This window comes from Amphiprion ocellaris, chromosome 6 (genome assembly GCF_022539595.1).
Source record: "Amphiprion ocellaris isolate individual 3 ecotype Okinawa chromosome 6, ASM2253959v1, whole genome shotgun sequence".
In the NCBI taxonomy this organism is placed as follows: domain Eukaryota; kingdom Metazoa; phylum Chordata; class Actinopteri; family Pomacentridae; genus Amphiprion; species Amphiprion ocellaris.
Window position 1 is genome coordinate 16,875,423 of NC_072771.1, and position 288,358 is coordinate 17,163,780.

Consider the following 288,358-nt stretch of genomic DNA (forward strand, 5'->3'; position numbering starts at 1 on the left):
TGGGATGTTCTAGACAACATGCCAGCATTCTCACCAGCATTATATTTGAAATGCATGCATCTCATTCAAATTTAAGTCTTCACTCTTGGTAGTTTCAAGTCATTTTAGTTTGACAACAAAACAGATTTTGGATGAGGACGAACCAGTGTGCTTCACCAACATAACACCAACTTTGATAAGTTTGGCTGGAATTGCAGGAATGCAAATCGAACAACAAAAGCACTCAGGCAGTGCAGTACTCTGCCAAGGCTGTTCAGTCATTGTATGATTTCTGACAGATAAGTCCCGATAAGTACGCAGCGGTGATTATGTAGTAGGATCACAATCATGTGATCGTCAGCAGGAAGTTGACATAGTGTTCACTTGTTGTCATAGTTACAGTGACGTTGTGCCGCTATCTTGCAATGATACAGAAATCTTTAACAAATCCATGGATCCAGATTAAAAGCCTCATCACTGCCAAAATTTAATCAGGCGGTCCTTGTGTCATTTCTGACCTTCCCTGAAAATTTCATCCAAATCTGTTAGTCCGTTTTTGAGTAATGTTGCGCGCAGACGGACAGACAGACAGATGGACAAACGTACGCTGATCATCATATAACTCCGTCGCGTTCCTTGGCAGAGAAATAAACAACAGGACAGATTTTAGACTAAACTCAAGTACCCAAATTTAAATGTAAATGTAAATGTAAATGATGGTCTTATTTTAAGTAAAATAGACCATAAAGCAGAGTATGCTTAAAGGCTGGGCTACCTTGTGATTGACAGGTTGCCATAGTATTGCCATATCTAGCCCTCAATTTTCCAGTCAGACCCACCCCTTGTTGGTTTTGTTTGCCAACAGAAGACCAGGAAGGCAAATTCCAAACTTGAGGCTTCAGCACTGTAATCTCAGTGGCTACGTCTGTCTTTTATCTTTTTTATCCAGTCTGTGGTTGAAGTGAAGGCCGAGCAGTGCCCAAGTGATTAGTTTAAAGAAATGCAAACAAGCCAGAATATTTTCCTGCTTTTACAGCAGAAAGATAATGAGGTGCAGTCAGACCATTCTCCAGCGCTGACACCAGTCTGGCTATGTGAGACTAGTTTCCCATACAGAATCAGGGCTGTGTACAAATATGGGATGCTTTTTCAGCGTGCACACAGAACAGAGGGCTAGTGGACCATCAGGAGACATTTGATAAAAAGATATTCAGTTATAACTGCTTTCTCCAGGTTCATTTTAATGCCATGTGCAACACATGTAAATGTGTCGCTTCTAAAATGACTATGTGTGTGTAACAGGTACAAAAAGGCAGTAGGAGAATACCAGGTACAAGGGAATGTGTTTAGAGCCATCAACATCTTCAGAGAGCACAGAATGAGTCCCTACAAGGCATCTATTGAGGTTTGTCTACGTGTCAAACTGAATGTTCTTTTTCTGCAGCGGCTGTGATATTACTGGTGATGAGGAGGAGGAGGAGGGCAGCAGGATGAAGTGCCTGGAGACATCAAACTAGTAGGGAGTTGCCAGACTGCAAAAAATATTCATCTTAACAAGTCAATCAGTTAGTTTTTTTTAAATTCACTGTTATTCCAATAATATCCAACACAATTTCTCTAATTCCTGTTTGTTCCCTGGTGCAATATCAACCAGTAAATTCCTCCCACTCTCATGCAATAATCCCCATAAATATCCATCACATGCAATACTGAGAGCAGAATACAGATAACATCTCAATAACATTTAGTCTAGAGGGCAACAACTACCCCTATGCTGGAAAACCTGGCCCCCTGCTGTACTCTGTGTAGGTCAGTTTGTGACCGCCTCCGTGTTTTTGTTTTTTATTTTTTTGGGGGGGGAATATCCACCACTAAATACAGGATCTGTATGATTAGATACAGTAAAAGTTGACTACTCTCTCTTTGTCTTTTCCCTTCTTTCTTTCTTCGTTTTCCTTCTTGACACTGAACCCCTCCAACATTTAAGGCAAGAGGAGAGACCCCTGGCCCAGATACTGGACCCCATCTCCTCATGACATAGCAGTACTTGAGCACGTATGTGTGTCTGTGTGTGTGTGTGTGTGTGTGTGTGTGTGTGTGTGTGTGTGTGTGTGTGTGTGTGTGTGTGTGTGTGTGTGTGTGTGTGTGATTTATGTGTCTTGTCCAGACTCAGTGGGAGCTGGGAGTACAACACCCCCATCCTCCCCCACTTGCCCAACAAAGCTCTCTAAAAATGTGTGTCAGAGGTTTGGGGGAGGTTCCCTTGAGAGACAAATAGAATTAAGGAGCCAACTCGAAACTATGCTATAGCTCCTCAGTTGACAGCAGGAGCACACACCCGAACTGGTGTGTGCTCCTGCTCCCTGTTTTTCTTTCTCATACCTGCACATTTTTACAGAACAGAGCTGTATAAACACAGAGGAATCAATTTGGCTCATCATTTTGACCACCATTCTAGACTAAACACCATATGAATGTATCATTCGCAATAAGATACACTTGCTAAATATTATGCCGCTAAATTCACATGCTGACACAAGAAAAGTATAAGGCAAACACACACATACACATGTGCACAGTAACGCCACTAGTACTTCCTCTGGCATTAATCTCACACATTTATTCTGGTCAGTCTACTTGCAGGCAGGAATTCACCAGGACATCTCATGTTGCATATCAACACTTCCATTTGTGTGGCGAGAGGCTTAAGTAGGTTAGAGGCAGGCATGCACACTCCACTTTCGTCTCCAAGCCCTCCGGGCAGTAAATGATTCTGTCAGAGAGGCTGCTGCTCGTTATCGACGTGCTCGCAGGCTGGAAGTTGTGGGCACAGCAGCAGCTACTGCACATAACAATGCAGCCTCAGCCACACAACAGACATGGGAGATCGAGTCCAGTATAGATCCGCTATAATACCCTGCACCATAAAACAGTCAGATCTAAAAAAAGGGCCTCTTCAGTGAGCTGATGTGTATTGATTCAAATATGCCAAACAGGAGTTCAGCCTATGAGCATGAGACGTAGAAATGAGGATATAATGGCCGTAATTGCTTTTAATGAATGCTTAATGCAGCATGCAGTGATTAAACAAGCTATGCTAGCTGCTAGCCTGGCAGGCCTGTGAGGCTGAGATTAGTCACAGCATTGCATCTTTAAGCTAACATGTTAATGTTTAGTGGGTATCATGCTGACCAAGTTTAGCATCCAACTGAAGCATGGTAACGTTTAATAATCAGCACTCCCCTTACAAAAGCAAAATGTTTGCAAAAGATTTGTGAGTGATTTTCAGCAAAAAGTTTGCCAATAATAAGAGATTTGTCAGTACTGGCAAACATGGTGAGCAGTGAATAACTTATTATATCTTCTGGTGAAAACGCTGCCATTAGCAACAAGTTTGTATTGTGGCAAAAGGGAATTTCTTTCAGTTAGTTGTAGTTAACCTTTGGCAGTATAAGTGCAAATTTGTTGCCTCAGACTTGCATCATATTTTCATATGCAAAATAGACTTGTGGCAAACTTACAGTGGCCTTCAAATTGTGAGAAATGTATATTTTATGTAGTTTTTTATAATCATAAGATTGATTTTCTTGGTACTTTCACGGTTGTTTGTGAGTCTGAACCTGAAGGTTAGCCGTTTCCTCATCTGCGTTTCTCCAACAGTCCAGAGACGTACATGGAAGGGCAAAGGGTGATTGTAGGTTTCAGAATCTTTCCAAAGGTGTGAATGTCAGCATGAATAATTCCTGCGATGGACTGGCTACCTGTCCAGGGTTTAGTGGTGTCAGCTCTGATAGATTCCTGCTAACTGCAACCTGCCAAAATGACAAAGTGGGAATAATGGATGAAGTTTTCCACAAAATTTGCCAGACGTCCACCACAAATTTGCTACAAATCTAATTTGCATTTCAAAATATGATCTTGCTGCAAATGTGCTGTGACATTACAAAAAGGTTACCACAATTGTTTGACAGAAACCTTAAACATTTATAAGGATCAACAGAGAGTACAACTGAGGCTTTTTGGAATGTTGTTAGTTTAGATATTTGACCAATTAGCAAGACAGATGAAAAGGTAAGTGATCCAGAAATGTGTTATAAATCATCATGAGGGATGTAGGTATTTATAAAATTGATATAGTTGTGATGACATTTTCAAAAAAAACCCCACTTTTTTTCAAAATCTTGGATCACTGAAATCACCTCGATACATCCTGTGGGAACCATGAATGTGTATCAATCCACATGTAGATTTCGAGGTATTTCACTAAATAAGTGAAAACTTGGAGATGCTGATGGAAAAAGTCAAGCGATTCAGCGTCTGTGGAATGAAAATTTTTTGTAACAAAATCTGGAACAGTCCATCCATGAATTGCTCAGATATCTCAGGGTGGACTAATTAGATTAGAGTCTCTGCATCAGAGTGGGCAAAACAAAGACAGCCGCTGGTTGTTAATCTGCTGCAGCTAGAGCCATACCCCACCTAGCCTGAAGCATTTTGACTGCATGTGCGTGCCTTTCAGCTATTTTCAAACAGGGACGTTATTAGATAGTTTGTCTGCTGTCTGAATCCTCAGGCTGGTAGCTGTCCAGGAGGGTGAAGTGGGATTTGTGGATGCGGTTAGACCAGAATAACAATGCTTAGATTAATGACCCCTGTTCCTCTGCATTGCTCAAACTACATTTCACGAGTATTTGTGGCTGGAATGTGTGTGTTTGGATCATGTGTCTGCTGTATGTTGAGGTGGGTGCATTGTGTAAGCCAGGCCCCTCACAGACTGTATGACATTTACACAGAGGAGCGAATGCTGTGAAGGGGATTTGGCTTGTTTATGAAGCAAAGGGAGCCGACTTGTAAGATCAGTGCGTTGTACCTGTGATGTCTGACTGTAGCCCTCTACCACCCCCACCCCACCAGGCGTATATGTGACAGTGAATTCCATTATCTCCCAGCAACCGACCTTCTCATCTAACACACATGTTTCCTATCATGGTCGGGACATTCCAGGCGTTCCACAAGAAAGATCTATCATGAACCGAGCAAGTCCAGATTGAACAAAGACAAACCCTGCGGACGGAACCAAATGGGAATTGTATGTTTGTGTGCAGGATATAGTGTCATAAAGGTCATGGCAACAAGTGCACTTGTTAGCAAATGTGTGCTGAACACATAATTCCTATGGAAACTGATTTAGACCTTGTGCACACACTCTGCGACATTTACACAGTGGAGTGAACACTATGAAGGAGGCTTGGGTTTGGTTCTGGTCTTTGGTGGTGATCCAGCCGTGTTTCACTATTTCCTAACAAAATGCATGTAATAAACATATTGAGACTTTGTTGATAAATTAGAATTTCTGTTACTCATCTCAGCTCATATATATAATAGAACATATAGAAACTAGTAGAGGCTGTGAAGATGATTCTTCTCTGTAGGCAAACCCCAACTAAGGCCAATGTTTTACTTTTTATGGTTCGAGTGACATAAATTTTGTCATTGGCCCACGCAGATTCCTCTGTGGACGTCACATGTGCAGACCATAATTTGACAGTCAGTGAAGCAACTCCACTACAATTGTGATCGCGAGCATGTTAGTGTACATGTGTGGAAATTTACCACTTTACTGTCCAGTTCGTGTTGTATCTACTCTCAGATGTACGTCACTTTGGATAAAAGCGTCTGCTAAATGAAATTGTAAACTGCGTTTAAGGAATGCATCCTCCAAGTGGAGTAAAAGTAGTAGCAGTATGAAGCCTTTATTATACTCTCTTGTGAACACATAGAAGGACAACTGTGGACACTACAGATGTGTAGTTGTTGTTATTATACCACTTTCTAGGTCACTTACAGGACTCCGTTCCATACATTCACAGTAGATCTGCATCTACGTATTCTGCCCAGTCCTCATCATCTAACCAAATCCACAATAGTCAGAGCAAACCCCTCTAAAGGCATCGACATGCAGCCTGAAATTTGTCTCCATGTGGTGACTACATTATAAGGACAGTAGTGTACATGTATGGAATACATAGATGCCAATCTACTGTGCATCTGTCAAGCAGGCTTCAAGAGACCTAGAAAGTAGCATCTGACTAGACTCCGTTATGGACATGGACAGCTGTGGATAGCACAGGTGTGTAGTTGTTGCGTACCACTTCCTGGTCTGCTTGGAGTTCACTGCGAGGACTCCATTCCACACATGTACGGCAGGTTGTCTCTACATATTACAGGCATGCACACTGCTGCCTTTGTAGCATAAACTTTGGGCTCCATGCAGATGTTTACAGAGGGATTATTGGGGAGTCAAGAGATTTTGAAAGTCATCTGGTGTAACACTGGCTTAATGGCAACAACTATGTGCATGTTGTGTCCATGTGCACATGGGAGTATAGTCAAGGCTTAAGTTTGACCATGACTGAGAATGTCGTTGTTGCATAGCGTTGTTGTAGTAAAGGTTCTTCTGGTTGGTCGGTTGGTTCACTATGTTGATCCAGACTGAAATATTGCAGAAACTTCAGTAACCTACATTTGTCCCCAGAGGATAAATCCTACCGACTTCAGTGTTTCTCTTACTATACATTGAGCACCAGCAGCAGCTAAGCAGGTCTTTTCCTATCCATTAAAATATGTCAACATTACAGGTTATGAACTGACACAAGATTGACACAAAATTCATGATATCCAGTGAGCCTGGTGATCCTCTGACTTTTCGTTTCGTGCAAGTTAAGAAATTCAAAAGGAAAGGATTTCGCTCTAAGCACCTACATAGCCACACGATGAACACCCATGAGAAGCAAACAAATTGCGTGGCATCGACTCCACCACATTGCTGTTGCTGTGGGAGTGCCAACAGCGTGGGAACATGTCTGTGTAGGAGAAGATTACTTTTGTAGCTTCTGGGATCCCTCTTTTGTGTGTCCACTGGCTCCAAGATTAGAGACACAAACAAAAGCAAAAGTAGGGTTTGGCACAAAGTCACGTCCAAGAAGTTGTTGGGGATTTGCTGCTAAAAGTTGGAATGTCAGACTCAGTACTTGTGACTTGTGATGCTTAATGCTTTATTTGTTCACTTTTAGTTGTGCACGACAGTTGAAACATTATATAAGCACCTTCGGGGCCATTTTATAGCTTTATTAGAGATTTAACAGTCAAGATGATAAGATAGGAAGTCAGAAGGAGAGACATTTATGACATCAGTGTCCCTTTAGGATTGGAACCAGCGACAACATCTTGATCTCACGCTTATTTTACTCTAATCAATCTGTTGATTATTTTCTCAGTTAATTGATTAGTTCTTTGGCCTATAAAATGTCAGAAAATGGTCTAAAATGTTATTCAGTGTTGCCTGAAGCCCAATGTGACCTCCTCAAATGTCTTGTTTTGTCCACAAACCAAAGATATTCAGTTTATTGTCACACAGAAGGAGATGAACCAGAGAATATTCACATTTAAGAAGCTGGAATCAGACTTTTTTTTTTTTTTGATTGACCATTGCAACTCTACCTTAAACCCACCAGGGCACCACATACACTGCCAGTCAAAATTTTGGACGCACCTTCTCATTGAACGGTTTTATTTAATTATTTTCTACATTGTAGATTAATACTGAATAAGTCAATACTATAAAGGAATACATATGGAATTATATTGTAAACAAAAAAGTATTAATCCTCAGTATTAATCTACAATGTAGACAATAATACAAATTAATAAAAAGCATTGAATGAGAAGGTGTGTCCAAACTTTTGACTGGTAGTGTATTTCTAGTTATTTGTCAAAATGTTGGATCCCACCAATCAGACCTTTAAAAAGCCTGTGAACAAGTCAACAACAGCATGCAATAAGAAGCTCTTGAAACTTCTATGTTCACAACTACACTTTTATTCTAGCCTCTGACCAAATGGAGGTGATCTCATTACAAAGCGAGAGGTCAGGCATACTATGTAGACAGTGAATCACTTTTTAAACGCCTAAACGTATACAGTGCATCGGCTGTTGTCGGTTGGGTTTAAAATGATGTGAAAGCACTTTCTCCAATCCCTCTGGACATCCAGTCAGGAGCAGAAGGCTTTTTACACAGAGTACTTCATGAGAGGAGGAGGAGGAAGAGGAAGAGGAGGAAAGTCTGCAGAGCCATCCGTGGAGGCGGATCAGGACAAGATCAATGGGAGTGACAGGGAGTGCAGGAGGCAGCAGGAGATTCAAAGTAGGCCAATAAATAACATCCTTGTGAGACAGCGACTGCCTCCCCCTCAGCCGCCACCACCCCGTTCCACCCCTAACCCCATTGGCCCCGTCCACTGGGCCCCTTTGATTACTGGCCTCTGAGCTGGGAGGGGGATGGAGGCCCCCGGCTGCACAATACACCTCTCATACGGGGCCCTCACTCACCTCTTGCCTCCATTTGTTGGACATTCATCTTTCAGCATGTGTGTGAGTTTGTTTAGGGGGTGGGGGCTGAGCGGATGAGGGACTGGTGGGGACAGGGATGGAGCGATGGAAGGGTGTGGGGGGTATATGTCCGTCTGTATGTGTGTGTGTGTGTGTGTGTGTGTGTGTGTGTGTGTGTGTGTTGAGTGGGGGTCTTCTATGTTTTTTACATCTTCCAACACACACCCATCCCCCTAAACACCATCCTATATTCTATGTAGCTCCCCATCTCGGACCACCAGGCTCTGCCCTGTGGTGTCACTCAGTGAGCTGGCTGGTTTAAACATTAGCCACTCCAGGTTTTGCTCCACAGAAGTCAGGAGGAAGAGAAAATAGAGCTTGACTTCTTTCCTCAGTCTGGCTGCCACACAGCAGCAACAGTTTGGACTGACACCTTGAAGCCAGTTTTACTTCTGGCATTACAGGAGTTTGGATTTCACTCAAATGTGAACCAAGCTAATATTTTTACCATTAATTTAAAGGGACGTCCACCAGATTAACGCATTAAGCTTAATACTAAACAGCTTGTACAAATAGCTGCCTATAGATATATGTTTATCGCATTCTGGTGAGTGAGTAGACGTGAAGATCAATACTGCTCTTATCTCAGTTACATGTGGAACTATACTGTGTCAGACTGAGAACAGGGGAACAGGTAGCCAGGCTCTGTCCAAAGGGAACACAATCCACCTCCCAGCACCTCTAAAGCTGTGTTCGGACTAAAAGTAGACATTTTTTTTAATGCCTTGTGTATTTATTCACCCCAAAATGCTCTGCCCCACCAGTTTTAAGTTCACTGTGACTGCGTCTGTGGGAGTATGCCTGAGTTTTTTAGTGCGGCTCAGCCTCTGTTTGAACCCAGAACTCACCGCAAACTCCAGCTCTTTCTGATGTTTGCCTCCAGTCTCTCTCCTTTTCCCTCTAATCTCTGTATGCTTACGAAGCAGATTCATTAAGTCCCAGGATACACATGGATTTTTTTGCTCCAGAAGAACCATTTTCACGCTGTGTGGATGCCTTTGCCATCACTAAAATTCACTTTGCATTCTGTATGAGCACGGTAAGCTGACTTTAAGCCACCTATAACATGTATAGCTGAGACCCCAGGCAGCTGCTGGCATGTATCTCTAAAATGGTAGGCTGATATTTTTCCGCTTTGGTTTATGTCTGAATTAAACTAATGAAATATTCCATTGTTGCAGTGAGCTTTTGATGTGCTCATATTCTGATTTTGTGCCTTTGATCAGGGTAGCTGTTTCCCACTGTGTATGGATACACATTAATCAGAAGATGTTTGAAATAATCTCCATGACAGTGACCCAAAATGCTGCATCAATGAGAGGCCCAAACATAGAGGAAAATGTTGCAGAATATCCTCACTAGAGATATGCAAGAGATAGTTTCATGCTGAGTGAACAGATATATAAAAGTGTCAGTCTTCTACTTCTATCTCTATTTCCCAAAATGTAAAACTGCTCATTTAATATCTCAGAAAACACTCCAAACAATGTCTGAAAGAAACTCAGCATCTTTCAAAGATGAGTGCTTCAAACAGACTGGGAGCAACTAATAAAAGTGTTTTTGAAGCTCGACTCATACGAGGAATAAAATCCTGCACATCTCTGCCTCTGCTGCTTTTTTCTGCTTTTGATCGTTCTTATTTCATCTGTCTCTTGCAATTCCTTTTCTTTAAAAATAAGTGCACATGTAAGTGGCTGGGATATCCCTTCCAGATACATGTTGTGTTACAAAAACAGAGGAGTATTAGTGGATTTTGACAACATTCAGCTCATTGCTCATAAAAGTCTAAAATACTCATTTGCAAACAAGTTCTTTTCAGCGATCTGAATTGCTAGAGTCGGTTTATCAAAAGATTTGTTCATGGAAGTCACTTTGCTGAACATCAGAGATGACTGCTGGTTTTTAAAGACAGTTTGGCATTACTATCCAACACGCTGAACCTGATTCTGACAGACTGAGCTGCAGACACTCAGGGTTCATGATCATTGTATAGTATTTACAGTGAACACATCACTGAACCTGCACTGTTGCCTCACAGTGAATGGATCTGAGACCATCTTCAGTTGCCCGTTTGTTCACATTGCAAGATGCGCCGCAAACTAATCACGTTTCCTCGCAGGAATCTGTGTGAATGAACGCATGACCTAAATCGTTCATTCAGTAAATGAGCATTTTTCCTCGCAACTGACCAAGATCTCAACCAAACTAAGAAATGAACGGATCCTTTCAGGAGGAGTTTAGTTTGTTCACCCAAATGATTTGTTGTTTTATGTTCTTGCGCCATTAGAGACATAGCACAGCTCTACAAGCAGCGAATGTATCCACGACAGTTTTCGAACGGAAGGAGGAAGAGGAGATGCATCGTTCATCTTTATATACTGGAATGAACCTGGTCAAAGGTGTCGACTGGCTGAAAAGGAGCTCTGTGGACCTACACACAGTTGCCCGTCCTCAATGGCCGGGATGTGTGTAAACTGAAATTAAATAAACTAAATCTGAATTGCAAGAACCACATTTGAATTACAAAAACTGAATCTGAATCACGAGAACTGAATTTAAATTACAGGAAGTGAATCTGAATCACAAAAACTGAATTACAAGAGGTGAATATGAATTTAGAAATGTGAATATTGAAGTATAAAGTGAGCTAAATTTCCAGTGAGGATCAAATATAATTTCAGAGCAGCTGAATTCGGTTTCAGTCAGTAAATTCCATATCTAATTATGTGATTCAAATGCAGTTTTTGTATTACAATCATTCAGGTTCAGCTGTTCAAATTCAAATACCCATAATCCAGATTCTAGGGGCACATATTTCGGTCCATATAAAGCTACATCACTATCAAGAATTCTGATTTTTGCTCCACTCTCTGACAGTGACTGGGTTTAACATGCACCTGTGAAGGAGAGACTACATCTGAGGAGAGCAGTTCAGGTTGGGAGACTTTCTCCCCTGGTGTCATTAAAGTGCATCGCCTGTAAATATTTCACAAAGCACATAAAGCACATGAGCAGATGACAGGCAGGGTGGCAGGTTGAGGACAGAGAGAGGAAGGGAGGATGGGGGGTCGTGTCCTGAGGCCAGAGCTGGCAGGGAGAGCAGGGCCACACCTCAGCCAAGGTTATCGCCGAGACTCAGAGAGAAGACAGAGATCCCCTTTGTGGTTCACAGCCACTCGCTTACATGACTGTCATACCACAAGACATTTGTGTGGAAGATGAGAGCAGTGGAGTGTAGTGAGCTGACAGGAGCAGGCAGAGAGGAAGAAGCAAAGGCAAGCAAGGGAAGAAAGAGAAGCCGAGGGAGACCGAGAAGAAAGAGAGAGAGATTCAGAGGAAACGAGTGGGAGGTGGGAGCACAGAGTGGCAGACTTATACTGGAGATCTCCGTGGTATCTTTTCAAAGTGCCGAATGACACTTCCTGTCACTATGTCGAGGGAAGTGGAGCGTGTCAGCTCCGGTGCTCTCTCACCCCATCTTACATGCAGAGCAATTACCACTGGCACAAAGCCCCCCACCACCATCATCCCCCTGCAATTCAGTGGAATCATCCAGCAGACCTGTGACTCATCATTCAGAGTAATAGGCCTGTCCTGCATTGGCCTCAGGAGTTTCACGGCTTGTAGGAGGCTTAAGGAGCACAGGGAGATGACTAAACACAGCAAAGTTGTCTCATTACAGATATCATCTCACCTTTCATCCTTAACAGATCAGAAAGGAAGCCGTTTAATGCTATTTACAAGCTGTCATAAGGCCTGGAAGTTGCCGGTGTACCTTGCTGAAGGGCACACAGGCAGCCTTTGGACAGCATAGCATGAAATCTGCTTTTTGTTCCTGATGTGATTCATCTATTTAAAGAGAAACCACAGAGAGGCATGTCAGAAAAATGTGAAAAGCTGTATTGCCAGTGAGTGCTACATAAACCATTGTTCCACCAGCCCTGTGATTTGCACTAAAGGGGTCGCAGTTGGTTGCCATGGCAACCTTTCAGTATGGATGGCCCGTTTCTTTTCCAGTAGCGGTGATCATCAGCATCATTGGAGGAGCATCATTAGCAGGGAGCCCCCAGGGCTGTGTGATCAGTGCCTGGCCGGGACATTAGACGGTGAGAACAGAATGATAGACGGAGGATTTGGTCGTTATCATCTGCGAGCTGCAGCAGGGCGCAGCTCCAACAGCCCCCTCGTACCTGGATGATTTTTTTTCCTCCCCTGAGCTTCCCTCAGCATGCGTTGCCTTCAGCTCTGCTCATCTCTTTGGTAACAACAAAGCTGATCTCCTCATTGTTGTTGTGTCAACACACGTAATGATTGTATCATCCCTGCTTCCAGAGGCTGTCATTCAAATGGCTGCTCTGCTCTCTGACATGCTTAGGGGCTCGTGTTCACGACTCTGTGCAAATTCAGACAAACACACAAGAGTGAAACACATTTGACGCCGTTCAGAGGCTTTAAAGACCCTGCTGAGGTAAACGTTCACACGGTGGGAGGCTTGTGTCTGAGCAGGAAGATAAAACAGCCTCAGCAGCCCTGACGACACACTGCTTATCCTGCACCCCTCCTTATGCACGACTTTGTCATTGGAAATAAACATATCAAAATGTAAGCCCGCACTCCAAAGTGCTGCTTTGGGGGATCTGTGCACACAAAACTCGCAGCTGTAAATGTGTCACTCTCAGTTCCTGGATCATAGAGCTTGTGTTGTTCCTCTGGTTTCAAATCAAAGCAGAAACACTGTGTTTGTATGTTTACACTGCTGTGTGAAAGGTGCAGTTACCCCACCCCTACCTGCTGTAGGCTGGCGTCTGAATTAAAGGTGGAGAACAGAGAGCAGGTTCCTCTACAGCTCTTTCCATCAAAAGCACACTTTCACAGAGGAGGCGTGAAACTAGTGATGAAAAGTATGAATCGAAGAGGTGTGATTCACATGGACTCGTGAGCCGCGGCATGACAGCTCCGGTGCTTTCAGGTCTGACAGCTGTACCTTCTACCAGAACATAGTAGCGCTTCATTTTTCTGACTTTCTTGTCATTCTCTCAGGAAATCCACCAACCTTGACTGCAGTTTAAAAAGGACAGTTTTCCTGAGAATAAATAAAAGAGGTTGAGCTCAGGGATAGAGTGACGTCTTGGCCAAAGGAACCAGCTTTGCCCATCTGTTCATCTCTGAGCCCTCTCTTCCACCTCACCTCCCTTGTCTCACTCACTTAGCAGTGAATGTGGACCGGCCACCGAGTGCCAGTGGAGAGAGGAGACGCAGGGCGTTCACTGAGGAGCAGATGGGAAATTTCAATGAGCTGGAAAATCCAGAGTAGTAGCGGCCTCCTTCACGAAGCAGGAAAGGTCATACTGATGCAACAGTGACCCCCTGTGGACAAACACAACACTGTGAGCATGTTTTTTAAAAAAAGATTGCGCACATTAGTAGAGATGTGTTAATTTTCTTGATCTAGAAAGTGAATTTACAAAGGCAACGATCGAAAGATTAAATGTTCATAACGTGCTTGGTGCTGACAGATCTGCCAGAAGCAGCCAGCCAGGCCTAGCACAAAATGCTGATCGGGGTTTTCTGGTCTCCACTTCTATCCTCGAGCACAAGATGCTTAAAATTCCACACCCACTGCATACCAAACAGAAACGTTTACTGAAGATCTACAGCAGCCTTTGACAACAGTTTTTGTTTTGTCAGCTGAAACCTCCTAGCGCACATCTTGCCTGCCTCCACAAAGAAAAAGAATAGTTCTTGATACAGCACGGTTTATTCAAAGAAAGTCTGCAACCTCCAGATATTTTTCGAGCATCCCACAAAGTCCCAACTCCCTGTAAAGACTACAAATACTAAGTTGTAAAACAGGAGTGCGTGTGCTGTAACAAATCCAGGAAATGTATTAAGAATTCACAGGATTTCAAAGTACTTACAACGATTTAATGAGAGGAAAAGATGAATTTGTGTATAAAAACAAAACACTTTATTACAATTAGGCTGAAAAATTCAATGAAAACACAACTACTTTACAAGTACAAATGTTTTTTGTTGATATTTACAGGTTTTTTTTCTTTTGACATCAATAAAAAAGACAATTTATGAGAAAACACAAAATACTAAAGTACATGTTTACAGTGTATTTGCTGAAATAAAAAACATGACTAAAGGAACGTGCATTACTCTCCATTCAGTATCTATAGACGAGAGAATCAGACATAAAAGGGACTATTTTATGAATACACTTAGTCTAATGGAGAGCTCATTCCCCAATGCAGAATTACCCATAATCCTCAGCCTCAGACATCTGTTGAGTGATAGAAAGCATGACTGTTTGTCATATGATGAATTGGGCGGTCACTGTGGGGATAAATTTGAAGTATTGTCAAGAAACACTCCACATCTATTGAAACAAATGAATAGATGATGTTAATTCATCATGACTGATTTGCCAAAACACAGCTGAAACTGAAAAATGTTGGGTAAAGTAAGGGTTCGATGCATTCAGAATGCAGCAGGATGTCAGTTTGCACAACCTCATCACTGTACATGTGTACTGCAGGAAAACACTTGGTAAATGCAGCTTCATGGTTGTGCATCTCCTAGCTGCTCCCCCCACTGGGCTTGGCAGGGGTTTTGGCCCTGATGCCTCCCTGTCTTGCCTGACCCTTGGTGGTCTGCTGCGGCTGAGCGGTCTGCTGCACCGGGGACTCGGCAGCAGTGGGGGCAGCAGGCTGCTGGGCGGGGCTGTGTGGAGGAGGCGTCTGGATCTGCGGTGAGGCGGCAGCAGTCACCACCTGCTGCTGGATGATCTTCTGCTGGACCACCTGGGCTGTGGCGGTCCCGGTGGGAATCATCTGCACCTGAGCAGGAGCCGAGGTGGCTGTCTGGGTCAGAGTGACAGTCTGAGGCTGGGCCTGGATCTGAGAAACAACACAGACAAGATTTCTATCCTGTTCGAGAGGCCAGATGTGATCCATTCCACTGCATTTCATAGCTTCATGGTAGTTGTTAAAAACGAACAAAGGGTGTCAAAGTCTTGAAAAGTAAAATATCAGGAATCTGTCAGAATTTTTACTTTGATGAAGATATTACATTAAATCAAACTATAGAAAGATAAAAGCATTAGGCTTGGTGCTTCCTGCTCTTGTTCACTTTTATTACTCCACCAAGGAACATGGTGGAGTTACGTGACGATCAGCGTACGTTTGTCTGTGAATCTGTCTGTTAGCAACATTACTCAAAAACAGGATAACAGACATGGATGAAATTTTCAGGGAAGGTCAGAAATGACACAAGGGCCACCTCATTAGATTTAGGCAGTGATGTAGCTTATGGTCTGGATCTGTGGATTTGTTAAAGATTTCTGCATCATTGTGAGATAGCGGCACAGCGTCACTGTAACTATGACAACAAGTGAACACTACGTCAGCTGCCTGCATCAATTCATGCTGCCTGCTACATATTTCAGTCACGCAATTTGGTATCTGTACATAACGCACGCATGCATAACACACGCCTGTGCTCAGTGCAGGGTAATTCTGTATTTATTTTAGTTTGTGGGTAGATGCATATTAAATGGCCAGATTCTATGTTGCCGTGATTTCTGAATACACAAATTGATCCTTGGCAGAGTACTGTGCTCTCTGAGTGCTTTTCTTGTTCTTTCTTATTTATTGTGAGTTAATTTTTCACTGTAATTGTCCGATAAAAAGTCCTGAACCCTTCAGCTCAAAAATGTCTTTTGTACAGTATGACAGCTATAATACCATAAACTACAAAAATCAAAGTAAACAGTCAAACAACCCCAAAAAAAATCAATATTGTCTGTTTTAAGAGGTCTTGGCTGTGCTAAATTTTGGAACTTTGGTAATTTTTACAAGACAAAATGTCTTTTCAAACCTCCTGGTGGCTTTCAGCGTTCAGAAGGTAAACATCTGATAAATGCTCTGCAGTGACGTTTGTTGTTATGTCACTGTAAGTCTCTGCATGAGGATTTAACACTTCATTGGGCGAGTGATCATATTTGGTAACTTTACCATATTGACACATTAAATATGGCGTTGCTCCTGCCTTTCAGTGAGGTCAAGAAGCATGTGGTTTTCACCCAGCCAATCAGCGAAGATCATGTTACAGCACACTACATCGTGGCATTTGACCAATCAGCAGAGACCCGGAACGTATCAAACTTCCTCTTTTCTCTGAAGTTGGAAAAAGATGGACTTGCAGCTCAGTCCTCTTCCACATTTGCGGTCGAAACGTCAAACCATGGTTAGTTGACGAAACTCACACATTTTATGGCTGAGTAGTTGTGCTAAGTGATGATATACACATTTCTTGGAATGCTTTTTTATACCACCAACAGGCAAGGAACCATATATGGTAACTTCACTGACCTTGAACTTTAACACAAAAATTAAAAATTTTGAAAAATATCACAAAAGTTAAACAAAAGCCTTGTTATGTCCAATACACCCTGGGGTTGAAATTTTGGATTTCAATGTATTTCAATGAGGGCCCTTTAAAGAGTTAAAGCTTATAAGGAGTCACTAACACAGTTCAGTGACAGTTAACCAGTTATCTGAAGGTCCCATACGAACAAGACACAGCCTGAAACACTTACCTGCTGAGGAGAAGATACAATCTGTTGAATATTGGCCACGGCTGGTTGCTGCTGCACAATTTGTGGGAGCTTAGCCACCTGATAGGAGAAGTAAACAAGAAATTCTCATATCTTTAAACAAAACCATTGCTTATCTGAAAAAATGCATTTTACAATAGTGGCAGCCGCTGATGCTGTACCTGGATTTGTTGGGTTCCAGCGGCTTTTTGGGTCTGGGCGATGGATGTAGTGAAGAACTGGGTCTTGATTCCCGGTTGCAGTTGGGTGGTCGTAGCATAGGTCACTTTCTGCTGGGCTGGCTGGGCGGCCTGCACTGTCACCTGCTGAGTGCCGATCTAAGGGAAATAACACAAACACTAAATTCATCAGAGCATAAAGTACGCCACAGTGTTGGGACAGCTGACTAATCAATACTGAATGTTCATGTATAAGAAGACATGCAGTATGTTTTTATTCTCTACAGACTGATAACAGACCTTTAACAAACAGTTGTCAACAAGTGAAAGTCCAGTCACTACTGTATGGTGTGTTTACCTTCTGCTGTACTGTGGCTTGTCCCTGCTGAGGCTGTCCTGCTTTCTGCTGGGCTGCGGCCTGAACCGCTGCCGCCTGCTGCTGCTGCTGTTTCTTCATCTGAATGAGCTGCTGGACCTGCATCTGGGGGAAGGGCGGCGTCAACACAGGGCCACCTGACAGAGAGGATGAAGAATAAGATGCTAGAACTTCAGGGCATAGCAGAAGTTTGTAATCATGATAACAACGACACATCGTGTTACAGTAAAAGAGTGGTGGATCATTGAAACTTAAATACATAGTCACTGATCCATAACATACTTCACTTTGAAAAAATCTTCACTGTCAAAGAAATCCAAGACTTTCAACAAACCTGTTTTCTGGGCCTGACCAATCGCTACACTAATGCCTGCTACAGTGACTGGCAGTGTAGTGACACCAGCTGATGAGACCACAGCTGGCACAGAAACCACAGGAGGCTTGGTGAGGGTGACCTGAGCTGTCTGTCCTGCCTGGGCCTGAATCTGGCCCTGAGTGGGAACTCGAGTCTGTGAAAGGAAATAGAATTAGTTAAAAGTTGGCAGATTGCTCAGTAACCCCCACAACTTCTTTGAAGTTTTCCACATTCTGTATTTACATGTAATCAAATAATTTTGTTCATGATCTTACCAGTCTGGCCACCTGCAGGTTGGCTACAGTGGTACCGGTCAGCACTGCTCCAGGTCTGGGTGCTGCCACAGCTGCTAGTTGGGGATTAGCTTGGGCAGCCTGTGCAGGCTGCACCTGGGTGGCCTGCTGGGCCCCTGCAGCCTGCTGGCCCTGAGCTGCTGCCACAGCTGCAGCTACCTGCTGCTGCTGCTGCTGCTGCTGTTGTTGCTGTAGCTGCAACTTATGTTTGTGCATCTTTAACAACTCCTGTATCACACAAAATACCAGATCAAGATAAGTTAACTTTATAAACCCATTTAGTTTTTTTCATAACCATTATCTTGCATTCTTTACAGGTAAAAACTGAAATGTTGCCATCACTGCAAACATTGCAGCACTTCAATAACAGCTGCAAATTGAAATCATCTAACAAAGACAAACTGTAATTTGTCTACTTGACCCACACAGTTGTATTTTTGGTAGCTATAGTGTAAATATGTTGGAGGTGTACCTGGGGTTTTCCTACAGCTTTGATCTGAGGGGAAGTAGCCTGTTGCTGTTGTTGCTGCTGCTGTTGGTGCTGCTGCAGTTGCTGCTGTCGGAGCATCTGCAGGTGGGCTGGGGTGAGAGGCTTTCCTTGTGGCAGCTGCATTCCTGTGGCTGGAAGGAGGAGAGCAGACAAGTTAGATCTGTACAGAACAGTAACAGGTACATGAGAAACCTTAAAGAAAAGTTAATGTGTACTTCAGTACCTGGTGGGACCTGAGTAACCAGCGGGCGGGTTTGTGACTGCACTGGGCTCAGTGTGGTAGAAACTACTGCAGATGCTGTCACTGGGGTAACGGCTCTAACACCCTGACCTGTAGCTATGGCAACCACTTCAGCAGGGGCAGCAGTAGCAGTTACTGACCTCTGTTGTGCATGGACCACTTGGGCTCCAGCTGTACCTGCAGGCTGGACCAACAAAAACAAATGCAACACAATGAGCAAAGGTTGTCATGCTTACAATGATCGGAGTTTGGTGCCTACTGCCAATCCATAGGCTATGTGCATCATTATTAACAAATTCCTGTTAGTCAGTAGGTGGTAGAGTGATGAGTGAACATGACTCACAGACAGGGTGCCTGGTATGACTGGAGATGCCAGGCGTTTGTTGGCCTGGAAAGGACTTGGCGGGACTCCAGCTACTGTGTTCACAATCACATTCCCCCCTACAGTCGCTGGAAGAAACAAAGAGAAATGAATTAACTACTGAAACACAAACTGTTTTGTAATATGAACCATATGTAAGTCAGCATACCAGCCTGAATGGTTGTGCCCACAGTGGCATTCTTTATGGCTCCAGCCTGTAAAATATGAAACATGTGTGTTTAAACCTTTCATTCGGTAAATGGGTTTATTTTGGACCTCACTATATGTAAAATCATACTGACGGAGGATGTTTGGGTTCTCACCAGTACAGCTGCATTAGGCACAGCAGCAGCTCCGGCTACAGCGGCAGCCTGAGGGACCTGAGCCTGGCCAGCAGCAGGAGCCTGGGCCTGGCCAGGTGCAGCCTGGGCCTGGGGGGCTCCAGCCTGCTGCTGGGCCAACTGCTGAGCCTTCTGCTGTTCTGCAAGAGCCTGCAAACACAAACATGTCAGTAACAATGATAAATGCAGACCAGGACCAAGGCAAGAATGGAGCTGATTAGTGTTGGTCTAGATTGAATTCTTTTAGTCGTTCATACTTTGAAAAGCAATGTGCCTTGAATTTCTGAAGAGATCCGACCCTTTTATTTTGAATAGCACACACAATGGGATTTACCAGCAGAACTGTACTTTAATGAAACAGCTGCAGTGTGAAAGAAACTATTTCTACCTCTGCTTAACACAAGTATGAAGGTTATCTTTTCAAGTGAAAAACTAAAACAACAGATTTATCTGATTGGCTATGAAAACAGTCATACCAAATGCTCTCTTCATTTGTTGAAATAAGATTTGCATTCTGCTAGTATGGCATAGCGCCTGGATAAATACACACACTTGAAGCAGCAGAACATTGCTGACAATCACCTTTTTCTCTTTGGCAATCCTTTCAGCACGTTGAGAAGCCACCTGAATAGGAGGTAGGGGCTTGTCGTAGCTGATCCCACTGTGAAAAACATGTTAAGTTATATTTCTATATTTAAGGTTTGCATATCAATAGTACAAATAAATCATATAACAACATAAAACACACCTTTCTGCCAAGACTGAGGCATGTTTGGGATTCTTCTGGAATGGATTCATGCCAAGCCTGTAGATAGTATAAATGAATAGTTAGATGGATATATACTATTGTACCTTAATTTTTTCATTTTCTTTATAACTTGTGGTCTTTTGGTTTCCACTGCAATAGACACTTGCAATAAAACAACAATTATTCAGATACATTTTCAAGATCAAACAAAGATTGCATCATATTCAGGAACTTTCAGCAAGTTTTTTACACACTGGTCATTACATGCAGATAAAAGTGATTTAAATATTTTTAATACATTTTGTTAATTTCCTGCTTTGGTACTAGCTTCTTGACAAGACTTATGCAGACATAGGTCGGTACTCACAGTGGCTTGATTGGTGGGCTTCTCTTGCTGGCAATTATCTTCATGAGTTCGAACCGGCTGTTGTAGAGCTGAATGTGAGTGGCATTGTCATCCTGTGTGTAGATCTGACAGGTCCTTAGAGGACGGCTGTTCTTAGACTGAACACACACAATACACAAAGAAGCACACGGAACAGAAATGAGGCCAGTAATTTAGGAGCAAAGAAACATTTATCAAATGTAATGACCAGGCAAGACAGGGCACCTTGTATATGCTCTTGGTTTTCTTCTTGGGGTTTGCCTCATAAACCAACTGAAAAAACAGAGACACGGTTTTCACAAGTACAAGATGAGGAAGCTAGTTCTGTAGCAAAGTAGGGTCACTGTATTCATTACCTTGCCCTCTTCACGGGGAATGATGACATTCTCGTAGCGGTTGCGACACTGTTTGGGTGAGCGGTAAATGCGGCTGCAAGAATTCACCACATCGCTCACTAGATCCCAGTTAGGTGTGTGGGCAGGTGACACAATTGTCAGGTTCAGAGGCAACTCCAGCAGCTGCTTTACAGCCTAACAGACACACAGCAACTTAGTGACATGCAATTCAGCATTTATTAAACCTCATCAACGCTGCTCAGAAAGAACGATCATAAAGGAAGCAGTGAGACCGGTACCTGAAGCAGAGCCCAGTCCTCACTGATAAGCCACTCTGGGTTGTCCTGGCCGGCCTCCATGGCAGGTTTAACCAGCGATGGTAGGGGCTTGGCAAAGGGAGCCTGCTGCTTGAGGGAGAAGTTCTTTTTCTGGTCCTTGCCCTCTCTGCGAACTTTGAGCATGCTGGCCTTTTCGAAAAGGGAGCGTGGAGGAATTACCGTCTCCCCATGTCCCTTTTTCTTCTTTCTGGCTGCTGCTGGACAAACACACTCAAGTGAGGACAGGAAAAACAAACTTCTAATAGCACTTTAGCATGCATCTATCTTTCCTACATACACTACCAGTCAAAAGTTTGGACCCACCTTGTCATTCAATGGTTTTTATTTAATCATTCTGTACATCGTAGATTAATACTGAAGACATTAAAACTATAAAATAATACATGTGGAATTATGTTGTAAACAAAAAAGTGTTAATCTTCAGTATTAATCTACAATGTAGAAAATAATACAAATAAATAAGAAGCACTGAATGAGACAGTGTGTCCAAACTTTTGACTGGTAGTGTATAAACATTGACTCCAGGATTTATAGTTCCTTGTCTGAGAGTGCAAAAAAAGACAAATACAATGCAGATGGAGTGGAATTGAAATATTGTTGTAAAAATAGCTGACGCCTTAATGACAAATGTCTGACCTGAGGGGTCCATCTTGAGTCTCTTTTGCTCCTTGCGGATGTAAATAGGAGGCAGCTTGGACTCTGGCATGGGTGTGGTGTCATACATCAGCATCATCACAGAGTCAATGTAAATATCATTGTCATCTTGTGGTGGTGTGGGTGGAGTCCAGAGCTGTATTAGAAAATCATAAGTCATAGCAAAGTCAGAAGACACAATCGGACTACATGTTGTGCTTTCATACAAATAAATGCAATTAAGAGAATATGAGAGAGAATACAAAGATATGACTGAACATTTACAGACAAGGTCAAAATCCATAGTTACTATTGAAAATTGTATTTCTTTCTCTATTTTTCATCCCAGTTATAACCCTTTTGGAGTCTTACCGGCATTATTTCTGTATGGCCATCCTCTGCATCAAACACATACTCCTGTTGAAGAGCAGAACAGGCTGATGTCAACAACAGCACAACACAAACCACACACTACTTCTTGTTTGACTAGCAGAGATCAAAATGGACACCCACCATGTTGTAGGCATCCTCTCTGGTGTAGGTGAAGAGATCTTCATCTCCTTCCATCATCTGCTGCTCCTCCTCTTCCTCCTTAAGCTTCTGCAGCTGCTGCAGCTCCCAGCCTCTCTTAGAGCACTCCAACTGCTCCTGTGGAAGATAAACACAAAACATCTATCAGTCAGTCAAACTTATCAAAGGACAATTAGTGCAGTGAAATGCCATGTGATGGACTGATTTCCACATCTGTACTAGAGAAAATCTGTAAATATATACATCAAGTCTCTAAAATCAAAGTTAAGTCTTGCCTACATCATAATTTAAGTTACCTTGAGAGCCGTTTCATCGTCACTGATGTAGAGGTACTCCAGATAATGCAGGGCATATCTTTCAATAGGTGTTAGCTGTTTGTGGGACAAGTATAAGATCAGCAGGGGAAAAAGCAGCATTTTATTTTATTCTGATTTATTGCTTCTAATTTTCATTTTTAGCTTACATCAGTTTCCAAACAATACATAAAAAAGTAAAGCTACCTGTTCCATGACTGCATTCAGCTCTTCTATCTGAGCAGGCTCTTCTTTAGAATGACTCTCTGACTCCTTTTCACCCTCCATCAACTCCTTGGCTGCTAACTCCTCCTGCTGCTGCTCTTTGTCCTCTGGCAGAGCATCCAGGTTTATGCTGTGAAGAGCCTGGATGTAAGGTCTTGCTACTCTGGGAGAGATGGCTTCAGAGGCCGATGGCTCCTGGTGAAGAACCACGAACTCCTCCACCTTCTCCCCTGAGCCCGCTTCCACTTCAAATAGGTCCTGGATCGTCCGCTGTAAATACGCAATAACATGTCTGTTAGCTTACATATAAAACTAAAGTAATAGGTCTTATTTTCAAATAAAAATTTAAATGGTTCCTACACAAAATGCTTTCATAGTTTGAATAACTGCAGCTTTAAGCAACAATAAAGAAACCAGGTGTGTAGAGGAACAAAACCACACTGGGGCCATCTTACTTGTGTGAGGAAAGCCAAGGAGTAGTCAGTCCCCTGGGCAGCAACCTCTCTTATCAAGTCCTTCGTGCCATTCTTCAGCAGTTTCTCTTCAATGGAATTCCCGCTCTCCAACCTGAGCGATACGCAAAAAATAACCAAAAGTAGCACCAAAGTCCTTCAAAATTACTGTTTGGGAGATAAAGGTTGAATCTAGTGTTTTACTTTAAATGGATTAAGGAATACAAAAATAAATGACATCAGCAGACTTCCCTGTACTAATATAATCACCTGTATATGTGGATATCCTTGGAACGGCCTATTTTGTCACACCACTCCTGGGTGCGAGTGTCCATGCTGGGATTGAGGTCTGTGTCGTAGAAGATGATGGTGTCTGCGTCAAACACTGTCCCAACTGCAGAGCAGCAGCGGTTGGTCAGGATGCTGCAGAACACCTGCCTGTTCCTGTTAAACTTTTTCATATTCTCCTAAAGATCCACAACACCAAGCACATGAACAGAGTGGGACAAAGGTCAAGACAGAAGTTAACAACACAGTTTATGCTTAAAAATTACACATATTTTATGTAATTACCGTGCTTATCTCAGTGGCTTGTAACCAATTCTTTCCTGCACATTAGCAGTATATTGCCCTTATTAATATGCAACAGAGATTTATTGTATATTAAATTTTTATGTGACTGCAGTGACCATTTATCTGTCTGTATCGTTATGTTCTTGTATCAACAACAGGCCTAAGCAACCAACTCAAAATCAAGAGGGATTACATGACAGTAAATGGATTAGACAGTTTAAGGAGAGAAGAAACATTTAACCCCTCAGAATAGCATGCAGCAACAAGTAGAAAAGACTTGATCTGAACTAATGTCTGCATCTCTTAGGGCCCCAGAAGGAACAGAATCCAGCGGGGAGGGAAGAGAGCAACATAGTTTGTCCCCTTTTGAGCCAGAACTCTGCACTGACACTGGGAGGTCCCAGTGTTAGACAGGGAGACACACAAATATTTAGATGTCTATGAAAAGCATCAATATGTTGCATTTGTCTTTACAATTGTTATACGTGGGTGCATCACTGTCTTTCACGGTAGTTACGAATATAATTATATGCATAATTTCCAGGGTCACAACCATATATTTTTCAAAAAGGTAAAGCTGAATTAATCTCAGCAACAAAGCCTGTTTTAATTTAATTGCACTTTGGTCACCTTTGAGTGTTGTGAAGTGCTCTATAAATAAATCTTGATTGACTGATTGTATGAATTACGCCGTGTCAGAATCAATTTAAATGGTGATGTGACTTTACCTGTCTTTCATCAAAAGTGAAACTTTCATCAATGCGCACATAAGTGAGCTGCCTGTAATCTAGGAAGGCCTCCAGGATGTCCAGCATCTTCACCATCTGAGTAAAGATGAGGACACGGCGACTCTCTGACCTAAGCTTCTGCAGCAGAATGGCAAGAGCTTCCAGTTTACCTGAGGAAACGAAAAATATCAAGAGTTATTGTTCAAGGCATTGTCATATGTCAAGTTGACTTAAACTGCAGAGGTTTATTTTAGTGGCAACAGGAAGTATGTTTCCCAGACAGAAGATTGTGAATACATTCTCTAATGACTGGACAGATAGATTAGAGTGCTGTTTCTTTTGCATTATCTATATATTATACTGTGTACACATCACTGCATTTACAGTGTCCAAAAGATGGCTGTGTATGGAGAGCCAGCTCTTCTGTCTGAGGAAAGATTTACTAAGTAAAACATGAGATTATTCATCCACCCTGGAGTTATCAGTACATATTTATTTGTTTTACAGTTCCTGCTGGCTATTGCTTGCTTGCAAAAAACAAATAAAGAAAAAAACAGACATACCTGAGTCCATCTGCATTAGTTGCAAGTCTGGATAATAGAAAAGATGCGTGGATGCTAACTGATGGATGTCTGCACTGTGGGGTGCAGAGGCCTCCAGAAGCCGGCGGTGAAGGGACTTCTGCTCCAGGCTGTAGGGAACTGGGGGATTGGCTGCATACAGATGAGGCCGTGGAGCTACAGCTGGAGGCACCACACATGCCAGTCTAAAAGAAAACAACAACAGTAAACACTGACTGGTAATAGATGTGCACCAGTCATTATTTGGAATAAGAAATAAAACATGAAACTGCACATATAAGAGTTATAAACTTGTTTTAAAGTTACTTTAAAAAATACATAGGAAGTGTTTGCTTTTCTACCCTTCACTTGTTTTTTTAGCAATGTGGTTACCCAGCCACATTTAATGGACAGTATAGATGTGTAGAGTATAAACAGTATAGAATAAAGGAAGTTCTCAGCTCCAGTACCTATTGATAAGGCTGTTGGCAGCCTCCAGGTGGTTGTTCACAGAGAGCAGAGAGGATTGCAGGGCAGAGGTGGTGGCCACGCACGTTCTTTGGGCCCTGAGGCAGCTTTCTCTGCCCACCCACCTCCAGCCTCCAGCAGTCAGGGCAGTGTGACCACGCTCTGAACTCAAAGTGCATGCCTGCAGCAGGTCTGACCCATACAACACTCTACGGCTACAGCGCTGCTCATTCGCCTCAAACAGGCGGCCCAAACGCTCCTTCTGCTGTTGAGTCTTTTCTTCTGAAGACTCCTAAAGATTACAGCAAGAGAATGCAGACATAATCACAATTTCTATTAAATATATGGACTAAAATGTAGTTAATGCATGAAACCATACATTATAAGAAGTGAGTATACTAGAGAGTAATGTACTGACCTGAGAACCACCATGAGCTACAGTAGTAAGCTTGGAGGGGGCTGATGTGGCGTTTGTAGTCACACCCAATGCTTTAAATGAAAAATACAGAGTAAATAGAAGAATAAGTGTTACGAATGCACAAATGTTACAACAGCAGCACTACTACAAATTTCAATTTTAAACTCATTGCACACTAAGGGAGGTGTAATTGTGTGCACAAAGAAGCATTTTATGTCACACAAGAACGTATTACCTTTCAGCATGACAAACAGACATGATGAGTGTTGGATATATGCCTAAAAGACAATAATGCAATCTCTTTACTGTGAATGACTCACCTTGCTGAGCTGCTGACAGGGCAGGATGAGGTGTACCAGGTGTAGCTGAAGCATTGGAGGCAGGAACAGCTTGAGGCATGGTTTGCATTACCATGGATCCCTGGGGCCTAATGATCGGCTGGCCTGGAGCTGACACAATCTGCAGGATGTTGCCTATATTCATGACATATATTAAACAACCAATTATGAGGTGCCTTCACAGAAACTAACACAGGCTAAAATGTGAATATTTAAGTGTGGAAAAAAACCTGCATCAGAACCAATGAATGATCAGACAGAAACAACAGCAGAAGGAAATTAAAAACAACAAAAAAAGGCTGACAAACTATCTTTCAAAGACAATTTTAATTTACAAAATTTAAATTAACATCTTATTGTACTCAGCCTAAATCATTAGGAATTTTTTTTGCACTCTTAGCTTTTATTGAAACCTTATAGAGCGGAAATACGGGGGAAAGAAGGAAGTAAGATCAGACTGAGGATGTTATAATACTATGGTATTTGACAAGCAGAATAAATAACCAGAATTTTACATTATGATCTAAAAATGGATCACAACTGTCCTATTTTTTTTTTGTAAAAAGCAGGCCAACTACATTGACATGGCAATGGGTCACAAAGGATGGAATGAAGAAAATTATGCGGTGTGAAAGTATGACAATGGGATGTACATTACCGAGTGTACCTTGGAGCTGCAAGGGCTGCCCAGTGGTGAGCTGGCGGAGCTGACTGGGAGACAAAGTGAATTTGTTGCCCTGAAACTGCAGAGTGACAGGAGTCTCTGGCTGGGAGATACGATTCTGACTGCCTGCTATGTTGGCCAGTTGAGCGATCTTCACCACATCTCCACCTTCAGTGGAAAGACAGAACACATTTCATCAAGGACAGAATGAAAAAGTGTGGTTACATTTGTACAGATATAAAACATTACTCTTCGTTAGTTAAAGGGTGAAAAAGAGACAAGACATGCAGAACCAGGGTGGATTAATCAGCGGAACGAGCACAGCTCCTGTCCACAACAGAATAATAGCAGCCCCTACTTAAACAAACCCTGGAGTGGGAAGAAAATGGCTACAAGGGCAGTCCTCAGGTGACACAGAGAGCCTGAAACATACACAACATTAAGCACAGTACCTAACTGCTTTTTCAAAGTAACACACTGGTCACTAAGAAGTTCAGCTAGGGACTGGTGTCAAAAATGGTAGTCTTAGAACACCTATTTGTATTTTTCTCATGACAAATGAAAATGGATCACTGATTTAACCTTTTTAGCCATTTCTGATGAGGCAATGCACTCATTCTTAAATTGGAAAATATACATTGAAAAAAAAAGTATAAATGAAAAAACGTAAATTTATAAACACTGTCATTGCATTTTTTGAAATGACAAAGTAATTATTGGATTTTAAATTGATGTTTTATGTTTTTCACACTGAGCAAATCTTAGACCGAAATCCCAGAGAATTCATAGCAAAAATGTAAAATCACACAAACCAGACTTTAAGACAAATACACATACATCAGTTATCCACTATGTGGGGTCTTCAAAAAACCTTACAGGCAGTGGACTTTTTTTGAGAAACATTCATTTTTTATGGAATCAAAAAGTAGTACATTTAATAAGAGTCTTCACTGATACTATAAACTGTGGTATCATCAGTCCAGCAACAATCAAGAGAAAAATATTTAAAAATTTGTGGCAACATTTTGTGCTCTTTAAATGCAGTGACAGTACACATAATAAAAGTTTTCATAATCTAAATGGATCTACATATATTAGCTTGTAGCTTAGATGTACTTTGTAGATTTTAATCTCATAAATTTACAAACACAATACAGTTCTGTTCATTTGTTCAAATACCCTGGCAGAACTTTTAAGATGTGTAGGCGGCCATTCTTTAAACACGACTGATCAGACATAACACATATATATATATTTTTTTACTGGGATTTAAATCTAACTATAAGGCACACAATAGAACAATTATTAAACAAAACACAGGAATAAAGAAATTACTGAGAATACTGAAAATACTGTTGCTCGCTTGGTTCCTAATATTCTCTGTTGCATCAGTAACGATCACTAACATTCATTCATTCATTTTAAACAATCCATCCCTTGCAATAAACCACTGTTGAAACAGCCACCAATTAAAGAGACTGCCTCTTTCTCATCCCAGTCAATATGTGTTGCATACTGACAAAGACAAAAATGAATGGAACTGTCTAGGTTTTAGCAAATAGTAAACAAGAATAATGGGATGAGGATGCATTAGTCTGTCTTCAACTTGCCAGTATTGATATTATTTGTTTATGGTACTTTACAAATCCTCAAGACAGCATGTGGCAGTGTGTAGAGCATTTGGCCAACATGCAGAAGTCTAAAACATGAGGAAAAAACTGACTTGATTTTTACAATTTAAAAATAAGTCTTTAATGACCTTTAATTTTTTAAATTTAACTCAAGGCCTGTTAAAACTTTTAACCTACAACACATTCAAGCCTGCAAACTGCCTAGTACACCCACAGTCTAACCTGCAGGCCACTGAGCAGCTCCAAATAAGCCGTTGGGAATGAGGGCGATGAGGGTGCAAACTGGTGACCGTCTGCTAACAAACTTGTGTTTATAAAGGCACAAATTGCCAGTCAGTGGGAACAAGATGTGTACGAATCATTAAGTCGAGGTGAAGTACCAGTAATACACCAGTATGTGCATAAATCATCAGAACTTTTACTTTAATCTGCTGGGCCAAAATGATGTTGAAAAAGATATTTACATGACAATAATCACATTCAAAGGGTTTCAGCAATCAGAAAACTAACACGGACATTAAGATAATTATCAAGAAATCTGTTTTCATTTTACATATTCAAATATTGTGTGTTATCACTGAAAAGGTTTCTCTGTTCACTTTTGAGGCTGAAAGGGTTTTACAATCTGTGCGACAATTTCCACATGCTTTGCAGTGATGCCCAAGATCAGACTAACAAAATAATAATAGTAAAGAAAAAACAAAACAACCAAAGCTTTGGGATCTCTTCCTGCAGCTGGGCTGATGCAAGAGACAAAAGAATATTAGTAAATTGGGAGAAAAAAAATTATTTAAAAAGAAAGGGTAGGACATAATTAAGTTAAATACTGTTGTGATGTGAGGTGTAACATAAGCGGGTCATTCATAGTGTACATGCAGGCTTCAAGAAAGAAACTGGGGACTACTGAGGTGTTGGAGATGCTGCTGATATGGCTACAGATCTAATTTTAAGGGACTTTTTTCCCCTCCATGAGTTGTATAACTGTTGATACAAGATATTTAACCAGAATTGCTGCTCCACTGCTGCCATTGCTTGTACAAAGCAATTTCTCTGGAGGAGTGAAGACTGAACACATATCAGCAGTGCCTCAAGTAAAGGCCTCAGTGTAGAGCAGCCTGTACTGCTGTGCCAGAGTGAAGGGGAAATGCTGAGACGGAGGGGACGGCAGGCCACTTACTAGGCAACCGTGCCTGGGCCTGGGATGTAAGAACCAGCCTCTGGGACAGTAAGCTGGGCTGGATGGCATGGCTGGGGGCTAGAGCTGGCCTGGGGACCTGTGTTAATCCAGGCTGGCTGATGGGAGCCACAGATCTCACAACTGTGCCAGCTAAGGTCTGGCCCAAAGCCACAGGGGCAGCCCCCAACACATGCTGCCCAATGCCACTGTTCCCAGAGGAGGCTACAGAGGAGGCTGCAGTGTTGTTGCTGTTGTTGACAGGAGGGGTAGCCTGGGCTCTCTGAGTAGCTGTTCCAACTGCTGTGAAGCACAAGGCAATGGGGCATGGGATTCCATGTTATGGGTAACCCAGTATTTAGTCAAATCAGTATGATCAAACAGTTTTCTCCATAAATTCACTCAGCAGTGGTGGGCCAACACAGCAGGGATTATTAGAGATGTCATTGATGCCACTAATCACAGTTCACATTCGACTGGTGCAAATAATGGTATGTTTATTTGCCCCAAGCTGTTCCAACACATGAGTTTGAATAGATAGGAGACTTGAGTTTGGTACAGCCTGTGATCCAAAAAACTGTCTGTGTCCTAAATGGAAATACTGGAGCACAAGCTCCACTCTGAACATTTTTGGCAGTGCACCAGTTCCTATATATCAGCTATAATATGCTAGCAGGGTTAGCCTTGAAAGCTGGGCGAACACAGTGATTTTAATCACCTTTATCTTGTACAACGTATAAACTCACACCACGCATTAAATCAACCTTCATGGACAGCCAGAACCTGCAGCTTCTTTGCTTATACTATACAGATGAACTGACTGGCCACCGTGTGGAGTCTCTGCTCGCTTTTGCCGAGTTACAATTCCAGGTTTTCCATGTTTCAGATAGGAATGCTGTACCCTCCGTGCTGACAAACAAAAAGGCAGCAAATGCTTATTTAAAGCCACTACTGGCTTTAATGATGGATTTAATTATGAATGTAAAATATGAATTTTATATTTTTTTAATAATATATTTTACATTTGACTTTATAAGTCAAGTATAATTGAACAAGTCCTTTCTTCTTTGACACAGTGTATTAAGTAGCAGCCTAACTTTACTCAAATAGCAGCAGGAACATTTTGCCTCCAGCTCTTCATCTGACAAATTTATTATAGTTTTTCTTGTCTTTATCACTACTTGCATAATTTTTTCCATAATTTTTAAAAATCTGCAACAGCTGCTAAACAACATAGCAGTCAATAAAGGCTGTGACTCAGGGCATGGGATGCTGTAGCAGCTTTGCTATGAAAGTGCTGCATTTAGCCTTACCCTAATGGCTGTACTTAGTGTAGGAGGAAACAATATAGCCAACCCACCACTGCTGCATGGAAAGTATTCACTTAAACACATGAAACCTCTACGATCAGTGACATTTGCCAGTGAGATTATACTTTGCATCAAGTTTTAAGAGTAACCTGACTTTTAAAAATTGCAGTATTGTGCATAAATATGTACACACAGCACATATTTTGTTGATGTTATGATCACAAGATATGACTGTATAGGCACATTGATAATATTATTAAGCATTACATAAACCTGGTTCATTTCATTCCAAAAGAGAAAGTCAATCATGCAGCATAACACTATGAAGGACTCCTTTAGCCACTGTGAAAGCCAAATGTCCTGTACTTAAGAGACTACTGCCCCTGAAATGGTCTTACCGTGAGAAGTGGGAGTAGTCGTTGCTGTAGTGACGGGGGATTTGCCCCTGGTCTGTGCTGACTGGGTGGTTGTGGAAGGAGAGGTGCTAGTAGCTGGACCGCCAGTTGGAGGGCGCTGACCGACTGCATTTGTGATGGTGGCAAGGCGACCCTCTGGCTTTGTGCCATACTGCACTGGCTGGAATAATCTAATCAAAAACAGGGGCATATTGTGTCAGCACCAGAATATGAAAATTACAACCATGTTAAGTTATAGGGGTACTTGGAGATTTTATTGCTGACCTCATGGGTTTTATAGGACATGGTTTCGGTCTAGGTGGTGGATCTGGACCGGTGTAGATCTCCTCTATGAGCTGCTGAGTGACCTTTAGTTTGGGCACTGCCTCTTCAGTCTGATAGCGAGTCATTCTGTTCTCATTATTTATCAGATCAAATATGGACAGGTTTGCAATCTAGGAGGATAAAAACAGTGCAAGTGAATAAATGCAGACTGATCTTGATTATATTTTTGTCCCTTAAAGACGCATTACAACTAAAGAAAAAAATAACATGAACAAGGTTTAATATCAACAAAGAGGAATTATATAATCGAAAACAAAACACAACAAGACTATAACAAATAAAAGACCAAAAAACACTGAAAGGGACAACAGTGTATTCAGCTAGCTATAAACTATCATTATTTTTAGTATCGATCAATCCCCATGCCAATCATAAGCTGCTAGCGCTCATAGTCATTTTTTTTTATCTATCCAATATCAATAACCCAAGGTATCTATTTTGTAATATTATGAACACAAGAAAGAAAAGAAAATCTTAGCAACACCCAAATACTTCATATTTGTACTTTGACAATCTCAAATTACTCATTCATCAAAAATATTTATGGAATAACTTTCACTTAATCAACTAACTGATTAATACTATTTGCATTTACATTCAGGGCATTTGCTGAGGCAACCAAAACACAAATATATACCTTGCTTGAGTCACTCTTAAGAGCTCCCAGCACCAGGGATGGAACATTGTATTGCAGAGAAGAACAGAAATAAGAGCTGCTGGTCTCTCTGGGTGCGACCAGCTCAGGATGATTACACACTCGCTGTAACTGCATCAAGACCTGAAGCACGCTGACAAAATGACCAGTCTTCAGCGCCTCCTGAGCACTAAGGGAACATAAGCAAAAAACAAAGACATGAATAGTGCAAACAATGCATACCTTGACACATTATAGAGTATCTTTTCACAGAACAACATAGAACACAAATACCTTTCCAATAAAACAAGTGCATGTGAGGAACAATGATAATTATAGAAAAGATGTTGATACATTTGGTAAAAATAAAATGGCCCTAAAACACACAGTAATTAGATTTAAAGCACTGACAACTGATTCAATAAATTCTCAGATTTACAGTTTATCGTGTAAATTCTATTTTTGGCAGGTCTTCAAATTGCTGCACATGTGTAACATTGGATTCATTAAGATTACTCTTAGTGTCGATTATCCTTGTGAGGAAATCATCTCACCTCGGTTGAGTGAGGATATCCTCATAAAGGCTCTTCTGCCTGCTGGACAGACGGCATTTTAGAATGTGCTCGTACTTCTTGGGCAGCTGTTTCTCCACATCTCTTTTGGAGCGCCTCAAGATAAAAGGTTGGATCATCTGCAGTTAAGAGAAGAAGGGACTTTCATATGTGATGTACACTTAAGAATTACAAGCGAGGCAAATCAATCAGGTGGCACAGATGAAGAACAAAGGAATCTGCAGAATCTACACCCACCCTGTGCAGGCGGATGACCAGTTTGTGGCAGTAATCTTGGTTCTGGTCTGTGCCTGCCTTCACAGGAAAGTCAGAGTAGGGCCTGGTGATCCCGGGCAAAAGGAAGTGGATCATGGTCCACAGCTCCTTGAGAGTATTCTGTAGAGGAGTGTTGATGAGGAGAACTCGCTGCTCACTGGAAAATACACAAAAATATCTTTGTTACACAGTGAGGGGACCCTTGATACAAGCCTCCAGCAGAACATTAAGTGATTTCATATAAACAGACAAAATCCCTCGCATGGAAATGATCTCATCACTGAAATCACTTTGCCCAAAGCTACTTGCACATATCCACATGCTTTGTGCATAAAAAGTCACTCTATTAAGACATTTTATGTCAGTGAACACAAAAAATCCTATTAACTATGATCCACATTACAAACTAGAAACTAATGAACCAACTTAAAAAGGACAATCAACGTATTCAATTGTTATAACACATATTGAAAATCATCACCCAACTCACCTTTTCAGAGCAAAGATTGTTTCCCAGTGCTTCTCTGTCATGTTTTTGATGAGCTGCACCTCGTCCAGGACAAGATGTCTCCACTTTCTCTTCAGAAAATGGCTCTGGTCTTTCATCAACAACTTGTAGGATGTCACACATACATGGAAGCTATTGGCTTCTCCCCACCACTGTAGATCAATGATCAGATATGTTATTACATTCACAGTCACTGACAGAAAAAAAAAATGTATATTGAGTAATGTCAAAAAGTATGCATTTAAATACAAGTACCATTCTCTTAGATCTCCGCTCCCTTCTGTTACCAAGATACAGGAGGATCTTCAGGCCAGGACACCAACGCTTGAACTCCACCTCCCAACTTAGCAACTTGCACGTCCTTACTACAATAAGATGGGGTCCCCAGACGCCTGTGGACAAAAAAAGGGACCATATTTCAATGACATTCAACTTCTGAAAATGAGACAAAAGCTTATTATCAAAAAAATCCTGTATATCTGTGAACTCAAGCATACCTTCCTGGCCAGCTAAGTGGGCCATGTAAGCCACAGTCTGTACAGTCTTCCCAAGGCCTGTCTCGTCGGCTAATATGCCATTGAGGTGTTTCTTGTAAAGGTTCACCAGCCAGTCAACACCAATTTGCTGATATTCTCGCAGCGACCCATGTAACAGAAACGGAGCTGGGCTGCGAGTCTAGTAAAATAAAAAATTTGTCAAAAACATGATGAAAATGCCTGTTTTTTTCTTTATGTGTGTGAGTTTTTCATGTTTCTTACTGATGAAGTGGTTCTGAAGCTGCCCTTGGGCAAGATGAGCTCTGTGGCAGCAGCTACTTCAGCTATGTCTCTGCCAGGCTTCCCGTCAGAGTCTGAGGAAGTGGCTTTGTCAGCACCTCGATACTGGTCCACACTAAGCAGGGAGTCAATCAGCACTGCCTCAGGCGGACTGCCTGAAGGACATTCCATTCCTGAAAACAAAGAAGGTGAACTATTTTAGAGTCACATCATTAAGAAAAATACGTATGAATATGACAGTTTCATTTTTCCATTACAAAGGCACCTTCAGTCTCTTCCATTTCATCGTCATCACTACGAGGACTAGGCTGAGGCCACTCAAAGCTGTCAGCATAGGCACCAGCATACTGTTTCATCAGAGCATCCAGAGGCATCTCAGCTAGAAATCAAACACAAAAGCATTTAACAAAGCAATACAGAAACAAATTCAAAAGTATTTTTAAATCCCGTATGGCATTATTATCAAAGCAGTTAAAAATGCAACATGGTACAATAATTTGCTTTTGGAAATTGTTATAAGTATACACTTATATTTTGCAAATGAATATTACAGTAGAGAGGACCAGAGGGCCACACAGAGACTCTTGTTTTGTCTGTTTTCAGAAAGCATTATGCTGAATAAAAGCCCATGTTTCTCAGTTCATGCGGTCATCAGGGTCAAGCAGGAACAACATATTGCAAATCCTTTTATAAGTATTTTCAAATTATGTTAACTGTGTCTTCTCCACACACTGTAGCACCATCATGTGGTCAAACCAACATAAATCAACTCAGCCAAAAGAACAAACAAAAAATCTATTTCCAGCTGAATTTTCAACAAACTGCATCAAGGCTAAGTAAAAAGAGTTAAACTTAACTAATGATACACAAATTGAGCTTTTGACTCAGTTCCTGTGGAAATAGTATGCTAGCCTTATGCATAAAAATGACTCTTCAAAATCAAAGAGATCTAGATTGTGACCTGACATATTACAATTTACTTCCTCAATGCTAAGAAAGCAAAGACTGGGAAATATGTGGCAATGTTTTAGAAAATGTTTTGTTGCATTTTGTTGTCTGCTAGTGGCTGAAATACAAATGTTCAATGGCCACTTTGTCTTTGTGACAGATAACAAGTTGCACAGCACCACTGGTGGAAAAACTAACATCAAACTGAGGCTACAAGGCTTCAGAAATCTTCAAAGTACTGAGCTGCTGTAACTACACAATAAACTCTCCTCTATCTTTTCTCTGACACTGCAGTGATGAAGGCGTGAGATTAAATGTTGGGTTTTAATTCAACGTTAATGCTGTCTGAATGAAAAACAGCTCATGTCTACAGTCTACATCCAGTTTTCCTCCTTCATGCAAATTAGTTTCTACCCCACCATTTCCCTCCTAAAATGCCAATTTACCTGAATACACTACATGATATGCTCAAATAATCATACATATCTATTTCTCCTCCAGGGTCATGCCTCTGTACATAGGCTTAGAAACAGAGATTAAAACAAGTACCGTCTTTGGCAAGGTCAACCAACTCTGCTTTGTGGTCTGTTTCTCCTTCCATGCCCTCCTGCTCCTCTATGGTGCTCTCTTCATCTGTGACTTAAAGGAAAGACAGCCTTTAAGCATCCATGTTCATATTTATTTGCCATATTAATCTCAATTGTTTGACACATACCATCTTCATCAACCAAGGATGAACTTGCTTTTCTTTTTTTAGCTGAAGTGGCCCCCTCCTAAAAAATGAAAAAAAAATATATGTAGAGATATAGCTACGGTGCAATATGTGCTTTTTCATTGCCATTTGTTAGTGTCAGTGTAGCACCTACCTCTTTAACAGCTTTGTCTCCTGCTGATGAACCGGATGCTAAAATGTAAATAAGGTAAGTTTAAACCAAAAAAGTCTGTTAATAAAAAATATAGTGCGCTAACTCGGCAGAGTTCACCTCTGAATCAGAACCAATAGAAACAAAACTCAAAACTTATGATTTATGATGTTTTTGTACTTATTTGGACGTACCTTTGGCTGAGGCTTTTTGTAAGCCAAGTGCTTTGAGCCTCTTCTCGTAAATTTCGAACTGGAGTTTAATTTCAACAACCTGACAGAAAAATATCTCATTTAGATAGGTAAAAACACATCTATGAATCATGACATTTTAGTGTAGTAAGATAATAGACATAATTGACTGATAAACAAACAAGCATTCATAGAATTAATAAAAATACAAATGTAGCTTGTAATTTTTTGCTTTTATTCATCCTTTTTTTTTTCAATATAGGGGAATAATTGTGTCTACAGTCGAAGTCCGTAACAAATGTGTCAACTATTTTTGCATTTCAAAAGATACAGTCCACTCTTCCTGAAGGGCTTAGTGAAGATGACAGACATTTTGAGGGACATGTTGTCAGATGCATCCATCCATTGCTGTCTGAAACAATTTCTTAAACGTCACATGGTAGAACTGTGGACATGCAAGTTCTTGGCTATGGCTCTAACAGACATGCAGCGTCCAGTATAACAAGAGCGCATTCTCGTCTTTCTCGTGTCATCTGCGGCATCATGTCATTTGAATAAAACTGCAATTTTAAGGTGGCCTTTTATAGTCACTGGTCACAGACGTGCCTGGGTACTTCTCATGCTGTCTGATCATTGTCATATAAAGCCCCACCTGACAAGGGTGTAAATTAGCTAGTGGTCAAGAATATGTCACCAGCTAAATTGAACTTTTTAATAAGCATTACAACAGAAATACTTTTCTACCCTTTTTCTGAGCCAGAGAGAAAGAACATTAGCATGCTGAGTTTATACTTTTGCTGAGAGAACATACATACCTGCTCAATGTTTGACCAGAAGAATTCAACCTCTCGGGCAATTGTGCTTGCAATGTGACGAAGATGAACTTCCCTTTCTTTCTTTGATCTCTCTTCACTTTTCTTCTGCTCTTGATGATAACGGGCACATGTGCGAACAAGCTGTAGCATAGGCAAAAGAGATAATGTAGCTTTTAACAAAACATCAGTTTCTGGAGTATCTTCTCTTTTTGTTGTGCCAGTCTGAGATTCAATAGTTTTCTCTGTCAAATATTATGTCTGGCACACCTTCTTAGCCGCAGCCTCCTTCCATCTTCTCTCTTGGGCAAAGTCAGCTGCCATCCACTGCATCTCCTCCAGGAGGTAGTCCCAGTGGGACTTTGGACGTGAAGCTTCCACAAGCTTGGGGAGTCTACTGGCTGACCACTGACCCTCCTTCCTTAACTCAGAGATGCGTTGGTGTACTTGACTCTCCTGGGAAATAGAAAGAATAGCAATCCTATTTCATTTGGTCCAAATAGGGATTTAATAATAATAGGGATTGTTTAACCACAAAATTAAAACCTCACTAAATTCACAAAAACAGGACAATGCACAAAAGCAGAATATAAGAATAAAAGCAACAGAACATTGGGAATAATCGATCTGTTATTGTATACCAAAAGTCATACATATAGCTGTGAGGAAGATATGAGGAAACATCTTTGCTTTGATAAAGAAAAAGGGAAAAAAATGCAGCCAGTACAAAAGATTTACACACAACAAATAGATGTAATTATGACACCTAAGTCACTGAATATCTTCCAGGGTAGACCATTAATCATTTGCAGACATCTGTACAGAACAGTGTGCTTAAGGAACTCACCAATTTGGCCTGCTCAACTTGCTTATCTTGAGAACCCTCCTGTGAGGACTGCATGGCTGTACTTTGACAGAAGCCACCTAATTTGACTGCAGATATTCCATTGGTTCCAGTCAGTTTGGACTGGGTGCTGGGGTTGAGGTTAGAACCAAGTGGACGGAGAGGGCTTGCAGCATGGGGGGTTGGAATAGAGTTGGGAGCAGAGAGGGGAGCAGGAGACAAGGATGTAATTGATATTGAGTTGGTCACAACCCTCTGAACTGGCTGGTTTGGCTCTGTACCAGGGCGAGCAAGTGCCACAGTCTATGGAGAAGTGAGAAAAAGATACTCTTAATACAAGATTTAGGGAATAATCATTTTGTTAGTAACATACGTAAAAACTGTATTTATAAGGCTTCACATAGACTGACCGCTTGTCCTGACTGTAGAATGGTCTGTGATTGTTGCTGCTGCGGCTGCAACTGGAGATGAAGACCTGGCTGCATCTGCTGCTGCAGTTGGGCCTGGAGCTGTGTGTGGGGATTAACTGTAGCCAGGACTGCCCCACTTGCCTGCACTTTCACCTGTGCCTGGAGCTGACCAGCAGGCTGAGCTGTATTCTCCACCAACTGAGGCTGCTGTGAGAGTGTAATGGGCAGACCTGCCATAGGGAGGGCACCTTGAGGCAACCTGCCAGGCAGCTGGGGAGGAGGAGTGTGCAGGCTGGCTGCATTCTGCACTGGAGGTCCTTTGGATGGGTCATACTGTTGCTGGTTCTGCTTCTGTCCTGCAATCTGGACTGCTTGAGGAGTAGGCGGCATCCCGCCTGTATACATTGTAACCAAAGTATGGGACAAAGAGGTGGTATAGAAAGGAATACTGTGAAAAAGCAAGTCATTACTCTTGTCATTTAAAGTTTTTTAGAAATGTCTTTTGTTCTCTTTCTGGACTAAAAAGGTTTTCAATTTCTATTAAGTGTTTAGTAGTGTTCCCTTTATATTCATTTGAGAGACCCCTTTACAGAAGGAACATATTTTTAATCTAGTGAGTAGCTAATACAATTGTACTTTCAATTCTTAAATGATTGTTTGAGCTTCAGCTATGACAGCTCCTCAGAACCTTCCTCAATGAACTAGAAGTACTGTGTTCATCAACAGTAGTATACTACTTCCTGATGATCAGAGCGAAAACTAATGAAACTCATACAGCAAAATGATTACAGAAGAAATGAAATCAATATGAGAATCTACATGTCTCTCAAATAAAATACTACTTCGATTAATGCAAAACCAAAACATTGCATTTTAAATGTTGAGAGAATGTGGTTAAAAACATCAAAAATTCTACATGCAATAAGAGAGGTTTTAGAGAGAAAATAGAAATGTTACAAAGGAAAATGAAAATAGAACTTCAGAAAATCAAGAGACAGGGAGAGGAAAGGGGAAATAAAACAACAAAGCGGACACTCACAAAAACACCATATGTTTGGCATGCATGAAGCGATGTCATTGTAGCGGTAACCAAGGCATCTGGATGCCTCACATTGCGACAAAGCACAGAGGTGAGCAAAAGGACACACATGGGGTCTTGCAGACAGCAGGCTTGAGCAGAGCTGTGCACACTAAAGCAGCACCTGCCTTACCTCCCTGCACGTCACACCACCTTGCCTAGACGCCATCAACACCTGGCCCTGACACACCCACATCACCACAAACGCAAAAACCTGTGCCGTGAACACAACTCCTCCAAATGATTACCATCCTACTTAGACTGAGGGAAAGAAGCCAAGTCAGAACAAAATGTCATGAAATAACATGGAACAAAATCAACTAAACGTGAACATGAGTTAAATAAAGACGCTCTTGAAGATTGATGAAGATGACTTTGCATCCCTGTTGATGGTGCAAGGACGAACAATCGAAGAGGGAAACACTTGTGAAGGAATGACAATGGAAAACCAAAAAGAAGCATGACATGTGGATTCACAAAATAGGGAAAAAAGCAAAACCCACTGGAAAGTGAATTCATTCCCACAGGGTTCCGACTTTCTTCGATCCACCTCCAAATTAGCTGAAAATCCATCAGCACAAGAAAGTCTGTCCAAAAAAAGACGACTTACAGGAACAAACTTCAGAAAAGAAGAGATGGATAACAACGGGTGACGAATAGTTAAAACAAAAAATGAAAATCATAAGACATGGCATCTTCCCATTGAGTGGCTACTCTTCTTCAGACTTGGATTGTCTTCTTCCCCATTTATCCTGACAAAGAGAGCTGGAGCTGGTACAGCTAAGCCTGAACTTCCTGTGGACTGCTGAGAAATCCAGCAGATGGATGAAGATCTGTTTGTTGATGCTGCTTGGAGTTTGTTTGTAGAAGATGAATGTTGTGATTCAGTTTTTAAAATCTCCTTTGTCTGAGGATGGGCATAGGTCCAGCAGCATCGAACAGAACACAGAACGGCCTGGTAGTAGCACTCCTACCTTGCGCAGTTGGCATAAGCTGCTGGAGTGGCACGCCAGGTGATCCTAAAGGAGCTACACCAGGATGCTGGAAAATCAGCCCATGGCGACCAACGTCAATCCGGGGCCTCTTAGCCTGATCTGGGATTTAAAACACACAATACCCTCATAACGCAAAAAAAAGCACTCGGCACAGAGCAATGACCTTCTGAAGACCTTACAGGTCACCTCTCCTTCCTCGGTTTAAGACTTCAACACAGAGCGCTAGTAGAGGATGCCAAATATCTAAAAGCAGAAGCAATTAGAAGGAGAAAAGAAAACAAACAGAAAACAAAGCAAACGGGGAGGAAACAAAGCAACGTAAGAGAGACAGGAGTCTACGATCCTTGCCCTACCTGCTTGCACCATAGCTTGTTGCCTCTTAAAGGCATCCATGTCTCCAGGGTTTGTAATGGTGCCAGAGGCAGCCCCTTGGTGTCCCTGCAGAAACAACATCTAAAGAAATTAGTGAGATATTTCCTGATTCTCGGTTGAATTTAAATATGAAATTACAGTTAATTTCATTGTAACAAGTGCTTAAAACAAGTGAAGGCTCTATCACCTGAAACTGCTGCTGGGCAGAGAAAGCTGCAGAAACGTTGGGAGGAAGCTGTGTTGCTATGGCAACTGGCGTTACTGCTTGGCCATCCTTTCCTGTAACAACCTTTACCTGAAAAAGTCAATTTGAAAAAGGCACAATATTCACTTGATGAAATAAACATACAGTCCCCTAATGTATCATCACTACTTGGTCTTGCACAAAGAGCCAAACAATGTAATACCTCATCATTAATGACCTCAGACTGTTCTTCCTCTTCCTCTTCATCTTCAAGGTCCAAGTCATTCTGTCTCAAGTAAGTATACAAGGGAACACAAGGCTTCTTCTTAAAAGCTAAGTAGTCCATCATGTTCCCTTGGAGGTGCTGCAGAAAGAATAGTTCAATCAGATATTCTTTGAACACTTCTTTCAGGCTCTCCATCTTCTTGGTGTGGTGCTCCAAGCACTGTTTTCTCAGCTGGGCAATCTCTGGTGTAGAGGGAGCAATTTCCTCTAACTTCTTGGTGACCTGCTTCTTCATAGTGCCCACAGTCATGCTGGTGGGAGCAAGGGGATTGTTGGAGATCCCTTGGGGGGGACTGGTGAGGGAGGGGCTAGAGGGTGGAATGGAGGAGGGAATACTAAATGAGGCTGTGGCTGTGGTTCCTACTCCAGCAACCACACCTTGTGACGTCTTCTCAAATATCATAGGACGCGCCAGCTGTCCTTGAATGATACTGCTGATTTGTGGAGGTAGATTGGAAGTGGTGATGTGGCCGGGGCTGCCTAGAGTTGGAAGAGTAGTACCGGTGGCCACGGGACTTTGAGGTCCGAGATGGTGAATGGTGCCTCCAGTCTGTGAATGAGGCTGAGAGAGACGACGTTCTCTTACAGAACCTGGTGTTCCTGGAGAGGCCAGCTGCACCTGGCCAGATGAGGCTGGGGCAATCTGGGCCAGTCCTGTCCCCTCCTGGTAAACAAAGTGGCCACTACCCGATGGACTGCCTAAACTGATTTGCCGCACTAACATACCAGCTTCAACAAATCGTGTTGGACTCTGTCCACATACACCCAATGCTGCTGCCGGAGCTCCTGGTCTTGTTACACCTTGCAGAGGGACTGGGCTATGCTGGGTGGGACTTTGAGGTTGGATGGGCTGGGGCACTGGAGATGTGACCTGGATGTAGGAGGATGGAGCATGCTCAAACCTCCACTGAGGTGTAGTATGCTGGAAGCCAGGGGATGCTGGGTTTTGGATGGGAAGTGGGGTCAGGGTTATCTGCTGATTTGCAGTCACCATCTGGCCCACATTTTGTAAAGTGATGTTCATGTTCGGTCCAGTGACTGGGCTACGACTCATGATTATTTGATAATTGGGTGACTGGGGGGCTGAAGGGCTGGCAGCAGAGGAAAAAGTGGTCACAGGAGACTGAGGGTGGTTGACTGTGGCTTGCTGCTGTGTAGCTGCCATGGTCGGCTGCTGCTGCTGCTCATCTGCTTCTGACCCACTGACAGACTTGGATCTCTGGAGCTGTCGTTGCATATTCTGTGATCCACTTCCATGGTGCATTGCGTGACACTGTAGCTATGTCTAAACACAATAAACTGTGGAAAGGGCACAATAAAGACCAAAAATAAGTGATTTTAACAACTTAATGTGACACAAAAATCATGGAGTACCTCCGAAATCTAGGAATGTTTCTCGACCAGACGCTGTCACTCCTGTTTCTTCCATCTGCGTAATATAGCTAAATTAAAATCATTAGTATCCAAGGTGGAATTTGAGATGATTTTACACACTTTTATTTTGTCTTGTTTAGATAACTGTGATGTCCTTTTAACAAGTTTAAATCAGTCTTCTCTCAACTGCCTTTAAACAGTCAACGCATGCATGCAACTGCTCTAAACGGATATCCCACATCAACCCAGTCCTATCCTTTCTTCACTGGCTTACGACCAATTCTTGTGTGTGTGTGTGTGTGTGTGTGTGTGTGTGTGTGTGTGTGTGTGTGTGTGTGTGTGTATATATGTATAATTTTATTACTAGTAAAATTATCTTTGTTTTATTTTTATTTTATTATTATTGTAAAGTACTTTGTGATTTTGCATCTGTGAAATGTGCTATATAACTAAATGTCACTTTAACTGGTTAGTTAGTAAAGTATTGCATTCTCTGGCTTATTAAATATCTGTCTGCAGGGATGCAACTTCAAGAGCTGCTTTATGCACAGTGTTTTTGACAATACAGAATTTTCAGTAAATACTGTGATTATGTTAAAAATGTTGTGCTGTTCTCTGAATTGACAGGTACATTATTTACTGGATTAACAGTCATGTTACTTTATCTACAATCTAAGTCTATTCCATTGTGTCATCAGGAAAATAGAACAATAATATTATGTGAAATTATATGAAATGTGACAGAGAATTTCTCCATATCATCCACTTCTTGAATGACATTGTTACAAGTAACCAATTGTATTATACACACACAAATAGTTCAACCTCATATTTACACCACGATATTTGTAAATATGAAGGTACGCTGCTAAGCAGGACACTTCATTATTGGTAACCTGCACATTATGCATATTAAAATACATACTACTGACAGCGAAGACGTTTCAACGGAAATCACATCTGTAACTATAATGTAATAACCTTACAGTTATTTAGTAAGCGGTTTTAACGGTACCTTTAAAAAAAATACATATTACGGTTGTAACTCACTTTAACATCTGTTTGCACTTATAAGCAGCTGCTAAAATATCTATAACCAGTGACAGATACACATGAAAATGATAATGCCGATCTGGTTTCCCACATAATCAGCCAAAGTCAGCATGCATTTCAAACAAAGGTGATGTACGTTAGCAACTGATGCTGGTGATGTTGAATTGCATTGGTACTGTTTGTCTACTACAGTAGATTCTCATCGTCGAAAAATTCAGCCAGACACTAGTCGTTTTTACACCCTCATAACGACATCATATTTACGAACAGCATTTACAATCGACATAACTATGACAGTAAATTCTGTGTATTGGCTTAAATTCCCATCGTTTGTTACGACGTTAACGTCTACTTCCAGTTTCGCTCCGGGGCGTAACGTTGGCTAACGTTAGCTAGTAGCATTACAGTTAAACATAACACGTGGAAATGTCAGTAAAAAATGCATATAGGTAAATAATTTGGTCAAACATAAACGGATATGCTAAGATAGAATATAATTATGTAACTGTAACATTTGTAATAACAGTGCCTGTGTCTTATCAGCAATTACAATGACCCTTGATACGGGACGCGTGCTAGCCAATGCTAGTGATTAGCTTGTTATTGCTAGCAGGCCAGCTGCCAATAAATAAATACATTTATCACTTTAACGGTGTTACTTACAGGGAATAGGGCTTCTGTAGTTGTTTCACAAATCCTAAGTCATATTTATGGTAGGTTACATGCCGTAACAAGTGATATTCTGTGAAAAATAAAATATCGATATTGCTAGCTACTATTCAATGTTTTGGAGCTAGGTTAATTTCATTCAGCAACATGGCGACCGCGGCAACCTTCTGTCTGATCCGGATGTAGTTCTGACTCCAGGAAGCAGTATGAAAAGATGACGTCAGCTTTATTCACGTAGCCATGGACTATTTGCTCAACTTTAATATGAAGGTAAATGTAGAAAAACGATATCATTTTCAGCCAAAGGACTATTACTTATGTATTTAGTTCTTAGAAACCTCTTAATGCTCCAGTTAGGTCCAGAAGCCTATTTGGAATTTGGAATTCAGGAAAAGATTTTACTGTTATTGAAAAGATCAAACTTGTGACTTCAATTAGACAACTTAAATTGATTTAGCATGCAAAATAAGACAAACTTGAAGAAAGTGTAATAATAAATATAATTTATTTTGATCACACACCATGTAACAACTCATTCTGGCAAATAAAACTGGCAGTATTGAAACAGCATACAAAAGGCAATTGGTAAAATTCAGACTAATATTTTCACAAAATATTGTATATGTGATTGTAATAACTCCATGTCACAGGAGACAAAAAATGTGTAAAAATTCATTCACAGGTTGCCAACTACATCCATCTAAATGTAAAACTCTACAACCAAAATTAGCAAAGCTGAAACATTAAAAAAAAAACAGAAAAACAAACAAGCACAAAAATAGCAAATAAAAATAAACAATGTGGCATGCAGTAAATGTTACTTTAAGTACCTCATGATTGAATACATCACCACCTGAAGGAGGGTGTTATTGAATCAGCTGCTGTGAAACAAAAATCTCATTCAAATGTCAAAATTTACTATACTTATTGCACTCCTTGGGGAAGTCGGTATGACTGTAAGACTGGCAGTCATAGAGTAATTATTCTGTATGACAACAAAGCATACTTTCAATATCTTTACATCCACTATTCTGCAATCATGGAAAATGTACAAAAATAGGCACAGTTTTACTCGTATTGCTACACATTGGCAATATTTGGTCATCTCATTTGAAATATCCAGAGTCCGGTTGGCCGGTGAACATTTGCTATACACATAACACAAAGGTTTCAAACACAAAAAACAACTAAACACTCTTTGTTTCAAGTATAACACATAAATGTGCTATTAAATCATTTGATTATTCAATGTGCAAAACAAGGAAACACACCAAAACATACAGCCTGTAACAAAACAAGAAAAATCCTAAGAACAGTTCACCTGATCAAAATATTCAAGCAATCATAACAATCTTTCTGTCCAATCTTTCTTTTTTTTTCTGTGCACTTATTAAGAGAGTTCAGACAGGGTAATACGAGCAGATGCTCCAGTGGTCATTTCCCTTAGAAGAGATCAAAGTGCTTATGTGTTGACAATCTACAAGAATTCATCTACGCTGAGGCAAGGCAGGTGAGGCAAGACGATGCAAGTGGTGCAGCTGATGGCTACTTTAAGTCTGCAGAGCTGAGAGGCGTCGCTCAATGCACTGCTTACCTGAAAAGATTGAAATTTTCAGTGATCACATGGGAAATCCATTCATATGTTGTCTGAATATTGCACATTAGGCTACTGTTTTGTGCTTTGTGTGTCATAGTGCTTCCACATACATTTATCAATGCTGTCGATGTCCTTTTGCTCTGTGAGGTTCCGGGACAGACCCTCCATCAGCAGGAGGGCTTTATGGTAGCGTTGGACTGATGCTGTGCCGTATTGGAACATCTCATCTAAAGCGGCAGACTGGACCTGCATGCAGTCAGAACATACACATTTAAAGGGGAAAGATAATGATCTATGCTCGCTAAATACAGGATAGAATCTGAATTGGAGTGAATATCAATGCCCCCCGCTGTAGAATGTGCTCACCATGTGCACAGTGTGGTTGTAGATGAGCTTCTCTGCTGTGAGTCCATTAAAATGGTCCATGAGCTTCTGTTTGTCAAGCAAGAAGGTCTGCAGTCGATTGTTGAGGGAGCGACAGTATGTTACACAGTTCTTGTACAATTCATTCAGCTTCCGGATCACTGCAAAAAAATGCATACAATATGCAAAAATGTTTTATTAATATTCAATATATATAAATATAGACTCACATTCAATACATCGTTTCTCTGCAAGCTGAAGTCTGGTAAGCAGTGTTTAGTAAATAGTTTGTACTGCCTCCCATACTGACTTATAATTACCAAGTACTGTCTCAAGTCAGTTTTATTTTCTGCAGCATCCTCTTTGCTCCTGCTGTCTGTTGGGTGTGTGTGTGTGTGTGTGTGTGTGTGTGTGTGTGTGTGTGTGTGTGTGTGTGTGTGTATATGAGGGGATGTGAGAGAGAGGCAAGGATCTTTACTCAGAATCAGGTTTTAAGTGGGAGACAACAATATATTGTGCATCCTTAGTAACCATTCTGAGGTTGTGCACAACCAGTGAAGCATTTTTAGTTATGCAACAAATAATCAGTCTGGAGGCTTGCAGCCAAATTTGAAAAAAAAAAATGTGCAAAGAAAAGCAAAACATCTTTGCCTTACAAGTCCTAAAAGGATTCAGATAATGGGAAGCTCAGGGCTATGGGTCATTAAGTTCCTGCAGCAGCTTTTGTTACGCGACCACACCAGAAATACCTGAATGAGCCAAACTGCTCTATGCAGTTTTATTGATTTCAATTTTTCAACAACACCAAAAAGCTATAGGATAACATCATTTTTTATACCGACAAATCATAGTAAAGATGGTTTTTACCTTAGCTGACATGTTTCAACTGCAACTGCAGTCTTCTTCAGAGCGTCATCTGACGTGTCCTTTTTTTTATCATGTGACCAGTCTGACAGATCTGTCAGAATCTGTCAGATAGGCCACGCCCCCCGCCGTCCGGTGGTCTCCCTAGGATGGAGTCCCAGGTATTAGAGGGTGTAGCCCCTTGTCCCGGTTCATGGAGCAGCTGGTCCGCTTCCTGATCTCGATGGCCTCCTTGATCCATCGTTTATGCTTGTTGGTCTCCGATGTTACAATCCTCCCCTTGTCCCAGTCCATGATGTGATTATTTCTTTTGCAGTGATCCGTCATGGCTGATTTTTTGTTTTCTTGTTCGGCTTTTTCTTTTTGTGTTCTTGTGAGTCGTCCAGTTGTTTCCTTTTTGAATTCTGTCTGGTGTTCTTTTCATCTTGTGCTGAATGATCTGCCTGTTTCTCCAATGTATGTTTTCTCGCAAGATTTGCACGGAATCTCGTATATGATGTTGCATTTATTGTCTGGTTCTGTTTTGTCTTTGGGAGGGACTAATAGCTGCCGGAGTTTTGTATGTGGTTTTACTGCTCTATTGATGTTGTGTTTTTTCATTATGCGCTGTACGGGGGTGTGGCCGGTCTGACAGATTCTGACAGATCTGTCAGACCGGTTACACGATAAAAAAAAGGACACGTCAGCACACGGCAGATGACGCTCTGAAGAAGACTGCAGTTACACTCAAAACATGTCAGCTAAGGTAAAAACCATCTTTACTTTGATTTGTTGGTATAAAAAATAACGTTATCCTATGATAATTAATGACAAAATGAACATCATCCAAATACACCAAAAAGCTCTTCTTCTTTTTGAAGGATTTCAAAGTGCAAACATGTATCAGATACCTTTCAAATTTACCAAGGGTGAATGCTTGAAATTCAGAACCAGAGGTCCCTTTCCTTACCTTGTTTGACCGTAGCAGAAGTGACGAGGTGGCCTTGCTTAATATTTTCTTTAGCAGTGTGCAGTGCTGACGACAGAAACTCTTCAGCCTTCATGTACAACACTAACTGCTCTGCATAGCTGGAACATCACATAAGAAACAGAAGTCATTTCCCAGAAGTTTTCTAAACAAAATGAGCTACTGTACAGGTTGAGAAAATGTGAAAACTTTCATGCTTCTCACCTCCATTCTCTACTCAGAAGGCTGATCTGATCAGCCACAAAGCTCTGCTCTAGAAAAGAAATATCAGGGCTGCTGATTGTTTCCAGCCCTGGGTCCTTAGAAGAGGCCAGTTCCATGACACAGTGGACAAAAGCCAAGGTGAAGCGCAAGTTACTCAGAGCATCAGTGTGAGACTGCTGTAAAATGAACACATAAAATACTGTTGATATTGACACCATTCATGTGGAATCTAAATCTCTCTAATTTAAGTGTTTCTTTAAATGCACATTATTCTTGTAGCTTTAAAACAATCTGGAGGATTCATCCCTCAGCACCATGAGTGTGTGACTGTACCTCCATTAGTGTATCTTCAGGGAGCTCTGGAGGGTGAAAAATCAGACTACTGTGTGGAATCATGTCCATAGCTTCAGTTTCACTGTTTCTACGGCTATTTCTACGCTGCAGAGTGTTAAGTAGCCAGGCTGAATTCATGTAGTTGGGGGAGCCTGCATTTAAGAGAAAAAGGCAAATTTAGTGTTACCCTGAACAGCAGGTAAAGTATGTGTAATGAAGACGCATGAGAGTAACTGATAACATGTTATCAATTCACACTAAGCATTAAAAAAAACATAAACCTTTAACAAGTGCAACCATGTGATGGGCTGATCTCATGGGAACTAAAACATTAATGTGAGAAAATTTGTTGCTACCTACCATGGTTTAAATGGTTTACCTTAAAAACTCAATACGTGTTGTGCTCTTGACTTATCAATTAGAGTTAAACCTTACAGTACATTCTAGAAATCCACTCTCACTGGATTACTCCTAAATATACTTTAATAAGGGATTTTTCACAAACATCCAGTAACATAATCTAAAATAATGGTTAAAAATGTATACCCTATTTACTAAGTCAATATTCACGGTAGTTAGAACACTACCTGAGATTGTCTTTGATAGCATGGTGTCAGGAGGAGTGTTTTCACGGGACGGAGAACCCATAGTGAAGATTGTAGGAGGTGGACTGTCTGAGCAGTGAAAAACTTTATGACAACCAGTAGGTGGGGCTGTAGGAACAAAAAAGATTAAAGTCAGAGGGTTGCTATATCCTAAATGCCATGGTCAGTCATTTAAGTAAATAGATTAAAATTGGCACTTTTGTACTCTGTCACAATATCAGTTACATAAATGCAAGCGAACAATGATAAACGGTGTCAGTAAAGAACATCTGAGTGGTGGTACATATAATACTTGGCACTAGTACCTGTGATATCCATACTTTTCTCATAGTCACTTCCATCTTCAAAAAGGTAAGTTCCAAAGGCCGCCTTCAGTAGCATGTCAGACAGCTTGCCTGTGCTGAGTGACCTGAACATTCAATACAGACACAGACACTAGTGTGAGCGTTTAATAATTTATCAGAAGTCATCCGAGTTACTTAGACATCGAGTGACAGTCACAATTAGATGTAGAATATTAGCATTAGCACATATAAAGTCACATTTCATTTTACTGCCTTATCATTTTGAAAAAGGTTAGTATTTTATTGCATAGCAGCAATTGCTCTATTCATAATATATTTGTGTTTTTATTCTTCTGACCTTTTAAAAGGGCCCTTTTTAGTGGCTAGTGTCCTGTTGATGTTGGTCTGAGAAGCAGGGAATATGTCAAGAGATTGCAGGTTTGGGACAGTCCTGGTTCGATTGGGCATTCTTGGTTGAACCTGCTGCTGAAAAGGAAATGATAATTCAGAAACCTCTTCTACTGTGTTAGAAGTGTGTAAATATTCAGTTAGAATTTCTTGCCCTGAGGTGAAACAAAGTTGCACCACTTAAATTACTGTGCTTTTTGTGAAACAATGTAAAATGTCACCAATAGACTGGCACAGCAGAGTATACATACCAAAATCTTCGTTTCTGGACTTGTTTTTTATGTAATATATATGTATAGAAGCTGACCTTAGGGCTGATAGTCTGCACATTAGGAGCGCTGGTGCGTCGTCTGGTTCTTGTGCTGAATGGAAGAGTTTGCTCCGAAGTCTTTGGGATCATTCCCACTAACAGAAAATTACAAAGGCTGTTACAACCATTGTCAAGCACAGTACATAATGTTTTAAAGGCTTTTTTTGTTGTTCTCATAACTACAGTTCTAAGACTGAATGAGACTAGCTCTGGCATGTGCTCTAGGTGTAGTCAAAAGTAAAAGTAGATGAGTCAGAGGGACAATGGGTACAGAGAAAAACAAATAAGAATGCATCATCTCAAAACAACTCATAGAATCCACTTAAGATGACATATTTGTGCTGTACATCTGAGTCAGATAGTGAAATCTTTGTTAACACCCAGTGTGTGTGTGTGTGTGTGTGCGTGCGTGTGTGCGTGTGTGTGTGTGTTTAGCAACAGGACTATGACAAAGACAGATTCTACAAAACAGCTCAGCTGAACAAAAACCCTTTTAATCTGATTGTAACTTAATATGTTAGTCTCTTTTAACCCTTTTTCAATGATAATCATCTGACCAACTGTCTATTCATGCATTTCCAATGTTGATTCATGACAGTTGTGTACACGAAAATTAGTGTGCAAGCACCATGTGAGCAAATAGGAGTTAAAAGAGAATCTCATCCTGTCAATAAGAAAGCCAATTTCACTATCAAATAATGAAACATAACATAGAATAAGTCTCTCTTCTTTCTGCTCTTGCATGCCAGATGCAAAATAAGCCATGTATGTCTGGATGACACAAAACTTTCATTCTAGCAGCTTGACAAAATCAGCAATGTGAAAAGGGCTAAACACTCCCAAGATAAGGGATACAAATGCCAAATGAGATGGCTACCTCGTGGCGATGACGGTTGCGGTTGGCCTCCTGCCATTGCCAGCTTTGTGGAGTTAAAGGCAAATCCTGGACCAGGAGCTCTACACCCTCCGCAATGTGGGGAACTCTCCCTGCTGCTGCCAGCACAACATAATGTGACCCTGGATGACATGAGACAAAGTAAGAAAAAGTAACGGGAGAATGGATAATAGCAGGCTATTGAGGGTGCCTGGGCACAGAGGCAACAAGGCTGTACATGCCTGGTAGAGCCATTCAACCCGACGGACTGCAGGTTCTGCTCCATACGCTGGTAGTTTTGGACTTGAGTTGGAACGGGAATGGGCACTGAGGGGCTGCAGTTCCGGCCAACTATTTCAGCAGGCTTGCTGCACGGTTAAAAGAGGAAGTCAAGTAATTAGGCACAGAGGAATGGGCAGTTAGGACAGATTTTGTTGATTTTAGAAATCGCTTAAAAATAGACCTGTCTGGCGTTCTCTTACCTAACAGGCTTGGAGGGAGAGTGTAGCAGGCCAGGGGGTGGTGATGGCCTTCCTGGACCTCTCTCAGCTGCTAAAGGGCTCCTAAAAAACACAACCGTTAGCTCTTTCTGCACAAATTATTAATGTTTTCTTACACTGATATTAACTAAGTTTTGAACAAACCATTCCTGTGGTAAATTAGTGTCATATATCAGGCACAATTTGAAATCATCCCATACTCTGAAATCATATTCTTAAAAACTGAGGAATTGATAGGATATTGTGCACCTTAAGGAGCGACTACTCACCCGCTGTATATCATGCAGCTTTCAATGGGTGACCCAGCTTCCAGCTCACAAGTGTAGTCACCTACAAAGCAGCAAAAATGAAACAGACTTCTTTTGCTGATGTGAAGACGAATCTACACAATTAAAAAGAAAAATCCACATATCTATAGAGTGAGGCTCAACGTTCTTACTGGGGAACTGGGCAGGCACCATGACATAATCTTCTGTGTAAGATGGGGTGTTTCTACTGTCCTGATTGGCTGCCTCTTTTAGCAGGAAGCCAGGGGTGTCCTGTACAGGGGATGACTGCACCTTGGGCTGAAGTCGGTGCATCTCTCCATCGGAATGCTAAGAGAATGTAAGAAAAATGGGAGTGATCAATTTGAACTATGCATACTGAGTGTTTCTTTTACATTTCACAGCTGATTTCTGTTCTGATCCAGTGAGAACATTGTACGTACTTGAGGTGAGGCCAGCTGGGATGTGGAGGAGCTGCTAGAGGAGCTACCTGAGCCAGAACTGGGGTAGGACAGCATGGGAGCTGGTGAACCTGTCAAAGAAACACATACATACATACTTGTGTTACCATCTCAGTTACCTTTATTGATATACGGTTACATTGACTCATACAAGAAACTGAACTTACATTTCTTTGTGGATGAGCTTGTCTCCAAAAAAGGATGGTGGAAGAACTCATCTGCAATTGCAATGAATAAAATGTAAGAAAAATGTTTTGAAATTAAGTCATGAAAATTTTTTCTGAATGCTAAAAGGCAGAGGCTTACCAAAGCTAATCCGTTCTTTGTGGTTTCTGTGCAGCAGGCCCAGCAGTAGGTGTCTTAGGTTACTAGAGGTCTCCTTTGGGATGCTGGGAAAACACAAATGCTTCCAATTTAGAATACCGTTGATTAGCTATAATGCTGCTAAATATATAAATCACATCATCAAGTTAGATTACTGGTTCATGCCAATAATTTTAGATACACAATACAATCCAGGAGGAGAAGAAAAGCACTGATGGGATTATCTCTGCAGCTTTATACAGTGTGGTGCACGTGTGGCCTACATGTTGATAGAGCACACTAATATTTTGAACTGGCTGCTTCAGTGTGTTCACTGTGTTTGCATTTTCCTGCCAGTCTAAGTGGTGTTAAAATACCGAGGTCACTTACATTTCATAAACATACAATGAGCTGTAAAATATGTGAATTTTTAATTTATTTTATGGCTGCAGTACAAAAACCTCCAAGGATAATGACACTCAGAGTCAGTCAGACTATGTGTGTGTGTGTGTTTACGTCTGTGTTAAGCTATGTGGGTCATGTGGAAAATGATAGCCGTACAGGCCACTAGCTGGCACCTCAGAGCAGGTTATATATAGAATAAGAAGAAAACAACAAACTATGCTTCTCCACACACAAGCAGAGTCTATCTTATCATACTGCTTTATCACTCTAGATAAGCATGGCTCTGAGCCATACACAGGCTGGCAAAGTGCACCATGAAAACTGTGGGAAAACAATCCATGAATCCCTTTGAACACTTTCCAAGTCCAACTTCTAAGTATTCAGCGTGGCATAGCCAAGAGAACTGCTTATTAAAGCCTCTGTGGTTAATGATAACAAGACAAAACATTTTATAGAAAATTACACCACTGACAGGATGATAGATGAAGCATTATATGTTTGTCATTTTCAATTATCAATTGTGTGAAAGTGGCTGATGGAGAATGTCCTGGATGATTGGTCCCGTCAGGTGTCTGTATCAGTTTCTTCCACATTAAAACTATTTTTAGTGGTGGTATGGGACTTATGTACTGAGTGCTAATTATACGTGTGCATGCATGTGTCTGTGTTTGTTCGCTTGTGTGTGTTTTGTAAAGCATCCCGGTGCACATCAAACATGACTCGCATACAAACAAAATTATGTGCAAACACACAGCAGATTGATGTGCATCAGCAAACTGAGAGCAGAGACGACAGATTTCCCAGTAATGCCTGTTTACACTCCCCTCCTGTAATCTTCCTCTGTGGATTGTGTGTGTACAGTATATATGTGTGTTGGGGAGGTCATCCGGAGGTGCACTAACCTGGGTAACAGGGTCCGGTTGCTTTCATAGAAGAGACGAAGCTCCTGTGGTGTGCTGGCCTGAACACACACACATAAAAGCGTAAGTTACACTTCAAAATGAATATTCATGCACACAGTCACACAAACATATGCAAATAAATGCACTTGGTCCATTTAAACAAGCATCAAAATAAATATTTTTTTGCCTATATCATTACACATGTAAAAGCATAACTGTGCGAAAGTCCATATAATCCAAATCTAAACAATATGTGGGTGTTTGATGATCCCACCAAGGGCAAAGAGGAATCCTTGCCAGCTAAGCCAGCTAAATAAACAACATCATCATCAACATCATCTGACTTCATACTAACCCTTGTACTTATCTAAGCTCAATGACTTGCCGGGGAGAAATACAGGACAATCTCTATCTGATTCTCAAGAAAATGAATTCAAGGACCTATTACATAAATAACCTCAACAGATGCAAGAGGTCAAACAACAGTCTTTTTGTTGTCTGCAAATCCAGGGCAATAAAAAGGGGAAATTATAATTCAAGAAGAGACTAAAGGTGAGGAAAACACTGGCATATCTCTGCACGTAAGAGTTCAACAGTTTCATCTGAGCAGCCACGTCAACAGTGGAAAGAAATAGCTATGATTGTGAAACAGTATTTACTCTGGGTTCAGAGAAATGGCTCTCAGTCATTTCCGCATGCTCCCCCATCAGTAAACAAGGCTCATACTAATAAGCAGTCAAGCTGTTCCAGTATTTTCCGACCAGCAACACTGGAGATCAGGAAGAGTGTCACCCTGCAGGCAGGAGGGTTTTAATGGTGATGTTATGATTCATTTTCTTCCTCTATGTTATGAAGGGGATGAATCATGTTTACGTTCAGCAGTAATTAGTTTGCCCTTTCTAGGAACTAAAGCAAAACAATTTAATGACCATTTGCGATTATGTAAGGGACATTAGCAAGCGTTTGTGAGCAAACTGCTTAATCTCTTTCGCTAAACACCTAAAAAGAGCAGCGTCAGGGTTTCTGTAGGCGTTTGTTGATGTGCTTTCTGAAGTGTCACTCACATGAAATGGTGCTTTTCCAGTCAGACATTGGTACACGATTGTGCCGATGCTCCACAGATCAGCTTTGGCATCGTAGTTCTGGGACATTATGACCTCAGGAGCCTGTGCCAAGATAAACACAGATTACAGCTTAGAGACACTGTGACATTACACCTTGCTGGCACAGAGAAACACAGCGAGAGACCTTAATACTTACCATGTACATGGGAGAGCCGCACAGTGTGGCTGCCATTGTGTTGGTCTGGAGATGACGTGCAAAACCAAAGTCGGCTAGAGGGTGAGAAGAATAAGGTGAGGGGACATACAGAGACCTACACTTCCCATCCAAATAATGCAGCATCAACAAAACAACGAGAAATAAGCCCATTCAGCATATTCTGTGCATTCAAATCTTTTAACACTCTGCTGGTTTAATTCATTACCTATCTTAATGCTGGTATTGGTGGAACTGGACCTTCGCCCCTCTGTGTGGCAGAGTAAAATGTTCTGGGGTTTGAGGTCTCTGTGGAGAATCCCTTTGCTCTGCAGAACCTTCATGGCCTGAGCAATCTGCTGCAGGAATACACGGATGGTGTCCTCACTGAGCGTTCCTTTAGCTGTCGGTCAGAGTGATGAAATGCAAAGGTTGATACAGGAGGAAGTTGGCATGATAGTACAGAGAGTATTTATCATATTGCATCTTGTGTAGCTACATGAGGAGCCTAAAAAAAGTGCCAAGTGAGAAATTAACAAATACAGGAAGCACTACCACGGACAGAAATGCTGCAGCGTTTACAATAAATATCTAAAAAAAAAAAAAAAAATGTATGAAACTGACATAGTTATTACAATACATGGTTGTTCTAAGAAAAAAACTAACTGTCTTCCGAAATACTTCTTTAAAAAATGACATTTGCTTTGTTTGTTCTCTAATTCTCACCAAACCTTGACATTATGCAAGACGAAGAAGCGAAAACCCTAATCACTGTGTCACTGCTGTCACACTTTGCAGAGAATTTTGTTTATGACTCTTCATTTGAAAATTAAAGTGAAGGCCGTGTCACATGCTAGCCCCCTTACCCCACCCGTCACAGTGCATCCAGTATTTCTAGCTGCAGTGTTTTTCCACCGGAGGACAGGGGATAAGGGAGTGACAGATGGGTGAGGTCATGTGGGTGCTCTGTGAACCCTGCCAAATGTGACCGAGTGTTGTGCTGCAAATAGCTGGATGTGTCTCCTTGGCAGGGAGACAGTTAACCAGAATCAGAAGCTCTACAATATAAAAAGTGCAGGCATCGTGGCATAATTGGATTCATATCAGGTCTTAAATATACATATTGACACAATGAGGTGAATCTAGCCTGAGGAAAATGAACTCGATGCTCTCAGTAATGTCATCATACTTTAAAAAAAACATTTTGAAACTTGAGGCATGGGATTCATTTAGTGATAAACTTTTTTTTTCCAGTTCTCAGAATATGAACGTGGTGACATTTCAACAAGATGCAACACAACCGGCATCATTAAATATAAAAGCTGGGATTTATTTTTGGCCTTTTCGGCCCATTTTACGCTAGTTTCCTCATAAATTACAGGAAAAATATTGGAAAAAATCTTGATCACAAGTCGAAGTGAGAGGTTTAATTGCATCTGGGTTAAGTACCACAGTATTAATGATCATTTACCCAATGGCCTGGTAGAACTTTACACCTGGCTTCTCTGGTTGCACTGCCCTGCAAAAATCCTATTATTTCTTCTTTAAAACACTCCAAAAGCTGAGCAAAGCCTCTTAAAGCCATGCTGACCCACCACTACCACTGTAAGCTGCTCCAAACATGTTAACTAGTAACAAACTGTGACCCTGGTCCTCTGTCGCTGCACTGAACATGACATGGTGTAAATGTTGACTTTTTGCAACAAAGTGAAACAGAAAACTTGTGTGAGTGAGATGTGAGCTTTAAGCCCTGCACTGTGTAGCAAACTTACAGTGAAGGTACTCTGCCAGGTCACCTCCATTGCAGTACTAAAAGACAAGAAAAACAAGTCTTAACAGAGGCTTTGACAAAGCCGTCTTATTGGTGGATGTGATTTGCATTTTCACACAAAAACAGAGCAGTCATTAGCATTTCTAACACAACTCACCTCCATGACGAGATACACACACCCTCCCATCTCCTGTTGATGAAACCACATGAAATGCACATGATCAACAAGATAGCTTCTAAATTATCACAGTGCCAAGAATAAACACTTGAGAAATGATTTGATGGGTTACTACATAAATGCATTTGTTTTAAATACCTAAAATCCATCAGCAGCAGGTTACATACAAGTGACATCAGCTAATTTCTTAGACTGAGTTGACTCTTTTTGGCCTGTCACCAGTGGCCTCTAGAGATTCCACATATCCTGACAACAGCAAACTCAGAAGCCTGAAACTTTATCCATTCAAAGCCCATGTCTAGCTCTGCCCCCCCTCCGGATCACCCAGGACTGTTTCCTAATGCAGCACCCAGCTTTATTTCCTTTGAAAACGTCACAGAGCAGTGAAGTGATATGAAGTGTGGTAACAGGGTGAGACGTTTAAGGTGTCAGTCCCACCTGACTTGAACGGAAAGGAACGAATGTGGACACAAGCTGCCTCCTGCAGTGTTAAAACCGGTAGGTTCTGTGTGTTCGAGTGAAACTTAAAACATGTTTACTACTTGTGCTACCACAGAAAAACACTTTATGGCTATTATGGTGTCATAAATACAGACCAACAGATAACAGTAGCTGTAGGTTGTCTGAATGCCAGATAAATTAAGGCAGTGATGTCCACAACAGTCTGACCTGGAATCTCAGAGTACATGGAAGCCAAACTCACTGGCCTTACACTGACTGTATTAATCCCCAGAGGGAAATTCAGTTGTTACAGCAGCATAGATATTCAACAAATGGGTAAACAATAAGACAACACAGAATATTAGGATAGGGTTGCATGCTGGTGTGTATCTACAACGAGACGACACTCTGTGCTGTACAGACCATTGTTTAACTGGCAGCACCTTGCCATCTGTCAGAAAGAGTGAGAGATCAGCTCACCAATGTCTGGCTGTCTGGCAGGTGTCAGTAAGGTGAGAACACAGAAGCAAACACAAACTCAAGTGAACTCAACCAAATACTTAATGTTGTGTGTGACCTGTTGAGTTGAAAGACACTGAAGTTTTGGCTGTAATTCACCCCCAGAAATTAAAAAAAAAATATTATTACATCAGATGCTAAAGATCAGTCATGTATCAACTTTTCACTCTTTTTTGATGATGTATTCATGATAAATGCTTTCTAAAAGCGTCCTTGTCGGTGTATTGAGGCCTGCCAGCCATGTGAAAGACTACAACATCCGTCAGCCATATCTGTGCCGCATGAGCAACCGACGTTCAGTGTTTCAGCAACATGTCAACACTTGCATCATGTGGCAGCATAGTCTGTAATGATGCACGCGTGTTTAGTTAACTGAGAACTGATGCAAGGTGAAGGGCAAGACAAAACCATACTCACCTGATAGTCAAGAAGTCTAACAATATTCTCATGTTTGAGCTCCTAGAGGGGGTTTGAAGAATATTTTAGTTAAAGGTACACTGAGGGAAATTGACAGAATATACGGAAACGTTAAAAAATTCAATTACCTTTAATATTTTGATTTCTTTCCCAAGCAAAGACTGTGATTTGGCAAAGTTTTTCTTGTTAATACACTTGATAGCAACTTCCCAGTCACGTTTCTTGTGGAAGAGGGGGGGGGAAAGCAGTCTATAAATAAACCAGCCTCACACACGTCAATAATGAGTAGACAAATTCAAGCTTGTCTCAGATATAAAACCTACCTCTTTATGTCTGCCTTTAAACACAACTGCAAAGGCGCCATGACCAATCAGGTCTTTCCTGTTGAACTCAAACTTCCCAACAGACTCCATGGGTTTTAACAATAAACTCGGTAACAGTCAAGCCCCTGCAGGTTCAAGAGGTTGATTTTCCAACTGCAACACAGTCCCTGAGCACGTTCCTGCTGCCGGTAAATCCCATTTCATTTATGAAAAACACTTTGTTCACGAGTGACAAACTCTATACTGGTGGAAAATATCGATGACAGTATTGCGAAGTTTCCGTCAACAGAAAAAAAAAAAGTTACAACAACGTGCGCAGTCATAAAGAGCAGTATGTAAACAAAGAAAGCTAGCGGTCCAATGTGGTTGTTTAACGACTCAAAATTAGTCCATGTCGCTCTTTTAGAGCCGGTACATGTTAAAAAGTAGCCCTGGTGCTGTTAAACTCAGTTTGTGTAGAGACACTGAGCTCAGATATTATTGTATTCCTCACCTTTCTACCATCCGCAGGACTTATTCATGTCTCCCTGCGAGCATGCGCAGAAGCACCGGCAGATGTTTGGCGGTGACGCCTTCAGGGACAGCTCGTAAACTCGTTAATCAGTGTCTTCATTTGGCAGTGGATTATATTTAAATGCTATATAAAGAAGCGCCCACTTTCCAAAAGAAGAGTTACGCTGGGTGGTCATCTTATTTTAATATAACATTTATAGTATTGCCAAAAACAACAACAACACACATCTACCTCCAGTCAGAGAGGAAAGTTCCATATCCCCCCACCACATTAACATATGCATCCTCAGCATTACAGGCCCCATAGATGCTTGGCTCAGACCCCTGCTGTGGCCTTAAAAAAAGAGTTATCAGTGGGGGGTAATTGGCTCAGCGGGTGGTTCACAGGAAGAGTTTGTCCTCTAAAGCCCTTTGCAGATATGGGATACATTACATTGCCGGCTTCAGCAGCCTATTTAAATGACAGTGTTCTGCCCTTCAGTCATCCAGAGAGAAGGTAGAGTCATGATAATGTTGGGGAAATGTGTTGGTGCAAAATGCAGTTTAGTCATATTTACTTAATTGCTTTAAAAACTAAATTGTGACATGGCTTAGTTACATCAAAATCTACTGTAGAGCACCTCAAACTGCAAATTCATGGGATAGTGCTTCGGAAATAGGCAAGGATGGTTTAGAAATTAAGTTTATACTTTACCTTCTTGGTCAATGTTAAGAAGACACAGTTTGAATCTGTAAAAACAAAAGTCTAAAAAGGGATAATATTCTGACATCAAAAATACTGTAATGTAACACTAAACTGCGATCTCAAAACCCCCAGCAATTGTTCATAAATAACATATTTTGTATAGATCATTTAAGCTTAATGCTCTGTACTGAGACAATGTATTTTTCAGATTTATGGCATTTCATCTGCTGATCAATCAGTCAGACTTTATTTGTATAGCAGCTTTTATACAAATGGTATGTAATACAAAGTGCTTTACAGAACAAAAGGAAAAAAAAACAATAACAATGCTCCACCTCACAGAAATACTATATTTTATATTATTTTTGATATTCCAAGTGAAGACCACATAAACATGTACTGAGGAACTACAACTGTGGTATTGTAGACAACGTGCTGCTTTTGTTGTGTTTTTAAAGAAGAGATTAATCATTTTTCTGGCTTAAAACAGCAGATCAAGTGTTTTGTTAAATACATTTTGCTGACTGTAATCATCAGTCCTTCGTATTCCGACCTTGTCATAATGTGCTTTCAGTGTAAGTAAAATGAACTGTTACGTGTTAAAAATTCAAAAGTTTATCGTAAGTTCAGATGAGAATTCAGCAGGTGGTTTAGCTTCAAAAATATGTTTGTCTTTCTCCACACAGTGTGCTGTTGTTGCATTTTAGCAGAGGGACAAAAACACAAAGTGAGATTTTAGTTACAAAAGACACCAACTGCCATAGCAGACCATAGTATATGATTCACATAATTTTCATACTTATCAACCCATTCAGTGACCTCCTGTGCAATATGAAATGGGAGCACTGCCATGCTGGAAGAGACCACCCCCATCAGGATACAGGATAAAGGTGATCACTCAGACTAGCTCTGTATTGCCCATATCTTTTATTACATTTATTAATTTGATTGAAGGCCAAATATTTTTGCTTCTAGAAACTTATAGATATTCTTAATCTTCAAAACTGCCCTAGGCAAAAGTGGATTCATAGTAATGTAAGTCACAGGTGACAACACAAGTATCCACCAGTTGGGCTACCATTAGACATGGTGGTCTACAACCCACTCAGATGTGAATATGATGGTGAATATCATGTAATAAAGACGCTGATTTCTTGTTATAAACAGTTTTTAATAAAGATAACTGGAAGAACAAACCATAGTACCGTAAGACAACAATCACTAAAGGCCATATAAAAGCTTAGGAATACTGAAATAATTAAATCAGACATGAAAAGTGAGTGCAGAGTGACTTACAGTAAATCCTGTTCTAGGAAACTTAATGTTGGTACAGTGTAAGATCAATGATGTTTTAAACAATGTCATCTCCCTCCATTCTCACAGTATGTTAAGAAAAAAAGCAACAACCTTACCAAGTCCCTCTGTTGTAGGACACATTTCATTTCATATTTTATTGTACAAAATGTTTGGAAATTTATAAGAAATTAGCAACAAAAATAGCTAAAGACAACATAAAAGTTCACAGAATTGTGTTCAATACACAACCAATATTCACTATTCCTCGAAGAGCATAACATATGGCAGCTTACTAACATATGAGGTACTGCAACTATGCCAGTCAGTTCATTTCAGAGAGAGAAACCACAAATAAACACAGAATTTAACATGAGAACATACTGATTGTTGAGCTGTGACACTTAGCAGAAGACACGATGAAGAACTCAGAATCACAAAATAAATAAATACATTATATCAGAGTCTTATTCACTGGTACATCATCCATGATTATTATGCAGTTAATGTGTTGTGATGTTCCTAAAAATGTGAGAACGTGTGGATCAGGCGAATATTGAAGAAATTCATACAGATTAAATTTGCAATTTGTCTTTTGTAATGATAAATACTGTTAAGGTGTAGGGACATTTAACAGTATATTTATATTTGCTCTTTTTCTAATGAAGGTTATGAATTTGTGCCCAACAATACTCCCAAATTACGTAAATTTTAAAATTTAATGAAGAGAATCACACAACTGTAAAATGTGAGACAGAGTAATTAATTAACTACGATTTAAAGATGTCGTTTGATATTTTAGAAGCTAATTTGTCTTCTGGCCAAGAGTTAGATGAAAAAAATCACTGTAACTTTCATGTCTGCATGCTAAATATGACACTAGCTAGTAGCATTAGCTTAGCTTAACACTAATTCTGCCAAAAGCGGAAACAACTCGATTGGCTAGCTACTCTGTAGTCTTCATTTTGTGTACATATTAGATAAATGAGATATAAAGTGTTGATTAATTAGAATTAGAAGTGTTGGCAGGTGAATTCTGTCATTTTGGTCGGAGGCAGGCCAGCTATTTCCCCTTGTTTCCAGTCTTTGTGCTAAGCTATGCTAACCATCTCATGGTAACTGTTGATATATTTGGACAAGCAAACATTTGATTCTCTTTATACACTGACTATATATGAGGGTGATATACTTGCATACCCTCTCAAGGAAGATATGCTTTTCAAATCTTTTTTTCAACAAAAATATCAGTGGTTCTAATACTCTTCTGTAGAATAAGTAAGTACATCAGAAGTTAGTTGCTGCACCACTCTCTCTGACAATGATTTTGGAAGGTTTTCTGGTTTGTAGCTTACTGCCCAATTATTTACTTTTTAATTTGAGTGTAAACACTTGGCAGACATGAAAGTTGCATCAATCTTTTCATCTAACTCTCTGCAAGAAGGCAAAAAGCCTGTATACTTTTTAGACCATGCCAGACAAATCAAGATCCCCTGCTACACAGAGCATTATTGCCTGAGCCTGAACTGCACTGTCCTCTGTCACTTCACTAAATTCTCCTCTGAAATTCCCGCTTTTCTACTTGGAAATTATGTTTCTGCGTGAGACTAGTAAGGCACAGTCCTAAGAGTCTGTTTGTCTTTAAAGGTGAAGCTATTGTTCAGCTACAAAACGCCTCCTTTGGTATTGCTTTCACTTGAGTGGTTGAGTGTCCAATTCATTACATAACGGGAGAATGCGGCTGGCCAGTGTTTGCCATTCCACTCGAGTGAGCTACAGATTGCTCTTTGGCCACAAACACAAACGGTGATCTGGCCCGCTACACGGCAGAGAGGTCGATACGGTTGGCTGAGTTGGTGCTTTTGTCCCATGTGTTCAATTTGGTCGGTGTCACACCCTCCTTGTTTCCATTCATCTATATAAAAGGATGGGAAGAATTAGGAACAGCAGAGGTAGTTAGAGTCAGACAGTTAAGAGCTGCACAGTTCATTTTTGTTTACATTTTTTTTAAACACTCACAATGTCTGAGTTAAAGGGCTTCACATTGATGTTGCGGATGGAGCTGCTGGTAAGAGACCACACCTTGGTTTTGTGTTTGAAAGCAGCTCTGACCTAGAGAGAAGTGGAGCCACATTAAGTCAGACAAAACACACATTCATCACACTTAGTAGAAATTGTTGCAACAGAAAATGGTTCTTTCAACATGTTTTAAAAGGACTGCAATGGAAAATGAGCCAGCTGGCTAATAGAATATTCACAGAAATGTTGATTCATGTGAGTTGTCCTTAAAAGAGCACCGTTCCTTCTGTGCAAATTAGAATAAACGTCCTTAATAAGTACAACTCTGAAATTCAAGTTGTTTTGTGTATGGACAATTTTCCCACCAGACCTGACAAGTCAATAAAATATCTGATTTAGCACCGTACCTCAGAGTTGAGAAGGCAGTGAAACAAGAAGACAAAGAACCCCTGAAGAAAAGTAACAAATACACATTTTTAGTATAGATTTCACAAAAGTCTGCAAACATTTTGGAAAGGAAAAGATTCTGTATTGAAGAACTTACTTGTAATGAGTTGAATACAGCAAAAATATAAAGGAATGGCAGAGAGTGTGTGTTGATGGCGAGAACACCAAAGATCCATGAAATGCCCAGTATAGGCAGGAGCACAGCCACAGCCTTCGCAGTCAGCCTTGAAACAAATCAAAAGACAAGCATGTTATTAGCTTTTAGTAAATATCTATATTTAATCATTAAAAGAGCATTAGGCTGATTATTAAAACAAAGACACACTTGACTGCGTTGGCATCTCCATGAACCTTGTAATTCTCTCCGCTGATTCGAGATATGATCCTGGTCACAGATATCAGAATGCCAATGTTCACCTGGAGACCAGAAAGACGGGTAAATACATTTAACACGGAGTCACAGGAGATGTGATTTTTATCTCTTTCCTACTTGCATAGAATACAAGCACACAAAGGATACAGATTATGTTGTAAATTAGCAAACAAATGGGGAATGAACAGTGACAAATGCAAATGTTTTCTCACCACAATGACAAAAAGAGCTGGTGCCACAAAGGCCCAAATGGCTCCGTTCTTCAGTGACAGCCAGCAGCTGAAATAACAAGGACATTTGTAAGAGAAAGGACATAGAAAGTTACATTGTGTTCCTTCACAAGCGAAAAGGTTGGCTCTAATGTTGTATTGCAAACGTGAAACTGTTAACCTAAAAGCTTTTGCATCACTTTAAACACGGTTGTTTCCAATTTCTTCCACAGGTGACGTCATTCTCATGCCACAGCAGAGCGTTCTAATGGAATAAAGTGAATTCGGTACAGCTTCGTATAGATGTATAAAATGTAACGTGCATGTCAAACTTACTTGTCAGTTTCACCGTAACTGTCGAGAGCTGATGTCATGGACACCACACAGATGACCAATGGCGAACCTGATTAAAAGAAAAAACAAAACAAAAAAAACCCACATTTACTGATGGAATAGCAGTCATGAATGGAATTACCTGATTAGAGACCCTGGTGTAACAGGCCAGATTAACCCCTCTGCCAAAGTATACCTCGGGGTATACTCTGGCCTAGACCAGCTTATACCTGTTGACACATAAAGATTAAGCAAGTTAAACTCTTAATTGTTAAGTTGTTAAGAGGTCTGCTCAGCAAGCAAATCATTATGAAAGAACATAACTAGAATAGCCTTAAGCTAATTGAAATTAAAAAAGGTTCAAATCAAAGGAAAAACTGAATTGAAAACAAAGAAAAATTTGTGCTGTAAGCAACCCTTCCATGCCAAAATACATCCCATGTAATATGACATTACATCAATCAAATGAATATTATCTGAAGTTAATCACAAATAAATGAAATTACATCAAACATTTTAGGCAAAAAAATCCCCATGAGATATTATGCTGATGTAAATTTACCCGCTGCCGGATCAATAAAGGTTTAATCTATCTATCTATCTATCTATCTATCTATCTATCTATCTATCTATCTATCTATCTATCTATCTATCTATCTATCTATCTATCTATCTATCTATCTATCTATCTATCTATCTATCTATCTATCTATCTATCTATCTATCTATCTATCTATCACAAATCAAGCCAATCTTAATTTATGCACAATACAACGGTACTATAAACAGATATTGTACTGAAATCAGTTATACAGTAACAATTGAAATGAACAACAGCCGATGTTGATCTTCTTTGACAATGATTTGCTTCCAGCATAATTTTTTATCTTAGTATGCAACTCAGTTTTTCCTTTGATTTGAACTTTTTTCAATTTCAATTAGCTTAAGATCATTCTAGTTATGTTCTTTCATAATGATTTGCTTGCTGAGAATACCTCTTTGTAGGAAAAAAAAACCTAAATAATTTAACAATTAAGAGTTTAACATGCTTAATCTTTATGGGTCAACAGGTATAAACTGGCCTAGGCCGGAGTATACCCCAGGGTATACTGTGGCTGAGGGGTTAATCTGGCTTGTCACATCAGGGTGAAACACATGACGTAGAGTCGAGTAGCCATTTATTTCTAAACTCTCTTTGCATTCGCTGTCTGTTTACACTGTTGTGTTAAATTACCAATCAGGCAGTGCTCCAATACACATCATATGTCATGGCATTTTACTTAGATGTGTTGTGCTTTATTGTAATAACAGCATATAAAACACAAATCTCTTTATGAATATCAATTTGTTCTACTGGACTTTGGTTGCAGTCAATCTGCATCTTATGTAATAATAATAATGAAGCTTGTTTCTATAGTTACAATGTGCTTTCAAATCAGTAGCATAAAAGCATTAGAAAACAAAAATAAAACAGTCAAAGAGGGAAAAAAATGTTTGTAAAGACAGCGCAACCTTTAAAAGAACAGCAACATACTGTATATTGTATATCTACTGTACAACTTTTAAATGAACAAGCCAGAAAAATACCTACAAAGTATTTAAAGTCTGCAAACTTAAATCCAAGGTTGCTTGTTAGCAGATATTTTCTTTTTTGTAGTTTCTTTCCCTTGCCTTGTGGTCAAAACTCCACAGGACACCTTAAAGCGAAGTGCAGCACTCAAAATCTGTGAGCCCAAGGCAAACTATTACCGCCACCCAGTCATGGTTTTATTTATCCCTCTATGCTGCTAATTGTGCATTTCCATGAAAATAGCCCTTTCCATTCCCCTGCTTTGATCTTCTGGCTTTCCAAGCCCAAAGGTTTCTGGCACGCTGCGTTAGGAGGAAACTTTTACTTTGAGGGAGGAAATGAAAGATAAAGTAGTCAGCAGCCTTTATCACAGCTAATAACAGCAGCAATTAATTATTAAAGGAGTATTTATATACTTTTTATGCACATGCAGCTATACTTCTCGCCGTCAGACAAGTCTCCTGCACGTAATTTGCAGCTGGCCACACAAAATGAAAAATTACTCTGGCCAGAAGAGAGGAAGTCATAAAAAAGGGATCGTTTTCCCACTAATGGGTTCAACATGTAAAAGAGAGACTATGCATCCCCCAGCAGCTAAAGACAGTATATGTATGTCCCAGATTTGTTTTATCTGTCCATCAAAGTGCACTTCACTGAGATCAAGAGAGACAAACGTTATACTGGAATGTGCCGTAACTCAAAGCACATTTATTTGATATTGTCCTAGACATTTACTTTTAAAGGTGAACTTAAAAAAAAATATACTGAAATCATTTTTACAGTAATGTTCTGGCATGACATAGAGGGAAGACACTGGATCAGTTAGGGATAATAAAATAAGATGACAATAGAAGCAAAATCAAGAAAACATGACAGAAGGAAGACATGTTTTTTTGTTATGTGGGATTTTCATCTGCAAATAAAAACTGTTGAGCACATGTACCCCAACCGATGCCATAGTAGTAGAAGTGTTTGCTGCCCTCAGAGCCGAACACCTTGACCACCATACTGTAGAGGTGGAGACCCTCCACCAGCATCCAGGCAAAGGCACTCAGAAAGAAGAAGTGAAGCAGGACAGCCATGATCTTACAAGGCAGCTGGGGCACAGGACAAAAACAGGTTTTTATTATCAAAACAGTCTCCTTTAACATCGGTTTTATCTCACATTTGTCAGGCATCATCATTCAAAAGTCCGCTTTTTTTTCGTCTGACACCTGGCAACATCTTGTAATTTTAAACTGTACATCACTTAATTTTGTTGTATAAATTTGCTGTAATTCCCTTTTATCTATACTAATAATCTTGCTGGGGTACTATTAAGTCCTCATCACTGATGATTAATCATATATATTGTCAGCATCACTAACTTGTTCACTTCATAATTGGAAAACCACTACAACCACCATCACTCCTGATGTTATTATGCTGCTATAATCATCACCACCATCATCATCATGTGCACCTACCGTTCCCGGGTCAAAGCGCGCGCTGATGAGCAATAAAATCTCAGCCACCAGGATGGCAAAGGACAGATTGGCGTGAATGTGGTAGCGTTGGTTACGGATGGTGCTTACTGACCTGCAGAGCAGCAAAATGATAACATCACATTGTCTTTGTCAGTACTTCAAACACACACATGTAGATGCACAGTAAATGTATAGGTAGATTCATAAAATAAAAATGCAGCATTTAATAAACTGGGCACATAGAAATTACAATGGAAAGTTACATGACAGTAACTGACAATACTCACGACAGAACTGCAAAGGTGACCAGAGTGATGGCAAGACAGAAGATGGAAATGGAGCAGCCAACATAACCAATGGTTGATAGTGCCACCCTGTGGCCAGTCGTGAGCTGTGTACAGAGACATCGTCACCATCAACAAAAGACAACTCAGCAAGTTAAAGTATTTTGGCCTACATGTGCCAAAATGCACTGACACATCCAAAACTAGCGTAGCCTGTTTCCTGCAGCCTGTTTCATCAGCTTGAAAGTTCAAGATGATGAACACAAGACAAACTCTCTCAGCATTTCTCCACCAGGCTCCTCTCCAAAACTGGTCACACTGTCATAAACTGAGCAAAACTGTTTATACCACTCTGTGTAAATGATAAAACACAGATGTACGGTATTCATATTTATTTCCATTCATAATATTTTTTGTTTGTTTACATTGTTTAATCAATTTTGATGTAAAGTATTTTTTTTCCTCTTACTTGAGCAATCTAAAAGTACAGTCAAGTGCTTATTTTTATGGTGTTTGCAAAAGCAAAATGCATATTGTTCAAGACAGTAAAGAATAACAGTGATAATTGTGTTTTCCATATGTGCACATCTGTGGCGTACGGCCCAGTGCACTGATGTTGTTTTGGAGTTCAAGCTATTTTGAGGGTTTGGGTTTGATTCTCCATTAACTGTCTACACATGTGCCTTGTCATTACGAGGGCAGAGGAGTCTCAGCCTTCCAGAAAAGGGATATGTGGGATGTTCCCTCGCAGCTGAGGGATGAGGCAGCCCACTAATTAGAGGCTTGGTAGGAGAAAGTATAGCATCAAATAGACTTCTGAGCCTTAAATACAGCACTAGCCCACTTAGCTGCAATAAGAAGTCCGCTTTTCTATTTAAAGAGGCTATTGTGGATGCTAACCATTCTCCCATGGCACATATTCTTGGATAACAAAGACTGTGGTGAGATTGTACACAGGTTTGGCATCTTAATTTGTTCTACATGCTTGACATGATGTAAATGTAAAACATTATGCAGGACAGTGTTCACAGAATACAGAAGAACGGATGTTTTCGCAGATGTTTTATATGGAGGTCGGTTTAAGGGGACAGTTTCTGGTGCCTTGAAAGACTGTAACTTGAGGAATGGACCACTGACCTGTGCAGTGACCCAGAAAAACCACACTTAATCATGGTTGTACCAAGTGCTGCTGTACAAAACCACGAGTAAAACTAAAGATTTGTGATTATGAAGGTCTGCTTACAACTGACCCACAGGGAGGGACAGTAAACTGTCCACATGTTGCACTTAGGGCCTCTGGTTGGTGGGTTGCCGTGTGGTGAACCGCTGCCTTCTGTCCATTTCTGTCCCTACTGATCTACTTAGTTTGTCGAGAAGATACAAGGATGGATACATTGAATACAGCAATAACCAAGTCAAATGCGTGCATTTCAACCTCTTTGAGTGACCACCTGACTCAACCAGTGGAAAAAAAAATCTTAAAATCCATAGAAAAGCTTTAAAGAGCAATCAGAACATCATACCTTCAAAGGAACAACTTGCATTAGGATGGCAAAGTTGGTCAGGTGGTTGCACAAACACACAGAATACGTCATGTTCCCTTCTGAGCGAACACAGCCTTCATTGGACCACAGTCCCTCTTTAGAACTGAAAGGAATGACAATTATGTATTATTCATAAAGGAAAGTGTATTCAATTTAAACATCAAAACATAAAAAAGAAAAACAGACATGGCTTTAGTCGTTGCTGACTATACCAGGGCAATCTGACAGGGCAACCTAATAATTCACATTTTTCTTAAGCTTCAGAGTAAAGGGGAGTAAAGAAGAGGAAGCCTTTGAATCCAACTAAAACACGCTCCCTTTTAAAATGATTTATGCTTTCTAAATATCGTCTTGGCTCCATTTTTCAGATCATATTTTTTTTCTTACAGTGGGCTGTTGCTCAACACACAACAAACCGAAGCAGCAACACATGTGGATGTTTTCCAGTTGAATGAGTAAAAGGAAATACACAGTTTCCAAATCACTGCTCGTTTCTTATGATTGAAAGTATTGAGCAAAGAATATGCAAAGAATCAACAATCAAGATAAAAATCTGTTTGGCTCGACATCTGAATGAGACCTTCTGGATGTAAATCAGAAACATGGACCCACCTGTAGTCCAAGAAGGCACAGTAGAGGAAGACTTTATTACTCTGGTTTAGTACTTGATCCTGCTGTTCTCTGGTCTGAAAGAGAAAAGAAAAAAATTCAGATCTTGAACTGTGAGAGAAGTGTTACGCAGACTAATATTTTGTTTATGGATTGTAAGGGTGCATTAAATAATAAATAGCAACCTGTTTAAAAATGCTGTTGGATCCATATTTTTGATAGAAATTAGCAAGTTACTTTTTATCCGTAAGCATTTAAGAGAATAGATTAAAATTGAAAAACCTACTATACAGCTAATTTCTCAACTTAAAGGAGTGGTAACGGCTTCTTTATTTTTACTTGTAATACAAAATAATAATAATAATTAAATAAAATGCTTCTTTGTTGCCTAAACGACAGTAAAAGAAGACTAACTACACAAGATCTGAGCTCATACTCAAGGAAAGACAAGGGCAGCCTAATAGTTCACATTTTTCAGATTTGCACTCTTATTTGATTATAATTCACTTTTTCCATGTCATTCCTTAATATGAGATTTGGCGTCTCCAGAGACAGTGAGCTAATGGCTACAGTGCAAAAATGCAGTAATTGGGGCTTGGCCCCTGTTTCAGGTCAAACCACTACCCTCCTCAATCTGTCATCTGAAGAAAACAACACTTCCATTGGCCGGTTGGGTGTACACTGAGAGACTGCACACCTCTTCTCATTCCCCGAGCCTCGACTCTCAGACCGAATGAGTATATGATTAGATGGACCGTGTCTGCACTATTTCCTTCTGGAAAAAGTGAGAGTGAGAGTGAAACTGACAGTCAGGCTGTCTGTTTCCTGGCCACAGGCTCAGTGATTCATATTACAAAGCATAGCACGATACCTTGACTTCATTGTGTAATCAAATCGCTGCTCTCATTCTGTCTGTTTCGCACATGCAGCTCTTTAGTCATCATGTATTATGACCCTCGAGATGAATGCAACAGATAGATATTCATGTGGCCCATTAGAGCGTTCAGGACGAAGGGTCCAAGAGGCATGAGATCGCCTTAAATGCACCCCGTCATCATCAACCCAGGGCCAGCTTTGGGCAACCGCATGCAACCCTGTGGGTGAATTTACTGGTCTCGAGTGGGCTTTAATAACTCACATTTCTTGTTGGGTGTAAATGAAAGCAGATGGAAGAGAGACGAACTGCAACCGGCATACTGTACGCCTTGCATTACAGTGTCAGCCTTTAATGTTCCTGTGCAATGAAGGAAGACTAATTATCCATATTAAGCACAAAATGTAAACACTGCCTCATGGGAAACAATCCACCATCACCAAACCCTGATACGTACCAGACACAAGCTGAACTATATACATTGACTAACAGACCATCACATATATAAGGGCCGCTGCTTGGCCACGCTTCCTGTCTAGCAACTGTCTGTTTGTGGTATGTCAAGCTGGAGTTTTCCAGTTGATATTTAGGGAGAGTTGCAGGAACCTGAAAGTCACCAGTGAGTGTTTAAATGCACTTCTGGCTGAGCTTTGTGTGCATGCTGTTGTTCCCCCAGTGCCCCCGAGGCCTCAGCATCTACCAGCCAAGACTGCAGCTGGCGCTCCAGCTCTTTATTAACAACAGAAGGCCAGAAAACGCCGCCCTGGAAATCGCTTTGAGCTCGTATGGAAAGCAGAACAGAGAAGAAGAGAGGAGAGCGAAAGCCAGTGACAGGAGAGTGCTGCAGAGTGACAGGCTGATAATAAAGGAGAAGCGTCTGAGGAAGAGACAGACTGATAAATCTTAGATAGTCAAGGTGTTCCTGCTGCTTCTGTGTTACATTGTCCTACTTTGTCCTGCTATCAAGCAAAGCTTCATCTGGACAGCGATTACTGTAACTGTGACTCACTGGCCGCTGGATTTCAAAGCACGAGAGTTCAATAATGGCAAAAGTCTAATATTCAAATTCAGCAATAACTATCAGTGGTGGGGAAAAGATATAGATCCTTTACATGAGCTAAAATAACAGTACAAAACATTTAAAATATTTAATTACAAGGAAATGTCATTCTGGAGTAAAGAAAATCATATTTGTTCATGCAACAATTTTAGGTCACCAAAGGGTCACTATATAAATCTGTAGTTTTGGTAGATAGTTAAGAAAAACACATTTCTGGATTCATAATATTGTGTACTTTTCTGTAATGTTTTTTTTTCTGCAAAATCTAGGAAAAAAATAAAATTTTTGTGCCTAAAATAGTGTATAGACCCTCCCTGTTCATTAATTGAACCCTCAAAACACACGTGTTTATTTAGATGTTTTTTTCATGACAATTATCTCTTCTTGCTTTTAATTGTTTAAATGCAGCTCTAAACTGTTGTTTACTCAGCAGCCCCTTTTTATCTTAACATAAATTATCAATTTAGTGAATTGAGTAAAAAATAAATTAAATTTAAAATATAGTGAAGTAGAAGTCAGCCTTAAAATGCGAAACCCCTGGCAGCTAACACATAGAATGAGTCTGAGACAAAGAGTGTACAAGAAGAATTTCCATTCAAACAGCTGCCAGGGGATAAAAATACCGTAAATCTTGATTCAACTCTTTTGGAGTCATCATCATAACATGCCTGTAACAGTTGTGGCTGCTATTTTTTCCACTGGGTGAGGCTACAGGCACTGAATGCTTCATGGTAAACACACTGTTGTCATTCTTAGTCCACTTGCTTTGACTGCAATGATAGAAGACTGTTGCATTTACTGAACAAGTGAATCAGAAAAGAAAACAGTCTAACAGCTGAGCTCGGCTCTTTACTTTGTGTATTTTCTCGTCAAGTGAAGGGATCCTTTAGAAAAAAACAGACTTGGGGAATTTTTTTATTTTTTAAAATTTAAACATTTAAACTCAACGTATATAAATGCACATTCTTTCCTGTCTTCAAGAAAGCATAATACAATTTGTCTTGACTTGGTTGTCATATTCTGCTTTTCTGTTTAAGAATTATACAACTGAAAATGGCAAAGTGTGGTAATGGATAAGTATGCCCTGGGGCTGCTGTATCATGACTGGATGTAAACAGGAAGGAGATGTTCTACCACATACCACACAACCCCAACGCCCACAATTTAATCCCAGCTGATGTCTTGTGTTACATGCCATTCTCCTCTCTTCCCTTGTTTCCTGTCTACCTCCATGCTGTTCAAACTAACAAAGGCAAAAATTAGGTCAAAAGTCCAAACTGCAACAAACTGTCACTCTGTTCTTGGTAATAAATCTAATTTAAAAAAAAAAAATTGGCCTTAATGAGTGAACTCGAGATGCTAAATATCTCTCTTACAGGAAACTCTTAAGGCCCCTTTCATACATGCCGTCCATTCCATTAATCTGATGGTGTCTGAATGTAAACAGATTCATGTCTGACTGAACACTCTGCTCACTTTTATGCCAAATTCCTATCAAATAGGTCCGACCTAGTATTGTTTATGTATCACATTCATGCATTTGCACTAAAGATAAGTACGCATAAGATTACATAATACTAACTGTCCAGTTTTCCAGTCTTGTGCATGAGTCTCTTTTTAGCATATGGTATTTTTTTCTTTTTTGGATTGGTCACAACTTGTGCCACCATCACAATCACAAATGAGACCAAATGCTACTTTTTACACTTAAAAACTTATTTTTAAATAAACAAAACAAGAAAAGCACTGAGAGAGTGCAGTACTCCACCAAGGCTGCTCAGTCGTTGTATCATTTCTGACGGCTGAAATGTTGAAAAAAGTCATGACAGAAATCACAGCAACATAGAATGTGGCCATTTTAAATAGATGTACACACAAATAAAATGACCTTGTGCTGAGCACAGGCGTGTGTTATGCATGTGTATATTATGTATGGATACTGAATCGTGTGAGATAAATATGTAGCGGGTGGCGGAAATTGATGGGACTCCCCCACAATTTAATCAATTGTTTCTTGTATGATTTCTGATGGATAAGTCCTGATAAGTCCACAGCGGTCGATTTTAGTAGGATCGCAATCATGTGATCATCAGCAGGCAGCTGACGTAGTGTTCACTTGTCATAGTTACAGTGACGCCATGCCGCTATCTCATAATGATACAGAAATCTTTAACAAATTCATGGATCCAGACTACAATCCGCATCACTGCCAAAATCTAATCAGTTGGTCCTTGTGTCATTTTTGATCTTCACTGAAAATTTTATCCAAATCCGTTGGTCCGTTTTTGAGTAATGTTGCAAACAGACAGACAGACAAACCAACAACAAACAACTTCTAGTAAACTCAGTAACTGTGTTATCATCCAATCTGATTATTGATAAACAGAAAGTAACACTGATAATGTAGTAAAACCCTTACAATCATGTAAATAACTGCATGTAAAATCTCTCGTGAAGTTGTCATCCTGGATGCGGAGCTTTGTAACGTGATAAACTATGATCCTTCTTGAAACCTAACCAAGTAGTTTTGGTTCCTAAACGTAACCAATCACAGACTAAAACACTCAAGTAAGCATGGAGTAAAAAATAGAAAAAGAAAGCGAAATTCAAAAGGAGATTTACGTGAAAAATAATTATAGTTCAAGACCATAAATGAGGTGATAACAGAGCTCCATTAAATGGGGCAATAACAGTCTGCTGAGCCAACTGGAAGGTGGAGGAGGTGTCTACTGGCCTACATGTATGGGAATGATCTGGGATGGTAACGACCAGCTGGGACAGCTCTGATCAAGTCCTATTTATTTCAAAATGCAAATGTATATTGGAGGAGAAAATAGATATTGTTGCAATGTAGTTCCATCATTGCATGGTCTGCATAAAGACTTCTACCAGGCATTCACTCCACCTTCCACATCAACAAGAGAACCTCCAGCTGCTATCACTTGCATATATCCCCCTAACTCAAAGCAGACCTTGTCCTTTCGCTTTTTACTGACTCCGTTGAGCCTTCTGGGTCAAAATGATGAGGGCTGAAAATAAACACTCTCATGCATCACAAAAGCATATAAGTCTTAGATGACACACTCAGTCCAGCAATTTGTATAAAAGCAAGCCTCTCTGTCCTCTGTGGTGTCTGTCAGACATTCCATAAGTAGCAGAGCTGGAAGAGGAAGCCTCGCTGTGGTCGAACTAGCTTCAGCAAACTTTGACAGCGTATGCCGCTGGAAATCCCAGGATGTTGGACAACTCCAGGCCAATTTAAATCTTAGCTTTTGACAGCTGGTTCTCAAGCGAGGAGCACATAAAGAAAGGACAGAGAAAGCGACACTCCACCCATCATCCTGGTTTCAACAGCCAATTCAAAACAGACACGCTCAGACAAACACACACTGAAATAAAGCATTGTTTATTGAGGTAAAACTTTCAAACTAATTAACTTTGCTTTGCTTTATATGAACCAACCACTGTAACAATGCTGAAACAAATTCAGACTGTTAAGATTTGAAAAATCTGTCCCTGAAGTTATGCAAATCTGAGCTCTAACTGAAAGAATATGACATATTGCATGTGTAACTTCATCCCAGGCCCTTTTCGAAAAACAAAAGACAATCTAGTGAATGTGTGGCCTATATTCTCTTTTAGAGTTACTACTTGAGATTTTTCTTCAGAATTTTATACTAGTCCTGCACACAACCACTTGTTGCATCCAGCACTGGTACAACAACATCCACCCACACGAGCAGTCAGGCATATTTCAGCAGTAAAGGAGTCTAAAAAAGGCTTTGGTTGTCCTAAATTTAAAAAGCAGTGAAAAATTACACAACAGTGTGAGTGGACAAAAGAAAAGAAGCAATCTTCTCCTTTTCCCTCAAATGTTCCAAATATTTCAGAGCACACAGCGCCAAGCTGTAATTTGGACTGCGCTTTCTGCATTTGGTATAGATATCAGTTTCACAGCTGCCAGCAGACTCCATAAAAACACTGAGACTCGTCAATCACACTTTATACAACTACAAGACCTTACTGAAAGCTACTATCACCTTCTGGTTTCATGGAAGGGTACAGTAGGTGAAAATAATCATTCAAATGTGAGTCAAGAGAAATGCAGGCTAAGATGTCACCAAGGTTTGACAATGGCTAAACTGTTCTGCATATCAACAGACAGGCTGTGTGTGCATAAGCTGCAAAAGCTACACTCCCGTTTGTTAAATTTAGTAAGGGAAGGAAACACTTTATTGCAGTATGTCTGGGAAAGGCCCACAGAGGTATAGAGTAACACTCAGTCCAGCACTCTAAAATATATATAAAAAAAGAAAGAAATAAGCCTCCAAACTAACCACAGTTCGAAACTTGGCCTGGAGTTTGAGAAAAGAAATCTCCCATTGAACCGCTTTAAGGTCAACAGAAACATCACACAACCTGTGACTGTGATGAAACACAGATCTTATCGTTGTTGTAAAGGGGCTTTTAATCAGAGGCCCGACTGGCGTTGATCCTCTCAGCATGCAGAGTAACAGTCTGAATCCATGCAGCAAAACACAACTGGCCTTGAGTGAGATCATGCTGTCAGGGGAAATGTAAAAAGACATGCAGCTGTGGCCTCAGCTCAGTCTCCGAGGCAGACACCGAAAACAACGAGACGTGTTGATATTCGTGAATGGTGTGAGGAAAACTGGGGACAATTACATGACCCCAGAAGTTGCGAGTTGTTTCTGATAAGTTGAAGGGTGGACATTTAGAGAAATACTGTGCTGAGGACTTTTTTTTTCCTTTTAGAACTAAACTCGTGAGACAAAGGGAGACGTACTCCATGATTGAATTCATGTGTTAAATTCTCATGAGATGATGTCGTATATGGCTACAGTGTAATATTCCTCTGATTTCTGGTTTGTTGCTGAGAAATAACATGTTTGTATTTGTACGCAGCGGAAAGCACTTAGAGCAACTGCAGTTGGGCTTAAAGGTGGGAAATACATGGGGTGAAATGAGGGTAAATAATATGTATCACTGAAGATGTTTGTTGCTAAAACCTTTTCTTGTGTATTTTTGTACTACCCTTGATGAGGTTATACAAAGAAAAACAGTTTTTTTGAACATCTGATAAAAATAAACACAGATTTTGTATTAAATTCAGTAAATTCAGAGATTTAAAATGCAATTTAATATCTGTTTCACAATGATTCTGATCAAAGTATGAAAGTATGTTATGGATAATTTCTAATTAATATTAAGGCTGTAAAGTTAATTTTCGTTTTTAGTTAGTCTACTGATTAATTTTGCTATTAAATGATGAAATGTTTATTCATAAATAGTAAAGAATAACCATTTTTTCTCAATCACTGTTTTATAAAGCCTGGCGAGATGTCTTCAAATCATTAATTTTGTTCACCAACAGGTCAAACTCTGAATATTTTAAATTGACCAGTTTATATTTTCTATTTATCTTATTTGACAATCAACCACATACGATGTGGGTTAATTTCTGTGGATAAATTTGCTTAGTTTATGAACAGAAAACTGTACAGTGTATTTGTTACACCCATAGAAATTATATCACATTTTTTAGCATTTAAAACAATTAATGAAATTATATTCTATTATATAAATAATTAAATCAATGTGGTCTGGATAAGCAGCAGAAAAAAACTGACCTAACCATGTGAAAATATTTCATTTCAATCTTATTTGACTGGTGATTCTATATACGCTGTTTTATGTCCGTGTGTCTGTGGGGAACTGCAAGGACACGTGAATTGTAAATTTCATCATCCAGTGAAATCTACACATTTCCCTCTGTGGCCATCTATGCAGTCGATACTTCATGACCACGTTGACTATTCACACTGCAAGCACCTCTAATCGCACATGCTCAAGGAAAACAAATGATTCCCAACACAAATCCTTTTTTATGGGAGAGAATGTACAAGGAGATTCTCTGTCATCTACAACTTAATACTATTATTAATAATAAATTACTGCCCCACTTTGAAAGTGTTTTGATCCAACATACTTTCCATTAAAAGTGCCCAGACACAGTGAAACGTTCTAAATTCTCCAGAAGTCCTGTGCTATTTCTGTGCTCGGCATAGCTCAGGAATATTCACTGACATGGCACTTCAGCCAAATCTGTAAGCAGCTGCTATATCCTGTAAAAATTAATTGCCCTTTGTGTTTTCTGTGTTTGATATCAGGGACAACGCTACTGTCTGCATAGACAGGCATAGATATGGCAGCATTTTTAAGATTTCTGAGGCCTTTTTTGTGATAAATTAAATCCGACCTAGACTTTTCAAACCTTGAAGATACTCTTTATCTTACAAAACTCCATCACACATTCACAAACTTGCTTTTCTTCATGCAGGATTGTGTCACAGGTGTACAAAGGCCGGTAAATTCTTGAAGAACATTTTTTCACAGGTGTTAAATCTTTTTTTTTTTTACTCTCACAGAAACCTCTGTCGTTTTTCTGTGGGCGCAGATGGGACTTTCTCTGCTTTGTTCATCATGTAGTGAGAGGCTGTGGTCGCGAGATTGGAGTGTTGATAGGAAAGAGGGCGCTAAATGGGAGGAGCTGTAAAAAGAGTCTTTTGGCAAGTGAGGCATAGCAATAGCCAGACCTCCATCTGTGATTGATCAGTGTGTTGGCTCACACAGCTTGTGTTTGTATGTGTGTGTGTTGGCGTATGGATGGGTGTAGGTGGCTGGGAGAGAGAGAGAGAGAGAGAAGAGAGTCTTTACCCACAGGGTTTAAGCTGGGCGTGTGCTGGGAGTTATAAAAAGACTGGCAATAAAGCACGGATACTATTGTGTCAGAAAGGACTGATACCAGCGTCGGCTTACATGATTAAATGATTGAGAGTGTGGGTATCAGAATGTGTTAAATAACCTTTGTGTGTTTACTTTTTAGAGTCGCCGAACAATCAGTCCATTATTCTCCACACGTATAGGAAGCTCCAACAAGTCTAGACGTCTTCGTAAAAACACGCCGTGCATTTTCCTTGTCTGCTGCTGACCTCTTTAGTCACTTCCTACCAAACTCTGTCATGATCTTTACTATGGGAGAAAACCGACGTATCAAACTATAGGGAAAACTTAGTCACTAACAACTTTTTTTACAGTCACTTGATGAATATTTGAACTAACTAAAAGTGATGGTGAAGTCACCTGAGTGGAATAAATATTGTATTGAATGAATTTTTAAAGTTTGGAGCACAAAATGTCATGCTTAAAGCCTTAAGACCACAGCTAGAAATCAATTGCAGTGTCAGAAAAAAACAACAACACTTATTTACAGTATAGTACTGACAGCAGAGTTGCCAGGCAGTTACTGTACTTTTTACAGTGTTTTTACTGTATTTAAATTAAAGTTATCTACTGTGATTTCAGAGCCCACATACAAGAAAATTTTGTATTTCTTTTAAAAATAATACGGTAATTTTTCAGCACATTTGTCAGCAAAATGTTGTAATTTCTAGAGCAAATTACCTGATTGTGTGAATTTTCCTTACTTGGTGACAATACATAAAATACTGTATATACAGTATTTTTGTATATACAGTATACAAAACCGTACAGTATATATACTGTATATACAGTAGAAAAACTGTGTATACAGTATGTTGTTAGTGACAGAATTTTAAATAGATTGCAGATAAAATAACTTGTTCATAATTTAATTTAACTATTTTTCAATAAAACATATATTAAAAATCATAGCAATATCTTGAAGAAATGTTAAAATTGCGCTTAAAAGGTAGCTTTCACATAATGGAAACTATGTGTAGCTCAAATGTCTGGCACATTACGCCTACACAAGCTGTGAATAAGTAGATTAATATGTGACCTTTAAAGGCGCTAGTGGCTGGATTTTCTTTTGTTGTGCTTTGGACCGAGCCAGGCTAGCTGTTTCCCTCTGTTTCTAGTCTGTAAGCTAAGCTAAGCTAACCAACTGCTGGCTGTAGTCTAATATTTAACATACAGACGTGAGACAGTGGTGCTGATCTCTGCCAGAACTCAAATAACAAAATGTTAAAGTATTTATTTAAAGTGAATAATTGCCTGTTCTACATTACACCCCAAATGAGATGAAATAAGAGTGAACTGAGAGACAGACAGAGACCACCAGCACAGTCCTGCCACCCTGTTCCAGCTGTCACCTTGGACCTTCTTTATGATGCCGCCAAACTAACATGCTGCTTTATAAGCCTGTAAAGTCCAGCACCCCTGTCAAAGTCTGTTTTTTAAATCCTCCCAGTTTTGACCGTGTAAATCGACTGTGCTCATGAAATCAATCTTTCCATTCATTCACTTCATACCATCGGTGTGATGCTTTGATGGAAGAAGAGGACGAGGAGGAGGTGTTGACCTTTTTATGCATGTATTAATGTTTAACTACAGACCCCCATGCCTCCTGGCCTCCTTTTTCTTCTCTTCAGCCCTCTCAAACTGAACCAGAGTCAGACAGCAGTGATAAATCACGGATGGAGCCAGAGCCCAATCAACACCACAGTCGAATGGCGTGAGAAAGCATGTGGGCCTCCAGCGGCCTTGATAACGCCTTGTCAGGGTAACAAACCTGCTCCATGCCACATAAAGTGTGATGGCAGCACCTCGGCTCTGACTGAGTCAGCTGGGAATGGTATGACCTCACCGGGCTGCTTCACTGACCTCAGAGGGCATCAATCAGCGGCTGTGACCTCGGCTTGAGCGAGTGGTACCTGCCATGACTCAAGGCTTTCTACAGCTCGATAGCGGCTTCAATCCATGGTAGGGAATGTTTTTATCAGGACAGGTGTTGGATAGAGAGAATGGATGAGATTTAGATCTGAGCTGATAGTAGTTGACTGTTTGTCCAGTACTAGAGATGGAACACATGACTTGTAGCCATGACAGCATGAGAAGACAGATGAGGGAGCTGACACTTCTCTGCTTCAGACACATTCAGCTCCCCCGCTAGGTTTTAATGAAGTCACCGGGCGCTTGTCTACTCTAAACAGAGAGGTCAGCTGCAAATCACTCACATTGGCCCCATGAACTTGTGCCATGAGAGGACATCCAAGGTTTAGCTAACTTGCGCAGACAGTAAAGACCAACGTAAACAACGATGGGTAATGTCTGCCACATACTGTGTGAAACTGGCCTCCCTGCCTCCAAGCCAGGGAGGTGATAAGAATCCACCGCCTGCCAAAGACATTAAAAATCCAAAAATAGTCACTTTTTGACTAAATCCACCTACAGGTCTGTGCAACAAACCAGCAAAACAACCCATTTCTGGACGCGATCGCAGCCAGAAAGTGCTGTGTGCCAAATTACGATGCAGCTCCTCGATATAAATCATCGTCTGAGCTATGTTAAGCTGAAATGTGCTGGCATGGTGCGTTCCAATCAGCGTGCGTTAGTAATAAGTATAGCAGCTTATTTGTAATGGAATAGAAAGGAAGGAATGTAAGAAACCTGATTTATCCTTACATCAGAGGTAAAAGCAGTCCAACCTAAATAGAAACACCTTGACTCAACAGACAGCAGAACTGGTGAGCATCTCCAGCACTCCCATAACAAAGGAGATTATAAAGCCCTCTCCCATGGTGTCTGCTAAAACAAACAGAGTAATCACTGTCACAGGAACCAGGCCAGATAATTACAGCATAAACATTTATTTCACCAGGGAAATGAAGGCAAACAAAGCAATATTACCATGGTTTCATAAAGCTGCAGGAGTTTATTTTTGTGCTTTTATGAGTGAGGAATGAAAAGATGTAATGTTAATTCACTTCAATAGAGAATGAATAGTTCTTGCAGGACTTGTAAATTGACCAGAACTACATTGTGGAGGGTTTGGTCAAATAATGGTCAAATAATGGGCTATTAACACAATTCATTTAGATGAAAAGAATGTCTTCAAATCAATGTGAAAAACATTAAAAAAATAGACATGGTTGTTAAGTTCACTGCTGCATTTTTGACTTTACAGGACATTGCAAGCTAATGTAATACACATTTTAAAGTTAATTTTCATGATGAGTTTCAATGGCTTTTCCCATGGAAAACTGGCAGGGTCCCTGTCATAAAGCAGCAAAGGAAAAATATGTTGTTCATAAAAGAAAGTTATTGTTCCTTTCAAAATGCCCAAAGCTCGCAGTTCAAATGTCCATAATCAGCTTGCTTTCTGGAAGCCACATGCTCCACGAGGGAAAACCTTCGCAGGCTAATGAAAACCAAAATAGGCTTTGCTCTTGGTTCTGCTGAATACTCAGCTGCACAAGCCTCAGTCAGTGACAGACACTCATCTTCTTACACAAGAGAACACCAAAAATAGAGCTGATAGATTTCATATGGGGGGGATTTGGCTACTGTAGCCGCAGGCAGACCGTAACCCTCTTTCCACTGATAAGGTGGGTGTCCCACACCCAGCAAACAGGGAATGCACTCCACTTTCCAAGCATTACTGAGTCACACAGAAAGAAAATGACTGATAAACAGTGTACTGGTGGATTCTTACCAAGACATGGGTGAGGACGATCTTGATGAGCGGAGCACCGGAAAGATTCACCGACAAGGCCGGCAGAGGCTCCACTTTTAGAGAGATTAGACAGCTCGCTACCTGGATCTTGTGGTCCCTGAAATCAGCTGCTTCATTAATCCTAAGAGACAAAAAAATGGAGAAAACAGATGGTAAAATAGGCAGTAGGAAATAAAAGCAGAGCTACACATGCAGAAGAAAGGGACAGTAAAACTAGGTCAAGATAGATAGTCAGATAAACCAGAAAAAATGCTCCAGAGCCTCAGTTAATAGCCTGTTAAACTATCATATAATAGCACCAATTATCGCTGTTATCTGGCACTCACACCAACACATAAGTGTTACACACAGGACCAGAGCAGTAGCATTTAGATGGGACTTTGGCCATCTGTCTATATAATGAATCACACTGACAACCAGCAGTATTGCATCAGTAGTTCTTCAGGATCATCACATATGTGACATTGGGATCACACTGGCATCATCGCTCCATCATGATACAAAGGGACCTTCTCACCCTGGCAGTCAGTGACAAACATCTCCAAATGTAGTCTCACATATTTTACATTTGGCACTTTCATTTCTGTGAAGCGTAAAAGTGAGGGGAAAAAACCAGGTTGTTTAATCGCCGTTATGTCACATTTGGTAAACGTAAATACTGCAACTGGAACAAGCTGTGTTGGAGTTGTTTCAGTGATGAGACAATAACTGAGGGGAGGGGGGCTGGATGGATGTGTGGAGCTAATAGCAGGGTGTATCAGTCAGTGGAGTTTGAGTGGTGAGATGAGAGATAGGTGGTAAATGACAGATAAGGCTTTGGCCCCAGGCTTCAGCTGTTCTGGGCATCAGGAAGCAGGGGCGCCTCAGTGCCAGTAGATCTGACTCCACAGAAAGTACAAAGAGGGAGGCTGCATTTTTCTTTACTTTTAAATAGCCACAACTGAAAACAAACAAAAAAAAGGAGTAATAAAGGAACTTTGTACATTGGGGGCTACGTTGTCTTCGTACCTGGTCTTGACAGGGCTGATCTCTTTGTAGTAGTTGTGCATGTTGTGGTAGAAAAGGCCAACGATGGTGGTTTGAGCTGAGGAAACGAAGACAACACAGAGAGTGACCGTGTAAGGACTATACAGAGGACAGGGAATGTAAAGCAGCGCTGCTAAAATGCTCACAAAGAAGGGAAGTTAATTAACGCCACCTTGCCACCGCACGCTGGCACCGGCGGCCTAATAGGACAGCCGTACACTCGCACAAGGGTGAAAGGGAGAGTGCTGCGAACCACGTGGATGCTGGGAAAGCTTATGAAACGTCTACATGACTTCACCGGGGGAGAGCAGGAGGTCTGGTCCCCCTCCCCTGGTCTGACCTATCACTCAGCTAGGTCCCACCTCAACACTGCAAGATAAACAATGAAATTGGAGGAAATCCTTAATGGTCCTATTCCTCCTTTCAAAGGCCTTCCACCCGGGACCTGCTGACTAGAACAACAAAAGCTCGCAGATGTCAAACAAATGTGCGGCGTATATGCTGCAAGAGGGTTTTTTCGACCTTCCAAAAGAATATTTCAACAGAATTCCCCCTAGCAGGTCTCATGGGAGATTATGAGGCGGTCAGTGAGGAAAAGAGAGAATAAGAAAAAGTGTCCTAACACGCCAATGTGTAGCATTCTCTGTACTTAATTATGATATAAAACCTGTTCTTGTAGAGTTTCATAGAGCCAGAGCTACAAGTTAATGTGGTCCTGGCTCTAATGGGTCAAGCAATGACATATATTCCATTTCTGATAATAGCCCTTTAATGAATTATTAAAACGGTCAATTATGGTGTTTGTATGGCAACATGGTGCACGCAGCAGCCAGGTGGAGCCGAGGGAATCTGACCTCAACACAAAGTCAAACAAACACAGTTTTAATGCCCGCTGTAATTACTGCTCTCCCTCACTCCACTATGTGGGTCCATTCGTTTTAATGACGGAGGAAAGTGGAGAAAAATCGCTCTCTCTCATTCTTTCTGTTTCAAATAAAAGGGTAACTGCCAACATTAAAGTCATAGCTGGATTTCTACGGTGCACCGTAAAGCCACACAAAAGCTCTCATGGCACTCCTGTCCTACACTGTATGCTATGTTAGTAGTTCTAAATCTTAGCATAATAAATTACCCTGCTAATAACAAGAGTCTCCCAGCTGGACAATTTACTCTTGGCAGAATCAGTGCACGACTAAGCAGCATTCACACTCAACCTGGCTGCTATTTTCTATACACAGAACCTGTAATATAGGAATGTTCCACTTTCAACATGTCACTGAACACATGTAGGTTGTAATATTTGCACTTACACTGCATGGTGAACGCCTCTCCAGGCACAGAGATGTAGTTCTTGCCCTCTGTTGGGAAGCGGTAATGGGGCAGGTTGAAGTTCTCTGGGAATTTCATCAGAGAGTAATCTGTGGGGGTCAGAGGTTAGAAAAAGTGGGAACTGTTCAGGAACAACTAACTGAGAAGTGAGCAATAAGCTTTGTCAGGGGTGGATCAAACATATCAAGTGACTCTGGGGAGAAAAGACACAAACAAGCTCAGAGGCAAACAAAACATTATGCAATAAAAGACCTACACCAGGCAGAGGAAAGGTGGAGAGGTTGACCCCTGCTTATCTGACCCACACTTGTCCTCTGAATTAGAAAACATATGCTGTTAGCTGGAGGCTCCGTGTCCACAGGAACGACAAGCAGTGAGTTACATTATGGAGGGCTGACACCACACTGACCTGCAACAAAAGATGTTCCACCCAGAGAGATGAGGGAGTTGGGGCTGGGCTCCAGGTTAGTCACCATATGTTCCATCACTCTGTCCACTGTCTCGATCAGACCGCTGACCACAGGGGTGGACTGCTGCTCGGTGAGCCAACAGGAAAATGTTCACAACAAGATCACACATGATGTTTTTCAGGAACGAGCACTGATTCATGTTGACCACTTCATTGTGTCATCTTTAGGACATTTTCTTCACTGGTTCTCAGATGTGTGTAGCAAATATGGAACAGTTTAAGTTAAAGGGTCACGAAGATCTTTTGTACATGTAAAAAAGGGTGATCTTGACTTAAGTTTTAAGACTAAAAACACATTAAGCTTGAGTCACAAACGACTCGATGTGAGTTACACAGGAGCGAGCTTAAACAGTTTACTGCATGCAAGGTCCACTATCTGTCCAACACCTTCTCACAGTCTGGGAACAAACGCTTTGGGCCAAGTTCACTGCTGATCTCAGCACAGGAGAATTATAGAAACTCTGGATGAACCAAAACTAATAACTCCTGTTTTTATTCATAATAGGCTGGGAATCAGAAATTACAGTGCTGTAGCAACAATTCACTTAAATTAATAAACTATGCATAACAAAAGTACACAACAAGCTGGGAGCATATGCACGACATTAATATACTAAGCTGTGTGCTCTGTCAACAGTGTCAGTGCTACATTTCCAGTTCAGTTTGTTGTTTCACTGAAGAGTTTCATCTGATCTGAGTTGTCCAGCCATCATTTTACAATATTTTACCATTTACACTCACAATCATTTATGCAACTCAAAAGCAAAACACATTTGTCTGACAAATGATCATTTAAAGCTTGTCTATGTAACTTTTGCTGCACAGTGGCCGCTGTGGGAAATGACATTTATGTAATAATGGTTGATACTAACTACTTTTTTAGAATTGCCACTGCTCACGCTATTGTTTCATATAAATATTATTTAATATATTATACACTAGAATGTTTTAACATCATGTACAAACTCAGATAAACATGTGTTGTAAAGATGGCTGATAATTTAAAGTCAAAATCCAAATCTGTGTGGAAACTGAAATTGATGATACAAACTTTGAAAGTGAGGTGATTCTGTGCAGAATCTAAGGAACATGTAAACTTGTTACAGCAAAATCACTGGATCTATCGAACTGCACAATTTCACATTTTGTTTCATTAATAACAGGGGTGACGCCCTGGTAGGGAAATTAATCATCATATTTTAAGAATGATTTTATGTTAATAATGCAGACATGATAACACTGTAAATAATTAAATGAATGTAATTATCTAGTTGATACTCCAACATAGCAACAACATAGAGCACAGAGATGGTTAAAGACTCTCTCTCTGCCTCCGTACACTCATATTTTTGGTGCAACAAAACTGACAAAACACACAATAAAGTACATTAAAGATGAATCTGACTTACAATTTGACTTTAGTGTCAAATTTTCTGTTGATGGTTGTGATATTGTTGTAGTGAAATCTTTTGATCATGTAGTAAAAATCTAATTCTAATTAAATTTTTCATTTGTAAGAACAATCTTCCAAAAATTAAAGAGTTTTGCTTTACCATTAGCTACAATTATGTAAAATGTGAGGATCAATGCTGCAATATGCTGGTAATAATAAACACAATTTCAGAAATGTAATTGAAATAAATGAGATTAAATACAAAAAGCCAAAAGCAATATAGTAATTGGCCGTGTAGTGTTTGATTATCAACCTAAGAAACACTGGATTTCTCGATTGGTTTTAACACTGAGTCTACTGTCCAAGTGTGATGTGAACATCTGTTTCAGTTTGCTCCTACAAAAACAAGCATGCTTGTTCTGAGCAGCCAATGTGCTGAAACCACACACTGGTGTTTGTATATGAGAGCGCAGAGATTTGGCCAGGAGGAGAGTACAGTGCAGCAAACAGGCACTGTGTTGTGGAGCACTTTATAATGATAATAATCATTTTATAGTCAGCAGTACTGTCACATACAATTTGCAACGTTATATTCGACTGTAATCCTGTGCAGGTACGCTGCCAGTTGCTGTTACTGCTGCTGGCACCACTTGGGACAATAATATACAGTGTTAAAATCTCAAACTCATGGATCGCTTAAGTGTCTCGGATTAAAGTAATCACCAAATTGCATATGTTGTATTATGTCATGTTTGGACGTTGCACAACAACAGTGTGAACTCATTTACCTCTGGCAATCCTGGAGAGGACAGCACTTCTTCCACACTTTTGAGAAAAGCCTGCGTGGAAGAAAACGAACATCAAGGAACTGTTGCATCATCATGTACACGGCTGAGCTTTTGTGTCTGTGTGTGACGTGTGTGTTTGACTGAGACCTGTGTGAGGTTGTTGGCAGTGTTGTGAGGAATGGTCCTATTGGGCAGCGCCTTCAGGAAGCCAATGACTGGCATGGACTCCGGGCCCTGCGAGCTTTGGACCTCCTCTCCGTGGCTGCTGAAGACAGAAGGACTCACTTCGGTGGCTCTCTGGGGAGAAAGAACATCAGGCAGCAAATGAAGTTCACTATCAGGAGGAAGTTTCCGAAGGAGCACCGAGTTCCAACATACACAGGATGTTTAGTAACTGATAGCCTGAATTGAGGGAATGCTCTTTGGACAAGTGATTCAATGTTGCTCATTTTAAGCCTGGTGCCCTACAGGGAGCCATTTTGTGTCGTAGTGAACAGCTGTCTCCATTGAATTTTATGTCTTTATTAGTTTTCTACCTCCAAAGCCCTTTAATAAACAGCCTATCCACATGTGTTCTCAATATTCCCGTTTTCCATCTATTGTCAAAAGGAAATAATGCCTCAGTAAGAAATGAACTGTTAGTGTTGATTCAAGCAAAAGGCCTTCATCTCACTTCTGTGATGATGCTTTTTTTTGGCACAGAACATCTGCGGCAACTTCTCAAACCATCTCTGTGTGGATGCTATATTTGTGAAGACAGCCTGGATAGTTCACAGATGTGGTTTACAGTTCTATTTAGTTGTCAGATTTGCTCTTGGTGACCCTACAAAGATAGAAGTGACACACTTACGACTGTCGGTGCAGTTGAAGTGGCCTGTCTGGAGATTCTGGGAGTTGTGGCAGCAAGAATGGCCTGACCTAGAAAAGACAATACAAAGGGCTCCATTAAAATAGGATAAGAACAACACTGTTGACCTATGTGCTTGTATTTCACTCCTCATCCTTGGCCAAATTGTTCAGTTTAGATAGCCTTTCACTTTGTTATTTCGTTATTAGGCCCTTTGTTGAACCTGACCAGAAAAGGCTGCTGCACTGTAGCTGGGTTTTATCACCATAAAACGTGCAGTTTGACTGTAACGCCTGGACATGAAAGGAGATGGATTACAACCTCCACAAAACTGGGATGATCAACCACAAAATACTCTGCCACAAGCTTCTGTACGTGGCTCAGACACATTTTATGTCTTTGCTGTCATTTAATAAAAACAGCACCAACTAGCTAAGAGAAAATGGCCATTTATGGACATACATTAGAGGTATGTATCTGAACCATTCCTGCTCTTCTTTGGTTCAATGTAACATTTTATATGTGTGGCGTAGAGAAGTAAAAATATTTTTCTGTAACCATAACAGTCAGGGTCATCATGTCTGGTAATGGTCTGTGGAATATATTGCTTTTGGTAATAACTTTGTAGAAGAAATAAAGGCTGCAAGCACTCTGTGCTTCAAATATTGTGACCGGCTGAAGCTCCATCAGGACACAGTACCAGTTTTCACTACTATTATCATGAACACAAGGACCAAGGCAGCGTGTACCCTCACTCATCGGGGTGATTTATACACAACAAAAAGTGATTTAACCCGTTACTTTTCATGATACTGTGAATATTTGTCAGACGACCATTAAACGTGTTAATATGTATTATCACACAAAGGAATGTTAGTACTCGAAGTTCTCATAAATGTCGACGTTTTGTCCATTTATGGCACGCTACTGACCAAAGGAGGTAAACAGAACAAAAACAGACAAGAGTCTGGGGGTTGTGTCCTGGCCTGTTTTAACCTGTCACATTAAATCAAAATGATCTGCCCCCTGCAACTAAACAAGCCTCTGCACTCTTATAAATACTTATAAGGCAGAACTATGTGGTCCATGGCACTTATATGGTGGAAAGTCAAGAAAATGTTTTGTGCAAGAAGAGCCATTTGACAGGGAGGTGGGCTACATTTGTATAGTTTAATATCTTCGTATGCATGAACGCTGTGCATGGAATGTAACTAGGATAAGGACGGAAATTGCTTTTTAACCCCTGTTTCCTCAGAGCAGACTCAAAAGGAAGAAAGCTTTTCAATAGATACACCATGTCCTAGAATGACAGGAAATACTTTCCAATAGAGTGCGACGTCCTACCTACGGCTGCACTGTAGTAGTACGAGATCTGTGTAGGTGAAAGGGCTTTTTCCCAGATGACAAATTCATCGAAGGCCCCTGTTACGTAGTGACCATATGCCCGGTTGTTGCCAGTGCCAATGACAAGGTCAGGGTAGGGATCTCCATAGTTGTCAGAGACCCTGCCAGCTGTGTCACCAGCTGTGAAGGTCCCATTGATGTAGACCTTCAGACCATCCTTCTTAGTCCATGTGAAGAGAACATGTGTCCAGTAAGGCCCTGGTAGAGGAAACACAGAATGAAAACATCAGTTAGTAATGTTTATGACTTTCTTTTTAGAATCGTATGCGACATGTACATTATATTAGGTACACCGGAAATCTAACACTGTACAACAGTCCCGTCATAAACTTTTAGAAAGCTCCTTCATTTTCAATTTGTGTTCACATTGTCATAGTGGTAATAGCCCTGCTAATATCTTTCACTTGTCATATATGTTGATGGGATGGACAAAACAATATAATAATTATTATCATATTACATCTTGAGCAAATAAGGAGTCAAAGCCACGGCTGAGTATTTACGTCTTGAAGCTGAAGTGTCCTGATGACAGTCTCTCAGAAATCCGGATTCAGACTTCAATTGTTTAAAGTGTAACAGAAATATGTAATATGTAAATGGAAGGAAACAACCCCGTCAACTCCCAGGATGAGATTTTCTGTACCATCATTCATCTTCAGAAGTGGTTAAAAGACGTAGAGCTGAACTACTCCAATATTACAACTTGTCATAGTGTAGCGTAGAGCAGCTTTACAGTGTTTGAGCAGAGTCACAGGTGAGCTGAGCAACAACGTGGAGTTATTAAGCCAGTTTCAGACATGAACAGATTATGTTCATGGAAAAACTTGTAAATATTCAATTCAATTGTATTTACATAACGCAGATTCACAACATATGTCATCTCACAGCGCTTAGCATAGTAAGGTACAGACCTTACGAAATATAAACAGAAAACAGAAAACTCAACAATCCAAAGTTGCCTTTCAATTCCCTATGAGCGATGGTAGGAAGGAATGAAAAAGAACCCTGGAGCAGGGAAGGAGGAAAAAAAAACTCTGACAGAATCAGGCTCAGGGAAGGCAGTGATCTGCTTCAACCGGTTGGGTGATTTAGTTGGAGATGAGGGGGGTGGGGATAGCAGGAGGTGTTGGGGTGGGCATCCCTACAGCAAATTTTTTTTTTTATCATAATTTCAAAAAAACTAGTTTTTCTTGGTTTGATTAATGAACAGAGAGGGACATATTGACATAGTGAGCCACAATTAGCTACATGTATTTGTTGTTAGTCTGCAACTATGAATCCGCACGAAGCACAAAGTACACAAGAGGCTGATAGGAATGTCTTTCTTTTACAAGTATTTGGTTCTAAACCAAAGTACTGGGCAATATTACAGCAGATTATTGCTCTGGCTGAGATAAAAAGCTAAGGAATCCCCCAAATTTTTTAAATTAAACTGAACTGATGTTCAACTCAGTTCACTACATGTTTTTTGTTGGGATAAACATTAGCATTAATTTAAGTTTTATTTGACATTTTTATTTAATGATGTACACATATCTGTGTGCCCACAAAAAACTGCAGGCCTTTATCCTTCCAGTCTATTGTATAACACAAAGAGCAAAGAAACAAATGAACAATAAGGAAATCCCAAAAGACAATACATTCACTGTATGAAAACACATCTGCTAAAAGAGCATAACAACCAAAACTCATTTCAGTTGTGGCTACAATATAAACCATATGTGTAAAAGACTGCCCACTTTTCAAGTCTCAACTTCACTTCTTTATGCAGAGAGATTTCTCTATGTACAGTGCAACATTCTTAGCCTGCTCTTACAATTACATTATTGGTCACAGGGCACCTCAAGGTCTATCACAGTCTAAACTTTTCCTCACACCTGTGAGATGGGAGAGAGAGAACTGACAGGTTTTTGACATTGTGTCCTAAAGGTTCGACATGTGACACTGTATGAGAACCAGATGACGTTTGATCCTCCAGAACCAAACGCTTAAATCAAAATTGAGTTATGACGCTGGTGAACACAATCTTAAGCAACTGCAGAAAAACAAAGATGACAGAAGTCATATGAGAACTAAGAACTGACTGGTAAAAGCTTCACGTAATGTTGAATCGCTCATGGTTTATTCCATTTTGTCAAAACAGTTTACCAAACCATTTCATCTCATTGAAAAGAAAATCTTATTTTCAGAAATGCTTTTAAAACATTGGTTACACTTTGACCTTTATTGCATTTCATATTTCATCTAAACTGACCTTTACCAACCCCACAACATTATTTTACTTAAGACAGGAGATGACAGCATCTTATAAAGTGTGTGTTTTGTGCTGTGCGAATAATTTATGCAATTTATTCCTGAACTGCCAAATCAACTGTCTGTGGCTACATCTGGTTTAAGTTAACCAAACCATGAATGCAATTACATAACTAACAATTTATGGAACTATGAAGACCAAAATACATTCCTCTTTGGTGCCTGTGGGAAATGTAACCAAAACAACCTTGTTTAATACAAAGAAAAAATTCATTCACTGTACCTGGAACTCTGATGTCTGCCTTCCATCTGTGGTTGTTGCCTCGAGTGTAAAACTCCACATATCCTCCGTGGGGGTTAGTGTAGACTGAGAAGCCGTTGGAGATAACTTTTCCTCCAGAGGCTACAGCAAAACGGGACTCGGCCTCATGGTTTTTCCAAAAAAAGGAAAAGGTAATGCCTGGAGAAGGATGATAAATCTCTTGTAGCCATCTGTCCATAATAAAATCAGTACAAATGATGGTGTGCACAATGTACAGTACACTGACCCTCAGGACCACACAAAGTAGGGTCGCTGATACAAGAGTTCTGGTAGCTTCCAAAGTGAAGAAAGGTGCCGCCATTATCTCCATTCAGAAAGATGCCCTTGTTGACCATTCCTTCAACAATGTCTGTGCAAAGCACAAATCATAGACATAATTTTTGTTTAAAAGGCCGATTTAACCCCTTCAGTCAACTAATTGGAAATATTTTGGCAATTGAAGAACATACACTACCATTGAGAAGTTTTGGGTCACTTAGAAATGTCCTTATTTTGGAAGAAAAGCATTTATTTCAATGAAGATAACATTAAATTAATCAGAAATCCACTCTAGACATTGCTAATGTGATAAATGACTATTTTAGCTGGAAACGGCTGATTTTTAATGGAATATCTCCATAGAGGTACAGAGGAACATTTCCAGCAACCATCACTCCTGTGTTCTAATGCTACATTGTGTTAGCTAATGGTGTTGAAAGGCTAATTGATGATTAGAAAACCCTTGTACAATTATGTTAGCACATGAATAAAAGTGTGAGTTTTCATGGAAAACATGAAATTGCCTGGTTGACCCCAAACTTTTGAATGGTAGTGTAAGTGTCTCTTTGTATCTCAGAACGCAATAAACTGTAAATAAATAAAGTGTCTTGGTACACTTTTTGTCTGACCAAAGCTAAAATACAATATTATATAATTAAAAGCGCACAAATTCCTTATCTTGTGATGCAGGGATAAAGGACTGAACGTGGAGAGGAGTGTGAAACGCTCAGCTCGACCATGTGGAGGTACAGAGATGACAACAGAGAGCAGTGGGTGATGCACAAGTGAATCTCAGTGAGAAGAAAGTGATGGATCCTCACCTACTGTTGCAGAAATGTTAGTGTAGGCAGAGTCATTGGTATACACATAGGAAGAGTTATGGGAAGAGGGGAGCACAGTGTGGTTGTGGATTCTGAGAGCTGGACGGAGACAACAGAGAAAACACAGTGATTCACACCGATACAGGCACATAACAGGAGACACAGGAGAACGGTGGAAAGCAAGGCAATGGGAGGGACGTGATGCACAGGTATGAGACAGAGTGATGCTGAGCTGCATGCCCAAAGGCAGCACTCAAAGAGAACTCAGGGTGACTCCACACATCATGCTCAAGTCTATACCCGATCCCTCGACAACTTTATCTCATCTTTAACTACAAGACAACATTGTTACAAAGTGCAAAGAATAATAATCATTTCTTTACATTTTTACTACAAGATACTGCATGTAAAATATTCGAACATTCTAAATAATAAATTACCTTAAATATCAGACAATTTGTTCTCAAATTTCAGTCAAAAAAAAATGACACAAACAATCAAAGTCTGAACACAGCAGCACATTTAAAAAACACGATGACTATGCCTGGAAGGTGGTTTGATGAAAAACAGCCTAAGACCAGAAAAAACAACAACATTTAGGTGGCACATTCCAGTGAGTACATGCAGCCACTTTATGTATGCACATACTTATGTTAGTCCCGTTAACATAACCTGGTCTGTTTCCAATCTGGTCCCACAGTTCATGGATTCCGTCCACGGCATCGAGAGGCCAATAGTGTGAGGCAGTGGCCAACACCTGGAGGCCTGGATGGAGAGTTGACGGGTAAACAAGCGTACAAGAAAAGCTACCCCCCCCCCCAATCAAGCTCAGTCTCATCAATCAACATGTATTTTTCTGGCACTCCACTTTGGATTTTGGGTGGATTAAAACACTGATACTAACCAAGCAAACAGCTGTAAAAGCTGTTTATGCGGCTGACTACTTTGATTAATGAGAAAAGCAGTAAATAAACCATAAAACATCCTCTTGGACTGCCTGTTAGCAGGTGGTAAAACATGTTGTCACTATTTATTGTCTATTTCCGATCCATTACATAGCTATATGTTGTCTAATCAGGCAGCTTAAAACAGCACAGAAAAAAACAAAACTGTTACATAACCTATCCCAAAACTCCTTAGTACCTGGATGCTTCACAGGTTGCACCACTTGAGCATAAACCTGTAAAGAAATCAAATATATTTATAAAGGCTGCCATTAAACAGAAGATCAGACTATAACTGTCAAGAAGTGTTTTTTTTATGAGCTTACCTTAATGCAGGAGACAAAAGCTGTAAAAATGTGAATTCGCAAACAAAATTCCATCGCTTCTTGGAAATAAACCACATGCAGTATCTAGCAAAATGACTTAATTCCCCACATGAAGAAGAATCCAGAAAGAGGCACACATTGTTCCAAGATGAAACTTCTGATCAGTCCATGTGCCCAAATTAAAAAAGATAAATAAATAATGATGATAAAAGTACTCAAAAATAATAAATGATTCAATTTAGAGTTCTGGCATGAGGCAGAAAAACTTCAGAAATTGTCCTGTCATGGTAAAAATCTGAAGTCCAACTTCCACGCAGGAAATTATAATCCGTGATCTTTATTCCAACATTGAACTAGAAGTTGCTCCTTTGAGTTTCTGCGCCTGCATCTGGAAATTGCAAGTAGAAGAGAAGCTCCGTGGAGGCGAACTGAGTTGTTGGACTGAACGTGGGAATTGCAAAACGTGATGTCATTTTTGGATCCTCTGAGGAGGGGCGGTAAAGTTGTGCGTAAATGGCATTATTTGTGCGTAATTGGAGATTGCGCGGGGAATGAATGAGATCAGGATTTGCACCGTGCGACCCGAACTCACACATGTTAGTAGGTGTCCAGAAGATGCGTAGTAACATGTTGTCTCATGATTAAATCGGATATTGAGTTAAATCACGGGACAAAACCCTGGACTCCCGGGTGAAGCGCGGGGATGGTGCTGGAGATGGCTGGTTCGTGTGCTCTGAAGTCACGGGAGTAGCACAGAAAGGCCTGGAACACTGGTTGCAACTTTTCACTCGTGACATTTAAATCACACACAGAAAGAGGAAAGATTCGTCAAATAAAATAAAGAATAAATGAGAACTTACTTCACACTGTGAGCCCGAATGCAAAACTTAAAAAGCAGTTGTGGCGTTTCAAATGAGATGCAAGTCACAGCTTGACTTTTAAAAAGTAATTCTTTATTTCATTTAACTTTGTGTGATGCTACTCAGATAGTTTTATAGTATCCACAGGTGGGAGAGTCATCAGAGGCGCCCACAGTCCCGTTACCAGGTCTCATAAAGTCAACTTGCACCCATATTAAGGTAAACAGCGCCCCCGTGTGGCCAGGTGAGCACAGTGTCCACCCAGCCGTGCACAGGCCCATTTATTATTCATTAAACCTTCTCATGTAACTCTCGAGTGGTGTGTTTGCTGTCCAACGAAAAAATTCCACCATCTGATTAAAAAAAAAAAAAAAAAAAAAAAAGTCACATAGAGCCACAAAAAAGAGTTAATTTAATTTTGCGTGTTTGTCATTTCATGGTGTCGTCAAATTTAATTGAGGGTGGACTGGCTGTTGTCGCCTGAGACTGAGAGAGAAAGTGTGTGTGTTTGTGTGTGTGAGAGGAGAGGTAGGAGAAGAGGCGTATCCCAGGGAATGATGTGGATCTGTTGCGGAACCTGCGCGCTGGAGCAGTGAGAAATATCGGCACACCGTTGACCAAAAGCAGCAATTTTATTTATTTTTTTGTTGTTACTTTTTTAAAGTATTGGTTTGGACAGAATTAAACTTTATACCTGTTGACGCGCTCTCTTCCCGCTTCTGTCGTCTCGTAACCGTGTTAATGTGGGCCTGGATATCAAGGATCAACTGATCTTTCAAGCATTTTTTTAAACCAGCCATCTGGACCTCAGTCCGCGGCTCAATGTTCCTCTACACATGGAGACTTCCAGGATGATGTTTTACTAGAGTTACCTGACCGGGAGACGAGCTGATCGGTGGGATGAAGGATCGCCTGGCTGAACTGACTGCTGTAAGTGTGTTTTCTGTCTTTTCTTGACATGTAAAACATCTCAGCTGCACAAAAAAGTCACCAGTCTTCATCCTCACAGAGCAACACACAAGCAGAGGAGGATGGTGCAGTCTCAGTGGACAGAGATGGCTTCATGGAGAGCTTTTTCAAAAGGGTGAGTACTACAGGATGTGCTCTGCTGCGGGGCCAGTTGAAGATACTGATGAGTTATTTCTTGGTTGATCAGGTGGAAGAAGTTCGAGGGCACATTGATAAGATCTCCTACCAAGTGGAAGAGGTGAGGAAGATTCACAGCATGATCCTGTCTGCACCCAACCCAGATGACAGTAAGTCTGTGTCTTCATGAAACTGTAATGTAGGATGGAGTCAGAGCATGACTCGTTTGAATTTCAGTGTACTTCTGCATCGCTTTACGAACTGTTTGGATAGTGTGTGAGTCTTTGGGCACAGACTGAACACACGACAGATGTCTCTCTTCCTTTGTTGCTCCTGGTTGTAAATGAATGACTGTCTGGCCGGAAACCTGTGAAGGAAACAGAACACTGTTTTGGCCTTAAACCTCCCAAACAATTGTGATTTGAACTCTCAGGAAAAGGGATGTTTTCAGATGTACATGGACATTAGTGAGTAATGTAAACTCTAGCTGATTCCAATTATTTGGAAGAATATAATGGGAAAGTTGATCAGTAAGACAGATGTGTGCCTTCAGTGTCAGACCTGCAGGACAAAGACTTCTGTGTTTACAGTGCCATGGCATCATAAGTGATTGTGTTTAATGTGACACATTACAGTGTTTTAAGATCCATGATGTGTAAATGGTCACCAGGGAAAGAAACAAAAGGCCCTCTGATCTCTGCAATATTGCCTCAGTGCTGTTGCCAAGTGACAAGATGAAATCAGAGTAAATCCAATATTGACAGGCAGCAGACACACAGCGGCTAACTAGATGACATTTTATTTCCTCATAAACAAACCCAATGTGACGTCTTTCCTATTTGTGTGCGAAGGAACAAAGGACCAACTGGGTGCACTGACCAACGACATCAAAGGGAACGCCAATGTGGTGCGAACTAAACTAAAATGTGAGTTGAACCGTGACGCGATTGTCACACTGTGATATTAACCGACGACGCCTTGCAGAAATCGATATTGTCTGAAGTTGTGTAATGTTGTCATTGTAACTCTCTGTCCCTGTGAAGCCATGGAGCAGAGCATGCCCAAAGATGATGTAGCTAACAGATCCTCTGTTGACTTCAGGATCCAGAAGACTCAGGTCAGGAACAAACTGATAACTGACGATAAAACATCCTGTCCATACCAGGCCATAAACACCCATCTGTCAGCTGCATGCAAACCTCACCACAGAAATAATGATCATGTTTTTGTACAGAATAATCCATGTTATAGGCTAAAATTATTATTATTTTACTATCTAATTCCCAAGATGTGTTTTCAGACTGGCATTCCATTTCTTTTGTTTTTATATTTTTAATACAAACATCTGAACTTATTTGTGTAAAACCGAGTCATGTAGATTTCAATCTGAGTTGCCTACAGCGTATTCTCAACCCTGTCCTTGTGTTCTCACTTGTCCTCAGCACACTGTGCTGTCCAGGAAGTTTGTGGAGGTCATGACCCAGTACAACGAGACTCAAGTGTCCTTTCGGGAGAGAAGCAAAGGAAGGATCCAGAGACAACTAGAGATAAGTAAGTGACGAATAGTGGACCCCCTGGACCTCCGCGAGGACAGGAATTCTGGGTAGCACTTATCAAGTTTTTGAAGCTTTTAAATTAAACAAACAGGAAATTTTCCTTCTCTGACACACATCAATGGCTTGGATTTGATTGCACATTTAAGGTTTGTGAGAACAAGACTTGTAAATCTGAAGATAAATGGGTGGTAAATAAAAGCCCAAAGCTGTGTTAGGACAGAATCCAGGAAACAGACCACACCAGCTTCCTCTCTGCTGCTCTGGACACCAGCCTAACCGTTGATTAACACAAACCAGCAGCAGGATGGGATTTTTTCAGGTTTCTTCAAGATGTCACAACTAAACACATCCAAACACTAGATTCTTAGTGTTTTGCAAGTTTTGAATTGAACCTTATAATACAGGTTCAATAAGTGGTTGCCAATTTATAAAATGATCCTCATCACTTTTAAGTATTTAAGTCAAAATGATCTGATTCCAGTTTCTTAAATTTGAATGCTTTATGGTTTCTTGACTCCTTTATGACATTTAACAATGTCATCTTGTGTTTTGGGAAACTGATCAACATTTTTCAGTATTTTCTAACATTTTAAAGACCAAACAATTAATTAGTTAATCCAAAAAAAATCCTACAGATTAATCAATCAAAAATAATTGTCGGTTGTAGCCCTTAAGCTAAATGAGTGGAGTTTGTAGAGTAAAACAGATAGAAAATAGCGCACCATCTGGTTACATAAAGAGACATAACTGGCAGGATTTATGTGCTAATAAACCAGCAGGGATAAAAAATGTGCTAAAAACAGATCTGGCATTAACAGACGGAAAAATAGCAGCATTAGTGTAACATATGGAATCTACTTTTTAAATATGTGACATTTAGCATTACATGTAAAATATAAATTAGTATATAGATATTATACCACCCGCGACCCTAATGAGGATTAAGCGGTATATAGATAATGGATGGCTGGATGGATGTTATACCATTCATATTAATTTATTAGTTGTAACTTATGTTAAATATGTTGTTTTTTTGTGACCAGTCAGCTTCAGTCTTCTCTGTTTGTCAATTACAGTGACAAGCAATCAGAGGCAGTGCATTGTGAACATATGAGTAACAGGAGACAATAGTGAAAAGCAAAAAATAGGACTGTTTCCCACAGTCCCTGCGGCCGGCATTAATGAGAGGCTTCAGTTCTCCAGAAGACAGAAGAGGCTGATACTGGAGACGCTTTGCTGTGTTTGTGTTGCCGGGGAAACGGGCAGAGGGCTCAGCGGCCTGTGTAACAGTAGTTCACCTGTCTTTGACACAACTGCACCAACCTGGATCTGTGCTGTAGCAGCTTCACACAGGTATTTTACACTAACTAGCAGGGCTGCGGTTGATGCTCGGTGTCTATTGATGCGCTGAGCTCGTGGCGTGTTTTGCTCAGTGTTTGTCTCTCTGAGGGACAGGCGTTGCAAAAGGTGTGTGACACACAGTGAGCACCTGCACAGAGAGGCGTCTCTCCAGGGACAGTGTTGTACAACAGGAGGTATGGCTTCAGGAAGAGAAAGCTTCAGTTTATAGAGTTTCAGCAGCTGTTTCACTGCAAGGCGCCGACTTCCTTTGTCCCTCAGACACTTGTTATCTCAGTCACAAGTAAAATCCTCATGCATGAATGCACTGACAACCACAGCAGGAAGTGGCTATAATTAAACACTGAACTATCTGAAGTAACAGTGCTCTGATTAATGTGTTTTTAACAACTGTTGCACTAAGATTTAGAGTATTTAGCCAGATGTCGGCTACTTTAAAAACCCAGATCTGGGGATTGGTTCTTAAAAACGTGTTAATTAATAGCCCTCAGTGTGCTTTGTTTTAACACTGTCAAGCACATTATCAGCCTTTAGATTTGGAATTAAGTCTTAATTTGCCGTTTCATTAAATAATACAATACATTTCTCACTACTTGGGGCCTTGTGTTTGTAACTGTGTCCTCTGGGTGAACAACAGAGACGTTATTTTTCTGACAGCTCAGTCAATACAGCTACAAAGAGGCTTCTTTCTGTTAAAGAGTGGGCTTTATACATAGTAGCTTCACTACCAGGCTACTGCGCTGGGATTAAGCCCATTACACTGAACAGTATCTATTGTACAGGGCCAAGCTCAGACATTTGTTATTCACATTGGGGGTTTTACATGTTAAATGCCAGTTATGTTTTTATTGTTGCAAAAATGACAACAATAAAAACACATTATTGCAAGAACACAAGTTCCAAACAGACACAGTGCATCATAAAATAAATCCTTCAGCTAAAGGCCGCTGTTTAAGCAGCTCACTTAATAGGCCACTAATATAACCGAGCCACTGTAATATTCTTGCACTTTCGTACTATGACTATTAGTCTTCTATCCACAATGCTTGCAAATTTAAAACATAGCTTATGTTTTGTTGTATATTTCCCTCAGTATTCACCACTAACATCAAATTTTATATAGCTACTTAAACACATATTGTCTAAAAATAGTCACTGTAGTTGGCCTTTTAAATAATGCATTGTTTCTTTGTATGATTTGTTAGTGTGTTTATTGTTCATCATGACTGTATTCACTGCTGTGCAAAAAATATGCCTCTCAAGCATTATAAAATTTGCTTTGACTTAAACATGATGAATTGAATGACTAGATAGTCATTGTTTCATTCTTTTAGCTGGAAGAGTGACCACCAACGAAGAACTAGAGGACATGTTAGAAAGTGGAAATCCTTCAATCTTCACATCTGATGTAAGTTTCCTCTTGCATTGCTGTTGCTGGGGTAAAGGGCATTGCTGTCATCTAGTGGTGGAGGAGGAAACCTTTTGGGGTGGGGTTATGTGCTGGGTCGTTCCATCTCAAACCATCCGGGGTCTTCTGATTGATCATCTCTGATTTCCTTGAAACTTTTATTGGAAATTATTGACATATAAAATGGAATCTGTGATTTTTTTTTTATTTTTTATAAACTTTCTATATTTACTTTCAGCGTGTTTTCTCGGACATTAAAAATTGAAGCTGTGTTTGAATGACAATATCTCAGGAACTATTAAAGACTGAAGAAACATGATAATCCTGCATTCAAAAATGATTTTTCTTAATTATATTATGAGAACCACTTTGAAATTCGAGAACTTTTGTTTATGTGGTACAGTTTGTCTTACCTACTCAATCAGATATAAAAGTTTAATTACAATAACTAACATAACATTTTTGTCATCAAGTATGTCATATAAAAAAAGTTTTGTATGTGATGTTTTGTATTATTGTGTTACACATGATTCAGAGCATATCACTGTTAACAGTTTTTTTTTGTTAATGTGTGCTTAAACATGAGACTTTCCATGACTTTTTCAACTCACCCACATTCAAAGATAATTTACTGTCTACTTGTCCAATATTGTAGATGCTATATCAATGGTGTGATAAGAAAAACTGAGAAAACTTCATGCTTTTATGTTTAAATGTTCCTGAGATATTGTTGTTCAAACATAGCCCTAACTTTTAATATGAGGAAAACCGTGCTGTAGGTGTGGCGGCAGCCATTTTTGAAAAATCAAGTATGATGTATGTCAGTCTAAAATTTCAGATGCAGTTTTAGACATCCATAGCTTAGGATAAAAACAAATCACAGGGGATTGAACAGAAATTGTTCTTAAATTGTGCTGATTTTAGATGAACCATGTAACCTGCTGCTACTTTTTTACACAAAATGGAGAAAAAAAATTGCTATTTTGTGATTTTACATCATCTATTTCTCTCCCTCAGATAATTTCTGATTCCCAGATCACACGTCAGGCCTTAAATGAGATAGAGTCCCGACACCAGGACATCATGCGTTTGGAGACGAGCATCAGAGAGCTGCATGCCATGTTCATGGACATGGCGATGCTGGTGGAAACTCAGGTAAAAGCCTCGTCTAAGTGGTATCAAATGCAAACCTCTCATCTCAAGTGTATCAGTATGAAGCCAATAAGACAAAACTCATTAGTAGATAAATAAAAGTGTTTGGATTGAATCATTCACAGGGCGATATGGTCAACAACATTGAGAAGAACGTCTCCAATGCAGCCGAATACATTTGCAGTGCAAAAGAAGAGACCAAAAAAGCAGTGAGATACCAGAAGAAATCCCGGAGGGTATGTGTTCCTTCTTAATACAAACATTTCAACATGTAAATTCCTGAAAATATTAGGGTTTGCCGTTAGTAATGTGTGATCACATTAAACTCCCATGTGAATGTGTTTATAGCCTTTTTAATGGTGTCTGATGTTTAGTTGAAGTTCAAATAACAACTTGTTCTTCACTCGGCAGAAATACATGATCCTTGCCTTTGCTCTGTTGATCCTGCTTGCTGTCATTGCACTAATTGTTGGCCTGTCTGTTGGACTAACCAAACCCCCTGTATGAGCCCCACTGTGGTAACTGCATGAGGTAACAACACATCCACACCCACAGCATCCATTTCTGGAAGCACACATTCATTCATCCATTCATTTATTATTAATCCATTCATTTGTTTATCTGTGAAACATGTTTAAGGATTTACAAACAGCTCTTTCCTCGATACAGCCACTAACCTTCACTCCTGGTTTGTCCTGTGTTTGACAGAAACTTCTCTTCCTCGCCATGTGTGGAGGTTTCCTGCTTTTACTCATCATATTAGTTGGAGTCTTTGAGTAATGGATTTCATGGTTCACAACCTCACAGCAACCTGCTGCTCCTGTAGTGATGAAGACTGTCATTCACTATCCAACAGCATTACAGAGACCATCTCTAGAGAATAATCAAGTAAGCACTGTAAAATGTGTGCAATGAGCTTTGCAACAGAAACTTCACACCTCTCGGTACACAGTTCTGTACAGCTAGAATATAAAAACCTGACTGACAGTGCATCAGATTTCTACTGTGGTGGATGTTCTTTGCCATATTTTCATGTTGAATATCACTTACTTGTGCTAACAGCCTTAAAGGAATAGCTGGACCTTTTGTGAATTTATTTGTCCTTCTATTGAGAGTTAGATCAAAAGACACCAGTCTCATGTCGTGCAGTAGCTAAACTAATCTTATCTGCTGCTTTCTGCAGCTTCATACACTGCCCTCCAAAAAAAAGTCACACTATTTTGTTGTACCGCCTTTTTCTTTGTGTATGGCACACTTTCGCTGTGGCATTCTTTCGATAAGCCTTTGCAATGTCACAGCATTTATTTCTGTCCAAAGATGCATTATTTTTCACCAAGATCTTATATTGATTATGGGAGAGTCAGACCACTGCGCAAAGTCTTCTCCAGAACATCCCAAAGATTTTCAGTGGGGCTGAGGTCTGGACTCTGTGGAAGACAATCCATGTGTGGAAATGATGTCTCATGCTCCCTGATCCACTAATTCACAATGTGAGCCTCATGAATCCTAGCATCGTCATCTTGGAACATGTCCATGTCATCAGGGAAGAAAAACTCTGTTGATGGAAAGACCTGGTCATTCAGTATATTCAGGTAATCAGCTGACCTCATTCTTTGGAAACATAATGTTGCTGAACCTGACCAACCCCAGATCATAACCCTAAACCCCCACAGGCTGGTAGGAACTAGCCATGATGAGTGAAACCCTTCATCTGCCTCTCTTCTTACCCTGATGCCCCCATCACTTTGGAACAGGGTAAATCTGGACTCATCAGACCACATGACCTTCTTCCATTGCTCCAGAGTGCAATCTTTATGCTCCGTAGCAAACTGAAGTCTTTTTTTTTCCAACAGCTACACAGCTGTTTAGTTCCAATCTTTTGAGTTCCCTTTGCATTGCGCATGTGGAAATGCTCTTACTTTCACTATTAAACATCGCTGTGAGTTCTACTATTGATTTCTTATGATATAATTTCACCAAACGATTAAGTGATCTCCGATCACGATCATCAAGAGGTGGTTCTGACCACATTTGTTCCTTGAAGATGATGGTTCACCACTATCCTTCAGGTTTTAATGTGCTGGACGATTCTTAACCTGATTTTAGTAGTTTCAGAAATCTTTTTAGTTGTTTTCGTTACTTGATGCAGGCCAATAATTTGACCCTTCTGACACAGATTAACATCCTTTCCATGACCACAGGATATGTCTTCTGACATGGTTGTTTAAGAAATGAGAAGCTCCTCACTGCATCAGCTAGGGTTAAATAAGTTGTTGCTGCTGAAACGTATTCATCGCTGCAGTAATTATCCAATGGGAAGCTCTTACCTATTTGCTTAGTTAAATCCAAGTGGCGCCTTTTTTTTGGACAGAAAGTGTATTTACCACACAGACATATCAGTTTTCCAATAAAATGCAACAAGAAAAATAACAAGCATTTTACCCATATTGTCAAACTATTGGTTTGACAGTTCAGGGATGTGACAGTTGTTACTCTCTGTATACATCGATTGTATAATTTGTGTTTACATGTTCAAGTGAATCGTCACCTTTTGTATATTTACTGTAATTCATGTGAACTGAATGTAAAACTGCTACACCTCAGGAGCCCTATAGAAGTAGACAAATGTAAAATATATAGATATTTGCTCTAATTTTCTAGTTAGCTGTGTCTCAGTCAGACAAAAATATTTTCAGCTCAGTGAAACGGAATTCATTATTTCATTTAATGACTCTAAATGACAAGTTTTTTAAAAAGTGCCTTCTTCTTGACTTTTTAGTAGGAAACTTTAACTTATTTATCACAATCAGTGTGTGTGATGACTGAAATGTTAGGTGTGAAAAAAGTCATGCAGTAATGTAGGACTCTTGGATGATTATTTCAAGAGCACACATTTTCCTTTTGTTACTATTATTCTCTTCTGTATTTTATATCACAGAATAATTAAGTTACGTAATTAAAGAATAAAGAGTAAAAAAAAAAGTCTGTGCTGAATACTTGATTGTTTTTCTTTTCTATTGTGTTTTGAAGGTGATGAAGTTGAACTTATTGATTAAAAATATATAATCACTGCAGATATTTTAACTTACAAACCTCAAATTTGTCAGACAGCATGAAAGGGTTTTCTCTCTCTCTTCTTGTAACACTACAAATCTTTGGAGTGTCAGTTTGTTTAGAGGAAAACAGAAACAGTAGGTGCTGTTTACTTCAGACCTAATGAGCACTTTGCACAAAGCGCTTGACTTCCGTGTAATCAACCAAACAAGATTAGTGAAGAAAGTGGAAGTGTGTCCCCAGAGGGCAACTTCTTTCCTCCCTTTGAATTAGATCAAAGGAAACTTCAGAGGTGCACTTAGAGTGAAATGCCAGTGAATGTCCTTAAAATCTGAACATGGGGGTGTTTTCATGCCACTAAGCAAGACATCCTAGATGTCAAACCAGGGGATATAATGAACTATGATTAAACTTGGACACTGCACTCTGTTTGGATGACTAATTTCTGTGCTGTTCAAAGGACCGTGAACCTTGGTGGATGTGAACACGTGTAGAAGGAATTTTGTGACATACTACTGGTTGTTTATTCTAATCTGTGCACTTTTATTTTGAATAATGCTGCTACAATATTGATCATTAGTATTACCCAAATAAACATCTGCTTATTTTGATATATGATATAGTACCTACCCGTACACAGACACAGATTTTTACTCCTTTCCATTCTTTAATTACTGCCTTTTATTGTGGGCCTCTACCATAAATGCTCAAATAACTGATTTTATTGTAGGTATCAGATGTTTTTACTGTGCTTAAAAAATCTGGAGTAACCTGCAGAACAATCTGATGCTGGACTCATTTTTATCCTTAGGCAATTCACGATTCTAGTTTTATCTCACCTTACTTCCACCTGCTTTTGTTTTTAGCTAATTCATTTCTCTTTAAATGCTCTAACAGATGTTATTAATTTATTAGCTTAGCCTTTGGTGTCCAAGTTACTTACTTGTATGCCTACATAGCTTGTTTTCTTACAGGGCTACATTGTAAATCAAGCTTCTACACCTCAATTTATTTACAGTTTAAATAAGATTTGAATGAATAAATGTGAATGAATTTTTTGGGCTTTTTTAAATTGCTTTTTAGATAAAAGTGAAATGACCATTCTATAGACTGCTTAAGTATATGCTGCCAGTAGTGCTGGTTGGTCTTACAGTATGTTCAAAGGTAGCACACATTTGTAAGCAGAGTACAGTACATCACATTTGGCCCAGGTATTATAGCTATTAACTAAAAACACGGTGAAGTTTCTCTCAGGTCAATGATTAAACTCCAAACCCATAACATATGTGTGGCTCAAAGTTACAGATTTAGGACTATTTTTTCCCATGAAAATAATCCAGCCATCATCTATACACCGCTTAATCCTCATTAGGATCATGGGGCGCTGGAGTCTATCCCAGCTGACTGAGGGTGAAGGCAGGGGACACCCTGGACAGATCACCCGTCTATCACGGCTACACTCAAGCCGCGATTCCACAAGCATCTACTCGGCGCAGTACGTCTCGCCACTATCGTACTTGACTCGGCTCGTCTCGGTTTAGTTGTTTTTCCATATAGCCTCATCGTGGGTGGAGTCGTCATAGCACGGCGAGCCGAAAGTCCCCTACCGTCATTTGTGTGCGACACAAACGCAACATAACGGAGGCGATGGTACACCTGCTGCTCGGTCTGTGGCTTTCTGTCAGATTCAAATTAATAGAAGAGTCGGAGAAAGCTGAGAGCGGCGAGTCGAAACACTGAGGAGACACTCAGGAGAGTTTGGGAGGCGATGCAGCAACATCAAGCTGAAGACAAGAGGATATGAACTAGATGACATATGAGGGTAAGCTAATGCTCGTTCGCTAGCTATCATGTATCAGTCCTGTGAACGACCCTGTAATAGGGCTGCAACAAACGACGAGTCGACGAATCGCCTGAGCACGATACGTCATCAAAAGCGGAAGTGAGCGCACAATGCAACAGAAATCACCGTCCGAGCAGAGCGCAACACGCATGGACATCCGCGCTGTATCATGCATATATAGTATATGCATGATACGGCGCGGATGTCCGCGCTGTATCGTAAACGCGGATGTCCACGCTGTATTGTGCATATATAATATATGCATATACTATATATGCACGATACAGCGCAGATGTCCATGCGTGTTCCGCGCTCCACTCCGACGGTGATTTCTGTTGCATTGCGCGCTCACGTCCGCTTTTGATGACGTATCGTGCTCAGGCGATTCGTCGTTTGTGGCAGCCCTACCCTGTAATGGCTGCAGTTTATCACTATTAGGTATTAAAATATGTATGCTGTGTATGTGTTTCAGATGGCTCTCTTATGAGACTTCATGGGATTTACCTGAAGCAGCAGCAGATGAGCCCACAGTGGCACAAGGAGTAGAGGAGGAGGGCAGAGATGTACAGGATGCACTGATGCACTACGTGTCATGCAAAAGTTAAAAGTTATTCTTCTTGTTATATTTCTGTTTTTCGGTCCCCGGAACACTATTGTTTTCTTTAATGCAATTCTGACAATAAACTTTTGTACCTTTTGCAGATGTGTTTATGCTATTTTTTTATTTGTGAAGGTTAGCAAGATTTCATGACAAATTAAACACCAAAACATTAAAACAGCTGTTTAAAGAATATTCTAGTTTGATAAATCAGTATTGCTTTGGTGTAATTCAGTCAACAGAATTATGAACCATAAAGTAGTTTGTGTTAAAACATGTTAAATCCCATTACACATAAATGCATTGTTAGGGAATACAGAATTGTTTGGTTCAGACTGTTGAGTCTTTTCCTACCAGTGTCTTAACAGACAAAATGAAAAGTTATGATGCAATCACATAAGTCACAAAATAGTTTATTAGTCAGCAGCAAAATCAAAACTATTTACAATGTGACTGATGTATTAGCTTCTGAGAGCTAAATGTTAGAAACAGCAGCACGAAATACAAGCGGAGCACGGAGTTAGCGCTGATGGCTAACTGGCTAGCGCTGATGGCTAACTAGCTAGCTTATTGTCTGCTACAGGAGACAACAAAGTTACTTTCTAAATATACTTGTTTGCTTAAAGGGAGCTTGCCACCAATGGGATAAATGATGTAAAAAATTCTTGAAGTCACAAAACACTCACCATTCTCCAACGTCTCCAGCAATGCAGCGGCTGAGTCTCCCTCCTGTTGCTGGCGGTGCGGTGCCAGTAAATAGCTTTCATTAAACCTCTTCCAACACCTCCTGGTTGACCCACGCTGGCCGTTGTGGTCCTGGGTGGACCGATAGTCACTTTTGAGCTTTTTCAGCTTCTCCCTACACTGCTTCATTGTCCTCTTTATATACAGTCTACTGTATGTGTGAGCGGCCATCCGCTCTGAGACCTCCTGATAAACTTTCTCCGTCCAGCTCCCTCTGTATTCTTTGGTCCACCACCAAAGACAGAAAAGTCTCGACCTCTTCATTCACCCACGGTACAGGTCTGGCTGTCATATTAAAATTATGAAGAACAGAGAGTTTCGTGAAGAGCAATGCACACTGTCGCTGTTTAGTTTTTTTTAAATGCCGGTTTTGTTTTTGTGCTGGAGTCGCTCTCGTGTGTCGTCACTCCCTGTCCAATCAGTGGCCTGCACTCCTGTCCAATCAGTGACCTGCACTATGTAGACGTCACATCTCGGCTCACTTCATCTTGCTTGGAACCTCAGCCGAGGAGTACGGAAAATCTTGCCTGACACCATGCACAAATCCATATGGAAACGCTCGCAAACAAAGACGAAACGAGCCGAGCCGCACCGCGCCGACTAGGTGCTTGTGGAATCGCGGCTGAGAGACCATCAATCACACTCACATTCACACCTACGGACAATTTAGAATCATCAGTTAACCTCAGCATGTTTTTGGACTGGAGGAAGCCGCAGTAGTCGGAGAAAACCCACGTATGCACAGGGAGAACATGCAAACTCCATGTAGAAAGTTCTTGTAGCTGCAAGGTGAAAGTGCTAACCACGAAGCCACTGTGAAATAAGACCCCATGAAAATAATGACTTCTTGAATTATAGCGGTTTAGATTATTCACTGTTCCTTTAGCTTCCTTTAGACTGGTCAATATATAATTGAGGGACCTTTGAAGTCCATGGGATATATCTTGCATACATTTTTATTAAAAGTAAAAAACACACATTTTTTATGTTCTTTATGCTCACGTCTTTACAAATTCCATATTTATTTATTATGGAAACAATCGCTTAATAAAAAAATGACTGGATATCACTAAAATGTCAAATAAATAACCGTCCAAATTTAATTACAGCCACCTTCTAATTAACTACACAAGAATAAAATGGCTTTATTCAAAAATTGTTTTGATTGTGTTCTTTTTATTGAGATGATCATGACAGACATTTCTTTTTTGGCAATATATTCAATTTTATATAGAAAATATCAAATTGTATCTGTGTCTGAGAAATCACTTTCAGCTAAGTTACCCATTACAAAAACACCTCTCAAGGAAGTGTGTTAATTCCAGATCACATGATCTGCTCCACATGATGTCATTTCCTCCTGAAGAAAAGCCTGGCAAGATTCCAAGTTATTTAATACAGAGTACTGTGTGAGTCAAGTGTAGATTTATCACGTCAACAGGTCTACGACAATATCTTCATAAATAACTTTCAATTTCAATTTTACTCAATTGTATATATAATATTTTAAAAGAATCTTTCTCTGAAAATGCCATGTAGTGTTTGGTTATAGGCAGACATGTTGATTTTAGGCCTGAAAACAGAAAAAAAAATCAACTATGATACCTGGCAACTATGTTACAAAAAGTCCGGCAATTATATATTGCCCCTGCAGATGTAGAAAGTACTCTCCTCTCTCAACCAACCTCCCTAGGTGCAGCTCCAGCACACCAGCTCACCTGCCACTCAGCTCAAACATTGTGAAACTGCATGACGCTACACAGCAGCAAGTTGCAATACCAGAGTAATCCAGCCATACCTTAGAAATGGAAGCTGATTTTGAAGGACAACGATGATGCAGAGCGCCTCATCCTGCAAGCTGACAGGATTGGTTCTTCAGGTTTGTTGTCCTTGGAACCCTGGAAGTGAATCCGTGCTTTTGAGTCATCAATACACCGCAATTTTAAGGTGGAAATAGTAGTTATTTCTCTCATTATGTGTCTAATAGCATCTAAAAAAAAATCACTATTTTGGTAAGAGTTGGAGGTTAGTTGTAGTTATTTAATCCGTGACGTTTAACTAAGTAACTTTTTGAGTAAATTTGCACTTACCTAACCATAACCCTAACATTTTATACCAGACAACAAGCAAAGAATGTCATTTTTAAAAGGGGTTTACTTAAAGGTGATTTCATGTGCTGCATATTTCCTCTTGAAGGTAACATTTCATCACAAATACCAAATTCACCATAAATACAGGTGCATGTTTACATGTGATTGATACAATGTCAGTTATTTCCCATATTACGTAAATTAAGTGGATAAAAGACGTTAGTTTTCCAATATTTTTATTCATTTATTCCTAGCTTTTGAGTTACTTGCTACTAAAGTCTTTTTATCAGTTGATCAAAACGACAAAAGTCAGACAAAAAAACAAACAAAATAAAAAAAATAAATAGCAAAAAACGAGAAAAATGACAAGAAACAAAAGAAATAAACACAAAAAATTAGACAAAAAGTTATAAAGCGACATAAAAATGAGACAAATGTCACAAGCGAGAAAAAACAAAACGACAAAAACGATATGCAAAACGAAAAAGGAAAACACGAAATGACAAAAATAAGACAAAAAAACAACAAAAACGAGACAAAATATTACAAAAATGAGACACAAAATGACAAAGGTGAGAAACAAAATGACAAAACATGAGACAAATGACAAAAGTCAGACGAAATAGGACAAAAAACAACAAAAACAAGACAACATATGACAAAAATGAAACACAAAATGACAATCTAGTATTTTATTTTATGATCAAAACATCTTGTCATGGTCCAGAAATTATTTTAAATGTATAGTTTTACAAATTTAGAATTTGCAGTTAATGTCTTCTCTGTAATTTTTGCACTTTACAAAGTCGTTCCGTGGGCCGCGTATTTGACACCCCTGACATAAGATATCCCTCTGATCTTAAAAGGACAGGACTGAATTACATGGTATAGTAGAGTGTTTGGTCTAACTGGAATTGGGGCTGACAGGGGAGGAAAATTCAACAGCTAGTAGTTTATATTCTTCAGCGGGTTGGAACACGCTGACCTGGATGATGCAGTAGAAACTGTTTTCTAAGTGATGATTGAACTACTGGATTCTGTAGGGGGTTCCCAGCCTGTAGTCACATTATAGCTAACAGCTATTGTAAATCACACTTATGGGATCAATAATAGCTTTAATTTTGGGCTGTAGTTCATTTAAGGGCAGTCTTTCCTGCCAATAGCATGTTTTTATCTAGTCTCTGGTGCATATTTGTAGATTTTACAAAAAGTAAAACAAATGATTTCCACATTTACACTAAGAGGTGTTACATATACATACACTACCATTCAAAGGTTTGGGATCAGAAATGTTAGAAATGTCCTTATTTTTGAAGGAAAAGCTGTTTTTTTCAATGACGATAACATTAAATTAGTCACAAATGCAGTCTAGACATTGTTAATGTGGTAAATGACTATTCTAGCTGGAAACGGCTGGTTTTTAATGGAATATCTCCATAGGGGTACAGAGGAACATTTCCAGTAACCATCACTCCTGTGTTCTAATGCTACATTGTGTTAGCTAATGGTGTTGAAAGGCTAATTGATGATTAGAAAACCCTTGAGCAATTATGTTAGAACATCAATAAAAGTGTGAGTTCTAATGGAAAACATGAAATTGTCTCGGTGACCCCAAACTTTTGAACGGTCGTGTATATATATATATATATATATATATATATATATATATATATATATATATATATATATATATATATATATATATATATATATATATATATATATATATATATATATATATATATATATATATATATATATAGTAGTACAAATTTGTGTTCGTAGTATTTATTTATTTTTTTTTAATGTTTATTTGTACAGGTAGTCTCATTGAGACACAGGGTCTCATTCTCAAGAGAGACCTGCCCTTAAATAACATAACAAAACAACATTGAGTCACTGACAAACAACACTAAGGGACCTGTACTAGACAATAACACTCTGAGTTACAGACAGACAGGTTCATGTCAAAACACAACATAGACATCGAAATGGATGTGCAAAAGCGCCAAGCAATAAAGTTAAAATGTAAAAACACTAACAACAAGAACAAGTCCTAAAAAATGATATTTCCATACTATTTAAGAGATGTTTGAAGCCCACCAAGGGAATCAAGTTGGACACCTTCAGAATCTGCTGTAGTGAGTTCAAGGTTGAGGGAGCAGAGTAAGAAAAAGCTGTTTTAGTATTCCTGCACTCTTCTGCTTTTCTTATTTATATTGTATATATAGTGTGTATACCTCACCTCTTTATTTTGTAGTTGTGTTTTCTTGCTTATATATGCATGCGATATAATGACCTTCATAACAAAATCGAATGCTTCCAGAGGAAATAAATGTAACAGTAAATTTCTTCCATGCAGCTCTTGCCTGTTTTTTAATTACTAAAATGTAGTTTTCTGAATTTCCTGTGGCAGCTGTGCTGTCCTTTCTGTCTGTGTGTACTGACAATAATCCAACATCCATTATTATGTAACTCTGCTGAATACAGATATTTATAATCTCACCATGCTGGAGTTATGACATCATCCAGCGCTGCTGACCATGACAGGCATTTGGGGAAACATGCAAACTCTTCTGTCATGGTAGGTTATTGCTTGTAACAAACAGCAAATGGATCATTCAGATGTAATGCAGCTGATGTGCGGCTTAACTTGATGTGTGTTTTTTGTGTGCCAGGGGACAATGGGCTGTCAGAAGACTTGCAAGGTGGAGAAGCTCCTGAGACAGTCTCAGAGGGAAGTAGTGTGGAGCCAGAGACAAAGGTTAGCCACCGCAAAGAAGAGCAGCCGGATGAGAAGCACAGATAAGGTGAGTGTGGTGTGCTGTTTGCCTTTGTGTTGTTTGCTGAGCTTTCGATGAATAACTGCGTCTGGACACTGGTAGGATCAGCACTTGTTGATGCCTGCGGCCATAATCTGACCTCAGTCTGCACTCCTCCGCCAAGGCTCTGTACTGTCACCAAGGCTCATCATTAACAAATTCAACCATATGTGGCACTGGGAGATTGTATTTTCATCTCTTACGCAGATGATTTAGCTACTAAACAAGCAAGATACTGTAACGCTGTATTTATTTTAAGTGGCATTTGCTTGTTTACAGAGATTACCCAACATGCCATTATGTAATATGCATTTTAGAAAATAAAGCATAAAATACACAATCTCCTCAGATTAATTGCTTTCGGGCAGGTTTGCTACATGCGCCGCAGTAGCGTGTAATTGTAGATTTCCACGCCGAAACATGCATTTTAATATTTGTGGAAAGCCTGCCTACTTATTTAATAATTTTGTCAGGTTTTACTTTCTAAGCACAGTACTTGGAGCAGAATGAAAGAATATTCATGTCAGGGATTTAGTGCACCACAAGGGTTATTTTTCGGATGTGCAAAATATAGCTGTGTTGGTAAATAACCTGAGCAGCTCTTGACTGTGTCCATGAACACGTTAACAGTCTTTACTGGGAGGTGTGTGTTTTTGTATTGTGAGTGGAGGACCTTGGGGATGTGGAAATGGGTGAAACTGCTGCGGGGGTGACTGTTGACACGTTAACATTTCACAGCTGGACTGAATATATACTGAGGACATCTCTACATATGTTCTTCCAAGTCAGAGTGAATGTTTCAGAAATCCACAGTGACATTCTTAAAGGACAAATGATGCCACTTTTAGCATTCTTTCTCATCACAGATATCTACATTTACTGGAGAATCTGACTAGTCATTTTTTTTCAACATATCTTTCATTGCTCTCAGTTAAAGTCCTTTTTAGATATCTAAAATTGAGCTCAAGCTTGTCAGAATGATGTACTTTTTAAAAAAAAACTGGAAACATGACTAGTCATATTGATGCAGACATCTCAAACTGGAATTCTGCCTATTCAAAATGTAATTACAGACGTGTTGAATTCAGGTTTTGACAAGGCAAAATGACATTGTAGTTGTCTGAAGTTACGTCAGAAGCTACAGCAACTGGGAGGCAGAGGCGGAGGTGGCTTGCTTGTCAAACATATTATGTAATCTAACTGGGCTGAAACCCTACAATTTCAGCTACCATTATTCACGAATAGGAGATCAGTGCTTGGTTTTGATTCCCTGTAAATTTTGACCACAACTCTTATTACTGTGCTGAAAACATCTTCATATTTCATGGAATTTTCTAACAATCTTGTCCACACGCACAGCAGTCGCCATTGCTTCTCCCAACAGTCTTCAAATGCTTTGCTTGACCAGTATCTAGTGGGAAGCCTCATGTGAGCAACGTCATGCACAACAATTTGTACTTATCATCATGATGTTTGAGATATCTGCAACGATCACTTTGACCATTTATAGTGAATTACACATACCTTTAATTGTCATTTTCGCTGGTCACAGTGTCGTCAGTAAGGATATCTGTAATGTTAATTCTAGATAGTCAAACTCAGCTAATAAATGTTAAAATGGTTTGCCATAGTGGTTTCTGTGTTTTCTGCACCTTTTTCAGAGTAGATATTTGATGGAAACTAACTGACTGTTATCATAACTCGAGGATGCAAGTGGAATTCTACAATCTGACTATAATTATGTTATGCCACACACACTGTTGGCACATCTGCACAGTGGGTTATGTTACGATTGTTCTGAAAATTGAACTGCCAGCTTGATTAAATGATCACTGCAGGTGCAGTCATTTGCTTATAGGGATAATAAGAGAGGGGGATGAGGAGCTCTATCAGATACTTGCATAGAAACTAGCAAGAATGTGGCCTCACATACAGCCTGTGCTCTGAGAAATGCATCATTTTTATCAGAGTTGCCTTGTATGTGGATGGTTGTTTTGAAAGTCTTCAGATAGCGCTTTGATACAGTGGAGGGTGTTACAGACGACCTCAGAGTGGTTCACTCTGCAAGCAAACAGCAGGAGGCAGGGCAGGACCCGATGTTGAAGAAACAATGTGAATCAATGTGAAGTCAGTGTCACAGTTGAGGCCCCTTTGAAATAATCTGACTTCTACCCTCATCAAATAAACGTTTATTTTTTCTCATGTAAATATTGTCTGACGTCTGAAACATTTGCTACTTCTATAGGCTTAGCTCTTAGTGTTGTTGCACCACACACAGTTTTTTATTAATATGCAGAACCCTTCACAAAAGGGAATGTCAAAACAGTTGTTCACACCTCCAAACGTGTCTCCGTCAGCTCGGTAAAGGCAGGCCCGGAGCTGCTGCTCTGCATTCTGACATCCTTTGACAGCTGTCTGCACAGGTTTGGTTCCCTTTAACATTCTAAGGTTGGCAAGCGTCCACTGAATCATTATTCGTAGAATAAAATAAACTAACACAGGACCAGCAGCTTGATGCACCCCGCACTGGTCTGTCCCAGTGTAGAGAAAATGCCCTGATCAAAGCTCAGACTTCATTTGCAGCTAGTCATTAACGTTTCATGATTTTATTAAAGTGCTTTGTCACTTTTGTATTCCACACTTGAATCTGAAAGTACAGTATTCCACTTGGGTGGCTTTGATGTGATGGGAGAAAAAGTATAACAGGGCTAGAAATAAAGGACTGCATTATCCTTTTTCATGGAGACACTTCAAATCTGACATTTGAAAGGCATTTATTAGACTTACAGTGATGAATAGCAGAATAAAATCACCTTCATAAACACAATTTCTTTGTCAAAAAGACTGGAGAAGTGGAATGCTCGCAGGCATACTTTTAACGCTATGATTTTAGTTCTTTTACAAATTGCCCTGGAGGAGATTTACAGTGAAGTTGCCCATAGCAATCGATGTGACAGTGAAAACATCAGGTGTGCTTCCTGCTCATTGTCTGAGCTCAGCACCTCCCCATTTAGTGTTTACACAGCAGGTAGAGGACATGGGCGGGAACAGTTGACATCAATTGTGTGTGATGCCGAGGTGCCTTGAGTCTTTAACAGCTGCTGTGCAATATAAGATCTCAGTTGGCATTGCAGAGAGTGTCCCGCTGGAGGAGGGGGAGGGACGGCTCTAAACAGAGGTAAGGAGATGCTGTGGTTGCTAGGCATCCACGCTGAGGAGAGCATATCTGTTTTGGGCCCTCTCTCTCCTCTTTCCCACAACAGGGTGCAGAACCACCGTCAGCCACAGGGGGCAGCCACACCGCACACTGCTGCTGTGCTGCTCTCCTTCATATCTCCTTATAGTAAAAAAACCCAGGATGGCCCAAATAATCCCCTTTAATACCCTTCTGCACTTGATTTCCTGATCCGTGATTGGACAGTAATGGTGTTGCTGCTGTTTGTGATAGCTGATTTGTCTGGCCCACAGTTCAGTGAGTGAGGGTTTGTCAAGCTGAGCCTCTGGTGGAGGCTGTGTGGCATAATGACCCATGACGAGGCAAGGCAGAGTCCCTGTGTCAGCTTGCAAAAAAGAAACAAAAAACTGCTGAGAGTTACTGCAACAAAACTGGGAGCATGGACCAAGGCGGACCGGCGGAGAACCTCACATGACCTTGCCAGCTTCAATCATGGTCGCTCATCAGTGGTGGTTAGGTGAGCAGGCAGTGCGATGGAGCACGGTGCTGCTGGAAGCGTTTATTGACAGGATCGTCTGTGACTGCTGAGAATAAGACAGAGAATGACCAATTCTGATTAAAGAGGACGAAAGACATCCTGGAGAGGGAGTGCTGCTCGGTGCTGCTGCGCACTACACTGCCTCTGCACCCCTGCGTGCTCGCGTCTGTGTGACTAAGCGAGAGTGTGTGTGTGTGTGTGTGTGTGTGTGTGTGTGTGTGTGTGTGTGTGTGTGTGTGTGTGTGTGTGTGTGTGTGTGTGTGAGAGAGAGAAAGTGAGAGAGAGCGAGAGAGAGAGGAAGGGGGCGTGTTGATGTGTGTGCTCTGCTGCACAGCCATGGTAGTGTGAGCTGAATGATGCTCGCTGGCCGCCTCTCTCTCTCTCTCTCTCTCTCTCTCTCTCTCTCTCTCTCTCTCTCTCTCTCTCTCTCTCTCTCTCTCTCTCTGTCTCTCTCTCTCTCTCTCTCTCTCTCTCTCTCTCCTTGCGCTGCCTGGCTGTGCCTCTTTCTGCCGAGCATTGATGAACCATTTTATGCTACACAGCTGCCATAGCCATCGTCCTGCTCCTGCTGCTGCTGCTGGCTGCTTTCCTATCCTTCCAATACAGTAGGAAACACCTGCTATTTCATCGGTCCTTCCTGCTAAGGTAGTGTACCATGTACTGTCTGCTGTCAAGCCGTGTATGTTTTTCTGAGCCGAGGATTGTTGTACTGACTCTGCTGCAGGTTGCCTGTGCTGCTGATGCTGCTGCTGCTGCTGCTGATGCTGGTGGACGGATAAGGATGATCAAACATGTCTCAGTGTCTTTGACTCTTAGTGGCAAAGATAATTGAAATGCTGCCCGTTACCCTTGTATGCATTTCTTAAGAGATGGATCCGGCTGTTTTGAGCTGCTCTGCACAGGAGTGCAGGTTTGACAGCACAGAGAGGAGCCAGAGGACATTAGACATCATTTGCATGCAGTCAGGATCTATTGTCATGTTTTTATGTTGTTTCATTCTCTTGACCTGATGGAAAACAGGCTGCAATGAAGAATATTCCAGTTCTAATAGCGGACAATGTGTGTTTTCTCTGCGTGTGATATAAGATGATTTTTGGGATGGATGTTGGTTCTGGTAATTGCTGCCATGCCTCTCAGAAGATGCTTTCTGTAAAATCTACATGCAGAGGAGATTCCTTAGCTGAGACGGTTACTACGGTTACTAAAGTTGTGTCAATTATCTGGAGACGTGAATGCTATTTGGAAAAGATGAATGAATTTTATGACACATCTGTGCAGATTATCCATCGGTGTGATATACCAGTCGACTATTACCAATACCAGGCTGTCAGGAAAACAGCTGGTTTATTTATACCAACTGAAAGGGAGCCTTGTGTGTTTATGTTTGTGTGCGTTACGATTTGACACTGAGTGTTGTTTGGGGACATTAGGAGACATGTAATCGATGTAACTGTTTGTGAATATTGTGCCAGTGGCTTCAGTGCTCAATTTGCAGTGACACAAGATCCTATAGGTGGCAGTCCTGAGAGCACAGAGTGACAGTGGGAACAGACAGCCAAGGCTGAACTGTGGGAGAATATGTTGTCTGTGTGTCTGTGTGTGTGAGTGTGTACGTGTGTGTGTGTGTGTACTCACAGGTGAGGCTGTTTTTGCTGCCTCCCAAGGTCAGTCATTTGAAGAGCTTCCGTAATTAGGACTGTCACTCTCGGCTCACGCCTCGGATATGAGAGAGCACTCTGACGCCAAACTCCCATTCATACCGTGGCTCCTCCTGCCCACCTTGACAAGCAGGCACGGCCATTCATCATTTCACCGGTTATCCCTGAGCTGCCACCAAGTGACTTTTATCTTCACAATGCACGGGAGACAAGTATTCATATTTCTAACCTAAATTTGTGTGCTCTCCAGTGAGTTGATTGCAAGAGTGGAGGTGGGAGCGTGGTGTTGGTGGTGGTGAGGGGGGTTCAAGGAGGGAGGAAGAGGAAGCTGTTGAACATTTATTAAATCCAGCCCTGGCTCTAATAATATTTGCACGCACGCTAACAGGGAGGGGTTTGCTGCACAGGGAGTTCAGACATTTAGTTTTTTTGTCTCAGAAGAGTATACTGGATTTTCATTCTGAAAAACATCTTGCCACTTAACACCATATATTCTTCATTTGGTATTTGCCTGTAAAGCATAGAACTGTGCATTAGATTTTATAGATCTGATATTGATATAATGGCTAACATCTGTTTCTTAAATTCAAAATTAAGTATTTTTTTTTATAAATATCAATTAAAGTCCTTTTCCAGTCATTCATGTAACCACCCTAGTGTATCAAAGTTACACATTTAATTCTTTTTCTTTACATGAAAAAATCCCTTCCTGCCTTAAAATGGCTTAGATATCACTCCACACCATTGCTTCCTCTGTGTGCAGGTCTGTAAAGTTCTTTCCTCACTCTTCACTCACCCCTTCCTGTTGAAGCACTCCAGCTCACCTATGACTCTGTTCAGTCGCTGTAAAACTACTGTAGGCTGAACTACAGAAAGTTGTAATACTGCAGTAATTCAGCCGCACGTGTTGAAACTGGAGGCATTCTGAATTAGAATAACGGTACAAGCTGACAGGATTGGTTTCTTAGATTTGCTATGTATGAAAGCCTGATGGTCTGAATCAATTTTTCTTTGAGACTATCCAGGTATGCTGCAACTTCCAGGTAAAAATGCTCAGCCATAGTGTTGACGAGCATATAAAAACACCATATAGACACGTTAACAAGGTCAAAAATAGGGGGGTCCTAATATGCTATAGACTATAAAAATATACCAACAAAAATTTGGCCAAATATGCAATCAGTAGGACATTAATCTCGCTTTACAGATCTTTTTGGGTGCAACAAGAACAAATGTCTCCAGTACTTACTATCCTTTTTACTCTGTGTGTTACTCTTGAAGGAAATATCTGCCTCTTTGACTGCTGATGCTTCACCGTCATACCAAGCTAAACACAAACTTTGTTGGTTGTTTTGCTGGGTAGTGTATGATGGATTTATTGGAGTCCTTTGTTGTTCAAAGCCTGTTGTATTAATTCAGAAACGAGGCTGTGTAAACTCAGAGTGACTCAAACCAGACAAGTTGTGGGCTGTACAACCAAAACGATGAGCTGAAAGCTGCTAAAATGGTCAGTAGAGGTGAAAGGACTGTAGAGCTGGGTGGCAATTCTCTGTTCAGTCACTCTCTTTTTGCATATAAGTATATATTTGATCTATTAATGTAACATTGCTAGTTAGAGCAGATTAAAATTTGAAAAATATACTTGTCAGTTCTGTTGACAGTGCAGAGGTTTTTAGAGGATAAATCATTTCTGTATGTTCTTAAACGTTTTTGTGTTTGGACTTGGTACACTGATAATGACATACAAGTCAATACCTGCGAGTGCTGACACAATAGGCTACCTTTCAGGGGGAATATTTCAAGGGTTCTTTAAATTAACATGAGATGTGTGTTTGGGTGGCCCAGTTGAAATCCCACTACACTTTATGTGTAACGTGTACATCGTTTAGTTGGCAAGCTGAACAGTCTTATTACTGTGAAGAATTGTCTCCAGTGGTGGTGTTAGAGAGAAATAATGCACTGAACATGGCTGCTCAGCAGAGGATGTGGCAGTGTGAGAGGAGCATGCCTCAGCATGGTCCTGAGTGACTAAAGCTAGGCTGTAGTAACAGCTGGAACACTGCTGCTGCTGGCGCCTGGATGTGGCCTGGATAAGGCACGTGACCCTACCATAGTGTGAGGCATTAGTGATATGAACAGCAGGGTCCACGGTCGCTGTTACATAACACCATCTTCACTGGGAAATCTCTGTAAAGATGGCTTCAGGAGACACTGTGACAGCAGAGTGAAAGTGCATTATCATTGTCAGTAACCACATCACTTGTTCAGATTGTTGGACAGTGTCATGCATGACAAAGCAACCATGTGTCTCCTGAGGGTTTTTTCACGTGATTGCAGATTTATAGAATACAGATGTTTTGTGTTTTGTAAGCCTCAGGACACACATGTTCATGTATATGTTCTTGTCTAAACATGCGTATGCACTTGCATATCCTTACACCTGTGTTGCAGTCTGTACCATTACATTTATGCACGCGTGTGTTTGCATACAGCACATGTTACAACGCAACTCCTGCGGCACAAATGTAATGTAAGTAGATACGTTGTGCCAGCTGTCGTCATGTCAGCAGTTTGACTGACTGTTGTCGTGGGAACTGACTGCTGACATGGCTGGAGGTCAGAGCAGAGTAGCCTGTAATCACCTCAGGAATCGGACTGCATTCATAATTGATTGTTCCTGGAGTTGATCAGGCTTGTCCACTCAGTCAGATGGACAACGCTGCTTTGGTGTAAACGGTATGAGATTAGATCCTACAGAAGTTAATAGTTGGATGTTCTTGTGGTGTTGTTTGTTTTGGTTCAGTATGCAGGCAGGTCAGAATACTCATTTCACAGGCAAGACTGAAGGCCCTGCCCTTGTACTACAAAACCTATGCTAAAGCATTAGTTCCATGAGTGTAACATTGTTGTGGATATTGATTATCTTCGAAGGAATTAATAGATAGAATACTTTGTTAATCGTATAGCAGGGATGTTGTAGTGTTACAGCAGCTACTTCACATGAATTGCAAAACAATGAAAGACCTAATTATATACAATCAAATAAATAGAATAGAGTAAGGCTGAGAGAGACAAAAGGTAGAGCCATAGCTATACTACAGTACAGCATTCGTAACCCTACTATTTGCTCATGTTAGTGTTGTATATTTAATTTTTAAAAATAAAATATTTTCCCCCCTTCCATTTACATTTAACAATACATTCAAACAACGAAGTGAAAAGGTGGTTTTCTACATTTAAAAAAAATATAATAAAAATCAAAAACTGAAATCTCAGTTGACTCCAGACCATTACAGCTTGGAGTCTTCTTGGGTAAGTCTCCATAAGCACACCTAAATTTAGGCAGTTTATCCCATTCTTCCTGTCAGATCCCTTCAGGCTTCATCAGATTGGATGGGAAGCGTCTGTGAGCTCCCATCTGCATCTCCCTCCACAGATGTTCTATGGTTTAAGTCTGGGCTTTCACTGGGCCACTCAAGGACAGGCAGACTTGTCCTGAGGCCAATCCAGTGTTGTCTTGGCTGATTGTGTTGAATCATTGTAGTACTGAAAGGTGAACTGCTGCTCAACTCTCAAGTCACTGTAGAGAGAAGCAGGTTTTCTCTAAGGACCTCTTTGTATTTGGCTGCATTCTTTCTCCTTTCAATTCTGACCAATCTTCCTGTCCCTGTGGCTCAGAAGCAGCTGATGATGCTGCCACCACCGTGTTTCAGGCTTGCAATGGTATTAATGAGGCAATGAGCTTCTGGTTGGTAGACCTAGTAATTAGAGTTCTACCCTTATAGTTACAGTTACAACTCATCAGATCAAAGAATCTTCTTCTTCAAGTCTTTCAAAGTTTATTCGTTTCACTCAGAGTGGTTTGTAGATGTCCAGTAAAAGAAATGCGTTTTTTTTTTGTGTGTGTGTGTGGCAGAAATCAAAGCATTTTCCTGTTTTTATTGAATCAAAATCTCTATGTAATCTATTACAATATTGGAACGTGAGAAACAAGATAGTTGGAGGGAGAGGAGTGTGGGGTTGGGAGAGGGGAGACAGACTCACTCATGATACTTATAAATTTAAAATGAGGTGAATTTCTACCATGCATGCCTGGACAACGGCTGACAAGTACCCGAGACAGCAGTGATTTTGGTATCGTAGCTCTACAGTGATGAGCAAACCACAGTAAAAAATGTATACATCTATACATTTACTTATTAATATGTGCTGAATTTCACTGGAAACTGACTGGTGTTGTAGTTCAAAGGTAGCTAAGGTGTATGCTGCCACCTACTGTTCCGATAGCTATGTGGAAATGTGAGGTGGGTGGTAAAACTAGAATAAAAACCAGTGTTAAAACCAGCAAGAGAGTCAGATACTGCCTGACGCTAGACAGTTAAACATGCAGTTGTGGATGAGAGAGCAGTTGACTGCTGAATGTCAAAGATGTCGTATTTTAGCTTCTATTCTGCTTGTTCAACAGTTGTTTCATTATTCCTATTAACCCTTATGTTGTCCTGCGGGTCAAAATTGACCCGGTTTAAAGTTTGAAAATGTGGAAAATAATGTATTTTCACAGTGAAACTTCTGATGTCCACATTTTCAAAATTTTTGGGAAATCTTTGAACATTTTTTGGTGGGAAAAAAGAAATGTTAAAAATGTTTCTTAAGAACATTCACAAAATATCAACCAAAATCCATCGAATTTCACTGGATTTTGGTTCATTTTTTGTGAATGTTCTTAAAGAAAATATTAGAAATTTTACTGATATATATGTAATCACTTTAGATATTTTTAGGATTTTTTTTGGATGATTTTTACAAATGTTTTTGAAAATATTTACAAGAATTTTCTTGCCAAATTTGGGGGATTTTTTTTCTAAAACTTTTAAGGAAACTTTTAAGGAATTATTGGAATTTTCTTCCTGAAGGTTTTGAAAATTTTCAAAAATTTGTGGAATTTTCTTGCTGAATTTTTGGATTTTTTTTCAGACAAGGAAACAATATTTTTTGGTGCCCGTGAATGAGGACAACAGGAGGGTTAAACATATTTAAGGAGGATTTAAACAGCTATATTTATTCTCATGTTTTTTCTTTGGCATTGGCTAAAACCTCTTTGGGGGTCGCCAAATATTCTTCTATGTCCAATCCATTTGATTTATAGTTTAATCAAGTTCTAGACACATCTCAACAGCATAATTAATGCAAGAAAAAAAAATTGCACCCTAGCAGAGTTTAGAGTGCCACGGCAAAGGGTGTGAATACTTTTATAAATCAGTTTTTGTTTTTCAATATATTCAGAAAAAAATCTAAAACATGTTTTCATTGTGTCATCATAAATTAGGCAATAAGGTGTGCAAAAACAGAAGGGGTCTGAATACCCTCAGAAATGACTGGGTGCTGTCATTTCTGTGAAAAAGAAATTTTTTCTATTTTGGCCTATTTCTCATGCTTAAATGTGTCAGATCATCAAACTGATTTTGATGTAAGACACAGACAACCCAAGAAAACACAAAATGCAGGTTTTAAATGATGGTTTAATTTTTTGAAGGAAAAATGCTGTCCAGCCCCACCTTGCCCTATTTCAAGCTACCAATCTACCAAATTACCAAATTCATTTGGCAGTTGGGATCAATTTCACCATCCACACTCACAAATGATTACTGCCAGGCTTGCTGAAGCTAAACATCATTAAATAGAATCTATCTGGAATTGTGAAGCAGCTAAAGGGTCTCAAAAAACAGCACACGATGCCACATTCTAAAGAGACTCAAGAACAGATGGGAAACGAAGCCATTGACATTCATCTGTCTGGAAATGGTTGAAAAGCCATTGCTAAGGTTCTGGGACTCCAGAGAAGTGAGACATTATCCAGAAATGGAGAAACATGGAACAGTGGTGAACCTTAATGGAGTGGCCGGCCAAGAGCACATCAACATCTAATCCAGGAGGTCACAAAGGAACCCAGACGAACATCAAAAGATCTATAGGCCTCACTGGCCTCAGTTAAGGTCCATCTACATGATTCCACAATGAGGAAAACACTGGGAGAAAACAGCGTCCATGGGAGAGTTGCAAGGTACAAACCACTACTGACCAAAAACAACATAAAGACACATCTGGTATTTGCAAAAAAAAAGTTATCTAGATGAGCTCCAAGACTTTAGATAACAACCTGTGGACTGATGAGTCAAAGGCGGAACTTTTTGGAAGACATGGGTCCATTACATCTGGTGTAACACTAATACTGCATTCCACAGGAAGAACATGAAAGCAACAGTGAAACGTGGTGGTAGTGTGATGGTTTGGAGCTGCTTTGTTTCTACAGGACCTGGGTGACTTTGAGTCATGAATTCTGCTTTCTGTCAGAAAATCCTCCTGGAGAATGTCCACCATCAGTTCATGACCTAAAGCTCAACACAAATGTGTTCTACAGCATGACAATGACCAGAAGCACACAAGCAAGTCCACCTTTGAGTGGCTCAAAAAGAACAAAATTACGGTTTTGTAGTGGCCGAGTCAAACTGCAGACTTGAATTCAATTGACATGCTGTTGCAAAACCTTAAAAGGGCAGTTCATGCTTGAAAGCCGTCTAATTTGGCCGAATTCAAACTGTTCTGCAGAGAAGAGTGGGTTAGAATTCCTCCATGGAGATGTAAAAGACTGATCACAAGCGATCGCAAACATTTAACTGCAGTTGTTGCTGCCAGCGGACCAACCAGTTATTAGGTTCAGAGGGTCAATTACTTTTTCACAGGGGGTGATGTAGGTTTTTAATAATTCTTCAACAGAGAATATCATAAAATCAGATGAATGTGAAATATACAAGATACGATAAAGGAGAACAAACTAATCTAAAACAAAAAGTCTAATTGAGCAGTTAATTACAAGAGAAGTAGAATTCCAAGAAAAGCATCTTTTTCATATACCAACAGGATTTTAGGTACCACTAGCCAACCTTGCCTAACAAAACCCAAAGCAAAGAAAACATAATTTTGTTTTTGTGTGTGTGTGTTCTGCTCTGAGCTGCCAGTAAGTCTGTGTTTGTGGTCAGCTCAGCGAGGTGGAGGCCTTTAGACGAACAGGCCTGAGGGCGGGGGTTGGGGATGATTATGTGGATCTTGCCAAAATCCACAGACAGTGACGATTATTTGTCAGGATTTGCTTTGTAATAAAAAAGCTTATCTCCATGGGTTCAATCTCAGTCTCTACCTCTGTCTCTCTCGTTCTGCTTATAGGTTTTTGCTTACTGTGTCTACTTTGTCCACACTGTGCTCAGGTTTTCTTTAAAAAGCAAAACTGTGGTGAGTTTCATGTTTCAGCTTAATGCAACACACACCTGCTCAACGATATTTTTTCATTTGGAGCTGCTCTGCTGAGTTATTCAGGTCATAGTGTAAAACAGGAGGCAACAAAAGCAGGATGTTTTGAGGTGCGAAGTGGTTGTTGAATACCATATCCAATGTTCATGGCTTTTATATGGACACACTCTACTCTGTGTATTGTCCAGCATGTTGGAGGTTAATTACACACGCTTTGCTAACATATTATTGGCAGGCAGTGCTTACAGAAACCCTGTGCCAATCAGTTCAAGGCACACTTGCTGTTGCTACACCACTTTTAATGTTGAGAATGATTAATGGGACGCTAATGGGCTCCAGAGTTAATGCTTTGTGTTTATGTGGGTATGTAATTGATTCTAATGTCCTGATCAAGTGGAATTTCACAGCAGATTACTATAAAAAAAAACAAAAAACGTCTGACTGTGTATTTAGGTCCACAGCACAGTGATTCCCCTTTTTTTCAGTGATTCATCTTTGTTAACTTAATGATAGGGAACGCTACATTTTTCTATGTTATTGGTCTCTGTGGGGTTCATGAGCTTGCTTGTCCAATCCGCTGCGTCCATGCCAGCCCATCAATGAACAGGGGCACAGGATAATTGCATGACGAAGCTGTAATAAGGTGGATTGAATTAGCTTTGGTCTGACTAAAATGAATTAAAGAGGTCATCATGACATGCAGACTCCTGAACTGACTCATTATACCTGCTCAGCCAAATATATCTTAATATGGTGTATTATCGTTGCAATGCTGACAGTCTGGGACTGCAACACAACACGAGTTTGGACAAATAGCTGCAAGCTGCAAAAAAAAATCAAAGTTCAGTTCTGCTTAATGAGAAAAGTGTATGTAGTATTCATAGATGACAGCAGAACCCGTCAGTCATGACATTTATGACAAATAAACATATGCTGATTGCTCTGATGCTTTGCTTGTGATGAAATGTTTTTAGAAGTTACTCAGTTTGTTGTTTGTGAGAAAATTCCGAATCGAATCAACTTTGTTGGCCAAGTTTGTACATACAAAAAAGTAATTTGACTCTGGTGAATCTTAACTCTCTGTGAACAGTAAATAAAAAAAAGTACTAAAAGTTGGGTAGAAGTTGAAGAGTAAAGAAATAAACTAGAACAATAAGAGCATACATATAAGAGCAACATAAACACCCATAAATAGCAGCATTTACAGTGTGTGTGTAAAGTGGCAGGGTTACTGAGGTAGATGTAGTACATTTATATATCTTGTTACACTTTTAGAATGACAAAAGGAGTAACTCAAAAACATAATTTTAAAAAGTAGCTGATGGATGCAGCTCTCACAATTTTAAGTGAATAATTAACAATTCTAAATATCACTATCAGGATGAATACCATACATATCCACCTTGATAAACAAGCGTTTGGTTGAACTTGTTAAATCATCTGCTGCTTAAATTCCACACAAATTCTGATTTTTACATCTTTTTTTCCAGTGCTGGCTACGGGTTGAGAATTGAGGATAAGTCAATGTCTGAATGACATCAGATTAGAGAGCGGAGCTTCTGAGCACCTCTGAAAGTTGAGAAAGATGGAGGGACCACATGGCTTTAAGAGTTGTGCCTTGTGGCGTGGGTATGGGGGCAGGACAGAGACAGCCCGTGTCCAGATGTCTGTTTGCGTTAGGGAGGTTCTAGCGCTGCCTCCTGCCATGAGAAACAAACACTAATTGCCCATTGGCCCCGGGTTGGAGATGTGCAGCTGGGGACATGCCGCTAAAAATAGCACTGCTTGTTCCCATCAGTGGCAGGCACACAGCACTGTAGCATTAGTATGCAGCACTAACGCATGGCGTGGACAAAAAAGGTCATCTTCTGGCCATGGCCGTAAATGTCAGGGTGGGGGGACAAAGCGACACCAACACAGGGTGGCGAACTGCGAGCGGCGCCTCAGGCTTCATCCCCGTATGCACCAACCTACTGAACCATTGTCCTCTGTCGGAGCTCCGGCAGGAAAATGTCACATGACAGCAGCTGAGCGAGTGTCATGACATCTTGTGTTTTGTTTGTAGCTCAGCAGCATCCATGCTTGTTCCATGAAGTCTTTACCTCCATGCAGCGATGGCCTTCCATGCTTGAGTCGAGTTACAGCTCTCCCTCTATGACACAAAAGCAGCATCTGGTTCCACCTGACTGGAGCCATGAATAATTTAATAGGGGGCATTATTATTTCCAGCCAGCTCCACTAGCTTGGCAATAACAAGCAGTTTAGGTAGTGCTATCAGCGCTGCTGGCTAAGTGGTTGGACATGGAGAGAGGATGTTATTTTACCTTGTTGGCATCTTATACTTTTGTGGTTTTGTAAGTATCTGGTTGAATAAGTGCATAAGTGTTATTACACTAGATTAACATGTTGCTGAGTTGTTAGCAGATTTGGGAGTCTAAGTAAACAGCGCAGTGTGAAACACCTGGGTGACTGGGATAATACAATGAAGCTGCCATTAAATGAATCCATTAATGCACAATTAACAAACACAGCCCATTAGGACTTTTTATTTGATTGTATTATAATAAAACACATTATGAAAACGTTGCTTTTCTATTTAGGCTCTGTGATGTTTTTACCCGAATTTCACAGCAGTGCTTTTATTTTCCATGTGATGAAAGCTTTCTCAGATAAAGTGTTCAAAGTGTGCTGAAAGCAGCAGGTGGGCTGGTAGTCCAGGAGTTACTTTATTTCCTTTACTGTCAAATGGAACTTGTGAAGATCAATGAAGGGAGAAGACGTTCTGGTTGCAGTGTGTGTGTGTGTGTGTGTGTGTGTGTGTGTGTGTGTGTGTGTGTAGCTGTTAGCTGTTTTCCCACTCAGACCCCCTGCTGGCTCTGAGCAGCCACTCACCTACACTTACTGATAGAGTGATAGAAGATTTTGTCTCCAGTGCAGCAGCGGTGAAAGATTAGCCAGAAGCTGCACAGTCAAACTCTTAAAAACTTCTTTGACAAGCGCAACAACTAAACATTGCACAGTATATTTTATTTGAACTTGACGGAAAAGCCTGAACTGATGGCAGCTTTGTGTTCTTCTCTGTCCCCCACCAACCTTACAGCTGAGAAATGAAGTTTTGCCGCTCCACTGTTTGAACAGCTTTTGTCTACTAGAGGACAACAGCAGAGCTCTGCGACACAACCCAGAGACCCTGAGCCACCAAAGGCGACAGCAGAAGTTACTGGTGAGTTCTCCATGTGAAAGGGATGTAAAAACTTGTTGATGCTGGAATTTGCATGGGCCATTAGGGGCAGTTGAAGACGGCTGTGGAGGCATTTCCCTTCAGCGTTTTGTGGCTTTCATGTTGTTCTCCCCGCTTCGGACTGTGAACTTATGAACCGTGAGTTATTTCTCCTCCAGTTGTTAGTTTAATTTTGAAATGAGCTGTGATCACTTCCGCTCATGTTCATTTAAAAATCATCATTGTGACTAATTGGGGTCAAAGTGACCATTTTCTTGGTACTTCCTGACTGCTGAACATATCACGGAATAGTTAGGAGACAATAGCCCTTTTCAGACATGGACTATGTAACACTGATGGCTTCATCAATCTGTAAAAGTGACAGCACTCTGTCATTCAGTCATAGGTCACTTTTATGTTAATGTCCCTCACAGTTTCATTCTGACACTGCAGTGATGGAGAGAACCATGGTACATGTGATATTGCCATACACACACTGTACAGTACATCAATTATGTATCATGCTTAATAAAGCACTAATAAACAAAATACTGAATCTAAAGTAATAGCAGCTCATCAATCGGTGCAAATAACACATAGCCTGGTTTATTAATGATCTCACAAACACTGCAAACTCTTTCCATGCTAATCTAACTAGTTCTTTACAATCAGTTTAAAAAAAATATCCTGTCAGTTGAGCTCGTGTCTCATGTATGTTGCATTTTATTTACCTGCGGCTGATAAACTGTGACTCAGTCTGAAGTGTAGAAAGTACACAGTGAGACTTGCTGTCGGATCCTGGTCAAATCTGTCCCCATGTTTGGGGATAATTTATGAGTATAAGTAATGAATGTGCATAAAAACGTGCAGCTCTCTTGCTTTGGAAATGCTCATATGGGTCACGATGCCGTTAGACTCCTACAAACAGCTGGACGCAACAAACTGAACTGCAGCGCATTTTGTCAAAACCCTCCTTGCATTCTTTTTCTATGGATACTTCAGTTTGTACTAGATACGATGGGACAATAAAATGAATGATAAAAGCGTTTTGTGATTTTGGCAGCAAACTGTCCTTGGTTTTGTGCTGTGCTGAAAGTGATACGGAAACGTTCCCAGGTTTGATCTAGTGAAATTGTCATCACTACTGTGTCAGATAAGTGAGCAGGGTGCTAATTAAGACATGAAGCCGAGGCATTCATATGCCATCATATTAACAGAGAGGAGTGCATGTCTGAAAGGGGCTGATGACTCTGAACTTTGGCCTTCACATTGACTCCATCCCTCCAGAGAGCAGACCAAGCCAATGGAAGATTGTTGTCATATGCTGGTATAAGTTACAAAAATATATACTTTAAATCAATCATTTTCTTATTGAAAAATATCTTCATAGATCATTTTAGCAGTTTTATTTCCTGTTAGTGACACTGTGCAGCTGTCATTTGAGGTTGGAGTGTTAGTTTTGTGTCAGAGATTGCTTAAAAGATTTATTTTTATTATTATTTTTTTTTAGCAAGGATGCTAATAGGAACTGTATTATCAAGGCTAAGATAATGAATAGGGCTGCATTGCTACACAACAAGGTTGGATTATCGTCAGTGCAAAGGCTCCAGGTTCACTGTTACAGTGACTGTAATTTCATAGTTTTTCATAGTACATTTGTTTAAACTATAATGATACAGATCCTGAAGCTGTTGCTTGTCTAATGACTGTCTCTTCGTGCCTTGTTTTTTTTTTTTTAAAAATAATGTTAAAATTTCGGCTAATATTAATTTTACATTGGTCATATTCTTTAATGTGGGCTGCACAGGAGGTCGGTGGTTAACACTGTCGCCTTGCAGCTAGAAGATCCATGGTTTGCGTCCTGTCCTGGGCCTGGGATCTTTCTGCGTGGAGTTTGCTTGTTCTTCCTGTGCATGTGTGGGTTTTGTCTGGATACTTCAGCTTCCTCCCACAGTCCAAAAACATGCTGAGGTTAACTGGTAGTTCGAAATTGTCTGTAGGTGTGAATGTGATTGTTTGTCTCTATATAGCCCTATGATAGACTGGTGACCTGTCCAAGATGTCCCCTGCCTTCACCCTAAGTCAGCTGGGATAGACTCCAGTCTTTCGCGATGAGGATTTCCTAATGAGGATTAAGCGGTGTGTAGATAATGGATGAATGGATATTCTTTAATGAGGAAGGTGTGGCAAGGCCATGTCAGTGGTTTCATCTGACCCTGCTGATTATCTAAAACAGTAGATCAGCTGTTCAAAGACTTTTTTCCAATGAATTTTCTATTATTTTTGGAAAGCATACATAGTTGTGACAGCAGTCTATAGAAATCTATTTATGGCAAGTCACCTTGGTTTTATTTTGAGTTGCAATGTTTAAACGACTTGTTTAAATGTTTGTTGTTTATCAGTCTGGTTTAGGCACTGTTATACCTGTTCACTGTGGTGTCTTTTGGAATGAGACCCTGTGGCCATGTTGCTGAAAATACAGTGGACAGTAAAGAGCAGGTTTCCAGAGTGAAGCTGGCTTCGTCTTCCTCAGGCTTCCTTCAGACTGTGATCTCACAGCGGAGGCTGCTTGTAATTCCCCTGACTTCCCCTGACGTCTGTGGTTCAATATGAATGAGCTCCATCGATTAGACCTCAGTGTGGTGCTTGCGCAAAGAGAATGAGTCGTATTTGTGTGCGTGTGTGTGTGTGTGTGTGTGTGTGTGTGTGTGTGTGTGTTGGCTTTCTCTCCTGTGTCTCCTCAGCACTTACCAGACTGTTGTTTTCACAGAGAGCGATGGTATGGGTGACATCTTTTGGCTGAACCATCAACTGAGGCTTTGTTATTAACAGCTTCTTCCTGCGTGTTGATCACCAGTGAAGCTGATATTTCCTAGTGCTATGAAAAGATTTAGGAGTGATATTGGCTGTGACAGTAACATAAGAAACTAACAGAGTCTGTATCAGATTTCTCCTGCCATGTTTCCTGGTTTTAGTCAGAATGCAGAACACAAACATGCAGAAACACAGATACGCTCAGATGCCTTTCACATCCCACAAACCTTCCTGTCTCACACACTCAGAGTGAGGCCTTGTGTCACAAGTCCGCCAGCTGTAGTCTATAGGGGTGCGAGGTTAGCATTACTGACTGTGATTATTTACATAATGGGGGGGTGTGAACTTTATTTTTAAACTGTCCGCCTGCTTGTGACAAGGCTACTTGATAATTAGCTTGTCAACATTTCTTAAGGGCTCTGCTGCCATTTCAGTCACGTGCAAGAGCATTTTCCAAGCAACCAAATGTGAATAATTCCATATTTTTTAAAAAGTGGAATGTAAATTAATTTATTAATTTGTCGGACTCCCTAAAGATATTCCAGTAATTCTGTGTTTAGGACATTTAATGGTGCATTAGCCTGACAAAATAACAGACATTAATATTTAATGTGAAATATGGAGCTCGTGGAATCACTTGGCATTTGGCCTCCTTTCAGTCCTAGTTCACTCTATCTTCTGACAATTACAACATCCTTGAAAGTTCTATACCCGTACCTGCCCTGGTTGCTGGGAAACAGGTGCTTTTGAAGTTAACGTGAATGCTATCATGTCATTAGTTGGTGTTTTGCACCGTTCAGTCAACAGAGAAATGGACTGGGAGGGACAGGGGTATCAGTGAAGGGGTGGGTGGGTTGGAGGCGGTGTTGTTAGTTCCCTCAAGTGGAAAAAGAGCCGATTATGAATCCTGAAAGATTGCCATAGCATCGGTAATTACCAACACTGCATGGTCCTACGTAAGACGTGGTAATGAAAAACTGACAGAGCATGAGGCACTTCTTCAGCAAGCTCCATTAGCCTGCAGCTCTGTTATCTTATGATGGAGATGCAATCAACAAACCGCAGATGCACCCTGGTAAAGGTATCTTCCTGATACACAGCTGTCTGTAGCCATTAAATCTTTCCGTCTTACACAGAAAATGTGAGCAAACTTCATAAAAGTGACAATTTTTTAAACTTTGCCCCAGAGACTTTGTAAGCTTTTTTATTATTTTTTTTGTAGCTTTGTCGCTTGTTCTCTTTGAGGTTTGCAGATTGGAGCTGAAAAGGGAATATCACTGATACGGAATTATAATTATTATTCTGCAGAAGTTGTCGTTTTGAATTTCATGTAAAAGACACGGTACTTAAGTAGAGCCCTGCTTGTGGTCCTCTAAACCCTCTCCTCATTAAAGAAGTTTCATGTAACTTTAGCAGAACAGTGACCTCTCTGGCCAAAAGTCACAGTTATCTAATAATAGTAAATTTCATGTGAGTGTAGAAAACACAGACAAGAGTTATTATTTGAGGGAAATGTTCATGAAAGACAGCCTCTTGTGAAAAAAGCAACAAAAAAAAAGTTTTTTAATTTTTTTTAACCTTGTTAACATCTCCATATGGTGTTTCTTATATACTGGTAGACATATCATGAGGGAAATAAGCAGTCAGCACCATGGCTGATCATCTCCATCTGGAAACTGCGACGTATCGATGATAGTCTCAAAAACGTGGATTTAGACTTATGGAGTTTCTTAAGGCGCCATCATTATCATCATCATTATTCTTCTGCAGATCACTTTCAGTGGGCTGCACAGTGGCTCGGTGGTTAGCACTGTTGCCTTGCAGCTAGAAGATCCCCAGTTTGTGTCCCAGCCTTCCTCAGATCTTTCTGCATGGAGTTTACATGTTGTTGCTGTGCATGCGTGGGTTTTCTCTGGGCACTCTGGCTTCCTCCCACAGTCCAAAAACATGCTGAGGTTAATTGGTAGTTCGAAATTGTCCATAGGTGTGAATGTGAGTGTGATTGTTTGTCTGTCTGTGTAGCCCTGTGATCGACTGGTGACCTGTCCAGGTGTCCCCTGCCTTCACCCCAGGTCAGCTGGGATAGACTCCAGCCCCACTGCGACACTAATGAGGATTAAGCAGTGTATAGATGATGGATGGAGTGTGTAGCGTAAAGCAGCAGAGTTAAAGGGGAGCTGGTGTGCTTGAGCAGCCATTAATGGGGAGGGGTGATCAGAGACAGCGACATCTAAACCTTTAAGACAGGAAGGAATAATTTTAATGGAAAAATCTTCAAAATATGGAACTTTGAGACACTTTAAGGGGTATAACATATGACTAGAAAAGTAACATCTATCTGAATTAGCCATTATAAGCTACTGCTCATCCCAGATCAAGCAGGGTTGTATTGATGCATTTTATTGTTCAAGTTTTCGGGTTTTTACTTACAAGGGGAAGAGAGCATTGTTTCTCTTACCTAACTTTGCTTTAAATTGTCTTAGAAAGCCTACAGGAACAGCCTTAGAGGTGATAGACGTTATTATACTTGATAAGCCTGTCCTCAACCATGTTTTCTTAGTGCTCTGTTGCAGGAGTAAAAGGTTGAGGTAATGGGCAGGCTTTCCAGGGTGTTAAAATATAGAACATGAAAATCCATCAGAGAATGGTCAAAGCAAGCACTTTATAGCACTGGATGTTTGATAGATGCGAGTTTCATGAACAGACGTGTTGTTTACAGCAGAGAAAATGTACTAATTTACTGCCTAATGCCAGAGTGTGATTTGTAACGTTTAGATGAGGAGGTGAGCAATGCGATTCTTTTTTCTTGGCAAAAACACGCCTTCTGTCTCCATGTCAGTTGGGTTTTTTTTCCTGTGCTCTGAACACACCACTCGCATATTGATAAGCGATCCGCCCCTGGGAGTCTTATTGTCACAGCTGAGATGAAAAGGAGCAAGAGTTATTGGGATGTTTGTGAACAGTTTCCTCTTGGTTAACTCCAGCCCTCATAAGTATTCATGACTGGGAGCAGGCCTACAGTCAGGCCTACAGGTTTATTCGAGCTGCTCTCAGTTTGATGGTCAAGTGAATCATCTGCCCACGGTGCATTAGAGGGCCGATCAGAAATATGCATCACATAGATTGGAAAGATCACGGTGACTTTGCAGTATATCCATGTGCTTTCAAACTAAAAGCACTAAAATATTCTGTCGTGTCAACTTTGTCTCTCCTCTTCTCGCCTACGCCGCCATCAATATCAGATTTATCATTTATTCATACATATTAATATTCACGAAACCTAAATATCTCACAGAAAGTGCTGAGAATCTGGTCTCGCTTTGAGACGACAGCGCTAACCACTGAGCCCCTGTGCTGCAGATTTAACGACACTTTGAATGCATCACCATGAATAGCTGATGCTGCTCAATCTCTCGTGCCTCATAATGCCGATTTTTGTCCTCCTGATCCATGCTTAGTGCCTCACAGCTCTCGCTAACACACGGCCATGAAATCCCAGTACGGTGGGACAGGATGTTCTGTGAAACAAACAGGTGTAAATATGTGATTTTGTTATTTATTTCTACATGAGCAGCGTGTTTCTGTGCTTGCACATGCATTGATGTGGGAGGCCCCTGTGCTGGGGGCCAACCTCATGTTTACATCACTTGTAATGAAATTAGAGCCGCGTGGCGCCCACACTACAGGCCTCCGCTGATCCTCTAATTCAATTACTCCCCTTATTAACGCTCAGATGCTGCTGGCTGACCCAGGACCGCACGCTGCTTTTGCTACACACCATTCACTCAGAAACCCTTTCTGCTTTTCCAGTGGATTGACTAGTTATTATCGTTTCATCAATGCACAGAGGTCATCCAGGTTTCTCCTCAATACCAATATGTTTGTTTGTGACTGTAGTAGCAACTGCAAGTTTCTAGACTGATAGATAGTGTACCAAAAATGGAATAGTTTACAGCTCCGTAGCTTGTAGCTCTGGAGTATTTTTATATATTAACACTGCAATATTTGCACTACGTGGTGGCCCCCACCACCTGCTGCTACTGGTCACTTTATTCACTTAGTCACTTTTTTGTTGTACAGTGTACTTAGATGTTAGTTTTTATCATAGTAGATGTTAGCTTTTATTATAGTATTTACTTTATCTTTATCTTTATTTTTATCTTTATTTTTATCTCTCTATTTGTTAAATGTTTAATGTAGCAGCATTGCACCGAGTCAAATTCCTCGTTTGTGAACCTCATGAACAATGGCAATAAAACTCATTCTGATTCTGATTCTGATTCTAATCTGTATTCATGTTTCTGTTGCATCGATTCTAGATAGATATGCAATGATTATCTACAATAGCAACTAATTTAGTGACTGTTTGTCTTTGCGATGTTAAATATAAGAAACTATCAGATGCTGAGAGATGCGCATATCCGTGATGGGCGAACATTTATCCTCAGTAACATTTTACCGGTCTTTACCTGAGAATGAAGCTCGATGTTGCGACTTTCACCTCATGATCCAGTACTGAGTCTACGGGTGCAACAAATAATCAGTGTAGTCGATGCTATCTCTGTACTGCCCAATATTGTTGTCACATTTCCAAAATTCTGACACGATACTTTCTAAAATGTACTGATACTGAGACAATACCACAGCAAATACCTAAAGCACACGACAGATGATAGAAAATGGAACTGAAAATATCTTCACAGTGTCAATTAAAGGCAGTGGAGGATGTGAAAAGAAGCCATGAAACAATAGCTGTGAATCCCTATTTCTGTACCAGACCGAGTTCTTACATTTAATATCCAGCCAGAAGTGGAGGAACTCTTTATTTAGATCAGCTCTTCGCACATTCACATCTCTGCACCTTCAAATGTCACACCGCTGCTTATGAAAGGTTAAATTCTTGTGGAGATAAATGCAGCAGTAGTTTTGTGCACATTTTAATCACTTGCTGAAATTCAGCTGATCAAAAGTACTGTTGTTGATTTGATTTTGAGCAGTTTGCCAGATGTGGTAAAATTAATGTCAGTGTGGACACTGCGTTTGTATATAGAGATGTTTTCCATGTTTGTCGTGTAGTTGCAAATATCAAGCTAAGTTAATTATCAGTGCTCCGAATCACCTCGCTGAATCCTCTGAACAAGTCAGCAAGTCAGTCTGCTGAGTGGAGGTTTAGGCTCCATTGGTCAGCGCAAGTTAAACATCGTGTACATCTTATATCAACAACTGGGCTAGGAAAACAACAGAATGGACTCCAAGGGACAGAAGAAGGAGAGGAAGACCAAAGCGTAGATGGAGAGATGATATCGAGCAAAAGGCGGGAAGTAAATGGATGCAAGTGGCACAAAATCGTCAAGAGTGGAAGCGTATGTGGAGGCTATCCGACAGCAGTGGCGGGACAGGCTGAGAGAAGAAGAAGAAGAAGACATCTTATAGAATGTCCCACTTGACGGGCTTTTCATCACTGTTGGCTACATAAGCAGAGTAATTCCTTCTAGGTACACACAGACCAAGTCCCAATTTAAAAAGACAAAACAACAACAACAACAAAAACATTCATCTGCAGTGATGTACTGAGTTTATACCAGCTCTCTCTGTTTGCCTGTCCAGGTGTGCATGAGCATTTGTTGTATTTATATTGTGGTAGTGGGCACAACAAGTCGCAGTCATCAGTTTTAACAATTTTCCAACATAATATATTAAAACTGTGTCGTGGAAATTGCATTGCTATTGGGAGGGTAACTTGCACATTCGCCAAGTGAACTAATGCATCGTCTGCGTACATCGAGATTGAATGGGAGGTGGAACTAAATGTAATAGGGGACACCTGAGGGGAGTTTCTAATCTTTTGTGGTTCAACAGATCAATTAAAAATTAAATGAGATGATGGGTCACCTCGTTGTGTGCCATGTTTTATGTCAAAAAGTTCTGAGAAGCTAAAATCTGTAACATTTAATAGAAAAGTAAAATTAGAAAGGAAAAAGCAAAATTGTTGATGAACATGCAATATTTTGTACTTGAAAAATGACTTCAAATCACGATTACTACGTTTCAGATTAATAGTCACGACAGTTTCAGCGCTAATCAGTGCAGATATATTTGCTATCATTCGTAAACGGTTCTGACTCCTCTTATTTCCTGACTGAGATTCAAGCCTCCAATGTAAACTGTAAGAATGTGTTGGTGTTGGAGCAACGCCCATTGCTTCTGTGCTGTAACAGGTCTGCAAGGAGCTGGCAGGAGGGATGGCATTACTTAACACACAGGGTGCTTGGTGCCAGCCTGCATACAGACAAGGGTGAATACACACACACTCGCACACACGCACACACGCACACACGCAACACTGCATGTTTTCAGTAGTTGGGTTTTTGCTCTACAGATAACAGTACACTTGATGCTGAGATAATGTTTATCACAGCCTTATCAGAGATAGCAGAGCGAGTGGAGAGAGTCCTTTCCAGTCTCCTCCAGGGTCAGGTGTTCCTGAGCCTGCTGACACCAGCCACCTTCATCTCCAGCCTGACCTGACATGATAGTCATGGGTTTTAGCAGCAGACTTTATTCATTCAGCAGTGTTGTGGTCCCAGGAAGGATTAAAAAAAGAAAATCACCATTACAGCAAAACATGCAGATTTGAGATAACGTAGTTACAGTGATGTTAAGTAAAGTGTGTTATTATGCTGAACTAAAAGGGACTGTCTGAAAAACAGCAGCAGAAACATTGCTGCATATCACAGATTAAATGCTGGGGCAAGTGTCTGAAGTTAAGCCGGTTAATGGGTTTATCACAGGTTTCCAGAATCCCCTGTCTTTTGACCCGCTTGAGTGCATGCATGATACAATAAGGCTAAATCATCTCGTGCCCATATTCAGGATTTCAAAGCTAAATCTCTGCCAAGTTTCTCAATCTCGAGCCACTGCATTGAGCTTATTAAATTTTCAATCTGCTACAGGCTCTCTTTCTCGCCTTGCAGGATGAATGTGCCCTTTTAATAATGTAACCGGTTTTAACAAGATCGTGAATTGTTCATCTAACTTTCATAAGCTCTGTTAGCAAAGTGACAAATTCATATGATGGCAGGAATCACTTTTGCAGTCCCTCAGTTTAAGCAATGAGAACACAGTCATATTTTTTTCTCCTTTCGGTGCAGCTCGTGTTGTGCCAAATTTTGGGGCAGCCTGCAGGGACGGCTGAGGCTGTTACTATGTCACCCCTGTGGCTCTGAAATAGGGGTTAGTCGTGATATAGGAGATTTAGATTGGCCTTCTGGTAACTGATAGTGCTCCACTGGACACTCCCCTTCTCCGCTGCCTCATCTATAATGTAGGCGAGTTACACAGGGCTAAACCCTGAAAAAAAATGCAGCCTTTTCTGCCACAGAACGGCTTTTATAAATCTATTCATGGCTGATGAGCTCTCTCTGTCTTTACTCTCTTTACCAAAGTATGTGGTTCAGTGATATTAGTTGTATTAAGGCAGGGTCAGGCTGGTGTGAATGCAGAAGCTGCTAGCTACTTTGGTTTAGTGTGTGATTCGCCCTCTCAGGCATTGTTGAAGTAATGTGACCTTCATAGGGAGATTAAAATATGTAGCAGGCATGCATTGATTTTTGGACTGGCCGCTGGTGTTTATGGACTGAGCCAGTGCATAAATATTGATACTTGCTCTTCTAAAGAAAGATCTGAGTTTGTGTATTGGTGTGTTTGGGCACTCGTGCCAACTGAGATAAGGGGAAATAAAGTATTAAAGGATAGTACTTGATAAAAAAGAATAACTGGTAGCACATGTGTTTTGGTAACCTAAATCTGCTTGTGACCCAGCAGCAGCTTAATAGGGTCATTCCTATTATGTGGTGGCTAATTACAATGCCTGCTATTGAAATCCCCAAGCTGCACTGTCAAGTGACAGAGCAGTTTAAAGGGACAGTTCATACCTGAACACAATGAAAACCTCCCTTTGGTACTGTATACCCCTTCATTTACATTTTTTTTTTTAGTATTCTTAGTAATCTTAATCTTTTGGCTCCATGCATGTCATCATCAGTTTGTTGATCCTTCCATTTTTGGAAGGTCTCAGTAACTGTTGGATATGGATGACAGCTAGAGCTGCACGATATATCATTTCAGAATCAACATTGCAGTGTGCATATGCGCAACATCCCAGGAAGTGTAATGTTAAATAAGGCAAATTAACTCAAACACAACATGCTACAACTTTAATCGCTGCTTGATACTAAAAGAAAACTCCCACGGTTCTCATTTTCCATGACTAATCTACAGGAGAAATCTGTCTGACGGAGCATAATTTACTCTGGTTTAAGGGTTTTTGCATAAAATAAATAAATAAATTTCAAGCCATAGTGTTTGTTGACATGTGGGCGCCACATCTGTCAAAATGAGGGAGGAACAAAAAAAAGAAATGCAACAGTTACAAATGCAACAACTGTGTCAGTTTTAGAGCCGTACATTTCATGGAATATTTGTCACAATTACAGTTCTGAATTCCTACAATTAAATAAGTTTTATCACCTGCTGCACTGACGTTTAAAATACACTTATGCACCATGTAGATAAATATAGATTTTGGTCACACAGCTGACCGACTTCCTGGAGTGCAGTAACTGAGTGGAGACTAGAGGCTTCTCTGTGCACCGCTAGCTTTTTCATGTAGCCTGGGTATGAGGTGTTTAGGGGACATCGGGTAATTGTAGTGTCTATGGATAAGAAGGTGTTTAGCAAGTGTGGTGTTTTGGGTACAATTTAGGTTTCTTTTTTCCTCTGAATACACTGCATTCAGGCCTTATTTTTAGACTTGTGGTGCAGATTTGTACATATGCAGGAAATTAGCAGTATGACATGGAAATGAAAGGCACGCTCTATTTATTTATAATTCAGGTTCAATAGCACTGTTTTTTTTTCTGTAAAATCAATAAATAATTGTGATAAGTAGGCTAATCATAATCTCAGTATTAATCAAAATAATGGTAATTATAATCGTGCAGCCCTAGTCAGTTGAAATATTTCGGCTACAGAGAGAATCACGATGACCAAATACAGATACTCTGCTGGCAATGTCTTTGCGACTGCTTCCACTGCACTATACAACTAATTTATTGTACCATTTAGATCAGCACCACAAATCTCTGTATGACAAGTACAACTGCAGACGCTATGCAAAACTAAAAGCTATTTCAGATGCCAGTATTGCAACACATGTGAAAGGTTCCAAACTGTTTGTACTCAAAAATAAATCATCACAAAACTAATTTTTCAGGTTATTTAAGATAATTTCCATGCAGATACACTCACCTACAAAATTTTAGAGGGATTGCTCAATTTTAACTAGTTATTCAAGAAAAAAATTGCTAAAAAAAAGTCAATATTTTTCCAATATCTTATGCCTAAATTAGCCTTTATTAAACTTTTGCGTAGTGCTAATTAGAAAATGTTATGATGGCAGTCATAGTAAACCTTCGAGCTACCAAACATCATTGTGTTGACATTGTCATTCGGAGCATGTCAACGAGCTGATATTAGCATAATGTTGAAAGCATCACTGGCTCAAAGTACAGCCTCACATTACAAACGCTTCAATCCAGAATGTCCCACAGATTGTTCCAAGGTTTTCAGCACCAGCAGTACAAACATAGCCTTGCTGTTCTCTTCTTCACTCTAAAAGCTGTAAGCCGGATCAATATGTCTCAAAATGTTCTATTCAAGTCAAATGTTGTAGCTTTTCCTGCCTTTATTAGGGAGTTAAGAGAGATTGCAATACATAACTCAGAATAAGAGGAAGGAGTATGTCTGTCTGTTTGTCTGTTCACAACATTATTCAAAAGCAGACGGATTTCGATGAGATTTTCAGGGAAGGTCAGAAATGACACAAGGACCAACTGATTAGATTTTGGCAGTGATGCGGCTTATAGTCTGGATGCATGGATTTGTTAAAGATTTCTGTATCATTGCGAGATAGCGACATGATGTCACTGTAACTATGACTACATGTGAACACTACGTCAGCTGCCTGCTGACGATCACATGATTGCGATCCTACTACAAATCCACCACTGCAGACTTATCCATTGGAAATGATACACGGAACAATTGATTAATTTGTGGGGGTGTTTCTGAGTCCCTTCAATTCCCGCCGCCTGCTACAAATTTAGGTCACGAGATTCAGTATCTGTACACAATGTACACATGCATTACAGACACCTGTGCTCAACGCAATGTCATTTTGTTTGTGGGTACGTCTATATTAAATGTCCACATTCTGTGTTGCCGTGATTTCTGATCATCAATAACTAATAAACAAATGCTGCATTTCTAAAAACAAAACATGCTGCATTTCTGGCAATGCCATATGGGGGAATGCACAGCCTTGGAGGACTACTGCGCTCTCTGAGTGCTTTTCTAGTTTACATTTGACTATGTTTTTTTTTTGCAAATCTGCACATTTGTAGAACATGCTACCAACTCTGAAACCTTGGTGTAACTATAAATCATCAGGAAGTGGTAAATCATCAGGGTGCTCCGTCTAGTTCCTCTTAATTAGACTGCTGCTGGGGTGAAATTAAAGGCCAACGATGGCTACCAGCGCTTCTCGTGCAGACAGTGGCGCTGACTGATATGCCGGCCACTCACAGTGTCAGAAGAGTTGCGATGAGTTGTATGTGGAGTGTTGTTATTGTATCCCACTATAGCCCTCTCTTGCTTTCTCGAGTTGCTCCTTTGTCTCAGTCGGGAATGCTTGTTCATCAGAGCGTTTTGTTCGGTGGTTAGGCGTTTTTTTTTTTTCTTCTTCTCTGCGCTTGTTGTTGACTGTTATGTTCAGACTCCTGCCTCTTGCTCCATTTGAGATGTGGTCCTCTTTGAGGTTTTGTTCTTGGTAGGTACTTTGGGATAAGTGTACAGGGCAAGTGGTCTTGACAGGCCGACTTGGGATGACTCACACTACTGACATGACTTTTTGTCCAATGAGTTCACATGGAAAAAGGTTGTTTTCTGGGTCATTTACTGAGATTGCATCTCTCTTTCTTTCTGCCTTTCCTTCTCTTTCTCTCTTTGTCAGTTATCAGTTGATGTTTTAGGTATCACACAGTGAAATGAGAACCAGTGTGGGGAAGTCATGTGAATGTGAAGATTAGAGCAAGATCAGGCTGAATAAATATCACCTACATTTTGTATTTTATCCACATCTTAAAAAGATTGCAAAGAGCCACTTTCACACTCCCAGAACTGCTTTGAAAAGTATTCTGCAAATTTAAAGTCTGGCAGAGGTTTTACAGAGCAAAATATGGCATTGAGCCAGTTTTTAAGAGCTACCGTTTAACCTGCACTCTGTTAGAGAGAAAAGAAATAGTCAAAAAGTGTTTCGGAGTAAAAAAAAACAAAACACCTTGATTTTCAAAAGATTGGCACTTTTGTTGAATAAACAGACTGTCTTCCACATAAAATTGTTACGCTGGCCTTGAGTTCATATTAATTTACCGTTTCAAACACTCTGCTTATCAGTTAAAGGCTGTGATGGTGTATTATTGGGTGGCTGCAGCTCTGGCTACATGCAGTAACTTAATCAGCAGGGTTGGATGGCGGCATGGACTTGAGCTGAACTTGAGGGTCAGGTTGCAGACTTGTGCTACGGTTTCAAAATTCTGCAAAGAGAGGTCCGACTGTCTAGCTATCGCCACGACGTTACAGGCAGACTTGTGGAGAACGAAACCTTCAGCATCGCCGGCTGCCTGTGCATGGTCTGGATATGAGGGAACTAGTCTTTAAGGCTTGTACTGTGTCTGTGTGGGAGAAGGTAAGACCTGCCTAGAGAGAGCCATTTATACAGCATGGGTGGGAATGTTCAGGAGGTTCGTGTAGATTGAACTGTCTGTTTTCTGTTTTCTTGATGGGAGAAATAACCCGCCTGTTTTAGTCTGCTAAGAGGTTCCTTGAAGGAGTGTTCAACTAAGATGTTTTTCCCAGATTACTATGAAAACTAATTATTCAGTCTTGCTTTTGACATTGAACCTTTAATAAAAGCCAAAATCGGTAGATAGCACCACCTCCTTTCAGTGCAGACCTTCAGGAACTTTCTTTACATCTCTGGAAGTTTCTTGAAACAAGCATCAATACTTCATTACAGTCACACAGGGGAAGATTTCTCCAGCAGACACTGGATTTAGTGTCAGAATTTCAAGAACCTAGTTGATGCTGCTTTTCTAGCTTTGATGGTATACACACAATATATATGTTTAGTTTCTATGCAGATAACCTTGGCTGCAAGAAATAATTATGTACTGTATATTATTAATTAATCATTTTTAGTGTAAAAAAAAATGTCCCAAAACCATGAAAACTGTCCTTTATAAATTCCCTTCTTCACATTTCTTTTTTTGGGTGACAAATACTTAAACAACAACAACAAAATCAGTTTGTAATGATCTAAAATTAAGAAAAGCAGCGCATTCTTATATTTTATATAGTCGATGCCCTGGTCAGATAAGACCTTTTGTTTAAATTCAATAATAAAATTATTACAAATGTTTGCTTTCCATCAACTACTCCACTAATCTTTTTAGCTTATAAATGTAACCATTTATTATATATTTCACATTATTATGCAGAATATTGCATGTTTACTCTACACTAATGTACCATTTTAAGCTACAGTGTTGCGTGCAGAGCAGTTTTCATTACAGTAACATGACCACAATGGAAAGTCACTCATTATTATTGAAACATTTCGTCTTTGGCCCAACTCAGCAGCGTCTGATGCTCTGATCATTCAATAGGCCACATTGAGCCACTGTGCTGACCTGTTGTTGCTCAGCACAGACATGGCACAGCCTTCTTTCTACGCCGCTATGAATGTGTCTATGTTGGGAGTCCTTTACTTGTGGCTGTTTGATATTTGCGGTGGATATCAACCCTGGTAAAGGGCAGAGCATTTGGTGTTTCCTTGCTGCATTGCTTCCATAAGCACTGTCTTCGACTTAAAGAATGCCTCTCCCCTCTTTCTCTCTCTGCAATGATGATGACTCACACTCCAACACGCCCTGCAGAAATCTTCTCTCATGCACCCGACACACACAGAGAGAGAGAGAGAGAGAGAGAAGAGAGGGATGTGTTCTTTTATGTGGCTCCAACACACACAATACCTGCTCGTCGGTTCATGTGTCCTGATCTGCCTGCTCTGTCTGTCTGTTTACCAAAGTACCTGTTCTCATCAGTATTCTCTATGGTGTCCTGCAGGGTGGAAATGCAGCTGGGTTTTTATTTTTTATTTATTTTTTGCACTGCTAAACCCTTGAGTGCATTTTGCTTTTATTTGAGCAACTTATTCTCCTGTCTGCAGGAGTGCATTTGCATTCACCGGATGCGTTTAATATCTCTACGAAGGTAAAACGCAGCATTTATTCTGGCAGGAGTGGAGCGTGCGATCAAACAGTCGGGTGAAAAGGTGCCATTTATAGGTTGTCCTCGTGATCCTCTCACCGTAGGCCGCCCTCCAGTGTGCGAGTTAACATTGTGTGACATTTGCAGTGATGCTGAAGTCCAGCCTACACGTGCCGCAGCGCCGTAGGTCCGCTGCCCTCGGGCTCCTGCTTCTCTGGAAATAGAAAAAAAAAAAAAAAGAGCAAAGAGACCGAGCGTGATTAATGACCATGTATGTGCGGCAGAAAACACAACAGGCCTGTCTGCCGCCATTTCCTAACACACGGCCCCACAGGCTGAGAATTACATAACAGATCCGCAAAGTTGCTCATGCTAATTCTTAATTGCTTCAGTTCGTTTGTTTTGTTTGTATGTGGCCGAGCGGTCTTGTGTGATGCACGCGTGTCCGGTGGGATCAGAGTCACAGTGAGATGTGAGTGGTTTCAGATACTGAGTGGTTTACCCGGCAACGCTTCGCTCTGCTCTTCTTTACCATGCCCCCTAGTTCAGCTCTCAGGACCGTCTTGGAAGAAATGTTTTATCTCTCCCCTCTTGTGCCAGCCTGGATTTGCATGGCACTCTGGGTTTTTTTTTCCCGTTAAGAGTGTGCTATTTTTAGCACACTGTGTCAAAACACGGCTGTCTCATCCTGTGTATGTATGTGTTCACTGAAATAACTTCGCCTCCCCAGAAGGCTTGAGTGGTCTCTTCAGCTACATGTGCTGAAGTCCTGTTTGCTGTGCTTCACATCGCATGCAGAACCATTATGCAACCCCGTGCATCAGCCGGGGGGCCACCGGGCCAGAATGGCAGTCAGCTACCAATCGCTCTGCCTCTCATCTTACCTTTCTCTAACGTTTTCGTCTCCTCCTCTGCCTCTCTCTTTTACCCTGACCCCCTTTTTTGTTCTTAGTATGTATTTTTCAAGGGTTTGTCGGTGCACTGATTTATTTGCATACCAAACTGCAGCGGTCTACATTTCAGAGAGTCGGTTAAGGCTGTGGATTGTGACCCATCATGCAGCATTTTTCTCTCTCTGGGTGTACGGGAGTGTGAAGGCAGGTCAGTGGGGGCCAGCAGAAGAAGAAAGGATGATCCGTCCTTTGTTGTCAGTGGGTTTCCTGTGAGCTCAGCCTCATCTTAATACAAGGTGGAAGGTTGTATTTTCAGAAATATCAGACTTCTGACTGGACATAAAAGGCAATACTGTATTAGTACTTGTTTGATCTGCCGTATTGCACGGTGCTCTTTGCGGGTTTAACAGACGGATGAGTCTGACTTGAATTTCTAATATATCACCCATTGATACTGATGTGCAACAAGCAGATCATAATAATATTCTCATGAAAAACACACAGTAGCTTGATATTTGTTGGTGTCAAGGCAGATTTCATTGCATGTGTGAATGGAAATGGTTGTTTTTGAGAACCAGTGTATTTTCAGGAGTTCATTAAGTTTTCTGTTTCTGCACAAAAGTGTAAAGATCACAGAAATACTTGAAAAGCAAATGCGGTAGTTGAAGAAGGATTTAGTAGTTAGAAAAGCATAACAGTCCAAATGTTCTCCATTATTAAAGCCCTGAAAAACTAAATGTACATAAGTATTATCAGCAGCATGCACTTTTAAAAGTATCTAAATATTATTAGGAGTAATCTCTTTCAAAATGTTGAATTATTGATGCATTAATGTTGAGCAGCATTGTAGCTACACTTAAAATGTGCTTAGCTAAGCTAACCGGCAAATGGTTATAATGTATATGGTGGTTTTAAATTTAGTGTGTAAACTCAATCATTTTCAGATCTAAATTAGAGTTTGCAACAGTACAGTTAGAAATTTACAAAGGCTGCAGCATAATGAGACTGATGCTGTCATTGAATTTTATTTAATTTGAGCAGCTTTGAACGGTTGTTTACATCCACTGCTCAGGTGGTTCAGACATGCACACTGTGGCTTAACTAACAGAAGCCCAGTCCTATTATTTAATAGCCATGTCTCACTCAGATTTACAAAAAATTGAAACTGTTGTGTCTGGTTTTACTATTTTCTTTCTGTCCTCCTTTCATGACCGTCACACTTTTGATAGTGTCTCATGAGGTAAAGCTCCATCACATCTGTGACACAATAAATATTTAAATGAAGCTTGACTTTAACCCTGTATGACCCAAATATGGAAAAAAATTACCAAAAAAATAAATAAAATAAACCAAGAAAACTATATATATAAACCCAAATATAGAAAAATGCAAAAAATAAATAAAATAAACTAAAATGTATATATGTAAATTTATATATATGTGTATATATATATATATATATGTATATATGTGTATATATGTGTATATATGTGTATATATATATATATATATATATATATATATATATATATATATATATATATATATATATATATATATATATATATATATATATATATATATATATTGCAAATCACTTCAAAATATTGGTCAGAAATTGGGAAAGAGCTATAGCTGTTTCTCCATTTCCAATTTTTGTGCTAGTCAAAGCTAATCAGCTCCTGGTTACAGCAGTATATGAATATACAGATATGAGTGTGAGTTTCATATTCTCATCAAACTGCTTATTTCCTATCAGTGTCAAGCTATTCATTTAAAGCTAGAGTGTGGGACTTAAAAATAAAAATACAAATGAACGTCCTTTTCATTCAAATCCTTGCCAAACGAGTTCACCCGAGGCAAATGTAATGAGCACGCGTCAACAGTGTTGTAATTATTTTAACTGGCAGAAGGGGCAGAAAAAATTCTACACTGCAGCTTTAAGTTTAGTTATAATGGCCGCTGACTAACTAAAGCATGTTCTGTGTAATTTCCTGCACATTAAGAAACATTTAATTTGATGAGAGAAAAGATAGAAAAGTTATGTTCCACAAATTAAAATCGCATTATGTCCCATTCAACCCACTCAGTGTCTGATTTGACATCTGAACCTCAGGCATCAACATTAAGCAGAGTCTATTAAGGTGCTAAATGAGCCTTATGAAGATATTTGAAATAGTTCAGAGTATTAATTGAATGAATAGGAATATCAGAGGAGTTATGTTGACCCTCTCATGCACTCTTTCGCACATAAACCCACATACAAAGTCTGTTTTATTAATTCTGTTGCTTTATTATGAAAGCATGAATGATGTTTTGAATATAAAGGAGATACCTTTTGTGCCATATAAGAATGCACAGACACACTTTTAATGTAGCTTTTTATTACTTGTATTGAAGTTCTGCCTTAGCTTGTATTTACAGTAGATGTAAAACCTTCAGCATCTCGTCATGTCAAATAAAACTTTTACCCTGCCAATGTAAATGCCATGGTAACTGCTGAAAACAGAGCAACATTTGCTCAAGTGTTTTCTTTGGAAAGGCAATCATTGTGGTGTGCTCCTTAAATAAAGGATACAATATGGCTCAAATGTGATGTGTACTGACCGACTGTACTAGACTGTATTATTTGTTACTGCATGCTAGCAGCCATTTAAAAGCCTGTGAAACCTGGACCTGCTTGTTTTCAACCATTAGTCTTTACTGTATGAGGTCTTATGGCACGTATGAGTTTTCGGTCTTGTTATCGACTTATGTATGACGCTACATTTTGTGGGAGGAATCATGGCATTACTGTGGCCCTTCATGCTGTTCCAAGTTGACCTGAGATGCCCTGAGTTTTTTTATGGTCTCCGTTGAATACAGAAAGGAACAATAACTTCGGTAATTAACCCGACTCCTCATAAAAATTCAGTGCAGTGGAGTGAAATAGACTTGGGAAAACAGAAACACCTGTCAGGGCTATTAATGTGGCAGTAAAACGCTAGTGAAGCCTCTCTCTGTCTTTTAACCATGTGGCTGTTTTGAACCATCCTGACTCAATTTTTCCAACACAAACAGCAAAATTGGGGCTCTTTTTTGCCCTGCCGAATACTCAGATTGGATTTCATAGTGATAGAAAAGTCCAGTGATTGACAGGTTGGAGTGTTGTTTTTCTGCTGTCTATCCTCTCCCCTGTGTGCTGGAATCAAAGTACTGACAGCCCCTCTCTGATCCCTGCATGAGAACCAGCGAACATATTGACAATTGAGCCTTGTGCAGCAGCAGCAGCAGCCATCTACTCCAGCTCTTGTTTATATGCTAATGCTGGACTCTGTCACTCCGGCGTGACAGACTTGTTTTCTGTTATTCCGTTGGTCATGCACAGCAGACTTTGCATTTATCTTAACTGCTATAGAGTTTGACAAAAATGTCACCTGTGATGATTTTTTGTGTGGAGCATCGCGATACTTTCTAAATTCAGATTAACAGTAAGGGTTTGTTGATCACAAAATTTGCTTTTCTGTGGCTTCTGGGGAGCTTACAGGCCTAAAACTAAATTAGTTTCAGATTTGCGGTCTTCATTTACCCTGAAGTTACAGAGCTCTCTGCTGTAAAAAATAAATAATTTGTTTTCAATTGAGCCTCAGCAGGGATGCCTCCTCATTTGTTCCAAGCTACTATGTCTGTGTGACCCGAGTGTCTTCAAGTGTGGGTGGAAATGAGTGTTTGCTTTTTCTGATGTACTTCCATCCATGTATGTTTTGCTCCATTAGCAAAACTCCCAGAGCATTTTTGTTGGTATAAATTAAAAGAATAACTTGAAATACTATGAGGTATAGACATTCATGTCACCTCAGGATAAATTGCAAGAACCTTTGTGATCTTTGTGAAGCGTGGGGGTATAGATTTTCTGTAAAGGCACAATTGTTGCAAACCGATAAACACAACTTTACTCCTCATAGACTGGAATAACAGATGCACAGATACATCCTATCTAACAGAAAATCTTTGTGTTGCTGGGTAAAAAAATTAAACAAAAAACATTGGGTCTGTGTTACATTTTATGAGGCCTTAAGAAAATACCCTTAGTTACAGTATAGTCATGTTCTGTCAAACAATGTTCTATTGTAAATTAGGCAGTGTCATTCGTATTATGCTAAAACAAGAAAAGTACTCAGAGAGGGCAGTACTCCGCCAAGGCTGTTCATTCCCCCATATGGCATTGTCAGAAATGTAGCATATTTTTGTAGAAATGCAGCATTTTTTAAAAATGAGTTATTGGTGATCAGAAATCACAGCATTATCCAAAAGAGTTCATGGTTAGAATAAGAACCAGATATTTTATTCTCCACTTCTTGCTCAAAGGTGCTTAAACCAGAATGAGATTTACATTATTCAGTGAGGTTCAAAAGTCTGAGACCACTAGCGACGATACTGCTATTTGCATTTGTATTGAACTTAACTTTCTAATTACATGTGATATATCATTTTAACAATTAGAATGAAAAGTTAAGTAAAGATGCTTGAATTTCAGTATAACTAAATATGTACTATTCCCCATTTTTATTTACCGTAGTGCCAGCAACACTCAAATTCGCATGGACTTTAACATAAATGCCAAATCTGCTAAGCCAAGAGATTATTGTGATGTCAGTAATGTTTCACTTTCTCTCCAGTTGGCCACATAAATGTTCAGTGGCTGGGGTCAGGACAAGATGAAGTGAGTTCATCACAGTCAGCACACTTGGTCTTCCTTGGTCTTTAAGTCAAAGCTTTGAGGTGTGTTTAGCTCATTATCCTGCTGCAGTATGACTCATTCCCTACAAAGGTGCAAACCAGAAGGTGATGCATGTCTCTGAAGAACAGAGAGCTGCGTCTGCTTGGTTAGGGTGGAACTGATTCAGTGCAACTTAAGAGAAGATGAACCGTCTGGAATATTTCCAACAGCATATTTCACTGTGTTTCATCCGCTGTTGTATAAACCTCTCTCCTGTTTGTCTCCTTACATACACCTTCTGTTGCTGCCACTCATCTCTTACTGGGATTCATCAGTAAACTGGACGTTTTCCATCATCTACTGTTGAGTTCTGCTATGCCTCTGTTCCCCGAGTGTTTGTTCTCGTTTCCCTCCTGAGAAGTGGTTTAGAGACCGTACCCGTCCTCTGAGACGCTACCAGACAGCCGTCTTTTGACAATTCTTTGGCAGATTGGAGTCTACTGTTCGCTTTTGGAAAATAATTTTGAAGTTACTTATCTGTCTCTTTTCTTGTCTGAATAAAGCCTGACGTATTGACGTTCTGATGATGTCCTCACTTTTGGTTTGTCTCATGCAGCTTTGGATCCAGTTTCTACTGTAGGGTACTTGTAGAAACCCTCAGTCCATCTGTGAGAAAGCTCCTCTTTGGTCGGAATAACAAATCAACTTCTCACAACTTCATGAGCAGTGTTCTGCCAAACTCTTGAGACACAGTCATAATTCTAACAGGTGAACGATGGCTGCAGGTCGATTTAGTTGAACAAGCCTCAAATGAGTCGATTAAATCCACCTGTACTGAATGTTGCTTTAATGGGAGGATACAACTCAAGGAAACCTGACCTTTTGTAGGAGTTTACATTCTTGATTCCATTAATTCTAAATTCAAATTCTGAAATATTTTGTTAGAATTTTAGTTACAACTTCATGTGTTGCTAAACAAATCCTCAAACTTTCTATTTATTTCCAGGTTCACTTGAACATAAATCAGATTACTGATATGATGACACTTTTGGACCACACTGTGGAAGTTGGGTTTAATGAGGAAAAAAACCGACGGAACACTTTGAGGCAATAAAACTGAAACAATACAAATTTTCAGTTTCAACAATAATTAGCTTGTATGCACATGTCTGCAATAGTAATAACACTCTTAATGACCTTCACAGCCTCACTTGTCATTGCTTATCAGTTATAACATGAAAAGATTAAACTTTATACTTGCCAAACGTCACCATATTATCATTTATTATCACTGTTATAATGTTGTCATGTTGAAGTTATTAAGTTCAGCTTCTCAGTGTGACTAGCATGACTATAGTTCTGCTTGGACAACGTAACTATATTACGACGTAAGACTGTATTACTGATTGGATAATTGATTTATTTTAAAAAAAATCCTTTATGGGATAATCAAATAACTTCATGTACACTATAAAAAAAAAGCAAACTGTTGAAAAATTGAAATATTTTGGCAGCAGGGGCATTTTCTCGCCTTGACGTTTATAGTTTTGGGCTTTTTAATGTTTAATCAAGGATATTTAAATGTGTAAAAACACTAAAATGATCTAGACTACATAATACAAAATATAAACACACACACAGATGTGCCCACACATATATGGTAATTGTCACTAATTGTATCTAATCTTACAAATATATTTACAGTATTAAGCTTGAATTTAACAGTTTCATCTACTGAATAAAAAGATGAAATTTGTGAAATTACAACAAAGCTGTTATTGTATTTTAATAATCTTTTTATGTAAAACATTTTTCTTTAAAAAAAGATTTTATAGTTATTCAGAGTTACAGTTTTAACCTAAGATGTGCAAATTCAGTCCACTTTTGTAATTATATTGATATTTCTGTGCATTTAAAAAAAAGACAGAAATAACCTGTAAAATTAATAGAAAAAGTTTTGTAAAATTCCTTTTCTTAGTGTTCAAAAGGGGCTCATACACACACGCATGCTCATGTTGCCTCTGCCACTGTTAATTTGTGCTTCTGATCTGCTTGTTGTCTCCAGTCATTTTATTTGCCGTCCTACCTGCTCCATTTCCATATACTTAACCTACAAATTGAACCGCAAACATGAAGATAATGATGGAGCTGAACAGAATTAATCTCTGTGCTTTCCTGCCATTATTTGCATTCTCCATCTGACCACTTGTGTGATTTGGCACTTGAAATCTGCAGGCAGCAGGTCCTGTGTTCACTGCTCAGGTTTGACCAGTAATTGAGTGGCCTGTAAATTGGCAGTGATGGTTAGAGATGGTCCCCCAGATGGGAGGCAAAAGCGTCTGTTTCGGCTGCGATTGTGCCAGACACTCTGTGGGGTGAGAACCTCACTCTTTATCTCCTCCTGGGCACCACCTGTCTCCCATTACTGGACACAGGATCTCCTTATCCACAACCTAATGTGAAAACTCCTCACATCAGAGTCTGTCTGCGTATGCTGAGGCCAAACGCCAAGTCTGACACCTCACTATAATCAATTCACCGACAGGCAGTCTTTCTAACTTGCATGTTTACAAGCAAATGATCCTCTACACCAGGCCAAGTACAACCGTATTCCTCTCCTCTTCTCTAGTATTAAACATCTATTAATGGACACCTCTGTGGGTGCAGACTGAAATCAGCTGTTGGCAAACATTGATGATTTGGAGTGAGGGAGGGATGTCAAAGGCAGGTCCGGTGCTGTTAGAAAAAGCAAGGATTTACTAAGACGACGGAAATAAATTGAGGTCAAAGATGCAGCATGCGTGCCAGCTCTTGACTGCTCAATGGCCGCATTATACAAACTCTGTTTTATCAGCAATAAGTTGGTTTCCTTTTGACAAAAGATGTAAAAGTTAAGTCGTACTCGTTATTTTGGTTTTGCAATTTGGAGAGCAGACTAATTGGTCGCCAGCTGTTAAAATGTAGTTAATGAATGGAAAGGCAACGGAGAGCTGTTCCCTGCATCCAGTCTAGCTCCTCCCTGCAGGATGGAGCAGCATATGTCTGTGACTCTGGCACCAGATCAAAGCGGGAGACAAGCCACCACAGCTGGTGACAGCCCCTTCACCCCCCCACAGCCTGAGCTCTCACTGTGTGGGGCAGGAAGACGGTTAAATTAGCAGGAATCCAGTGTAGAATTAGTGTTCTTCATTACATTCTGTGGCTTCAAACTGAGACAAAGAAAGGGATTGTGTCATCCAAACCTGGTCAGTGTCAACTGTAAGTGCAAAGTGTAACGCTGTGAATCATGATATCACAACACCATCAACACAGAAGTGTTTTTTTCTGTCTGGTACAGTAGAGCACTGGTGATAATCCAGTGGGTGGGAGAGGGAGTCCCTGTGGTCCTCAATCATTTCATACATTTCAGATGAAATTATTGGACATAATTGCCACAGCTAGTGACAAACAGTCCCATTTTAGCCAAAGGCAGCACCAGTTTTGGATTACTGTATAGACCTTGTAATTATCCATCTTAGTCTACCTTGACATTTCATAGGTCAGTGATTTTGTATTACCAGGAACATCGGGATAACACTGGATCAGAACAAATAGGACAGCATGTAATATTTTGTGTTATAATCAGCTTATCTGGTTGGGGCCCAAGTGTGCAGACAAACAGGCAGCCTGGTTCGATGTGAATTAATTTGATCATGGCAGGTTGGTGAGATTCTCTTTCTCTGTTGGCTCCTGACTGAGAGGAGCGTAGATGTGAGACTCAACTCCCCGTAGAAAGCGAACGATTCTGACAAAGTCATGACAGCATGAAGGGAAAGATGGTTGCCTCTTTTTTACTTTTTTTCCCTGACATATCTGGTTGAGCTTGTCTTCTGTCTGTTTGTGTCTAAACTGTCTTGTCATTTTTAATAAATACTGTATTATACAATTTATACTGCATGTCCAATTATCAGTCAATACCTGCAGGGCAACATTTCTAAATCCTCAGAGCAGACAAATGTGGCCAGATTGATCGAATTTCTTTACTGCTTCATTTTTATGTAATTTTAAAAACTTTTTTACCTAATGACTGCACAATATTACCAATCATATTACAGAACAATGCATTTTTGAACACTTTAAACAAGGGTCTGTATTATATTTTTGCAAATTAAAGGGAAATGGGAACAGTTGTTTACATGCTTACAGATGATCACGTTTACACAAGTGCCCTAATATAAAATAAGACATATTCATTTTTGTATATTTTGTATTTTTATCGCCTCATTGTAATCTGTTAATGTCCATTCATGCTTTCCATTTTTGCCCCTGTGCCCGACAGCCTGCCAAAAACAACAAACAAAGGCCTCCACTGTGGCTAACGTGTTAGCTGCACCCCCACAAATACCTTGATATCCTGTGTGTACAGTTGCATCATATTAGTGTGTCTTGAGTCATGGTTCATTTGTAGTCCCGTGTTTACTCCCCTGCTCAGTTTCCAATGTTGACACATCCTCCTGAGGGTTGAACACCCTGTCTGGACCGCTCACAGAACAGCCCATCATCTCAGCAGCTAGTCTACCTGCACATCTACTGGCTACTCTAATGTGGCTGAACCAGTGGTGGGTGGCTCTGTTATCAGGCCGCAGTGTTGTCTATCTACACTTATGACATCTGGGTGAGTTAAGGTGTCAAGAGATGCTGCACATTTCTTGTAATTGTTTTTTTTATGCGCAATTGTTTCACATTCCAACAGAAAAATAGTGTCAGCAAACATCTTGACCTCAGATTAAGGCTGACAGCAGCTGTGGCAGCATTACTATAATGAAATAGAGCTCTGCATTTGTAGCCATCACACAGGGCTCGTTTCTGTCAAATTCTTGCTGGGTTGTTTATATATCCGAGCATAAGTCTCAACAGGAACTCACAGCATGTGATGAGAATCTGGCCAAAAGTGATGAGAAAAAATTAGATGCAATTTGCGGATTTTTGCTTAAAAAGAAATTGCAAGGGAGAAATTCTTTTAAATACAAGAATCATTTTTAGTTTAGATTTTTTAAAAATTTATTTATAAAGCTATGCTTGCATTGGCACCTGGGTACATTTAAGATCTGCTCTCCCTCTAAACTACCACCAGACATCTTAGATTCTGCTTAGCTGCTGTTAACTGTTCTACCGTCAAGACTAGTGAGTAAAGGAGTGTTGAACAGCCTCCCCGCTTACAATTAAAAGTTCCTCCTCCATTTAGATTTTGAATACAAAGCTCAATATGTACATGTTTTAATTGCCTGTTGATTATTCTTAATGGTATTAATTAGGGCTGGGGCTTTAACATGTTAATTTCGATTAATTAATTACATGGGTAATAACGCGTTAAATAAATTAACGTATTTAATCGCACCTTTCTCAGTTCCCTAATTTGTGGTACACCGGTAACACTCATGAACACTCCAGCCCAGTAGGTGGCGGTAATGAACCTAAAGTCTGTCTGCAGCATACGGTCTATGGTCTGCATTGAAGAAGATACACAGGAGTGACGTCAGCTCACAGGAGGTTTGGTAAACAGTGAAGGAAGAGGAGACTCATTGTGCTTGTTGGGAGGAAAGTTTTCTTTTAAAAATCTAAACTTTTAGTTTATAAATAAAAATTTATATTCCTAAAAAATAGAACCATCAAAATGACACCATTTATCAGACCCAGAAACGATGGAAACAGAATGAATCTCTGGATTTTCAACTTTCTGAAGGTCCTTGAACTACTTATGCTTTTGTTATGTGCCATACAGTGGAAAAACCAAACTAAATCCAGGCTTTAAATCATCAATATCATTTTTTTTCCCAATATATCCCATTTTAAAATTGTATTAATTTTATAAATTTTAAATTCTAAACATGTATATGTCTATTCATTGATTCAACTGCCAACCAAAATTTATTTGAATTGAAAATAATTACTTATTGTGTCAAATATTGCTATTTAACAGAAATGTGATTAATTTCGGTTAATTAATTACAAAGCCTGTAATTAGAATTTTTTAATCACATCCCACCACTAGTATTAATATTTACCTGTTTTACATATATTGTATTATATATATAAAATGGGCAAGTATAAGGATTTGAGCAAGTTTGACAAGACGATTGGGTCAGAGCATCTCCAAACTGCAGCTTTTGTGGGGTGTTCCTGGTCTGCAGTGGTCAGTATCTATCAAAAGTGGTCCAAGGAAGGAACAGTGATGAACCAGCGACACGGTCATGGGTGACCAAGGCTCACTGATGCACGTGTGGAGTGAAAGCTGACCTGTGTTGTCTGATCGAACAGGTGAGCTACTGTTGCCTCAGATTGCTGAAAAAGTTGATGCTGGTTCTGATAGGGAGGTGTCAGAATACACAGTGCATCGCAGTTTGTTGTGTTTGGGGCTGCATAGCTGCAGACCAGTCAGGGTGTCTATTCTGACCCCTGTGCCCCGTTGAAAGCACCAACAATGGGCATGTGAGCATCAGAACTGGACCACGGAGCAATGGAAGAAGGTGGATGGCTGGGTGTGTGTGAGTTGCTTGCCTGAGGAACACATGGCACCAGGTTGCACTATGGAAGGAAGACAAGCCAGTGGAGGCAGTGTGATGCTTTGGACAATGTTCTGCTGGGAAACCTTGGGTCCTGCCATCCATGTGGATGTTACTTTGACACGTACCACCTACCTAAGCATTGCTGCAAACCATGTACACCCTTTAATGGAAGCAGGATTCCCTGATGGCCGTGACCTCCTTCAGCAGGATAATGCACCGTGCCACAAAGCAAAACTGGTTCAGGAATGGTTTAAGGAGCACAATAATCAGTTTGAGGTGTTGACTTGGTCTCCAGATTCCCCAGATCTCAATCCAATCAAGCATCTGTGGGATGTGCTGGACAAACAAGTCCTATCCATGGAGGCCCCACCTCGCAACTTAAAGGACTTAAAGGATCTGCTGCTAACATCTTGGTGCCAGATACCACAGCACACCTTCAGGGTCTAGTTGGAGTCCATGATTTGATGGGTCTAGCTAGAGATATGATGTTTAAGCATGTTCTCTCAGCAGGTTTTGTTTGTTGTTTCTGAGCTTTTAGCTAGTTTGTGTGTCTGTGACAAAGCCAGAGGGGTTTAGTATAAACTGAGATTAATAGGTTGACAAAGTATGCTAAACCCAGAGTTTTTTATGTCATGAAGATAACTCTCTTAATCTGCTAGATCACTATGGTAACAGATGTTGCACAGCTAACCTGCTACCAGTACTTTTACTGTTCAGAGTTGGGATTCCTGATGATTCTCTGTGAGTGGTGCAGATTCTTAGCTAAGCGAAATTGTTCCATGTGCTATGTGCGTGTTACATGTTGAGCTGTACTTTAGTAATGCCAGCCACAGGCAGCAAATTATGTGTTTCCTTGCATGCATTTAGTTGATGATGCAAAGAAAAGACATTTATGTTTGGCTCTGATTTGCTGCCAAGTAAGTTGCAGACAGTCGAACTTGGATCAGAAAGGTGTTTTTTCTGCTGTATTTTTATCACAATAAGTATTCAATCAATTATATTAATTTCACTTTGATTTATCTAAAATCTAAAGTGATTTCTGCATATCCTTCATTATGGGATAGCATCAAACCTAAATGCACCTCTTGAATAACATATTTAAGTGAACTGAGTTTAAAGTTTCAGAGCTTGTATGTGTAGCTGCCACTTTAGAAATAAATAAATACATAAATTTACATGATTAAGAGTTTAGCAGCATCATTCTCTTGCCTTGTTTGCGGTAGCAGTGCTTTTTACCACAATTTTATTTTGTAGTCTTCACAGCTCTCCATTACAACAACCTGCTGAAGTAGAAGGCCCACCATTGGTCCATTTAGTGAGGAAGAATAGAGAAAGGATTTGTCAAATGCCCCTTTTAGTCCAAGCACACAGAGCCTGATGAAGACAATCTGGTTAACCAAGAAAACTGATAACCACATTCATGATACCTGTTCTCTCTGACTGGAGTTTTAGGTTTCATAAAGCCACCTAACACAAACAAAGCCTGGCTGTGTTAGACTTGCTTCATGTTACACCCCACAGCCGTGAGCCTTTGCATTTCCATGAACTGGAAATCTGTAATCCCTAAAAAAAAAAAAAAAAAAAAGAATAACAACAGACCACTGTGTATTCATGGTGCAGGGAGTCAATCTCCAAAGTTTACAGTCCATATAAAAAAAAATAACTTCCTGCCCACACATAGCACTTAGTAGGTCATACTGTATGCTTGATGTGTTGGTTCAGAGTCTTCTCTAGACTCAGTTGCAATAAAATATGCATGTTTACGAGAGCTGCCTTTGTTACAAGGTGCTTGCTGCTCCGCCGTGCGAGATGAAGGTTACCATGTGAACTGAATGACAGTCTGCAGAAGTCTTGGCCAGCGAATCCAGCTGGGGATGAGTAAGCCTCCGCGTCTGAGTGGGCAACAGCAATGGGCTGCTAGCGTTTGCTTCTTGGTTGCAACACTGATCATCAGATGTTCTCGGTGGCCCTTTAGTCAGAGAAAGGCTTTCAGCTGCCAAAACATGGAAATAAAACCGGTTTATTTTCTGATAAGACAGCAGTTTCTCTATATAACACTGCATTATTGAATCCAGCATTGTCACAGGGAAATGAATAGATATCTCAGCACTACATAGCACCCTCCTTTATCTCTGTAGGAGTCTGTTGTGGATGCGTGAGTCATTGTTTAGTTTCTATTGAGGTAAAAGTCTCATCTGACATCTTTGTGGTCATGCAGTGGGATTATCAGATTTACAACCGTCTCTAGAGCCTCTCATACACTCTGAACCTGCTATTTCAAATTAGCCTTGTGTGCCAGTTGCCTCACATTTTATTATAGATTCTAGTTCATCCTTTTTGCTCTGCTCCTATCACTCCCCTTTCATCAGTCTTTTCATTATGCAGGCCTGTGATAGCAGCAGAATAGGTCTTCTTGTTTTTTTCAATCATTATCATTCATTCTCTTCTCCTCTGCCTTGTTTACATTATTTCTCCTTCTTCCCTCCTTCCTGTCCCTTTGTGCTCTTCAGTAGTAGTGTGTTAGACATCAGCAGGCAGGTAGTGTAGCGTTCGATGGCTCAGAGAGGTCAGAACCCGGTGAAAGTGGCAGCTTCATTTTGGATTCCTCAGCATGCTGAGGCTTGTGTTTCATTGTGGGCAAATGGACAGAGTACGTAGGAAAAAAGTGAGAGAAGGAAGGAAAGAAAGTGGAATCCAGACTAGGCTACTCCTTTTGACACTGCTGCATGGTGTTTAATATGCCTGATAGTGGGTGCCTCGCTGAGGTGTTATACCCAGGACAGAATGCTGCAGAGCTGAGGAGCTTAGACAGTAAATCCTGCCTCCATCCCATTTTTCATTTCACCCGTATTCCCTTCTTTTACATTTGCATTCATATCTAGGCCTCTCTGCTTTTACATATCTCTCCCATGATCACATAATTCAGTATCCCTCCTTCTCTTCTCTTACCTCACTTCCTCACCCTTCCTCCCTGTGTGCGTGTCATTTCATTTGTCCTTGTGTGTGTGGAGGGATGTGCTAGTTGACCTCTGGGAGTTACTCTTGTTTTTCCTGTAAATCTGTGATTCAGCAGTCAGTCTGCATTTTGCTGCGCATACATACACATGCACACACACACATACACACACACACACACACACACACACACACACACACGGTCTTCCAGGCGGCAGACGAGTACAGTATTAGTGGAGTGCAAGCATCTGTGCCTGCGCATACAGACTTAAGCTGTAGAAGTTATGTAACTTACTCTGCCATTTCAAATGATTTGAAATCACAAGTGCTTGCTGTGCTGGACTAGATTACAGTGTGTCTGGGCCAGCAGTTTGTGCAATATAGTCATATACTAAGTCGTGTAGAGCATGCTAAGAGGAACTGCTGCATGGGTTCTAGGTAGGAGAGGGGAATCCTCTCTTAAAGATCCTGACCTTGAAGTGTATGTATAGGGAGCTGTTGATTTAAGAGATACCAAATTAGCTGTAAATTTACACTATGTACTGATTATATCTGAGTGTGATAGTCCCAGTAAAAATCAAAGTGCCTTTTGAGATTCAGGATGTTGTCTGCCTGCAATATTCAGAGGAGTAGCATTCACCTTTATTCATATTTAGTTGTGAAGTTAACCTAAAAGGTTTTGCAAGAAGAACTGGGTGCTTTAAATCCACCCTGGGGCACATTTTTCTCCACTGCATGCCTGTCTAAATATGATATCTGCTGTTTGCATAAAATCGCCCCCTGGTAGAAAAATTTTATTTTTTTCATGCCATAAGCAGAATTATTACCGTATCCATCATTACCCATCATGCATATTCAACACAACAAGGAATAAAAGAGAGAGAGAGCGAGAGAGAAAGAGGATGAGAGAGGGAGAGAGAGAGAGAGAGAGAGAGTAATGAGGTTATCCCTGCTCACCAGAGATTATACACAGAGCTTTCCCAACTCTGAAAGATCAGAAGACTGAACACTGAGAGTAGGATGGGGAAAGCCTCCTGTGTTAATTAGTCATTGCAGAAATAATACTGTAGTATGTGAACCTCATTTAATCAAGATGTAGCTGTGCAGTGAACACACAGTAGAGTCAGCAGCAACAGAAATAGCTAAAGTAAACCACATGGAGTTTAAACCACATGCTACTGCCGTGCTGTCCCGAGGGAACTCTCCATGGTGCTGAACACCCAGACGACTGTGTGCAGAGCTCAGGCTCCAGGCTGGCATACATTGCTTTGTGCTAAATGCTAAAAACAGCATGCTAAGATGCTCACAAAATACTTGCTAATGCTGCCATTAAGTAACCGAGTTTGCCATCATAATTTTGCAGTTTTAGCACACATAGTGACGCAGATGATTGTTTTGTCGTTAATTTTGGTGATAATTTGGTTCATTAAAAACAACGTATCTGATGCTTTAGTTTATTAAAAATAAAACTGACTTGATGATGGCGCTAGATGTTAAAGCGCGAGGGAGTCAATAGATTTAGTACAAATCATCTTTAGGGAAAAAACTTCATAGAAAACCATTCAATGCCTGCTGAGATGAACTGAATGAAAGAAAAAAGAAACAGCATGCAAATGGTGTTCATTTCTGACTTAGAGATGAAGATAAAAATCTCAGTATTGCTGTTACTGTTAGAAATCTGTTACATTTAGCCACTTGTGCACAATACATGTTTGAGCTGTTCAACTGGTAACTAATTCTTGACAGTTAATCTCCACTCTAGTCTGATTTGCCTTTAAAGGACAATGATCTGATAGTTTCACCAGCACACAGACACTTCTGTGACCAGTGACTATTGGGAAAACACCTTAAAATGCAGCTTTATTCAAATGACATGGTGCCACAGATGAGAAAAGAAAAACAAGAACATGCTGTTGGCATGCGGGATGCTGGATGTCACTTAGGACTGTAGCCAAGGAGCTGAATGTCCACGTGTCAGACATCGTGATCCCGTCCCCCCAAAGGTTCTCCAGCCTCTCCGAGCCCTTCAGGAGGAGTGGAACAAAACTACATAAGCAGACATGTGACTCCTTACTGATTTTATCATCTGTGACCCAACTCTTGCTCTATTCTATTATTATTTCCATTATAGTCTGTACTTGGTTATTTCCTGATATCGGTTCTGTTGTAACAATAAATACTTATTTTTCTATGTAAATCACAAAAGCCTTTAGGACATATTGTCTGTAAACACTGAATACTGTACAAATCTTTGTGACAATCACTTAATGGATGTTTAAATATTGCACAAGATACGTTAAAGGTTGAGGGGCAACAGGGTTCATCCTTTGGGGTACCCTATCAGCATAACTTGGCTAAAAAACCTGTATCTGAATAAGCAACATTTAATTTCATCTTAACGTTTCTTTATTTATTTGGATGGGACAGTGCATATTAATGAATGTACAATCTCATAATAGTTGACACAAGGTTGCAGTAAATAAGCCGGATTTAGCACAAAGCTAATTTCCGTTCGTTGTCCCATACGTAAAAGAAAAACATACAGGATTATAGATGTACAAAAAGCATTATAGTAAAACAAAGACAACAATGATAAATTAATTCCAGCTAGGTTAAACCTACCCTGAAGTGCTATTATTTAGTAACACATTTTTTTTTTTTTTTTTTGTGAACTGGTAAATAAGTGAGATATGCTAAGCTGCAAGCAGTAATTCCTGATTGACTCATGTCAGTGATTCCTTTAATTCTGTAAAAGTCAACAAATGCAAAAAAAAAAAAGTCTACACCACATGTTCCTACAGAATAAGATTTTCTTGTAGGTTGGACAAAGTCATGAAAAGATCTTAGGCCGTATTTAAGCGAAACAGTGAATCATTCATATTTGAGAAGCTGAAAACTAAGATGAAATAACAAAACTGTGGTTGACTGATTTTCTGTCACCACGGAATCACCAAATCTTTTCACATATTTTCAAAAGTGTGATCAGTCACAGCAGTGAGACCTCCTAATAGATAAATGTTTTTAGTACAAACCATTTTTTCTAGACTTTAGGTCACAACACGAAAAAGATATAGATTTTTGGATATGTTGCGGAATTAAACAGAAATTGAAATGGACCCTGAATATAGTACATAAGAGACATGTAGGTACAGGGGTATAGATCACTGTGGATTCACCTCTCTCTTGCATGCATTTGCATTAGTGCCGCTGAGGCACAAATGCTAGACACAGCCTAAGGGGATGGTCTTTCTCATCTATCTTCATCTGCTGCACAGTAAACGCCTCTTCACTTATACAGGAGCTCATTACTCACAATGGCAGCCATTTGAATCTTTTATCAGAGGGATTTTTAATTGAACATTGGCAAATGTGCTCCAAACAAATGGGCCTCACCCCAGCCTGAGAGCTACGGGTTTGTATGTGTGTGTGAGGGTTTGTGTGTGTCTGTAAGCGTGCAAGTGAAATATTCATCGTGCAAGTTAGCAAAATGTCGCAGCCGTCTGGTTCTGAAAACTGTGCACATTAGATACCAGCCCACATGGGAGATGGCAAGCTGTCTGCGGAGGCTCTGTGTGATTCACTCGCAGGAAATCATTTAGAGTCAACATGGTAGCGTATATCGTGTATGTGTATATTTTTTTCAAGATGTCCAATGTTGTCAGTTCCTTTCATGGTTTTAATATTTCATTCATACTTGTATGTACTTATTATTGAGTGTGTTGTGAGGAAGAGTAGTGGAATCTTTGATCTCTGACATCCCAAGAAACTACATAAATAAGCTTTCAATCCAAGCTGAACAGGAAAATGAGGCATTTTCTGTCCTTGTTATTTGAAATGTCAGCATTGTTTTCCACTCTTCAGTAGAGATACTGAATAATGGGTTTCGGTTGAGTTAAATCTAGGATTTAGTGAAAAGTTTGCACAGTCTAACCTCACTATGATCATTTTAATGCACAACTTAAACTATTCTGTAGTTTTCATCAAATCCCAAACATAGAAAGCATTGAAATAATTCTCAAACATAATTTTAAGATACCTCAAGGGAGCTCTCATCTGAACTTTCCATCCCAATTCAGTTTAATCATGAAACTCTCACTTTGGAGTACATGTTATTTTCACATCTTTCTGTTTCTGTGACAGTTTAATCATTAAAAGATTAGAAATGATCTGTATGTAATTATGCATACAATGACCATACAGTTGCGCTAGATCACTGGTGGACCAACTACCACAGATAAAGGGTCAAAGATTTAATCATGCCAACTGTCACTCGCCTACAGTGAAACGCCACAGGGTTAGAGATCACAATAGGGCCCAAGCTTATTCCTCCTCCTTCCGCTCGTCCTGTTCTCCGACCTTATTGCTCACTGTCTTACTAAATATTGTCAGGACTCGCGGGTCAACTGAGAAGCCAGCAGATGTAGCAAAGTAAAAAAATCTTCCATTTGAATGGATTCCAATATACATTCAAAGTCAAACCAAGCTGCGAGCAGAGCTGTGCTGAAGTGCACATTCATGCATTCTCACATGCAGCATGTAGTGTGTGCTGTGGGCTCCTGGTGGCTCCGCTGGTGCTTATTTTAGTCCTGCTCGGGGACATGTGCTGCTACACTGCCATAATGTGTGTGTGTGTGTGTGTGTGTGTGTGTGTGTGTGTGTGTGTGTGCGCACAGGGGTGGCACATACTGACACAGATAAAATCCTGTTTAATTCTATACACTAATCTTGGAACATCCAGCTGCACTCTCACCCCCATCCATAGCAAGGATGGTCCTCATACACCGATAGAAAGCTCCGTCTGCCGATGAACAGAGGATCATGTTAGTGATGTAACGCTGTCATAAACTGTATACTGTAAGAGCAGTGCAATAGCAGGCTTTGCATTGGAGAATAGCCATGAAGAAGCTGAGTGTTCTCTGTTTAAATCGCTACGTTTCTCATCAGAATGCATCCAAATCTGCCAGAAAATGTCGTCTCCATATTAGCATTGAGTTATAAAAAAATAAGAGACGCACCTGGCTTTGTTGGGGATATCCCATTTCTCTGTGTCTGCCCCTACTGAGAAACACCAGTGGAGCTGTCTGAGCAACACTGATAGACTGAGCAAGTCATCCTCCGTAGTGGCTGTGGCAGACTTTAGTCATGTTTTGGCTCTAATCACACATTGTGAAGAAGGCTGAACTTCATTTCATTGTAATTCCAGCTAATGCAGCATTCAGCTGTCGGCTCAGTTAAATGCTGCTTGATGCAAACACAACAGGCCTCAGGAGGAAATAATGCACACCTGTTGAACATTATGTTATTACAAACTGACAGAGTGTAGTCTGTTGTACATGTGAAGACATATTTATGTTTTTACATTTGACTGGTGTTGTTTATGTATCTGTCTGTCTCTGTGCATTGGCCCTGTTATGTTAAATGATATGAATAAAGGCTGCATTCTGTATCATACCCCAGCACTGATATTGTGCACACTGAGGCCTTTAAACACACAGCTCACCCATGTAACGCGTACATCCCTCATTACTCATTGGATTATTGATTTATTGTAAAGCTTGTCAAAGTTTTCAGCCTTCGTGCTGGCAGCAGCAGCGGTGGAGGCATTACGTTTTCAGTTTGTCCTTGTAGCAATCCAGTTCTCATGAACGTGGTATCTTAGGAATGTCTGCATGGAATTGCTTTAAACATTCACTTTGGCTCAACGCTAAGCTGATTTTGAGTTTGGTGGTCAAAGATCAAATGTTACTGTGGCTTAACAAAACAAATTTTTGGCCATAAGTCAAGCATTCATTGGCGATATCCAAAAGGTCAAGGGTCAGCTTCTCTGTGACATCACAATGTGCTGCAAAAATACTTTTCTGGTCAATATTTAATGTCATAACTTGACATTAATCACTGATCTTCTACACTGTTGTGCTGAAAATGTGGGTGAAGCATCCACAACTTAGAATTTGTGTCTTCTTTGCAGCAACATCCATATTTGAATCTTTGTTTACTCTCATGGCTCATGCTGGTTTTCTATCAGAATCAGATATATTGACCAAACATGTGAACAAACAACAAATAATTTGACTATGGTTTTTATCTCTCTAAAGGAATTTACACACTAGTAGAGTAGGCATGCAGAAGATCAAGAACAACAAAGCTGAATTAAGGCACTTAAAATCAACTTCTGTAGTTGGTGGAGGCATACAACAGTGAGGCAGTAATTTTAGTTTGTTAAATATTTCTTGTCACATTGTTGTGTAGTCAAAGGTAGCCCAAGAACTTTAATTGTAAACATAATTATGTTTCCATTGAGTGTTACTTACCATAATAGATGTATCACCAATGTATGTGTTTATCTTTTGGTTCCTTCCTCCTAAAACAGATAGATAGATAGATAGATAGATAGATAGATAGATAGATAGATAGATAGATAGATAGATAGATAGATAGATAGATAGATAGATAGATAGATAGATAGATAGATAGATAGATAGATAGACAGACAGACAGACAGACAGACAGACAGACAGACAGACAGACAGACAGACAGACAGACAGACAGACAGATAGACAGATAGATAGATAGATAGATAAATTCTTTATTTTTGTGTCATGCACACAAGCGTGCTCAACACACATGGGTTTACAAGACACCAATATACTAGCATTGCAGCAATACATCCAAAACACACATTATTCTGCTGCTCAGTTCTCAAACAAAACATGTTGCCTTTTATCCCAAAGAAATTCCGCCATGAAAAAGGTTCCCGTTCTAAAACATATCTCTAGTTTTTCATGGTCATCCAACCAATAGAATCAAAATAAACAGAGGACGCCTTCCTGAAAAGTACCTCCCTTCATATACAGGACTGGAAAACATAAATTGTTTCTTCACCTAAATTAAACAACAAACAAAGTCTGTCCCTCTCTGGAGCAGCATTAAACCTCCCAGTCTCTAAGCTAAAGGTAATGTCCCTGAGGATAACTGTGCACACAGGGATCTCTGTCTTTTGCTTATATTATACTTCACATAAGGTTTGACACTGTATCTGTCCTTTATAAGACAATACGTTCGTAATTTGGATTTATACCAAATATCAACAGACCATTTTTCTCAAAATCTAAGAAAAATATTACTCCTCATCTCTTGAATATCACAGAATAACCTATTATGAAAAATAAATGATGAGTTAGTTGTTCAAGTGAAACAAAGATTTTAGCTCATTTGCCCAGGGGTGATGATTGGAGATGCCCCAATTCAATATCTTTTTTGTGATTCTCTGATTGGACATCTTCACCAATCTATTCCAAAGGCAAAGCATTTGGCATTTATGTCTGATGTTTGGAGGTTCCCATCCCATATCTCCAGTAATACATAGACTCCAAGAAATGATCGAATTGCTCTATGATCCACTGTATTACAGCTAAAAACATTTGCAAAGGCAGTTTTTTAATATTACATTTTAAGTGCTGCATATTTACATCAGTGCCACCTTTGAGTTCTCCGGCTTTGCAGGTGTCATGCTTTCTTGGCTCATTATAGCCACTTGCAGATCATTTCCTTTGTACTGAACCACTGCCAGGAAGGCGGCACATCACCTGAATGCCAACATATGCACTGCTGTTCATTAGACAAATAAAACCTGTGCTTTTCCTGCAGTGAAAAAAGTCTTCAGATTCAACAATCTGTAAACATGGTGAAATAAAACTAAAAACTCATAGTTCCAATGTCAGTAAACATGCCGACATGCTTATGTCAGATGGTGTAAATTGTTATTATCATATTTACTTAACAGTACAATGTTAGTGTTGTCGTTGTGAGCATGTTAATGTTTAGGTTAAAGCATCTCTGTGTCTAAGAATAACTTCACTGAGGAGTTCTCACGGCTGCTGAGTCGTGTTCATTTACAAAAGCAGGGTCAAACTGAGTAAGTCTTTTAAACTGATTTCTGTTTGATCTTTTCCATCACATTGTTTGTAAAAGACTGCACCTTATCATCCTCAGCCATTCAATATTAAACATTCTGGCCTCCTGTCTGTTTCCCTGACATGAAAACATTTTGTAATATCTAATAGATAATCTGTGGAATCTCTGTGTTCCACACACGCATACGTATACTCATGAACCCACACACATGCTCTCACGCACCTAAATGCTGCTTCTCACCCTGCCTGCTTTCACTCAGTTCTCTCAGGAAGCTTCTGTTCCTGACAAACCATAGCAGCCGTCCTTAGCTTTTTTTCCCTCTCCCCAGGAGACTGAGATCAGCACCAGCAGGAAGGAGTGTGAAGCACTTGAGGCAGAGGTGAAGAAAAAGAATCAAACATGTCAGACTTTGGTAAGTGCTCCAAAAATATACCTTGGCCTCTGGATGAAAAGACGGAGGCTAAAATTGATTTGTATCTGAGAGCCTCGCCCGCTATCATCACACACAGACATCCCCTGAGAAAATGAGTGGCAGTGATAGCATGGTTTTCAGGCTGTGAGTGAAATTAAAAATATGTGAGCAATTAATTGCAGGCTGCTGTATCTGTGGGGGTTTTGCGAGCACGAGGAATACATTTGAGAGTAAGAGACGGCCTTTGCTGTGGTAATTAGTTATTGTGTTTTTGCACAAACCTAAAAAATGGAGTGTCTGGTGCTGAGATGCATCTAAACATGTTGTATATTGCAAATGGTGTCCTCAGGCTGTGGCTATTATTGGTCTCTTTTGTACACATATATACAGAAATACGCAACAATACTTGTGTTCAGTGACCACTGTAAAAGGTCAGAGGTATGTTACACAACTCTTGTATTTTCACATGGTGTTTGGTGTTTCTTGAAGGACGTTTTCTCACAATGCCCCAGAAATGTCATTCTGCCAGCTGGAGTGGCTTTGACTCAGTACAAAAGGTAAAGGCAGGAAAAAAAGATGAAACGGAGGGATCCTGCTGAGAAGAAAAAACTCCACATCTTCTTGGCATTTTAGCTGTGGGCTGTTTGAAGACCCCCTCCAATGAACATCAAGCTTCTTTTTATTTTTGACATTGTTACGCGTCTGTGTTTTCTGTTTTCATATATATATGCTAGGAGACATTCCTTGAGTGAAATAGGCTGTCAAAACCATGGCTGAACATTTCTGCCTTGAAGCTGCAGTGTACCGATGACAGCTTCAAAAATGAAGATTCAGACAGCCAAGATTTTCACAACTTTAGAAGCCAATTCCAACATCTTTCCTGCCGGTATCATTAATATTCTTCAGAATCTGTTTTCAGTTTGGCGGTGTGAGGCTAAGTTACTCCCGTATTGCAAGTGTTGCATGGAGTAGTTTTACATCGTCTGCGCTTATGTGAGCTGGTGTGCTCGAGCTGCAGTGACTATGTAGCACTGAATTTTTGGGCTTTTAGATAAAGGCTTTGTATTAGTCATGTGTACACTGTAAAAAATGTTTGTACATTTTACGGTGAAAAACTGTCAAACCATGATGGTGAAAATCTGTAAACTCTAAAACAGTGTGATGCAGTTTATATAACACTGAATCAGTTTGGTTAATCAGGAGAAAAGTGTGTTTTGTTTTTTTTTTAAATATATTTCCCAACTCCTGCACAGTTTTTAATGTAAAAATGCTGTAATGTGTATAACAATACTTCAATTTTTGCATTTAATTCTCAGAAAGAATGCAGCTTTCTACAGCTAAATGTACATACTGTTGTACTATTAATGGAAACATGCTGCAATATTTAGAACAAGTAACATGGCAATTTCTGCATTTATTACATGTAAAAATTACAGTTTGTTCCCGGTCAAATTCATGTACTTCTGTGTTAATAACGGACATATACTTTAATATTTATGACAACTTTAATCACATATTTTTAATGTTGAATACACTAACTGTTGTGCTGATATTGGAAAAATGCTGTAATATTTATAAAAAGTTACACAAAATTTATATAGTATTTTCATGTAAATTTTCACATTTTTAAAGGTTAAAACTTATTTTTTTACAGTAAAATATGGGATGAAGCACGTTTTTTTTAAACCATAAAATCAACAATATCAATACATTTCTTTACTGTAAATGTAGGAAATATTTTACCGTAGTTTTATGGTAGCATTGTGGCAACTACAGCTGCCAGAATTTTACCGTAAAAACAGCAGTTTTTTTTTCCAGTGTAGCTCTTAATTCAGTTCAAATTACATAATGTTGTTTCTACTGAGCATACTGCGATGGGAGCAGCTTAACAGTTAGCAACGCCTCCATGTTGAAGTGATGCTAATGGCTGCCAAATGTCAACTCCTGTATAGCTACCAAGAACTGTTTTCTATGGCAATTGTTCCCCTCCTGTGTTGTATTTCAGAAGGGAAACATTCTGTACCTGCGACAAGAGGAGTTGTCAGGTTTCAGCAGTTTCTCACAGCAAGAGGACTCATACATGGTTCAGGTCTGACAGATTTTACCATTACAGCTGTGGGAGTCCTGCTAAGCACAATGACTAATCACTTTATATCACAGCGTACTGAGATGGAGAACTCAGCAGACAGCGTCTTACCGCTATAATGGTCCAGCAGTTCTTGCTAAAGTGGAGTCCCAAGGGCTCTGCTGCCAAAAGCCTAATTTTATTTGATTCCACAAGAATTTTAGAGAATAAGTGTAGATATTTATCCTGGGCTTACAATGTGATTTTTGAGCTGGAAAGAAATCGATATGAGGGGTTTGTATGACTGACATAAAAGCCTCTTCATGGGATTGGAAGTTTAGCACTACATAAAAATTAAACATGACGCAGAAGTAGACAGAGAGTTGTGCAGACGGCCTAAAATGAGATTTTTCCTATGAAAGGTAAAATCTGGAGGGATGCGGCAGTAATTTAAATGGCACACTTTTCTCTTAGACAATTTAAATTCATTCCCTGGTGCCCCCAAGCCCTCCTCTTTAGACAAACTGTCTTTGTGTGTGGCTCTCTGCCCCAAGTAAACACTCCATTAGGACTGCTTTCTTTGCTGCCCTCCTCTCTCGCTCCCTGCCCACAGCAGCACTTCCGTCCTCGCCCATTGTCAGCCTGCTGAGTCCAGGGGAAGCTACCCAAAGGACAAACTGTCCCCAAATGGTGAGCAGAAATGGCAGGCTGGTCTCCACAGACTGCAGCAGCACAGCTCTTATCTCCTCCTGCACCAAGCTTCCAGAACAGAGACGTAAACACAGACAAGACCAATGAACGCCATTGTGAGAGGATGGCGAGTTGACAGTAATGTCACTCCCTGTTTGGTCTAAAGTGACTTACCTCTCTCTCTCTCTCTGTCTCTCTCTCTCTCTCTCCTGCTGTCTCCCTCTCAGTGCTAGTCCTAAAATACAGATTGTACATACAGAATCAGGTGCAGCTGTTAGTGATTCTGCACCTGCTCTGCTGGAGGATTTTTAACATTTATTTACCAAACACTCACAGCCTATATAGGAATGTACGTAGATTTTTATTATCAAGTGTCAAAATTCCAGGTTTTGTTAATGTCTCCTCAGTGTGAGTTCAGCTGTCGTGTATATAAACACATAGACTGAGTGTTTCAGTGACAGTAAACACTGTCATCGCCATCTGGCACCTCCACCTTCCTGGGTATCGGGTGTTTAACTACAGACCATCAGCCTCTGCTAGCATTTAAAGCCTGTTACCATGGCGACAAGCATTAGCTGTGCCAGCATCGCTCGAATATGTATCAGTGCTGATCGCAGATCAATACTGAAGCAGACAACAGGTGGACTCAACAAGTCCGAGAGCTGATCTGCGTCGCTTTGCCCTCGAATTTCTCTCAATAGCGGAGGTGAAATGTGCTTTTGTGGTCAGATTCACGGTTATCATGAGCTGTTTGTAAACACAGACACCTTCTGTCAAAGGTGTGATTGGCATCTTCTGTTGCTTGAACACATGGCAGGCATTTTGAAAAAGCAAAAATTGATTTTAAGATAGACACTAATTCCCCGTCGTATTTTTTTCTCTCTTTTTTTGTACAGTAAAATCCGATATTCATTAGCCCTGAAAATGTTCTCCCATTGTACTTTATGTTTGTGACTTGTTTGTTTATTTATGTCACATGTGCAATGCAAAGAAGACTTCTGGTATGTGGAGCTACAGTGATGCAGAGTATCACTTTAAAAGTAGAGAAAAAGAGCAATTGTGTAACGGGAAATGCAGCTTGTACTTACAGACTGCACAGTTGATTACGTTTGAATGATATTTTCAGCATCTGTCTGGACTCAAAATTTTCTGAACATGAGATTATGTATACTACTGTATACCTACTGTCACCTCCTCATAACATTTGTATGTAAAGGTCATCAGTCTTCTGAGAAATCACTTGTCTGGAGGAACTGTGTGTTTGCCTCTTAGATGCTGATGGTATGTTTTTAAAAAAAATAAGAAGCAGGCAGCTGGCTGTCATCTATTCTGAGCAAGAGCAAATGATTCTTTTCCCCACAGCCAACAGTGTCTGGTGAACAGAGAGTAAGTGGGTGAGATGTTTGCGTTGCTCGTGAGTTAAATGGCAGCGTTGATTCATCTGCCAGGCTTGTCAAAATGAAGCACGTTGCTGTTGCACAGCAGGCTGAGTCAGACAGCGTCTGGACAACACGCACATTTAGAGTAGGAGTAGTCACAGGTACTCTGCCCCAGGCCTAATTATATTTTCAATAGTGTGTTATTTAAAAATGATCCTGGCTGTCCTGTTCAGAACAAACATCCAAAAGACTCTCCTCTTTATTAACATGTGTAGTAATTATATTTTGTGTGATTTAGTTTGTTCGTCAGATTCTTTCTTTGTCACACATTTTCCAGCCAAACATAGTATTGTTTGTGTGTACATTTTGTCTGTATCTTGCTGCTAGTATTTAAGCAAATCTCTCCTCAGCAGAAAATCTCAGCTGAAAAGTGCTGGAAGCAGCTCAACACAGACCACAGTGTTTCTGCATGGAAATCTTTCCATCACTGGGCTCACTGGCTCACCGTAAAAATGTGCCTTGCCAAGGGATTATGACGTATACTGATCTGTTTAAAGTGTTAACATGTCAACAATAAAGGAGGGAGACACAGCTGATTCTCTCTGTTCAAGACAATTTGGTTTGCATAATTATGTGTGTGCTATCACATCTGAATTCCAAAAAGGATTTTAAATGAGGATGGCAGTCATGTTGAAATGCTTAAATCAACAACAAGCTTGAATTTCTAAAGTACCCCAGTCTATTGTTGTGTGTGTGTGCACAGTAAAATGTGAGCTTTTCATTTTTTTCAGTAGCTGTTTGTCCTTCAGAATGAACACCTGGAGGCTTAGCCAGCCCATATTAACTCTGAATTGAAGGATCAATGGATATGAATAGGAATGTCAATGCAATCTACTGCTTGTACGGGAAGCATTAAAATTGACTGGGCACAATTGATGCAGGTTGAAATGCCAATAATTTTTTTTTTGGTGACAGAACTGAAATTAATGGAAAAGCAGCAGACCTCAGATGTGACTTTAGTACTGTCTTCGGGCTTTTGTTTAGCTCGCTCTGCTTGTCCTTGACAGTATCCAACCTCCATTTGTTTACTTTATTCATACAGTTGTGGATATCAGAATGTATTACTCTCATAATAAATGATAGTTGTAGTAAGTAGTAGCAGTAGGGTTAGTTGTTGTAATACTAGAAACAGTAATATTTGATACCATATACTATATGCATTATAATCACAGACTGTATATAAAGATGGATGCACCCGTGGCATCAAGCAAAGGTTTCCTGAAGAGCGGTTTTGAAACTGTGTGGTGGCTCCAGCCATCGCCGTCTTCACAGTACCTGAATCCTCTTAACTCTGAATGAATCCAAAATTTAGCCAAGAGATGAGTCGGAAATTAGTCTGAGATGGTTCATGCAAAAGTCTCTGGCCCATAGACTGTCTATGGTGGCATCCACCTGTCACTTAAAGTGGCCACGTCCTTAATTAGGCATAATTTTAAGCCTCCACACAATTTAAATGGTTTCGTTTTATCAAATGTCCACCATCCTCCAGTCATTATGAATGAAGAAATTATTGATGGAGACTGTAGCAAGTTGCAAATGTGTTTATTTCTGCTGTAAAGTTGGGCATTTTAACAAGAGGTTCTAGGGGGATTGACTTGCTTTGGTAGCCAAGCCCAAATGGGCATTCAAGGAACTGCAGTTTGTGGCCCCTCTTTTTTCATCCCCAGAGGTTTCTGCTTAATTAGAATCATGTATTAATACACAATATTAAATATGCCTAAATGCATTTTCCTGTCAGTATATTATACATGACTACTAAGTCATATAATGTTGGTCGATTCTCCTAGTTTTTCCTGTGCATGTAGTAGATACGTCTGGCAGATTTTATAGTACTTACTGTGAGCAGCAGCGCAGAAAAGGAAATAGCTTAACCTTGTCTAGGATGTTAACATATGTATCCTTGCAAGCCTGCTAGATTTTCATGTTTACTTCTATCTTCAATTGTCCTCTGAAACACCCTTCATAAGTAAAACATAAGCGAGCAGGAGGAGGCACACCATCACAGCCCATTAAGAAGCGCTGTATTTACTGTAAATGTATCATGCATGAGCAAGTATGTTTCTTAGCTCCTGACAAGAACCACCCTTGGCCTACATGCTGCTGGAGCCGCAATAAATTGCACATCTCAGAGAACTCTTCAGTTGACACTGCAAATTGCATCCACGGCATGCCTCACGACTGTTGATTGAATGTAATTAACTTTTCCTCTTCTGCAATGAAGAGGTTTTTTCTTTACTCCCAGCTTGACACTTTTGCTAGATAAGAGTGTCGTGTGCAAATGGCTGGTATTTCAGTATATGTCTGATGCACATCCACATACAGAGCAGTGAATCTGAAAATTTTAGGGGTTTCTTATTACATCTATTGCTCTGACATCAACGCTACTATTAAGACATTATTGTGCTGTAGTGGCTGAAATGGTAGCTTCTTTTAGTCATGCTTTCTAGAGCCTACTAGAGAACCTCAAGCAGTTTCCACAGATGAATAATGCATGGGCTAATGCTAACAACATGCTGGGTTTGAGTGCTGTGCTCTGGTCCAATCATGGGGACATCTTGGATCCTAAACACTGTTTTCTTTCTGCCTCTTTTCGCCTAGGAGAATGAGCTTCAAGATTTCCTCAAGGAGAACAAGCACTTGAATCTCCAGTTGTTCAACAACAGCCACAAGGCTTCTGAGTATGAGAAGGTAAGAATAAATGAAAAGACCTTGTATAGATTTTTAAGTAGCACCTATGCAGCTAAGTTAGCAGTCAGTTTTCAGTGTTGTGTCTTCATAAACTATGGCTTTCTTTACATAACACAATCTGGGTCACACTTAGCCAGAGCTGCCCCAATATGCTGGATGGTTGGAGCTGTTTAACGAAGGCAATAAGCCTCCAGTTCTATAGAAACACCAACACCTTACTTTTAGCTCCAAGACCTTGAAGGCCTTCGAAGCTGATATTGTAAAGTCCAAGTAGATCAACAGACAAAGAGCTCCAGGCCTCTCTGTGGAGGGGAAGACAATTTCCTGAGGCAGCTGACTGGCAGGCGTTTGCTGCTGGGGTTGAAGAAGGTCGGGATGCTGGTTATTGATGTTTTATCAGGACGTGGGTGGCTCACACAGCAGCCGTTGCGAACTGTTATCAGACTGACGGATATGAGAGCAACACTGCAGGGCAGTGCGGATATTAGCCCCTCGCTTACATCCCTATGCTCTCATCCCTGTTGTCTCCGAATGATCTAGGAGGGGCTACAAAGGGCACCTCCCTCTACCCATAATAGACTATTGACCTGCTTCTGCTCAGTCCAATATAGTTTTGTTCGATCTGTCTACATTAGGTTTGACAGTCGCTCCTATCCATGCGGATAGTTTTTTTTCTCTGTGTGCAGGCGGCCGCTCAGAGGCAGACTCCCTGGTCTGTGTTTGTGTTTTGCTTTGCTGGTGTTTGTTGAAACACCCTCCTTGAGGAATCATTAGTCATTCATGGCTGCTCTGAGGAAGGGGCATTGCCACATTACGACTGCAAGAACCAGTCATCTCAGTGCCTTTACAAAGTGGATTGCCTCTTAAGTAACAATACAACTGGTGTGTAGGAGACAAATATGAAAAATATGTACAAACAGAAATAGTTATATTTTTCAGATGTTGTTCATAATGTCTGTGGAGACCTCGCTGGAGCTGAATCAGTGTAAAGTGTGAATATATATGCAATTGCTTGGTTCAATTGACTGCTTAGTGCTTGGTCGGTACATAGAAATGGGAATGAATGAATTATGCTACTCTTGTATTATGATCGTAATTAAAAGGTTTTTATCAGTGAGCTCCCACGCCTGGCCTGTAACAGTTTCTGCCTGTTTTAAATTGAATGCTTTGTGTGCTTAAAATCAGCACTGAAAACAAGAAAAAATAGCAGCAGCTGAACAATTCCATTCAATCCAAAGTAGCAACTCCACCTTTATGAAGCGCAATATGTTCCATTTTTGTTGATATTGTATCAGAGAGGCATTAATTAATCTTCATAGTCAATAGTGGATCAGATTACTGAGTAGTGTTTCTAACACTTTGTCCACCCTCAAAAAATAACTCGTGGCAAAATGTTGTGTGTAATCTGAACATTGGAAGAGTCTATTAATTGGAATGCAGGTGGCAAATGGTTGAACATTGTTGTCATAAGTTTTTCAGGCTAGACTATTTGTTCAAGGTAGTTATTTAACAGGAGCAAACAACTGTCTGTAAGACTTACAAAACCATAACTAGATGTTATTTTTTGTAAGATTCTGATATTCTCTCTTTAGTTCCTTTGTATCAATCACAGAAATGTTTTGCCAGTGCTCCTGAAATGCGTTCATTATTGCCAACAGGAAACAGTGGTACTGATTTGTCCTGTGGTATTTCTGACAAATAATAAAAAAGGTTAACATCTCAAAGGTTTGCATCTCATGCAAACACACTGATCATAAGGAGGCAGAAATGCACCAAAAATATACAAATTATCTCACATGGATGTGAGCAATTGCAGGTATTCATTGTTTTTTTTTTTTTTTTAAAGAAATGGCTTTACAAATGTTTTATGAAGAAGGAAATGTATTCAAAATGCTGCTAGGCAATGGAGAATACGCACATCGAGTTTTAATGAGAAACACTGACTGTAATGAAAACTCCTACCTTTAATTTCTCTGTGCAGGGAAAGCTGTGTGGGACTCTTGTAATAAAGTAGTTCCAAAGCTACATATAACAGCTTGTCATAAAGGAACATAGGGCAATAAAGGCACACAATAACCATACATTTATTACAATTTTATGCCTATTTTCTCATCTCTGTCATACGCTGAACTTATCTAGCCTCTTAACAAAAGGGGGGAGAGTTTAGACTGAGTGCACTTGTGGTCTGAAATAAAAGATGTGCAGACCAGGTAACCTGAAACAGATGCTGAAAATCAGTTTATATTGAAATGCAGCTTATTAGAACCGAGAAAGACATGTTGTATTATCATTGGACTCTCAAACTCTCATTGCATTTTGCTTGTCCCGTCTGCACAGGTGAAGTCTGAGCATGCCCAGCTCAAAGAGACCCTTGGTGCTGTGACGCAGGAGAGAGATTTAGCCCTGTGGGAGAGGAACCAGCTCCAAGGCAAACTGGAGAACCTAGAGCAGGTGCTCAAGGTGAGTAAGCTGGCTCCAAGGGCAGACTCTATCTGTCAGCGCTGTGTGCATTTCTAGTTCTAGTAGTCCATCTATCCTGGGATTCTAAATCAGGTATTTTTTTTGGAGCCTAACCCTAAACCAGTGCCCCTTCTCCTACCTGTGCTACTCTGCCTCCATCTGGTTATGTTCCGCTATACTGTCTAATGTCCTCGACATGTCTGTTGCCTTCCAGTGTCGTGTTGGGAGGTCTGACCAGGAGCTGTGAAAGAGTAGAAGCTTGGAGCAGTCTGCCCTTTTTCCTTTTCCTATTTCATGTTGTCCTGCCCCTCCTGATCTCTCCCTTCCTTCCTTCCTTCCTTCCCTCTGCCCCTTCTCCCCCCTGCTAGATTTATAAGGTATCACTGTTATGTCCATCTGTTGGGGAGCAGCCCTGTTCAGTCCCATTCTGAATGCTTTCTGTCCACCTCAGTGGCTGTGCTTATCTCTCCCTCTATCCGTGGGCTGCTTACCAGACATACGAATGGTCATGTGGCTATAAGACCACAGCACTGTGGAATGTGATGTATGCATGAGGCAGGACAAAGAGTTTGGCTTTATGATGACGGGAGGGGGAGGACGAGGAGATAGAGACACTGGGTCACCCTTCATGATGATAATGTCACCCACCAGTTTGATGACATTACCTATCCCAGACCTTAATTTTTACTGGCATGAAAATGTCATTTGCTTCTTTCACCTTACAGTGTTGCAAATATTCACACATAGTGGGAGCAGTGATGTGACTGGATGACACGGGCATACTGTGTTATGAAGAGCCTAGCATTCAGTCCCTTGTATTGTATGGCTTCTTTTGTTGTTATGGATGACCACAGACAAGTGAGCACGCTACGGAGTTTGCTCACCCTTTTCATGTAACATAAAACCCTGTATTGATCATGCAAAGACAACATCACCGAGGGTTTCAGCTTTTCAAACAGTAACCAGACTTCCAACAGGTATTGTGTTACCTAAAGGGGGCAGCAAACCTTACTGTTGATTGAAGTTTTTTTTTTTTTTTTTGTTCACACAGCAAAGCATCTCTAGTCCTCATCCATAAGCACATTTTGTGCAAAATTTGACCTGATCCTTTTCCCGCGGATCATTCGACATAAACATGTTATCACATGGCATTTTGCTGTGGCATAGTTTATGTCTTGTTAATATGGGTTTAAAGGTCAGTACACTGTTAACCAGCCTCTTGTATGTGTGATGTGTGCACATGTAACACCTGTGGTGTCTCTGAGTGTGGAGTTGAAGACTGGAGATGCATTTTGTGTTGGCTCAGTGCCGTTGAATGTTAGTTCCACTAACAGCAGCCCTCTCTATGCTCCCCCACAATCTTCCCCTCCGGCTCTCCATCCCTACACCCCTTGCGGACAGCATATGCGCGAGGCTGCAGAGCGGAGGCAGCAGCTAGAGTTGGAGCATGAGCAAGCCTTGGCTGTACTCAATGCAAAGCAGCAGGAGATTGACCTTCTTCAGAAGGTAAGAGAACTCAGGTTGCATAACACTCACAGCACCAGAGGGCTGGGCTTTCTTGTTTGCCCAGGCTTCGGCTTGTGTCATGGGTCAAAGAGCTTTTTGTTGTGCACCGTTGTGATACAGACAATGCAGCAAAGATGAAAGTCGACTGAGAGACTGCTTTTTTAAAGAGACTACAGAGCTCACCTCTCTCAACATTTTCATCAGTAGAGCTCTCCCTGTGCATCCTCTTAAACCCCGTCCTCCAGCTGTCTATCACTCTCCAAACTCTGAGTGCTGAACATTTCAGAAGCACTCCTCTTATTTGTTACAAGCGAGCAAATCAGACATTCAGAGCCCAAAGTAGATATGACACTTTTTAGAGGACTGTTTTAAAGAAAGAATAAAATGCAGGCCTGGGCCATTTGATGGTCGGGCTTCCTCTTCTGTGCACTGAAGCTGACTGTAATGTCAATGCAAAAACCCAGCGACGGCTGAGATTGCTGATAGTGTGAACGAGATAGGAATTGTCACCGATGCCTCCTCTAGAAACAGTGTGTGTACCACAGCGTTGCTGTTGCTGCAGTGTTCCAGCTTCACAGTCAGCCTTTCACAGGCTGTAGTTCTCAGCTTTTTTCTCTCATTAACAGAAGCTCATTACGGCCTTATCTTCCTTCAGACACTGGCTGCTCTCTGTATTCTCCTAAATTAATTGCCTGCAAAGTAGATTTATGAAATTGTACAGTCCAAAGATGCTCTTCATATTCATGTGAAACACTTGTTTTTTCTCTACAGATGTTTCCAGTTCCCATACGAAAAATTACTTGCATTCAGCTACACAGTCCCTTCTTTTCTATAATATGTAAACAAATGTTCAAACCTCTGCAATTTCTCATTGAAACTTAATTTAATTAGTTTTAAATTATATTTGTTGCATGGCGCTACAACATTTGTTCTTAGATGTAACCTAAACTACTGTTCAAACATAAACCAGAGGAACATGTTTAGTTCTTCACTGACTGTCATATGAAGAACATATAACTTGTATGGCCAGGCATTTCAATATATTTTAACTAAAAGCAAAAATGATTTCTGTTTCAGATTAATTATATGAGAGGTCTCAGACTGAAATTACATGGAGGCCAGTGGCTAAGTTACTCTACAAACCTTCTGCTTGTAGGTGATGCAGGAAGCAGTTGTATAAAACTCTGTGAACACATTTGACTTCTCTTGGAACTGTCCATTCTCCAGGTCTGCCCTACTTATACGTTCACAGAGACCTGTGAGAGTATCAGGTGTGAGAAGAGTGCTGCTAGTCACCTGTTGGTCAATCTGTACTACAAACATGTCAACCTATAACAGCATGTCAAATGTGAATAGAGCCCCTTTTAGCTCTGCAGCCGGTTCACAAGAGGTGGAGGAGGTTTGTTAGAAAAACAAAGGATTTCTGTGTTCTGGAAAACTAAATGGAAAAAATAAAATGATGCCAATGTTTCTGTTGCTGAATCTGGCCCCTGGGCATGTAGGTTGAGATCCAGGGTTTACATACTCCCAGGATAATGTTTCCTTGATTATATTAACTTCCTTGCATGAGCACAATTGTTTCTTGTTGCATAACTCGTGTTGAAAAACAGGCTTAAAAGAACATAAAAGATGAAAAGTGAAAATGGTGTTGAGCTGATTTTGGTAAAGTAACAACTGATTTCTACTAGAATCAAGACACTGTAGGTGGGTCAATATATAATTGAGGGACGTTTGAAGTCCATGGGATATATCTTGCATACATTTTTATTAAAAAAAACATTTTTATGTTCATTATGATCTTGTCTTTACAAATTCCATAATTATTTATTAGGGAAACAATCACTTATTAATAAAAATAAGACTGGATATCACTAAAATGTTAACTAAATAACCATCTGAATTTAATAACAACCACCTTCCAAATAGCTAAACAATAATAACATGAGTTTATTCAAAAATAATTTTGATTGTGTTCTTTTTATTAAGTTGAGATAATCATGATTGATATTTCCTTTTAGGTAGTATATCCAATTTTATATGGAAAATAAATTGTATCTGTGTCTGAGAAATCACTTTCAACTAAGTTACCCTTTACAAAAACACCTCTCAAGGAAGTGTGTTAATTCCAGGTCACATGACCTGCTCCACATGATGTCATTTCCTCCTGAAGAAAAGACTGGAAGACTCCAAGGCTTTCTGAGTTATTTTATATAAAGTAGTGTGTGAGTTAAGTGTGGACAGTGTCTTTATAAATAACTTTCAATTTCAATTTTACTCAATTGTATATATAATATTTTAGAAGAATCTTTCTGTAAAAATGCCATGTGGTGTTTGGTTATAGGCGGCCATGCTGATTTTAGGCCTGAAAACAGCAAAAATGTCAACTATGATACCTGTCAAAAAGTCCCGCAAAAAATTAAACTGCTTATGGTGGGCGCTTTCTTTACAACCATTTTCACCCTGAGCACCAATGAGTTTAAATGTGTCTCCATTTTGTCTGTGAAAGGCCTTTCATTGGTGTTTTAAACTGAAACTAAACTACAATCTAAACTGCAATATGAGTGAACTGCACCTTGTGTTTCCCAGGCTCAGGTTGAGGCTAAAAAGGAACATGAAGGCGCTGTCCATCTGTTAGAGGTGAGCGTCTGGGCTCTGGGGCGGGGCATGCGGGGGGAGCTGAGTGTGTGTTTTTTGTGGTTTCTGCTCGAATATATGGGACTAGTCAACCCTCGAGGTAGACCTGTGTAAACCTAGAGTCATTATTTTCCTGCTCGTCATGACCTCATTTCCTGAAATCCTGATCTTTTTCTTTTAGTCGTCATGTTTGAAAAACTGAATCCTGAGTGTGTAGAGTTCTTTTCACCCTGTTGTTATAGTGGCTTTTGAAATACGCATTTAAACATCAGGGTTAAGGTGAATAAATCGTTTTTAAAAAATGTCAAAATCCCTTTGTTCGTCTTTGTATTAGTATTGTAATACGGTGATATGCGTGTGTGTGTGTGTGTGTGTGTGTGTGTGTGTGTGTGTGTGTGTGTGTGTGTGTGTGTGGGTGTGTGTGTGTGTGTGTGTGCGTGCGTGCGTGTGTGTGTCGGAGATTGTAATTTCAAGAGTGCTGTGCTTTCAAGATGTGGATGAGTGATCACATGTGTAATTGTGCTTTATTTCTTTCCTACATCTCTTTTCATTGTATGGATGTGTGTTTATGCTTAAACAGAACCACTTGGACAGCATGCAGGTATTTCAGCATTGCTTTTATTTATTTACTTGATTTTTTTTTTTGCACCTTTGAGAAGTTAGTCGATAGAATCTGCAGTGCCTCGTGTTTACTTTGGCCAAGGAGGTGTTTTAACACTACACTGCAAAAAAACCCAACTATTCATCATGGTCACTTGAGTCGACTTTAAATATGATATATATCTGGATAAGTGGTGATCAAAAGGTGACATAAAGCACACACCAGTTATGAGCTGATTCAATGTTGGGTCACTGCTTTTTGGTTTCCAGAAAAATCCTGAGCTGCTTCAGAGCGATCTGTCTAGGGCTTTACTACCCACTCAGCTCTGTTGCACGATTCCCATCAAAGCAAACCCGCAAGTGGAAGATTTTTTTTGAAAAGCTAGAACATGGCTGACAGTATAAACTGGAGGTCTTTGTGATTTGATCATAACGAAAAATTCAGTTACACTCACTCAACAATTGATGAACAGACTCATAAAATCAAGTTACAAAATATGGATGGACTTCAATTAAATATTATTTCCTGGGGCCTCAATCTCCAGCCTCAGTTCCACATAATCAAAGCCACCAACACACTGAGGTGTACAAATTTGCTTTGAGAAGACTAAATATGTGTTAAAAGTGTCTGAATAAATTAAAATCAGCAAGATCTTGCAATAAAGACATATTTTGAAGTCATTATGTTCATGCAGACATTTCAAATCTTTTTCAGTTTTGCAGAATCTAAATATTAGTCATCACATTGAAACATACAGGAGCTTTTTTTTAGCATAAAAGACAATTTTTTATTAATGACACAGTGCCAGACGGTGATGAATGTGATCCTTCTCTTTTGTAGCATTGCATGTGTGTTCTCCAGCATGTGTTTACAAAAAAACTGTCTACTTGCCATACAGCTGCAAACTGTATGATGCCAATAAAACTAATATCTCCTAATTTACTAATTCTGTTTCACAAATGCAGGATTCCTTTTGTCGTCAGTCTGCTAGCAGCATGTTCTATCCAGCAGCAACCTGCCTGCATGAAGTGGATTCAGTGTTTTATTAGAACGGCGTAGAAAATAACTGAAGCAGCAGGGATTGCTGTGTGTTGGGCAGTGCTAAAATAAAAAATTCCACGGTAGCTTCGGTGTCTTCCAGAGCATTTCTCTTTCAGATTGTTCTCAGTTTCAGACTGAGAAGTGAACCACTGAGCTTGAGAATTCTGCTCTAGTATACCTGGAATTTCCATTATACCTGCCTACAAACCTGTGTTCAGTTGATCAGTGTTAGTTTGTGCAGTCATGTTTCTTGCACTTAATATATATATTAAGTGCAAGAATATACGGTATTATATACAAATAATGATATTTAATATTTCTGTTATTGTTAGAACCCTGTGAAAAGACCACTATCAGCAATATTTTCAGATTTCTCTACCTTACCTGTGGCTCTCGGTCCAAAATCCATTCATTTCCAAGGATGGTATAAATATTTCGAAGCACATTTGCCTTTGCAGCAAACGTGACTCCAACTGAAGTAAACAGTGCATTTGCTGCAGACTATTCTCAGCTGCAGATTAGGACACATTTGGTGCTCTCGTGATTATTTCCAGCAGCAGGATGGTGCACAATGTGTGGGATTGACTTAAAATAAACTCCACTGGCAGCGTTCATCGTTGTTAAGGAACCTGTTACCCTCTGCAGCGATGTGCTTTTCTTCGTTTTTGCTTTAATAATTTCAGGCTTGCTGGATAAGCTGCAGCAGACTTTCACTGCACAGACAATACTAGTTTGTCAGATTAAATTATTGTCGGTTCTTGTCTTTTCACGGTATTACTTGACAATAAGGAAAAATATTGAATATCATCAGCCTCATCCTCTAAGACATTTTGGCCCTGCATAGAGTTTTTTTTTATATATATCTTTTTATATTAACAGCATTAACTGTTCTGTAATTGTGCATGTGATTTGTATAATGTACTGTCAGTAGTAGTTAAAGTCATTTCAAGACTCTGCAATGACTGATCCATGTTATAAGTCCAACTGTAAATGTGATTCCATTTTCAATTTGTGTGTAGACAGTAGACGTATGTACAGCGTTGTATACATACCTACTGTACATGTGTGTACTCTGGTATTTCTGTGTGCATAATGTTTGTGCTGTTGTGTCCTTATTTTTCTTGCTCTGTTGCCTCTCTCTTTTCCCACCCTGTCCCTCCCTTTCCCATTCTGCCCATCTGTTTATCTTTCTGTCTCTCATTCCTCTCCTGATGACTCTCCTCCCTCACCGTAATCAGGCCAAAGTCCGTGAGCTGGAGGAAAAATGTCGGAATCAGAGTGAGCAGTTCAACCTCCTGTCAAAAGAGCTGGAGAAGTTCCGGCTCCAGGCTGGGAAGTTCGACATCCTCAGCACTGAACCCCTAACTCTGTGTGAATCTCCGGGGTCTCCCAACAAATCCCTGTCACAGCTCCTTAATGGACTGGCTGCCCCCATAGGTAAAGGTATGTGGAGGATCTTACACTTGCTGCTTAAAATGCATTTGTTTTTTTTTCTCTAACAGGTGGGTCGTTCCACCTCAATTCACCAAATTTTTAAAAATGTTTGCGCCTCATCATCTTATATTTGTCAGATTTTTTTTTCTGTGCATACATACACTTCCATTCAAAAATTTGGCGTTAAATAGAAATGTCCTTATTTTTGAAAGAGAAGCATTTTTTTCAATGAAGGTAACATTAAATGAATCAGAAATACAGTCTACACATTGTTAATGTGGTAAATGACTATTCTAGCTGGAAATGGCTGATTTTTAATGGAATATCTCCATAGGGGTACAGAGGAACATTTCCAGCAACCATCACTCCTGTGTTCTAATGCTACTTTGTGTTAGCTAATGGTGCTGAAAGGCTGATTGATGATTAGAAAACCCTTGTACAACTATGTTAGCATATGAATAAAAGTGTGAGTTTTCATGCAAAACATGGAATTGCCTGGGACATGGTGATCAATGTTATACACTTCACCTCTCAGATGTTGTGGCTGATCAGTATATTAGCATTAAAGAACTAAATATTTTAGCAAAAAATGTTTTTCTACAGATGCATCCCAGCGGTTCAAGTAGCTGTGATCCTACCTTACTCTTGCTAAAGCACTGCACCACTGAATAAATACTATATCTGTCCTGTGAGAGTGACTGGTAATGTCACCACACTGTACAGTATTTGAAGAGGAGTAAGTTCCTTCACAATGAAGTGAAGAAAAAAAATCACATCTGAAATATGAAGTCTGAGGGGCTTCTGATTTAATCAGCAGTAAACACAAACTGGTAATGAAATAATCAATCACTGAGAAATAGCCGCTAGCTTGCAAAACTTGTTCTGTTTGTTTTTCTCTTGTTTTGATGAATACACAAGTGCTTCACTAATTACGCCACTACACATTGTTCAGCTCTTGTTATGTAGCCATAATTACTTGTGTGTGTTTTGTTTTACAAGTGATTGGAAATAGAGGAACATATTACAGTAAGCCATAAATCCACATAAATTATGCGTGCTTGACAGAAATGTTAGTAAATCATATTTACTGATAAAGTAAAACCTTTTCAGTGACTATAAGCTGGTAAACTAATACCATATGTTTAGTTCCGTGCAGCGTTAAAGTTGACGTGAAAACATGCATGAAATAAGATGCGAGATGCACATATGGTTATAAGTGCTATTCTTATGATTTTCACTTTGATAGTACTTCTGTTATATTTTGAGTATCTAATGAGATGTGTTGTGTTTGTTCTGCAGGCAATGAGGCTCCAACAAGCAGATCTTTGATATCTGAGTTCATTCGACCTCTCCAGATCAGTGGAGACAAGCCTGAGCTCCTCTCTGTCAAGCCAACATTCCTCACTCGCAGTCGAGGCAGCAGCCCAGCACGGGCTTTCCTCTCAGAGGTATCTCATGCCATCCGTTTCTGTCCCATATGGCTCCTGCTTTCTGCACATTTCTCTGTTCAAAAGCCATTGCGTACATCTCTAACAAAATAAATCTAACAAACTTCAGGCTGCACAAGGCTCGACTATCTAAACATCCTAAATTTACTCAAACGAATTTCTGTTGCTGTTCCACTTCAACAGCAGGTGACAAGTGTCTGTTAGATCCATTGGCTCATTCATACCTCTGTTATCATTTATTATAGAGAGCACTTTGTGACTATTTTAGGAAATGCTGATTCACTATAATCTAAGTAATGTGTTTGGGCTGAATGAGAGAAAATCCACACAGCAGGGATCCTGGGGGCTTCCCAGTTTTACTCATGCAGGCTGATTATTCAGGATTGATCAAAATACAATGAGTGAACATGAGGTTAAAGATTTAACCGAATGGAATATCATACATATTATATGTCTTTTGGAAAATACATTTTTATGGTAGACAGATTCCAGCTAAGGAAGACATGTAATACAGAACTTTGTCTCTGAAAATCTTGCCATTTTCACACAAAATGTTCAAAACGGTTTGCTAGTTTTGTCCTCTATACAATGTAAAATGATTTCAGGAGCAATCGAGGTTGAAAACTGACTTATTTGTACATTTTTTCTTCTTTAGATGGACAAAGAGCTGAGCTCAACTACTAGGTCCAAACCACGGTTCACAGGGAAGGTTCGTCTGTGTATTGCTCGCTACAGGTATGAACACAAAACACACAATTAAATATTCACGTATTTACAGTGTTTCTTGTTTTTGTGTAAAATTAAACTGTTACTGCTATAAAAGTTATTTTAAGTCATTGTAGTGCCTTAACTTTATTTTTTTTAGTACATTTTTTAAAAGAAAGCAAGAACAGGAGCTTTGTGCTTACATTAGGGAAACCCACAGACCAACAGTGCGAGACAGAAGAGCGCGATAATTAAAAAGACGGATGGTCAAAAATCCTTCACAGCAAACTGAACCGTCTGCTCTGTGTAGACAAGTCATGGACAGATCCTGCCGAGATTATTTGCTGAGAATATTTGCTTTTTCTCTCAGAGCTTTGGGCTGTAGTCTTAAAGATGATTCAGTGTTTCTATCGCTAAAGAAAATTACCTATCAGCACAAAAAATAATTGGAATCCTCAGCACACTGATATGTGAAACAGGGCCAAAGCTTTCAACCCACACTGTGGGTTGAAACCCACACCCACGCTCTCTCATGTTTGTAAAAAGCAAAATATTTTTGAAAAAGAATAGAAACAGACTTTGTATTTTTAAAGAAGTATTTAGCAAGTATTTTTTCCTTACAATGTATATTAGATTTGCAGCATTTGACATAACTCCAACAATGGTTGTAAAAAAAAAAATGTGTGCACTGTAACATTTTGGGAATTGAGTTGTTTTTTTATGTTTTTCACTGTAGTTACAATCCTTATGATGGGCCTAATGAGCATCCTGAGGCAGAGCTCCCTCTGGTGGCAGGGAAGTACCTCTATGTTTACGGAACAATGGATGAGGATGGCTTTTACGAAGGTCTGACTGATTTGTTTTGTTGTTTAATACTGTGTACAGCATCTCCACAGTACCAACTATCTTCTTTTTTTTCCTCAGGAGAGCTGCTGGATGGACAGCGGGGACTCGTCCCGTCCAATTTTGTGGATTTTGTCCAAGATGAGGAGACGACCTCTGTCAAACACAGGGACACAGTGGTCAAAGAACCTGGCTACCTCAACCACAGTAGCCTGGGGTCTCAGAGACTGGGGGTCGGCACAGGAACGGGAACAGGCATAAGCAGCCTGCTGTCTGACAGTAAACTCGACTGTCTAAGCACCAGCAGCTTGGGCATGGACCTCCTGGGCTCCTCCAGCAATGGGACAGGAACCTTGGACGTCAGCATTGACGAAGTCGGTGAAGACATTGTGCCTTATCCCCGCCGCATCAACCTGATTAAACAACTGGCCAAGAGTGTGATTATTGGCTGGGATCCTCCTGTGGTCCCACCTGGCTGGGGCTCCATCAGTGGCTACAATGTCTTGGTGGATAAGGAGGTTCGCATGAGTGTCCCCTACGGGGGCAGGACAAAGTCTCTTATTGAAAAGCTCAATCTGGCCACAAACACTTACCGCATCTCAGTGCAGAGCATCACTGACCGGGGCCCGTCGGACGAACTCCGGTGCACTCTTCTAGTGGGAAAGGACGTGGTGGTGGCACCTTACTACCTGCGGGTGGACAGCATCACGCAGGTCTCTGCTGAGCTCTCCTGGATGCCCAGCAACAGCAACTACAGCCACACCATCATCCTCAACGGTGCAGAGTACGACATGATCAAGGCCGGTGGCTACAAGTACAAGTTTTTCAACTTGAAGCCGATGACAGTTTACAAGGTGAAGGTTGTCGCGCAGCCACATCAGGTGCCTTGGCAGCTTCCAATGGATCAAAGGGAGAAGAGGGAAATCTCTGTGGAGTTCTGCACTCAGCCTGCAGGTCAGGAACATTACTCACATTGGCACTTTAATCGGTTTTGTAAAACACAGTGATGCAGGGACTTTCTCCTACCTGGTGTGTGGTTTTATGGCCTTGACTAGTACTTCAGGGCTGTTTTTAGCAATTCTAGCTTTGCTCAAGGCATGACAATGTCAGTCTGTTGGTTGTTGGTTGGTTGACTCTAATGAAGTACAGCCTTACAAAGGCCTAGGTGACATCGCTTCTGAACCACATTTGTCCTAAAAACAAACCTTAACTTGTATTTTGCCTACCTAATTTTTGGTCACCTGGGGAGTAGCAGTAAGTTGTTGAGGTGAATATTGACTATTTACTCATCCAGTGGACACGAAGCAACATTTACATTCATTTTCTGGCATGTTTGGCGGCCTGGCAGATTTAAGTCTGACATTCATACCCTTTTAGGCCCCTGTTAGATCTTTTTGATGTCTGAGAAAAATCTCACACTTTTTAACTGCAAAATGCTTCACTTTCTGTCTGCACATACACTGTACAGAGGGTTTATAAGTGCTTTTTCATTGAATACAACTGCCTGCTGTGGCAGCAAATAAGACTGATAACAGCACTCAGTCTGAACCAAAGATGTGTTAGTGTTTGCAGAAGCAGTCACTTTGTAAGTTTTGTTAAAAGGTCTATTAAGGATAAAAGGGAAGCATTGTTCTGCTGTTCTCCCGCCAGTGTAGTTGTTGTTCTTGTAGTCCTTCAAAGTCCTCTATTTCACAAAGAAAGCTGATAATTTACAGCCAGCCCAGCAATCTGTGTATTTACTCCGCCTCACACTTCAAGCCCATTACATTTACAAATGTGACAAACATCTTAGGCATTTTCATTTCTCCCCAGCCACTTTTAGATTGCCCTCAAGGATTTGTGTGTGTGCTACTGCGATAAGACACATGCATGGCAGGGGGAAAGGGAAAAAAAAAAAAGTGAAATGAGAAAACATTCAGGAAGCATTCTGTGAAAAGAGCTGCATAACACTGGAAACAAGAGTCTCTCGATGCCAAATGAGTGTAAATAGTAAGCATAGATCTCTGGGACTTCTTCTCCCTTGAGGCTCTTTGTTGCTTCACTGTTGCCAACGCTGACTTGGTCTCACAGTCTGACTGTCTTGCTACGGGAAATCTTTTAAAGCAAGACTGCAATAGAAGTGATTTTTTTTTCCATAGCCAGCTACATTTATGGCACTGTGTTGTGTTGCGTGTATAAATGTATAGGCACAGGGTAATTAGCTAATTGTGGGCGCAGATTGAATGTTGTTCATATAGTTGTTCCTGGTGCAGGGATTGTGATAATTTAAATGATGAACTGAAGCGATGACAAAAAGAAAGAGATGGGAGGACAGAGAGAGAATTGACATTTTCTGTTGGCAGCTGACAGGCCCACATGCTGAGAGTTCATTAAATGATCTATTTATTGAACATGTTAATTAGCCACGTCTGAAATAGTCTCAGTATTGGTGGAAGACAGACAATTGTTGCCAATAAGAAAGACAGTGTCTGGTAGCACTATATTAGGCTTTTGCACTCAGCATGTGTTCTTCAAACAAGTTCTTTCATTAGTCCTCAGTGATACAGCGTTATGTGAGAAGCCACCAATGCAGTGCCTGGAAAACAGTGTGTGCTGTTTGTGTCCAGTATTAATGAAAGTGGCTCCAATGAAATATTCATTCAAACAGTCATTTCACTGGTCAGAGAAGCTTGTTTGTTTATGAGAGGGACAGTTTAAAATGACAAGAGGAAATGAAATCTCCAAACAAGCGCCGCTGCCGTTCCAAGGCTATGCTGTCCACTGACAGTCGCTGTAGAAATGTGATTAAGATTGTATTGATGCAGATTCTCCAGTGTTCACACAGCTGCATGTTGCGGCTTGGAGACACTGCTGACTGCATCTGCTCGCTCTTGCTCACTGTGTGACTGCAGGTTAGCAGCAGCGCTGCACAGATGGATATGTTGTTTAGTATGCAGGCAGCGCTGACAGATTGTGGAAATAGCAAACTGTGTTTTTCTGACGCTCCATAGAAAATTGTCAGCTAGAATTTGGCAACAGGATATTGCTGTAGATACACTGACGGCCGAATGTTGGCAAACTGGGTTTTTTCAACCAATGTGAAGCCTGCAAACAATACGCATATGAATGAACCTGTGCATACACACCATGAACCTGCACAGAGATGAGCATAAATATACCAGAATCATCCTACAAAGCACCATATTTGAATGTGTTAAATAGAACTATACATCTGTCTCATTATTTAATCGCAAATACCAGAACATATTGTGCTTTCAGAATAATTTAGAATTTAATATCCAGTTACATTGTTAACACAATTTCTGGTAATACAATCAGGTTATGCTGTATACACTGCTTACTGCAGAGGTGAGACATACTACAGTTCCCAGAGAATGAGAGTATCCCTGTTTCAACCCACAGTGAAATGAATATTGAATCTGAGATACTACCGAGGTCAGCACATTCATCTTTGATCAGACAGGGACGGCTGGTTCAGCCACTGTTGAGCTGTGTTTTTTTCTCTCCTTATCCAGTGTGTGTGTTGTGTTCTCCAGGGCCCCCTCTCCCTCCACAGGAGGTGCAGGTCCAGTGTGGTCAGACGCCCGGGGTCCTGCAGGTCAGATGGAAGCCGCCACCCCTGACGCCTTCAGGAACTTCCAACGGGGCCAGTGTGATTGGCTATGCCGTGTGCACAAAGGGACAAAAGGTACCAAATGTCAGAACACATTTTTAAAATTTTTTAGAGTCTTACAGCACAGATCTTAAAAGAAGTAGCCTTTGCTTTTCTCAGTGGTGAGTTCTGTGAGTAGTGCTCTATTGCCATCTCCTGGAGACATGATTAAATGATGATATCCAGCCCCGAGGGACAAGAAGTAAGACATATACGCATGAAAGAGCAATGGTAGGCTCCACTGAGTTATTATTTACATTGTGTGTGGCAACGTGTGTGTCTAATAACCAAAATGTTTTTATTCCAATTTTGAAAGACAAACCAGTATGCTGGTTTAAAAGCCACAACCAGGTGTGAAGTGGCTGCTGCTGTTTAAGTGTTGTCAGTCATCTGGGCTGATGATCCAAGACTGCACATCTGTTTGTCATGATAGTTTATACGTGAATAAAACTGGTATTTTTCTACAACAAAGGTGTGAAAGCTACCAATTACCTGCAGCCACTGATCAATTAATTGATAATTTGTCAACCAATCAATTAATTCCCACTTGTTTTGATAACTGATTTATCTACGTACATCTTTAAGGGAAAAACTCCTCTGATTCCTCTTCCTAAATTTAAAATTTTCTAGCTTCTTTCCTACTTTAAGACAGTAAAGGGAATATCTTTGGATTATGGATAAAATGAGAAATTTGAGGACCTTGTCTTAGGATTTGGGAAACACTGATTTATATTTTTCACCATTTTCTGTCATTTTATTCACCAATCAACTAATTGATTAATTGAAAAAATAACTGACAGATTAATTTACGGTTAAATTATAAATTGCAGAGGCAGCCGTACTACAGTTGTACGTAGTTACATGTTTGTTTGTATCTCGGTACATCTACAGAGTGAGTGATTGTACATGCTGACATTCTGAATTTCCCTTTGGTAAGGACTCTTTGCTTCCTTTGTGAATGCAGATAGCAGAGGTCTTGTACCCCACAGCAGACTATGTGACCGTGGAGTTAAACAGGATTCAGTGTCTGGAGGCCAGGGAAGTCATTGTAAGGACGTTATCAACACAAGGAGAGTCCCAGGACTCGCCTGTGGCCATCATCCCGCACAATCTCTTGGGCTCTCCACGTCTCTCCCACAGAACCACAGCACCTCCACATTCTATGCCACACCCGCAGTCCCACCCGGTGCACTCACAGACCCACCCTCCTTACCCGTCAACATACCCCCCGAACCACCCCCAGCCCCAGGTGCAGCCTCTGCCTCGACCCCAGCCCCACACGCTGCCCCACGCACAGCCGCACTCGCAGCCCGTCCACCGCCCTCCTCCTCATCCTCAGCCTCATTTTCAGCGCCACTCTATGCCCAAGTCCAAACCATTAGTAAGTGCCAGAGAGCCAGAAACCAAAGAGCATGAGGTGGGCCTGCGGCCAGCCCAGCCCTGGGAGCGCTCCCCTTCTCCGTTGCCTCCCGTGCGCGGACCCAACCTGGAGCCGCCGCACTTCCCGCCTCGGCGATCACCCTCTCCTCAGAGGATCCTGCCACAGCCTCAGGGAGTCCCCATCCCCAACACCATCGCCAAGGCCATGGCCAGGGAAGCTGCCCAGAGAGTGTTTGCTGAGGGCAACCGGGTGCGTGAGAATTACGTACAAAACAGTATTCAACTCAACATGTAATAGAGTTGAACACTGAGCCTAGAAATCTTTTTTTCATTAAGCTAATGTGAATATCTGTCAGGATATTTTTACTGACAAAAGATAGAACTTTAATATCCTAATACATCCAGATCATTGTTTTTTCTTGGTTTCTCCTTCCTCATTCTTTTCTCTTTTTCGATATAAAAGTGTAACATTTCTCTCATCAGGTTGAGAAAAGGAACATCTTTAGTGAGCGAGGTAATGCCCTGCATCCACTCAACTCTGATGAGGAGGAGGATGGCTACGACTCTCCTCATGCGAGGAGGAGAGGAGCCTCGGTGGATGAATTCCTCAGAGGTTCAGAGTTGGGCAGACAGGTACTTTACACAACATAACACAAGCTGTGCTCAGCCTATCGGTGCATGTGCATCGCTTGTTTCTAGGAAGAGCATGATGGAAGCAGTTACCTGCATCGAAATGAATCAAATCAAATCACATTTGATCACAGCACATTAAACTGACTGCCCCTTTAATGTGTGTTTCTGCTTCTGTATTGCTAGCTCCTGTTTTGTTGAACCTCCTGATGTTTAGTTTTTGAAATAAATACTTCTAAGAGAAAGTGTTTAAATTTTAATTTTAGCCACAGGGTGTAGCTACAGGAGAGTTTTCACTAACATGCACAACTGTGTGAGCAGATTTGGGCTTCGAAATCAACCGAAAGGCTGAACCCTGCAGCCAGTAGAATTGTTAACATTTAACAGTACTGAAACCTTAAGGAAAGTCTGGATAGGAGGTTATAGCTGCTTTTGCTCCTGTGTGGATATGACTGATATCACTGGGGCCAGTCAGTGTTGTGGTATTCTCTTGGGCCACATAATCCAACACAAAAAATGTCACCAAAGTCTAAATACAAAACTCTATGAGCTCATTGCTCTGTATTTGTTTCAGCTTTCTGTCTTTCCTCTCACTTAGCACCACCATCACCACTACAGCCACAGTGAGGAGTACCACACAGAGAGCAGCCGAGGTTCTGACCTGTCTGACATCATGGAGGAGGACGAGGAAGATCTGTATTCTGAGATGCAGCTGGAGGAGGGCCGCAGGCGCAGCATCAATTCTCACAACACTCTTAAGGTACGTACTTAACTGCACACCTCCAGTGTGTAGTGACCTGGGGGGAGGACAGAGGAAGGTGGGGAGAAGCAGGGGTTTAGGGAGGGATGGAGGGAGGGAGGATCCTGCCACCTCACAAGCTCTACAACCAGGCCCATCATGGCTTTGCCCGGCTGAACTCCCGTGCCTTAGCTGAATCAGCCTCCCCACCCCAGTCTGCTCCTCCACCGCTCCTCCAGCGCTGCTTTGTTCATTCCAGGCTGAGCTCACAGGAATGCCTGTGTATACATACTTAACTGTACAAGATGCATGTGAGAGGGGAAGTCAGTGACCTAAATGCATAATAATGTTTAAGGTTTGCATCGCATTTTGCTACTGTTTACACTGCACCAGAATAGCTTTACAAGTCAAATGTTCCAATGTGAAATTGAAGTGCAAATATTAATATACTGTACTGTATCAAAGGGTCATGGCATATCAAGTGCATATGGGAATCTCATTTAAGTGAGTACTTAAATGGAAATATCCACTTTTGTTTATGTCTGTCATGTCCTAATGTTTGATTTTAATGTTAATGTTAACATTGTCGGTACATGATCCTGTCTTCATTTGGTCTGTTGCTGGGGATGTGTGGATGTACAGACAATAAAGAAGCATTCTGTTGTGAGAGCAGTGGCTGATTAGTCCTCTGTATTACAGCAGACTTGTTGTGAAAAGTTGGTACAAAATCGCTTCAAGTTGGATGAGGTTATCTCTGTTTTTGTCCAGTCAAAGCTGTACCGTAACGTGGTGTCCATGAGGGGTATACGTTGGTGTATGAACTCTTTGTATACACCAATACTGCATCTCCGTTTTGTCATCAACATCTACTTGTAAATCACTGTTGCACATTTTCCATCCTCCTTAAATGTCTGTAAAAATGTTGTACATTTAATATATGTGTAGTCATGCTATAGACATTTGAATTAGATGCTGTTAAGGCAATAGTTCATAATGAATTTGCTGCTGTTATTGTTTTCTGTGAACACATAGATGGGAGTTGTGTTATGTCTCAGTGTGTCTTTAGTTGCTGATTCTTCTTCTCACTCTGCTTCTGTTCATTTCACCCACATTGATGTTTTCATTTATCCCTCACCTGTGGCACTTGGCGCTAACTGAGCCTATCACTTATTTTTTGTTTGGATATTTTCCACATTTAACCTCTGTGTCCAGCTTTTTAAGATGTCACTCCATCTTTGAGCCTTGACAGATTCCTGTTCAGAGCATGCCATTTCCTCCTCACGGAATGAGACTGCATGTCTTACTACATTGCCACAAATAACTAATTCTGTCTTTATTTTGTCTTCCCTCCCCCATTTGTTCTATTCACATACTGTGTTGTTTCCTGCCTGTGCTAAAAACCTTGGAAAAAACTTTTCAAACCCCCACACAAAAACTCTAAACTGAACGTTTTGAATTGAACTGACTCTCAATGAACTGTGAAATTGTGGAACATTGCCTCCTGTTCATGACTGAAGGCGTATTACAAGCGTCAGGACTTAGCCGAGGAAAGAGACTGCTGGGATCTCCAGAGGGAGGTGGTGAAGCAGAGGTCGCTCCGGAGCAAGCGTCTCCACAGCATCCCCGAGGTGGCTGAGGAAGAGTCGGACAGCGTGGACAGCATGGGCCAGCGCCTGTGCTTCGAAGAGAGCGGGCGGCCAGGAACGCCACACACCCAGCGGAGGATGTACTCCCAGGACCCTCACATGCGCAGCCATCTCACCCCCAACAAGAACTCCCGCCTGCAGCGCCAACGATCGTCCCCTCGCTTCACCGACAGCCGCTATTGCTACAGCGCAGACGACCGCAGTTTAGGGCGACCCAACCGCCAGAACACCAAGAGTCCTGACAGTGGTTTAGACTGCGGCAGCGAGGAAGAAGGCTCTCTGGGACGGGGTCATCGAGGGTACTACACTCACGGGAGTCCCATGCGGGGGCCTGTGCGCATCATCCACTGTGAAGGCCCGGTAGAGAGGCGGGCTCTGGCTATGGGCCGTAAAAGAACTCTGACCCGCCAGTGCAGTGTGGAGGAGGAGTTCTCTGACATCCCACTCACTGCAGCCATGTCGGTACATACGGGTGACTTTAGAAACAGGGAGCACTTTGGGCCTGGTCGGGAGGCCGGGCCACGAAACTACTCCAGGGAAGGTGCCCTGAGCGAGGGCAGGCTGAACGAGCTGGACAGGGTCTATTACAGCCCCCACAGGGAGGCTAGGGCCCAGTCTTTGTCCAGGCTCAACCGGGACCAGCCGCTGGTGTGTGATTCAGACTTTCTGCTGTACTTTCCATCAGCAAGCTGCAGCCATTCTGTTCCTTAATGTTGTCTGTTTTTCTTTTTTTTTTCTTAAATGATAACCCCCTTCCTTTCATTTGGCTTTTTTTTTCTCATTCTTGACAAGTTATCACACGTTCATGGTTGGTCTGATTTGATGTTTTATTTTGTGCGAATTACTTTGCTTGTATTATATGAGTATTAGGTGGATTTTAAAGTAAAGCTTTTAATTACCTAAAGGCCATTTAACAACGTTTTGACTTCTCATGTCTTTGAGGGGAAAGGCTCCATGTGAAGGAGAGTCTCTTTGCGGTGCATGGGGACGTGCTGCTCCTGTCTCTTCTTCCCTGCCTGTGCCTTCTCTCTGCCAGCTGCCAGCTTCATATGTTGCTCTTCATGTCTCACCCTCAAGAGCTGCAGCCACAGCGCTCCGCCTCACGCTTGGAGCTTTGCTTCAGCATCTCCTGCCTTTCCATTGCCTCACATACAAAACAAGGCCAAAGCAAGGCTTTTGCAGCCTGCGGGGGCTCATTTAGCCCTCGACCCATTCGCATCATCCGTTGCTTGTCTCATTCACCTGGTTCAGCAAAAAAATTCGCTTGTTCATCTTAACTTTTCATGTAATAAATGTTTCGATTGTTGTAATGTAAAGCCCCAGGCTGAAGCTATAATGGCTTTGCTCATCCGACCACGTCTTGAACCATTTTCACTCACACTCAACTCTCCACTATTATTCCTCCTCTTTTCATGTTTCTCCTCTCTGCTCTTTTTACGCCATGTCTGTCTTTTCTGTCGTCATTCGCTTCCTTTTCTCATCAAGGAGCTGACATGCACAGAACAAAACAAACCAAACAAATGGTCTTTAGCTAAAACATCTGACCCTTCCTGAACCCCAGTCCATGTTGTTGTGTTGGGAGTTAATTTGATTTAATTGTTTTGATGGTTTGTTGGGTTTCTTTATTTCATTTTTTTCTATTATTTTCCCTCCCTAAGGACAAATGGAAGCCACATCATTTGCTCTTATGGTTTTTCAGTTTTTTTTTTTAACAGGATTGTGGGATTCTTTTAAATGATTTAAAAGGTTTAATTGTCCTCATTGCACACGGCTGACTGTCCTAACCTCCTATCTGTTGTTTTTTACTCTAAAGATCATTGGGAACTCACCGTCACATGGAAGCGCAGATCGTCTGGACCATTCAGGGAGGAGGCCGGTTCACATCGGCACCCCTCCTCAGCGACGACCCATCCCATCCATTGGTTAGTGAGGTCACCACATGAGGATCTCCACCTGCAGGGCCACTGATGTTTGTGCTGTTTATACCATGTGTTTCCCTTTTATCCATACAAGCCGAGCTGTACATCTCTCCCATAGAGCTTTAACAACCACGTAGAGCCTTTTTTTTTTTGTGGGGTGTTTGCACACCCTGTAGCTGTCCATCCTCATGAGCTGGATTCGCCAAATGTTCACATGCAGTTTTGCAGGAAAGTTACCTCAGACACACTCCCTATGCTTGTGTTTACTGTGGGTTAACATTTTTTACATGACCACGCAATCTGACCTCCCCGCAACAGTGCAAGCATTGCTGTTTTACACCCAGTGACTCCAGAGTGAAACCTGTTGCCTTGTACAACTCCCCCCCACCTCAGGGCAACCTCATCATCCTACTGTCTCAGCATGAGTGAATGGGCCATGGGGTAGAGCAGAGTGTGTGTGCGGGGGATCTCTGACCGTTGTGATTGGTGTCTTCTGTAGAGATCACCATGGACAGTAACAGTGAGGGGAGTGAGGGGAACCTCTCACCCGTCAAGGAGGATGTTTACTATGGCAGTGTAGCTCGGCGCAGGATATGGCGATCTATGTCCTCAGAGGATCAATATGGTATGTGGCGCAGCTTCTCTCCAAGATGACAATTCACCTTGACAATGCCAGAAAAGGCCAAGAGTCCTTCTTGAACACATGCAGTGATATCATGGTGGTCTTTGTTCTGTGCTGGACAGTTAGCTGCTGTGTTTAGCTTAGCTTAGCTTAGCTGAATAAAGCTGACGGGGGAAGTCAAGACTGGCCACTTTTCCCGTTGCTGGAGAATGAAAATCCCTTCCCTGTATGTACTCCTACACCTTCAATCCCAAGAAACCCCAACCCAGCCACTCTTCGCATTCACCCGCCATATCCAGGCCTCTCTCCACCCCACTGCAACCTAGCCCACCCTCCTCTTCCTTACCTGCCCCGCAACCTCTTTTCCTTCTCCTCCTGCCTTTGCCAAAGAGCAGCCAGTTTCCTTTGTTAATTTTGCATGACCCGTTTAAAATACAGTGAGAAGGAAAGATCCATTACCAGATGAATTGGTGCATTCTTGCCTTGTTGGTACCAGTGGGTTGCACATTCATTAAATCTGCTGTCATCCAAATCAAACATGTTTTACGCTGTTGAAGCACATCTTCCAAAAGGCATCTTCCAGTCGCTTTCTTAGAAGTTGTTGCAAGATCTCTGAGCCATTATTCAGACTTACAACCTGCCATTGAAACATTTAACATGGTGATCCATGAGAAGCATGGGGAACTGATATCAGGTTCATCCCTTCCCCCTCACTGTCCCTGATATCTGCGTTGCCAGGAACTGCTGGGGGATTTGATGTGTTATCTCCCATGGGAACGTGCCTCCTTTGCCCTTTTCCCTGCACATTGTTTCCAGATGTGGCCTAAAAGCATGACATAACACCTGCATTTGATGTAGGAATGCTCTCCTCGTCATGTCTGATCCCGGGAAAGCATGCATGTTACTCAGCCTCTGTGAGATAAGGCAGTGAAACAGCAATGAACTATAGTGCAGTGGTATTTGTGTCCTCCTGATGTGCACCCTTGCACCCCCAAAAACTGCTTGACACGTGTTTCCTGTCTGTGGTGTGTTGTACTGTGTTCTGTGATATTTGGTAACTGACACGCCAGCAAGCAGAGATGTGTGAACAAAGAACCCTGCTGTACAACAATTATATTGTAAAATTATCTTTTGCGTTCAGTAAGTGGGCAAAACCCAAAAATCGCTTTTCCAAGTGACACAGATTAAAACTATAACTATCACATTTGACCTCTGGCTCTTTTTTCACACATGCATCTCATCACCCTCTCCCCTGTCAGCTCTAACAAAGAGACATCTTCTGCTCTCATTGCCTCTACAGCCATCGTGGCTGTATAAGGCTGGTAGTAGCAGCAGAGGCCTCCTCTATGTTTCAGACGGTTATGGCGGGCGCAGACACGGCCGGGGACGGCGCTCTTCGGATTACTATGAGGAATCAGAGCTGGAGGAGCTGACCCGAGTGTTTGTGGCTCTCTTCGACTATGACCCCCTGTCCATGTCTCCCAACCCCGATGCTGCTGATGAGGAGCTCCCATTCAAGGAGGGCCAGATCATCAAGGTAGGGGCTTGATTCTTGACATTACTAACACCTATAGATACGGTTAAGCTCCAAAGGATTCATACCCATCCCAAGTTTTGATCCACAGGGAATTTTTGTTAGACTAATATTTTTTTTCTGACTAATCATTACATAAATAAGTGATAAAAGATGGTAAGAAGTCATTAAAGAGCTATTAAGAATATAGTTAAATTATGTCTATGTTTTTTGACGTTTTAAAAAGAATATTTTACCTGAAACACAATGTCCAAAATATACCATTTCTCAGAAATCGATGGCAAAACCTTTACTTGCCACCTCAGCACTCAGTTATTATAACTGCTAATGAGCTTTCTGCATGTCTCCACTGGGATTTCTTTCCACTCCTCTTTTGCAACAATCTCCAGGTGTCTGAGGCCGGAATGTTTCTTTGCCATCACTCTGGTCTTTAGTTCCCTCCACAGATTCTCAATGGCATTCAGGTCTGGCTCCAACATGTTGATATTGTTTTCTATTGACTTTTGCACAGCCATTTTGGCTGTATGTTCCAGATCATTGTCATGTTGATAGATCCAGTGCTGCCCATGACCAAGATTTCCTCCAGACTACCTGATGTGTTCATCCTGAATCTCAATCTCATCCTCTTTTCTCATGATGCTGTTTACTTTGATGAAGTTGCATAGCCCATCGGCTGAAGAACAACTTTAAACTTTTATATTCCCACCACAATGCTTGATTGCTTCTTCATTTGTTCTACTACTGAAAGCTGCTTCCCTGTGTCCAAACAACTCCATTTTCATTTTGTCACCCAACGACAGAATTGATGAAATAACACCTTCTTCATGTGAGTTTTGTGGTTTGGTCTTGGACAAGTGTAGTCCTCCTTGGTCAGAGTCCAATAAGACCAACACAAGGTAAAAATTTCTAGGACTATTTGGAATGGGAGCTGCATTTTCTCAAAAATTAGAGACATTTTCAAAGGGTATGAACAGTTTTGGATATGACATTTTTAGAAAAATGTACGACAACAAAAAAACCACACCATAGAAATAGTTCATGCATTGTCTTACTGTCTTTTGTCAACTGTTTATGTCATTTCAAGCTATAGAAAACCTATTTGTCAAATATAAATTCAGTATATATTCAACTTTGACATGGGTATGAAGAATTTTGGCTTGACTATAGATATCTTTCATACTTAACTAAGAACACAGAACTAAAAAAATGTAAAAGAAAATCTTGTGTTTTTTACTTCTCTCAGTTCTCAGTGTCTAAATGTGTTAGCTAATGCCTTGAGAGTAACATAAATAATGGTACCATTTGGCAGTCTTACATTGCAGGTTTTATGGCATCTGTCTGTTGTTTCTGGCTGAGCGTCTTCCGCTAAAACTTTGCTGTTCTTTTAGGTGTTTGGCAATAAAGACACAGACGGTTTCTACAGGGCGGAGATCCGAGACCGAGTGGGTCTGATCCCCTGTAACATGGTCTCTGAGATCCAAACAGAAGACGATGAAATGATGGACCAGCTCCTTAAACAGGGCTTCCTCCCACTCAACACTCCTGTGGAGAAGTTAGGTGAGACACAATTTTCCAACTAATTTTTTTTTCTTTTGCCTTTATAACCTCTGTGGCTGTCTGGCCAACTTAATGCTTTACTGAACTGCCTTTTACTGACTCCCTTTCCTCTACTTTTCCCACTTAATTATGTTTCTCTGCTTTCCTGTGAAGTGAACTGTGACCGTTTCAAAGATGGCCGCTCAATTAATCGCAGGTCCAGAAAGTCCAAGAGAGGTCTGTTTCCAGCGAGATGCTCTTCTGCTCTCTGCTTCATCTTTATTGCCTTTTTTTATCGCTCCTTACCATCCTTATTCATGTGTGAACTTTTAGTTAATTTATGCTATATTTGCCGCCACTAAGCTTTCCCTAGCTACTAACATGGACATAGTTTTAAATACTGATGGCGTTACAAGACTTCTGTCTGTCGTCACTGGCTGTCACACTTTCAGTCAAGTTTTTTACATTCTCACCATGAACTAGTCTTGGCTTTGTTTCTGCATTTTATGGCTTTTCCTCTTTACAGAAAGAAACAGGCGGAGTGGGCGCCAGCATCCGATGTCAACGCGGAGAATGGTGGCCCTGTATGACTACGACCCCAGAGAGAGCTCCCCTAACGTTGACGTTGAGGTACTGTCCTCCTTTAGCTCTGACTTTTAACTTTGTCTTGACCATTCTCTGTCACAGCCATCATGCTAACAAAAAACATAAAAGCAAAGCACATCATTTTGAGCTGTACAGGCGCTAAGATGAAGATATCATATTTGTACTTGTTAAGTTCATAATTTAAAGAAATGGTTAGACGTTTTGGGAAACACACTTAATCGCTCTGTTGCCGAGTTACTTGAGAAGATTGATATCACTGTCGTGTGTTTCTGTTGAAAATAAATAGACACGAGAACAGACAGAGGCTCGTCTGTCCAAAGCATTCATAGTCTAAACGATTTTCTACAGGCAGACAGTTGAGCTGCTTAGCATAAATCCGAGTTTTACCGTAATTTTCAGCAAATGTCCAAATAGAGTTCCACCTAGAGGATAGCAATAGTTTTAAAGTGAATTATTACTGAGAGTGTCAGATTTTGCTGCTTAAATGCAACAATATTTGTGGTAGTGGCAATAATTACTCTGCCAAGGAACACAGCGGAGTTATGTGACGATCGGTGTACGTTTGTCCTTCTGTCTGTCCGTCTGTTAACATCATTACTCAAAAACAGACTAACGGATTTGGATGAACTTTTCAGGGAAGGTCAGAAATGACAAGGAGCACCTCATTAGATTTTGGCAGTGATACGAATTATAGTCTGGATCCACGGATTTGTTAAAGATTTCTGTATCATTGCGAGATAGCAGCACGGCATCACTGTAGCTATGACAACAAGTGAACGTTACATCAGCTGCCTGCTGAACGATCACATGAATTACAAAAGCCTTTGATAAAAAGTTTATTATATAGTTGGATCAGGGCAAAGATGTGTATCTTTATATATGGAAGGAATGTCCTAAACCATTAATTAAATGCAAAAATGAATTATTATTATTATTATTATTATTATTATTATTATTATTATTATTATTATTATTATTATTATTATTATTATTATTATTAATAATAATAATAATAATAATAATAATAATAATAATAATAATAATAATAATAATAAGAAGAAGAAGAAGAAGAAGAAGAAGAAGAAGAAGAAAGTAGAAATAAAAAGTAGTCATCGGCTCTGCTGTGTATTTGGATACAGGGCTATATATTTTGGGATGCTGTATTATTTACCTTTGAGATTTTGCAGTGCTTCTCAGTTATAAACTTTTTAAAATTCTAATTACTTTAAATGTTGCCTCATCCAAAATTCAAAAAATACAGAAAAATTAATAATAGAATGCAAAAATTTTAAATGTTCGTGGTATCTGGCTATTTAGAAAGATTTAATCTGAGATGTCAATGAAAAGCTACAGTGCATCCGGAAAGTATTCACAGTGCTTCACTTTTTCCACATTTTTTTATGTTACAGCCTTATTCCAAAATGGATTAAATCCATTTTTTCCTCAAAATTCTACATACAACACCCCATAATGACAATGTGAAAAAAGTTTTTTTGGCATTCACTCAAAAGAGTTGAGAGAGCTTGAGAGGTACTGTAAAGAGGAATGGGCGAAACAGGCCAAAGATAGGTGTGGCAAGCTTGTGGCATCATATTCAAAACGACTTGAGGCTGTAATCGCTGCCAAAGGTGCATCCACAAAATATTGAGCAAAGGCTGTGAATACTTATGTACATGTGATTTCTCAGGTTTTTCATTGTTAATAAATTTGCAACAATTTCAAAAAAAAATAATTCACATTGTCATTATGGGGTGTTGTGTGTAGAATTTTGGGGAAAAAAACGATTTAATCCATTTTGGAATAAGGCTGTAACATAAAACAATGTGGAAAAAGTGAAGCGCTGTGAATACTTTCCAGATGCACTGTATGGTTACTCTGAACAATCCACATCTACAGATCGCAGTTATGGTTTTCCCTTGAACTGTTTTATAGTGTCGAAATAATCCAGATTTCTACTGTCTGCAGTCTGGTCTATGAGTGTCTGTCTCACCGAACAAAGGCTGCACCTCCTCACAAATAATAAGTTCACCCCTGGGATCAGTTTACAGTTTCTCCTCATTCTCTGTCTGCATGCTAAGCGTAGCTAATGTGATCTAGTCTCCTGACTGTAGCTTCATATTTAACAGACAGATATCAGTCTTCTTATCTAACTCTTGACAAGAGATTATTGAAATATTCCTTTAAAATACATTAGGGGCAATATGTGCAGAAGTGAAGCTGAATGGGGAGTTACAGTTAGTACTATGTTAAGGGATTGAAAGTACTTTCCCGTGCTGTTTTTTTTTTTTTTTTTTTTTTTTTGGCCCTTCCCCCGTGGTTTCACTTACTCTCACCTTTCTATTGGCACTGCCACCGACACAGTATGAAGGCAACAGACTGAATGAGGAGGTGAGTGAGGGTGAGGAGGGTACGGTACTGTCTGCTCTGTGTGTGTTTCCTTCCCCGTTTGTTGGAGTGCAAAGGAGGAGGTGGGCTTTGGATAATGGGCCTCGGCCCTCTGTCCTTGGTGGTCATGAGCACAGCCCCCACCCCCCCCATGCACTGCCTGAGCCAGCATCTCCCCTCCTCGGTTTGGTCTTTTGTGTCGACCTCTCTCCTACATACTGTACATGCGCTATGTTTGGTTTGTGTGTTCTCGAGAATCCCATAGGAGAGATGTGCCCAGTGTGTTGCAATCCTGTCTTCAAAGTTACAACATTTGATGCATTTACAGTTGCAACAGTCCGTCTGGCGAGACTGAATTGACACTTGTGTTTAAAGATGCATCACATTGATTTGGAGAAGGAAGCACAACATTTCAAACTCATCAAACGCCACAAGATTTCATGTCTTGGAAAGTTTTCTGACGTGAACGTACGAAAGCACAAATGTATCTCAAGGCTTTTTTCTTTCTTTGACAGGCTGAACTGACTTTCTGTGCCGGTGATGTCATCACAGTATTTGGTGAAATAGATGAAGATGGCTTTTACTATGTAAGTACTAAACATTGCCGTATCACAAAATAAAGCAATATGAGGCTGTTTAAGCTCAGATTCTACATTCTACTACACTACTATGCAGAAGTAAGAAAAAACTGTGCTATTAGTAGCTTTTATCAACTAACTATAGCAAGTGCAGTAACTTGTAGACCACGTCTGTCTTTAACCCAGCACCAATCCAGGTGTGCACGGTTTTTCTATGTACTTGACAGACCCTTCCAAGCCTCTTGTTCTTCTGTGGATTTGGGCTGTTTCAGTGGCTTTTGTCCCTGCAGACTGACTCCATGATGTTGACATCAGGGTTCTATGGGGTCCATGCCATTTGTTGCTAGACAGCTTGTTCTTCCTTTAGCTACAGAAAGTTCTTTATGATTCTGCCTCAGTGCATGCATGCAGCTTCAAGTGCATATTCAAGAGTCCTTTATGGGGCACTCGTTTTAAAAGTCAGATTGAAAGATTAAAAGTCAGCTAGAGATTGTTTTGAGACGGTGAGGGAAAAAGGCAATTAAAAGGCCTGATGTCTTGGAAATGACTGATGCAGTAAGTTTGTGTAAGCTGTGGGAGAACTTAAGGCTTCACAGTCTTAAATCCCTTTCAGACTTAACTCCTTTCTGTTAATCTGTATGTGTTACCTTCATGTCTCTGTGAGCTCCCTGTTCATTTTTTGGCCACCTCACTAGGTCAGACCTAATAACATCACTTTCAACATGGCACAAGTCTGACCTCCATGCAATTACATTAACAGAAATGCACGCAGAAGGAATGTACTTGAGTTGCACGAAGTGATTTGGATTTCAGCACCGGTATTGGTCCAAAAATATCACAAAGAGCACAAAAGACAGTTTGTGTGCCAAAATCATAAGATTCTTCTTATATCCACTTTGCTGTACAATTTCAAATCTATTACCAACTAAATTTCAATGAAAATAAAACTTTATGGTGATGAAAACCGAAACTAACAGGTCAGATTAATCAGCACTTTCAGTTAATGAAACGCAACAATAATGAATGTAATCTGGATTTTGACAAAGCATTACCAGGAACTGGAGTTCAGTGTGTTGCTTCTATTTGTTTAGGAGTCTTTCCTCTTAGGTTATCAAATACCTGCAGCACTAAACAGCTGCAGGATGTATATGAGCGCTTCTAAAGCGAGAGAGTTGTGTGCATTTATGCACATGGAACAACAGCAGTAACTTGATCAATTACTTACAATTATAAATGACATGTAGACAGGATCAGTCTGAGTCAGGATCTAACTGCAAGTCACACTGTGTACTTTTCCTAACCTCAAACACACAGATTTACAGTTTATCAGCTGTAGTTGAATCATTTCAGGTGGATTTCTGAGCTCCACAACAGCTGTCAGAATATTTCTATTTTGCTGTTGGTAAATAGTACCTGGCTCAATGTATAACTGAGGGACTTTTGAAGTCTATGGGATATATCTTGCGTACATTTTTATTAAAAGTTTAAAAAATAAAATAAAAATTTAAAAAGAAGTTTTTATGTTCATTATGATCATGTCTTTACAAATTCCATAATTATTTATTCTGGAAACAATTACTTATTAATAAAAAATGACTGGATATCACTAAAATGTCAACTAAATAACCATCCGAATTTAATTACAACCACCTTCTAATTAACTAAACAATAATAAAATTAACTTATTCAAAAATTGTTTTGATTGTGTTCTTTTTATTAAGTTGAGATAATCAGGACGGATATTTCTGTTTTTGGCAAGATATCAAATTTTATATGGAAAATATCAAATAGTATCTGTGTCCCAGAAATCCCTTTCAGCTAACTTACCCTTTACAAAAACACCTCTCAAGGAAGTGTGTTAATTCCAGGTCACATGACCTGCTCCACATGATGTCATTTCCTTCTGAAGAAAAGACTGGCAAGACTCCAAGGCTTTCTTAGTTATTTAATATAAAGTAATGTGTGAATCAAGTGTGAATTTATCGCATGTCAACAGGTTTACTACAATATCTTTATAAATAACTTTCAAATTCAATTTTACTCAATTGTATACATAATATTCAGAAGAATCTTTCTCTAAACCTGCCATGTGGTGTTTGGTTATAGTTGGCCATGTTGCCTTTATTCCTGAAAACAGCAAAAATGTCAACTATGATACCTGTCAACCATGTTGCAAAAAAATCTTGCAATTATATATTGACCCGGTTAGATTATCATCACACATGGGCAGAATTTTCAGTGATTAGAGCATCATTAATAAGCTACACTGCTCAGACAGCTTGATATGTTTGCTAGCGACGTATATTCAGTCTTTTGTTTGTTAGTGTATTATTGTGTATTATACGTCACTTGATGTTCTGTCCAATGTGTCGTCAATGACAAATATTGCAGCAGTGCCTTGGATCTCTCCTTCACTGTGGTAGGTATGTGTGAAAGAAGCTGTGAGGAGCGAATGCTGCGACTTTAACAGACCAGTGGCAGTAGAAATGTTACATATCGCATGTCTAAACAGGGATTTACAGACACCAACAAAAAGGAGCGGGTCTTAGCAAACAGTGAATTGTGGACAAACATGATTCTGGCATCAGCCGTTCCTCCCAAACCGCAGCTCTATTGAAGATTTCAAGGGGCATTTCTGTATCTCTCTCAGCTTTGAAGAGATCCTGTGAAAGCATTAGGCAGCATTTAAAGTGAACTACAGCACAGGGAGTCTCACTGTTCTTGTGTACTCTACAGGGCGAGCTCAATGGACACAAGGGACTTGTTCCTTCCAACTTTCTAGAAGAAGTGCCTGATGATGTAGAGGTTTTTCTCACTGACTCACCATCTCGGTACCCCCAGGACACTCCAGCACGGATAAAGACCAAAAGGGTACATGCTCCTTCGCAGTACTAGCCCTCTGTCATCCATTTACTCTTTTCGGTTCCCTCTATCTCCTTTAGTTTTGTGTCTGTGCGTGTGTGTCTCATTGATCAAAGTACAAAGAGATTTCTGACTCTAGAGCATTACACTGTAAATACATAGATGTCTAAGATTGGTGAAAAAATGAAACTTTAAGACTAATACTTGACAGAGGTACTTTTATTTTTCATGTTTACTGCTGTGAAAAGGGGGGAAGTTGTGCATTGTATAATACATGGGTATATTGTATTCATAAAGCATTCTCAATGAGAGTAAAATGGAAAGGGAGAAACTCCTGTGACTTTCTACTTGTTATGTCATGTCTTGAAAAAGAGCAGTTAACACTTTTTGCACATGCATATTTAGCATTCTAACAGATGCTTTATGAATATATTCTGTGTTTGATTCATTTCTAATAGAGTAAATAGTTTTGTTGTACTGAAAGATGAACTATGTAGTGTGTAGCTCAGCATGGTATATAGTCCAGATGCATGAACTCTTGAACATTTTATAAAAAGATAAGTCTAGTGTAGTACAACTTTTGTATCTGCTCCTGAACGCCTTGTTTTGTAAATTGCTTTCTTGTAAAGTAGCACGCAAAGGTCACTTAGCCTATGTTGCCATCAGAGAATAATTTCAGAAGTAATTATTTACTAAATGTAAATATGTGATGTTATTTTTGTGTTTAACAACTAATGCAATTGTTAAAAATATGAATAGGTGTCATCAGATATTTCTTTTCCTGTGTTCTAATTTGCCATTGTCATAGTGCAAACTATTGAAATGCCATCACCATATTTTTTTTATTTCTTTTCCTCACCCGCTTGGCAAAACAGAAGAAGAGTGTTCATTTCACACCTTAAAGGCTCTGTTTCCGTCACGTAAGTGAGCAACTGAGGATACCAAGATTACGCTCCCCTCGTCTAATGCAGATGACATGGGTCCCCTTAGTTTCTGGTATGCAACATGTGTACTTTGTATGACATTCCTTTAGCACTGTTTTGCCTTTAGGTAGTTTTAGGAACTGTCTTTGTTTCACCAAAACACTTGATGCTCTTTGTTGGTAGGACGTAGTAACCCTAGCCAATGCATTAGACAAGAAGTATGGTATCTTCAGTTGTTTCTCTGAGTGTTGTACATGACAATGTCCGTCTCCTGCAATAAGCTCCTGCTGTAACTCATGGTAAGCTAAAAGGCCATTGTTGCACAATAACCTGCAATTATTTAAAAAAAAAAAAAAAAGAACAAACTAGTGCTAACAAAGCAATTTCTGTCAGTGCAGTATGACATGCAGAGAACCTATCAATTCTATGCAAAAACTCCAAAAAGCATACTAATTTTTAAAGCTTTTGTTTTGCAGTTCTGATTTTTTTTTTTCTGTAGCCAAATTTAGAAGCCATTTTGTCATATAAAATGAGTAATGTGAAGCGGTAAAAACAAATGCATTGTCAAATCAGGTAGCATTGTGGTTCTCAAACCAGTGCTAATTCTTTGAACCAAGATTAATTGTTTAACTAGTATAATAGTTACGAATTTAAAGTGAGACTATGTAGCTTTTGCTGAGAAGCAGCCACTGCAGCTACACATGACTGCATCACTAGCATTTGGTTAAAATGCCAAGTTAATGTAACAGTAGCACAAGCTGTGATGAGTTAGTGTTAGAGCAGTGTCTCTAATATATACACAGTGATGTTTAGACACCATAAGCTACTGGTTATACAAGCCTAACATGCATAACGAGTAAGGTTGCAGCAACAAATTCTCAGAGTATTGAGATTTTTTTAACAAAAGAATTTAGCTTTTTATTTCCAAAACTTCACAATGTTTTGTTCTCTCAAAAGTGGCCTAGTCTTGCTTTAAACTCACATATTACATTTCCTGGTGTGTAAATTCTATAATTATAACCTCATACAAATTTAATCTATGTGTCTTCCCAAAGTGCAATTTGAAAGAGCCTTTTAGCTCATGATTACAGAAAAGGAATAGTGACAAGTAGTTTCTCTGTAACCCAGTTGTACCAGTAAATCTATCTATATATATATTTAAGAGGAAGGAACGTGAATGTGATATAAATATGTCCCCCACTTGTCCCAAAATGCAAATGTATCTGTTAATGTGAGAGGAATTGCCCTGCCTTTGGTAGTGATTGTTGGGAAATGCTGTCACCTTACACTGATGTGGAAGTTAGTGAATGTCATGCTTAAATTGTGTGTTGCTGTAGCTTATCCAGAGCAGCTTTCATTCAAAAATACAAACACTGTTTCTACCTGACAGAGGGGGCGGGGTGGGAGGGTGGGAGTGCAGGACAACATCCAGGGAGGTAGACTTCAGAGCTATGGTGGCCCTGCTGAGACAGAAAGGACTTAAGAGAAGGTGGGGAGTAGTGACTGAGGTGTGAGAGACCGCTGGCTTTTTAACACCCTCAACTGTCCCTTACGGGTCTCCCATTAGGTTCCATTGGAAAAATCGGGTCCGCCCAGAAGAGCAGCCTCTCCCACAGTGCGTCCACACATCCCTGGCTCTGGCCCTGCCACCATGGGGCCCGGCAGTCCCATCAGGGGCCCAATGGACTTGTACTCCTCCAAAAAGAAAAAGGGACTGCTCTCCAAAGGGAAGAAACTATTGCAAAGACTTGGCGCTGTAAAATAATTTGTTGACATACTTGGAGAGTGTCACCCACTTCCTTGTAGTGTTCTTTAAAAAAAAAAAAAAAAAACTCAAAATATTATACAGTGGACAAGTGGCATTTGTGAACTTAGCAAATGCTTTATTCTTGTACATCTGTTGTATACTAGAATATTTGTATTTTGTTAACAGTATCGACTGCATATTTTCAATAACACATTTTATGTTTTAGTCCCGAGACCTCATGGTGTCAGACGATGTAGTATCTTACCTCGGAGTCTCTGGCTGATGAGGTTTTGCTGTAGACAGAGACGGGGCCCGGGGCAGTCTCCGTTTTGCACTTGGTCAAGTCTTGCACCCTAACAGACCGCATGAGTCTGACTCGTGTCTCTGTATACAGAAACCAGAATGTCATTCAAACACAGAGGGCTCAAGTAAACCTCGGAGTCCAATTGAAAAGATGGAATGGGAGTGTCTCGACTTCAAAGCAGCCAGTCACATAAACTGTATGAGAGGTTTGCATGCTTTACTTCAGCACATTCCCTCCTGAACCCCGTGAGAGCGCATGCAATGCAATGTGTCGGGCTCAGTGTGGAACCTGGAGCATGCATTACTTTAATGCGGCTGACCTGCTGTGCAGTACACTTTGACAAATCAGCAGAATCAACTCCTTCTCTTCTGCCCTATTTCAACCAACTGTGACAGAGGTATGTGTCCCCCCCCCACAAACATGTTGGACTCTTACAGAACAAGCACATCTACTACAGGGTCTCTGCAGTAAAATCAGCCTGAATGGAAATGCCTAGTAGATCCAACCTCCATGTATTTGCCTTATAATCGCACAATGGTTAGTACTTTGTCCAGTAGAGCATGCAGTTCCATGCCTACTATCTGCTTATGTTGTTACTTCATAAAACTAAATCTGTTTGCAGATGTTAATCCTGACTCGTGACACGCAGGGTATTGTGTGAGTGTCGTGTTTTCCATAGAGGCTCCCACACTGACAGCGTCTATCATTCATTAAAGCCCAAAAAACACAGCATTGTTTATAGTCTCAGAAAGCAGATACTGGAAAGAGCAAAAAATTCTCCCTTTATACCAAATTTTGGGACTACAGAGAGAATGAAGGGACTTTTTGACTTCACTGTTGCTTATCTGATTTAAAACACGACTACTCTACGTAGCAACCAATATTACACATTATATATAGAAGTAGTTAATCTGTGTGATAGAGCATCAGCAAATTAAATCCTGTTATTGTACCGCATTCGACTCATAACATGCAAGACTTTGGAGCTTCACTAAAAGACGATGGGTTTGACGATTTCACAGTAGTAAACAGTGAGACACAAGGCTACCTCTATGCTGCCCCCTCTACCCTTCTAACCCAAAATCTGCTAGATCTGAAATATGCTTATTCAAGCCAATCTGTCATTGATGCCTGTGTGTTCAGTGTCCCACGTTCTGTTGGTGCAGGAAACAAGTACTGTATATCAATATATATATATCTACACCTTAATGTAGAGTAGTGAATGTACAATGAATTGAAAGCCAATGTATTTTCAAAGATGCCCAAAAGGATTGTGCAGATGTCCGTCTTTGTGCGTGAAATGAAACAGTCCACCTCCTCTTATCTTCTAACACCATTCTGTCTTCCATTTCACCCTCTCATGTATTTTAAAATCTAGCCTATTTTTTCTACACACCAGAGTTGAACTGAAACTGCCAAAAAAGAATGTATGCAAAACATTCTGTAATACTTTCTGTACAATTCTCGGCCGAACAGCCATGTTAACCTACAGTAAACTGATGAACATCTTTTTCCTGTTTCTGGACCACGTCCTCAGACATTGCTTGTGTTCATTTTGAGTGACTGTTGCTCTTTTTGTACTTTGTCCATTTGTAAAATTGTTTTTAAATGTTTATACTTGATTTTCAAACTGCCTTTTTTGTACATTTAAATTTATAATCAAACAGTGCAAGCTTTCCCCATGGTGTCTTGAAGACCATATTGTTTAAAAGTCTGCAATTGTGTGCTAGCTTTATGATAAGAATTATCAGCCTATATTGATGGTTACAAATTATTGTGTGGGTGTGCATGTGCAATCTTTTATATAAAAAATCTAAATAAATTTGATATTTTGTAATGTTTGTATGTCTGATTTATGGTAAAGCAGCATAAATTACATACCACACAAAGCAAAGTTTATTGCAAAAAGTTTGAAACGCAACAACAGTTTTTTAGAACCTAGAAGTTAAATATGAGCTGTACTAACAATAAGGAGGCTCATTCATATAATAAACTGAAAACAAAAGATGCTAGGTTCCCTTGTGAAAAAGAAAACGTTTTGAGACTTTTCTCAAACCCAACAATTCAGATGTAATGAAGTTACAAGTGACAAAACTATAGTCTTCATATCTAATGAATACTAACCTACTAGTACATCTTTACTTTGGAGATCTTAACCTTTTCTCTCAACAGATTCTAACAGACATGGTGCATACTCACTCTGAACACACTGTGTTTTTGCTCTTTGCATTAATGTGTTAAAAATAATGCAAAACCTTTGAACTGTGTAACTCAACACACAAGACTATCTGACTTAAGAAATGCAAACTATTTCCTAGTAGACTCCAAGCTTAACTTCTCGAACAAAAAACCCACACATATGATTCTGTATAAGGTAAGTTTAGAATCAGAAGCAAACAGATTGATTGTTATTTTATGTTTAAAGGTAGAAGAGGTAGTCGTCCAGCTCCACATTGGGCTCCCTGTGAATGCTCTGGCCAACAAGGAAAGCCAGCTTGTGGGCATACTGGCAGGGAGCAGGCACTCGGATGATCCCCTAAAGCACAAACCAAGAGTAAATGAAGTGTGTCCAACACTGAGAAAATCACACTCTGGCTTTTACACATTTCTTGGGGTAGTCATCACAAATTCAGCAACAGGTTGCACCCGACGCTCAAGGACTGGAAGACATTTTCAGTCCAACCGAACTTTTAAGGTTCAAAGTAGAACTCAGAATTTCTCAAGACCTGTGGACAAGTACATAAGGATAAAAGATATTCAGGCTCATTCACCAGTGGATTTCCTTCACTTTTCTATGGATGAAAGTCATTTTTATGCCTGAATATTGTGTAGTTTCTGCATATGATACATTAATGAAATTCAAACTACATTTATACAGAAAAAGGCTGGGTGGTCATTTAATATATTTTACTGATCAGTCGCACCATACTGTAAACATCTAATCATGTTATTTTGTAAACTTCTGCTGCCTCGGTAGTTCAGCGCAACTGCACAAGACTGAAACTACAGATCTGTCAAGGTTTTATTTTACACATTTGTAAAACCCATTTGAGACACTGACTGCAGTTTCTTATAGCCGTGCAAGGCTATAAGAAACTGCAGTCAGTGTCTCAAATGGGTTTTACAAATGTGTAAAATAAAACCTGTGGTTTTTTTGCCGACTTGACTCAAGAGTTCACATGAAAATTCATATAAAATCACCATTTACATTTGACATTTTTAACCCTTTGATGCACCCTCCTGATACACACTGCGCATCAAAGGGTTAGTTAAATCAAATTGTTGACATCTCCCATACTGAAATGAGCCTCACAATACAATAATGAAAAAAAAAAATCCTCCTCGCAGTTCAGCAGTGTCCTTCCAGTAAGCTATTAACTAGTTTGTAATATACACTGCTGATCAGTAAACAATCAATCCATCAAATTCTTTTTTTTCCAGTAAAACTAACATAACCCTGATAACCGTCATGTCATTCACGCTTAGAGGATATTGGTTTGCTACAGTAGTGAGGGTAGCTAGCCGGCTACAGTTTGTCAGTAATGAAGCAGATTGAGAGGTCAGCTTCATAGCATCTCTTCCCCTTTATGCTGCAACTCTACGCAAAACAGTGTAGTGTTGTGTTGAATCTGTTAAATGCTGCCTTAATGCTTCTTTATCATCTTGATGGTGACATGCAGTGCTGGAAAGTAATGAACAATGCGCCCATCTTTTACTCTTGTGTGACAATACTAACATCACTAATTTTCTATCAAATCTGTTTGATTCTTTACCGAGCTGACAAACCTCGAAGCTACTTTCACAGCCTGTCAGTTGAGTGGAAGCTAATGTGTTAGAATCAATGCCCATTGTCCCATCATTAATAGGAGTCTAATGTTTACGCTACATCTATGAACTGCTTAGGACAAGCAAGCTGAGATACCCTCCGAACCAAACAACTTCAATCACTACATATACAAAAGCTAAAATTTTAAACTGCTTTTCCATTAAATACATAAAAAGCTTTCTCTGAACATTGACAGCAAAGGCACTATTCATGTCTTGACTGGCCTAAAGCGAATCATGAGTTACTGTTTGTGACAACTGTACATTAACAGTGGTACTTTGCAGAAGATGAATTTTGATTAGAAGGAATAAAATAAAAACATTTGCAGGGAAATCAACTGGGATATCTAGGAACACATTTGCTCCAACCTACCTGCCAGTTGTAGTACATGTGGCACAACTTGTAGGTAAGCCGCTGCATGTGATCCGGCTTCAGGCCACTGGTGTCGTACACAACGTTGTAGTGGGTTGGCGAGACACTTCCCAATTGTACAGCCTGACTCACGATGTAGAAGTCATACCTAGTAAACGCAGGTTGTAACAATTATCTATGACTAAATTAATAAAAGATGCAGAACAGCTTAAATAATGAAATAAAATCTTACCACTCTGGCCGGGTGACATCTGTGTCAATGACGGTGCCTGGGGGAGGGTTTAACACGTTGCCATTGTTGTGGTAGAAAAACCGGCTACTGATGCGTTTCTTCACCACCACCACACTCAGCTTGGGCCTACGACAAGCAGATGGAGAGATGGCAACAAAAAGTGGTCATTTTATTGTATAGTTGTACAATTTGAGCTTTCTTGTAGTTGTTTTGATGTGAGCTCCCCTACAGATCTAACTGCAGTAGATTTCAGTTCATCGGTCTTTGGCATTCAGTTTGCTTCAACAACTTTTCCTGTTTAATACAGTTCACTTTCGTATGCCGTCAGTACCTTCATGGGAATGAGCGTTTAAAAGCCCTCTTATGAAGCTGTTTCTTAAGTAGAGTTTTAAACATACAAACTTTGAAAAAACTCACTCGTAGTCCTGCCCGATAGACTTGATGGAATCCATGATCTGTGAGACCTCATAGTTGACCACGCCGTGCAGCTGGCCGTCTCCCACTCCATCTCGGTACACAATGATGCGTGAAGGCAGGCACTTATTGAACTTCAGATAGTCCTTCAGTGCAGCTATAAAGCAGAAGTTTAAGTTATTACGAGTTATGTCGAGATTCTCAATGTGTATATTAAAATAAAAAATACTGAACTTAAGAAAACAACTTGCCAGTTAAGGCCATTTTCAGTCCATCCATGATTTCCTGACCTCTGTGCTGCAGCACGCACTTTGAGAACCACCTTCAAAAAAAAATAAGGGAAGCATCACTAAAGTTATAAATTTTACTTTGCCACTATATCCAAGACTGTGAGGCCACCATACAACTGCTGGTTACGTTTAACCAGTTGACGATCAGAGCGCACAAAAATATAGTCACGAAGTGCTGTAAGACAGCTTTATTTACATACGCTGATTGTATGCCACCTTGGATTGTGCTACATTTGCCAACTTTTTGCCCTTCATTATGACTCCCAAGGAGAAGTCAGACTCTTCTGATGACAGTGCTTTGAAGAAAAGGAAAGCCATCTCCATGAAAGTGAAATTGGATATAATAAAACGCTCAAAACGGGGTGAAACGCCGGCAAACATCGGTCAAGTTGCAAAAACAGTCAAACAAATTGTAGCAACCCTCTGTGATGAATGAGTGAGACTTTATCTGGTTCTCTGGTCGTTCACTGAATCTTCACACAGGCTACTGTGGGCCGTAGCCAACACCAGAATAACTACAGAAACACGGTAACTTAGCTCCAGAATTAGCTGCCGTTCCCAGCTCTCTCTCACTCGACGCACACCAGCACGGAGCAACACACACACTCTACTGCTGGCTCTCAGCCAATCAGAGGCGAGTTAACTAAACATGGCATGTTCACTGATATTAGGCAAATCTGGAACTCAAAAACAAACACTGAAACCTCAACAACAATATCAGTCCGTTCTGTTATCTTTATGTAAAATGATTTATACATGCATCAAAGTCGTTGATATTCATGACTTTTCCGAAGAACTGATCGTGATGCACCTGAGCACTGTCACCTTGCAGCTAGAAGATCCCCGGTCTGGGCCTGGGATCTGTCTGCATGGACTTTGCATATTCTCCCTGTGCATGCGTGGTTTTTCACAGGGCACTCCGGTTTTCTCTCACATTTCAAAAAAAAAAAAAAAAAAAACATGCTGAGGTTTATGGGTGATTCTATATTGTCCGTAGGTGTGAATGTGGGCGTGTTTGTCATGTGACAGACCAGTGATCTGTCCAGGGTGTCCCCTGCCTTCGCCCTAAGTCAGCTGGGATAGACTCCAGCCCCCCGACGACCCTAATGAGGATTAAGCGGTGTATAGATAATGGATGGATGAACGGACAATTATCCATCTCTGTTGTTGACTTACCTGCTCATGCTCTGATTGAGGCTCGCCACGAGAGCTCCAATGGACCTTTTCCCAGCAGTGGTGTCATGGTAACAGTCAATGCCCACAATCATCAGCTGTTTCAGCTGCACAAACAGGTGAGAAAACTTAGCTGTGAATTGTCGTTTCCATTTTAAGACTTCCATGTTTTCACCTTTGAAAAGATTCAAAGCTGTCATTGTAACTAATACACTGTCTGCCTCTTATGCTTCTGTATGCTCAGAGACAGACATAATTTCAAGATGATTGCAATATAAGTATAGTTATACCAGTTTACAGGTTAGGGCTTAACAAACAGTATGAGTCATGTCTACAACACAAACCTCAATTAAAGAATGAGGTTTGTGTTGCGGGGGTGGGGTGGGGGGTGCGGACGGATGGAGGATATTCGGTCCGGTCCGTAACGTCGGACGCGGTGAAGGCGTGGGGAATATTAGGATCAGTTCATATCGTAACGTCCAATGGGGGGACGAATACTGTTCGTGCGACATCATCCGACGGGGGTGGGGGTTGGAATCTGAATATTCGGATCTCAAAATAAATATTTGGATACCGCCACGACGACCGCATATTCAGCCATTTGGGTCCAACCCTACTAATAAGCATCCCAAAAATCCTAAACGTACTAGTGAAACCTTGTTTAAATGTGAACTTGTGATAGAAATTAGTGAAACATAAAGTCCACTTTCATTCACATCACTTCTAAACAAACCTTGATGTAGAATCCATTCAAATATCTTTTCATAATTAAGACAACTGAATTTTTTTTCATGTTTAAAATAATGTGTGCATGTGACATACAGGGATGTCCACGGTCCAGAGCTCTCCTCCCATCTTGCAAGCCATCTGCAGTGCAATCTTTGTAGCAATAGCCATGAGTGCCTGAGGTCGGCTGAGGGTACGAGACACCACACACTGGCTGGGAGTAGGACAGTCCACACACAGGTACTTCTTAACACTGTCGTACTTGTCCTTCCTGTTGCTCGAAAGGATTACCACCACCTAATAAACAAAAAATAGTCAAAGGTCTTTAATTGCTTCTCCATGAATGAAAAACAACACAGAAGTCATCTAGGTGCCTCCTTACATAAATAAATCCTTCCTGCCTGGACATAAGCTGAAGTTATTGACAGTGTTGAAAATATGGCAGTTTAAACATGTAAGCTTAACCGTGGTTAAGAAATGTCATAGAACTGATTAAATAAGTATTAGAGGTCAAAACCTATGATCTGCTCCTGTGTGTCCATTATATTGCATACTTAGTCACTAACCATCTGTATTTGGGGTCCAACATTATGCTGCAGAGCTCTGAGAAGGGACTCCTGATGGTCATCGTATTCAATCCTTAAAATAGGGAAATGGGATGATTTAAGGAAAAAAGATAAAAAATAATATTTTTAGCTTAGAAACAATATGAGCATATAACTAAGAAATTTTAAGTAGACTGTTTTCAACCAAAATGACTGACATTTATCACATAAATTAGAAACACTGTTGCAAAGTTAAGGAATTGCACATAACCTTGTACACATATTACAACAATTAGAACTCACGATTCCTTTAAAAAAAAAAAGAGAAGGTAAAATTAAAACATTTTAAGTATCAGTTTATCACTTACACGACAGGTCTCTGTATGCGGAAGCCCAGTGGACCTGAGACTTTGCTGAGTGTCTGGACAAGAGACTGGGCTTCGTTGTAGTTACGTCGGGTGTGAAGCACGAGCCAGTTGCTCAGCGGAGGAGACTGCATCAGGGCCAAGCCACGCATTTCTCTGGCCCAGTCAGCTGTCATTGGGTTGTACTCATACTAGGTGACACAATTTGTTAATCACTCAATTGAGATCATACGAAGAAATCCATATTATTATTTCAAACGGACATTCATGCAACCACAAGCGTATTATACCGATCTTGATCCCTGGAAAATCGTCTCCCCTCGAAGGATTCTGCCAGTCACATTTAGAAGTTGCTTATCAAAGCTGAGTCCCCACTTATCCAACTCTGCCTGCGCTTCAGCATCCCTACAAAATAATTTTCAGGATTTAAAACAAAGCCAGGGATTATACTGCCAGAAGATGTTGACATAGAATTTTGCTGTTATAACTTCTGTGCATATGAGCAGACTAATTACACAAGCTGCTTAGATGAGGGCAACTTGTAAGGAAGACAGTGAAAAGCCACAAAGTTTATGATCAACTGAAAAATACATATCAACACTAAGATGTGTCACATTTTAAGTGGGTCGGATAACAAATTTAACACGGTCAGTGTAAGCAACTGACAAACTGCATAACTGTCGGGATGTAGCTAAAAATTAGAATTTTCAAGGCTTTAAAATCACATCATTATCTGCGGTCAAATATCAGCATTTCTGAGTTTGACACATTCGGCTAAGAATACGCTGACAAAACATATCACCTACTTCTGTATGTTACCAACGAATCTACTGAGGCGCTCTTCCCTCTTATCTGGAGTCAGTCTCGTGTGGGTGCTCAAATCCTTCATGATCCTGTAGTCAGCTCGCATCTTATCAGTCAAGCCTGTCAAATACGAGTGTTACTTCAAATTTCAAGACATTTCCTTGAATGCTGTACCGTGGACAACATCTGATCAGACTAAGACGTTTTGAAACTAACTGCTGTTGCCAATAACTACACAAGGATCTCAGTCAACACTTCTGATGGCAGTCTTGTGATCAGATCATAGCACCCGTCAACATCCGCTGAACCTTCATGAAAATCCTCAATTAGAATAAAATGGCTTCATAATAATATATGTATTTCTTTAAACCAATGCAACAAGTCATGTAATAAATGTAGTAAATAAACGCTGATGTAGTCATTCTGAATGAGGAGTAAAACATTGCTGATTAAGGCTGAACCTGTAAGGTAGCACAGTTCTGGGATGAGCATGGCTGGGCCAGGAGGAGGACCTCCAGAAGGACCCATCTTCTTCACATGGCTGATCAGCAGCACCTGGTTCCCATCTGTGATGTCTAGGCCATATTGCTAAGAACAGAAAGTATAAACACTGAACATGGACTGGACCAAGAGTGGTCCATTAGTTAGGCTAACACTCAGGTTCAGTCTCTTATGGCATTACTTTTTAATATTACACAAAACACATTTAAGTTCTTTCCACTTCTAGCCGTGGTTGTGCTGTTTCCACAAAGGTGCAGGATTTTATAATACAGGTAAAAATAAGCACACAGAGTGAGTGTGGCAGGAGCAAAAAACTACTTAGAAGTCTCTGATAATTATGTGTCAGTTATTGTCATGTGTTACGGCAGAATGGTTTGCCTCCACTATTCCCACGTGTTGAGGGCACAACACTTACAGTTTTGAAGTAGTTTTTGAAGGAAATGTCTGTCTCCCCCCTCTTGAAAGTGTTGTTGGGAGTGTGATTCCATGCAATATCATCAATCCTGTAGGTTTTGTTGTTGTACCTTTGAAAACAAGGGTACAGTCAAAGCACAAGGATTAGTTCAGGTAAGGTTACAAAGAGGTACGCTGAAACTGATGCATGTGTTTGGATGATAAAACATCACTTCCAAGTCTGGTAATATAAACATGTAATACTTGCATATGAATACAAACAGTTCTGTATGAAATGTGGCTCTTACTTGGTGAGGATTATGAGCCCAATAAGCTCCTTAGCACAGATCTCAGTAAAGCGCTGATTTCCACATTGCTGCCTCAGGCTGGCCATAAAGTCCAGGACTGTCTCACTACGCAACACCCTGTGGCTCACATCAATGCACATCATAATGGCTGACTCATACTGCAAGATTGTAGTGGCGAAGCCTGGCCAGATGGTAAGTCTGAAATAAAAGTACAGGAACATTCTTTTTCATCCCAGTATTGTTTAATTACTTAACATTAACTTCTGACTATTACCTGTGAACTCCGTTAGAGCTTTGAGAAACCATCCACCAAAATACAGTTTAACCTTTGAACACCTTGATATCTCTTTTCAGACAGGAAAAAATAGGGCTGCAACCATTTCCACTATCAATTATTCTTCCTAATATGTCTGTTGATTATTTGTTTAGTCTATGAAACATCATGAAATTGTTCATTTAAAATCCCATCCCAAGTTTGCTGAGCTAACACATGACATTTAAAATTTGAATTTAGATACTTGTGTTAATATACATTGCTGACATTCTTTTACTTGTTTGAGAGATTTTAGGCACTAAAAAACAACAGTTGATAAGGTTGATGTACTTGTGCTGTGGGATGTTGAGTGGATCACTGGGGTTGTAGTAGTTGCGTCCGATCTGCTGCATGTTGAGAATTCTCAGAATCCTGTAGAAGTGAGAAGAGATGATTGAGATGTTTGGAAGTTTTCCATAATTCAACATGCTGTGCTGAGCTGTATTGATAGCTAAGCTATCAGACAGATGTTTGATGTAAGTTGACTGATGTGTTCGCTATCTGATTCATTATGAATTTTTTAAGAAGACTTGAAAACTGTAAAGCTTACCTTCTGAACATGATGTTGTAAAACTGAATGCATACTGGTGATGTGGGTGGCAGTTCATTTGTCAGGGTGACGGTTATCTGAACGTTCTCTCCATTCCTGGTCATGCTATGCAGCACAGTCTCCTAAACATAGGATTAGACTTTTCATTACAATAAAGGAAACCCAGATATGTCTGCAGGGAGCAAATATTACCAAATTTTTAGTATTAGTTCTATAAAATACCTTTTGCCTGTCAAGTGTATGAGTACCTTGTTGTGCAACCTGTGAGGCAGAAAAAGCACAGCTCCATCATAGGTTCTTGCTGAGCCAATGGTGGTCTCATGCTGGAAGAGGAGGGCAGATCTCAGGCGACGAGACTCCATTTGTGGTTTGAAGTCCACATGGTACTGATATAAAACCCACTGAGGGCGGGACAGGATGCGAAAGCAGTTTGCCGTCAACTGAATGGGAGTGCCAGTTGTTCCTGAGAAAGTACACATATGCAAACACACAATTTTACATAGTACCTGATAATCCTCTCCACCAAATTAAAAATGCACGTTTGCCAAATGTGTTAGTGTATGCTAATTTAAATTGACAGACCACACTTGGAATCCTTCACGTGCGCCATCATCTGTCTGGTGTTGATCCCTACATCGTGAAAATCTCGACGGCGTCCACCTCTTTCTCCCAGCTTCACCTGTTGAAATCCAGCTGAAATCTCTAGAACAGCTAATGAAAACAAATCAAAACTGTGAGGAAAGGTTTGCATACATAGCAATGCAAAAATGAAATGCCATATATTGTATGAGCAGGCATGAGTCTGCACTCTAGTCCTGAGACTATTTAATAGGCATAGAGACTGTCAACGTGTGCCTGTTTACAATTCTACAATTTATTTAGAATATGCTTCTATCCAAAGTGACGCACATCAGAGAGTAGATACAACACAAGCAAGGATCTAGTCAGGAGAAAACAACCTGGATAAGTGCCATAAAAGTGTGATAATAGGACCGTGGTGTCTACAGGCAGTGCAGACGTAACAGGATTATTATTTATTTTATCATTTTTGCAGTCTGTCAAGTGCAAAGGTGTTCAGTGAAGAGCTGGCTTTTTAGTCTTTTCTTAAAACCTACAAGCTTTGTTCTCCTTTAATTCTCTGATTATAATACTGCCCTGTACTTCCAGCCCTCTATGGTTAACTTTTCTCTGGACATTATTAACTGCCTTTCCACATCAGACTTCCAAAAAAAAAAAAAAAAAAATCAAGGAATGACCACAAATCATTTGACACAAGAAACAAATACATGTTGACTTGTATTTGGCCTTACTTTCTGCAGAAAATGGTCCTGGAGCACCTTTCTGCCTCCCTCTACCACCCAAATCCCCCTCTGCAGGAGGGGGAGCTGGTGGCGTAGGGTCTCGAGCCTGTCTCTTCAAGAAAAGAAAGAAAACAGTAAGATATTATCAGAGACTAACATTAACACTGTCCTTTCTTACTATAGGAAGGAGGTCAGTTTTGTCAACCCACTTTCAGCATCTTGCTTCTTACCTTTATAATGTACATCATCGACACTGCTCAAACTAAGATGAAAATGACATCAACTGCTCAGTTGCACTTTCTTCAACTTACTGATACAATGACCTCAACTGCATTTCCTCAATTAATCCTCCTCAAGCAGAATTGGGATAAGTGCATACTATTAAGAAAAAGTAACATTCTTTCGATTAAAGCTTCCTAGTTCAGCAAAATAAAGCATTTGTTTCTCCTCTTGGTTAATTTCTCTATTTTGTGGTCCACTACACCCCCAGCACCAAAATGATAAGAATTTTATTGAAGTATTTTTGAACTGATTGGGATTTAATGTACTTAAGCATAAGACAATTTTATTTATCAGACAAAAATGAGTCACAAATAACAGGAGAACGCAGACATTTCTATTAAGTAAGTCAACACAGATTCTCACTGTCATACATAATTATCCTGGAAAGGCAAATTCTGAGTGGGGCTGGACATCATGTGAAAAAAATGTCATATTGTAATTTCTTTTTATACAGCTATTGGGATTGTAATCAACTCCCAATTGTAGCATGAATGGTCTTTTATGCATCTCTTTCATACAGAAAATTATACAAAAATGGGCCAAACAAGCATATTCTGTCTTACATCTGGAAAATATTATTTTTTATGTTGTGGTATCTCTGAAGCACCACAGAGCTTCATATATAAATTGTATGTTGAGAAAGATTTTGCATTTATCAAAAAAAAAAAAAAAAAAAAAACCCTGCAGCTCCTGTGATATGGACTTTAAACTGGGCCATACGCAGCTTTGATAATGCTTTTACTAACAGTTTAGGTATGACTCTGAAGGAGAAAACCCCCAGAACATTTGGCTTGAAAAGACTTAATCAATATCCTACTCAGGAAAAGTGGCAATGTCTGCCACTGTGTACAATATATTACTAACAACTTCATGGGGAGCTGGGACTTGGCGATAACAATCGCTTCATCAATAGCAAAAAGAAAAGTGTCTGATGAAATGTTTTAATAGTTTCACCTAAATGCAATCTGCCATAAAAACACAATGAAAACAAAAAAAATGAACCATCGTCCCATCCTGGTTCATACTCAGATCTCTTAAAAAGGGCCCCTCTTTGTCCTCTGTCACTCTGCCTGTTGGCTTCTGTGTAGGTCTCCATGATTACGTTTGCCTGGTCTTTTCCTCTTGTCCTTCACAGGCCTCTCGTGGCAGAAGCTGGTTGCTGCATTTATTCGGCTTTGCTGTCTAAAAACACAAGACTCTTGGTCCCCCTACCACCTCCATCTAAATGGTGTGCTCCCAGCATCGTAGTCCACAGACTTGAGGTGCATGCAGAGGCCGGCACGATGTCCCCATCCGATGTTATCCCATTCCTGGTTAGCGACTCAGAAACTTAACTTCAGTGTGGGCAGCAGCTTTGCCTGGTCATCCTATTTTACTTGCTTTCTTTACTTATTGTGTATTAAGGTGAGCTCAATCCTTTATTATTGATTTTTAAGTATGACAGTTCAACGCCTCATCAAAAAAACGTCAACAGCAAAAGATTATTCTTGCAGTATTTTTAAACATATTTTTCCTGCACTTGGTCAACCGAAGTTCAAGCTTGGCTATCCCTTCACAGAGGGAGGTCACATCTTGAGGCTTCAGATACTCTCTAACAGCATAGATGACTTCATTACAATCTGAAAACAGCAACTACTCAAGTGTAATTTAAATTTGGGAAGAAGACAGACGGTGTGAGTAAGGTTCATGGAGCAATAGTTTTAAGACATTTGGCTGCTTTTGCCACCTGTACTGTGTGGATGCACGCATTGTAATGGGGAAACAGTTTGAAGCTTTCCCCTTTATCTTTGATTGCTTCAAACATTTGAGGTTTCTTTGAAAGTGACAGAAGATTTTATAGTATACAGTTATGCTGCACAATGGAAGTTATGCCTCCTGTTGTGCCAACATAAAAAAAAAAACCTACCTTGAGAAATAGGTCCTACTTGATAAATTCACAGGTCATTAAATAAACAACAACATTGACAAATTTAAGTGAAATGAAACTTATAGTGATTTCGTCCTATGGTAGTCTTTATTTTATTTTTTTTAAATCTACAGCAACCTGCTCAAGCGAACCTACCCTACCCTGCCACTAGCACTAAAGAACTATTCTGCTAACAGATTTTAGATGACAGTGGACAGGAACATTGCTCTGAACATATCAAAGTCCCAGAAGAGTGAGGAGGATGAATAAAGGTTGACTGACATGTGACACGACAGTGAAGCAGCTCTTACCGCTCCAGGTGCTGCGATCTCCTGACCACGTGCTCGGCCTCGTGCTCTTGCTCGTGCCCGACCAGTCATCTTCAGACTCGCCCAGTGTCTCAGTCAGCGCAGTATTTCACTCTGCCACAATGTTCACGAGCTTAAACGTTAGAAGTACTTAACGTACTGTGAAAGTTATGGGTAACTGATACAACTAGCTCATGCCAACAGGAGGCGGCCTACTAAGTCAAATATTATTAACATGATGCTAGCTAACCACTACATGCTAACAGAAGTCAAAGCAAATGAAAAAGAACTTTTCACAGTACATGAATTTGCATATTTTTAGACAGCAGGTTAGCTAATTCTGTTAGCCGCTGTTGCTAAGCGTAAGCAGACCGTTTTGCTAGCTAATGAACAAACCACATAGGGTAGTCTGAAAAGTGATCAATTTCGACGAAAGCTACATTTTTACAAAAAAATCTGATCCACCTATGTCATAACCAACACATCTTGGGAGAAAATTGATAAACGTACTCACTTTTAAAGAAATTTTCTTCAACGTCCTCCGAAATTTAGCACAGGTGCACAGACGACGGACAGGACCCCAGAAAATGCGGAAATTTAGTTATAGGCCTCTTCACTAATAAAATTAATACGCTTGTATAAAAAAAAAAAAAAAATAAAATTTCGTTGATTTTCTTTTGAACACTTGTTAGGTTTGAATTACTCATTAACCATTAAAAGGTCATTTTTCAAAATGACGCTTCTGAAAATGGTTTTTCAGAGTGGCTGAAAAAAAATAAAGTACTCAAACGTGTAAGAACTACATTTTTAAGCGCAGTGATCCGTTCAAACTAGTGCCGTTATGTGTGCACGTTTTTTAGGATGTTTTCTCCATTGCGGCCACTAGATGGCAGCAAAGCAGTGCAGGAAATCTACAGGCTGTGGCTGCTTCAGAAACACTGATGAAACTCACATATTGGTGGTGATTTTTAAATGAGCAACAAACCGACAAATGTCCCACTGAGCTTTCACACCACAGCTCAGTGAGAATAACAACAGTTTCTTAAAATGTCGCTTTCACAAGGGTAAACTATGACTGCCAGTTTATGAACAATACAAGAGAACATCTGTGATACATCATCTTCTCCAAAAAGTCTTTATTTAAGCTTATTTTGGTGAACTCAGTGAACACCAATTAATTAACTTTGTTTACATACAAATGCTCAATGCTGAAATGAAATGAGGCTTGAATGAAAATAAAGTGCCACCATTGTTTTTCTTAAAACTACAGAATAGATCAAAATTTATTGTCTGATATTGACCTTCTAATGATTATGTAGATAACTAAGATATTAGTCTCTAGTCTAAGATTAAGAGGACCCTGTGTAATTCCCTTTCTAGACAAGTTTGACTGATCACTGTGATTAAAAAAAGAACGATTCTGAGGTGTAGGGACTGCTTTTTTAAATTCAAAAAATTATCTAACGCCATTCTTTTAAGAGGTACCTGATCATGAGCTATTATTTCTTCTCAAACCTTTCCTCTCTTCTCTACATCCTGCCATTTAAAACAGAACTTGGCACCTCAGAGGGCATTTTTAGGAAGATGTACGCAAGTCTTTCATGTCTGAGATCTAAGAGTGATTACATATTCAGACCTAAGGGACCAGTCTGGGAAGAACTGCTTTAGTCACTGTTTACCTGCTGGAAGAAGACTAAGGGGAGGTGAAGCAAAAATGCAGGGACATCAGTGTCATCAAGCCTGATTGTTGGGAGAAATGCAACAAAAACTGCTTAAGACAGAAAAATCCGCTATGACGTGTGTATGTCTATAAGCATGTGAACAGCATTACACACACATAATGATATTATGTTGACAGAACAGTACGAACCCTCCACAAAAGGTCCACTACTGTAAAAGCTTTGATAAAAAGAAAAAAGTTTTCTTCAAAAAGCACACTATCGCTTAAAAAAACAATGAAGGCCATTGCAAAAAAATAAATAAATAAATAAAAATGAAAGCAAAAGAAGAAAACAGGGCCAGGGAGAGGACTGCAAGCTGAGCGGTGTGAGGCTGAGAAAGGTGCACCCTGCCAGGGACGTTGATGAATGCGCTTCAGGCTTCAAGCTCGCCCTGCAGCCCCCAGCGGCGTGGATTCCACGCTTACGCTAATCATGCTCTGTGAGATACTACAGCCCAAAGCTGATGAAAGGAAACATGGAACACAGTTAGTATATCAAACTGGTTGCACTCTCACAAAATGCACAGTCTTGATTCTGACATTAACATCAGCACAACCAAGCATATCTTCATCATCATCATCATCAGCAGCAGCAGCAGCAGCAGCATTCTTGTCATAAACATGTTTCTATATTGATGCATGTGATATTCACAGCTTCAAAACTAATTTCCTGGTTTAACCATTAAAAACAAAAACAGGATCAAAGCTTTCGTTCTACATAAATCACAGCGGCTCCATTAAGCTTGAACTCCTGATTGCAAAAGCAGAACAAGAAGGGATTGTGAATAATAAGGATCTACCCTGCCACGATATCAGTAAGCGGGTTAGGAAAATTAGATTATTCTCCTTTGCCTGCCGTGGAATCTAATCTGCCCTGTATCAGTGTGTTCCCCCTTAAAAAAGACACAGGCATTGCATCACACAAACAAACACACACTTGCACCATGGGTTGCAAAAGCTCATGCAGAATAAGCAGTCAAAGGAAACAAAAATCTGAAACAAACTGTGGTGTTCTGTTTATAATGAAGACAGAAAACACAATCACAGCTTCTGGCTTTGGTAGCAATGGTGCACAGCTGGTTTTGTCAGAATCACTGAGGTTCACTTCCAGTAGCAGCTTTCCATCAGAACATAGTTTCCATGCAAATTCTGAAGGAAAAATACCAGAAGAACATTAGTTTGTTTCCTCAAAACATCTGAATTTATTCCATATCTATAAACTAAAATGTGCTGGCCTTAATGACTAACAAGCAATATATTGTGCTTAAATTGGATTTAACTACAAATTTTGCAATTCATTCCTCTTATTGGAAACACATTCTACAGCAGTGAAGTAGTATTAGCAAACTAACATTATCCATAGCTGATTTTAGGTGATGTTATTTCTTTGACAAAATGATACTGAACCTTTGGTAAAAGGGAAATAGCATCATGTAAAAGTGTCTGATGCTCCCAGTTTTGACATCAGATGTTTTTATCATGACAACTGAGCAAACTCTATGCACAAAAGAAGCTACCAAGTGGACTTTGAGTCTCTTTTTAAACTATTATTTCCAAGTTGAACATGAAAATCTTCTCTTTCATATTTTATTTAGCATAACTTGAGACCAGTTTTCACACTACTGTTCAAAATTGATACATCTCAATAGATTTGTTGTTTTTAATCATCTTGCAGTGTCCTTTTATGTGACTTATGTATCTTTTTTGCATTTTGAAACTGTGTTATATTTTTTTATTTACAGAGAAATTCCATATTGTCACTTGTCCAAGTGGAGAAATAGTGATTTAGGTTATGACACTTTTATTTAATGTTGATTTCTGAATGTAGAAGATGAAACTCTGGGCAGCAAAGCATCTGGCAATGGAGAGATGATAAGACTTTAGGTCAAACTGAACCTAAGCAGGCATCGACTTTGAATGTCATTTATTTACATTTGACTCATGATCATTGTCATATATGATCCCTGCTTTCTCTTCCATCGCTTTCTAAACATAATCTTTCACTATTGACCTTAAAATTAGACACAAGTCATCACTGTGGTTTTAAAAATACAAAAGCGTATTTAAATATTATTCAACTTCTTATCCACACTTCCTGCAAACATAAACTCCAAGGACACGACCCATTCAAGCTCCATTTTGTTTTCACAGAACTTGGCAAATATGCTGTTTCCTGTGCAGTTGATAACAAAAACCTCTGGCGGCCTTGACTTAATAGAGATTATTTGTGTACACAGAAACAGGAAATCTGAGTGGAAAAACTATTTCATTCAAGAGGCCACTGAATAGCCTACTGTATAGGTGGAAAGCAAACACTGGCAATCATTCATCAAACAGGGACAACTGGAAGAAAGAATTTGGGTACTTTCTAATATCTTGTGTTTGTGAAAATGCTCGATGTGTTCAAACACTAACTACTGCAACCTTTTTTTTTCTTTTCTTTTTTTGGCGAGGTAGGAGTTAAAGACAGCGGGACAAGGAGGAGGCCCACACTGACCATAGCGGAGTCCAGCGGAGGACGAACCCCCTCGGTGCCGGCCTCAGTGAGGATGCCATGTGATCTCTGAAAAGTCAACAAGGGTTGGTCCACAGCTGGGCTGCAGGAGAACAGAGAGCAGACACATAGCAACACCCTCCTACTGGGAGCAGCCAAGGAGACAGAGGACTCACAGCCTGCATGGGAATCTACTGTATTCCTCCCCCATGAAATGTGAGCGAACAGCAGGGAGGAATCTTCTCCAGTTCAGTTTTCACCATCACAGAAGCGATTGCTATTTTTAGTTTGCATACACGCCGGATACTAACACTTGGACTCCTGTATTTTGATTCTTCAACAATAAATATCACACCGTCTCTTCCAAACAAACGCCTCTGTGCCAGAGAGAAACTGCACAATGGGACCACTGCAGATTTAATTTCCAGAGAAGATTAAGTTGCCTTCTGCATCACTGAGACTTTCTGGGGGTTTGAAGTTAAATTCTCAGTGGTTATGCCTCTCTTTGTCCAAAGCATTGGTTTGAACAAAGGTGCAGTGAAGCATCAGCAGCAAAGAATCTAATAAGCACAATGTGGGAATAAAGCAGAGGGGAGTGAGCATCAAAGGCAGTCAGGCACAGCATGACTGGCATCAGTCTGAACTCCCAACCTAGGACACTCAGCATGCTCTTCAGCAATCACCCCCTTTAGACCAGTCCTGGGCAGTAATTAAAACCATCATTCCCACTGCCTCGGTATCTCATTAGCCACAGGACCCTCTGCTTTCATCCCTACTTGTCCAAAAATATCACAACTCCGCACCAGCAAAGACGAGTCCCACAAACCAAAACACCCATCTGTGATTTCTCTGAGCTGAACAGAGCATTATCTAACTATCATCCAACTCCAAAAGAACTGTGGGAGATCACACAAGCCTGTTTACTCATGTCCAATGTAATTATTATTGCACCTATCAGAGATAATTTGGCAGGAAGCTGTCACCCTGCTGTTGCTTGATTAAATCTACCTGTGCAGCAAACAAAGCATAAAGACAGATATGAAAGAGTAGCCAAAGTGTAACTATGACACGTTGGCTGTGCGGGGAAAATCCTTTTTGCTTTTGTATGATTTTGTTTTTCAGCTGCAAACATCAACCACTGTTTGCGACTGAAACATTAAAAAATGAGGACAAACTGATACATTTGAAGCTCCTACGCTTTGACTATCAAAGGGAGGATTTGAAGTGGGCGAGTATCGGTTGCAGTGGTCAGATTTAGCACTTTGGCTGTAGATAAAAAGAAACTCTTCTTCCCATGTTTAATTCAGTATGAGCCATGACTAACTCATGTAATGTAGTGGGCCTCTGAAGTCAATCGAAGTCTGCTTCACTTGCTTTGTGTACTGGAGACAGAAACGAATGTGCCACTGTATTTTGGCCATCATGTACCTCATCACAAGCTTGCAAGTCGGAAAAATATGTCGCCATAGATTTACTTTATTCTCTGGTAAATCAGTTCTTTAGTATAGCAGCATTGCAGAGCTATACTAAAACCTTAATCCACTGCATGTTATTAACCTACTTGGCGTCACTGCCGGGCTGTTTTAGTGCATTAAACTGACTGCAAGAGAGCCAATGGAAAAGACAGGGCGTCAGCAAAAGCTTTGTGTTTCTTTCAGGTACATTGTGGCCTGTGTGTCTATCACTGACCTCTCTAAGTGCGCACGTTAAGCCTGTTGTGATCGCAGAAACCGCCTTCACATGATTTGACAAAGAAATTTCCAACATGTTGCGCATGAATTTTCTAAATTATTTTCGGATCCACTGTTTAACAGCTGCCCCACCCAAACATATAAAACAGGATCAGTGTGTTTCTAAAGAGTGCTGTTACATCGGGCTCCCAAACATGCAGGCCACTCCTCCTCCTGCTGGACAAGGGTGCGTGCAGGAGTGTGTGTGTGTGTGTGTGTGTGTGTGTGTGTGTGTGTGTGTGTGTGTGTGTGTGTGTGTGTGTGTGTGTGTGTGTGTGTGTGTGTGTGTGCGTGTGTGCGCAGCATATGTATTTGAAACGGAGTCTGACCATTCTTTGGCCATGAAAAGCCTCTGATCTTTCAGTGACACAAAGACTTGTGCAAGATGAGGATGAGCTCTCAACCTTTGTCAACATCCAGCCTGAATCCGCTGCTCTCTTAATAACAGCAGAGCAATGTTTATGCGTGTTTGCGCAAAAAAGGCCTCAATGCCACAAAAACCATTATAGACCGGGTCCCCATTTCCTCTTCAATGCCATTAAGAGTCAGTCGAAATTAAAATCCAACCACAAGCTGGGTCTCAGCCAAATTCAGCTAACTGACTCTCTCCCGCTCTGTTTCTTTGAGAAGCCTTTGATGTTAGCAGGGGGCTTTTGCACTCGCAGTGATGGTAACGAATGATACTTTAAGCGATTCTTTTTTATCCGGCGAGCTTAATGAAAGATTAATGGGTTTGATATTTTCCCTTGTTTATATTTTATTTAAAAAGTAAGCCGTGGTCCTTGGAACCTGTTAAAAGCTTCTTGGTAATGATTTTATGGATCAGTGGAAGTCATTTTATGGTCTTGGACTCTAAACACAATGAGAAGTGTTGATTGTCTTCTCAGCAACACTATCTTTACATGAAAAGCGCTGACCTTGAGTGCTGCGCCTACATCTTTGTCTGATATGGATGGAGCATATTGCAGCTGCGCCTCAGATATGTTCATTTCCATATGTCCTAATTCAGCCGGCTGCAGACTCTATTTCACAGTTCAAAGGATGAAGTGATTCAGACTCAGTGGATTTTGTAGTGACAGTCTATAGATTTTCTCACATAAGGAGTTGCTTATTGAACAGAAATGTAATGTATGATTTTATTATATAGAGGAAACCTGAATGCCAGTCAGAAAAGATTCTCCTGTTTCAGGCATCCAAGTGGAGTTGAGATGATGATTTTATATTGTTTCCTACTGACTGCAAATAGTCAAAAAGCTCCTACAACAACTGATGCTGTATTTTCAGTTTGAAGCGCAGCTACTTTTCATTTAAATAGCTGCTTAAACGGTTCAGTAATTGCTTGTGACTAACATTTTGTTTTTATCACATTCATAGCTTGTGATGAGATTTCTTTTGTTCTTTTATCCCCTATGGAAGAGATCAAGAGCACTGCATTTAACTGGTTGAGCATTCTTGCTGCTTTTATGGGATATATGCAAAAGAGGTCCTTTTTTCCTTTTTAAGTACAATGAAGATCATGTAGCAGTTTTTGCTACATATACATCGATCACTCACAAAATTAAAGCCACCTGTGTAAAATTATGTAGGTGGGTACTTAGTCTGCAACAGTGCTTAGGTGGGTGGGATATGTCAAAGTAACATTCACATGAAGGCCAGGACACAAGTTTTCCAAGCAAACCCACTCCATTCTAATAAAATGATTAATGTCTCAGGAAGCTGAAATGTGCTGGTCTCTCCCCTCAGCTCCTGACAAACTTCTACGGAGCCACAATAGAAGCATCCTCTGTCTCAGTGCAACAGTGTGGTACGGCAGCTGCACAGACAGGACTTAGGCCGGGTGGTGAAAACAGCACAGGGGATTGTGGGAAGTCCTCTTCCACACCTGGACTCAATATATGGGCCGGGTCCAGAGGAAGGCCCGAAGTATCGCCACTGACCCCACCCACCCGGATAATGGGCTGTTTGTTCCACTTCCTCTGGTAAACAGTACAGAAACATAAAAACTCAACCAGACTGAAAAGCAGTTTTTCCCCAGAGCTGTCCGATGCATTTCCCCCCTGCACACACAAACATATAGTGTGCGCTTTTTCTATTTTTTTTAATCTATAGCTGAGAGTCACCAGTCGAAATTTTGTTATGTGAAAACAGAATGACACTAAAAAATTTTGATTCTTGAATCTTGATGTTTTTCAGTTCACCTGTCAGTGGTTTTAATGTAGTGGCTGATCTCAGTACATGGTACATTGTATACTGCATATAGATGAAAAAGATAACACAGAGTTAACATTTCTTCATTAAAATATTCCTCAAGAACTTTAATGCACATATTGGTTATTTATTTCTCTAACTGCCTAATTTTGTTTGAAGGCGCCCTCCACTGATTTTATACTTAAAAGTAAGTTTACTTGTCAAGTGGCAAACTTTATACTATACTATGAATTTGCACATTTTCTGGGACAAAGTCATGGGATAATTGCTTCTGACCACTTTTTTGTTGTTCTCTTTTTCCGTTTTGTCTTGTTCTTTTATTTTCATTGTATATTTGCGTGAGATACCGTTCATTCACACTGATCTGCCACAACATTAAAACCACTGACAGATGAAGTGATAATACACATCCAATAATCGGCTGGGAAACCTTGAGTCTTGGCAGTCATTTGGATGTCACTGTCACACCCACCTGAACATTGCTTCAGAACAAGCACAAGGGCAGCTGCCTCCCTCAGAACATCAATTCCCCCCAGCACACTGCAAAAACTGCTCATCAACAGTTTGAGGAACACGACAAGAGCTCAAGGTGTTGCCCTCAAACTTCCCTGATCCTAATCTATCTGAGCATCCACAGGTCCACCCATTGAACACCAAGGACTCACTACCAATACTGTGGTGCCAGACACTACAGGAAGCCCCCAGATGTCCCGCGTCCATGTGTCAATGATTCAGAGTTGTTTTGGCAGCATAATGGGGACTGTTGAAGTACCTCGTAAACTGATGTGCATATGCACAACCTTGTCTTTATATGTTTGTTGTGAGTTTATATGTCTTCTTTCACCATGCTGTTTATGAAGAATATACACAATGAATCTGTAATTCCAAGACAAGTGAAGGCATTATTTGTTTCAGCAAATGCCCCAAATCATAGTAATATTCAACAAAACCTTCCTGCAGGTATAGAGATTGTAATTTTTGTCCACTAAGAGCAAAGAAAGAAGTTGTGTGATGCCATCTGTTTCCTATTTGTTACTTACAGGCAGCTTGCTCTTGACCACAGTTGCTCATTCTGTAATCCCCTAACCCTAACTAAGCGGTCATTTTAACCCAAAAGACAATGCTTCTCTAACCGTAAAAAAAGGAGCAAAACAGCAAATTATTCCTGTGTGTGTTGTTTTGGAGGGAATAAAGCAACTGTGTATTTTGTCAATTAATTTATCGGACTTGTTATACTAACACAACCACTCAGCTTGTCAAAACAGCGGCTGGATATCTTCAGTGGCTTTCTAAACTTTGAAAAATAAGCCTGATAGTGTCAGTGTATACTGAAAGATGTGATCAAGCAGAATTATGGGAATTGTAGGAACCAACTTGGAGTGTGATTGCTAAAAGACACTTAAAGTTGCTGGTTTTTGATCTTTTTAAAAACTAGTTCTGACGGATCTGATGAAATTACAATGTTTACCACTCTTTAGTACTGACCTCTTACAACAACACACCATGTAATGTGTGTAAAGACCATGCAAAGACGCCTGTCTGCCAAAAACACAAGAGGAGCATATTCGGCAGATTAAATGTGGACAGCGGTCTTTGCTGTGATGCAGGTTGTGGCCCATTTTGCAGAAAGTTTAAAATTTCCCATCAGTTGGAGTCGGAAACACGACAAGTGACATGGGTCCACATCAGCAGTCACAACCATTATTTCCTGAGGTTTGGTGTTCACTGCTTTAAAGTGCACCCACAGGACCAGTGAAGCACCCAGTATAGTCCGGCTGCCACAACCACAGGAAGGAGGTGAACCCTGAGAGACAGACTGCAGGAGTGAGTTTGTGTTCAACTGTGTGGCAGCGTTGAGTCAGAAGGAAAAAAAATGAAAAGGAAGAAAAAGAAAGGACTGAGGGGAGCATTTAGGAGGGAACAGTATGTTTCAGAGTATCAGGGCCTCTACTGGCCCTGAGGCTAGTAGTCTCTTTCTCTCTACTTTCTCTGCCTTCCACCCTCCCTCCCTCCCGACTGTGCCTCCCCTCCCTCTCCCACCTCTTGCTCTGTGATTTATGCCTAACCTTTGTAATTACAGTGCCAACCACAGCAGCCATCAGGTTCAGATGGGGTGAGGCACAGACATGCCCCATCACCTGAGAGCAGTGGCTCGCCAACTCTACTGTTAAATACAGCTGCAATTTTCCCTTCAGCCTAATCTTCTTCACATTGGCTCTAGGAGCATATTTGTGTGGCAACAAGACACTGCAAAGGCAAACCGTCAAGCATTAGTCAATTGTTTTTCCATTAGAAGACACATTTATGGAGAAAGCACATTCAGCAAGCCAAATTAATTTGTTAAATGATTTTTGCTTTTATTAGTGAGCTGTGGTTTATGAAAACTCAATACAATAGCAGCTCAAAGTAGCAACGCACCTGACACAAGCTCACATGTGACGAGGCGTAACTGGGGCAACAGTCTTTCACTCCAACAGTGGGATCAAATATGACTGGCAGTTATTTGGACCTCCAGCACTGATTCACCACCTGACCTGACACGTCCATGGATATAAAGCACCCACTCTGATCCCAGAACACAACAAAATATATCTGTTGCCAAGCGTTTCAGGAAAAGAAGCCCTTGGATTTTCAGTGCCCGCTCTTATTTGCACTGCATATGTCTGTGGATGTCCATGACACACCAGGCATTGTCAGCGCACAGAAAGCTTTCTTTGGCAGCTCCCTCAGTGAAACAGCATGATAGAAAGTCAGGGAAAGAAAAGAAAGAGAGGAAGAAAGAGAGAATGTGCCCACATGAGTGTGACATAGTGCTGCTGGACTGATTTGCTCACCATGACAACCGTGCACAGGGGGGGCGGAGGGCTGGGGGACCCCCTGGCTTTTTGGCCGGGTACAATACGGAGAGAGGCACGTCTTAACCTCGGTGACATCCCTGTTGTCAGCGGGTCAAATGCTTGAATATCAATGAACTGACTCGGTGGCCCTTGCAGTGGTCCTCAAAACTATCCGGCTCACATAAGAAGCTCTTGCTGTCCTCTCTGACCCCTCCTGACCTGCTTCCAGCCTCTTGATGCATTCAAACCAGAAAGACTGATTCCACAGGGTTAAACAACACTTTATCAGCGCACACACATTCCTGCTTCCTGCCTCTGGTGGATTTACACCTTACACAGAGACAACTCTGCAGCTGCAGTCAGACTTGTGCAGAGAAACTGTGAGTATAACTAATGTGAATATAAATCAGCATTATGGTTTAGGAAAACAGATATTCACAATTTGTGTGAAAGAGCAAAATGAACATTTATTTTAAAGAGTTTATTTGAATCTGATCTTTACTTTTTCTCATAATAATTGACCACTTTGGTTATTACGGTTGCTGGTTAACAGCCCGACCACTGACTCGAGACAGTGATAATGCATTAAAGCAAGATGATATTTTGACAGCAACAGTGTATGAATACTAGTTTGTACGTGAGGAAATGTCAGAATAGTTGCTAAAATTAATCTGAATGAAGTAGCTTAAGTATTAAGTGATTTAAATAGTTACGAGAGGATAACATCTGAAATAATTTGAAATAGCTAAAAGTGTAGGTAAACAGTTGAAATGATCACCTAACAGCAATGGACAAATATTAAAGTGTTTATTAGCTAAAAGTAATAAATGAAAGGTTACAATTTTTCGCTAAAGTTAATAGTAACAACAAATATGATGCATATGAAAAGGGGAACCAGCTTAAAGTAACAGATAAACATATGAAATAACTAAAAAAAGAAAACACAGCAAGTACTAAAGGGAAAATCCTTGAAATAGCAAAAAGTTATGGAAAATACTTAGTTAAGAACAAAACAGAACTGCTGAAACAATCAATAATCTATAAATACTTAAAACAGTTAGCTAAAATAAGACAAATTGTTAAAATAATTAGCTAAAATGAATGAACAGATAGAAGGTCAAATATAGCTACAAGTAATAGAAAAGTAGTTAAAACCCCTGACTACTGCTAAAGTAATCAATTAACATAATGTATATGAAAAGGTAAAATAACAGCTAGAGATAATAAGCAAATAGATGAAATAGCTAATAATAGAAAAAAAATGAAAGCAAAGGTGAAGCCCTTGAAATAGTAAGATAAAAGTGATGAATAAATAGGTAGCTAACAACAAACTAACAACAAGCTAACAAGAAACACTCCTGAAACAATCAGCAATCCATAAATACTTAAAACAGTCACCCAAAATAAGTTAATTTAATTAAAATATAAAGAGAGGAAAGGATTAAATATAGCTAAAAGTAATGGACAAACAGTTTAGACTTCTGGCTAAAGGTCGTGGATTGTAGCTAACAACAGAACACTGGTGAAATAAATAAACTAACAAGAAAAGCACTCAAATAGCGCAGTACTCTGCCAAGGCTGCTCAGTCTTTGTATGATTTCTGACGGATAAGACCTGATAAGTCCACACCAGCCGATTTGTAGTTAGACTGCAATCATGTGATCGTCAGCAGGCAGCTGACGCAGTGTTCACTTTTAGTCATAGTTACAATGAGGCTGTGCCGCTATCTCGCAATGATACTGAAATCTTTAACAAATCCGTGGATCCAGACTATAAGCCGCATCATTGCCAAAATCTAATCAGTTGATCGTTGTGTCATTTCCGACCTTTCCTGAAAATTTCATCCAAATCCATTAGTCCGTTTTTGAGTAATGTTGCTAACAGACAGACAGACAGACAAACAGATGGACAAAGGTACGCTAACTGTCACATAACTCTGCTGCATTCCTTGGCAGAGTAATAATGATACATATAAATATGTGAAATATAAGCTCGTGGTAATAAAAAAAAGAGGTAATGATAGAAAAAAAAGCAAAGGCGAAATCCTTGGCATAGTTAGCTACAAGTAGTAAACAATCAATAACAACAACACCAAAAATCCTTAAACAATCAGAAATTCATGAATACTTGAAATAGTCAGCTACAATAAGATAAATTGCTGAAATAATTAGCAGATATGAATGGATAAATGGGGGAAATAGCTAAAAAAAAATAACTGATAAAGAGGTAAACTAAGGAAGAACATAAACGCTAATACTGGATGGTAGTTCTTTGGAATGGATCAGTTATGTTGGTCTAAAACTAAAACTGGAAGACTTGTTGTAGTAGAATCCAAACCACTTTAAACATTTCCAATAGCACCGCATGAAAGAACTACAAATGGGAGGGAAATTAAACAGAAACAGCAAAGTGCTGGAGCAAGGTGTCACATGGTACCACAACAGCTTCAGCTCATCTGATTCTTCAAGTCTGTGGAACTCTATTAGAAGTCTAAAGACAATTCTTTCAAAAGATATTTTCTCCTTTGGTGTTTTGATGATGGTGGTGAGTTGGTCCAGAATCTCTTACAGGTTTTCAGCTTGGTTAAGTTCTGGTAACTGTGAAGGCCATGGTCCACCACTGACATTTGACAATTACCTCTGTGATAAAAGACTGCAACTTTCAGTGGAGGAACACCGCCAAATTGAAATTCATCCTCTATCTAAATTGCATGAAGACTAAGCACTGTATTGATTTCCTCACAGCTAGATCACTATAAATCTCTGTACTTGAGTACTGGTCAGTTCTCAGTGTCTTGTCTGCAGTTTTTGCAGAACGCCTCTGCAGGACTCCTAATTGGTGCATGGAATATGGAAAATATTACAAAGGAAACCCTGCATTGGCTATCTGTTAAATACTGAATGGATTTTAAAGATCTTGTATTATATAAGACCATGCATGGCTTGGCTTCTGCAGAGCTTCTTTCACCCAATCTACCTTTAGGCCTCTTTAGACTCTCTTTAGACCAACTCAAGGCTTGTACTAAGAGAGATTTTCCTCTTTCAATACATGTTTCTCCTCCATCAATATTTTTAAGAAAAATCTTACAGGCATGCATGTTTTCAATTCCTTTTGGTTGCTGTCAATGGTCATAATGTTTTGCTATTTTGTATTTATTGTGGAAATTGATCTTACGAGTTGCAGTGCTCATCTTGTTTTTTGTTTTAGTATTTCACTTTTATTGATTTTGATATTGATTTTTTGAAGTTTGTCTATTTTCTGTCTTGATTTTTGCACAGTTTTGTGTTCTTGTCTTACAATCTGTACCTCGTTTTGGTCAACTCAAGTTGTTCGACTTGATAGCATTTGATTTACATAATTTTCATACTCATCAAACCACTCAGTGGCCCCTCATGTCGTATGGATGGAGGCACTGTCACCCTGGAAGAGATCACTGTTATCATTAGGTTTCATCACAGGATAAAAGTGATCATTTAGAACAATTTTGTACTGGGTTTGAGTGATCCTTCCCTCAAACAGATAATTAAAACCAGCAAAAGCCCCCTACAGCATAACAGCTACTGGATCCCCTCAGTGCAGGGGTCAAGGTTTCAGTGCTTTCCTTTAATTTGTCACCTGCCTGTACCATTTTCATGTAATGCTCCATAATGTTCACTTTTAATTATTTGTTATTACAGTTAACATTACAATATAATTAGTGGGCTCAGTGAAGTGCGACTTGAGCTCATCTGATGGTGCTGAGTGTCTCGTTCAGACAAACAAGGCTGGGCACCACCGTGCTTTGACAACAGACAGAATAAAATGTTACTCATTGAAACAAAGCACAGTTCTCGAACACAGAAGTAAACTCACGGTGGCGGCTGCAGCCAGAGCAGCATTCCTGCAGCAGCGCTACTCCTCGTTTCAATCCCAATCTTCATCAAGTCAGTGGTTTCCTGCTTAATACAACATTTTGTTTTCTGCAGCACTGCTCCTTTCTCTCCTTTGAAGAACAGAAGAATGGAGGCCTGTCTTTATGTTGCCTAGTGAATCTAGCCATCCATGTTGGTTCAAAGTGGTGTCCGTGACCCAAGGCAATGATCAAACAGGGAGCTAAATTTAGTTCCTCATTTCCATGTTGGGCATCGGTGCTTATGGTACACTGTATTGTGAACACATGCTGTGCAGGTGTTGTGCAATTAATACGGAGACACATAGTTTGCACGCTTTTGTGAAACCCCCCTTTACTACGGCATGTGACGGCTTTGGCTTGGACCTGTGGTATGACAGCTGTTTTATAGACTGCAATCAGATTTTTATTTGACCATGTAAATCCTGGCTATGCTCACATCTGTTCTTAGAGACTCAGACATGAAGGATGAAGTAAATCTTTCTGGAAACTTTCCGGACTCATACCTAAAAATATATGTGCGCTTCATTCAAGTGTTGTCAAGCTTACGAATATAAACCTTGAGCAGCCTCAAGTCTTACATCAAAAGCTCAGAAACTAAATTCAGGTGTGAGAAAATGTCTCAAAGCCAGTATGTAAACAAAGACTAGAGTAGAGCAACAGGGTTTTAATTGTGTTGTCATCCTACAACTTACAGATCAGCCCTTTAAGTGGGTTGCTGTTTTCCACAAAGGCCAGATAAGTGGGTCCTGACCTCCTCTCTGGGTAGATTAGCTGCTGCTGCCATCACTCCCATTACTATTATCAGGACCAGACAATCTGGCCCGCCACCAGTGTCCAGGAAACCAAGATTCCTTTGCCATGCTATAGCTTGATTACTCAAAGGAACACATGTAATGGTATCAGATACAGTTGCAAAACCCAACAATAAACTCATTTATCTTCTCCTCAATGGCTCCTTGGCATTTATCGCAAATTGCTTCCAGTCCTGTCACTGCATAAAGCAAGCTGGGAGCAAAACAGGACATTGTCTTGGACCGCTGTAGACCAACACATGTTATGTGTTGTGCATGCCTGTTCATATTAACTTGATGCCCCGAGGGAAAAAAAAAAAAACTCTGTAAGGATTTCTGCCAGAGCAAAAAAAAAAAAAACCTGGCCAGAATCTGAAACAGAAAAACACAAGCAAGGTGACAAACAGTATAGTCATATTTACTTGCATTATTATTATAAAGACTGTGAATTGCAGATGCTGAGAGCAGATACCATGTAAGTGAACACCGTAGCTGACTAACATTTTTTCTTTGCTTCTCTCTGCTGTCATCATGTGTTCATAGATTGGAATTATTGTAACGATTGTATCTTTAATACAGCTTCTCTTGTGTGCAGTAAATGTTGCTGTCACTGTTGGAGTAAAATCCCAGTGTCAAACTTTCCACAATGGTCTGCCCAAGTCCATGAGAGTCCATGTGGGCCCCTCTGTTAAAATATATGTCAGTGCAGCAGCGCCTCTACCGGGACAGTAGTGCACATGTAGTGTTCATGGAGATGCTAAACTACTGCATGTGTATAGATGAAGTCCCCAGGGACACTACAAGTGAACTCTGCAACTGTCTGTGTTCGCATTCTCAGCGGAGTATAATCAAGACTTAGCTTAATCGGCCTGCATTTACTCAAGTTCAGCACAATTTTGACATACTTAGTCCTGGTATGCAAATTACACAGCTAGACTAGATGTTTTGTGACTTTATGCTAAGCTAAGCTAACTGGCTACATATTTAGAGTATAGACATGGTAGTGCAATTGATCTTCTCTCCAGCAGTAACACTAATCTAATAATATATAATCATGACACCCTCTTAAAATATTAGCCTAAGTAATTTTTTCAGGGTTTTCAGAAAACACAAAAAACTGAAACATGACCTAGGCCATTATGCTACAGGGGTAGAATCGCATGATCTGTTCAACTGAGGATGTAGGCGATTTTACCAGAGGTGGCCAGCATCCTGAGGAGATGATTTAAACAGTAACTTTTGACAAAAAATGACTTAGGCCATTGTTTTAGGAAGGTGGCGAATATACAACCCACAAGAGCTATTTTTATGTACAGTTAACATACTTGTATTTGATACATGCTGATACTTTTTGCTGATTATACTTGTATACCTTTTTGATTTAGAGAGTTTGAATAGTAAGACAACTTGCAATGGAATGTTTTTACGCTCAGGTATGGCTAGTTTTACTGAAATACAGCATGCAAATACTACTTACCACCATTTATTGATTGACAAATGTGGCCTAGCAAGGATGTGGGTTTGAAGTCACCATGTTAACATGGTGGTTAGACATAAAAGTCTTTTTCAGACATGGGATATGTAATGCTGCTGATTCATCAGTCTGTTCGTAAGTGTAATCGATAGCTTTCTGTCATTCAGATGGAAGTCATTTTAATGTTCCTCCCAGTTTCATTCAGACGTACCCACAGCAGTGCTGGAGAGAGACACAGTATGTGCGCAATATTTATCATTCACACGGGATTAGACAGTACGTCAAGTGATGCATAATACATAATAATGCACTAACAAACAAAAGAGTAAATCAAAATCCATTATGAAACAAATGATTTAACTGCAGTTTCTAAACTGTGGCTGTATGTGTGACAGCTCACCTATCTGAAGTGAAGAAAAATGTGACTTGTTGATCAATCTTGTCTCAGTATCAGGGTCATTAATAATTATAAGCAATTAATGAAGCTAATTCTGTTGTTGTTTGTGCCTTAATGTATGCAGGTCTCCTGCTGTTGTTTGATGTTGCAAGTAAGCTCAGAGAAAAGACTCCTACAAACAACTGGAAGTATGTTGTAATCTTGTGCGTGCCTATTTGTTAATGCAATGGAAAGAAGTTCAGACTTGTGCCGTGTTGAAGGTGATTCAGAAATCGTACCAGGTCCGATCTAGTAAGATTGCCGTCACAACTTTTATGGAAAAATGAGCAGAGTGTTCTTCTAGACATGAAGCTGACACATTCAAATGCTGTCAGATTAACAGAATGTAGTGTGTGAACAAATTTCAGAATCCGTATTCTAAGTGCTTACTGATCATACATAAGCAATTCATAAGTTTAATGCTAAAGAAGTAATAATATGGAGACATTTTTTGCCACCATATGCAATTGTTGGGGTATACCATTTGCTATCCTCAGCTGTGTTGTGTGGAAGGTGTGAAAACTAACGCAGACATTCACACAGAGTTGTGATGGTTTTCAGTGGGACCTCAAGTTATGTCAGTAAGTCAAACAAAATGATAGATGTTCTGCTGTTTTATCTGCAAATGTTCTATCTGGCGTTACGCGTTGCTGCTGTCCATGCAGAGTTAATGTAAAAATAGTCAAATGTCTGCATGCAGTGTGTTCTGCCAGCAAGGCCGGGATATTTTCCCCCAGTTTATGTGACAGTTGATTGTGTAGTTTCCTTTCATGTTCTCCCCCTCTGTGCCATCTTTCTTTGTTAAGTTTGCTGAGAGTGTCTTTGAACCACAGGCATTTTCTCTCAGCGGTGTTCATGCGCCCTGCCAGATCCATCATCATCTCTCTCCCTCTGTCTATCCCTCTATAGCTCCTATACTGTCTGTAACTCGCGCACACACAAGCATATACACATGAAGACACTCTCCTGTTGTGCCTGCTCTCTCCACTCCTCCATCAGTTCTGTCGCTGCTTTCAGAACATCTCTGAAAAACACCACTTACATGTGACAAACACATGCATGGTTATATTTGCACACACAAACATGCATTCACACGTACGCCCGGCTGCAAAGAAATGAGAGAATGTCCTCATACAATGGGAAGCCGTCCGCACTTCCTGATGTTCTGCTGTGTTTTAAAATTATCAGAGCTCTCAGCAGTATGGATTAGAGAAGGTGGCAGATTAGAGTCTGCTGCTAAGTCACCATGGCGAAAACCTTGCTCCCAGCTGACACCGGAGTATTCACATCCCTCTAACCACACAATCTCTTGCCTCCTCAGTCACGTTGCAGCCCATGGGTGCCACCACTTCTCTTAACACTGCTGCTTTACATCTGACAGTTTTGTATTGACTGTTGCATATCTGTCATTGTGATAGTAGAGAACACGTGTGTCGCGTCCTACTTGCCAGGTTAGGTAGATACAACAGATCACCCTGGTAAAGCAATTGTTAGAGAATTTAGAAAATTGGCCATTTGACTTTCACCTGGGAATTAAATATGAAGATTGATCCTACCAAGATCGATTCAAAATGCATTAATTTCCATATGTCTCACAGTACTTTCTCTTTACAATAGTTCCAAATAAATGTCTCACTCTTGTGAAACAAAAGCATTTCTAGCTGTGAATGTGGTTCTGAGGGAATTTATTAAAAGAATTCTGGGAAATTATCTTTGATGAATAGCTACAAATCATTAGATTTCCCATGTCTTGCATTGTTTGCCAGCTATCTGTTTCCACGCTTTCATATGTAACAAGCAAACTAGAAGACATCCCGCAGTGGGATCACACCAGCTGCAGTGAAACAATTACAGCATTATTGCATGAATACTCAGTGCTCATGGGTCAGACCACACCCATCCTTGAACTCGGCCTTCATTTTGATCTCTGTTAAACATCTGTAAAGCTGTGACTCTATGTCGCACGGTCGTGACGCGATTGTGCTGACAAAATCTGCCCACAGACACAAATACAAACACCTGCCAAAGCACTCAAAACCACCTTTGCAGTAGTTGCTGCAACAGTAGGTATCTCCAGGATGGCATTTTGCCCTGATGACACACGCAAAGACTCACAACGTACAAACAATGCCAGCTTCACTATCAAGGCTGAGAGCCAAAATTTATGGAAAAAAAATCGAGAGAGGCTTGAGGGAGGAGGCTGGCATGTCTGAAAAAGAGCTGGTGTTGCCATAGTCTGGTCCTCAGAGGAAGTGGGCTGCTGCCCTGCTTGTATGCAGGGGGAGTGTCTGTTTGCACAGGTCTCTGTCAGTTAACACTAATCTGCCTGATCTCCACCTCAAAGTCACTCACTTCTCCACATGCAAATAAACATATTCAGTCCTCTTTCAAACCAAAGCCACTATCAAACACTTGTTTGATCAGCAGAGGGCCTGTGAGGCAGATCATTATGCATTTGAAAAAAAAAGGAAAAGCACCCTGTCCCTGCCTTGCAAGGCGAGAACTCACTGTTGCCAGGTTTTTATGTAATTACTCTCACCTTCAGTGGTGGCTGGGAACAACTCAGCTTCCAAAACAGACTGAGGTGTCTGTGTGTGTGTTTCTGTGAACTATGAGTGGTGCTTGTTGCTGCAGATTGGGCATATATATACTGTACTCTTTCATTGCCCCAGTTTCTTTGTTGGATAGATCAGTTCAGAACATAAAGCCCACCCACACTTCCTCAACTCTAATCCTCAAAACTCTGGATTCATGTACTGGAAGAACTTGAGGGATGAGAGAGTGCTTTCATTGCATTCTATGATAACACTTTGGTCTGTGAAACTTGCTGCTCACTCTGTAAAGTTTTTTTTTTTCTCAAGTAAGTTATTTCTTCAAAAGGAAAACATAGCTGTTTCATTTGTTGTGATGCACCAACAAATTTTCTTCTCTGGTACAGCCAAAGGAGTCTCAAAAAGACGACAGATTTACATTTAGAGCAGCTGTCTAATAAGAGAAACAAGAGCCAAGAATCAGTGTGTGTCTACCACATTAGCAGCATACATGTTGCAGGAACCCTCCCACCCCTGAGCACCAGCCAAATTCCTTTGTGTGTATGTTGTGTGTGTGTGTGTGTGTGCGTCATGTATGAGTGTATGACACTGAAAGGCTAAGCACTGCCTTCCAAACAGACAGGCCTGAACTAGTAAACAGGTGCTGCTTGAGCAGCTGAGGATGAGGACATGGGGCGTCTCCACAAAGCAGGATCAAAGAGAAGTTGCCTCAGCCGCCAGTCATCCCAGCAACTTGATTTATGCCACTGTGTCAGAGAACTTTATGACTGCTTGCAGAAACAGCAGATAAAGTAAAGGTACACAAGTTCCTCCACAGCCCTGCCCCGCATACAACAACATGGCACACAGAAGACGGTGTCGTCATTTATTGATACAGAAGCGTAGTTTTACGGTTTTGACTGGTGACGATGTTTTCTTGCCACGTTCCCTCTGAAGATGAATCTGCCTTTGACATGCAGAGGAGGCTTAATTGTTCTGTCATTTCAACTCTATGTTTGTAATACCGCTCTGTTCCGCAAAGACATTTAACATCAGCTCAATTACAGAGTGTGGAAAGCTGAAAATCCTGGCTTGCTGGCAAACCAGTCAGATTAAATTAAATCAAGCAATTATCAAAGGTTTGATGCCGCTTCAACAACGCTGATCACAAGCAAAAGCTCTTTTTTGTCAACACATCATAAGCAAACACCGACTGCTATCTCCTGCACGGCACAGCAGAAAGAATGGGAGGCAAGGAGCGGATGAGCATGTGGGTGACGGCATTCAGCCTGGTGGAATTTTAAGATATGGAGGTCTGAGATTCATCAGCCTTAGTCACATGGCTGCGGCGGGATTCCCCGTCTGGTCAAATAAAACGGTGCAGAGAACAGCATTTAATAGAAGAAAGAAATTATTCATCAGTTGTTTCACTCTTGTGATCTGTTCGAATAACAACTATATTTAAGAAAAAGAACTAAATAAGGTTAAGTGTGATATCTGAAAAGAAAAAAAAACTTGCCAGCAATACTTTTCCCTTGCTCTGAGCAGGATTCTTCCCTTTGAAGAGAGGAGAAGAAGAGAAGTGAAGCCTGCTTGGCTGAAGAAGCCCTGGAGGAGGGTGGTAACTGTCATTTATATTTACAGCCTTCCCAGACACCTCGGGGGCTGTTATCCAGGTGGCCTCTGTTGAAGCTCTCAGAAGCACTCACACCTTTTTCGCAACTCAGAGTATCAATAGACACTGGCTGACTTTGATTCAGCCACATAGAGGTTGTGAGTCATGTGCTCTTGACTGTTAAAACGGGTTGGGTTGGCGCTGGAACTTGAATGCCCTCAGGGATAAAGCATTACTACAGTTCTGAAACTTTATTAGACCAGAGAGGACTCTCTACTATAGGTTTTAAACTCTAATCTTTTTCTTCTCTGGCACAGAGAAGGAGGGAGAACCTTAACATCTCAAAAAAAGATTTGAAAATGAGGCAGATAAAGGTGAAAAGGTCTCATCCTCCAAAACTGCATCTTTTTTTCAGGGGCTCAAAAGGATCACATTGCACTAACTTGTCACATTTATAGTTAACTTTGATAATTTGTCAATACCCTTACATGTGTTCGAGCCTTAAATGGGTGACAGGCTTGTAATCAGTGACTATCCAAGCGGACAGCATTGCAAGACAAGAGTCAATTGCTGTAACTTAGATTCAAGACTAGACTTGTGGCCTTCAGTATATGCACCTTAACGTTTTGACAGTGTATGGATCATTTAACAGCAAACATCTCTGGATACCAAGCAATGTATTCAGTTTGTTCACGCTTGAAAAAAAAATTGCTTCAGTCAATATGTAACTCCTTCAAATCCAGGCCAGATGTGTCTTTAGAAATGTCACTATGCCCTGCTGATAAGAAGAGAAGAGATGACAGATATTCTGTATTTTGGTTTGCAGCGATCCTCTTTTCAAAGTCAAACCCTTCAAACAGTCTAATCCTGTCCTGAATGAGAGCTGGATTATTGTATAACCCCTTCATTGATACGCACCGACACATGCAACACAGCGAGAGGGAGAGAGAGGGAGAGAAAGAGGGTGAGACGGGAGAGAGAAGCCTAAAATAAAGTTGTATATTCACTTCAGTTGGTGTGAAAAAACTATACAAAGACTTATATAAGCACCCAGCATAAAGGCGGGGAGGAACATTTTAAAAAAATCATTAACAGGTTGTCAGAACTGTGATGAAAACCACAGAGAACCCATTGGCATTTCATCAGCTAAACAAGAATATTCAAAAGCTAATAGCTTCTCTTCATGAATTCACCTTTTTGGCATAAATTGACTTAAATGTACACGAACGGTATTAACTGAAAACATCAAATCAGTCAAATGGTATGTATCTAACTGCAACATTTACACCCAACACATCAAACCTCAACATACAATATTAATGATTTCTATGGGATGCTTTGGAAATGCAAAGATGTAAAAATTAAAGCCTTCGTATGCAACATTAAAATATGCAGAATAAATCCAAAACAAAGTGACTGTGCTTCCTTTTAGTAATATATACAGACTGCACATAGAAGGCCAAACCCAATCTTTTTATGTCAGACAGTTATTTTGCTTAGTTGTCTTTGATGTATTCACAGTGGAACTTACATTTAAAAATAAGAAAGCCACTGTATACTCTTCCTGTTGACTACAGTAGCAGCGTGTCTTGTTTTCTACAAAGTGCAGTATTATAAAGAAATGCAACTTTTTCTTTCCCCCACAGCAGGAAATACACAACATTTATGAGGTGATCTAAACTGCCCATGAAATCAGTTATTATGGAGAAATAAATATCTGTCTCCTTAAAAGCAGCCTTGATGTGAAACTTATTTAAAACCCAGCTCTTACATGCCATCACATTTACAAATTAAGGCTAATTATTTTTTAGTGTTTTATGATGTTTTAAAATAACTGTTACATACTGCTTGTGGATGACGGCGATGGTGAGAAGCACAGCAAAAAAACCCTCAAGCTTCATATGTGGCTGTACGGGGACGGAGATTCATTCGCTTCGACGACAGGGAATAACAACACAATAGCAATACACAATTCCAGCTTCACGAACATTTAAAACTAGAACGTTTTATTAATTTTTCTATAAAATCTCAACTTTTTTAGAAATATATACAAACGTTCCCTTGTGCTATAAAACAGCAAAATAACGTCAACAAAAAAAAAGAAAACTGCATGTACAAATAAGTTTTTAATATGGAGTGCTTGATTAATTTATGGCATGGATTTGCCTCACAATGGGCAGTTGGTAAGGTCTCGAGCGCCTTTCAACAGCTGCTCTCAGTCCAGTTCAAACATATATGTCACTGCCTCGATTTCCATGAAAAAGCCTCACAACACAACACTCATCTCTCTGACCATTTGCCTCCATTGTCTATGGGGTCCTTTCATTGTCTGTAATCTGTCACCAACAGTACAAGTGTCTTTTTGCCTGTAAGGAAAACATCTATTGCACATTATTCAAGTAGCCCTATGGCACATCCAAATGGTTTATTCCACTCTTTTTGTCTTGGCAACAATGCGATTTTTTTTTCCTCTACCAAGTTCCTCAATAGGATAAGTGAATCCAGGAGTAGCAGATTTTTTCTCAAACAAAGGCAGCTCTTGTTGCGTGACATGGTTCAAGATACAAAAAAACACCCCACGTTGTATTATCTTCAATGCATTTAGCATAAATAAAACATGAACCTTGATTCTTTTGATGGCACTGTGATTATTATAAGTCTTGGTTAGGGCATTAAAAGTATTTTTTGGGTTTGTACAAAGCTAGCCAGCTTATACACATGTTGGGGGAGGCCGTGTAGGCTCGTATTTAGTACTATGCCCTTTGAGAGATGGGTGAGGCTTGATGTAAGGCCTGCTGCTGGTGAACACACTGGCAGCCTTCCTCCTCGTCCTCTTCTTCAGCTTCCTGCTGAACACATTCTGCCACGACTGCAGAGTCTTTGAGGTCCAGATCCACATACCACTAGTGATGCCCACCACCAGCAGCATGAAGATCTTCACCATGAAGATCTCTACTGCGGGGATGGAGGCCTTCATGACACACTCGTCCGACTCTGGCCCGCTGCTGTCCACGCACTTCTGCTCCTCTGCAAGGATGCGCCAGTAGTCCATGTTGAGCCTCTCATAGAAATAGCAGGCGATGACGCAAGTGGCCGGGACGGTGTAGAGCACGGAGAAGACCCCGATGCGAACCATCAACTTCTCAAGCTTGTCTGTGTTCTCTCCTTCTGTCTTCATAATCTTGCGGATGTGGAAGAGGGCCACGAAGCCAGACAGCAGGAAAGAAGTGCCGATAATAAGATAGCAGGAGAGAGGAATGAGCACAAAGCCTGTGAGAGCTTTGACATCCATGCTGCCCACGTAGCAGACGCCTGTCAGCTCATCCCCTGCCACCTTCCTCATCACCAGGATCATGATGGTCTTGACGGCTGGGATGGCCCACGCTGCCAGGTGGAAGTAGCTGCTGTTGGCCTCGATGGCCTCGTGACCCCACTTCTTCCCTGCAGCCAGGAACCATGTGAGGGTCAGGATGACCCACCAGAGGGAGCTGGCCATGCCAAAATAATACAGGATGAGGAACACAATAGTGCAGCCGGTGCTCTCCAGGCCCTCCTGGATAATATACTGGACCCCATTGTCTCTGTCGCAGGCTATTCTGTCAGCACCCACAAAAAGTCGAATGAGGTAGCCCACAGAGTAGACACAGTAGGACATGGAGAGGAAGATGATCGGCCTCTCTGGGTATTTGAAGCGCTGCGGGTCAATGAGGAAGGTGAGCACAGTGAAGGCACTGGAGACAAAGCAGAGGATGGACCAGATGGCCATCCACACCAGAGAGAACTGCTTGTCCCCCTGACTCCAGTATACATCCACTTTGGGGTAGCATTTAGGGGCGCAGGACTCACTCTTCTCCACAAAGTGGAACTTTCCTGGGTTGCTGCACGCCTGCTTGCTGCTGCTGTCCTTCAGGTGCAGGTCCTGTCCACTCAGAGGCCGCTGTGGCCTGAACTCTGGAGGCTGGGTGTGGGACACTTTGGGAGGCTCGTCTGAGCCGTTGTTGGGTGCCTCCATGCAGAGGTTGTTTGGGTCATTTTTGGTGGGCAGACGGGAGCAGTCCAGGGAATCTGGCCAGGGGAAGCTAAACTTCTCCAGCACCGGCAGGCATTTCACTTTCACCTGCTCACACATAACTCTACACGCCGGGATGGGGTTTGACACCTGCTCTGTGCACATGGGAGCGTACAGGGAACACAGGAAAAATTTGAGGTGACTGTGGCATCCATACCTTATGAGAGTGGCAAACTCCTGCAGCTTTATAGCTGCCTCTTTTTGGTCATCGTGGCCCATGAGGTTTGGCATGCGGGTCATGTTGTAGCCGATGTCTTTGCACTGGGGGATACTGATGTGTTGACATCTCCCCTCTCCTGACCAGTCTGGGTCTATTGAGCTGATTGCTGAACCACCACCAGTCCACAGCAGCAGCAGCAGCAGCAGCACACAGATCAGGCTCAGTTTAACAGTTGAACACATTCTCTCTTCTTAATTCAGAGAAAACGCACAAGTTTCTTTCATGAAAAAGTCAGTGTTGGCGGTAAAATGGGGAAAAACTTACTCAGCTGTCTTTTTCTAGACCATCGTTTCCACACTTGGGAAATGGAGGGTTAAACAAAAGCATAAATCCCGCTACGGTCCGACAATGTCTCCTCGCTGGCAGTGTGCCGTCAGGTCCATGCTTTCATGCGCTCAGTTAGTGGCTGAAGTGGAGCTACTTGTTCCGTCTCCCGCTCCGCACATATCAGTGTGTTGGGAGCAAAACTGAGTCTCTGGCTCTCCCGATTAGTTCCCTTGATGTTTCCAAAACACTCACTGGTCCGTTTTCACGTTTCATGACACTTTTTTTTCGGGGAGTCTGTGTCTGTGTTGCTCTGCGATTTCAGTCCCTGTGCGGCAACTTGGAAAAACAACAAAAATAAATTCCCTCCAGCTCTTTACGCGGCTCCTCGCAAGGCACCAGAAAACAATGAATCAGCCTGCAAAAAAACAATGAATCAGCCTGCAAAATAAGTGGGATAAATATCCTCGGTGATCGTCATAAACGTGTCCCAGAAATGAAGGATTACGCTCCTCCCGTAAAGCAGGCAGTTGATGCGTTTGGTGGCGGCGCTCGTCTGAGCTGGTCGGAGCCTCCGTCCCGGTCTAACCTGCCAAAAGATCCGCCTTCAAAGACAGCTACTTTGCATAAGAAAGATGACACTGACACGCGGATTATTTTCAAATCGTGCGGAACAGCTTGTTCATTACAGCACTTTCAAAGGCTCACAGCAAACTTCCCTCTCTCTGTTTGTTTGGACTCGGGCAACAAACTTCGACTACAGACACATTTTGAGGAGAATCCCGAAATGTTGCGCAACATGGCTCACAGGCGCACAGGTTCAGGAGCGCACAAAGACCACAAGCAGCATTTTAACTGGATGCACGTGTGTGAACCAAAATGAATGTGTGTTTCCCCACTTTCCCTCTTTCTTTGTAAAGTTCTTATAACAGTGCATCTCCCTCTTGAAGAAAGCATGATGAATATCTGCCATTTTATTACTTTTTTTTTTTTCAAGTTTTCTACATTTTTCCTCAGTTTTCATTTTTAAAAGTCATGTTTTGGATCAGTGCAACCTTTAGCTCTCGTAGTGGCCATAAAATAAAGCCTGGAATATCCCTTTAGATAATAAGGCAGCGCTCAAGACTTATTCTTTATTGCTGATGGTGCTCTCCAGAGACATTCAGCAGACTATTGACCAGTTGAGGAAGAAAATCTGAGTTAAATCTGAGTCAAGTACTAACATTAGTAATATCATGTGGAATAACACTGTGCCACAAGTGAAAGTAATACATTCAAGAAGCTACTTAAGCAGAAATAAAGTATTGAAAGGGAAATGTGTTTCATGTATTAAAATAAAGTACTCATTATGGACACTCTGAATGTTATATTTATCACAATCCTGCAATTCTTATTAAAGAAGCAGCATTTCAATAATAATACCTCTGGTCGAGGTGGATGCAGTTTTAACTACTTTATAACATGTTGGGTTTACACTGCATAATAAGAATTGTTGGGCCCACTTAAATTAACTGCTTCAGCTGGTTACACTCAAGTTAAGTTGATCCAAACTGTGCCAGTAAGTAAACTTAATAACATGTACTTAAATCAGTTGACTCCTCTCAGATTAACAGTGTGCATTGCTGCAACTTCATTTTAAGGAATTTTAAGCATTCATTTTTCCAACTGAAATATTTGCTTTAACCAAATGGCTAGTGTAAAACGTGGCTTTGTGATTCGATTTACAATTCTTTCCTTCTCTTTTCACCATAATTCTGCTTAAAGAAAACAGAGCTTGGGTGGCAGCAGAAATCTTTGAAGAATTGTGGACGTCAAGCGAACAATGTTAAAGAAGCAGTCAACTTCATTTTTGCACTTTCATCAAAATTACAGTAACAGTCTTAAAGGGACAAGCTTACAGAATCCATAAAAGGAAACTGCCATCACCTAAGCAGAAAGGTAAATCAGAGTAATGTGAAATTTGATATGATTTTGGGGGTGAAATGTTCTGTTTAAGAGTCGGTTTTATGTGTTTTACATCGTTATATTTACACCAACATGTAAAGAAGGCAGACAGACCTCAAGTTTTTGAGTAAAAGATGCAGTTTATCTTATCTTTTAATGAATGTAAGTTGAATATATAATTTTTTAACACTTAATTCCAGGCACATTTGCAAACTGACAAAAGAAGACAATGAGGCCAAGAAGAAAATGAATGAATAAATAAATAAATAAAAATACAATCAGCTGACAAAGAGATGAAAGTGGATTTGCCAGTGTGTATACTGTCAGCAACTTTTCTGAGGGATTTTTTTTTTAAGCACCAGAACAAACTACTCATGGAGAGAAATGTACAAGGATGTTGATAAAAGCACATCCAATTTTAGGATCTGTTTAGGATTCAGCAGCGCAGAGATCGGCGTGTTCGAGCCAATATTCTTTGTGCAAAATTCAACAACACCTTGCAGTCATTTCCTGCCTTTTTCAATGAAGGAAGCCATCCTGCAAACAAATAAAAAGGTTAAATTCCTTTTGAAAATGTCAGCCTAAAGTGTTGACATTGTTCTATTGTCAAGCCCAGAGGAGCACGCCTGCATCAATAATTCAGCTGCTGCTTAGCCTTTCTTACAGTTACATCTGTATTCTCAGCAGATCTGGACAGTATCTGTGTTTTCAACATTTTTGCTTGGATGTCCATTTCTTTAGTTGTGCTGCGCTTGGAGTCGTAAACACACTGTAGCAGCTGTCTGCAGTGCTTTGGCCCCTGTGACGCAGTTTGGCTCAGCTGGGACTGATAATGAAATAGAATGAATGAATGAACTACATGATTAAACACCCTTAAAAATCTGTGGAAAAATAATTCATTGAAAATATGTGAAACATTCATAAATCACATTGTCCTGCTTAATTGCTACTGTTTCCTCACAGACGAAAAGGCACCAGCAAGTCCCTATTTTGGTAAAATGAGGTTGATTCTTTTCAGCTTCCCATGAACAAAGCTTCATTTCTCGTTAAAACAATTTGGTATGATTGCCCATTCTGTCAGTGATATCTGATAAAGTGCACTTTTGTGCAGTTTGCGTGCTCTCACTCAGTCTGTGTTCGCTTCCTGCAGGTGCTACGGTTTCCTTTCACTTTGCAGCGACACGTAGCATTAAGTAGAAAATGTTTGTCTGGCTCTTTGATATACTGTCCAGTGTGTATCCCGGCTCTTGCACTGGAACGGGCTCCAGCCCCCCGTGACCCTGAGCAGGATAAGTGGTGTAGAAAATGAATGGATGGATGAGCTTTTATTAGCCTGTTAAAGCGAAACAATTCCTTCAGAGAGCAAGCCCACGAAAGATGCAGCAGTAAGTCACACAGCATCATAAAATAAAAAAGGGACACAACCTATCAACATATAGTCTGAAGAACATAAGTGAACCCTGATGAGGCATCACTGTCCCACTCCAAGAACTCCATTTTGGTTTTCTGCTATTATCCTGTTCATGTAGGAGCAGGATGGCAGATCCTGAGAGATGAGCAGCTTATGAGGCTTTCTGCTTGTTTTATGTGTATGTGTGTGAGATCCTCCAGGCCTTGCTCATTTTACCTTGTAAAAAGTTTGTAGCAGTGAGATTTATACTCAAGCCTGGCTATGTTCCTCATCAAGGGTGAAATACTGATCACAAGTAAACAGGAGTGCTTTCAGTACATTTTTACAAGAGACACTAAAGTGCTTTTAGAAGTATTTCAGAAATGTGTACGGGCAAGATGAGAAACCTGGCACCAGCGTGCCTAAATGGTTTAAGCACAGCATATCTTAGTGGTGGCACTTCAGCTGTTAGCACTCAGTGTGTGGAGCAGGAGCATAAATATAGGGTATGAATACACTTATGAACACAATGCCCTCCTCCTATGCGGCATATGTGCTGCTCAGATTTCACACATCCAGCTGTTAACGTTTGAGGAGATTCGGTCTGGACTTAAATAGGAGCGAAAAAATGCTTCATGTTCATGTGCTGTTTTGCAAATAACTACTAATTGACCCACAGTTTGTGAGCTTTAGCTGTTATTATGGTTTGATTTCCTGACAGACATTGTTTTTAAAGGGGAATTCTTGGTTCCAAAAAAATATTAATGATATGCCATTTTTCTTTGTGCAAAACAGCCCATATGCAGCAGCAGCAGCATTCGTTTTATATATTCTGACCCCCTCACAGAGATAAGGACAACAGCTGACATGCCTGCTCCGTCCCTCCCGCTCCACTAGACTTTTATTATGGAGCTGATGTGCAGAAGTAGAACAAAAAGAGACGACAGCTTTAATGTTCAGAAGAATGGTGTTTTATCATTGAATTTTCAGGGCCAGCTCTGCTCTCCGTTTACTGATCATCTGGCATTCAGGAAACCATGTCTGACATATTTTAAAGCAAATATCTGCCCTTATTATCGCTGCCTTTGGTGTAATGAAGCTGACAAGATAAAATTGTCACACAGTCTAATAAGAAGGCACAGTCTACTGCTTGTTGTAATTCATCGCCTTTGTTCTGTTCTCGTCCTGTCTTTCCTCCTGCCTCCCTCTCTTTCATGATTGTTTTGCCGGTCATGATGATATCTCTTTGAAAAAGAGAAGAAAAGGGGAGGAATCAGGCCTGTTCAGTCTTTAGCATCTGTAGCCTCAGCAGCTACCACTGTCTCTTTTATGATTTTTTTTCTAGCATCCCCTCTTTTCATATGCCCCCTCCTTTAGTTCATTCCTACTCACACATGGGCAAAACACACACTCTTTTCCTCTCTCTCACACACACACAGCAACTTTATCTCATCTTTGCAACCACAACAGTGCGACGAAGAAAAGCAGCCCTGCTCCATCTCTGAGAAATCAGCAACTGTGAGATAATTCTGTAACTAATAAAGTGAAAGGGGGGGCCCTTTGATGGCTGAAGCTGAAAAGATATTTTATTTTTTTTGTGTGTGGGATTTGAGATGTGTGATTCTATGGAGCGAGCTCGCTCCCCTGCTGCTAGGCTCTGGCTGGAAGCTGGCCCCCCTCTGGCTAATGTTATGGAGAATCGGAGGAATTTTATGGCTGTCTTTTCCCTCAGCCCCCTTTTTTCTTTTGTTCCCCTTTGAAGAATGACTTTAGACATTTTATTTACATATTTAACCATGGATGAAAGAAATGAAGGGTGAGGAAGCAAAGCTCCTTGGGTTCTTAAGGGAATCTTGATCAGTAAAAATGAGCTGAAGCTAATACATTTTTGTTTGCACGGCCTGAAATTAGATCAAACACGCTAGTGTGATGGTGACATTTCTGAAATTGACGGCATCAGTTTCTTTGATGGGAAACTTGATCTACTTACGCCGGCTCGGTATCAGTAAGAGCAATCACAGTATTTCTGTTAATTGCTGTGGTTGTATGGCTGGCTTGCTGTTCCAACATGTGAGGTATGCTATGGGAGAGACGGGGGACGTTTTAGACATGTTTGGCATTGTTGCCGGCGTTGAAAGGGCATGTTGATTAAACGTACGGGTGGGGTAGGCCTATAATCTTCTTAACCAAGGCCCTCCTCTACTCTTTCAGAGGGCACAATGAGAAGAAACAACACACTCAGTTGGAGGTGAGACTATTTGTCCACATGCCCTGCACATTGTCCAAGGATCCTGTTCTCCCTCCTGATCGCACGCATTCAGCGTTTAGCTCAGGATGATCCTATTTATCAACATAATCTGTTATTTTCTCTCTTATTGCCACTCAACAATGTGTGAAGAGGTTGGTGCCAAAAACCAAAAAAGTGATGGAAAAGCCATTTCATCTGGATGCTAATAGTAAGATGATTTTAAAAATCAAGAATGTTGGAATCTTAAAGCAAAACTTAAAAGATTTTTGTCTTGCAAAAATAACTCACTTTAATGGCATACATGGTATTTTTCTGTCCTGTTTGAAATGCTGGTGTTTTATTAAAAGCACTAGTTTTTGTGAAAGGTCAAATATTTTAAGGAAATGCATATGAATCAAACAATTAATTATTGAAGAGCCCTGTCAGCATCAAAGCCTGCTGTATTCTTGGCTCATATGATTTAAATAGTTCAATAAAGTAACTTATTAATGAGGACTAATTTGTGTCACTCTTCTTTTCATTTTGCTCCATTAAAATCTGCTTTGTTTCACTGCCGTTATTATGAGTAGAGTCAGTTCAGTTGAAGGTTAACCCTCTGACCTTGTTCATTGTGTGCTGTGCTTGATAAGAGGCATCGGCGCATTAATGCAACCTTTCAAGTGTTTATAGAATAGATTAGTATAATTATAAGGATGGCGGACTTTTGTACAAATGCAGAGGCTGTCAGCCAATTTGCAATAAACGCTGCTGTAATGAATTTTGTTTGTTATGAAGCGAAATAACATCTGCGTTGAGGCTGCTTTGAAACAGCAATATCAGTTTAGTGGGCTGTTCTTACATCATACTCTTTTATGTGGTGGTCGTTTAACAGCAAAGAGAAGAGGAAGGGAGGAAGAAGTAGTGGGAGAGGAGGAGGAGAGGAGGAAGAGGAGGAGGGGAGGTTGTTGGAGTTCAGCAGCTTGAGACGAAGCAATGAACCAAAACAGCTTCTGTTAAGTGCTCGCAAAATGCATTTTTTTTGTGTTTTGCTAGAGAAAGTCACATTAGAGCCAGTGGAGAATTTCGTCAACTTTTCTGCAAAGTTGTTCAGAGCATGAGAGCGATTAGTAGACGTTAAAGATGAAGGCGGAGGAAAAAAGTCAAAATGGGGGTGAACTTTTTATTGCCTGTATCGGTGAAGGACACTGATGGCAATATTATTACCCGAGGTCCTTGTGGGGGCACTTGAGTGTGAATTGCTAATCAGGAAGGCCTTCTCTGGTCTAATCCCTCTTTGAGTGGCCGGCCTGGAATCAGCGCGTCTGGGGAGACTCCCCACTGCTTCTGGCTCTGGAGGCTCCATTGAATAGCGCAGCCCTCCTGTCCCATTCCCACAGTCCCCTCACACTGTGCAGCGCAGCCGTGCACGTGCGCACACACCCGTGTGCACGCACCCACACAACACGCATCCTCCTCTAACCAAATTAGATTAGACCCTTCCCTTTCTCCCCAGCAAGGCGCTGGTCTTTTCTCTGCCTGGTCATTTATCCTACCCTTTTGTCTCTGCTTTATAAAAGAGAAACAAATTCCCAAACAACTCCCCTCCTAAGAATGCACTGGTTTGGAAAAGGATGAGGGAAGGGCAGACAACTTTAACAGACCTTAGGTGATGCTATAATATCGCCGTCCCTTTGGTGTGTCAGCTCTAATGATGTGTGGGGGAGCAGAGTGGTGCGGCGGTGTGGTTGGCAGAGCAGTGAGAACAACGCCAGCTGTGCATCATGTCAACCTGTTACCCCACAACACCACTGAGCTGCTTCTGACAGCAACACTAAAGATCTCTTTATTGTGGCCCCTCGCTAACATTGTCCAACATTTGCTCTGCTCTGCCGTGAATCCTCACCGACTAAAAAAAGATAAAATTCAGCTGGCGAACCGTCTGCGTGATGTGTGCAGCAGTGTGTCCGAGTCCTCTAATATTAGTTGTTTTTGATTCCTCGTACGTCTATTCCTTGTAAACCAGTAATGGACACTGACGCATATAGGCAAAATAAAGGCCTCAGTTGAAAGGGTCTTTTGTAAGAAAGCCCTGGTGGAAGCTTATTCCTCGTGGTTCAATGTGCAGCCAAGCTATCCCAAAAGCAGCAAATTGAGATCAAAGCGAAATTAAAGCTGACTCGTTCAAAGCAAGATAAAAATGTGTGAGCCTGCAGCGATATTTTCTCTATTGATTTCCTCCTTTGCTTGCACTCCGTGGGACTGTGCTGGCTGTGCTGTGCTCAGCGCCAGCATTGGAGACTTGAAGGCTGCTGCAGGGAGAAAGGAAATGACTATCGATACAGACAGAAAAACACTGTCATAATGATCAGGGATAAACGGATTTCACAGAGCGCTTGAGATCTGAGTGATTGGGTAACTTTTCATTGCTGTCCAAATCTGTTCTCACTTTGCATTAAGACAAGGGAGAGAGTAATGAGAGCATCTAATAGCAAGCATGAGAGTTGTATGAAGAGCGAGCATGGGAACGGCACTGTCTTGTGCTTTTGTTACCTGTGATTCTGTCGACTAGAAGAAGGCGTGTCGTGCAGAGTTTGGTCATTGTCTTTTCACTCTGTGCAACTGCATGTGGAGTCATGCCGAAGACACCATTTTTATTTGTTCAGTCCTTGCACAGAGAAAACAGTCACAAATGAAGTTTTCCTATTGTGGCAGAGCGGATAGGAAGGATGTCAAGTTTAATTGCAGAGAACTAGCTTGGGTGTGATGTTCCACTAACAACACAACAGCACAACAAAATGTCTTTGTTACGCTGAGCTCAAATCAAGGTAATTATGGGTAATTTACCATTCTTCTACTTGTGCTGCAGGTTTTCAGCAAGGTGCGAAGAGATGAGTGAAGGTGCAGGTGAAGGATTCAGTGCTGTGTTTGAAGTCCTGGGAGGGATTGACAAGCCTCGCAGTGAAACCCGAACAGGTATGAAGACAAGCTGGAACAATCAGAGTATGCAGACACCACAAGACCAAGTTTGTTTCTCTGTGTCTGATGTAATTCCCCTCATATGTCTTTACACAGTGTTGCACATCAGGCTTTATCTACAGTGGAACAGTGTAGCAAAGATGTAGGAAAGACAAATCTAAAATGTTGATCTGAAAGCTTCAACAACTAACAACAAAAAAGAAAGAAAGAAAATACCTTTTTCTTCTCTTTGTGTTTTTGTCTCACAAACATGCAAGAGTGTATTTGCACATCTTTCCTGCTCTCTTCACCTCTCTGTTTTGAGGTGTAACACCTGGGTGAGCTGAAAGAAATATGAATCAACCTGAGGAAAATGTCTTTTAATCTGTTTCAGATTTTGTTTCATAGCTGTAAGCAGTCTTACCTCATCTATGAAGCTTCCTTCTCAGACAGAGGGATCACTGTATCTGTCGGCATTCCTCAGGCTCGAATATCAAAACAGCACTAAATAACCTGTCATTCTCTCTTCCCAGAACATTGATGCTGCTGCGTGATCAAGCTTGCGGTCCTTTTTTTCCTTTTTTTTTTTTTGTTTTGGAAAAATGACCTTGCAATGGTATAGTCTCTAAAGTTTAAAGGTTATACCATTGTACATGCAATCATAGACAAAGGAAAAGCAGTGCAAAGATTTCCGTAACCGGAGCCGTAACCGGGAAATAAGAAACAACAAAAGAAGCGTTCTTATCAAGTGAACTTTTGTGTACAGTCTGGAATGCAGTGAAATGATTCAGAGATAGAATAAATTATAGCAGTTAAAAAATAAAATAAAATCTTGTTTTCACAAATTTCAACCCTTGTCAAAGAGACAGCTGTTGGTAACCCAGTTATGGAATGTGCCTCTGGGCTTTTTTCCCCCTTATACTCTGAGCAAGTGCAATGGCTGTTTAACTTTTACGTGTGGGGTGTTCAAGAAGTGTCTCAGACACTGATATCAAACTTAATACCAAATGATTCCATTTCACATCAATGCCTCCTGAGTGATCGAACAGGGAACCTGTGACATATCCAACTCTGTCAAAGCAGAAGCCACTGCAGCAGTCAGACAAGTTTCATATGTCTTGTTTGATACGCTTCAGTTTTATCGCAAAGTATGCTAGATGGTATCTGTGGGGAACGGATGTTTTTCCTATGATTAAACGAGACATGAAACAATACATCTCCATGTTTCACACATGCATGAAAACACACTCATTCCTCTTTCTGCTTCATAGTTCCTACAGACAAGGCCACTGCTGCTTCTTGTTACAGGGGAGGATGTTGACGTAGAGGCTTTAGAAGAGGATTTGAAAGCAGTTTTATTGGTGGTGGTTCTGATAAGATGCCAGAGACTTGAGCAAAGAAAAGAGAGCACACAGAATATTCAAAGATGGCATTCTGATAATGTACACTTACCATTGCAGATTGGATGTGACAGAGCCATGCAGGTTTGAGCTCCTAACTCATTATTAAAGCATTCATGCCCAAAATCTGAGAGCAGATCTTCTACTGTCTGCATTTTGACATCATTATTATTTAATCTCGAACAAATTATTTCATTGCAAACAATCAAGTTAATTGAGTCAAGAAAAAAATGTGTTTTTGAGTGAATGTTTATTCAGACTGAAGAAATATTTTTGCCTCACATTATTTGCATATATTTGACCTCTTCTGTAAGTTATTACAATATTTCTTTGAGCATTTCTTTCATCTACCTTTGTAAGTAAATGTTCTAGAGTACACCTCCCATTTTTTAAGAAATTATTTGCCAGAAGTTATCATTTCACTTTAGATATCTGTTTCTGTATTGATCTTGAGCATTTGAAATTTTGGCCAATTTACCCTAAATGTCCTAAATGAGCAGATCAATACCTCTCATCTGATCTACAGTCATGGAAAAAGTTATGAGACCACCCCTGTTTTCTTCAATTTCTTGTTCATTTTAATGCCTGGTACAACTAAATGTACATTTGTTTGGACAAATATAATGATAACAACAAAAATAGCTCATAACAGTGTAATTTAACAGCTGATTTCTAGCCATTTTCCATGGTTTTCTTGATAATAACCAAAATCACTTAAGATCTTACATCAATAGCTATGGCATTGTACTGCCAAAAACAGCTTTTAGGTATTTTATGTTTTCTTTTCTGTCTGTTTTAGTCACATGATACACACAGGAGTTAGTACTTGATTGCATAACCATTGTTTTTGATGACTGCAGCCATGTATCTGACATGCTCTCCACCAGCTTCTGACATTGTTCTGCTGTCACAGCAGCCCATTCCTGTTGCACACATTCAAGCAAGTTTACTTTGTTTTTGGGCTTGTAGTTCTCCATTTTGCGTTTGATGATTTTCCACATTTTCAATTAGATTTAGATCTGGTGATTGAGCAGGCCAAGGCATGGTTCCAATGTTCTGCTTCTCCATCCAGGCTTTAACTGAACTTGCCTTGTGTCAAGGGGCATTGTCTTGTTGGAAAATCCAGTCATTGGAGGCAGGAAAGAGTTTTCCAGCTGATGGAAAAAGACTGTTTTCAAGAGTAGCACTGTACATGATCTGGTTCATTCACTGTTCACACAATTGCATTTGCCCTGTTCCACCCAGACTGAAACAACCCCAGATGGTCACTGATCCACCCCTATGTTTTACTGTAGGGGCAAGACAGTCTGGTTTGTAGGCTTCTCCAGGCTTCCTCCTAGCCAGTAAGTTGGCTGGACATGGATAGAGTGGAGAGGAGAGAGATGCAGGGGGAGAAATATATTTTATCCTGCTGCTTTCTTTTTCTTTCTTTTTTGTTGTTGCCTTTACCAAATATGTAGCTTTAATGCTGTGTCTTGTTATATCTCTATTTCTCTGCACATCTTACCTGGCAGTCTCCTAATGATAAGTGAGAAATCATTATTCTGAGAGCAACAGCGTGGCATGTAATTCCCTGTAAACCTGCAATTTGGTTGATTTAAGAAAAAGATTTGTAAGAATTAAAGGATGATAGGACATTAATTACTGAACTTGAAAGGTGCTAGTAGTTTTTGTTTGTTCGTCTTTACCTTTTTACAGAGTCAAATTGTTCTCCTCTATTTCCAGTTTGTATGCTAAGCAAAGCTCACTAATTTCAGTCTTTACACATTTATTTACCAAACGCATACCCCAAACCTTTGAGTGTGGCTAATAGTATTGATATTGTTGACCTCAAATGTGCCTCAAAACACTGTTTATGGGCTTGTTTGTTTGACATATACTGAACGACTTTTCTCATAAATGTGTGGCTAGCATGTGTTCAGATTAAACTCAGTTAACCCAACATATCTGACGTAGTGGATGAGCATTCAGCATCTTTTCTACTATCACTATACACTGAGTAGGCTTCATAAACTTAAAAAAAATGAAAAATTTGAGCTGGTTGATAGTTGATTTAGCTTTATTTCTTAAATCTATGTTTTTGCCACAGATTTGACATGAAAGAGAGATGTAGCAACCATGTCGTCAGTCATTGGTTTGTGGACTACCATTCTAAAACTTCGAGTTTGGAATTTGATCACCGTCTTTTTTCTTTTTTGAGCCAGAAACAAGGTGTGGGTCTGGTTGGGAACCTGAAGACATTCGGCATGCAGGTACCGTATCAATTTTTCAGTCACAACATATTCTCAACCTGTTTTATCATCTGTTGAGCGTGTTCGTTTTTTGAGAAAGAAGACAAGCAACTTCTCTCAGTTGAAGTTGTTTATTCTGCAATGTCATGTGGCTTGATATCAAGGACCATTACTGTTCAGAGGACTATAGTTAACAAAGTTGTTAATCTGAAGGCGTCTTCCCAGTAATGGATGAAGTTCATAGTGTACAGAGTATATTTACTGGAATGTGCAACAATCTCATTGGTCAAAAACTGATGGAGAGGAACTGCGTTTAACTCAGCCCTCTCACTGGTGCACATGCATGTCCTTAGCCTCTTGGCACACGCTCCCTCCAATCAGAAGGTCCTGGATACTGTAAATTAGACCCTCCCCATTATGATTCATATGTATCTTTCTGTGCTGTTCCCTTCTCCACTAACTGCTGACTTCTGTCTCAGTCATATATTATCACAGCTTCTAGTTGACTCACCAACTCCAATCATCAGTATTTTATCAGTTCTTAAACACAGCAGCTTTTGCTCTAGCAAGAAGTCTTCTGGACATGGAGGGGCCTTCAGTACTAAATGAGTGTGTGAGAACGTGCAGTGTATGTGCATGTGTACGTGTCAGCAATGAGTGTTGGTGTGTAGTGAGTGTAAGCTGCTGCAGTTTGCCCTCTGTTGACCTGGTCAATTCAACTTTGGTTTATCCTAATTCACATAGTGTGGGACAATGTTCAAGACCCTCCCATCTTACACAGGTCAATACAACGCTTTTTATTAGCACTTAAGCAATATGTAAATCAGTGTTAAGCCAGCAGTATATTTAATATAAATAATGAAAATAATAAATTCTAACACATCTATCTGACTCTAAATGAAACCACAAGTTAAAAAAATAAACACCATATATTGAAGGAGACTTAAACATTCCAATCGAGACCATAAACTCACCGGGAAAGTGTTTATTAAGGCAACAAATCAAATGAGAACCAGGATTATTTTCTGATAGACTTCTATACAATCAGACTTCTTTTTGGAATCAGAGGAGTCGCCCCCTGCTGGCCATTAAAACAAATGCAAGCATTTATTTGGTTCATATTTCAGACCACAGTGTTACATGTCAATCTTTTATATGCATTCTACGATTTTGAGTTCATCCAACTTTGAATTTTTACTTCTGCTAACTTAATCCAACTTAGTCTAACATTTTTTATAAAGACAGAGCGTTTTGTACTGTTAACGTAAGCCGCGATTCCACAAGCACCTACTCGGCGCGGTGCGGCTCAGCTCGTCTTTGTATGCGAGCGTTTCCATATGGTTTAGTGCATGGTATCAGGCAAGATTTTCCGTACTTCTCGGCTGAGGTTCCAAGCGAGATGAAGTGAGCCGAGATGTGACGTCTACATAGTGCAGGCCACTGATTGGACAGGAGTGCAGGCCACTGATTGGACAGGGAGTGACGACACAGGAGAGCGACTCCAGCACGAAAACAAAACCGGCATTAAAAAAAAACTAAACAGCCACAGGTGTGCATTGCTCTTCACGAAACTCTCTGTTCTTCATAATTTTAATATGACAGCCAGACCTGTACCGTGGGTGAATGAAGAGGTCGAGACTTTTCTGTCTTTGGTGGTGGACCAAAGAATACAGAGGGAGCTGGACATAGAAAGTTTATCAGGAGGTCTCAGAGCGGATGCCCACTCACGGATACAGTAGACTGTATATAAAGAGGACAATGAAGCAGTGTAGGGAGAAGCTGCAATAGCTCAAAAATGACTATTGGTCCACCAAGGACCACAACGGCTGGCGTGGGTCAACCAGGAGGTGTTGGAAGAGATTTAATGGAAGCTATTTACTGGCACCGCACCGCCAGCAACAGGAGGGAGACTCAGCCGCTGCATTGCTGGAGACGTTGGAGAATGGTGAGTGTTTTGTGACTTCAAGAATTTTTTACATCATTTATCCCATTGGTGGCAAGCTCCCTTTAAGCAAACAAGTATATTTAGAAAGTAACGTCGTTGTCTCCTGTAGCAGACAATAAGCTAGATAGTTAGCCATCGACGCTAGCTAGTTAGCCATCAGCGCTAACTCCGTGCTCAGCGCTCCGCTTGTATTTCGTGCTGCTGTTTCTAACGTTTAGCTCTCAGAAGCTAATACATCAGTCAGCATGACGAACTAAGCTAGTGGTCTTAAAAGCGGTCTTTATTTTTTTCACAAGTTACAATGTCGTATTTTTCGTGTACCTAGGGTGAATATTTATTTCTGTTCAAGAATCCCTTTCGACGTGCGAAGCCTGCTCCACCTCCGTCATGGAGCCCCCAGCTCCCCTGCCTCCTCTCCAGCACCAGCTTCAGCACCAGTACCAGCTAGGACACTGACACTGTCAACATCAACGTCTTATCACTGGTAAGATACGGTAAACAGAGACCATGGTTGATTTTCGCTTTATTATTATTGCAGGTGTAAATGCCTGCAAGCATGATGAGAACAACGAGACCAATGACCAAGAATTCAGACAGGTGTAAATGCAAACTGTGCAGCAACCAGCTCAGGAACGCCTGATGAAAGCTACATGTAGCTGCAGTGACACATAAAAACACATGCAGCTGCATTTTTTTTCAATTGACTTAACAAGCAAGTCACTCTAATTAATTTACTTTCTCGTGCAGTGTAGTATTGCAACCATTCTTCTTATAGTCACTAGGTAACTGTGAAACTGAATGAAAATATACATAGAAATAAGAAAACACAGCTGTTCTTAGCAACTCCAAAATGTGCACAAGATGAAATGAAGTTCACACCACGTTGTTTTATTTGTTGTGGAGGAGGTACTGTTTGCGCTTCAGTTAAAGTAAAGCGTGCCAAAAATTTATTAAAGTAAATCTATCAAAGACATGATCATGATTGAAAATCAATGGACGGGTGGCTAAACACATCACATCATAGCTGTGGAGTCCTTCAATCTCTGTCAGCATAACAAGAAATTCTTCTTTCTCTCTGCAAATGCTGCTCCTTACCTTACACTTATTTATTACTTTATGTAACTTATTTTACTGAGGAAAGCTGAAAAGTATATGTTTGTAGTCCTGGATGTGATGATTTAAACTTCAGCACAATCTTACCTAATTACATGGAGTTACCTATAAAAGAAACATTTATTTTAGATTTCTATAATGGGAAGTTACCTTGGAAAGTACAAAGTAAACACTGAGTGAAAATTGTTTAAACGTACTTTATAAATCTAAGAGCAGCGGTCAATAGAAACTTTAAATAGCTCTTCATGGCAAAAAAGTATAAGTGCGGTTTCTACAGTGAAACTGAAACATTTGCAGCTCATATGGTTGCATCTTTGCTGCGTGTTAGTGTCAGCCATTTAAAATCTATAGATATAATGTATGTTGCAAAGATAAACATTAATAGAACCTGACGAACCAATAAGGTTTTATTTGAACATGTCAAAATCGATATCTGTGTGTAGGTTTTACCTTCTACCTGCAGGTCTTACTATAACAACCAAATGAAAATCTTCCTTACTACAACAAGGATGTGGTCTGTGAGACTCACTTGAAGGACAGTTGCCTTTTTTATGGTTCCATGTAACTATTTCTCTGTTTCATCTTCAGTAGAGCTGCTGATGGAAATATACCTTCATTGACACAAGAGGCAGACCAAAAGGAGGGTAAACAAAACTTTCGTGCCTTAAGTGCCGTCTTAAGTGTCAAGTGCTGTTGACAGTCTGGCTACAGAGTAAGCAGACTGTTAGCTGTCTAAACAGGCTGACAGCAGACGGCCCACTGTGGTTCAAACAGGTCAGCAGGAATGAAAGACAACACCGGCTCAGTTGGCCTCCTGTCCTTTCAGGTGCTGACACAAACTTGTTGGTCTCCCTCCTACCAACCCCCCAACTCCTCTCCCTTGTGACGGCTGACACCCTTGTCCCCTATCCTCTAGCTATCACTGTAAAGAATAGGACATACTGTCACCACCGTGACCCTCTCAGTCTGGACAAACAACTAAAGCCTCTCTTGATTTCAGTGTTTCGTCCTCACCCTCTTACCCCATCTCCCTCTGAGGTTTTGACAGAGGGGCTGGGGTTTCAGGTTCAGGACGTTTCAATTAGCACCTTTTGGTGAAGCCCTTTCATCCAGCCGTTGAAACCTTTGCGATGTAGCCATAGTCGGGCTGTTAACCTGCCGCTGTGACGACGTCAAAGCAGACAGACCCAACAACACAAGGAGGAAGTCCTCAGTTAAGCAAAGACTCTCTCTGTAATAATTGTTTGCTCTGCTGTCTGGAGATGTTAGTTTACGTCTGTTGACATTTGGCTCAGTGCTGATGTCTGATATGTGTTAGTGATATCTATTTTGCACGAATGTCACTCTGAAGTGCAATTCTAATGAAATGTACTGTTGATACTGTCGTTTTTGATCAGAAATATAAGGATTACATGTTTTGTTGGGATCCTTACATGCATTTTATTGTATCGTTTTACTTTACAGACATGTTCACACAGAATGTGTAGCTACACTCCTGGTGTCATTTCAGGACTAACTTATGTTCCACAACATGTGCACTTCAGTGCAAAATAGATTTTTCTCAAAAGCAAGAGTTTCCTTGTCCATGTTCTCAATAGAGTAGCATAATGTATTTAATTCTTTACTAGCAGTTGAAAACTTTGTAATTAAATTCATATCACTGTAACTGGTTTTAATCCATATCTAGATGGAGAACGAAAAGCTAGAGTAATGACAAAAACAGATTAAGGGTATGGTTATACTTACTTGCAAGCTCCTACGTGGGCAGCAGCAGATATCATGTATGGATAGTTGTTATTCTTACTCTTATTCTACTGTTTTCCAGTTTGCCTAGAAGACATTTTGCGTACATGTACAGAAGATTGGTGTCTATGTATTCTACTGCATGTGCAGTTGGTGCCCCACGTAGTGGCTATGCAGGCAGTGCTCACAGAGACTTCCCTGCAGCCTGTGATAACTAAATGTATCTTTTGTTGACCCTTGCGTACCTGCAGATGCATAAAGATGAACGCTAACCGAAAGGCTTCATTATCCTCCCTTGCAGACACTCACATGGACAGCTGCAGACATCACGGACACGTAGTTGTTTTTATTTTACTGCTTTTGAGGCCGCTTATAGGACATGGTTCATACATGCTCACTAGTTCAGTGTCAGTGTATTCCAGCTGACAGACAGCCAACAATGTGTTGTTGCTGCTTTATAGTGTTGTGGCTAAAAAGCTAGATGGTATGTGGACATCTAGTGGAAAAATTCATGTCACTCATGCAAATCATCATCAGATCCAGTTTTGTCAGATGCCTGTGACAACTTTGCGCCACAATTCATGATTGTTCATTGCAACAGCAAGAACCTCTGCAGGAAATCCAGTATTGTCGGTTAGTTGGTCTGTGTAGGTATGTGATGGTCTTCCAGTGCAGCTTCAGCCATGAGTTGGCTTCCAATAAAGGGTTTGACTGATGAACTCATGCTCAACTCTCCGGCAGTATCTAGCAAACTGTAATCTAACATCTGAAATTGAGAGAAGTTTTCCATAAAGTCATTCTCTTGTTGGGTGCTGCTTCCATGAAAATCTGAAGATGGCATGAATCATTCTAGTGTGGTGCCATCCAGCTCAGATTCTAAATGTTTTAGAAGTGTCAATGCAGTTGAATCATACATACATACGGATAGAGCAATGGCTCAAAAAAAATCCATGTTTCATAACATCTGAAAGATTAGATTTACAGATGTGAAATGGCAGAACATGCTTTTGCAATTCTTGTTTTTAGGTCGGTTTTTGTTGATGATATGTTACTTGCCAAAGTATTTGACATTTTGTACTTGGCTGATATTTGAACGAGACAATGAATTTATTTTTCCTGCGAATAGTCTAACACTAGTCTAAGAACATGGCTATACGACCTTGTGGACGTGCACACAAACAGCTGCAAGCACCATGGAGTTGTAGTTGGTCATGTTATAGAACTTTGTAGTTAGCTTGGAGTCCTGGTTAAAGTCCATGTGGAGGACATGTTCTGTACATATGCAGCAGATTACTGTATTCCAGCTATAGACTGTATAGAAAGATGGACAGATCTTCTTTGATGTCATTCATAGGTTTTTCAAACAGCCGTTGGAGGTCAGTGTGGTGCTTCTGACCATCCCCATCTTGGCAGTGCCTGACGTTTCCTAACCCCTGCTTAGGTGGAGTGAGGTGGGCCATGCAAATGTCTCTGGGCCATGGACTGTTCTATGACAGTGCCAACTCTTCACTCAAAATAGCCTTTATTATGCATTACTTTCATCACATTAAAATAAACAACTCTATTTCTATTTTACCCTGTAATACCAGAAGTACTTTTTCCACCATTATACCGTACAAAGCTTTCAAAAGGAACAATTTAACATAAAAAATTAAAATATATCATTTGCCATTTACAAGAAAAGCAAGAAATTTAAAAAGAAAAAATACTATTAGGTATAGGAGGGTGATAATATTAAGGTTGGTTTTAAACATCGCTACTTCAGAACTGAGTTTGTCCACTGAGAGGAGGATACAGTTAAAATATGTTCAATAGACTGGATGTCCATTTCTCCAACCACTAAGCCTAGGTGGGTTAAGGAACATAAAACTGCAGGAACATAATTCTGAAAAAGGACTTAGATCGTCATTTCTAAGCCATCTCTGTTCAGACTAGAAAGTCCATTTTGTGGAATGAGACAAAAATCATCTATGATTGAAATGTTATTAGCCAAAAACTTTGTGTTAAAGAGAGTAGAGCTAACATGGAAAGTGTATTTATATTTTGTATTTCCACAAATAAAAAAGTGGTAATACAAGTTGAATGGGAGAAGCATATAAAAATTCACCTCTTGTACAGTAGTTATTAAGAATAATTTAGTTAAAGAGACCAAAACTATCTTGTGTACAGGCTCTAAACATGTTTATTTTGGCTGTAAAATCAGACATTTTTACACAGGTATCTGTGGGAACCGACTCGCTCTTGAGGCCTGCCTCAAGTGTCCATTAGTGTCAATTAATTGCATTTTTTGACTTTTCTGAATTAGCTTCATTTTCCAATTTTGGAGGCTGCTGCCAGACAAAAAAATTAAGGATATGCAGATGTCGACACAGAGCCTTGTGTACAAATTGATGACAGATTTCACCCTAGCAGACCCCTGTGTAATCATGGATGTGGAGAGTGTAACACTAAAAAATACCAGTGGATGAAAACATCAAAGTTCTGTGAGTCTATAGGAAAACAAACTTTTTACAGAGAAATAGATGGACATAGATATTTTTTCACCTCTTTTTTTATTTTCTTGAAATCTGTTTTATATTTTGATAGAAACCTGACTTTACAATGTCAATTTTAATCTTTTTTCTGGTGTCATCTTTCCAACTTTCCAGCTGTGATCTATGCTTTGTGAGACATGCCTGAACTAGCCTCAGCTCCTCTAATTGCCCATGGAAATGTCTGTGTTGTCAAGCTAGTGACATTTAAGCTGCAATGTTCTCGGGCTTATGGGGAAGTAATGTTTGTTAAAGTCAACATCTGTTACTCTGTTAATGACGTTTTTGTAAAATAAAGAATGAGCCATAAGACATGACATGCTGAGTGTCTTTATGTTACAAGGCTGGAGTTTGAGTTGTTAACATTGAAAGGTACAATTTCATATTAAGTTTTCTTGAATGAAACACAGAAATTCTGGTTTGGTTTCACTTTAACTCTCTATAGTTACCTGCAGATATGTTAGACCCAAAGTTTCTATAGATTCACAGTCTATAGCTATGAACAGGCTTGGCCTCTGCAGAGTAATGCAAGCTTCAACCAGCGATTTGTTCCTTGCCAGACATTTCATCTCCACTCATTGGCACCCAATAAGTCAAATCATTAAAATGATTAATCAAATTCTCGTTGAATACCAGGGGATATACTTCAATTGGTGGGGCAAACAATTAATGGCGTCCTGTTTATTTGAAGTGATTATACTGGGTTTGTTCCCATCTGCCTCGTGGGAGGAAGTGGCGTCTCTGGTGCAGATGCTGTTTGTCAGAAGTCAGAATGGTGAAGCAGCGAGCCAGCATGCAACAGAGGAGATTCAAGCAAACTGAAATAGAACAATGCTTTTCCAAGCCTGCATCCTATTTCACAGGGAACAATGCTTAGTTTGTGGCACTTTTCCATACACATGAAAGAGAAGCCATGCTTCTATAGCTATACACTGTACGCATTTTTGTGATATTTTGGTTCTGTTTGCTTTGAAGTGTGTTAGGGGAAAGACACTCCTCTGCATAGCATCAAATGCTTCACTCATTCTAAAGGATTTGTGATGCGGATATAATCATTTAGTTCCAGAATGTGTGTCAATAGTTTATATGTACAGTGTATATTTATGAAGCTGCTGAATCTATACTGGAGAGTTTGTGCAGCAGCTGCAGTAAATGTTGTAAATGTTCGGTGTAGTCCCTAAATTTGTTTTGCAGTTTGCATGTAAAACCTGTTTTTGTAATATTTCAAATATAATCCAAAAGAGCCAGTTCTAAGGCATGCAGATAGTTTAGTGACTGCTCTCAACTCCTCTGTGAGGACCCCCACAGCCAAACTGTGGTTCAAGGCGACTCCTCCTCCACTTATTGTCCAATCGCATGATTGTTTGTTGTCATTGCTGTATTGTTTTCGCTGTCACTTTTTGATCTTGGTTTATGGTCCCAGATGTTGGCAGAGGGGTGTAATCCCACAGAAAAGACAGTTCAGGGCTGTGTCTGATGTTCTCTGTGGTGCAGTGCTGCTTAAACAGCAAACACAGACTCGTCCTCCTAAAACAGCAGACAGCCATCGGCTCATACTGGAAAGAAACGTGACCAAACGTGGCAACATGATGTGTTAAAGTTGAAACGTTTTACTGACATGTCTACTGCAGGTACAGCACTACTGATAATACCTGTATTTCGAGAATGAGTTTTGCAGTGACTGCAGGCAAACGCTGTCAAATCTGCACCCATTTCCTGTTTGTAGGTGACTCCCATCTCCACTCCTTTGGTTGCTGTCCGATTGGGGTGAGGAAGCCGCCCTCTTTTTCTACTTCAGTAAAGGTTAGGAGATGTGAATGAATCAATTCTGTGTGTACCCAGGGAAGAGGCAGCACAAAAGCCTGTTGTGGGGGGTGAGATGGCCCCAGTGCTTCTTACCACCAATCAGCAGTGATAAAAAAAAGAAGAGGAGAGAGAGCCAGAGGCGGCATGGGAGTAGAGCTCCTCTGTAATTACAACATGGTCTTAAAAAGCAAATACCAAACCCTAGCAACCTCAGCCGGGAGACAGAGAGAAAAGGGGGGGAAACAGTGGAGAGGAGGGGTAGAAAAAAAATAGGCAAGGGGAGTTAAGAAACGCCACAGAGAGTGACCCTGCAATGACCTCGGCTCTCCAACAATCGTCCCCTGCCAGCTGGAGCCAGGGTTAGGGGCGAGAGCGAGGGGCCGGGCAGGATCCCCTCCGATTTATGACTGACTATAAGGCCCCTGAAAGAAACCCAATCACCCAGGATTCCTGCGCAGCATGACTCTGGCTGGAGAGAATAGATAGCCCAGGAGAGTGTGGGACGGCGGCAGAGCCAACGGCTAATACACAGGCACTGACACAGAGGGCCACTTTACTGAGGGGAGGGCCGGTGGGCACTGGCTCTATTATCTGCAGCTCTCCGCATTGAGCATGATATCATTACACTGTGCCGACACTAACCTCAGCTGCGTTCAGCGACTGCCCAAACTCATCCTCTGAACTCTCTTTGTCCAACATATTTCACAACGTGGATTTACATGCACCCGGCTAATTGCTCTATCTGTCTAATTAGTAGAAATTTAATGGTTATTAAATTTCAACCTGCTATCAATGTAGAGTGGGAAAGAGAGAGGCAGGCTGAGAGTAGGGCATGAAAAGAAAGGGAGAAGGCAGCTGTCTTTTAAAGCGGGGTAAGCCGCGCTTGGAGCTACCCCGCTGATCCATTAGCATATCTGAATGATCCTGTTCCTGCACAGCCACCACCACGCTGCAAGGTGGCACATCTGAAGAACGCGCCCTTTGAATGCGCTTGCAAGCTGGGGAAACTCTTATTTTTCAACCCGTTTGAAAATCCGGAGACAACTTGATGTTTGAGAAGCCGACGAAAATAAAAGAAGGAGAGAAAAGGGGAGAAGGGGAGAAAAAAGTTTCAGATTTTGAGGACAGAGTTTTACAAGCTTTTTGAAGCTGAATACTTAATAATTCACTTGATGCTACAAGCAGCAGTAGGGCAGGATGGAAACACACTCATGCATGAAAACAGTGTTCATTGCCTCTGCATTGTCAAAGGAAAGTGTGTCACAACCTCTGGTTCAGGAAACAGAAATGCAGTGTTTTGTTGAGAAACTCAGTTCGAGGGATCCTCAGACGCAAACACGCGTTCGAAATAACGTTTAATTGTGATTTTTAAAAAAACAATCAAGTCTTGCTTTATTTAATCTTTTTCTTTGCACCATTTAAAATCGTAGTTTCACCTACAAAACCACCCCTTCCACTTTGTTCTTTGAACTACTATAATGATTCATACGGGGAACTGCCTGCTGCACAATGCTAAAGAATTTATAGCATGTAAACAATTGCTAACAAAATATTTAACAGGTAAACAGGTTCAGCTGGACAATTCACTTTTCACAGGACACACCCATTAACTGTTGCACAACTAATTCAGCATTTTAAATGTATACCATACGTATATTCTCGTCCTGATCTTATTTGTTAAATGTGTCAGAGCTTAGGCTTTTTTTTCCTTTTTTTTTTTTTTGATCAGCCTTGAAGTTGGTCTCCCCTCGGCCACAAAGCGGGTTTCTATTGACTGGTTCCAGGGAGTGTATTGATGGTTCCATAATTTGGGCACAGGAACACAAAAAGGCTGACCCCCGCTGGGCTCAGCACGACAGCCCAGTCAGCAGGGAGGCTTGCATTTATTAGCCTGGGAGAGGAGCTCCTGCAGAATTAAAGCACATTCACCCACCCATTGATCTCTGTCATGAAAACAATACTCGCCTCCCTCTCTGGCAGCGAGCTCGGCACTGTGCGCTCTGAGGTAATTCGGCAGCCATAGAAAACGGGATGGCTCACACCCTCAGGCTCCGAGTAAACTATCTGAAAAGTGAGAGGAATAGGATAAAAAAAAAAAGCCCCAAAAAACACTAAGACATATTAGATTATCAATCCACCTGTCCAATTGCATTATGCGATGTGTTGGGATGAATGGTGGCTGAATATGAATGCAGCTGTTGTGTGTGTTCTTCCAGGAAGCAGAAACCAGTCTTTGTTTTTTTGGCTGTGATGTGAAATGTTGAATGCTACTTTAAGCGCCACTGGAAGATTCAGAATCAAATTTTCCTTTATTTTTTTTTTTTAAAGTTGTCTGTGGATTGAAGCATGCAGACCTCTTGCAGTTTTCTGAACCTGCTCATTACTTTTGGCTCCAACATAGCGGTCATATGAGAGGTGCAGGGCATGGCTGCATAGCTTCTGTCTCTCCAAGGGATCTTATCTGCTGGCCGGTGGACAAGGGTGATACATGGAATACAGGCGAGGGAGAATTAGGGCAGTATGTTCCAACACTGCGAGTGCGCCCCCACCATCTTAGTTTCTGTTAATCCACTGATAATGGCCTTCATCACCTCCAAAAATACCAGAGAGTCAGTCACAAGACAGGAGCATGCCTCCCGGTATCTCCTATCTGATGGGGTGCATGAAAGGTAGACCTAAATCTATTTTACAGTTCACCAGTAGCGCCTCCCAAGACGGATTCATAAAAAGTGAGTTATCAGTGGATGTTTTAGTCTGCAGACCTTCCGCTGGACACACATAAAACGGTCTTGTGTCTTGAGGAAGCTGCAGTGGGGAGGGCCACACCAAAACCACTCTGCTTTCTCTTTGTGTCAGCTGTGTGTGTGTGTGTGAGTGTGTGTGTGTACACGGCCCTGATTGTTGACCTACGGAACTCGCAGGGCTTTGATGCTGGCTAGTGCAGAAGGGCAAGAAGGCTGTCTGGACGGTCCGGTCAACTCCTCACACACAGGCCGCAGTGTCAACACATGACACAAGAAGACAGAGACTGCCACACTTCACACATAGTTGAAAGGAGCAATGCGTCTCATTATGCCACCTAGAGCTGCTTTTGTCAGCTGGGGTTTGATGTGTGGAGGGGAAGGGCTCAGGGAGACGCCATGGCCTGGTATGGGGCCTGCTGCTGCCATGTTTGAAGTCACTGTCGGGACAAGGCCTTTCATATTTACAGAAAAAAAGGAGAACTCAAGGGATAGCTGTGATTGGCAAACTGTTTTGTTAGTGCAATAAATGGCTTGAGCTAATCACCATTTGCACACGCCCTGTTCATCAACCCCTCTTGCAGCCCCTGGAGTCTTAAAAACACTGCTTTGCAGGCACTTTTTTGGCTCCTCAAACATGAAACTTCCTTTAATCTATTCTTACTCAAAAAGCCATTCAAACATCTTACATAAATTATGCTCTTAGCATTAAAATCAAAGGCAAGCACCCTCTTTCCTCACGCTGTCAGTGAATGTTTTGATGGACAGATATATTGAGACTTGCTTTATGGGTAGCATATGTATTGTAATTCTAAAAGCGACTTTGAAACTCAACCACATCCCTCAGTTACAGTGAGAACGAGCTCCTAAACCACCATCACAGTTTCCCTCAGTCATTTGATGTCAGAAGAATACTGTTAAAAATAAAATACGACAAAAGTTAGAGCAATGTCTTCTGCTTGGTTCAGTGCACAATGAAGATCATTTGCTTTTCCATAAGACTGTAAAACACAATGCATTTATTCTTTGCTGTGTTATCCTCTGCATGTTTTTTAAAAAATATATAATCGTTAATCTTCAATATTGAGAGAGAACATTAGTCTCAGTGCATCAGATACACATGATGCACTGAGAGTTGTTCCTATTAGGACAAAATCAATATGCACAAGTACAAACAGACACATGTAATACATGTGCATTAAACTAAAGCAATATGAATCACAGCCTACAGTCCTGTTTTTTATAATCCAAGATGTCACTTCGATTTCTTAAATCATTACAGAGTCTTTCAACAACAGCGATACTACATATTATCTATTGAAGGAATAGTTTGACATTTTGGGAAAGGCTTTTGAGCATTTCTGCCAAGAGTTTGATAAGATGATCGATACCCCTGTCATATCTGCCAATTCAATACGAAGCTGGAGCCAGCAGCCAGTTAGCTCAACAAGGAGGAAAGTTTCAAAGACAATTTGCGATTGCTCAAAACCTGATAAGCCAACTGTCAGCTTGCAGCTGTAGCTTTATTTAATGGACAAATACGATGGTCGTATCGACCTTTTCATCTGTCTCCCAGCTAGAAAGTGAATAAGAGTATTTTCCAAAATGTCACACTATTTATTTAATGGAAGACACAATTTACAGTTAAACCCGCCTGACTGCAGCCTGTTCTTATCGCTCATCATGAAACAGGGTTCACTAGGGTGCACTTCAAATGATATTTTTCTCTTTATTTGAGCTGTACACTGCTCATAAGTGGTGGATTAATGGCTTAAGTTCTCCTTCTTTTCCTACCTTTCTTTATAGTCCGCATTGTATGACGTCTGTGTATAATGTTTAACAGGAAGAGCATCCATGCAAAGGTAAATATGCTTTGTACTTTAGATGAAAAGTTTGATCCTGTGGCCTTCCTCTATGCTGCAAATGAGAGAAAGAAGACTTAGTGGTGTTGACTAGCACACCTCAAACCGCTGTAGAAGGTCATGGTCAGGGCCTCTCTTTGTAATAAACACAAGGCTTCTTTCATAAACAAAAGAGGGAGAGACAGAAGAGGGAGTGCGTGTGTGTGTGTGTGTGTGTGTGTGTGTGTGCATGCGTGCGTGTGTGTGGCAGGGGGAGCGTCAGGGCACAGTAAATAGACCCTGTTCTTATCTTTGTTCAAACAGCGTGGAAAGGGAAAGTCAGGAAGCACACAAAAGGGAGAAAGTAGAGTAGAAACAAAGCCAGGTACAAGATAATGACAAGGTCAAGTGTGCACTCAATGGCTCAGTTCAGCCAAAAAGAGATAAGGCCCAACCTGCTGACAAGGTGTGTGCAGCAGAGGGGAATGGGAGGTCAGGTAAAGCTCTAGGGAGAGGTCTCCCATCCAGTCTCCAACTTCATCTGAGCACCTGTCTGGGGGAACGTTAGCTCTCCTGCACCACCTGCTGGGGAAATGAGCACACACAGCTCATAAACTGACAGGAACTGGGATTCATTCAACAACAGACGAGCATTAATAGTGAGATAATCTTGTCAAGTTCACACGGATGCTGCAGAGATAGGAACACTCATCATTTCCTTGTAAATAACTTGCCCTTGTGTCTGGAGTCCACATAATGACAGCAGTGTGGGAAGCTCAAAACTCTCCAACCAAAAACAATGCTGTCTTGAAAGGCACACTGCCAATGCATTCATCAGCTATTTCCTGGAGCGGCTCCAACAATAACCAACAGTTTGACTGCAAGAGTTCTTGTCTTACTTTGATGTTTAAAGTTTCTTCTCTTTCTGAGTGGTACATCACTGAGTGAGTGAAATTTAAAAAGGCAGCGAGCTCCTCCGTCTGACGTCGAGCATGACATTAAGTATGATTTCAAACGACAACAAATAAAGTGTGAAAGGGCTACAGGCTTGCAACTTACTTTCACAGAGCATAAAGGATAGGATTAGTTGAAGGCTATCTGATGTGTCACTCATCTCCAGGAGAGAGGAGAAGGAGAACACAAGATAAAACATCTTTTGGTGGACCAGCAAAGCTAGAGAGGAGAAAGAGAAATGGAGAGATATGCTTCAATAGATATTTGATACAACTGATCCTGATACTGACCCTAATCCTGATCTGGAATTCTGATCTCATGCCTGGATAAAGGGATAAAAAGCATTTGAGGGACGAGGGAGGTTCACACAAAAAGGGAGGCCTTGGACAGATACTCAAAGGTGGGCTGGGTCAGTGGGACATCAGGCAGCACTTTGACCAAACTGAGCCTTGAAGTTGTGAGGGGCAGAGGGTCTGTTAAGTCTCATCCAACACATCCAGGCTCAGGGTGTGCACTAAGAGAAGGCACCAGGAGAGCAGGACTGAAGCGAGCTGCAGGGAGCAGGCTGGCTACGCTGTTGTGACTGATAAAGGAGCGAGTCAGCAGCTCTTTGCTCTCCTTCGTGCTTTTGAGACTACAGAGTGGTGTTTTGTGGGAGCGGGGGAATAATTTTTGTTTTATTGGTTGCATATATGAAACCCACAGTGAGGCTGACATTTAGATCAGTGATTTCCAACCAGTGTACTTGTAGTCCAGGGGGTGCTGCTCATGGGGAGAAATGGCGGAGTAGCTCAAAAAGAAATTGGTAAAATAGAATTTGCAACTTGATTAGGAATATGTCCTCATGTTAAGCCAGCTGTAATACCTGAACACCACGTTTCAACTAGGAGGAGTAAAAAATAATAGATGAATGGTTAAAATGATTACTTTCAGTAGCATGCTCTGGAGATAAATTAATAAAAGCAATAGTCGAACAGTCAAATCAGATAGCTGAATTACAAGCAATGGGTTTACAGTAAAAAAAAAAAAAAAGATAGGTGAATAAAGGAATACATGCCTGAAATAGCCAGACATAATGAACAAATAGTTACAAGACTTTACAAAATTCAATAACTAAATTACTGAAATAGCGAAATACAGTTGTAATAGATACATCTTTTAAATGTCCAGCTCAATATTACTGAGTTGCATTTATCTGTGGATCTGCAAATGCACCCAAAGACTCTTTAAACTGACATTTAAAATGAGTACATAAAGTGATGTGTGCTTCCTGTGAAAGAGTTGCTTACATAAATATGATTTATCAAACAGGTCGGGAACCACTAATTTAAGTGAAGGGAGAGTAAAAGGTTAAAATGCACGATGTATGTCCATTGATTGGAGCTGCAGCTTAATATCACTTAGGTTTTTCTCAGTTGTACAAAAATCATGAGATTAATGAAGACAGTAATGCTTTAAAGAATGTGTTTTGTAGTAATCAAAAAGGCTAACATGTTTATTTTAGCTGATAGTGCCATCTAGTGGTGACATCAGTGTTTGACTGATTATAATTTCTGCAGGACCTAGAAAAAAAGAGTCAGTGATGGAGGACTCCAGATATTTTTGTTGGTTTTGTCTTATGGAAATCTTCCAAAAAAAGTCCAAACGAACAACACACACTCGTGCCAAAACGAGCCACACAACAGCTTGCTTCCAGGAGGAGGCAGTCTTAGGTCAGATTTGGAGGCTCACACAAACGCACACAAAATCCCTTCCAGAGCCTCTGGTTTGTGTACGAAGGATTAATCGGCCATAGCAGGGGCCCTGATGGAGGGGGAGCCAAGCGTAGAGAACATGGCCGGTCCCCTCTCTATCAATCAGAGTACTCCTCTTCTACCCAAACCAAATTGACCTGCCGATGCACTGGCCGCGTCCGAGCTCTGTGTGGAAATAAATCACACTGAATCAGAGGTAGGTACCTGTCAGCTCCACTGAATGCACCATCCCTCCTTCTGCTTTCACTGGATGGAAAGATGTGTCTCTGTGTGGCTCGCTGCCTCACAAACAGCCGACTGAACAGCTGACTGAGCTGCACATGCAGACAATTATAGAAAGAGCTTATTTTTATGCATTAGGATCCTTGGCTGAGTCCGTTTATAATTTATTTTGATGCAGATGTGGAATTAAATTATTTAATCCCCTGGGATGGCATCCATTGACTCAATCAGAGCTGTAATAGTCTCATACTGTAGAACAGGAGAGGTTAAGGATAAGGGTGAAGAGACAGTTTATAATCAGTGTAACCTTGTCTCCTTGAGGATAAATGTCCTAACATTTGTCAAGCTGGCATTGGTGCAGAGTTGTCAATATGTCCTTGCATCAGTCCTGACAAGACAAATCCCCTGATGCTCATTGAGCTTGATGAATACAGTAAGTCAGAGTCTAATTTTTATTAGAAATACAACCGTAACGACGTGCACCCGATGGAGACACCTCCCTCCATCCTTCAGCTGTCCCTTTATTCCCTGCTTGTAAAGTCTGTTCCAGTGGCTCTTAGCTCCAGGAAGTTTCACAACATGAGCAATGGTGTGAGGGGAGATAATGTGAGGAGGGCCGGCTCTAAATCTCACTTCTGCTCATCTCCTCTCATCCTCCGGTTCACCTACGCGGCCAGCTGACAGATGACACAGTGTGCGGTCCAGGCTGCCTCTCTGTTCCTGGATCATCCGTTGCTCCCGGAGTGATAAGTGGCTCTGTCCTGGTGTGGCTCGTCCTGCTGCATACACAGTCAATCACAGGCCAGAGCCACAGGACAACAGCAGCCTGTGGAGGACGGCGGAGCAATAACAAAACTCCAGGTGACATCTGTATCACCTGAAGTGACAAAAGAATTTCCCACTCCAGGTCCAGTAAAGGTCTGCTTTTACTTTTGTCACCATAATGACCTACACTTGGTTTTATTGGGCAGTTTGTTAAATGACACCTAAAAAAAAAAATTGTGGATTTTAAGCACTAGGACAAAATATTGAGCTGGTGATTTCTGTTATATACAGTCTTCTGCTATTATACAGCAGTATGTAGTGGTTCTAATTTACTGTTAAATATTCTTCCCACCTGTAAATCAGAACTGTAGGCTCTGGTGTGTTCATGTAAAAGCACTGGATCAAGAGAGCTGTCTCTCTAAAGTGAGAATTGTTTTAATTATTGGTGATGAGCACAACAATCAAAGAGTTCCTAAAAGAACTGGTTAACTTTAAATACAAAACGGTTTATTTTTTCACTTATTTGTGTTTGTATGAAGCCATTGTTTTGTCATGGCTTTAATATTTGTCAGATTTCTTCCGACACCCAAATACCATGCAGGAGAATTAGACATTATTTGCAGTGATTAAAGCAGTGAAATGTATATTTCAAATGATAAGGAAATACTTTGACATTTTAAAAATCTGTTTAGCAACTATAAGCCTACAGCCAACAACTTGATTGCTTAGCTAGCAAATACACAGGAATAAAAAAAAAAAAAAAAAAACAGCTTGCCTGGCTTCACCTACCAGCAGATGATAAAAAAAAAAGGGAGTGAGAGAATGAAGGGCACCGCTGGGACACAAGCAGAGGACGTTACAGTTCATGGTTAGTGCCTTCACCCCTACAGAGCTCCCCAGAGCTCAACTATTCCTCAGCTGGGTACAATGACTTCATCCTCATGCCTCACCTCACTGTGGGAACAAGATTTTAGGAAGTCATTACTCCCAACCAGGAAGTTCTCCTGCACTTAATCCTTCACAAAACCACAACTTGACCTTTATCCTTATCTTTATGCTAAGCTCACATGTAGCTTCATATTTACAAACATGAGAATAACATTTATTTTCTGTATTAACTCATTAGAAAACAGTTTTTAAAAAATCATGTTTCTTATCATCCTGAGCTATTCCTTTAACAGTGACATTTTCCATGTTCCTGCTACTATCACATAACATGGTGTTCACAGTTTTTATAGGGAGGGACAGCTTTGGTACAAAATGCTTCCAAAAGTTGATTTACTTAAATTGTAATTTTAATATAAAGTGGCATTGGTAAAAATTTCAAAGACTAACACAGATGCACAGTGTGAAGTTAAATGCCAGGACTGCAGCTTTGATTCCCTGTGGGATTACCCTCACTGGAGACGTGCACTCCTAGGCACTGGAAGATACTCTGAATAAAAGTGTGCACTAAGGCGCAATCCCTAGTGACACACACACACACACACACACACACACACACACACACACACACACACCATGAGATAAGTGAAAAGAAAATGAAAGCAGTCCAGAAATGACTTCGTTTTACGTCCCACTGCAGGCTCAACAAGCAGTGAGGTGCAGCACTGGAGCACTAGATGGCAGCACAGCTGCACTGCTGCACCTCTAGTCATTGAATATTTAGACATTCACACATTTCACCTGATCATTTGTATGACATAACATGACTACATACAATGTCATATCTGCCCATTCACCTGCTGTTAGATTGACACGTTGCCTGCCCTAAAACCTCTCATGTGCACACCATCATCCTCAGTCAGAAAAAGAAAAAATCTAATAACATGGCTGACTAACTGCTCAGCCTGCATGTCATTCTGTTGTGAGCTTGCATGAAAAGAAATACACATAAATTAAAGTTGAGCTCTGACATCCACTCATTGGCCTTTTCCTAAACCGCCCTCTGGAGATGACAAAAGTAGTTTGACTTTTGGAAGAGAATATTCCAGTTAATCCTCTGGACCTGATCGCAGTTTGCCAGGTAATTCCTGGTTCTTGGCACTCTATCAGTGAAAGTAAATTGGGCTTAAGATGTGCAGCCCCTCTGGTCTTTCAGAGTGTCTTTAAGAATGCTGAAGGGGAAGACTTGGAAGTTTGATGTTTACAGTCTGTGCTACTTATTGATTTTAGGCTGCAGCTCCTGCTTGTATGAATAAATTAAATCTAAACTGAAACACATACATGTATATGACTCAGGCTTAGTGAAGGAATAGTGTCAACAAACAGATAACAAACTGTATCTATACCATGCATAGTCATACATATAAAACTAGAGTTAAAGAATTTCCTGCGTCTGAAGTCCAAACAGACACCACTGGTTGTCCATATTGTGGTTGCAAATGCATCATGTGTTCTTGGTGTAAACATACATTTCTGACTCATAGATTCCTGCCCGTCATGATTCATTCCGTCATGTCCAACTGTGTTCCCCAGAGCGTGATGGAGAAGCTTATCATCTGTCTCTTCATTTCATGCCCTGTAGCCGGCAGTCTTCAGCGATAGAACAAACTCTGGATGTAGCCGTCACTGACACACCTGAATTGCTACACAGGAAACATACAGGGGCAGCATTAAGCACATATCTAATCATCATATTAAAAAAGGAGATTCAGGTGTGATATTCTCACAAAAATGTAACCTTTCCACCGCAGCATTTTTGGGATAAGGTGAGCCAGCTACAGCCTTAAAATGTGCTGTAAGCTGAGATAACCTATCCAATATCAGCAACTAATGAGGCAGAAAGAGGAGCTGGAGCAGACAGACACTATCATTTCAGCTCCATACGTTTTCATGTGCAAGATAAGCTTTGTCAGAGGTCAGATACTGTGTGATAGTTTGACCAATTTCCAGCACTATTTCTGGCAACGGCTGCCGATTTGATGGCAGCTTGGATTGCCGGCCGTGGTGAATGAGCAGCTGCAGCGCTTTTGGCTCACAGGGGAAATCTGTTTGGGCTGCCTGCAGTTGAACTGCTGAGCACTTTTACTCCTGGTGAGAAGATTGCTCTCATGTTTTATTGAACGTTGCCCCCGGCACCTCTCATCCTTGACAATCTGATTCTACCAAGGTCCACCTTACGACCTTTATGATCAACCAATGGGGTGTTGCAATTCACTCACGCTGACCCCTCCATCAACCTCATCAGCCTCATAGGTCCTTTGGGTAGCATTTATGGGCCACTCTCAAACTGGATTAATATCTCTGCTCCCCGCCTGCATTGTACTTAACTGTCCTTGCACTTAAATAACCTGTCATCTTTGCCCTTTAGTTCACTTGTCCGATTACAGACAAGGCGAGACATCACTTTATCATCTATTCTTGGTTCTCTTTCACTGTTAAGGTGCGCAGCCAACAACCTCTTCATACTGAGTATGTACATGTCCTTTTGGCAAACATATTAAATTTGGGTCAGGGCCTCTCAGCTTGCCAGCAACGGAAATAAGAGTCTGTCTACTCTCCTTGTCTGACCTCTACAGCTGTCAACCAAACAGGATTGTAGTGGAGATTTAATCCACTATAGCTGTCACAGAGCCAGAGATACTGTCATAAAAAACAAACTCAGTCCTCGATTATCAATTTCACCACTTAACCTCTATACTGTTTTCTACAAGAGAAGGAAGGAAGGGAGTCATTCTAGGGGGGATTCCTTTACAGCCACAGGCATTTCTATATGAAGAGTCTATAGTTATCCCTATAGTTATAGTATGAAGTTCACAGTGTTCAATGTCATTTAGCTTTGGAAATGACTATTGGACCACTGTTACCAATGATTATTGCTTGTCCTTTGCAGATCTTGGTGGAGCCATATCATGTTTTCTTCTTTAAATTGTAATTGATGCCATTATTCTGATCCCAAACCTGTCACTAAAAGCACTGTCACTGTATCTTTCTTTCTTTTCTTGCCAGTTTGCAATCCTCCTCTTTTAGGCATTATTGACTGATAATGTAGATTGGTTTGTGTGCTGATTTTGTGTGTACAGCTTATGCACCAAGCGACAGTGACTCAAAAATGTTTTTGACCATCTAGTCACCAAAAAGTTAAAATTTTTCTCATTTAAATGCAACATATTTTTAATTTTACTGAATGTAATTAAATATTATAAGACTTTCTTCATGTCCTTTAAATGATGCTGTATTTTTTAACCACAGTGATGAAAGACTGTGTAAAGAAAACAAGTGTTGGTGTAATAATTATCTCAATAAGTATAATTTAGCTTGTTAGTATATTAACATTTGTTGATTGTCACTAAAAGACAAAGTACACTTGAGACTAAGGGGAATGTCTTTAATTTATGTACTTTGTCACAAACCAAAGAGGTTGCTAGAGGTAAAGTCAGAGGATTCCTCACCTGACAGTGCATCCAACAGATGCTGACAAATTTGACACAAAGGCAAATATCAACCTGACTGTGACACAGGAGAAAATATCACAGCAGCTTTAAAGTTATCATGATTCATTCTCTTGGGAACACGAATGCCTGCAGGAAATTTCAAGGCAAATCATCTGATTGTTCTTGAGATATTTCAGTCTGGATCACAATATGAGGCCTAACAAATGACATTTATAGAACCCTGCTGCTGTATCATGGCTAAAAAATAAAATAAATGATAGATGAACAAGGCAGATGAGGGGAGCATAATGAGTCTTTTATGAGATATCTGCTGCTGATTGTGGCCTGAATACTGCATCGCTGATTTTATTTCCTCAACAACCTCCGTAAGATACCCAAACTAAAAATTAATGATCCAATTACTAAAACATGAAGATTTCGTTTGTAACAAATGCTGTTTGTCGGAGGCAAACTAACTGTCTGATAATTGCTTGAAATGTCTTCTTCTTTTGCTATAAAAGGAAACAAATCTTTAGATGTCAAGATTTTATGATTGTTTTATGTCTTTATTGTTAACATATTTCTTAGAGAATTGTCAAGATGGCCTCCAGTAAGAATTACTTGTCTCACAGAGACATCAAAGCCTACTCATTAGACAAAAAGGAAAACATGAGAAGGAGGAAATGTTTGCATCATAGAGTGAGAAGCAACTTTTACAGAACAACCAAGCATCTGGTTTTCACCCAGTCTGATTCCATCTGGGTTGTGCTATTTCAGACAGCTGTCAGATGACACAGAAAGGTGACATCAGAATTTTTTTTTTTTTTGTGCCTCGGATGAATGGTCCACATGATCCTCCGCTTTCATGTAACCACTGCTACAAAGTGGAAAACAGAATGATAATCTAAAAAGTTTGATGTGTTCTCTTGGCAAGTGGTTCTGAGTGCTCGTGTTGAACAGAAAACATTTCTGAGCCAAATAAACGGTCCATCCATCAATTTTCTACACTCGCTTTATCATGTGAAGGGTTCTGTAGGGCTGGAGTCTGTCCCATGTGGAACAGGGTGAAACACAGGGTATAATCTGGACAGGTTACCAGTCCATGGATATAATGGTATTTATGTGATTTTGGATAGATTAAGGAGGAAACAATGTGGCAACATAGCAATCTGCCACAGATCTCAAGCATGCACGTGCCACATTTTACATCAAGGTTGTTTTGTCTACCCAAGATCTGACTCTATTCCAGTCAAACAATCCTCCA

The 288,358-nt window shown here is 40.5% G+C and overlaps 7 protein-coding genes and 1 long non-coding RNA gene across 42 annotated transcripts in view; 3 read left to right on the plus strand and 5 right to left on the minus strand.

The window, feature by feature from the left end:
* The window catches only part of LOC129349181 (uncharacterized), a 10,253-nt gene extending 8,354 nt beyond the window's left edge, over positions 1-1,899 (plus strand). The window contains exon 2 of the long non-coding RNA XR_008602084.1: positions 1-1,899. This exon is cut by the window's left edge and continues 1,633 nt beyond it. This is a non-coding gene — a long non-coding RNA (uncharacterized LOC129349181).
* Positions 1,900-14,330: 12,431 nt separating this feature from the next.
* ep400 (E1A binding protein p400) lies at positions 14,331-45,207 on the minus strand. 5 transcript variants are annotated; one of them, XM_055011394.1, is made up of 54 exons: positions 45,027-45,207; positions 41,875-43,235; positions 41,655-41,762; positions 41,449-41,533; positions 41,075-41,194; positions 39,023-39,417; positions 38,616-38,915; positions 38,039-38,224; positions 37,772-37,912; positions 36,960-37,038; positions 36,769-36,806; positions 36,618-36,675; positions 36,452-36,541; positions 35,220-35,333; positions 34,937-35,127; positions 34,676-34,853; positions 34,434-34,570; positions 34,161-34,330; positions 33,653-33,827; positions 33,398-33,534; positions 32,847-33,033; positions 32,150-32,319; positions 31,868-32,055; positions 30,163-30,462; positions 27,358-27,522; positions 26,673-26,825; positions 26,353-26,423; positions 25,937-26,226; positions 25,470-25,672; positions 24,907-25,076; positions 23,876-24,072; positions 23,609-23,720; positions 23,136-23,423; positions 22,932-23,006; positions 22,618-22,752; positions 22,477-22,521; positions 22,108-22,261; positions 21,433-21,668; positions 21,155-21,328; positions 21,024-21,071; positions 20,781-20,917; positions 20,414-20,470; positions 20,248-20,326; positions 19,648-19,815; positions 19,494-19,539; positions 19,307-19,413; positions 18,946-19,147; positions 18,705-18,853; positions 18,215-18,460; positions 17,919-18,093; positions 17,567-17,721; positions 17,212-17,367; positions 17,033-17,110; positions 14,331-15,332 (listed from the first exon to the last, which is right to left on the minus strand). In XM_055011394.1, the coding sequence occupies exons 2-54, from the start codon at positions 43,198-43,200 to the stop codon at positions 15,012-15,014; spliced, it is 9,465 nt and encodes a 3,154-aa protein (XP_054867369.1). In that variant the 5' UTR covers positions 43,201-43,235; positions 45,027-45,207; the 3' UTR covers positions 14,331-15,011. The 5 variants fall into 5 exon arrangements, with proteins under 5 accessions (XP_054867369.1, XP_023146050.1, XP_054867368.1 ...); XM_023290282.3 differs by having other exon boundaries at positions 21,433-21,665; positions 27,349-27,522; XM_055011393.1 differs by having other exon boundaries at positions 27,349-27,522.
* Positions 45,208-45,520: 313 nt separating this feature from the next.
* On the minus strand, positions 45,521-60,114 carry ulk1a (unc-51 like autophagy activating kinase 1a). 4 transcript variants are annotated; one of them, XM_023292020.3, is made up of 27 exons: positions 59,585-60,113; positions 59,390-59,482; positions 59,262-59,303; positions 57,864-57,896; positions 57,708-57,744; positions 56,165-56,338; positions 55,939-56,012; positions 55,743-55,844; positions 54,679-54,737; positions 53,375-53,457; positions 53,236-53,286; positions 53,051-53,139; positions 52,781-52,937; positions 52,611-52,671; positions 52,324-52,404; positions 52,084-52,209; positions 51,845-51,984; positions 50,965-51,062; positions 50,608-50,732; positions 50,271-50,374; positions 49,948-50,073; positions 49,361-49,512; positions 49,028-49,203; positions 48,806-48,924; positions 46,996-47,153; positions 46,740-46,875; positions 45,521-46,626 (listed from the first exon to the last, which is right to left on the minus strand). In XM_023292020.3, exons 1-27 carry the CDS (start codon positions 59,672-59,674, stop codon positions 46,583-46,585), a joined length of 2,730 nt encoding a protein of 909 aa, XP_023147788.1. In that variant the 5' UTR covers positions 59,675-60,113; the 3' UTR covers positions 45,521-46,582. The 4 variants fall into 4 exon arrangements, with proteins under 4 accessions (XP_023147788.1, XP_023147780.1, XP_054867734.1 ...); XM_023292012.3 differs by having other exon boundaries at positions 50,608-50,735; XM_055011759.1 differs by lacking the exon at positions 49,948-50,073 and having other exon boundaries at positions 50,608-50,735; positions 59,585-60,114.
* A 1,818-nt stretch (positions 60,115-61,932) lies between these two features.
* On the minus strand, positions 61,933-96,020 carry adgrd1 (adhesion G protein-coupled receptor D1). Of its 2 annotated transcripts, XM_055011555.1 has the most exons (26): positions 95,560-96,020; positions 95,433-95,469; positions 94,938-95,054; positions 94,290-94,388; positions 93,437-93,559; positions 93,172-93,348; positions 90,576-90,833; positions 89,235-89,302; positions 88,532-88,681; positions 88,385-88,435; positions 86,144-86,267; positions 85,716-85,823; positions 84,388-84,463; positions 83,359-83,500; positions 70,930-71,003; positions 70,297-70,420; positions 68,777-68,880; positions 68,490-68,601; positions 67,967-68,120; positions 65,457-65,523; positions 65,124-65,190; positions 64,864-64,955; positions 64,636-64,762; positions 64,499-64,540; positions 64,092-64,184; positions 61,933-63,987 (listed from the first exon to the last, which is right to left on the minus strand). In XM_055011555.1, the coding sequence occupies exons 1-26, from the start codon at positions 95,611-95,613 to the stop codon at positions 63,892-63,894; spliced, it is 2,736 nt and encodes a 911-aa protein (XP_054867530.1). In that variant the 5' UTR covers positions 95,614-96,020; the 3' UTR covers positions 61,933-63,891. The 2 variants fall into 2 exon arrangements, with proteins under 2 accessions (XP_054867530.1, XP_054867531.1); XM_055011556.1 differs by lacking the exon at positions 94,290-94,388 and having other exon boundaries at positions 95,560-96,019.
* A 513-nt stretch (positions 96,021-96,533) lies between these two features.
* stx2b (syntaxin 2b) lies at positions 96,534-105,973 on the plus strand. Of its 2 annotated transcripts, XM_035954109.2 has the most exons (11): positions 96,536-97,349; positions 97,429-97,503; positions 97,576-97,675; positions 98,357-98,431; positions 98,549-98,622; positions 98,948-99,056; positions 101,755-101,828; positions 102,846-102,983; positions 103,106-103,216; positions 103,392-103,511; positions 103,689-105,973. In XM_035954109.2, the coding sequence occupies exons 1-10, from the start codon at positions 97,320-97,322 to the stop codon at positions 103,485-103,487; spliced, it is 882 nt and encodes a 293-aa protein (XP_035810002.2). In that variant the 5' UTR covers positions 96,536-97,319; the 3' UTR covers positions 103,488-103,511; positions 103,689-105,973. The 2 variants fall into 2 exon arrangements, with proteins under 2 accessions (XP_023138495.2, XP_035810002.2); XM_023282727.3 differs by lacking the exon at positions 103,392-103,511 and having other exon boundaries at positions 96,534-97,349.
* A 7,869-nt stretch (positions 105,974-113,842) lies between these two features.
* On the plus strand, positions 113,843-214,107 carry rimbp2b (RIMS binding protein 2b). 26 transcript variants are annotated; one of them, XR_004849033.2, is made up of 30 exons: positions 113,847-113,893; positions 113,988-114,119; positions 129,908-130,030; positions 169,566-169,649; positions 176,442-176,531; positions 178,869-178,991; positions 180,393-180,497; positions 183,084-183,134; positions 183,712-183,732; positions 186,012-186,216; positions 187,507-187,655; positions 188,311-188,390; positions 189,097-189,206; positions 189,285-190,157; positions 192,719-192,891; positions 193,820-194,485; positions 194,719-194,868; positions 195,464-195,625; positions 197,122-197,898; positions 199,064-199,172; positions 199,669-199,794; positions 201,147-201,328; positions 202,714-202,882; positions 203,036-203,098; positions 203,388-203,491; positions 205,829-205,855; positions 206,368-206,439; positions 209,167-209,301; positions 210,168-210,288; positions 211,783-211,921. XR_004849033.2 is itself a non-coding variant. In XM_035957550.2 (30 exons), the coding sequence occupies exons 1-29, from the start codon at positions 113,891-113,893 to the stop codon at positions 210,192-210,194; spliced, it is 5,091 nt and encodes a 1,696-aa protein (XP_035813443.2). In that variant the 5' UTR covers positions 113,847-113,890; the 3' UTR covers positions 210,195-210,212; positions 211,783-211,923. The 26 variants fall into 26 exon arrangements, 25 of the variants coding, with proteins under 25 accessions (XP_054867198.1, XP_035813443.2, XP_035813434.2 ...); XM_035957550.2 differs by having other exon boundaries at positions 210,168-210,212; positions 211,783-211,923; XM_055011223.1 differs by lacking the exon at positions 210,168-210,288 and having other exon boundaries at positions 113,843-113,893; positions 192,740-192,891; positions 211,783-214,107.
* Positions 214,108-214,160: 53 nt separating this feature from the next.
* On the minus strand, positions 214,161-227,492 carry piwil1 (piwi-like RNA-mediated gene silencing 1). The gene is made up of 21 exons (XM_023290952.2): positions 227,390-227,492; positions 226,879-226,989; positions 224,389-224,491; positions 223,661-223,789; positions 223,327-223,541; positions 223,079-223,200; positions 222,820-222,900; positions 222,216-222,413; positions 221,930-222,038; positions 221,475-221,601; positions 221,016-221,133; positions 220,500-220,614; positions 220,213-220,400; positions 219,866-219,938; positions 219,396-219,596; positions 218,577-218,680; positions 217,362-217,432; positions 217,114-217,267; positions 216,697-216,822; positions 216,465-216,612; positions 214,161-214,802 (listed from the first exon to the last, which is right to left on the minus strand). Exons 2-21 carry the CDS (start codon positions 226,945-226,947, stop codon positions 214,686-214,688), a joined length of 2,568 nt encoding a protein of 855 aa, XP_023146720.1. The 5' UTR covers positions 226,948-226,989; positions 227,390-227,492; the 3' UTR covers positions 214,161-214,685.
* Positions 227,493-250,588: 23,096 nt separating this feature from the next.
* Positions 250,589-253,859, minus strand: fzd10 (frizzled class receptor 10). Its single transcript, XM_023290957.3, has one exon. It carries the CDS (start codon positions 253,072-253,074, stop codon positions 251,314-251,316), a length of 1,761 nt encoding a protein of 586 aa, XP_023146725.2. The 5' UTR covers positions 253,075-253,859; the 3' UTR covers positions 250,589-251,313.
* Between the last annotated feature and the right edge of the window lie 34,499 nt (positions 253,860-288,358).

Excerpts from the sequence above, each read along its gene's own strand:
- ep400 (XM_055011393.1), bottom strand. The coding sequence starts at position 43,200 with ATGCACCATGGAAGTGGATCACAGAATATGCAACGACAGCTCCAGAGA. Across the intron at positions 20,918-21,023 it reads AAACCAAGAGCATATACAAG|TCTAAGAACAGCCGTCCTCT; the intron begins GTGCCCTGTCTT and ends GTGTGTGTTCAG. Across the intron at positions 19,540-19,647 it reads TGCCTAATGCAGCTGTACTG|GCTGGAGCCATAAAGAATGC; the intron begins GTGAGAACCCAA and ends CATATTTTACAG.
- ulk1a (XM_023292012.3), bottom strand. The coding sequence starts at position 59,674 with ATGGAGTCTGTTGGGAAGTTTGAGTTCAACAGGAAAGACCTGATTGGT. Across the intron at positions 50,736-50,964 it reads TGCAGACTATCAGCCCTAAG|CAGCAGGTTCAACCAAGAAT; the intron begins GTCAGCTTCTAT and ends TTTCCTTTTCAG. Across the intron at positions 49,513-49,947 it reads GCTATCAAAGACAATCTCAG|GCTCCCCCAACTACATGAAT; the intron begins GTAGTGTTCTAA and ends TCTTAAATGCAG.
- adgrd1 (XM_055011555.1), bottom strand. The coding sequence starts at position 95,613 with ATGGAATTTTGTTTGCGAATTCACATTTTTACAGCTTTTGTCTCCTGC. Across the intron at positions 86,268-88,384 it reads CCTCTCCAGGATTGCCAGAG|CAGTCCACCCCTGTGGTCAG; the intron begins GTAAATGAGTTC and ends CTCACCGAGCAG. Across the intron at positions 64,763-64,863 it reads GGAGATGCCAACGCAGTCAA|GCTGACTGCGAAGGCTGTGG; the intron begins GTGTGTCTTTGT and ends ATTTGTTTCAAG.
- stx2b (XM_035954109.2), top strand. The coding sequence starts at position 97,320 with ATGAAGGATCGCCTGGCTGAACTGACTGCT. Across the intron at positions 97,504-97,575 it reads TGGAGAGCTTTTTCAAAAGG|GTGGAAGAAGTTCGAGGGCA; the intron begins GTGAGTACTACA and ends TTGGTTGATCAG. Across the intron at positions 103,217-103,391 it reads ACCAGAAGAAATCCCGGAGG|AAATACATGATCCTTGCCTT; the intron begins GTATGTGTTCCT and ends TTCACTCGGCAG.
- rimbp2b (XM_035957541.2), top strand. Across the intron at positions 195,626-197,121 it reads ATTCTCACAACACTCTTAAG|GCGTATTACAAGCGTCAGGA; the intron begins GTACGTACTTAA and ends TCATGACTGAAG. Across the intron at positions 201,329-202,713 it reads AGGAGGGCCAGATCATCAAG|GTGTTTGGCAATAAAGACAC; the intron begins GTAGGGGCTTGA and ends CTGTTCTTTTAG.
- piwil1 (XM_023290952.2), bottom strand. The coding sequence starts at position 226,947 with ATGACTGGTCGGGCACGAGCAAGAGCACGAGGCCGAGCACGTGGTCAG. Across the intron at positions 224,492-226,878 it reads AGATCGCAGCACCTGGAGCG|AGACAGGCTCGAGACCCTAC; the intron begins GTAAGAGCTGCT and ends CTTTTCTTGAAG. Across the intron at positions 217,268-217,361 it reads ACTGAAAATGGCCTTAACTG|CTGCACTGAAGGACTATCTG; the intron begins GCAAGTTGTTTT and ends TCTGCTTTATAG.
- fzd10 (XM_023290957.3), bottom strand. The coding sequence starts at position 253,074 with ATGTGTTCAACTGTTAAACTGAGCCTGATCTGTGTGCTGCTGCTGCTG.